Source organism: Ornithorhynchus anatinus, chromosome 5 (genome assembly GCF_004115215.2).
Source record: "Ornithorhynchus anatinus isolate Pmale09 chromosome 5, mOrnAna1.pri.v4, whole genome shotgun sequence".
NCBI classification, from domain to species: domain Eukaryota; kingdom Metazoa; phylum Chordata; class Mammalia; order Monotremata; family Ornithorhynchidae; genus Ornithorhynchus; species Ornithorhynchus anatinus.
Window position 1 is genome coordinate 95,404,587 of NC_041732.1, and position 235,368 is coordinate 95,639,954.

At 46.2% G+C, this 235,368-nt stretch overlaps 1 protein-coding gene and 1 non-coding gene across 9 annotated transcripts; both read right to left on the reverse strand.

Moving 5' to 3' along the window:
- Positions 1-7,065: 7,065 nt before the first annotated feature.
- On the reverse strand, positions 7,066-175,267 carry MTCL1 (microtubule crosslinking factor 1). 8 transcript variants are annotated; one of them, XM_039912141.1, is made up of 17 exons: positions 159,933-160,026; positions 158,453-158,677; positions 152,767-152,925; positions 88,279-88,338; positions 86,185-86,262; positions 80,137-81,471; positions 78,875-79,030; positions 69,298-69,420; positions 66,094-66,324; positions 60,792-60,983; positions 50,479-50,646; positions 42,640-42,885; positions 30,305-30,604; positions 23,842-23,873; positions 19,658-21,206; positions 10,908-10,965; positions 8,108-8,283 (listed from the first exon to the last, which is right to left on the reverse strand). In XM_039912141.1, exons 1-16 carry the CDS (start codon positions 159,933-159,935, stop codon positions 10,927-10,929), a joined length of 4,896 nt encoding a protein of 1,631 aa, XP_039768075.1. In that variant the 5' UTR covers positions 159,936-160,026; the 3' UTR covers positions 8,108-8,283; positions 10,908-10,926. The 8 variants fall into 8 exon arrangements, with proteins under 8 accessions (XP_039768074.1, XP_028920917.1, XP_039768075.1 ...); XM_039912142.1 differs by lacking the exons at positions 10,908-10,965; positions 159,933-160,026 and adding exons at positions 18,555-18,745; positions 175,159-175,267 and having other exon boundaries at positions 8,159-8,283; XM_039912140.1 differs by lacking the exon at positions 10,908-10,965 and having other exon boundaries at positions 7,066-8,283.
- A 27,226-nt stretch (positions 175,268-202,493) lies between these two features.
- On the reverse strand, positions 202,494-202,631 carry LOC114812671. The gene has a single exon (XR_003760322.1). It is a non-coding gene; the product is annotated as a small nucleolar RNA SNORA7 (small nucleolar RNA).
- Between the last annotated feature and the right edge of the window lie 32,737 nt (positions 202,632-235,368).

The window sequence follows — 235,368 nt, forward strand, 5'->3', positions numbered from 1 at the left end:
CCGATTAGACTGTAAGCCCGTCAAACGGCAGGGACCGTCTCTATCTGTTGCCGACTTGTTCATCCCAAGCGCTTAGTACAGTGCTCTGCACATAGTAAGCGCTCAATAAATACTATTGAATGAATGAATACCCCCAGCGCTTAGAACAGTGCTCTGCACGTAGTAAGCGCTTAACAAATACCAACATTATTATTATTATTATTATTATTATTAACTGGCTGCCTGTTTGGCCAGGACCATTCCAGAGAGAAGCCGAGGGTTGGAATACTGAACAGAAGAGATGGGACACAAGCTCGGAAACTAAACGAGACCGCTGTTCCCACTCCTCAGCTCATAATAATAATAATATTGGTATTTGTTAAACACACTTACTAGGTCCCAAGCACTGCTCTAAACCCTGGGGTGGGATACAAGGTGATCAGGTTGTCGCATGTGGGGCTCACAGTCTTAATCCCCATTTTACAGATGAGGTAACTGAGGCCCAGAGAAGTGAAGCGACTTGCTCAAAGTCACACAGCTGACAAACGGCTGAGCCGGGATTTGAACCTATGACCTCTGCCTCCTAAACCCGTGCTCTTTCCACTGAGCCACGCTGCAGCTCCTGTTCTTTAGCCAAACCCCTGTTGGTTGCGACTCTGAGGAGAAGCTTACCTGAATAAGAGTCCCAGAGCTCTTCTGCTTGCGTGTCGCATCTGACACTTCGGCTGGATTCCTCAGCCCTCATTTCCGCGATGCTAGGCCAGGTCAGAGTCTGCCTAGCCTAGTGAACGAGAGTCTGGGTGTCAGGAAACAACTTAATTCCAGCTCTGCTCCTGGCCTACTGTGTATGTTTGGGCAAATAATAATCGAGGTATTTATTAAACATTCACTATGTCCCATGCATTGCATTAGGCGCTGGGATAGATACAAGACCATCAGGCCTCACACGGGGCTCACAGTCTAAGTAGGAGGGAGAATAGGTATTGCATCCCCATTTTACAGATGAGGGAACTGAGGCCCAGAGAAGTTAAGTGATTTGATCAAGGTCACAGGGTAGTAATGGGGAGGAGCTGGGATTAAGAAGGCAAATCCTCTGACTCCCTGGCCTGTTCTCTTTTCACTAGATCACACTGCTTCTCACTGAAGCAATTATTCTTCAAGGTCTTCATCTGTATATTGGGGCTAAATTACCTCCTCTTTCTACTTCTTAGATTATTAACCCTGCTTTTGACAGCAATGGACTGTTCTGAAGCAGCATGGCTTAGTGGGAAAGAGCACAGGTTTGGGAGGCAGAAGTCATGGGTTCTAATCCCGGCTCCATCCCTTGTCAGCTGTGTGACTTTGGGCAAGCCACTTCGTTTCTCTTCAGTTACCTCACCTGGAAAATGGGGATCAAGACTGTGAGCCCCAAATGGGACAACCTGATAGCCTTGTATCTAACCCAGCGCTTAGAACAGTGATCGGCACTTAGTGAGTGCTTGACAAATACCATCATCATTGTGATTAATTACTTCAGAACATAGCACAGTGTTTACACTTTGTAAACAGTTAATAAGATGCACCAATTCTCATTTCTTGCTGAGGGTCCTTCTGTCAGTTCACACAGAGGAAGAGCTGACTCCTTCCCAGCCTTTGCCTTTAGATCTTTTCAAGCGGGGGGCGGGGAGGGGGAGAGTTCCACAGCTCCCAAAGGGGAGCAAAGGAGAGAGAAAAGGTGTCCTAATAATAATAATAGTAATGTTGGTATTTGTTAAGCGCTTACTATGTGCAGAGCACTGTTCTAAGCACTGGGGGAGACATGGGGGAATCAGGTTGTCCCACATAATAATAATGTTGGTATTTGTTAAGCGCTTACTATATGCAGAGCACTGTTCTAAGCGCTGGGGTAGACACAAGGGGATCAGGTTGTCCCACGTGGGGCTCACAGTCTTAATCCCCATTTTACAGATGAGGTAACTGAGGCCCAGAGAAGTTAAGTGACTTGCCCACAGTCACACAGCTGACAAGTGGCAGAGCTGGGATTCTAACTCATGACCTCTGACTCCAAAGCCCATGCTCTTTCCACTGAGCCATGCTGCTTCTCTGTTTCCTGTTTCTCTGTTTCCTGTTTCCCTGTTTCCTGTTTCTCTGTGTCCTGTTTGCAAATGAATGACCACTGTGCAGGAAGCAGGGTGGGCTAGTGGATAGAGCATGGGGCTGGGAGTCAGAAGGAACTGGGTTCTAACCCTGACTCTGCCATTTATCTGCTGTGCGAGACACTTCTCTGTGCCTCAGTTCCCTCATCTGTAAAATGGGGATTTAGACTATGAGCCCTTTGTGGGGTAGGAACTGTGTCCAACCTGATTACCTTGTAACTATCCCAGCTCTTAGAACAGAACAGTGCCTGGCACATAGTAAGCACTTAACAAAGACCACATTTATTATTATTATCTTCTTGAAAGTTTTAATTTCCTTCCTAAAACGGACAACTTGTCTGGTTGGATGCTCATTCATTCAATAGTATTTATTGAGTGCTTACTATGTGCAGAGCACTGTACTAAGCGCTTGGAATGTACAAATCGGCAACAGATAGAGACAGTCCCTGCCCTTTGACGGGCTTACAGTCTAATCGGGGGAGATGGGCAGACAAGAACGATGGCAATAAATAGAGTCGAGGGGAAGAACATCTCATAAAAACAATGGCAAATAAATAGAATCGGGATGATGTACATCTCATTAAACAAAATAAATAGGGTGATGAAGATATATACAGTTGAGCGGAGGAGTACAGTGCTGAGGGGGTGGGACGGGAGAGGGGGAGGAGGAGAGGGAAAGGGAGAGAAGAGGGTTTAGCTGCGGAGAGGTGAAGGGGGGGTAGAGGGAGTTTCCTCAGAGATGATCATTTTGGAGACTCAGTCAATGGTATTTATTGACTGCTTACTGTGCAGAGCACTGTACTAAGCACTTGGGAGAGTTTACAATACAGTAGAGTTGGTGGACACAGAGCCCGCTTTCACAGAGTTTACATTCTATTGAAGATGTATTTGCTGAACTTCGGAGGGAAGTGGGAGAGGACTTCTATACTGGAATTCTCCAGGTTCTGAGCAGTGTGCTTTCCCCCGGTGGGTCATTAATTAGGACTCCACTTATCACAGGAAGGTCCGGGCCTCTTAGCACGCAATGCTTGGCAGGCATTTGAGATTCCCGCTGCCCATGGCGTCTACTAAAACAGTCCCAGGCCTGAAGAGCTCTCTGATGTACGTGCCAAGTTTTTCAAATTGTGCCATCACCTCAAATGCAACATACAGACTTACAGGTGGATAGCTTAACTACCACTTTAGTCCTTTGAGGGGCTTGTGGGAAACAGGCCGAAGAGAAGCTGTAATTGCCAACAAGCAGATGAGGTTTTTTCACAACATAGCTTCTCTAGACTCTTAGCTCATCTCTAGACTGTAAGTCCAAATGGGCAGGGAACGTGTCTGCTAATTCTGTTGTATTGTACTGTTCCAAGAGCTTAACACAGTGGTCTGCACATAGTAAGCACTCAGTAAATACCATTGATTGATTGATTATGCAGGTGTGATGAAAGAGTTGGCAGATGGGGAAGCACCATGGTCTAGTGGATAAAGCCATCTCATGCCTGAGAGTCAGAAGGACCCGCGTTCTAATCCCAGCTCTGCCACTTGTCTGCTGTGTGACCTTGGACAAGTTGCTTTACTTCTCTGTGCCTCACTTCCCTCATTTGTTAAATGGGGATTAAGACTGTGAGCCCTATGTGGGACAGGGACTGTGTCCAACCTCATTAGCTTGTATTTACCCGTCTTAGTACAGCATGTGGCACATAATGAGCGTTTAACAAATACCACGACAAAAAAAAGGAAATTTGGGGGTTTAAGGGACAAAACCACCAATCATCCTGTGGACTTCACTGCTGCTGACTAAGGTTGGATTGGGGAAGAGGAAGAAAGAGAACAACTAGCCCATTGCTGGGGATCTGTGGCTTTTCATCCCATCTAAAAGTAGATGTTGGTTGGGGACAAACCCCATTATTCGTCTTTTAAATCAAGAACGGTGAAGCAGCCAAAAGCGGCCTTGGGGCAGATTAACAATCCATGCTGGGAAAAGGCCTTTGATGCAAGCAAAGCAGAAAGGTAGCCTCAACCTTAGCCACCAGGCTAACACCTGCAGAAGAGGCTTGACTGTTGGTAAAAGGCTCTGTATTCCTCTGGAGTCGAGTAGCTGCCTTAGTAACCCAACACCACAGCTGTTTAGAGAAAAGAACATGGACCTGGGAATCAGGAGTACTGGGTTCTAGTCCCAACTCTGCCACTGTACTTCTGGGGAACACAGGACAAGTCACTTATCCTCCCTCTAGCCTTGTTTCCTCATCCATTAAACAGCAATAATCATAACTGTCTTATCCTATCTCACAGGAATGGCTTGAGGTTCAAGTGAAATCAGCATTGTAAAAGCAGCTAGAAAAACAGCTATCAGGAATCAAAAAATAATTTCTACTGATAGCTCAGCTATCATCCTATCACCGGGCTGACACTTTAAGGGCCTAGCTGCCACTTTGTCACTGAAGTGGTCTACGGGAAAGAGTCAAGGGCACGATGGGTTGTGCCTCTAAGCGGGTGTAATGGAGGGAATTAGACTGCGTAGTGCGAGTTGGTGGTGGTCCAGGGTAAGAGAGACCAAACATCCTAGATGGCGGGTTACAGAGAATGGGTACAAGACTTGAGGTGGATCTGACAGGATGATATTAAGGCTCACAAATATCCTCCTGGGTTGCAGCAGGTGAGGTGCAGATTCCAAGCAGGTGCTTTGCACTGAGAATAACCTACATTTGCCCCTGGGTTTTTCCAAGCAGGAAAAATGCTACAGGAACTCATTGCCCCAGTGAAGTTTCGGGGCTCTGCCATCCCTACACCACAACCTCTGACCGCAAGTGGCCAAGCTGTCGATAGGCCGGCCACATGATCACAGTAAAAGGAAGGGAAAGGTTTGGATTCCACCCCTCCCCTCCCTCCTGCTGTGGGTTTAACTGAATTTGACTTCTACTGGGAATCCTCTAAGATTCCAACAGACACGAGATGGATGTGCTACCACAATCATGAGCGGTGATGGGATGAACAGCTCCAGACGGCTCAGAGTTTACCTCCCGTCCAACTTCCTTCATTCCAGATGATGTCCATCCTCCCAGTGAAGTATCCATCAGCCATCAAAGGTGGGATCATTCGCCATGGAAACCTATGCCCTCCCTGGAGTGTAGAAAGACTTCAGCCCAGGTGAATCCAGTTAGGTTTAATATAATTTAGTCACCAGGGGTGGCCTAGTGAAGAAGGTCAATCGGCACAGTTGGCCAATCTCTGCACACAATAAGCACTCAATAAATACAGTTTATTGATGGATCGAATGGCTTTCTTAATGTGAAATTGACTACTTATGACCTAAAGGGGAAGACAGACATTAAAATTAATTACAGAGAGGAGAAATAGAATACAAGATGTGAACAAAAGTGTTGTGGGGCTGGGGTGAGTATCAAAGAGCTTAAGGAATTCTCAGCTAGGTGCAGAGGCAGCACAAAGGGGAAATGAAGTCTAGGAAGGCCTCTTGGAGGAGAAATGTTTTAGGATGGTTTTGAAGGTGAGGAGAGTAGTGGTATGTCATACATGAAGGGGGAAGGAGTTCCAGACCAGAGGGAGGAGGTGGGAAAAGGGTCAGTGATGGGGCATAGCCCTGACTTGCTCCTTCTGTTCATCCCCCTCCCGGCCCTATAGTATTTATGTACATAGCTGTGATTTATTTATTTGTATTGATGTCTGTCTCCCCTTCTCTAGACTGTAAGCCTGTTGTGGGAAGAGAATGTGTCGGTTTATTGTTGTACTGTACTCTCCCAAGTGCTTAGTACAGTGCTCTGCACACAGTAAGTGCTCATTCAATACAATCGAAAGAATGGATAGATGAGGCTGAGGTACCGAGGGGAAGTAAGCATTAGAATAACAAAATATGCAGACTGGGCTAAGTAGGTACAAGTTAATTAGATGGGTCACAATCCGTGCCTCGCAGGGGCCTCACGGTCTAAGTAGGAGTGCCTTAAAGCTGAGGCGTTTCTGTTTGATGCAGAGGTAGATGGGCAACTGAGGTGAGCAAGAGTCTATCTATCTTGTAGCACATAAGCCATTTCATAAGAGACTGTTCGTTGACCCCGTGAGCAACAATGTCAAAGGAGGAATTTGAGGAGAAATGGAATTGCCTTGTAGAAGAGTTTGAGGAGGAACTGAATTGTCCTGCTGTTAGAAGGGAGAGCTTTCTGATGAGGGCGTGGGGGGAGGGGTAGCCGTCCCTCCTGGCTTCACCCAGTAACGAGCTTGAGACAGCAGGAAATCGAAGCAGCAAATCGGGACCTCCCGTCCCCCTCTCCAACCCTCCCAAACAATTGATAAAAGGGAAAAAGAACTAGTCCCCTGGACTGCAGCAAACCATCTAAGAAATGCACTGAGATCCTTACTGCGGCCCGCGGGAATACCTAAGGCTGAAATCAGGATGATGTGCTGCAGAGAGCCTGACTCCTCAAACTTCCCCAACATGGGAACACCTGCACGAACTTGGGGGAAACAGTTGGACGGGTAGCTATGTTTACTGTAGTAGAGTGTGTGTACACATTTTACCCCTTCTAATCACACTAAGCATGGAATAAAAACTTTCTGCTGTACACAGTGGTGGTTTGGTGTCACTTTGAACTCGTCAGCGAGTGACTGGTCCACTAGGAGCTCCCGGTTAATTAGGGTTGCTCAGTGGGTGAGATGAATCTAAGGACCTCTTTCCAGGGGACCAGGAATCTGAGGGAGGTGAATCCATGGATCTCTCCCTGGGGGAGCAGGAATCTAGTTGAGGTGAATCTTTAGCAGCCTGGGGGAGCCAAGGCAGGGCTCACGATAGCAACCACTGGAGATTTTTGAAGAATAGGGAGGTATGGACAAGACTGTTTTCAGAAAAATGACCTGAGCAGCAGAATGAAGTATGGCCCGAAGAGGGGAGAGACAGGAGGCGGGGAGGTTGGCGAGGAGGCTGATGAAGTAGGAGCTCAATAAATCTCAATGAGGATGATCTTGTAAATATCAAGGCTTTTATTCCACTTCAGAGTGGTCTTCTGCAGACTTCCTTAGACACGATCATTGTTTTCAATTGGTATGTCCAAGTCTTTGCCACATACCCTTCCCAAACAAGAAAGTTCTCAGTAAACACTGTACATTGTCAGTTGAACTTTTTGACAATAGTTTAAAAATATTTTTGTTGTATCATCAACGTGAGAGGACCAACAATAAAAGTACAGTACAGGGAAATTCACGACAATATTACGGTGAAACCTACTGACTCACATTAAGATGTTGGTAAGAATACAGTAGCAATATGTATATGCACTAAAGTGCTATAAACCCAAAGGCATGCCAGTCAAGTAGAGTATGTGTATTATACAGCTAACGTCATAAGACTTTCTGAGGCCTTCTTTGTCACGTAGGTTTTCTATTTACCTGTATTCCCTCCAGCTTATAGAATACCATTCTAGTCAACTAGTTTAATGGCTTTCTTCACTATGTAAAATCTACTACTTCAGGGAGCCTGAAGTTCCATAATTTTGTGGTTTGTTGTTTTTTTTTAAATGGCGACACTGACATCCAAATGGAATAAAACTAACGTAAAATACCTTAAACAAGAAAATAAATCCAACTGAAATGTAACAGTGCAAATTTAACGAAAAGGCAGTCAGTATGCAGAGAGCGAGTGCATCCGGGAGCTCTTTTTAAAATGTACATTTGTAAAACTCTTACTCTTTAAATGTATATCTTATTTACCCTTTTTGTTAATATACTGTGTGTAGAAAAGATGGAGACAAAAATAGTTTTCTGAGCTATGAAAAAAATTAAGGTATTCCAGGCACATTAACTGTTTCATTCTAGAAACATTTCTGTTTCACAGGTTGAACATTCAGCAGCTGCGTTTGGTTGAGACCTTCTCTGACCTCGGGAAAACAACTCGATCTCTCCTCGGGTGGAGCTGGGTCATGGCGGAGGGACGGCTATGCGGATTACGGGGAATTATCGGAGGTGGGATTCATGCAGGCTCGAGTCACTGGATGGGCTTGTCCAAGCGTGGCTCCTGGCATCCGGGCTCCTCGGGGGGCTTCGGCTCTCCCGGTGACTGGGGATGGGAAGCAAGAGGGGAGTGTGCGGCCCAGCGGGAAGGCGGGCGTTGGTTTGCTGGTCTCTCCGGTCGGGAGAAGCAGGGGTCGAGGGGTGGAGCTAGTGCGGAACAAGGTAGTTCCTTCGTGGCAGAGAAATGAGAAAGTTACTAACGTTTCTAGAACTTACTGCACACGCGAACGTGATCAAGCCGGAAAGTGTACCCACTAACACGGTGAGACGCTACAAGCCCGCAACACGCCTGTCCCCGCATGCTCGATGAGCCTGGCACAAATGCAACTAGCTCTGCTTTCCCGGCAACTGCTCCTTCGCTCTAGAGAGAGCAACTATGGAACACACCGGTCTGGAAATTCGATAAAGCCAACGGGGGCTGCAATGGCTTGCACGGGCTGGACTAAGATCAAAATGGATCAATCCTGATGATAGCAAAATCAAGCCCAAACGGGTCTCTGGATTTCCTCAGCTGCTTCCAAGTCTGGCTTGAGAAAGATGGAAGACATAGGAAGGCATGGGAAACTGAGATGGGAGATGAAGACCAACTGCAGCAGTAATGAGATACACACACAACCACACTTCAGCAGCAAAGATACGTACACTGCAGCAGCAGACACACTGCAGCAATGAAGACACACACGCGCCGCAGCAGCAATGAGACACACTGGCAGCAACCGCCAAACAAACGCCGCAGCAGTGAGACATCCACACAACAAAGTTCTGTTGGTTGACTGAGTCAGTCGGCAAGTTGATCCTTGCAGTAGGTAGAATTTAAATGTTCAAAAAGTGGAAATCTTAACAGATCTAGTTGTGAACATCTCCTTGTTATAGCACCATCTGTAGAATGGAGGTGCAGTCAGAGGCAAAGTGCAGGTGTGATTTTTTTCCTTCACAAGTGTCCCCGTGCATTCAAGTTGTTAATTGTAACCTATATTCTTGAACGGGATGCAAGAAGCCATTGATATCTATTGTATCAAAGGTTCATCGGTGTCTGAAGTCACAAAATAAAATAGAAAAAAGGAAATTTATGTGGTGGTGATTACTCTGTACGTTGAAACGCGAGAAAGTATAAAACTGAAAGGGGCCAACTCAGTGCTGAGGTTGGCAAAGGTTTGTGTGTGTGTGCATGTGTGTGATGGAGGGGGAAGTGTCGGGGAAGCGTTGGGTTTCCAGGGTGTAGAAGCTGTTTGCAAATAGCAGACGTACAATTAAATGGCAAGGTGGTCGGAGATGATGGTGGAAGGTCTGAATCACATAACGCAGAGGGAGAGCTACATGGGGACACTGAGAGCCAGGAGTCAGTCAGCTGGTAAATTGGGTACCGGAGAACTTAATAGAATACGACTTGCTACATAAAAAGGACAGGATGCAGCTAGATAATACCGCAGTAGAGCAGCAATGCACCAGGCAGGGAGAGCAAGGGGTAGTCCAGCGGCACAGGCCGAACGGGAGGTTGAGGGGCAGAATGAGACTCTCTGGGATGGATCGTGGCGATCGGACACCGGGAGGAAGGTCCAGGAGAACCGAACTGTGGTCCCAGTGTGCTGAGAAGGGCAGAGCCCCAGAATGTGGCTGGTATTCCTGACTGGATAGCGGTAAAATGGGGATTAAATAACTCTTCTCCCTCCTATTGACCATCAGCTCCAGGGGGGCAGGGACTGGGCCCGTCCCGCTTCTCTCATGTTTACCTCCCGCTTAATACAGTACTTGGCACGTAGTAAGCACTTAACAAATGTCATCATTATTAAGGGACATCATACCACATAACACCCCACTTTAAATTACTTGTTTTTTCAGTGGTTGGGATTGCCTATTAAGGGATTGATACCTCAATTAGCAAATCTTCCACTGACCACAGACATAACCAAACTGGTGGCCACACCTCCCTTGAGTTAAAATGGCCCCAGAGCTGACACAAACCAACATGAGGAATAGCTACCTCTGTGTCCTTAGGCCACCCCATCTCTTTGTGGAGAAGGGAACAGACGGCAGGAGAAATCTGCCACTGTCTTGAGACTCCCTGATCCAACACCATATGGCCTGAGCTCCCTGCAAGGGGTCCGACAGAGGCTTGGTTTGTGTTGCTTTGTGTCTTTGCTTCTGCTATTTTCATCTTTTTGCAAAGGGAAGAAGGTTCCCACGGTTTCGATGTGGATCACCACGGTCCCTGACTCCCACCTCTCTCGCCGGGAAGGGGACTGAGTGTTTGAAAGCACGCCGCCCCTTGCGTAGCTCCCTTTGAAGTGACTTACACTCCTGAGCCCTGGACCCTAGAACATTCCTTCCAGGCTAGGCTGGAAGGGCTAGAGAGGAAGAGGGTGGTCTCATCGGCGACATGGTCTCAGGCGCTCCCTCATCCAAAGTTCTCTAGACCACCCCCAGAAAGGGTCCCCACTAAAGATTCTTGCCAGGGAAACTCCCTGTTATGGTGACTGACCCCAGCTTCTGCGGCAAGCCTCTGGCCAGTGGGAGCGCAGATGGAGCCCTACCCCATCCGTTGTCAGAGTGGAATCGACCTTAACCCGACCTGAGGATCGGGGAGCTCTGAAGTCAATCCCCACTTATTAAAGAGGAGTTTGAACCTTCCTCTGAAGGGCCTTGGGTGGAGGGAGGACACGGAGCCGGTCAGGAAGCAGCCGCTTATCTCGGCCATTACGCTTTGCGCTTTTTCAAACACCCGGACGCCAACGAAAAACACTGCGCAATCTGTTCGCTTCAGACACTTTCGGAAACAAGGTAGAAGAGACTTACAGCAGTGAGGCAGGCAAGGTTAGAGTCCCCAGGGGGTAGTTAGTAAGACAGTTTGGTTCTGGACAGAACAGAGAGGGGAAAAAAAAAAGAAAGCAAGTAGGTTGGAAATGAAATTTTCAAAAGAAAAACAGAGTGAAGGTTTTGCAGTCAACAAGAAGGATGACCGGAGATCAAGGCCCACCATCCCCACGAGGCGCTAACAGAGTGAAGCTTTCAGCCCCTGACAGAACCAGTTAAATTTACTCTCAGGGAGACGCAGGAAATACAATCTCTGCTTCTGAGCTGAGGAAAGGGCCTACCCCCTTTCATCCAATCAGAGCTAGAAGCGATGCTCAAGGACACCAAACGTCAGCTGGGACTCATCCAACACAGATTCCCTGGCCCCTCGGGGACTCCCCTGTTCTTCCCTGGGAGCACAGGAAGCCCAAGTCATGCATCTGTGCTTGTGAAGCCATTCAAGGTCAAGGCTGTTGGTTGAACAGAGCTTTGTGGCCACAAATGAGAATGATGAGGCTGGGCCGTCACTGCTCACCAGGAGCCGTCTCCCTCACCCATTGCAGACAGGTCTGGAGAGAAAGAAGGGTCACTGTGGGGGAGGGGGAAGGGAGAGTAGGAGGAATAGAAAGCTTGGCTCCTCTCTGTCGGTCCCTGTCACTGTCCTCCTGGCCCAGGAAGGCCTAAAAGAAGGAGGGGTGATAATAATGTTGGTATTTGTTAAGCGCTTACTATGTGCAGAGCACTGTTGTAAGCGCTGGGGTAGATACAGGGTAATCCTTGTCTCACGTGAGGCTCACAGGTAATCCCCATTTTACAGATGAGGTAACTGAGGCACAGAGAAGTGAAGCGACTTGCCCACAGTCACACAGCTGCCAAGTGGCAGAGCAGTCGAACTCATGACCTCTGACTCTGAAGCCCAGGCTCTTTCCACTGAGCCACATGATGGGGCCAATCAGCTGGAAATGTAGCTAATTCTCCCCAATGTTCGATGTTCTCCTTCTCAGGTTTTCCCTTTCCAAGGAGACCACCCCCCCTTCCCGCCCCTGCCCACAGGAACAAAAATTAGAAAAGGGGATTGGAATTTGGGAGACCTGGGTTCTAATCCCAGTTCTTCTGAGTGGCCTTGGGCAAATAATTTAATCTCTGTGCCTCAGTTTCCCCATTAGTAAAGTGGGGTTTAAATACCTGTTCTCCCTCTCTCTTAGACTGTGAACTCAATTCAGGACAGGGACTGTGTCTGATCTGATTATCCTGTAACTACTCCAGTGCCAGCAGATAATAAATGCTTAAGAAACAGCACCATTATGATTACATTATAATCTGCATCTGGTGATGGGGGTACTGCCTAGATGTTGATCAGGTCAATAGGGATGACAGTCTGGGGTGTGTCAACCATTGTATTCAGACAGAGAAGGCAAGGGGTCTTTCTAAAAGTTGACCATTTTGAGGGAGGCGACAAAAATCACCTGATCGGGACACCGAGAGCAAGAAAAATACACGCTCAAAGGAAAAAATAAATACAAAAGGGCTACCAGTCAGTACTCCATGCAGGATTTAAATCGAAAGTGGCTGGGGATACTCCATGGGAGACAGTCAGATTGATTGTCTGGGAACATTGAGAAGGAAATAAATGCAGAAATTCAACGTTTTATGCAAACCATAAGAGACAGTTATCCTGCTCCACTAAAGCATTCTCTGCAGCCCACCATGATACTTCTCCTTCAGGAGGCAGTGTTACTTTAGTCATCACAGATGCAGTGGGGCAGGAAGGTGTTGGTACACAATGAACCATTTGTGGTTTCATTTCTAATGTTGAATGCGCACCTTACCAGCATACACATTTCCAGAACAGTATACACAGTGGTGGATAACCCACTGCATCCAAGCACATGGAGTCATTTCTCTCCAGAGCCTTGGGCAGAATTGGGGCATTTACACAAGAATGTGTTCGAAGCAACTGGCACCACCAATTGGCAAAAAATATCACTCACCTGTACATATTGGATCCCCAAGAGAAGGAGAGGTGGGAGGGGGGCAACTCACAGGCACCCGCGTGTCACGGAGAACACATACGCACCAGCATTTGACCTCCAAATGTAAACAACTTGAGAGCAAAGTTTGGTGACGTATTGGAATCAATGTGGTTAGTTCTCCGGCTCTTTCTGTGGACCCAGAGGCAGAGCCCTGAACTATACATGTAAAGTTTACAGAGGGGAAATTTAAAACTCTTCCTTCAGTTTTAAAACATTCTGAGGGACTTCAACGGTAGAAGCGTGACGTGCATTTTTGTGAAAGAGGAAACAGTGGGGCCGTAGATAATAATGTCAAATGAGAAGGACCTCAAATGGGTCTCTAAAGCAAGGAAAATTCTTGCCAATCATTTTCATCATTATCCGTTTTAATGAATGATAATTTCTTTTCATTCTTTTTACCCACAATGTTCAATGATGTGGCTACAATCTTGGGGATTGTTTATATTCTGAGGGAAAAAGATGTCACCGGTAATTTCATAACCCTGTTAGTGAGAAGGGAAGAGTTTACAGTCACCACTGAGGGCAGAAAATGTATCTGTTTACTGTTGTACTGTACGCTCCCAAGCGCTTAGTACAGTGCTCTGCACATAGTAAGCGCTCAATACATACGATTGAATGAATGAATGAGTGAATAAAGAGCATCTTTATGGTATTAATCCCTTGGAGGAACTGAGCCCACAAGAGATGGGCTGTGGAGAAAGTTCAATTGGCAGAAGAACTTTTCAATCGATCCCAAGTCCATTAAGCATGCAGTCGAGGAGAAGTGCAGAGTAAGGAAAGCACTGACTTTTATGTCTGTCTTTCTGTTGATGCTTTGGATACTGTACCAATATTTGCAGGCCCAATTGGCAGCTGTGTTGGTTAAATGCTTATGGCTTCTTTGTTATGCTTAACCGTGCCTTCACGCACGCTTTACTACTTGGAGAATACGCTTTTAAAAGGGAGACCTGAAGGGAAACTTTGCAGAGTGACCTAGTGGAAATAACCCAAGCCTGGGAATCAGAGGAGATGAGGTTCTAATCCTGGCTCTGCCACCTGCCTCCTGTGTGACCTTGGGTTTGCCACTTAACTTCTCTGTTCTTTAGTTTCCTCACCTATAAAATGGATATTAAATACCTGTTCTCCCACTTTCTTAAACTGTGAGCCCAATGCGGCACAGGGACCGAGTCTGATCTGATTATCATATATCCACCCTAGAGCTTGGCACATAGTAAGAACTTAAATACCACAATTATTATCATTATTACTCTAAATAACCAAGGGTCTAGTGTTAAGCAGAGAGAAACTTCATAGGGATGGCAAATATGCCTCAGTGGGCACTGAGGACCACAAATTGTGAGTTGTTCCCTGGATCACTAAAGGGGAATCTGATCAAGACCTTGGGGAATAGTAGTCAAAAAGCTACTATTGAGAAGCTGCATAGCCTAGTGGATAGAGCCTGGGCCTGGAAGTCAGAAGGACCTGTGTTCTAATCCTGGCTCTGCCACTTGTCTGCTGGGTCACCTCGGGCAAGACACTTCTGTGACTTCTGTGTGCTTCTAGTTACTTAATCTGTAAAATGGGGGTTAAGATTGTGAGCCCTTTGTTGGACAGGGACTGTGTCCAACCTGATTATTTTGTATCTGCCCCAGCATTTAGTAGGGAAGGGAAAGTTAGACAGTCTGCTGGGCAAATCCCTGAAATGTTAGACCTGTGGAGAGAGGGTGGGGAGGGGTTCTGGACATGACAGACAGGGGCCAGAAGTCATTTCCCACTTCCAAGTCCATGGATTTCAGGCCCACTGCTCCCCATGCACACAGTATGGCAGGGTCTGTCAGTCACACATCTCTTTCATCCACATCCACACACTCGGAGATCTCACTTTTCCTAATGTCTTCTTCAAACCCCAAAGACAGCTAAGTGCATCTGCTAGAATTACAGGTATCAGTCCTATCTGCTCACTGATTCTGATACATCCGCTTAATACCGTTTGAATGACTAAGCATCGGTTTCGCCCAGGCCCTGGCAGAAGGTCGGTCTAGCCCGAGCTGTGTGGCCTAATGGAAAGAGCATGGGCTTTTCACTTTTAAAGCGTCTTCCCTCAGCCTTCCCTATCTTATCAATCAATTAATCGATGGTATTCATTGAGCACTCACTGTGTGCGGAGCACTGTATTAAGTGCTTGGTACTTAAGTACAATATAATAGAGTTGGTAGCTAAGACCCCTGCCCTAAAGGAGCTTAGAAATTTCATCCTCTCTCGCTCCTCTGACCTGCATTCAAAGTATTTTGTCTTCAGCCATGACAAGGAAGAGGGTGAGCTTCTTTCCATGGGCAAATGGGATACTCTGAGTTGGGTGAGAGGAGGAGTCAGACTTCACCAGAACCTTTCTCTGGCCCTGGTTGACTACTTCCCACTTGGAACCTCAGGAGTCCATGACACTGCATGGTCCTGTAAGTTGAATATTCTCACCTGGAACTGGGCTAGGGAGAGGGCCAGAGTTGATGCTTGCTGACTGGACGTCACTATTCTAGCGTGGCTGAGAAGCAGTGTGGCTCAGTGGAAAGAGCCCGGGCTTGGGAGCCGGAGGTCACGGGTTCGAATTCCGACTCTGCCACTTGTCAGCTGTGTGACTGTGGGCAAGTCGCTTCACTTCTCTGGGCCTCAGTTACCTCATCTGTCAAATGGGGATTAACTGGGAGCCTCACGTGGGACAACCTGATTACCCTGTAATAGTAATAATACTGTTGGTATTTGTTAAGCGCTTTACTATGTGCCGAGCACTGTTCTAAGCGCTGGGGTAGACACAGGAGAATCAGGTTGTCCCACGTGGGGCTCACAGTCTTAATCCTCATTTTACAGATGAGGTAACTGAGGCACCGAGAAGTTAAGTGACTTGCCCAAAGTCACACAGCTGACAAGTGGCCGAGCCAGGGTTCGAACCCATGACCTCTGACTCCAAAGCCCGCGCTCTTTCCACTGAGCCATGTATCTACCTCAGCGCTTAGAACAGTGCTCTGCACATAGTAAGTGCTTAACAAATACCAACATTATTCCAGCGCTTAGAACAGTGCTCTGCACATAGTAAGTGCTTAACAAATACCAACATTATTATCTTTCCCTCCAGCCATTGTAAAAGCGTAGGATAACTGGAGTTCCTCAGTGTTACCTCGAGTGCCCACTGGGTTAGTTTGAAGCTGAGAAGGGATTGTTAGTAGTCCACTACAATCAACCATGTGGTCTAGTGGATAGAGCCCAGACCTGGGAGTCAGAAGGACTTGGGTTCCAAACCTGGTTCCCCCACTGGTCTGCTGTGTGACCTTGGGCAAGTCATTTCACTTCTCTGAGCTTCAGTTACCTCATCTGTAAAATGGGGATTAAGCCTGTGAACCCCATGTCAGGCAGGGCCTGGGTCTAATCTAATTGCCTTGTGTCTAGGCCAGCACATAATACAGTGTCTGGTGCATAGTAAGTGCTTAACAAATACCACAGTAATTAAAAGATATCACAATTATTATTAGTAGTACTCAAATGAAAGCTACAGAGAAATTTCCCAAGGCGGACTCACAGGGAATCAGAATTGAAACCTTGGCACTATCCTGTTTATTGTTCTTCTTATTATTGTGGTACTTGTTAAACACTTACTATGTGTTAGGCACCGTATTAAACGCTGGGGTGGATACAAGCAAGTCAGGTTTGATACAGTCCCTGCGCCATGTGGGGCTCACAGTCTTAATCCCCACTTTACAGACGGGGGAACCGAGGCACGGAGAAGTGAAGTGCCTTGCCCAAGGTCACACGGCAGACAAGGGACGGAGTCGGGGTTAGAACCTAGGACCTTCTGACTCCCAGACCCATTGTCTATCCACTAGGCCATGTTGTTTCCTTGCCCTAATCCCACCCTTGAAGCATCAACTGCCCCAACAAGGTCAGAATCTCTGATGGCTTTATCAGTGCTGACTCTATACTGAATCTGAGAATGGACAGTATTAGGGTCAATCTGAAAAGGTACTTTCCAAGTCTGGGTTTGGCTTGGTTGCAACTGAGTGTGAAAAAATGTTTACAGCTTATTTAACAAATCACCACCTCCCATGTCTCTTCTCCAAATGAGGTAGAACTGGACAATGTAGACGGTAAGGTCCTCCTGTAGACTGGAAGTTCCTTGTGGGCAGGGATCGTGTTTACCGACTCAACTGTATTGTATTTTCCCAAGCACTCAGTACAGTGCTCTATACACAGTAAGCGCTCCCATCGACTCACAACTGTCTGGAATGCCCACGGCAAAGGGAGATAAGGAATGGCAGTGTCCTTCACAGCCGAGAGATCTCAAATACGGGCTGAAGAATGACTGCTTGGCTTATTACTGATCTTGGTTAACCTCTATTTTCACGATTCGAAAGAGGAAGGAGACAGACAGTTGAACCGGCAGGAGGTGAAGATCCTAAAACCATCAGAGTAGAGAAAAATAGTGCAGTGGGACCTAAAATGCTAGATAAAGACCCCGAAAATAACAAAATTAGACATCTCCCAACTACTTACAAATTCATATCAATCCAGCACTAAAACTCTCAGTAGTTATCTGCAAAAATAAAAGCCAACTCCTCTCCCATCCACAACAGAGACCTATAACAGGCAGGAAATAATAATGTTGGTATCTGTTAAGCGCTTACTACGTGCCGAGCACTGTTCTAAGCACTGGGGTAGATACAGGGTAATCAGGTTGTCTCACGTGAGGCTCGAAGTCTTCATCCCCATTTTACAGATGAGGGAACTGAGGCCCAGAGAAGTGAAGTGGCTTGCCCACAGTCACACAGCTGACAAGTGGCAGAGCCAGGATTCGAACCCATGACCTCTGGCTCCCAAGCCCATGCTCTTTCCACTGAGCCACGCTGCTTCTCAAAGCCAAGAGACTAATAGTGTGACTGGTGACAGTGACCTAATTCTGCTGTGGAATAGACTGACTTCTCTTGCTGCTCTGGCCTGATGCCCCACTGGACAGGCCCTGGGAAGGCCTGTTTGCTCCTGGAATAGAACAGTCTCGACATGCCTAAATAGCAGCTAAAGAGAAGGTCTAGAAGTCTGATGGAAGGAAGGGATGGGTTGGTCCGAGAGGAACAATTAGGCGAACCAAATTCCATGACCAGAGAGGAAAAATCCGAAGTGAGGAGAATCGGATCAAAAAAATTAAAGAAAGAAGAAAATTTAGGTGAAATGCCTATCTACGAACACTTGGGACTTGGTTGGAAGAACACTACAGAGGTCATGGGGAAGGGCTAGCTGGTGGACTAGAGGCTTGTTCAAATGACAAGCTGGAGTCAGCGGTCATGGGTTCGAATCCCGGCTCTGCCACTTAGCTGCGTGACTGTGGGCAAGTCACTTAACTTCTCTGTGCCTTGGTTACCTCATCTATAAAATGGGGATTAACCGTGAGCCTCACGTGGGACAATCTGATTACCCTGTATCTACCCCAGTGCTTAGAACAGTGCTCTGCACATAGTAAGCGCTTAACAAATACTAACATTATTATTCTTTTTCATCTTTCATTTCCGGTACTTCTCGTCAGACCTCTTTGTGGACTAACTGAGCGGAGATGGGCAGCAATGCCAACCAGAGGGCCACACATGATCACATCTCTTACCGGAGGGAAATGACCGACGGCCTCAGGAGTCCACTTCCATACCTCACTCTCGAGAAAGTTTCATTTGTCACTCTCACTGACTGGGTCTGTCCGGTCCAGGGCCATGGAGATAGCACAATTATCTGGATGATTTTCTCCACGCAAACAACCCAACTGGATAATTCTGGCCTGATTTGTCCGGGTGAAGTTTGCTGGAGTAAATGAATCAGATAATCGTTCCGGTTGCTGCCTCGCTTTAACCGCACGGGCCCAGCCAAGATCCTGTGAAGGAGAGGTTAGAGGGTGCCTCTGGCACCCATCAGAACCCACCATCCTACTCCTGCCGGAGAAGGAATCGAGGCATCATCGCCTGCCAGCTTCAGACCTCTGCACAGCCCCCAAGAACCTGAAGGTGCAGACTGAGCTGGCACAGACCCCGACCCCGAGGAGGAGAAGAGGACTCAATGGCCATTTCCATTAACTTGGTTTAGGGATAAGCGCAGGCTTGGAAAGAGCTGGAACACCTCATCCAAGCATGGCTAGGAAACACTGAGAAACACTTCTCTGGTTTCAGAAATGAAAACTTCCCAACATGATGCACCGAAAAGTCATTTTTGTGTACAGCCTGTGCATAAGGACTGAGTTTTGGGTTTGTCTTTCTGTGACTCCATTCTGCGTATGGAATTTTGCAAATATGAGTCCTTGGTTTATAACCTGACCAAGAGTTTAAATGATAACAGCAACTATTTTCCAACTCCCTTTATGGGGCACCGAGGAAGCTGAATTAATTCCAGACGAGACATCCTGATACAGAACACGCACACCAACAGTCACACACTAAATTCTGCTCTCTGCTCCCAATTAAATTCTCAATTAAAAACCAGGGACATTGTGTGAAGTTTGCTCCTTTTCAGATTCTCATCTCCTAAAGGAAACAAAAATAATTTCTCTTGGTCCCTAACAAGGTTTGCGTTTACCCACGGAAGCACCTCCATTAATTGTACCATCCCTGAGCTTGCACTATGGCCCCCAACCCGTTTCCCTCCCATTTTTTCCAGGAGTTGAGGGGCTAGGGGCTTGAGATCCCTGCCGAGTTAACCAAGGGAGGGCAAGCCGCCCATTACCTCGATGGACCCTGGTTCAACTTTGACCATTTCTCCCACGCTGCTGTCGCCGTTCAGACCGGCGGGGAGGTGAGAGGCTGGCTTTCGCTCCTCCTTTAAGGCATGCTCCAAGAGCCTCTTGTTCAGGATCCTGGCGGCATTCTCCGTGAGCGTGTACCCGGGGGGAGCGGATAAGTCCTGCCTGACGGGCGTGCCCTCCCCACCCCCTTCCTCCCGGCGTGTCTCTGGGGCCCCGGGGCTGGGGGATCTGCCCCGGGAGCTCGTGCCCGTCTCCTGCCCCGGGGCCAGCTCAGTCGCCCAGGCCCGGCCGCCTGGAGGACCCCCTTTCGGGAAGGGGTCGTGCACCACCGGGCTGTGGTCGATGATGTTGAAGAGGCTGGAGAGCCCGTCGTTGATGGTGGTGTGGACCGGGCTCTCCCGGGTGGTGGTGGAGCGGGCCCAGGCGGACTCGCTGAACCCCTTCTGGGGCACGCCCGGCACGGTCCGGGGATTCTGCTGGTCGGCTTTGGGGAGGCCCTTCCGCTGCAGCTTGGGGGAGCCGTACTTGGGGGAGCAGCACGTGCGTTCGAACTTGGCCTGGACCTTCTCGATGGCGGGGGCCACCTGGCGACCCCGCAGGCTCCGGGAAGGAGACGACACGGGAGTGGGGCCGGCCCCGGCCTTGGGCGTCAGACACCTGTGGGGGCTGCTGGCGTTGCTCCCTCGCAGGGTGTCCGTCTGCAGGCCGACACTGATGGTCTGGGTGGTCTGGGTGCCTCTGGTCCGGGCGCCGTTGGTCTGGCAGGCCGTGTCCTTGAACTGGGGCTCCGAGGGGCCCGACCGGATGGCGTTCCTGACGGAGAAAGCCACCTCCTTCATGTCGTCGCTCATGTTCTTGGACAGGCCCAGGCCGCGCAAGGAGTTGGCCAAACCCAGAGTGCAGATGGGGCCCTCGATGGGCCGGAGGCCACCCTCCAGGTAGTCTCTGTGGTGTCTGGGGAGGTCACAGGACCACCTACCAAACACGAGTTCGGAGCAATCCCCCTTCCCCTCCCCGGCGTTCCCTTTGGCTTTGGGCACGGAAAACAGGAAGTCTGGGTCCCCCTGGTTCTTGGTCTCCCCGCCTGCGATCACCGAGCCCTCAAACCTCCGGACCCCGGGTGGGCTGTGGAACACCCGGACCCCCATCTTCTCCGCCATGACTTGGCTCCTCAAGGGCTGCTTCTGGCAGTGCTCTGGGCTGGTCAGGGTGTTGGTGGTCATGGTGACGCTTGTGGTCAGGTACCAACCCGACGCCGGGAACGGCTCCAAGGGGACGTCTTCCCCGGGGCGCCCCACCTCGGTCCTCTCCGCCCAGGCATCCGGTGGCCGCTCCGTGACCCCGCCGTGACTCCCGGCGAGGGGGTAGTCCCAGCTCTTGTTGAACTCTTCGATGTATTTCAGGTCATCGGGGGAGAGCGGGGGAGTGATGTCCTCCTTGCTGCTGGCTGAAGGCAGGGCCTTTTCCGGTAGGAAAGGAGAAACGTCCATCAGACGCTGGAACTCGGACATGGAGGACACGGACACGGCCCTGGAAGCAAATGCGGAAAAGACAGAATAAAATCTCTGCTAACCCTCTCAGACACGGTGTTTCTACCCAGACTGGTTCCACCACCACCTAGCTTTCTCCTCAGAGAGAAACGATGCTTTGCTATGTTGAATAATCATTTGACGTTTCCAGGGCAGATTCCTGACGAGGTTTTTTTTTTTTCCTAATCCCACTGGCAACCACATTGAGCTTGTTGAGGGTTACAAAGGGGTGCTTGAGGAGGGTGGAATTGGTTCAATTCATTCGATCGTATTTATTGAGCGCTTACTGTGTGCAGAGCACTGTATTACATGCTTACAAAGTTAAATACAGCAATGAAGAGAGACAATCCCTGCTCACAACGGGACTGATCGGAATACAACCAACTGCTCTGGTAGGGCAGACTCCAAGGAGAGCAGGGAAAACCTCCCTTTTGCTCATTTAAACTCCCCTGAACTCTGTATCACAGTGTGCACAAACAACACAGATTGATTTGAGGTTTTCTTCTCCCTGCCACACCCAATCTCTTGTGAAAGGGTTAACAAGCTACAAAATAGGCAGAAGTCTGGTCTACTAAGGGTTGGTGGGGATGGTGGGGGCGGCGGCAGGTGACAAGGAGTCAAAAAGCCCTATTTGGGCTCGCTCTCTTATTTACAATCAGTTTGAAGCAATAGCATATACGCTCATCTTCTCCTCTGAAAGCTAAGCAAGAAGGAAAGAGAAGGGCAGGGCATATTAAATTGCTTTTAGAGCACTGCTTGATTTGTACCGGGCTCGCCCTGGTTTATAATAGACCAAAGCGATGGTGTTGATTCTAATAATTGGACTAAGCAGTGCTCAGACCTGACTACAGAATGTTGGCTGTAACTAATAGCATCTTGTATCAGTGGAACCAATCTCCAAGGAGTTTAAAGTGCTTGGCAGAAACTGAATCTCTGAATTATTCATCCATCCCCGCTTCTTTGATGTTGCTGGTGCCTAGGTAATCTGTCCTCTAATTCAGAAGAACTACTCGACCATAGTCCATACTAGACTACTTAGAGAAGCAGCATGGTGCAGTGGATAGATCATGGGCCTGGGAGTCAGAAGGTCATGGGTTCTAGTCCCGGCTCTGCCACTTGTCTTCTGTGTGACCTTGGCTAAGTCATTTCACTTCTCTGGGCCTCAGTTCCCTCATCTGATAAATGGAGATGGAGACCTTGAGCCCTATGGGGGACAAGGACTCTGTCCAACCTGATTTGCTTGCAGCCATTTCCACGCTTAATATAGTGCCTAGCATATAGTAAGCGCTTAACAAATACCATAATTATTATTATTATTACTGCTACTAGACCATACATGTCACACAGTGGCACAACCTGGAATAGGATTCTGGAGGCACATGGGGTTTGTGTGTCTCAGAAGTGTCAAGGTGATTGTTAAAGGGTCAGACCCTGAAGTGGAGAGAGAAAGGGAAGGAGAGGGAGGAGGAAGAGAGGCAGAGAGGGAGGGAGAGAAGATACAAAGAAGAATCAGTGGTGACAAAGTTGTTAGTCTAAAAAAATGACTGAAACTGAAAGAAGGAGAAAGTGGCAGCAATTGCTAGTGTCCAATTTCAGAGAAAAATCTGGTTTGGGAACAGCTTGATTTGACTTGGCAAGGAAGTTCATTCAGTCGTCGTTCTTTTTGGTGGCTGTGGAGCCAACTGGGGAATTGAAGAAAAGGAGGAAGGTGGTGAAAGCTAGACTGGGAGGAAAAGCAGGGGTAGAATAGATCTTTACTATTCACTGATGATTTTCTCAAGGTTTGTCTTCTAAGCCCTGGAATCCCCTAGCATGCAAGTCAACCAATCTATCTAGGTTAGGACAGCAGTCTCTGGCTGTGGTTGGAGAATTGAGGCCCAAGCCAGTAGCTGTACTAATTTTTCAGCCGCTTCCAGTCTGTCAATCTGGGCTTGGGGGACCGGTGGTGAACTCTCCTGGGCAGTTCAGCAGCATCATCGATAATTTTTTTTGGTGGGAGGGAGGGGTCTGTGGCACCGGGTACTGGCCCGGAGAGCTGACTTTTGACCTATAAACACTGGTGGTTACATCCCAAGTACACTTCTCTCAGAAGCTTCCCCACCTCACTCCTTGGATCTGTGTGGCAACCATTTTAGGTGAGGTAAGTGCTAACAACACCCTTGTAACAGAGTTTTCACATACAAACTGTCCTGTGTGAAAGTTCTTAGCACACCCCGAGCCAGTTTCTCAAACCTGTGAATGAGGGGAGAGGGTAAAGAGAGGATTTTGGTTTTTAGCTGGCTCGGGGAGTTTAACTCTCATAGTGTCCCTCAAAGTGATTTTTGCCCTATGGATGTCAACAGAACTTGGGCATATCTGAAATCATTTTAATTTTGATCGAAAAAAGGACTTTTATAAAGCTGAGGATTAGACTGATGGACAGTAAAGGATGGCATTTCGGTTTCAAGTAATTATTGAACTCTTGCTTAAGACACATAATAAAATCTGATCATGAACTGTTCACGATGCACCGACGTTTAACAGTTATGACGTTAAGCCCAAGTTACCGTAAGCAGGTCCAACGGCTTCATCAAGACAGGAAATAAAAACTCTATTTCTGGTCAGAAGCAATCACTCACTCTTATCAGTCTACTTACCTCTGAAGATTTCCCTTATGGGTTTCTTCTTCCTATAAGGAAAAGAAATAAATACATTCATAGTTTCAGCTATTTCATTTTGATATGGTTGTTAGTACAAAGATGAGATGGGAAACATATCCGCTATTGTATCGCTTGTGACAATATTACTGATTGGGGAAAAAGACTCGATTTATTTTGATAGTGTTGTAAATATTTTTTCAGGAAAGACGTTATTTGAGAGTATAGTAAGTATTTTAGGTTTAGCTCTCCAGATACAGTGTAAGTTCCTTGTGGACGGGCTGGGGGGACGTCACTTCTTTATTCTGCATTTCCCAAGCCTCTAGAACAGTGCACTGCGCTAAGTGGACGGTCATTAAACTTATCTGCTGCAGTTACAAGAGCACGGGCTTGGGAGTCAGAGGATGTGGTTTCTAATCTCGGCTCCACCACTTGTCTGCTGTGTGACCTTGGGCAAGTCACTTAACTTTTCTGTGCCTCTGTTCCCTCATCTGTAAAATGGAAATTAAGACTGTGAGCCCCATGTGGGACAGGGACTGTGTCCAACCTGATTACCTTATATCTACCCCAGACCTTAGAATAGTGCTTGACACACAATAAGTGCTTAACAAATACCGTAATCATTATTATTATTATTCATTCAATAGTATTTATTGAGCACTTACTATGTGCAGAGCACTGTACTAAGCGCTTGGATGTACAATTCGGCAACAGATAGAGACAAATTACTACTTCTACTACAGCCACTGGAGTGTCCTTGCCTTTGACCCTCCTTCCTGCCTCATGCACTTTTTTTATGCTATTTGTTAAGTGGTTACTATGTACTAGGCACTACACTAAGCGCTGGGAAAGAAACAAGATGGTACGGTTGAATATTCATTCATTCATTCATTCATTCATTCATTCATTCAATAGTATTTATTGAGCGCTTACTATGTGCAGAGCACTGTACTAAGCGCTTGGAATGAACAAGTCGGCAACAGATAGAGACAGTCCCTGCCGTTTGATGGGCTTACGGTCTAATTGGGGGAGACGGACAGACAAGAACAACGGCAATAAATAGAGTCGAGGGGAAGAACATCTCGTAAAGACAATGGTAACTAAATACAATCCCTGACCCACATAGGGCTCACAGTCTTAATCCCTGTTTTACAGATAGGGTAATTGAGAGACAGCCCAGAATAGTTAAGTGACTGCCCAAAGTCACACAGCAGACAAGCGGTGGAGCAGGCATTAGAACTCAGGTCCTCGGACAGTTTGACCTTTGCTCCTTCGAGCACTCCTTCTCAGAGCTTAGTACAGTGCTCTGCACATAGTAAGCGCTCAATAAATACGACTGAATGAATTTTGTTCAAAGTCAAAGTACAGTGATTTTGTGTGCCACTGATTACACCAGGGTCTCAAGCCCACCAGAGAACGCAGGGCCAAGGGCACAGCATAGATGATGATGATGTTGGTATTTGTTAAGCGCTTACTATGTGCAGAGCACTGTTCTAAGCGCTGGGGTAGATACAGGGTAATCAGGTTGTCCCACGTGAGGCTCACAGTCTTCATCCCCATTTTACAGATGAGGTAACTGAGGCCCAGAGAAGTTAAGTGACTTGCCCACAGTCACACAGCTGACAAGTGGCAGATAGAACCATCTGGGGACACCGAGGACAGGAGCAGCGTGGCACAGAGGAAAGACCACGGTCTTGGGAGTCAGAGGGCCTGAATTCTAATCCAGCTCCACCATTTGCCTGCTGTGTGACTGGGTAAGTCGCTTAATTTCTCTGGGCCTCAGTTTCCTCATCTGTAAATTGGGAATTTAATACCTGATTGCCCTTCTACTTAGTCTGTGAATCCCTTGGAGGACTATGTATGACCTGATTACCCTGTATCTACCTTAGCACATTGAACAGTAAACACTTCAATATAATAATAATGATAATTATATTAATATGAGGGACTCCAGAGCCTGTTATACGATAATCTGTACTCTTCTCACAGATCCAAACCCATCAAAGACCAATGTGGAATGATGGAGGAACTCATCGTGGGCAGGGAATAGGTCTACCAAATCTGTTGGATTATACTCTCCCAAGAGCTAAGTATAATGCTCTGTTCAAAGTGCCCATTAAATACCACTGATTGACCGAATGATTGGTAGATTTTTTTGGTTAATAAATGCCAACATTTGATTCACCTACCATAGTCTGGGAGTAGAGTAGGGGATAGGGGAAGAAGGGAACAAAGGAAATGGAAGATTATCTAGGTATAGGATACATGTATAGACCTGTTGATGAGTGAACCATTTTCCCAAACGCTCTAACCAAACTGCAGGAAGGAACTGGAATTTCACTTTTTCTCCAAGAGAGTACGTAGCCAAGAGGTACAAGTTTCCGAGCTGAACTCCCACTAGCTTGGCTGGCCAAATTAGGACCTGGCTACAAGAAATCAGGCAGTTAAGATTTTTTCTAGAAATTGAAAATATGAACTACCACTTTAATGTTTTGTCTTTCCCTCCTCCCTCCTATTGGACAGAGCACAGGTCTGGGAGTCAGAAAGACTTTCATTCATTCATTCAATAGTATTTATTGAGCGCTTACTATGTGCAGAGCACTGTACTTGGGTCCTAAACCCAGCTCTGCCACTTGTCTGCTGTATTATCTTGGGCAAGTCACTTCACTTCTCTGTGCCTCAGCTACCTCATCTGTAAAATGGGGATTGAGACCGTGAGCCCCATGTGGGACAGGGACTGTGTCCAACCCGATTAGCTTGTATCCACCCCAGCGCTTAGTACAGTTCCTCGCACATAGTAAGATTTTAACAAATATCACTATTATTGTTATTATCATTGGCTTTGTTCATTTGCAAAGTATGATGATTGGAGGCTAATGAAATTCCTTTTGGACTGAACTATTTGAGATTTTCACCTTTTCTCCATTAGTCCTAATGAGTTTGTAAACACATGGGTCAAAGAAGTCAGCTCGAGGACTAAATCTCTTCTGAACTACCAATTCTACTTTACGATTCTCTCCTAAGAACCTAGTACAGTGCTCAGCACACAAAACATGCTCAATAAATACTGCTGATCAATTGATTGACTGATTTTGATCTTTTCTAATTTGAGCGATCATCAAGAAAATCTTTCCTTTTTCTTCTTTGCTCAGGTTCAGTTCCACTACTAGTTTTCCAACTATGTTTATAAGGCTTAGGGCGATTTTCAGAGTCAATCAGTAGCATTAACTGAACACTTATTGTGTGCAGAACACTGTTCTGAGAACTTGGAAGAGTATCTCCTCCTCTAGACCGTATGCTCATTGTGGCCAACCAACTTTGTCATATTGTACTCTCCTAAGTGCTTAGTACGGTGCTCCGCAAACAGTAAGCACTCAATAAATCCCATCAACTGATTCATTATTTACAATAGTTAACAGACACAATCCCTTCCCTCAAGGAGCTTGCAATCTAGTTGTCAAGTCTCTTCAATTAAAAATTCAATTGTCCTGAGGAAGAGGATTCAATCTGTTCCTTTAATTCTGGCTTCAATGCAAGACAAATACAGGTTTCGAAGTAATTTCACACTTCTTCCATTCCCTTTGACAGGTCTTAAAAACACATGGGAAGATATTTACTCCTTTTACAAGGGTAACACCCTCTGAGTGTTCCTGATATTCAGTTGCTGTTCCCTGGTAACCGTTGCTATAATCAAATTCTTAAACATGGGGTTTCCTAACTCCTTGAAAGACAGACCCGGCTAGGGAAAACTACTTGGATTAAGGAGATTCCAAGAGGTAGCTCAACTCATCCCATTTGCCCGAGTGCCTTGTATCCTGTAAATCAGGCAGTTAGAAACACCACCTGCTGTTTGAGGAACTCTGCCAAGACTCCGGCACAATGGGATAAATATAGGATTCAGTTCAAATATGCAATTTAAGTGGCTGGGTCTTGGCGGGGCTGAGTTAAATCCTTTCTTTCATAAGCATTAAGATGATTAGAAAACTATATCATTATCGAGTGAAATTTAACATCTCTTTTGTACAAAGGCATTTTAAAAATTCAGGCCCTGTTTTTCAGCCATTAGATTATTTAGCGTCAGGCTGCTCTGCCTGTAACTGAAAATATAGAACAAGTATTATGGAATTTCCTGGGTGAGCTTGAACCTTGAGTTTTTCTGACTTCTGCTTCAATAACCCATTGTATGGTACTCTCCCAAGCATTTAGTACAGTGCTTCGCATACAGTAAGTTCTCAATAAATACGATCGAATGAATGAGTAAATAACTGCTCAATAAACACAATTGATTCACTGATTGATCCTAGCTTCTTCAATACCTAAAGGGCCTCTCAAGAAGCTGATTACAAATTCCTACATGGAGAACTAGTAAGAGCTTGTAGATGGGATCCCCTCCTCTTCAGTTCCACTGAGGCAAAGGACAGATTCCAATTGAAGTGAAAAAAGAGAGGGAAGTGAGGGATTCAGAGTTCTTTGCCCTCTAGCCTATAAGCTTGTTGTGGGCAGGAATGTGTCTGTTATATCATTCTATTGTAATAATAATAATGCTGGTATTTGTTAAGTGCTTACTATGTGCCGAGCACTGTTCTAAGCGCTGGGGTAGATACAGGGTAATGAGGTTGTCCCACGTGAGGCTCACAGTCTTAATCCCCATTTTACAGATGAGGTAACTGAGGCCCAGAGAAGTTAAGTGACTTGCCCACAGTCACACAGCTGACAAGTGGCAGAGCCGGAATTCGAACTCATGACCTCTGACTCCCAAGCCCGTGCTCTTTCCCAGAGGTTAGTACAGTGCTCTGCACACAGTAAGTGCTCAATAAATAAGACTGACTGACAGACTAGTCTTATGAAAAGCAGCGTGGCTCAGTGGAAAGAGCACAGGCTTGGAAATCAAAGGTCATGGGTTCTAATCCCCGCTCCACCGCTTGTCAGCTGTGTGACTTTGGGCAAGTGACTTACTTCTCTGTGCCTCCATTACCTCATCTGTAAAAATGGGGATTAAGACTGTGTGAGCCCCACGTGGGACAACCTGATCACCTTGTATCCCCCCCAGCGCTTAGAACAGTGCTCTGCCCATAGTAAACACTTAACAAATACCATCATTATTATTACATGCAGAGCGCTGTGCTAAGCGCTGGGAAGAGTACACTATAGCAGAAATGCTCCCTACCCATAATGAGTTTAGCGCCTAGACCAGGTCAGTAATTCTGAGGCTTGCAGGTCTACCTGGGGGGAACGCTGTCTGAGCTGGCTTCTGGACTGTTGGGGGAGAGGGGAGAGAATGGGCAGGAGGTATTATTCAGCCAACCATCCCCTTCCATGATTCCTCTTCTAGATCAGCTCTCACAAGATCCACTACCTCTTAGGCTCATTCTTGAGGAGAGAAATAACAAGATTGGAAATAGGCTAGATAGCGATCTGATGTCTGAAATGCCAATTTAACTGTTCTTTGATTTGTGATTCAATTACTGAGTCGATTTGATCCGCCGGGGGTGGGGAGCCCCGGAGGATATGGCGGAGTATGAGGAATCAGTGCTTTTCCTTTTTTTCCGTTGTTAATCCAGGTCTCTTACCACTGTGCCCATGGATCAGGGAATGGGGAGAACTTTTTTTTTCCCTGATTATCTTGTCCAGACACCCCATCTCTAACTGATGTCAACTGAGCTTGTCACCTTAATTTTAATCTGGGAGGCATGACAGAAATTTGCTCCTCTGACCACTACTGAAAAAGAAGGAATCTATTACGTTCCCACTCCCCAAGTTCCCACGATCCCACGGCCTTCCCTCCCCACGATCCCACGGGACCAGCTGGAAAGAAGAAAGGACTTATGAAGCCAGTCACATGGACTGCAACGGAGGCTTCGGTAAAAGTCCTGCCTTGACCTAATGGATAGAGTCTGGGCCTGGGAATCAGAAGGACCTGGGTTCTAATCCAAGCACCGCCACTTGTCTGCTGGGTAACCTTGGGCAAGTCACTTCACTTCTCTGGGCTTGTGACCAACCTGCTTAACTTGTATCTATCCCAGCACTTAGAACAGTGCTTGGCACAGAGTAAGTGTGTAACATTTTTACAATATTATCATTACCATTATTATCATTATCCTGGCTTTGCCACTTGCCTGCTGTGTGACCTTGGGTAAGTTACTTCACTTCTGCTGGCCTCAGTCACCTCACCTCTAAAATGGGGATTAACACTGTGAGCCCCATGTGAGGCAGGGACTCTGTCCAATCTGATTAGCTTGTATTTACCCCATTGCTCAGAACAGTGCCTAATACGTAGTAAGCACTTAACAAGTACTATTATTATTATTATCCCTCTCCTGCTCCAATCTTCCTTCCCTAAATCTCCTTTCCTCCTTTCTACTCCTTCACCCCAGGAAGAGAAGCTAAGTGGGGTTAATCAAGCCTTTGCACTCCCACTGCCTCATTTTCAAGGAATCAGAATGAAGAGAAAACTCCAATTTACTTCATGCAGGCAAGTCACAAATTTCTCCCGCTCCAATCTCCGCGGCTGGGGGTCATCGGGCTCATCATCCAGAGACAGGACATCGAGGAAGAGGTTTTCTGTGGCAGTGCATCGATCCGTGTCTTTCAGTCTGGACAGAGTTCGGTCTTCGAACTGGGCAGCGTCTGAATCAGAATAGGCTCGCTTCCCCATCGGAAGAGGTAAGTGGAGGCTTCCCTGGGCTGAGAATGGACGGATATTGTCTTCTTTTTGGTCGCATAGGAAGCTGTCCCCTCTCTGGGTGCTAGTTTCTTTCTGCAACTTCAAAAGATTTAAAGAAGAAATGATTAGTGAGGGCTGACAACTGCACGGGGCTCATATGCCCGTGGAACTTCTCCTCTCACTTTATGAATCAGCTGTTCATTCTGTTACTGATACAAAACCATAATGGGGTATGTATTTGTAATTATGTACATAGCCATAATGTATTGGTTTATGTTAATGTCCATCTTCCCCTCTAGACTGTAAGCTTGTTATGGTGAGGAAACGTGTCTGCTAATTCTGTTGCACTGTACTCTCCCATGGTCTTGGTACAGTGCTCTGCGCATAGTAAGCACTCAATGAATACTATTGATTGACTGGGCAGAGAATGTCTCTACCAACTCTGTCATCCTGCATTCCCTCAAGCCAAAACAGGAAGCATTCAATAAATATCCTTGATTGATAGTGAGAGACCACTTCTTAATAATAATAATAATAATAGTAATGGTGGTATTTGTTAAGCACTTACTATGTGCAAAGCACTGTTCTAAGCACTGGGAGGATACAAGGTGATCAGGATGTCCCACGTGGGGCTCACAGTTTCAATCCCCACTTTACAGATGAGGTAACTGAGGCACAGAGAAGTTAAGTGACTTGCCCAAAGTCACACGGCTGGCAAGAGGCGGAGCCGGGACCAAGGGTTCCCAAAATACCAGACTCGAAGGCAAATGTTTACACCAGCTTGCAAATGGTTTCAAAACCAAGCAAGGATCTAACAATCAGCTTTGAACCGGGAGTAAGGGAATTTGGGTTCTAATCCCAGCTCTGCCACTAGCCTGCTCGGTGATCTTTGGCTTCAGTTTCCTCATCTGTCAAATAATAATTAATTTCCTGTTTTCCCTACCCTCCGACTCTGAATTAGAGACTGTATCTGATCTACTTCAATTGTACTTAATGAACGCTTATTGGGTGTTGGGTGCTTTACTAAGTCCTTGGGAGAATACAACACAATTCATTCAGTAACAATATACTGTGTGCAACAATATAACAGACACATTCCCTGCCCACAGCAAGCTACAGTTTGCTTGTATTGGATCTATTCCAGTGCTTAGTACACTTTTGGGCACTCAATAAATACTTAAATATCACAGGTATTATCATTATCATTATTATTATTTTTAATTATGAAATCAGGGTCTCTTCTTACCCACCAAGCCATCTCTCCTTTTAACTTTTTTCCTTAACATTTGTTAAGAGAACACAAGCATCGCCTTCCGGCAAATACGTTCAGCCGCCGTCCTAATGCTCAGGTTTCCATGGAAACCAAACAAAAGGGACACAGAAAGGAGATTGTATTAATTCTTTAAACTCACCACCTGATTTTCAATAGGGTCTGCCCTGGATTTTTTCAGTCACTGGGAACATGGGGCTGCGCTGATTTTTTTGACTTCCCTGTGCCTTTCACTTCTGTTGATTGTTCAGGCCCCGAGGGACTGAGGGCTATTAAACAGTTTAGTCAATGTGGATCTGTAGGGAACTGTTAAAGCAAGAGGAGCAATCTCCTAGGATCGGAGACCTTGATCAGAAGCCCTTGAAGCCCTGCTGTTATTCCAATTTCCCTCCACAGCAATTGTAGTTACTTTCCTCTCCAAACAGTCATGCACAATTCAGATATTTTCCTTTAAGTTTTTCAAATGAAGTTTTTAGAAGTCAATTCCACTAGGTTGATGGCACTCTTTAAAAAGCAAACTATCTGAATGACTGAATTCACACTTAGACCGGATTTGAAGGGGCAGCAGAATAAAGATTTTGAGTCATGTGGGAAGGAGACTGAGCCAGAAAATTCTACATTTGCCTCAAAAGAGAGTCAGGGATTAAAAAAAAGCAACTCTAGTAGACCACACTGGAAGCACATAGCTGTAGCACATGAACCCTAGCCCATTAATCAATCAATCAACCAATGGCATTTACCGAACACTTACTGTGTGCAGAGCGCTTGGGAGAATACAATAGAGTTGGTGGACTTGTTCCTTAACAACAAAGAGCTTATAGTCTAGAGGAGGAGTTTACAGTCTAGAGGAAGGTCTTACAGCCTAGAGGAGGAGTTCACCGCCTAAAGGAGGAGTTTACGGTCTATATGAGGAGCTTACAATCAATCAATCAATCATACTTATTGAGTGCTTACTGTGTGCAGAACTCTGAACTGAGCGCTTGGGAGAGTACACTATAACAGAGTTGGTAGAGATGTTCCCTACCCGTGACCAGTTTATAGTCTAATCTGGCCCAAATGCAAGGTGCATAGACAAGGGCAACGTATTTTATTATTACTAATATTATTATTATTGTTGTTATGGGCCTACTATGTGTCAGGCACTGTTCCATTTTCAACTGACTTATTCTAAAGCAGATACGGAATCTCATTTTTCAAAATCATCTCCGTGATCCCCAAATTCCAGCTCAGGGTCATCCTTTCCATTCTATAAATAGAGAAATGAGGACCCAAGAGAAACTTGTCCAAGCTCGTAGACACAATCATAGCAAAGATGGGAAGAGCTGCAGGATTTCCAACTCAGCTCCAGGAACGAGTTCTAGTGCTTAGGGCAGATGCCTCACTCTCAAGGTCCTCTCTCCCTCCCTCCGCAACCCTAGAAGAACAGCACCGTGCAGCTGGCTGGCCCCTTTACAAGTTCTCATTTTTAGATGAAGGAAAAAAAAAAGTTGAAAGGAACAGAGAGAATGAAAAGAATTGTACTTACTGTGAATGCCTAAAGAAGGGAGTTTGGGCCCATGTGCATTCTTAGAGTGTTTGTCAAGGAATTAAAAATGCATTAAGCCTGCTGGAAGAATTGGCAAATATGCATATATGGTAATAACTGCCGGAGGCGGGAGGGGGCTGGGAAAGATGAGTAAAGTTCCGGAACTACATGGCGGAGTGGTAAATCAAGATTTTAAAACTAATCTGGTCGACCCAATTCACTTTCGGACAAGGAACTGTGTATTTCTGGAAAACTAACTTTGGAGCCTGATATCTGTGGCTCAAATCCCTCTAGGTGACTCCGCCACCTGGTCAACACTGAGTGAAACCAGTAGACGCGAGGTCTGTGTGGGAGGTGCCGACGGCAGGCTGAAGATTTAGATGAAGGAAGAAAGAACTGGGAGAGAGAGAGAGAGAGAGAGAGAAGCCACTACCATGGGTAGGTAAGCCAACTCCTGGGTCAGACCAATATTTCCTCCAGCCCAGGATTCTATCTCCAACAGGGGCATCAGACTGCTCAGTGGAAGCGTGTGAGGGTTACCCAACCCGAAGACTCACATATGGTTAAGGATATGCAATCTGACCATGAAGAGAGGGCAGAGAAAGACAGAAAGGATGAGGTCCATCCAGTGAGGAATCTGTGACCAGTGGTCCTGCATTAAGGAGGACGGATATACATTTGAAGTCGGGGAGGAGGGGGTATTCTGCCTTTCGATGGCAGGTGATTGGAGTCTCATCAGCACTGCCAGGGGCGAACAGTGGGAGAGAAGAGGTCACAGTCATCCGAGAAACAGTGTGGCCTGACCTGGGGCCAGCCGCTAAATTCTCTGTGCCTCAATCTCCTCATCTGTAAAATGGGGATTCATTTCCTGTTCTCTCAGACTGGGAGTCTCATCCTGCAGAAACGCTCTGGGCATGTCACTCCCCTCCTTAAAAACCTCCAGGGGTTGCCTATCAACCTCCGCACGAAACAGAAACTTCTCACTTTAGGCTTCAAGGCTCTCCATAACCTTGCCCTCTCCTACCTCTCCTCCCTTCTCTCTTTCTATTGCCCACCCCGCACGCTCCTCTCCTCTGCAGCCCATCTCCTCACCGTCCCCTGTTCACGCCTATCCCACCGGCGACCTCGGCCCGCGTCCTCCCTCTGTCCTGGAACGCCCTCCCTCCTCACCTCCGCCAAACTAACTCTCTTCCCCTCTTCAAAGCCCTACTGAGAGCTCACCTCCTCCAAGAGGCCTTCCCAGACTGAGCTTCCTTTTTTCCCTCTGCTCCCTCTCGGGTCCCCCTTCACCTCCCCTCAGCCAAGTCCCTTTTCCCCCCTTTCCCTCTGCTCCTCCCCCTCTCCCTTCCCCTCCCCTCAGCACTGTGCTCATTTGTATATATTTTTATTACCCTATTAATTTTGTTAATGAGGTGTACATCCCCTCGATTCTATTTACTGCTATTAAGTTGTCTTGTTTTTGTCCATCTGTCTCCTCCGATTAGACTGTAAGCCTGTCAATGGGCAGGGATTGTCTCTATCTGTTGCCGAATTGTACATTCCAAGCGCTTAGTATAGTGCTCTGCACATAGTAAGCGCTCAATAAATACTATTGAATGAATGAATGAATGAACTGCGTCATACATATCTGATTAACTTGAAAATTCCAACCTTTAGCACGGTGTGTGGCACACGGTAAGGCTTCAGAGCTACCATAATTGTTATTATTATAATTAGGGTCACTTTCGAGCCACTGCCATCACCAGATGAAAGCATCGGCTCTCCCAAAAGCCACTAGGCTTCACCGCCGGCTCCACCACTTCTTCCGCCAAGGTGGTGACACCAACAGCAGCCGACTTCTCTCTCTACCTACCACTTCACCTGCTTCCTCTTTTATTTTCCCCCACTTCTCCTTGGCTTTGCCCCTTAAAGACCCACTGCATTCTGTCTAAGGGGACCAGGAATTTGGAATGTTAGGAGAAAGAACCTCAGGTCTACTGACAGTGTGGGGGGCCTAAAAAATCTACAGGACAGGAGCACATTATTAAGCCCATATGAGCATAGGCCACCAAACTGAGTGTTGTGGGGAGTTAGGCAGGGAGCATGAGAGATAACCCTGAAAATACAATAATCAATAATAATAATAATTATGGTACTTGGATAGAACACAGGCCTGGGAGTCAGAAGGCCATAGGTTCTAATCCCGGCTCTGCCACTTGTCTGCTGTGTGACCTAGGGCAAATCATTCCACTTCTCTGTGCTTCAGTTACCTCATCGGTAAAATGGGGACTGAGACTGTGAGCCCCACAAGGGCTAACCCAATTTGTGTCTAACCCAATTTTCTTGTATCCACCCCAGCACTTAATATAGTGCCTGGCTCATAGTGCTTAACAAACACCATAATAATAGTTATTATTATTATATGCCAAGCACTATTCTAAGTGCTGGGTTAGATACAAGTTATCTGCCCCAGGTAAGTCATCCTCTGGGAGCCACTGGAAGGATAGGAATAACGGGGTGAAACTGTGTGGTCTGGTGGAAAGAGGATCTGGGTTCTAAACCTTATCTCCACCACTGCCTGCTGTGTGACCTTGGGCAAATCACTTCACTTCTCTGTGTCAGTGTCCTCATCTGCAAAATGGAGATTCAATACCCGTTTTTCCTCTTACTTAGAGTGTTAACCCCATATTGGGCAGGGGCTCTGACACACAGTAAGGGGCTTCAAAAATACCACAATCAGTATTATTCACACAGGACCTTGAAGGAGGATTCAAACAATAAACACCAATCAGAAGTCATGCAGAAGCTGTATATACCTGAGAGAACCTAAAGAAAAAGGAACATCGTGAATAATCTTTCCAAGATAATCCCCGTTGCCCAAAAAGGGTAACATCCTTACATTAACTCAAGACTCCAGGGGTCTTGTGGGTTTCCCTTTTATTCTACAGCCCAATCAACCGGTGTTTATCAGTGAGTTGTTTGAGCATCTACAGAGTGCACAATGCTGCAATAACAAGTCTGCGCACGAACTAGTAAATTGCCAACTCCAAAGGGGACCGCAGTTCCTAGCCTGAATGTACTGCATGGCGGGAGCGTGTACTTGAAGTCATAATAACAGCTCTCTCCCAGTGAATGTAGTTCGGTCTAAGGTGAAGATTGAACACAAGGGCCTTGCTGTGTGTGTCTCTGGAGCGTGGCTCCTGAAATCAGGCATCAGATGAAATGTCTTACACAGGGGAGCGTTTATGTAGGAACTTCAGCTACGCAAGGAGTCTATGAAATAGGCTGAGGGGACCACCTGACCACCTGCAGGAGGTTTCCGTATGGGAGGTTATGAGGCTCCTAAATCTGCTCAGCCCACTGCCAAGCATTACCTGAGGGACGTTCAGGAGGGCCCACTGCTTCCTCAGAAAGAAATGTGTGACCATGAGCAAACGGCATAGGGGCCAGCTCCCCAAACGTGCTCAATCAATCAATGGAGTTTATTGAGCACTTACTGTGTGCAGAGCACTGTACTAAGACTGTGAGCCCCATGTGGGAAGCAACGTGGCTCAGTGGAAAGCACCTGGGCTTCGGAGTCAGAGGTCATGGGTTCGACTCCCGGCTCTGCCACTTGTCAGCTGTGTGAATGTGGGTCAGTGACTTAACTTCTCTGTGCCTCAGTTACCTCATCTGTGAAATGGGGATTAACTGTAAGCCTCACGTGGGACGACCTGATTACCCTGTATCTCCCCCAGTGCTGAGAACAGTGCTCTGCACATAGTTAAGTGCTTAATACCAACATTATTATTATTATTATGTGGGACAGAGGCTGTGTCTGACCTGATTACCTTCTATCTACCCTAGCGCTTAGAACAGTGCTTCACACATAGTAAATGCTTAACAAATACTATTATTATTGTTATTATAATTATGTGCTGGGAGAGTACAATGTAATAGAGTTAATGATAATAATTATGGAATTTAAGCACTTACTATGTGCCACGCACTATACTAAGTGCTGGGGTAAATACAAGCAAATTGGGTTGGACACAGTCCATTTCCCATATGGGGCTCACAGTCTCAATTCCCATTTGACAGATGAGGTAATTGAGGGCCAGAGAAGTGAAGTGATTTGCCCAAGGTCACACAGCAGACAAATGGTGGAGTCAGAATTAGAACCCATGACCTTGTGATTCCCAGAACCGTGCTCTAGCCATGCAGACAAGATCACTGCTCACAAGAAGCTTACAGTCTACAGGAGAGTTGGATATAAATTATAGATATTCATTCATTCATTCAATAGTATTTATTGAGCACTTACTATGGGTAGAGCACTGTACTAAGCACTTGGAATGTACAAATCGGTAACAGAGAGAGACAGTCCCTGCCCTTTGACGGGCTTGCAGATAGTGGGGAATACCCACTGCACATTAGATTGCCTGGGTCTACATAACACTTGAGACTGCAGAGAACTTGGGGAATAGACCAGCTTTATTCGTCTTAGAAAGCCAGAGTTGCATGTTTAAAGCACGAGGTCATTGGAGATACATCATTCTCTAAAAACAACAGTCAAGTCTTCAACTAAAGGGTTTAGGGTCCATTCTCTGACACTGAGTTGCAGAAGGAGGCTTGAATCTTATATGTAGGTTAATAATTCATACTTAACCTGAAAATTTAATTTATACAATGCTGCCAGACTAGTGTGAGCAGTCTGCAGTGTGGCGAGGCCTTTCTAAGAGAAACCAATGGGTACCAAATGGACATGTGCCTGGGAGCGCTCCTACCTCCTCAGTTGTCCTATAAAGAGCCCAGCAGATGTTTTATATATTCAATACGTGACTCCCAGCCTGCATACTTTGCTCCTCTAATGTCAACCTACTTGCTTTACCTCAGTCTCATCTATCTCACTGCTGACCCCCTCGACCAAGTCTTGCCACTGGCCTGGAACTTCCTCCCCTTTCAAAACCGACAGACGATCGCTCTCCCCACTTTCAGAGCCTTATTAAAAGCACCTCTCCTCCAATAGGTCTTCCCTGACTAAGCCCTCATTTCCTCCTCAACCAATCCCTTCTGCATCCCCCTTGCCCTTCATTCATTCATTCAATCGTATTTATTGAGAGCTTACTATGTGCAGAGCACTGTACTAAGCGCTTGGAATGTACAATTCGGCAACAGATAGAGACAATCCCTGTCCAACAACGGATTCACAGTCGAAACATTCACCCCACCCTCAACCCCACAGCACTTATGTCCGTACCTGAAATTTATTAATTTATATTAATGTCCATCTTCCGCTCTAGACTGTAAGCTCATTGCGGGCAGTGAAAGTGTTTCACCAACTCGGCTATACTGTTCTCTCCCAAGTACTTAGTACAGCGCTGTGTGCGAAGGAAGTGCTCGATAAATACAATTGGCCGACTGATTGAAAGAGCCTCATTATGTGCTGTCCCTATTAGGGTGACAAGGCTGCAGGGGAGAGATCCTCTAATCTGGATCTCTTTTCATGAACTTTGAGGGACTTCGAGAAGCTTCCCTCTATGGGTTGAACATGAGAACTCTATCAAGCCTGGAAGCAGCACGGCTCAGGGGAAAGAGCACGGGCTTGGGAGTCAGAGGACATGGGTTCTAATCCCGGCTCCACCACTTATCTGCCGTGTGACCCAACTAGGCCCAAGAAAAAATGGCCAAGAAAAAAACCCTCTTGGTCCCTGGCACCTGTTTCTGCCTCTTTCCCCCTCTTTCCATGTGTCTGCTTTTGACTCTCACTCTTTCTCTCTCCTTTAAACGCACACAAAGACAACTAAACACCCACAAGACAGCTCCTTTCTAGACTGTAAACTCATTTTGGGCAGGCTAATTGTCTGCCATTTCTGTTGTATTGTATTCTCCCAAGTGCTTTAATACAATGCTCTGAGCACAGTAAGCACCTAAAGAAGCAGCATGGTTTAGTGGAAAGAGCATGGGCTTGGGAGTCAGAAGTCGTGGGTTATAATCCTGACTCTGCCACTTGTCTGCTGTGTGACCTTGGGCAAGCCATTTAACTTCTCCGTGCCTCAGTTACCTCATCTGTAAAATGGGGAGTAAGACTGTAAGCCCTATGTGAGACAACCTGATTACCTTGTTTCTTCCCCAGTGCTTAGAACAGTGCTTGGCACATAGTAAGCACTTAACGAATACTATTTTTTTTTTTAGTGAATACCACTGATTGATTGATTAAATAAATACCACTGATTACTATTACTACTTGTCTGTCTTTTGATATCAAGTTGTCTCCAACCCATAGTGAGGCCATGGACACATCTCTCCCGGAACGTCCCACCTCGATCTGCAAACGTTCTGGTAGTGGATCCATAGAGTTTTCTTGGTAAAAATACGGAATTGGTTTACCATTGCTTCCTTCCACCCAGTAAATTTGAGTCTCTGTCCTTGACTCTCTCCCGTGCTGCTGCTGCCCAGCACAGGTGAGATTTGACTTATAGCAGATTGCCTGCCACTCGCTAGCCACTGCCCATGCTAGGAATGGAATGGGTAGGCCTCTGCTTGATTCTCCTTCCCAGAGTCAAGACTGGTGGAGGACTGGAAACTCTCCAGGTGCGACCCTGAGAGGGGACAGATCTACATCTCCGCCCCTGTCCTCTCCCCCTCCCTTCAGGCTCGCATCTCCTCCTGCCTCCGGGACGTCTCCACCTGGATGTCGGCCCGCCACCTAAAACTCAACATGAGCAAGACTGAGCTCCTCATCTTCCCTCCCAAACCCGGTCCGCTCCCAGACTTCTCTATCACCGTGGATGGCACGACCATCCTTCCCGTCCCGCAGGCCCGCAATCTCGGTGTCATCCTTGACTCGTCCCTCTCGTTCACCCCACACATCCTATCCGTTACCAAGACCTGCCGGTTTCACCTCTATAATATCGCCAAGATCCGCCCTTTCCTCTCCACCCAAACGGCTACCTTACTATTACGGGCTCTCGTTATATCCCGGCTAGACTACTGTGTCAGCCTTCTCTCTGACCTCCCTTCCTCCTCTCTCGCCCCGCTCCGGTCTATTCTTCACTCCGCTGCCCGGCTCATCTTCCTGCAGAAACGATCTGGGCATGTCACTCCCCTTCTTAAACAACTCCAGTGGTTACCTATCGACCTCCGCTCCAAACAAAAACTCCTCACTCTAGGCTTCAAGGCTCTCCATCACCTTGCCCCTTCCTACCTCTCCTCCCTTCTCTCTTTCTACCGCCCACCCCGCACGCTCCGCTCCTCTGCCGCCCACCTCCTCACCGTCCCCCGTTCTCGCCTATCCCGCCGTCGACCCCTCGGCCACATCCTCCCGCGGTCCTGGAACGCCCTCCCTCCTCACCTCCGCCAAACTGATTCTCTTTCCCTCTTCAAAACCTTACTTAAAAATCACCTCCTCCAAGAGGCGTTCCCAGACTGAGCTCCTCTTCCCCCTCTACTCCCTCTGCCATCCCCCCTTTACCTCTCCGCAGCTAAAGCCTCATTTTCCCCTTTTCCCTCTGCTCCTCCACCTCTCCCTTCCCATCCCCACAGCACTGTACTTGTACGCTCAACTGTATATATTTCCGTTACCCTATTTATTTTGTTAATGAATTGTACTTCGCCTTGATTCTATTTAGTTGCCATTGTTTTTACGAGATGTTCTTCCCCTTGACGCTGTTTAGTGCCATTGTTCTTGTCTGTCCGTCTCCCCCGATTAGACTGTAAGCCCGTCAAACGGCAGGGACTGTCTCTATCTGTTGCCGACTTGTTCATCCCAAGCGCTTAGTACAGTGCTCTGCACATAGTAAGCGCTCAATAAATACTATTGAATGAATGAATGAATGAATGACTATTACTACTTCTACTAATGATGATGGTATTTGTTAAGCACTTACTATGTACCAGGCATTGTACTAAGTACTAAGCCCTGGGGTGAATACAAGCAAATTGGGTTGGACACAGTCTCTGTCCCACATAGGGTTCACAGTCTCAATCCCCATTTTACAGACGAGATAACTGAGGCACTGAGAAGGTCACAAAACTGACAAGTGGCAGAGACTCCCAGACCTGTGCTCTTTCATTCATTCATTCGATCACAATTTTTGAGCACTTAACTGTGTGCAGAGCACTGTTCCAAGCACTTGGGAGAGTACAGTATCACAACAAACAGATACATTCCCTGTCCGCTACTACTAAAACCATTCGGGGTCGGAGACAATAACTGCATCTTAGGCAGCAAGTTGAGAAATCAGGCTGTCCTTTCCTAGACAGACCAGGTTAGACCGTTATTTTCCATTTGGGATTTAGAATTTAAGTGCCTTCAAATACGTTACATAAAAACTTTGATATACAAAAACCTGGTACATTATAGAATGAAGTATGAAATTACTCTCAATGTGGAACTTGCTTCTCACGTGTTAGTAATTCAACCAGGGTAATTCAGTGCTTTGCTCTTCTCTCCCTAGTGTCTTATACTTTGCACAGCAGGAAGCCTTCCAAGCAGCAAGGAACGCCAAAGTATTCTTTTAAAATTCTAATAGAGACCCTGGCCAAGACCAGTCATGTCACCCTCTCCCTTCTGTGCCATCTATAATAATAATGACGGTATCTGTTAAGCGCTTACTATGTGCCAAGCACTCTTCTAAGCACTGGGGTAGATACAAGGTTAACCGTTTGTCCCACGTGGGGCTCAGAGTCTTAATCTCCATTTTACAGATGAAGTAACTGAGGCTCAGAGAAGTGAAGTGACTTGCCCAAAGTCACACAGCTGACAAGTGGCGGAACCGGGATGAGAACCCACATCCTCTGATTCTCAAGCCTGTGCTCTTTCCACTGAGCCACGGGACCTCTGCCCTTTGGGCACTTGGTATTCACCCCACCCTCTGCCCCACAGCACCTTTGTACATGTTCTTTATTTAAATTATAAATAATTTACTTATTTCTATTAATGTCTGTCTCCCCCTCTGAACTGTAAGCTCCTTGTGGGCAGGGAACATGTCTACCAACTCTGTTGAATTGTATTCATCCCCCCTCCCAGACCCACAGCACTTATGTGCATATCTGTAATTTATTTATTTCTATTAATGTCTGTCTCCCCATCTAGACTACAAGCTCGTTGTGTCTGTTTATTGTTGGAGTGTACTCTCCCAAGTGCTTAGAACAGTGCTTTGCACACAGTAAGCGCTCAATAAATATGATTAACTGCCTGGCTGACTACTCTCCTGAGCATTAAGTGCAGTGCTCTGCATGCAAGCACTCAATTTTTTTTATGGCATTTAAGTGCTTACTATGTACCAGGCATAGGTCAATAAATATCACGGACTGATGGATCGTTTGATTGATTGATGCTCAAGGCTGATTTGCACCCGCTCCGGTGGGAATCCATACCTGCTCGATTCTCCAGAGGAGCTCCTTCTTCTGCCAGTCCCATTCCCGCCGATCCCGGTCCAGCTGGTTGAGAAGCTCCACCTTTTCCCTGTTCCAGTTCTTCTCGCTGTGCTGGACTTGCCAGCGCAGATCCATGACCAGCCCGTGACTGTCTGCCAGGAGCTTCCTGTGCTCTTCCCTCTCCTTCTTCAAAGTCCCCTTGGTATCGCCAGTCTCGCCCAGAAGCCTCTCACTTTTCCCCTCCAGCTGTCAAGGAAATAAGCGGGGGTAAATGCCTCCTCCTTTGGCCATCTCCAGGAGAAGGGGAAATTCATTCATCCATTCATTCAATCGTATTTATTGAGTGCTTACTGTGTGCGGACCACTGTACTAAGTGCGTGGAAAGTACAATACGGCAATCGAGACAATCGCTGCCCACAGCAGGTTTACAGTCTGCGGGGCGGAGTGGTGGGTGGTGAGACAGACATCAGACCAAGTAAACAGGGATCAATATAAATAAATATATACATTTATGCACAAGTATTGTGGGGTGGGGAGGAGGGGAAGAGCAAAGGGAGTGAGTCGAGGTGATACGGAATGGAGGGGGAGCTGAGGAAAAGGGGGCTTAGTCTGGGAAGGCCTCTTGGAGGAGGTGCACTTTCAGTAGGTCTTTGAAGCGGGGGAGAGTGATTGTTTCGGGGAAATGGTTTCCCCAAACCATGAAGCAGCCTGGCCCAGTGGATAGAGCATGAGTCTTGGAGTCAGAAGGATGTGGGTTCTAATCCCAGCTACGCCGCTTGTCTGCTGGGTGATCTTGGGCAAGTCACTTCACTTCTCTGGGCCTCAGTTACCTCATCTATAAAATGGGGATTGAGAACGTGAGCCCTCTGTGGGCCAGGGACTGTGTCCAACTTGATTAGTCTGTATCTATCCCAGCGCTTAGTACAGTGCTTGGCACAAAGTAAGAACTTAAGTACCCTGAAAACAAAAACAAAAAAACCCTCAATGCCTCCAAGTTCATGCCCAATTTTAACCAACCTCAAGTCCAAAGCTCTCCCATCCCAAAGGCTCAACCAAACAGAGGAAAACCAAGACTGAATCGGTTACGGTTCTTGTGACAATTCAAAAAGTAGCATGGCTTGGAGGTCAGAGTATGTTCTAATCCTATCTCCGTGACCTTTTTGCTGTGTGACCTTGCACTTAATATCTCTTTATCTCAGTTTCCTCAACTGTAAAATGGGGATTCAATGCCCATTCTCTCTCCTACTAAGACTGTGAGCCCCATGTGGTACAGGGATTATGTCTGACTTGATTATCTTGAATCTACTCCAGCACTTAATAGTGTATTTGGCTCATAGTAAGTGTTTAACAAATACCACAATTATCATTACTATAATTATCATCATCACCATCATCATCTCAGGAAGAGAACAATCTCACCTCCTAAAAAACTATTCTCTACAAGAAGGAACTGTCCTATACTGATAAGGGGACAGGTGACTAAAGCTTTTTTTGTGTGTGGTATTTGAGAGTTTACCATGTGCCAGACACTGTACTAAGCACTGGGGTGGATCCAAGTAAATAAGATTGGACACAGTCCCACATGGGGCTCATATTCTTAATCCCCATTTTCAGATGAGGTAACTAAAACACAGAGAGTTAAGTGACTTTTCCAGCAGCATGACCTAATGGATACAGCATGAGCCTAGAAATTGGAAGGACCTGGGTTCTAATCCTGGCCCTGCCACTTGTCTGCTGCGTGACCTTTGGGAAGTCACTTCACTTACTGTGCCTCAGTTCCCTCATCTGTAAAATGGGGATTAAGACTGTGAGACAAGGACTGTGTCCAACCCAGTAATCTGGAATCTACTCCAGTGCTTAGAACAGTGCCTGGCATATAGTCAGCACTCAACAAAAACCACAGTTATTATCATCATTATTATTATTATTGTTGCCCAAGGTCACACCGCAGACGAGTGGTAGAGCGGGATCAGAACTCAGGTCCACTGTGTCTCAAGCCCGTGCTCTTTTCACCAGCTCGTGCTGTTTCTCTGTCTTTAATTTCTGTGCTGAGCTCAAAAGTGCTTAGTCCCTAATCATCTTGGACATAGAAGACAGCCAAAATTCTCTGCCTTTCCCTCCTACCACATAACCAGCTACCTCCCTGCACAGAGCAGGTTGACCTTGCTTGCTACGCATAGATCAAATGTAGTTTTAACTTTCTACAGACGACCTACTAAATACAAAATCTATTCCCCTTGACCTAAAAGATCCACAAAAATCTAAACTAGCTCATTCAGCTATTTATATAGCACTCAAGGAAAAAAAAATCAATCTTTTTCAAGGGGGAAGAGATAAAATCAAAACAAAAATTATCAAGCTTCTTTGGAAGATGTCAAGGGGCATGAAGAGCTACCTAAAAGATTTTCCAAATGATTCCTGGCAGCCTCGCTTTTAGCGGAAAACCACGCCCTCTGAGTGCCTTACAGCAGTGATGAACCAGTTTTAGAAGTCACCGTTTCTTGCACATCACCCCACTGTTCTCACGTCGCCGTAGATACTTTTCATTTCTCAGAACAAGCTTCCCCATTTTCTCCTTAGCGTTTCCCTTACCCACCCCAGCACTCCTTCCTCCTTTTCTCCTTTACAGGCCTTCTGCTTACTACTAGAAAAGCGGCATGGTTTAGTGGAAAGAGCCTGGGCTTGGGAGTCAGAGGTCACGAGTTCAAATCCCAGCTCTACCGCTTGTCAGCTGTGTGACTGTGGACAAGTCACTTAAATTCTCTGTGCCTCAGTTACCTCATCTGTAAAATGGGGATTAACTGTGAGCCTCACGTGGGACAACCTGATGACTCTGTATCTACCCTAGCGCTTAGAACAGTGGTCTGCTCATAGTAAGCGCTTAACAAATACCAACATTATTATTATTATTGTTACTAATCTGAGTGTTCGAATGGCGAGCAGTTGGGTAGGTAGTGGTACTGCCTCAAAGACCTTGGTCTACCACACTAGAGTGGAAATAAAATTGTGCCCAGAGAGGCAGCAAGGTCTAGTGGAAAAAGCACTGGCTTGGAAGTTGGGAGACCTGGGTTTTAGTTTCAATTCTCCACTACTCTGCTGGGTGACCTTGGATGAGCAACCTTTTTGGGCCTCAGTTTCCTCATCTGCAAAATGGGGATAAGATATGGCTTTGGTTGTGAGCTCGGTGTGGGAAAAGGACCATGTCTAATTTGATTATCTTTTATCTACTTCAGTGCTTAGCACGGTTGCTTTGATACATAGTAAACACTTAATACTATTCTTTTTATCATTATTATCATTATTAATAAGACTCCAGCCTTCCTCAGGACCAGAGAGTTCATCATTCCATCCTGAAGCAATAAAAACTTTCTTAAATGTTTCCAACCCCTTTGCAGGCCTTTGCCCTCTTCTCTATACAAAATCTCTTTTATGGAAAGTTAATAATACAGAAAGAAGAAATGCCTCAGCTCTTAAATTGGACTAGCTCCACTGTAACAAAATGCATTTCAGCATGGCCTAGTGAATAGAGCACAGACCTGGGAGACCAAAGGTCATGGGTTCTAATCCCATCTCTGCCACTTGTCTGCTGTGTGACCTCGGGCGAGTCACTACACTTCTCTGTGCCTCAGTTACCTCATCTATAAAATAAGGATTGAGACTGTGAGCTCCACATGGGACAGGGACTGTCCCTATCCCGAGTTGCTTGTATCCAGCCCAGTGCTTAGTAGAGTGCCTGGCACATAGTTAAAGCTTAACAAATGCCATCATTATTATTATTATTATTTTAAACCTGCACCTGAGCCACTCCCCCAAGATCCATTTACAACTCCAGGCCACAGCGCTTCAACTGCGTGAATTTCAACAGCAGAGAATTGATCGTAGTACACCGAGATTCAGGACTTTTTGCTTTTCCATTATCTTTAGAACATGTAAGCCTGGTGTGGGCAGGGATTGTCTGTATTACTGAATTGTAATTTCCAAGTGCTTAGTACAGTGCTCTGCACACAGTAAGCACTCAGTAAATGCGATTGAATGAATGAATGAATGAATGAAATTTTAGCCACCATTCACCAGCGGCAGATTCAGTATTAATAATATTAATGACCTGTGGCATATTCTCACATGACTGAAGATCTGATAACCAAATTTTTCAGCTCCCAAATAGCTGTTTACTTTCTCCGCAGCCCGGTTCGGTCAGAGGAGAAAAGGGTGGGAGGTGTGTGTGGGGTGGGGAAAGGCTGAAATAAATAACCATCTTCCATGGCCCAGGTATCTTTGCCTCCGCTTCAGTTCTATTATCTGAGGAAGGGTAGATCATTTTTGTTTGCAACCATTTGGAATCCAGGGCTACAGAGGAAGGAAGCATTGGCTGGGTCCCCCTTCTGACCCCTGGGGAATTCAGGGTGTTCTGGTCAGACCCCAGCCAGGGATCAGAAATTGGGCCGCAACTTCCCGAATCCTTAGATGTCCAAATTGGGTCAATTCTGATCTCAGTACTTCTAAATAGAAAAGCAGCATGACTTGGTGGAAAGAGCATGGACCTGGGAGTCAGAGAACCTGGTTTCTCTTCCCAGCGCTGCCACTTATCTACTGTTTGACCTTGAGCAAGTCACTTCACTTCTCTAGTCCTTGGTTTTTTCTTCTGGAGAAAAGGGGATTAAATCCTCCTCCCTAGACCATGAACCCCATATTGGGCAGGGACTGTACCCAAACTGTAAGCATTGATGGTTCGGGTGTAGAATTCTCTCCTGCCAGGTGGGAAGCCTGGGTTTGATTCGTGGCAAAAGCACCCAACATTCCTTTTAAACTGTAAGCTCGTTATGGCCAGGGAACACATCTGCTAATTCTGTTGTACTGTACTTTTCCAAGAGCTTAGTACAGTGCTCTACATTTAGTAAGCACTCCATAAATACCACTGATTGATTGACCTACCCCAGTGTTTGGAACAGTGTTTGTCACATAGTAAGCACTTAACAATGCCATAAAAAATACCAGGGTATTATGTGTGTGTGTGTGTGTTTGTGTGTGCACTTGTGTACTTGTGTTTGGGTAAAGTTGGTTCTGTCATATTGCATATTTTGTTATGCATTTTGGGGTAGAACTCTTTTCAGAATTAGGGAACACTCTTCCCACAGATGCAGTTCTGAAAGACCCTCCTCTGACACGCAGGCAGTAGCGGACACAGTAGAAATACTACAGTGCAAGTTTCTGTTAGAGCAGAACTGTCTGCACTGGTCATAATTAAGAAGGTTAGCCAAAAATGTATGCAGCAAGAAAAGCCTGCCTTTGTGCCCAGTCCAGCTGAAAAATTTCCCCTGCAAGGAACGTGCAATTTCTTTCCTTCAGACAACGTCACCTAGAAGGCTGCTTGCTGGCAACCATAGACTCCAACATAATTGAAGCTCTTGGTTTTGCCCACAAGCTCACGAAGAGAAACTCTATAATCATCTACTCCGCCTGGAGAAGCTTTGGCAAGGTCATGAAAGGGATGTCAAGGGCCTGAGCTCCAAGCTGAAACCTATTTTTTTCCCAACGACAGATACGGAGTGGACAATTCCATCCCAGCTCTCCAGCAGTGTCGGCTGGCTCTCTATCTGGAAGGGGAAGCTTACTCAGCAGCTCCCGAGCAAATTTCGGAGGTCACCAAATGATCGGGGACATCAAAGGAAGAGCTACTTTCTCAACTCTGCAGAGAATTCTTTAACTTTGTTAGAACAGTCAAAGAAAGCTGCTAGATATCTGTCCGCAGAGGCAGCCTGCAGGGACAGAGAGCACATTCACCTAGAACTCAGGAGGCCAAGATTTTATTTCTGGTGACGGTAGTCCTGTAACCTATCTGGACCTTGGCTTCATCATCTGTTGAATGCATATGATGATTAAGACATCCCCAGTTTCCTATGTCCCAAACAAAGTGAATAGTCAAGCCATGAATTGGAAAGGGGAATAAAAATAATAATAATAATAGCAACAAAAATAATACTTGTTAAGCACTTACTATGTGCCAAACACTTTACTAAGCCCTTGGGTACGTAGAAGATAATCAATCAATCCATCAGTCATACTGATTTAGTGCTTACTGTGTGCAGAGCACTGTACTAAGCGCTTGGGAGAGTACAGTGTAACAGCGATGGGAGACATATTCCCCGTCCACAGCAAGTTTACAGTCTAGAGGGACAAAAGAATCAGGTCGGACCCAGACCATGTTCCATATGGGTCTCACAGTCTTAATCTCCATTTTACAGATGACATAGCTGAGGCACAGAGAAGTTAAGTGACTTGCCCAAGGTCACACAGCAGATAAGTGGCAGAGCTCTTTCCACTAGGCCACCTCGCTCAGGTCCAACATAGTCCCTGTCTCTCAGAGGGCTTACAGGCTAAGAAGGAAGGAGAACAGGTGTCAAATCCCCATTTTACAGATGAAGAAACGTTGGCACGGAGAAGCTGAGTGACTTGGTCAAGGTACCGCAGCAGGCAAGTGGCAGATCTGGGATTAGAACTCAGGATCTCTGACTCCCAGACCAGGGCTCGTTCCACTAGGCCACCCTGCTTCCCCAGGCCATTTCCTTACTTTTGAACTGACGCCCCAGGAAGCAGCTTACTTCTCTGATCCAGAGTCGTACAAGCCTGGCAGGAGGTAGACTGTCTGTTCAATAATCTCTTCCAAAGGCACTCAAAAATACCTTTCAACTGGCTCGGTCATTCTGACAAAAGATAGACCCGGTCTACTCGTTTAATGTTGCCACTAATGCACTTCTTCCTCTGCCGAGAGCCTAAGAGGGGCTGCTTTCAAGCCACAGGCAGGCAACTCAGTCAGGAAATCAATCACCTAGCATTTTTCGCTTGCGTTAGGACAATAAAACACCACCCAGTGGAATGAGTTAAGTGACCTTTAGGATTACTACTAAATACTACTACTAACAGTAATAATAATGATGGTATTTATTAAGCCCTAATAGAGGCACTTTGCTGAGCACTGGGTTACTTTCAAATTAATCAGATCAAACACAGTTCCTATCCCTAAGAGGGAAGGAGAAAAGGTATCTTAGTCCGACTTTACAGATGTAGCACAGATACATTTAGTGGCTTGCCGAAGGTCCCACAGAAGGCCAGTACTAGAGCCAAGACTAGAACAAGGATCTCCTCACTTCCAGTCCTGTATTCCTTAACTGTGTGTGAGCTTACTTTCTCCGTGTCTTACATTCCTCAGCTGTAAAATACTCCTCCTACTCCCTCCTACTTAGGCTATGAGCCCCATGGGGGACAGGGGCTGAGTCCACCCTAATTAACTAGTACTTACCTCAGCACTTAGGACAGAGTTTGATACAGAGTAAGTGCTTAACAAATACCAGTAAAAACAAGCAAACAAAAAACCGCTCAGGAGCCTCTTTCGGGTTCCACAAGCTTCCTCTCAGATTGATTCAAGACTTCACAAAGAGCTTCAAACAACCTGAGTCCTTACTGAAGAAAAGAAAAATGCCAGAGCCTGGAGGAAAGACACAACTGCTCTATTCCCCAGCTTCTCCCCTGTACCCATGGATGACAAAAGTGATAAAAAGCTCAAGAGAAGCAGCATGGCCTAATAGATACGGCACGGGTCTGGGAGTCAGAAGGACCTGGTTCTAATCCCGGCTCCACCCCATATCTGCCGTGTGACCTGGGGCACGTCGCTTCACTTCCCTGTGCCTCAGTTACCTCATCTGTAAAATGAGGATTGAGACTGTGACTCCACGAGGGACATGGACTGTGTCCAACCTGGTTAGATTGTACTAACCCAGCACTTAGTCCAGAGCTGGACACATAGTAAGCGCTTAACAAATACCATTTAAAAGACAAAAGTACCTGTTCCAAGCGGCACTTAAGCTCGGTCCACTCGACCTGCCACGCGGCCTTGTCGCTGGCATAGCGCTGCTGCAGCCCGAGCCTCTCCCTCTCGTCATCTCGCAGCTCGGAGCGAAAATCATCCAGCAGGGACTTCAGGGCGTTCAGCAGCTGCCGGTTCTCCACTGCCTGTGGAGACACGAAGGTCAGTTTACTCCTGCCGCACACCCTGGCCATTTAGGTTCTGACCTGCCATTGGGAGTGGGGGCCGGGGAGGGGAAAGTGGAATTGCTGAGGAACAGAGCCTTCCGCTCCTCTCAGCAGGTTCTTTCATTCACACGTATTTACTGAGAGCTTGCAGTGGACAGAGTGCTGTACTAAGCATTTGGGAAAGTACAGTGTAATCTCTTCCTCTAAACTGTAAGCTCTTGTGGGCAGGGGATGTGTCTGATTACTGTTGTATTGTACTCTCCTGAGTTCTTAGTACGGTGCTCTGCACGCGGGAAGTGCTCAATAAATATGACTGAATGAATAAATGAATACAATATAACAATAAACAGACACATTCCCTGCCCCCAAAACCAGCTTACAATCTAGAGGGGGAGCAGATGGGGATGGAGAAGTTGAAGGACTTGGTGAAAGAAGGAGTAGAAATTCAGCACAACGGGGGCTATCAGCAGTATTTATTGAACTCCTCCTGGGTGCAGACCACAATCCTCAGTATTTGGGAGAGGACCATAGGATTAGTTCAGTGCCTGTCACACAGAAAGTGCTTAACAAATACCATCGTTCCTAGTAGGCATGACCCCTACCCTCAACATGTATTATGGTAACCCTCAAGGAGTTCATGATCCAGTGTGGAAGGCCGACACACATAATAAATTAGATGAGTTTATAAAATAAATAGGAAAGACTATAAGAAATATGTATGTCAGTGCTGGGGGCAGGGTAGGAGTATATAAGTGCTTAGGTGGAGTGGAAATGCTGAAGGGAGGGGATATTTCATATTAATCAGGAAAAACTTCAAGAGGAGATGTGATTTCACAAGGGCCTCGAGGGTGGAGAGATTTGTGGTCTGCCAGATGTAAGGGGAGTGAATTGAGGACACAGAGGGAAGGTCCAGCCTCACTGACATACACTGTTAAAAAAAAATCCGTCTTTGAACCCAAAGAACATATATATTTACATAAACATATATACATACATATATATGTTCTTTGGGTTCAAAGACTGATTTTTTTAACAGCGTATGTTTTATATATCTATCTATATAAATATATATAAGAAAACAAGGTTTAGTATGTGTAAGGGTGTTGTTGAGATGTACTTATTCATAATATTCTAATTACATCCCAACAACACCCATTCACATACTAAACCTTGTTTACTTCCATTACAGCACTGGACAAGAATGTTTTAAATCCTGTAGGTCACATTACATTTCTTAAGGCAGAAAGACCACTGTAACTTCAGCTTCCATCATGTTCCACCTTCTCTGAAAATCTTTTCTTCCTGGTTTAGCAAGTACAATAAAACAACTCTGCATGAGGCTCTGATTCCACATCTCGATTCTTCATTTAGCATGAAATTTTTCTTCCCTGATAACCCAAGTGAAGCATTTAGGGTACATTTTCTAAACCCATCCGGTGTACCAGATAAAAAGAACTTAAGCGTCAATAGAGGAAATGATTACAGGTGACTCACTGATTGCCTGGATCTCAGATCAAGCAGTGAGCTGGAATGGGATTAGAACACGTTAGAAGAGTTGCAATTAGGTCACAAGCAAGTGGGTGACTGCAAACACCTTTCCCTTTCCCACACTTTAGTAAAGACCGTAATCTTTGCTGCCCAAGTCGAGATGTTCTGTTTGACAAGGTTTGCTGAAAGTGTTAATATATTTCCCTTTCACATTTGCTTTGCCTTATATCCCTATCTGAAATGCAGACTTCTGAATCATCCTAACCTGAGTAACCACTGCTCAAGCTCACCTGGCCCCTGACCTACCTTTTTGGTGGACACCATTGTTGGGTTCACAGACAGGCAGTCATCAAAAACAGGGCATCCCAAATCCAGGACATTGCTTTTTATAATATTCAGTCTTTTTGGCTTTGCATAAATGGTTGGGGCAGAGGTTTGGGAGCCTGATATTTGAGGGAGGTAGAGAATTGTAGGGGTTAATAGTTTATATTCTGCTTTAAAAAACAAAGAAAACTAACCAGTTCTGTTCCTTGAGGGAAAAGAGTCATCACAACAATCCTATCATTCTGCTGAAAAACACATGAGAATAAAAATAGATCTAGTTGTGATGAGAAATGGGGCCATATGTTTGCAATTACTGGTGTATATGTGTACATATAAATATATACGGAGTGAGCAGTTTACATTTGCTTTACAATATTTTCATCCTGGAATTTTAAATAGAAAAATCGGAAAATGCTCAAAAACCGACAGAGTGGTAAAAGAGAACCATAGAAGAGAGCATGGCTCCTTGAGGAGAAACAGCTACCTCACTGTGGTTCCTTAGACATCGGGGATAGTCTCCATGAACTCCAGCCATTTGTAATTCTAAACCAGACAGCGTGGCTCAGTGGAAAGAGCCCGGGCTTGGGAGTCAGAGGTCATGGGTTCAAATCCCAGCTCTGCCACTTGTCTGCTGTGTGACTGTGGGCAAGTCCCTTAACTTCTCTGTGCCTCAGTTACCTCATCTGTAAAATGGGGATTAAGACTGTGAGCTTCACATGGGACAACCTGATTACCCTGTGCTCTGCACATAGTAAGCGCTTAACAAATAACATTATTATTAAACTAACATTTAATGCTATTTTTTATGGTATTTGTTAAGCACTTACTATTTGCCCGAGGTCTCACAGCAGGCAAATGGCAGAGCCAGGATTCGGACCCAAGTGCTCCGACTCCCAGCCCTGTGCTCTATCCAAGAGACTATGCTACGTTGCATTTATAAGCCTGGGTCAGAGTCATCTCAATTTAAACACCCCGTCTTTCGTGCTTGAATAACAGAAGCAGCATGGCCTAGTGGAAAGTGAATGGGACTGGGAGTTAGAGGACCTGGTTTCTAAACCCAGATCTGCCACTTGTCTGCTGTGTGACCTTTGGCAACTAATTGGTAATCTAATTATTATTTAGAGTGCCAAGACTCTGTTCCATTGGTGACCCTTGAGGGGGCGTGGAAACCTAAGCACGACACAGGATCTGTGTCACAGTAGTTCGGTCTCAGTGTCCTCATTAAAATACAAAAGTTAAAATTATTTTATTAATTGAAGTTTATCCTTTGCAGGGTGAATGCATTAATTCTTACTCTGAAAATGACTGCCTATGAGGCTAATTGAATTTTTCTTCCTTAATGGAAGTTGCAGGCTGCTACTCAGTTTCCTTAACGAATGAGGTCAGCACCCCAAAGAAATCGACTGGCAGTGCAGGCCACAGCCTGGTGGGAAGCAATCAGAAGAGGTGTTGCCCTCCTCACAGGAAAGCTTTAGAAAGTTTGGAATACCAAGAAATCGTTCAGAAGAAGGGATAGGGCTTGTATGGGCAGCATGGCCTAGTGGATAGAGCACAGACCCGGGAGTAAGAGGGACCTGGGTTCTAATCCCAGCTCCACCACTAGTCTGCTGTGTGACCTTGATCAAGTCACTTCTCTGTACCTCAGTTCCCTCATCTTTAAATGGGGATTAATAATAATAATGATAATAATGATGATGATGGCATTTGTTAAGCGCTTACTATGTGCAAAGTACTGTTCTAAACGCTAAGGGGATACAAAGTGATTAGGTTGTTCCACATGGGGCTCACAGTCTTAATCCCCATTTTACAGATGAGATAAGTGAGGCACAGAGAAGTTAGGTGACTTGCCCAAAGTCACACAGCTGACGAGTGGCAGAGCTGGGTTTAGAACCCATGAACTCTGACTCCCAAGCCCGGGCTCTTTCCATTGAGCCACAGTGCTTCCCCATTAAGACTGTGAGACCCATGTGGAATAGGGACTGGTCCAACCTGATTAATTAGATCTACCCCAGCGGTACAACAGTGCTTGACATAGCAAAGCGCTTAACAAATATGAAGATGATGATCATCATCATCATGATCTTCAAATGAATTAGAACAGCAAGGATCCAGCTTTATGGGCAAAAAATTTGCCTTAGAACATTGGTCTATGCATCAGTATTTTCAGCCTCACTCACAACTATGTATCTGTGTGTGGGTGTGTGGTGTATGTGTGTATACATATGTGTATGTGTATATATACACATATATGTATACATAAAATAGTGTATATATGTATGTATTCATATATATATATGTATATATACATCTCACACCAGTGCAAGTATTACTTCATTAATCATCACCCAGATCTATTAACAATAGGGATTAGTTTTTCATTAGCCAAGGCAATTTTTGAGAACACACTGTCTCTTCATCTCTGGACTGTAAGCTTGTTGTGGGCAGGGATGTGTCTACCAACTCTACTGCATTGCACTCTCCCAAGCACTTAGTACAGTGCTCTGTACATGGGTAGCACTCAATAAATGCCACTGATTGATTGATAAGACTAGAGGCCAAAGGATACATGTCATTCAGGACCTCTATGTACTTTGTTGTACATTTAAGGTAAATGTATCCTCTGGAATTCATGAAAACGTGAAATAACTTTTCCACTCACTTTTGTTGGACTATACCACAAGCAATATCAAATAAACATACCAACTGGGAAGCTGAGTTTCCAGTAAGTGGCTTTTAATCTCTCAGGGTCACCAATACCACTGTATCTATGACCAACCCACTAGGTGGGCTCACCTAGTGTCCCCCGTTCACGTCTATCCCGCCTTCGACCTCTGGCCCACGTCCTACCACTGTCCTGGAATGCCCTCCCTCCTCACCTCTGCCAAACTAACTCTCTTCCCTTCTTCAAGGTCCTACTGAGAGCTCACCTCCTCCAGGAGGCCTTCCCAGACTGAGCTTCCCCTTTTCCCTCTGCTCCCTCTCTGCTCCCCCTCCATCCTCTGCTCCCTCCCCATTTCCCCCTTCACCTGCCCTCGGCTAAGCCTCCTTTCCCTCTGCTCCTCCCCCTCTCTCTTCCCCTCACCTCAGGACTGTGCTCATTTGTATATATTTTTATTACCTTATTTATTTTGTTAATGAGGTGTACATCCCCTTGATTCTATTTATCGTGATTATGTTGTCTTGTTTTGTCTGTCTGTCTCCCCCGATTAGACTGTGAGCCCGTCATTGGACAGGGATTGTCTCTATCTGTTGCCAAATTGTACATTCCAAGCACTTAGTACAGTGCTCTGCACATAGCAGGCACTCAATAAATACTATTGAATGAATGAATCAATTCTGGCAGTGCTTACTTTACTGGTGGGAAGAGAACTTGGGGTCTATTTGATGGAAAGAGGGTTGCTTCTTTGTAAAATTTTCTATTTCCTTGTTAGCGTTCTCTGCTCTGGATCTACTAGCTTTGCTCTGCTTCCACCACAACTGCCGCTAGAGAAAACAGGCCATGAAACCCCTGGAAAATATAAAAGGCTGAAAAGCACTGCTTTATCCCATGGTCTAGAAGCCTGCCTCAGGATCTAGGTTGCATTCTGTTCTTTCTCCCGCACTTGGTTTTAAGATGCAGTGCGGTGTTGCTTCAGGCTACATGGTGACAAAGCGCTCCATATACATTTCCTAGATGACGCAGGCAGGAAAATAAACTTATCACTCTGCCCTCGCTAATCCGTGGGAGATCTGTGAGGTGCTTGTTAAAAATATCTTCTCTGTCAGCACTGGTGCTGAGGCATGGTCTGCTTCTGAGCCCATTCATTTCCCTTACGTGACATTAGCTGGGAATGCCCTATTAGAACGGAGCTTTTATCAGCATGGTGTAGTGAACAGGCCTGGGAGTCAGAAGGTCATGGATTCTAATCCCGGCTCTGCCACTTGGCTGCTGTGTGACCTTGGGCAAGTCACTTCACTTCTCTGGAAGTGAAAGCTCACCTCCTCCAAGAAGCCTTCCCAGACTGAGCTCCCCCCCTTTTCCTCTGCTCCCTCTACCCCCTCTTCACCTCTCTGCAGCTAAACCCTCTTCTCCCCCCTTTCCCTCTGCTCCTCCCCCTCTCCCATCCCCTCAGCACTGTACTCGTCCACGCAACTGTATATATCTTCATCACCCTATTTATTTTGTTTAATGAGATGTACATCACCCTGATTCTATTTATTTGCTATTGTTTTAATGAGACGTTCTTCCCCTCGACTCTATTTATTGCCATCGTTCTTATCTGTCCGACTCCCCCGATTAGACCGTAAGCCCGTCAAAGGGCAGGGACTGTCTCTATCTGTTGCCGATTTGTACATTCCAAGCACTTAGTACAGTGCTCTGCACATAGTAAGCAGTCAATAAATACTACTGAATGAATGAACGAATTCTCTGGGCCTCAGTTACCTCATCAGTAAAATGGGGATCGAGACTCCGAGACCCATGTGGGACAGGGACTGTGTCCAACCCGATTAGCTTGAATTCACTCCGACGCTTGGTACAGTGTCTGGCACACAGTAAGTACTTAACAAATATCATAATAATAATAATTATTATCATAAAAAAAAGATTTGTTGCTCTACTCATTGCAGTCATCTTAACTAAGATTCAACCCATGGCCATGGTTGATAATTCGTGTATGGACTCAACTAGAAAAGAAGAGTTATTTAAGGCTGGACTTGAAAACCTAACTCTAACAGAAATTTAGTGAGGCAGAACACTCGATGATATTTATTCTCTTCTTCCTTGATCCAAATCAATCAATCAATAGTATTTATTGAGCACTTACTAGGTGCTGAACAAGATACTAAGTTAATGGAACAGGAATTCAGTAGTGAGGGGTGACTGACAGGGCTCTCCTATGCTGTTCAAGCTACCCAACTAAGGGTTAAAGCATGGTATAGCAGATAGAGCAAGGGCCTGGGAGTCAGAAGGTCATGGTTTCTAATCCTGGCTCCTCCACTTGTCTGCTGTGTGACTTCGGACAAGCCACTTCACTTCTCCGGGCCTCAGTTACTTCCTCTGTAAAATGGGGATTAAGACTGTGAACCTCATGTGGGTCAGGAACTGTGTCTGACCCAATCATTTTATATCTACCTCAGTGTTTAGTATAGTGCCCGGCACATGAACGGCATGAGGGGCTCCTGACTCAATACAGCAGTCACTGGGCTATTGCCCATTTTGTCCAAGGCTTCAAATTTCTACGTGCTTGAGGACAGATGCATTAAGACATAATATAAGTACTGGCTCACATGCCTAAGCCTGAATCTAATCAAGGCAAGCCTGAAGAGACAGACAGTAAGAAACTGAGAAATGTAAATTCTGATCCTCTCCTTTGCTTCCTTTCCTTAGGAATTCATGAGACTAGACATGCTTACTGTGGGTTGATATATGTGCCTTCTCAGCCTAAGATACAGGGAGTGGGGGAAGAAGATGGGGATGAAGAACAGCAGAAGACAGACATGAAAGCTCAAGGGAGAGAATGAAAGCTCAAGGGAGAGATACGGCGGCGGCAAAGTGGACAAGGTCAGGGCAGACCGTGAGGCCAGAGCAGAGCGTCAGCCGTATTGATCGGGGAGCTCTATGTGTGACCTAAACTCTACAGCGTCTGAAGAAATACTGCCATTTTGCTTAGCTAGTTGAAGAGGCTAACAAGGAGAGCCCAAGTAAAATGACTGAGATCTGGCCAGCCCTAACAGTATGGGAATTCATCCCCTGGAAATTCCCTAAACTGCGTTTCATCACTGAACAGGCCCTGAAAGTGCTTTCAAGCAGGCAGGTCCAAACACCAACCCAGCTAATAACACCATTAGTTCACATGGGATCCTGGCCCAGGAGGGAAAGCTCATATACTCATAAAACCAGCCGTTTCCTACGGTACACCTCTTTACATTAGACCTTGTTAATTGGTTGCCTTCAGTAAAGACTTTATGATGATATTACATAAGAATAATGATAATAATAATAATTGTGGCTTTTGTTAAACACTTACTGTGTGTCAAGCCCTGTTCTAAGCACTGGGAGTAGATACAAGATAATGAGGTTCCACATGGGGCTCCCAGTCTAAGTAGGAGGGAGAACAGGAATTGAATCTACATTTTACAGATGAGGAAGCTGAGGCACAGACAAGTTAAGTGACTTGCCCAAGGTCACACAGCAGGCAAGAGGCAGAGCCGGTATTAGAAGCCAGGTCCTCTGACTCTTAGGCCTATGTTCTTTCCACTAGGACACAATGTTACTCCATTAAATATTACAATGATATGTATTAATTAGGATATTATACATTATCTCTATATATGATGCACATAATATAATTAATGATACTATGCTTCGGTCAATTTTCTAGGCTAGCCTAATCTGTGGCCTAGCAATCACTTCACTGAATCTTGATTATTAAAATTCATATTTGCAGAGCACTCTTTTGCAATATGAAACCTGAGAAGCTGATTTTAAGCAGGCTATTATGTGTTTTACTGGGTCAAACTGCAGCAAGTGTTGAAAGAGCAGTGAACAGAATCCAGAGGGGAAGCTGTAATGATTACTTTCAAGGAACAGAAACTTCAAAGCCCATCGCAATGTACATAACAGTGCAATTTTAGAATTTTTGTTCTTGGCTGGGAAACTATGTGAGAAACACTGTACTAAGTGCTGGGATAGGTACAAGAGAGTCAGGTTGAATACAGTCCCTAACATGGGCCACACAGTCAGTAAACATATTTAAATATGTGTGTGTGTGTGTGTAGGTAAACACACACACAACCTTGTTGTGGGCAGCGAACGTGTCCATTTATTGTTATAGTGAACTCTTCCAAGCGCTTAGTACAATGCTCTACACAAAGTAAGCACTCAATAAATACAACTGACTGACTGAATATATATAAAACGGTCCTTTGGGTTTGAGGAGGGCAGTAGAGTCGGTGAGATAATATCAGTGTGCATGAATGCGGCTGGCAAGAGTGATGCATGATTGACAGCCCAATCCTTTTTTAGGTTGAGTGACAGGATAAAAGAAGCACATTAGCTCTACCTCAGAAATTGAGCCTCCAAGATAGGTACGAGCGGCTACATTAACAGTGTTCTTGTAACATTACATCTCGGTGGGTTTTGTGTGTCAGAATATCAGTGGAGAGAGGATGGGTACAGAAGGCACGTGAGGGAGACCCTTCCTTGGTCTCTGCTTGGGCCCCCACCCAAAGGTTCAACAAAAACTGCAGGGCTTAGTGGATAAAACACCGGCCTGGGAGTCGGAAGGACCAGGGCTCTAATCCCGGGCCTGCCACCTGTCTGCTGGGTGACCTTGGGTAAGTCACTTCACTTCTCTGGGCCTCAGTTACCTCATCTGTAAAATGGGGGTTGAGATTGTGAGCCCCATGAGGGACAGGGACCGTGTCCAGCCTGATGAACTTGTATCTACCTCAGCGCTCAGTACAGTGCCTGGCACATAGTAAGTGCTTAACAAACACTATAAAAAAAAATAAAGGTAGGGACAGTCTCCAATCTCTTTCCCTGCTCTTGCTGCAGCCAAGGGGCATTTCCCAGAGCCTAGGGGATGGAGGGAACGTTCTGTGACCAGAAACTTTTCTCCCGCCTCTCCTGTTTCTGTCACTGTACTTGGGAGAGGGCCGGGAATAGAGGAGGAGAAGACAGAGAGGAGAGGGAGGAGAGGGGCATGTGTTTGGGTGGGGAAATGTGTACAGATGCAGTTCATTCAGTCTGACTGCAACAAGGGGGTGTTCTCCCTCTGGGGGTTTGGCGATCATACTAATCGTTAAGAGGGTTGTGTTCTAAGAGAATCACACAACTCCTTGCCCTTGCCTTTCAGATGTTACACAGAAAATCTCTCCTGATGTGGAAAGTTGTTGATCCTTGGTGCTCTCTTTCGGCTGCCCGGAAGGAAACGGTGTATACATTTCTGTGCATGGGGATTTCTTTCCCCTTGCTCCTTTCCCCTGTTGGGTCAACAGGTGAGCGTCTAAGGCATTGCCAAAACAAGTGGAGGGTGGAGATCCTACTGGTCATCAGGGCATGGGTCTGGGCGGGATGTCAGCTCCAGAAGTCAAATTTGGCACTGGCCACCTCTGCGGGACTGACGGTTGGGATCACGTGGTTACCCTACCCAACATCAAATCTACCTAATGAACAGCTACGACTCCGCAGAAGGGCTGTGCCTGGGCAGAGTGCTGCTCCCAGACTCCTCAATCAGGAACTTTAAGAGGAACTCCACACCAGCAAGGTGTGTGCTGGCTCAACCTGGGGCGGTGCACACACCGACCCTTCCCCAACATCCGGCTGGTACCTGCTTCTGGTGCTGCAGCAGCTCCGCGGTCTGCAGCTGGGGGCCGCCGCCATCCCTGGCTTCCAACGGATAACGCTGGGAATACTCCACCATGCTGAGGGCTAGGCCCCTCTCCTCCTCATCCTGCTCCGGCTCCTCTCCCTTCTGTTCAGGCTGGATACCAAGCTCTGGCAGGGACTCAGCATGCTCCGCCTAAAATGACAACCGACAGCCTGAGGTGGCCATACTAGGAGACGTGGGAGAAGAGAGAGGGGCGGCAAACTGCATATGTTTCCAACGGGAATGGCGTGGTCCTGGTCCTGGAATATGCCACCCTCAATGGCGTAGGGAAGTCTTCCCCAGTGGCTTTTGCTGAATTGACAACTGGAGGAATAAAAACAGCTGTAAACTCACAAGGGGTCAGCATGGCCTAGTGGCAAAAACACAGGCTTGGGAGTCAGAAGATGTGGGTTCTAATCCTGGATCTGCCACTTGTCTGCTGTGTGACCTTGGGCAAGTTACTTCACTTCTCTGTGCCTCAGTTACCTCATCTGTAAAATGGGGATTAAGAGGAAGAGCACTGTGTGGAACAGGGACTGTGTCCAACCCAATTATCTTATATTTATCCCAGCGCTTAGAACTTAGAACGGTGCCTGGCTCATAGTAAGCACTTATTAAACACCAATTATTATTATTACTATAATTACTACTACCAATAATAATTCAACCTGTGGAACTATTAGAAGCTGCCAGGGTTGGTTCTCTTTAAAGCCCCTTGTTTCCACTTCTTTTTCGGTCTGAGTCCCTGTGCACTCCATTCTTCTTGCTAATTTTCCCTGGTGTTGTTTTTATTGAGCACCATGAGCTCTTTATAGGGAAAATGCTGCCTAAACCCAGTTAACCAAGCAAAGGAACAAAATTGCCAATGCTGTATGAGGCAGGAGCCACAGGACTGAATTATCATTAGTCCAAAGGAGCTTCTGCTCTGGGCTCCACAGATTGGCCCAAAGTCCTAGGGACCCCCGGTATTTGCTTGTGCACACATATGTCTCCGCCGTGTCAGGCCAAGTGGCTACTGGAAGTTCCTTTCCTTCTACTCTAACGTTCAGAGTTGAGGAGTCACTCTCATCCCTAGCTTCAGATAACCACTTGGCTCAGAGCAGTGGGTGCTCAGACCAGTATGAGGGCCTACCACTCCTCAAACCCTCCTCGCCCACCTGAGACCGCTCCCCACCCACCAACTCTCTAGTTTGGCCACTGAAGGGTCCCAGACTAGGGTCATGATTAATTCTCTCTGGAGAAGTCTCCCTGGAGACATCATGCCCATCAATCCTGCAGAAAGGAGGATAAATTTAGAGCAGATTAGAGTGGGGACAAAGAGATTATGACGCCACCGAAGGAACGGACCTGAAAAGATACAAAGGAAGGATCTAGTGAATTACCAGAGTAAGCAGACCGATGAATGCTGAGATAAGGAACAGGAGTGTTTGAATTGCCTCCATCAGGGACATTTACCCATAAAGATGGATGAGACAACAAAAGATGCATTGCTGCCTTGGTTAGAAGAACAATTAGATCCGTTTCTTCACCTCTAGTATCTACATGTCAGATTCAAGATGAGCATTGATTTCAGTGTCTTGACATTAGGTACGCGTTATGTGGATCTTTAGAATGTCACAGAACCGGATGGCATAGGGTCTGAATCGTTTATAGTTAATTACTGAGTTTATTGATTTTAGCATTTTCACAGCACATGGGAGAGCCAGGGTAAAAGGAGAAAAGACAATATAAAATAGATCCCTGCTGCATGCAGGACTTTAATTTTGGTTAATTGAACTTATGCAATAGCAAAAGCCCAGGAAGGAGAGCAAAAACTGATAGAAAGTGATCAGAAAGCGTAAGCTCGTCCTCTAGACTGTAAGCTTGTTACGGGCAGGGAACGTGCCTGTTAATTCTGTTGTACTATGTTTGGGAGAGTCCAGTACTCTCTCTCGCACTTAGCACAGTGCTCTGCTACATAGTAAGCTCTGCAGTGATTGATAAAAATGTGGGAAACAGAATAACGATTTTATTGAAGCCAAGTCAAGAAGGACATAGGGTTTAGAGTGCCCCGATCTGGAAAGATCAATCAATAGCACTTAATGAATAAATACTGCACGCTGCAGAGCACTGTTCTTAGTGATTGGATGAGTATGGGAGAGTTAGAAGGCAGGGTCCTTGTTCTCAAAGAACTAGTGACGGGGTTCAATAAATAAATTACAAATAAATAAGACAAGTAAATCACAGATAGGAAGAGTAACAGAGAATTAGTTTTGTACATAAGAGTTACAGGGATTGTGGGAACTTTGGTGCCGAAGGGCGGAAGAGTCGGTTGGGGTTATAAAGTGGGATGATTGAAGATTAACTGGGGAAGACCTCCTGGAGGAGACGTTATTTTGGATGGACTTCAACATTGGGGATACAAAGTCTGCTGGATACGAAGGAGATTGAGGCAGATGTCAGGGTGTGAAAGAGAGGTTGGCAGCGAGAAAGATGAAAATAAAGCACGGTGAACAGGTTAGCTTGAGAAGAATGAAGATTGTGAGCTGGGTTATCATGGGAGAAGAGAGTGGTTAAGTAGGAAGTAGCTAGCAGATGGTGTACTTTAAAGACAATGGTCAGGAATTTTAGCTTGATGTAGACAAGAATGAGTAACCATTAGTAGGAAAGATGTATGCAGGAAGCCCTCTTATACAAATCATTCAGGTAGCAGAGTAATATGGTATTAATGTCCATCTCCCCCTTTAGACTACAACCTTGTTGTGGGCAGGGGATATGTCTACTAAATCTGTTGTACTGTATTCTCCCAAGTGCTTAGTACGGTGTTCTTGTACACAGTAAACACTCAATAAAAACCATTGGTGGTGGTGGTGATGATGATGATGATATAAGAACTGGAGAGGGGAGAGAATGGAGGTAGGAGATTAGTGAAGAGGTAGAACATAACAAGGGTCTGTTTTCAGCATGAATAGAGAAGGAAGGATGATTCTGAAAATTCTGCAGAGGAAGAATCAACCGGATTTGATGATAGAATAATAATAATAATGTTGGTATTTGTTAAGCACTTACTTTGTGCAGAGCACTGTTCTAAGGGCTGGGGTAGATACAGGGTAATCAGGTTGTCCCACGTGAGGCTCACAGTCTCAATCCCCATTTTACAGATGAGGTCACTGAGGCACAGAGAAGTTAAGTGACTGGCCCACAGTCACACAGCTGACAAGTGGCAGAGACAGGATTCAAACCCTGACCTCTGACTCTCAAGCCCGGGCTCTTTCCACTGAACCACGCTGTTTCTCTGGTGTGGGGGGAGTTTTGAAAGGGAGGGAGGAGTCAAGGTTAATGCCGAGGTGGCAGACTTGAGAGAGGAAATAGATGTTGGTGTGCTAACTCTGATGGAAAAGTATGTTAGAGGAGAGGATTTGCAGGGAAGATGAATTAATAATAATAATGTTGGTATTTGTTAAGCGCTTACAATGTGCAGAGCACTGTTCTAAGCGCTGGGGGAGATACAGAGTGATCAGGTTGTCCCACGTGAGGCTCACAGTTGATCCCCATTTTACAGATGAGGGAAGTGAGGCACAGAGAAGTGAAGTGACTCACCCACAGTCACACAGCTGACAAGTGGCAGAGCCGGGATTCAAACCCATGAGTTCTGACTCCCAAGCCCGGGCTCTTTCCACTGAGCCACGCTGCTTCCCTTTTAGACATTTAGAATTCACTTTTAGACATACTGAGCTTGATGTGCTGGTGGAAAATCCATGTAGAGATAGATGTCCTGAAGCAGCATGGCCTAGAGGATAGAGCCTGAGCCTGGGAGGCAGAAGGACCTGGGTTCTAATCCCATATCCACTACTTGTCTCCTGTGTGACTTTGGGGGAGTCACTTAACTTCTCTGTGCTCCCGTTACCTCATCTGTAAAATGGAGATTAAGACTGTGAGCCCCAAGTGGGGCAGGGACTGTGTCCAACTTGATGATTTTTTTATCTACCTCAAAGTTTAGTGCAGTGCCTGGCACATAGTAAGTACTGAAGAAAAGTACTTACTATGTCCATAAAAGTCCATACAAAGAAGCAGGAGGTGCAAGATTGTAGTCAGGGAGAGGGGTCAGGGCTAGCGATGTCAATTTGGAGTCATCAATCAACCAATCAGTGGTATTTATTGAGCACTTACTTTGTACAAAGCACTATTCTAAAACTTGGGAGAGTATAATACAACAGAATTAGCAGTCACATTCCCTGCCCATTACAAGCTTACAATCTAGATAGGGAGATAGACATTAATATGAATAAATAATTTATAATCTATAATTTAAAGATATGTGCATAAGTACTGTGGGGCTGGGGGTAGGTTGAACTTCAAATGTCCGAAGATCTCAGATCGAAGTGCACAGACATGCATAGAGTCATCCTCACAGAGGTGTTAATTGAAAACATTCATTCATTCATTCATCTGTATTTACTGAGTGCTTACTGTATGCAGAGCACTGTACTAAGCACTTGGGAAATAATAATGATAATGTTGGTATTTGTTAAGCGCTTACTACGTGCAGAGCACTGTTCTAAGTGCTGGAGTAGATACAGGAGAATGAGGTTGTCCCACGTGAGGCTCACAGTCTTCATCCCTATTTTACAGATGAAGGAACTGAGGCACAGGGAAGTGAAGTGACTTGCCCACAGTCACACAGCTGACAAGGGGCAGATTCGGGATAGGACAGTACAACAATAAACAGTGACATTCCCTGCCCACACCGAGCTCACAGTCTAGAGTCCCGGCTCTGTCACTTGTCAGCTGTGTGACTGTGGGCAAGTCACTTCACTTCTCTGTGCCTCGGTGACCTCATCTGTAAAATGGGGATTAACTGTGAGCCTCACGTGGGACAACCTGTTTACCCTGTATCTACCCCAGCGCTTAGAACAGTGCTCCGCACATAGCGCTTAACAAATACCAACATTAACAGCATTATTATTAGGGTCGGGGAGACAGACAACAATACAAATAAATACAAAATTACAGATACGGAAGTGGATGAGGTAGTGAGTCTAGATGGAGAAGGTTAGCAGAACTAGATAGCGTGACTGGGGTACCCCCACAGGTAATGGGAAGCAGCATGGCGAAGCGGATAGAACATGAACTGGGAGTTAGAAGGTCACGGGTTCTAATCCCCGCTCCGCCGCCTATCCGCTGTGTGGCCTTGGGCAAGTCACTTGCTCCATCCGTGCTCCACCCACTAGGCCCCGCCGCTTCCCTCCCCTCCCCTGGAGCCACCCACCCGAGGGAGTCTCACCTCTGCTGAATCTTCTCCTTCCCCCTCCACTCGTTTGCCCTGCCGCCAGTGTTTCAGCAGCCACTTGAGTTTGACGTAGAGGAGGAACGTGTTCTGCTTGAAGTGCCTGAGCTCCCGCTGCATCAGGCTCTTCTCCTGGCCCCAGGTCTTTTCCTCCAGCTTGTTCTGTAACGTCAGACTCTGTACTTCAAGATCCTTCCTCCGTAGGGCCTGTCGGTGTTCTTCCTCCATCTTTACAAGGGCAACGGACACGGCGTTAATGGGCTGCCCCTCGTGCCAGACCCCGGGCGGACTGAAACCTCTCCCCTTCGGATTAAGGTGAGATGCTGGAATGGACAAACCCGCTGATCTCCCAGAAACTGCAGAGAATAAAAGCTACCGGGGTTGGTTTGATTACTCTGTCCACCTAAACACCCGTAGAGATGCAACAAATACTCACTGGATGTAACAAATGTTTCTGAGGAGTGATTCTGGGACACATCCCCCCTGTACCCGTCTAAGAATGACCCACCTTCCACCCTTCACTAGGGTGCTTAAAGTAGCTTTCTTCATTTCACTCTGTGCTAGTCAGCAATCCCTTCTCCCACACGTGAGGAGAGAAAGGCTCATCTCTAAGACGGCAGTTCGTAATGTGTCCGAAAGCTTGACTTTCCTCCTTCATTTCTGCCAATCCGTACCTCCTCAGGAGAATAATTTCCTGCTTCGAGAGCTAAATGTTTCTAACCCTTCAGCTCTGGATCAAGCCCTGGACCTTGAACAGAAGGTGGATGAGCAGGGTTATAGAAATGAAATCATTCACGGGAAAAAGACCCAAGGTGGTGGAAGTTTCTTTTGGCTTTGGCCTTTCTTTTCCGCAGGAAAGAAAATCTTTCTGGTTTATGACAACAGCTCCTCTATCACAGGGGTCCCTCAATCCCTGCCATCAGGAATTCTAGGAGTTCAAAACCTCACTGTGTGAAGATGCTTAAAACACCGGAACAAACGAGTTCTCATGTAATATCTTAAAATCCAGTCCTACGTAATTAGCCGCATAGTATAAGTGGGTGTCAACTTGTTCTGGAGCACTAATAAGGCCCAACTGCCCAACTCAATACAATTACAAATTCACAATTTCAAGGCCAAAATAATCTGATGTACTCTCTGTGCTTTGCCCACCTTCTTTCTTCTCCATACCAATTCCATCCTCTTGAAAGGAGAAGACAATTTTTGTCTAATGAAAGGGGCTTAATTCCTGTCTTGGCAGAATTCAGGGCAAACAAGACTTTCAGTTCTGGTATAAAAACGCATTGTAGTTCCTTCTAATAGTTATTAACATAAGAAACCTCCTCCAGGAACCTCAGTGGAAGCATCCGGGCTCAGAAGTCAATAGTTTAAAAGCCTATTTCTGAATCTGGAAAAACCAGCCATTACAACTCTGCATGATAGCAAATTCGCTTTACCCTCTTCCAGGCTCATGTATAATGCAAAAACAAATGCTGCTAATCCTCCATGTAACATGAAAATCCTTTCTTGGAGAAGATAAAAGAACTGACAAGCAAATAAGCCATTCTTACATAAAGGAGGTACCTAATAATGAAAGCCTCCAAAGAGATGATTTGCACTAATGCATTTGGTTTCCCACCTGATAAGCTGCCAGGAGCCCGGATGGCTCAGATAAGCAGTTTCTGACCTATTTCCATCTGCAGCCAAATGAATACCATGAAGGTTCTGTTTAACAATCGACTTTTGTAAATGCATTCTTGGATGAACCAGGAACCTGTGCTGGTCTCTGGAATTTAAATCATCTGATGGGCAACGGAAGTTTATTATTTTTTTTAAAGGAGTCTATCACTTAAGACTAATTGAAAATGACCACTTAAGAATAAGTACAAAAGAGCTTTCACAAGTGTGGCTTTGTGTTCACAAAGCTTTTTGTGGGCAGGGAATATGTCTACCAACATGGCTTAGTGGAAGGAGCACAGGCTGAGGAGTCAGAAGTCGTGGGTTCTAATCCTGCCCCGCCACTTGTCTGCTGTGTGACTTTGGGCAAGTCACTTCACTTCTCTAGGCCTCAGTTCCCTCATCTGTAAAATGGGGATTAAGACCGTGAGTCACACGTGGGATGACTTGATTACTTTATATCTACCCCAGTGTTTAGAAGAGTGCTTGGCAAAGTACAATACAGCAGTAAAGAGAGGCAATCCCTGGCAGGAACCAACATCTTTGCACTGCACTCTCCCAAGAGCTTAGTAGAGTGCTGTGCAGACAATAAGTGCTCAATAAATACCATTGGTTGATTACATAATCAGACGGAGGGCTGGCAAGTTGGATTTCTACAGGGAGACAGTTGGGGGCCTCTGGAGGGGGGGGGGCTTTGCCGATCTTGATTTCTGAGTCAACTCAGGTGGAAAGGCTGGAAAAGGCTTTAAGCAGTGAGGGATAATTAACTGCAATGGATTGATCTTCAATCATTAGAAGACTAGATGAACTCATAAACTGACTTCTAAAGACAATACTTTGGTGGGGTCCTATTTCAGTGTGTTTCATAGCTTATGTCTAAATAATGAAACTGAGAGAAAAAGTCACCAGAATAGAAGACTTGAAACAGCACTTGTTAATGTCCAAATGCCTCCCAGATTCCTCATTTTGCCAGACTTTGCTGATTGAAATTGCAGTTAAAGGGAGTGGAGTTGGACTTTGGTAAGAATTACTTGACTGTTGCAACACACCAGGTTCAAATGTGGAGTCTTCTTTCCTATGTGTTCCTGATTGGCCTCTTTCAGGGTCCAGGGGGTTAATTAGAAGACTTATGTGTCCCTCTACGTGGCTCAGAGAGACATCCCTTTCAGATTAGGATAGTCTTTGTCCCACAGTAGTAAATAATTATGGTATTTATAGAGAATTTCTTTGTGCCAAAGAACCACAGAGACACGATAATCGGATCAGACACCATTTCAGTCCCACCTGGGGCTCACACCTTAAGAGGTAGAGAGAGCAGGTATCTTATCCTTCTTTTACACAAGAGGAAACTAGACCAGAGAGGTTAAGTGACTTCCCCAAGGTCACACCCCAGGTCAATGGCAGGGCTGGGATTAGAACTGGTGTCTCCTGTCTCAATTCCTTAGATAATGCTGCCTTTCCACTATTTCTTCTTTTATCAGGGGGAAACAGCATTGGGACTTGCAGTGGGGAGACTCTGGGCAAACTCAGTGCCCCCGTATTTACCTGAATGATCCTGTCGGTAAACTTTTCTTGCTCCTCTCGGTGAAGCCTGGTCTCCTGCTCAAGATGAGCCTGAAGCTCCTGTATCGATACACTCTGTTCAGGGAAAACAGGGGCATCCCTGAGCTGAGCGGCAGGACAAAGGGACAGCTTTAGTGGAAAGCAATTGTGATTCTGGATTAAAAATCTACTGGACAGACATCTGCACGAGGCACGGATACAGACATTCAGGAACACGGCAAGACTGGGGGCTGCAGCAATGGAGTGAGCATGTGCGGGGAATGTCTGCGCGGCTCCTGAGGGAAGGAATGTGTCAGGTCCTTTTTGGTTCAAGAAGCGACTTGTGCTACCTCCCCCTCTAGACTGTAAGCTCCTTGTGAATAGGGATCGTGTTTACCAGTTCTATTTCATCGTATTGTGGACTGTTAATAGTAATAATAATGTTGGTATTTGTTAAGCGCTTACTATGTGCCGAGCACTGTTCTAAGCGCTGGGGTAGATACAGGGTAATCAGGTTGTCCCACGTGAGGCTCACAGTTAATCCCCATTTTACAGATGAGGTAACTGAGGCACAGAGAAGTTAAGTGACTTGCCCACAGTCACACAGCTGTCAAGTGGCAGAGCTGGGATTCAAACTCATGACCTCTGACTCCCAAGCCCGTGCTCTTTCCACTGAGCCACGACTGTTAGCCCCTCGAGGGACAGGGTCTGGGTTTAATTCCCACCTGTGCACTCTTTCTCAGCATTTCCTCTGCACATGATAAGCACTTACTTCTGTTACTATTACCACTACTCTCCCAAGTGCTTAGTACAGTGCTCTGCATAGGGTAAAAGCCTTTAATACCACTGACTGATTGATCTGCTGTAAAATGGTAGAAGAGGATTTCCATTCTTCATCTTTTAGGTAGGATATGAGCCATCACTACCTGTCCCCCAAACAGTTCTAGACCCCTTAGGAGGCTGTGAATTTTTGCAAGGCTTAGAAATGGCGTCCAACCGTCTGCCATCCACTTTCAGATAATTACAAACGACAAGGACTTCTAAAGTCCCCAAACTTGGGCATTACAACTTCATTAGGGGCTAAGAAATTTTAATCCAATTCCTTTGCATCCCTCCTGAGATGCTCTAAGAGAACTTGCCAATATCTGCAGAAATGAGTTTTGGAGTAGCATGCCTATTCTGCACAGTTTGCATGGTTTTTCTCCTCTTTGTATTTAAGGGGCTTAACTCCTGTGTCCTCCCCATGCTGAATGATGTATTTCTCTTGTAGCTGCAAATAATAATGTTGGTATTTGTTAAGCGCTTACTAAGTGCCAAGCACTGTTCTAAGCGCTGGGGTAGACACAGGGGATTCAGGTTGTCCCACGTGGGGCTCACAGTCTTAATCCCCATTTTACAGATGAGGTAATTGAGGCACCGAGAGTTAAGTGACTTGCCCAAAGTCACACAGCTGACAAGTGGCAGAGCCGGGGTTTGAACCCATGACCTCTGACTCCAAAGCCCGTGCTCTTTCCAGTGAGCCACGCTGCTTCCCAATGATACCGGAGTGTCCATCACCCAATCAGACCTAAAGGTCTCAGCTCAGTCGGGCCAAACCCAACTAAGGCCAGGACTCTGAACCAGCGAGGAGCCACTTGGGTCCCGCTTAATATTATTATTAGACAGACAGAGAGATGATGTGTGTGTGTGTGTGTATGTGTGTGTGTGTGTGTGTGAGAGGCAAGACTCCTGTCTCCGGAGCCCAATCGAGACCTCAAACCTGAGATCTAGCTGACCCAAACCTCATTAGTGTGAGGTCCATATCAAGCAATCAATGGTATTTATTGAGTGTTTACTGTTTGCAGAGCACTATACTTGTCAGCTGTGTGACTGTGGGCAAGTCACTTAACTTCTCTGTGCCTCAGTTACCTCATCTGTAAAATGGGGATTAAGACTGTGAGCCTCACGTGGGACAACCTGATTACCCTGTATCTACCCCAGCGCTTAGAACAGTGCTCTGCACATAGTAAGCGCTTAACAAATACCAACATTATTATAGTAAGCACTTGGGAGAATAAGATGCAACAGAGTTGGTAGACGCATTCCCTTTGCCCACAGTGAGCTTACTGTCTGTGTCTGCTGTGACCGCCGACCGGGCCTGACCTCACTTTGGGGAAGACGCGGTCTTCCAGGCAGAGTGAGTTTCACACCTGTCCTTTGGATGGGACCAAGGATTATGGGAAGGGACTAAGGGTTGGCTTGGCTCTGAGGCCCCACTGCCATCTGTCCTCTGCCACGTCAACTGCTCTCTGTTCTTTCCCAGAACCAATCAACGGCTGAATGGTTGCCTATGCCACCTTTCCTCTCCTACTGTTTAGGATAAAGGGTCAAAGACTGGGGTTCAGCAGGGGCCGTTGGACATCCTGGTCTTTGCCCATTTTGGGGATGCCCCCCTCCCTGGCCCAAGGAGGTCCCAAAGAGGGTAAAGAGGTGAGGGTATGCCCCCTCTGCCTTGTTGCAAGTCCACTTTCTCTTTCCGTGGTCTGAGGCCTCGCCTGAGCCAGGCAGGGCTCTGTTAACTTTTAACCTTCTGCAAGGCGTTTCAGTTTTGCTTAAACTTGCAATGATGTAATGTGAAGATCATGAAGATATGTAAAACTTCTTTTAATGAAACCTGGGCTTCCTTCTCTATTGGTTTGTGAGTTCCATCATATGGAACCAGCCCTCTCTAAAAAGAGGAGAAACACTGGAAGTGGGTTGATGTGGTGGGTGTTTTAAATAGTCACCGTGACTCCCATCCATCCCACTTCAGGTCTGGGTGAAGGGCTTCCCCTTCATGCCAATACAAGACCAGAAAACTGAGAGGGTAATTTTGAAATTCCATTTTCCTTCGTTTTCAAACATCTACTGTAAAGAATAAACCACACTGGACCTCAATTGCCAGTCAAGACACCAAATGTCACTCCAGTGTTACAGTGAAGGACGTGATCACGGAAACAAATATGAACGGAACTCAACACAACAAATAACTACCATTTTCCCGACGAGAGAATAACACCCCGAGAATGACTGGCCCCATCCCACCCTTGCAGTTCTTTCCCTCAACTGTTCCGACTCCTAATCCACGGATCAGTTCCCAAATCCTAGAGGTTAGACTACTTCTGCCATGCACCTCGGCTAACAATTCTGTGGCAGACTAATTCATTCTGACTCCTTCATCTAGGCAAGGCACAGAGTCCACACAGTCACCACCAAATAAGGAGGTGCTAAATATGACTCAGTGAATCACCCATGCCCAGCCTTCTCACTGGTTTCTTTAAAGCCTGGGTCCCCGTATAGTGTAAGCTCATTGCAGGGAGGGAACTTGTCTGCCGACTGTTGAAATGTACTCTCTCAAGTGTTTAGTACAGAGCTCTGCACAAAGTAAGCACTCAATAAAGAGCACTTATGATGATGACGATGAACATTTCCATTCAGAAGAAGTTCATGCCTCTGTTATTTGTTTAATGGACTTACTGCATACTCAGGGAGCAAGAATCTCCCCAACCCTCGCTAAAGATGAGAGAGGAGTGATGGACGCTGAGAGGATCACAGAAAGAATGTTGAGCTTGGAATAGTTTTTTAAGGTGGAAACTGTGGTGAACTGGAGTCTAAAAAACACACCTAACCTAGACTCCATTTCCAAATTCACCTTGCAATCTCTCTTTCTTTTCTCAAAAAGTACATTGGATGGCACAGCCCGAGTCTTCTACTTTTCTGTGTGCTCCGTGTCACCTAGTACAATATTCTGCATCAGTAAAAACTGATAGTGATATTCAACTCTGGGTTTTGTCTTTTTTGGTAGGGTGGTGATAGGAATTGGTGGTGGGGAGGAGGCTGCAGGGTGATGAGGTTTGAGAGCATTAACACTGACCCTTAACTTATGCACAAACATGGTGGTGGTTGGATTCTATCATACCTCAGACCATCCAGGATTCCCACCGGTAATTCTGTCTGAGAACTCGACTCAGCTTGCCTTCAGTTGGCTTTCCTACTGTGCTCTTCAACTCTGGTTTATGGCATCAGCTCCAAAACAGAGTAGTATCAAATCTCACATGATTCTCTCTTAGAACTTTACAGTTCAAGAATAAAGGATTTCAGATGAGTGTGGGGAAGAGACTGAGAAGAGCCTTCTGGGAATTGTGATTGAGAAACTAAATCCTTCGGACAGTTGTGCCGATATTGTGCTATTTGACTATGACCGCTCCTCATTCCAAACAATAATAATAATAATAATAATGATGTTGGTATTTGTTAAGCGCTTACTATGTGCAGAGCACTGTTCTAAGCGCTGGGGTAGACACAGGGGAATCAGGTTGTCCCACATAGGGCTCACAGTCTTCATCCCCATTTTCCAGATGAGGTAACTGAGGCACAGAGAAGTGAAGTAACTTGCCCAGGGTCACACAGCAGACAAGTGGCAGAGCTGGGATTCGAACTCATGACCTCTGACTCCAAAGCCCGTGCTCTTTCCACTGAGCCACGCTGCTTCTCTAACAATATTTAAGTGCCCTTTAGACACTAGACTCTCAAATCTATAGGCATCACAGAATTGTTTTCCCTCAGTTACACATTCAATTCTCTCAGTGAAAGTTGATTGACAGCAGGAACATTTCCTTAGGGAAGAATTTAGTTTTCATTATTCAAAATCTTCCAAACCCTCCTGAGATGGCTTGGCAAACACCCACACCCTATTAAATCTGGCTCTTTAGGGACTATCAATTAATAATGTAAATTTACTGGAATGATTTCCCAACTTATCGCACATTATATCCAAGAGGAATAGTGGAAACAAAGTTGGATTCGGTGACATAATTTTGCATCTTGAGAATTTTATACTGTTTTTTCAGGTCATGTGAACACAGTGCTTATTCATTTTTTAATGGTATTTGTTAAGGGCAGGGACTGTGTCTACCTATTTGATTGTATTATACTTTCCCAAGGGCTTAGTAGTGCTCTGCTCACAGTGAACACTAGATAAATGCCACTGATCAACTGATGGGTTGAATACAGTCTTGTTTTAAGCAAGAGAAGGTCTGTTCCTAATATGCTTTGAAGTATTCAAGGATTGTGAAATCAACTGAATACCTCAGTAGTAACAATATTTATTAAGCACTTATATCACATGTCGGGCAGTGTACTAAGCACTGGGGTAAATGCAAGCTGATCAGGTTGGGTATAGTGAATGTCCCACATGGGGCTCATGGAATTAATCCCCATTTTACAGGTGAGGCAACTGAGGCCCAGAGAAGTTGAGTGACCTGCCCAAGGTCAAGGTTTATGTAGTCAATAGGTTGTCATTTGGGAAGAATGAGAACACAGTGTAATGAATATTATTCCTCCTCAGCCAGACTATTCCCATGACAATAAAACGTCAGGTAGGGGCAAGGGAAAGATGAAGAGAAAATCTTTGGGTATATTGTAGATTGAATGTGTGGCCTAATGGATAGAGCATGGGCTGGGAGTCTGAAGGACCTGGGTTCTAGTTCCAGCTCCACTTTGGGCAAGTCACTTCACTTCTCTGGGCCTCAGTTACATCATCTGCAAAATGGGGATTAAGACTGTGAGCTCTATATGGGACGTGGACTGTGTCCAACCTGAGTAGCTTATATCTACCGCAGCACTTAGAACAGTGCACAAATACTATATGTGTGTGTGCATGTGTAAACATATATATATATATATCTCGAATACTACGCATATATGAGAAAACTTTGGGAATTTTTTGAAGGGCCCAGGTGACACTAGTGACATTATTCTACAGTTCAGGGTAAACTCTGAAACTTCCTCCTCCTCTTGCACAGTTTGGATAAGGACAGCCTTAAAGGACTGGTATGAGGATCTCAATGAGGAGACAAGAACAGATCTGCAAATTCATGGCAAAGATTGGCATAAGACTGCTGTCTGCCAGTTGTTTACGTGCAATGTAAACACAGAAAACTACAGAGCTAGTTTTACTAATTACTTTCCTTTTAGCCCCACGCTACAGGCTAAGATATAAACATCTGTCTTGTTTCCCAGTTACTACTGCAATCTTCCGAATCTGTGCCATGCCACTTGGGAAGACTGCAAAATAGTATTCTCCAAGTTTGCAGTCTTGCTTACCAGCATTCTGTAGACTTTGGTTGATTCCTTCCCTTCCCATTATGGCTACAGTCTCCCACTATATTTTGGAGAACTGAGCTGGAATCAAACATTCGCCAAACTTGATTCCAGACACTCCTTCATTATTAAAGTTCTTTGAGGTCAGGGACTGTGCCTACCTATTTGCTTGTATTGTACTTTCCCAAGGGCTTAGTAGTGCTCTGCTCACAGTGAGCACTAGATAAATGCCACTGATCAATTGATGGATTCAACACAGTCTTGTTGTAAGCAAGGGAAGGTTTGTTCCTAATAAGCTTTCAAGTATTCTAGGATTGTGAATTCAACTGAATGCCTCAGTAGTAATAATATTTATTAAGCACTTATTGTATGCAGAGCACTGTACTAAGCACTGAGAGAGCACACAGCAGAGGGACTTAGACACAACCTTGTTCCCGGTGGGGAAAATCCCGATCTAATCCTTAGCCCATTACGGTATACGAATAAACTAAATAGACAGATTAGCACTATAGACAAAGAACAAACAAAAACACATATTGTGACTGGGTTAGACCACAGGGGAGACAGTGGATTTGTCTGCTCCAACAATCACCCTCGGCATCATTATGGAAAAGCGAAATAGCCAGGTAAGAAATTCATCTGGAATAGTTCGTTTTCAAAACTCAGGTTATACATATATTTACAAAAATACACTGGCGTTTCTAGCTACCGAGCTACCGTTTTGCAACCCTGAAACGTGCTCCGTTCTGTTTGTGGATAGTTCCAGATACCCATTTCCCCTCATCATATGGCTCCCCCAGCCTGACTCACTACAGGTGGTTGACACCTTTCCGGGAGAGTGGGATTCCGATTGTTGTTACAAAAGTCGACGGGCTGGCTGCCCAAGGCCGTCAGGACTGTTCCGGTCCATGGATGGGGAAGGAACCATCTGTCCATGAATTAAGCTCATCCAAGCCCAACTTTCCTTTCAGGTTCACTCTGGGTGTGAAATTTCAGGTTAATGCCCTCAAAACATCTACAGAAACAAAACATACCATACCTTTTTCGTCTGGACATACAAATACCTTTTCTGGTCAAAAAAAGTTATCAATGTTCTTTTAATGAAAAAGAAATCACAATTCCTTCCATTAGGGATCCTGCAGTGAAGCTCACAGACATGTGGTGGCCATGTGGGGGTAGCTGTGTAGCCTCTTCCCCTGTGGCATACAAGGACACCACATGGGGCAAGGCCTGCTCAGCACATTAGTAACAATAATTAATAATAATTATGGGATCTGTTGAATGCTTATTATACGCGAAGCACGGCACAGATCATTAGGGCAGGTACGGTATATGCACATGGGACACAGTCCCCATCCCACATGGGACTGGTGGCCAAATTAGAAAAAAGAACAGCTATTGAACCCTCATTTTACAGATGAGATAACTGAGGCTCAGAAAAGTAAAGTGACTTGGCCAAGGTCACACAGCAGACGAGTGACAGAGTCAGGATTAGAACCCAGGTCCTTCTCACTCTCAGGTTCGTGCTCTATACACTAGGCCACATTGTACCGACTTGCAGAGGCCACACCTTCCCCATCCGTCCTAGACCCTCCAGGTGCATTTCTGAAAACACTTCTCAGTTGAGTTGCTGTAATTAGCTACGGGCAGAAAACATGGCTACCAACTCTGTTTTATTGTGCTCTCCAAGTGGTTAGTACAGTGCCCTGCACAGAGTAAGCATTCAATAAATTTGAATGATATGTGTATGTGAGACCCCTTCGTACTCTGGAAGAAGACTCCACCTAAAGTGAATTTCACATATGGGGGCAGGCATGAACTGCTAAGGTATTGGGTCAAGAGGAAAATTTCAAACTAAAACATTTCAGATAATGCCGGTGCTTGGTGAGCCCAGTTAAAGCTCTCCTTAGGATAAGACCACTTCCCTTAGTAACGCATATAACCCAAGGCCTCGCCACACATAATCCCTGTGCCTGCCCCTTTCCCCAGTTTCACACAGCGGGGAAGCTGAGGTCAGACTCCCAGCTGCTGAGTGATTTTCCGTTATTTATGGTTCTCAGTTTAGACCGGCTCTCTTCCCCACTCTTCTTCCTTTCCCTATGGCTTGGCCACAGGGGCGGTGCTGCTCCAAAAGACCCTGGAAGCATCAACAGCCAAATGAAGGGCCTTTGCCTCAGCAAGAAACTGGGAGTGTTCTCTATCCTTTTACGGTTTGGAATCGGTTAGTTTGGCCTGCATGTAGTCCTCTTGTCTCGAGCCACTATCAAGTCCAAAGATCGCAGGGCCCCAGAGAACATCCTTCTGTCTCCAGATGGAATTACTTGCTTCTTGGAGTTTTAATTTACACAGCGGCTGACAACTGTCACATGACAGTTAGGAAGTTATGTGGCGCTGACAACAGGTGATGGTTTTGTTCCTATGAGATCCCGGTCAGTCTCCAGACAACTGGGAGACACCAGTGTATAGGCCCTAATTAATGCTCTAATTAAGTTAACTGGTCACAAAGGGGCCAGCGGGCTTGTCACTGGTGAGGTATCAGGGTGGCCTGGCGGAAAGAACATAGGTCTGGGAGTCAGAGGACCCGAATTCTAACCCTGGCTCTGCCACTTGCCCGCTAGATGAGTTACTTAATTACTCTGGGCCTCAGTTTCCTCATTTGCCAAATGGGGACTCAACACCTGTTCTCCCTCGCCTTAAGACTATGAGCCCCACATGGCAAAGAGACTCTGTCCTACCTGATTGTCAGGTACGTTCCCCAGGGCTTAGTAGAGTGCGTAGTACATAGTAAACATTTAAAGAACGCCCAAACTCATATTATTATTACTAGTACTACGATGGGGCCTAAGCAACAAGGTAATAAAAGAGGGCAATCTACCCTTGACCAAAAAAGACCAGCCCGATTGTCTACCTGGTCTTCTCTGTGATTGCACAAGTAACCTACAGAAGATTCCAAATGAACCTCACTAACAGTGTGACTCGAAACAGCTACAAGTGTCCAGTTTCAACTGAAAATTTGGTGCCTGGGCCTAGAAATCAGGCGTGCGGTATTCTTGTCTCTCTACCAGTAGACTTTGGCCACAGAGGGAGGGAAGGAGAAGGGAAAGAAGATGGAGTGGCAGAGAGAGAGATGGAAACAGGGGGTGAGAGAAAGAGATAGAGGAAGGCAACAGGGAAGGAGAGAAAGATCAAAGTAGATCGAGGGTGCGAAAGGCCAAGGGAGCCCCCGTGCTTTTGTGAAAACCTGCATCCATTTTGTCGCTGACGGTTCAAAGGTGGGAAGGCCTCGATGGTTTCGAACCCACCCCAGACCGTCTGTCGGACTCAGATTTCACAAAGCCACAACACGAGTCGCCCCTTCGGCCCGCGGGCAGCTCCTGCTCTCTCCGCTGCCGGGCAGCGAGGCGAAAGGAGGAGGGGGATGGGAGGAAGCGGCCCACCGACCACTAGCCGACGTGCTGACCTCTAGACTGAAACAGCCCTTGTCTCCTGGCCTGTAGGTTTTAACGTCTCCATCGGCTCTGCGTTGAGGTTCAGCCATGGCCCGAAGTCGGTGGAACTCCTGCTCCTCTCCACGGTCCTGGCCGAGCTGTGCCTCCAGCTGATCCCTCAGTCTGGACTGTTGGGTGCATGGGCAGTGGATAACAAAAGCAAAGGACAGGGGGCAAGGGGGGAGGATAAAGAAAACAAAATGGGTAAGGAAGACGACTGAAAAAACTACCAGACAAAGAAAAGCATGAACAGAAAAACCAACTTAAACACGGTGGCGTAAGAGAGTGAAGAGAACAAAACCAAGATGAGGAGGAGCAAAATGACGGGCTGAAACATCTGAAAAGCAAAAAGAGAAAAAGAGAGGAAAAAAGAACGCAAAAACACTGGTTATGAGGCGCATGCAATGTGGGGAGGGGGAATGCATGGATCAAAACCAACAGCAAGCGTACGAATCGTGAAGGCTATGGGAGACAAGGCTCTTCCGTCCTTACTTGTGCTGAGCAGCAAAAGCCACACTCCAGGGCGGAGGTCTGGCCATCCACCCGTGGGCGATGCGTAAGAAGAGGAGGGTGCTCTTCTCTGGCTAGACAGTTCCTACCTCCCTGCTGGCGGGGGTGAGGGCGGGAGCAAGCGGGCAGCAGGCTTTTTCCAGAATACATCGTCCTCTCTTAGAAATTTGCTTCTCTCCCTTTAGTTTTCCTCCCCATTGCCAGGTGGGCGGGGGGAGTCCTCGCTTTAGAGAATGTGCTTTAGCCCCTTTTGGTACAAAACGGGGACTCGGATGCCGGTTAGCAGTTCCGCTAATTCCTCTGACAGGACAATCGAGTTTCTGGTTTTTGATTTTGATTTTTTTTTTAATTCCTCTTGGCTTCTTCGTCCGGTCCCGTGGGCGGGCGGGGCAACGAAACCGCGCAGACCCCTAGAGTTTCCATTTGGGATTAGCCTTGTTCCGTGAGAAAGTGCCTCTGAACCAAAGCGGCGGAGCGTTAAAAGGGAGCGGGGAGTGGGGGGAGAAAAACAAAACCATAAAAACAAACCAAAAGAGAAAAAAAACCAAAAAAAAAAATCCGACAAACCATAAAAGATTCGGTGGACACTTTAGGCTTTAATACCGGGCAGACTGGAAAATCATAACAGAGCGGCCGTGAGCAGAACGAGCTCGAGTGCAGCGATGCCAGCGAGAAGAAGAAACAGCAAGACAGGGCGGGGAGGCAACCCAAACAGCCCCCTTACCTGGAAGTCTGTGATGAGCTCCTTCCCCAGGGTCCCGATAGGGGAGTCCCGGGACATAGAGGTCATCGTGGAGAGGAAGCTGGAAGACTCCGTGAGGTGAGGGAGAGGAGACAGCTCCTCCAAACGCTCTTTCAGGCCTTCCCCGACATGGTCCACCTTCTCCAGAAAGGCCTGGAGCTCCTTCCGGAAAGCCTTCATCCTGGCGTTGATGGTGTCCAAGAGTTGGGGTTCGCTCTTACCCTCCTCCGTCCTCTCCCCCAGGCCGTGGCCGGGCGGCTCCTGGGCCCCGCCGCCGGCGACGCGCAGCTGGGCGTCGTAGACCAAGATGTCGGTGTCGGCGATGAGGCGCTCCACCACCCTCTCCAGCCGTTCCGCCTCCCGCTTGATGCTCATCAGGGACTCGGTGTCTTCCTTGGCCCTGGCGAGCTCCGCGAAGCCCGGGTCGCTTCTCTCCGACGGCCTTCCGCTCCCGAAGCCCGAGGTCTTCTCGTAGAGCTCGTCCGAGTCGCTCTCGCCCCCGACGGGCCCTTCCCTCTTGGGCTGGGGCGGGCGGCCCTCCTCCCCGTCGCTCTCCTTCTTGCCCGCGTCGCTCTCGGCGTCGCTGTCCCGGGGGCTGGGCCCGGGCGGCCCCAGGTGGGCGGCCAAGTCGTAGCGCTGCACGTTGGACAGCAGGACCCGGTTCTCATACTGCAGCTTCATCACCTTCCCGCTCAGCTCGTTGATCTGCAGGCGGGCCGACTTGAGCTCCTCTTGCAGGGGACCCCCGGCCCCAGCCCTGCAGGCCGGCTCCTCCGGCCAGCCGGGCTCCTGGCCGGGGTCAAACTTGAACTTGCTCAGCTCCCGGGTCAGCTGCCGGTTGTGGTCCTCGATCTCGGAGATGGACCTCCGCAGCAGCTCTGCCTCCTCTTCCACAAACTGCAAGTGGCGCCGCAGCTCCGTGGCCGACTCCAGCGAGTCGCCGTAGGGCGAGGTAGGGATGCTTGGGACGTGGTCCCGGCTCAGACACTCTCTCTCGTACTGGCCCCGCAGGTCCTCCATCTCCGCCTTGACGCCCCGGTTCTCCACCTCCAGCTCCACGATCTTGCGGCCCAGGATGTTGGCTTCCTCCTCCACCAGCTTCAGCCGCAGCTTGAGTTCGGCCTCTCGGGAGCTGGGGGGGCCCCCGGCCTCCCCGGTCGGGAGGGGACTGTCCACGTCGCCGTACAGGGACTTGTATTTCTGGAGTTCCTGCTCCAGTTGGTCTTTCTCCTTCCCTAGCTTGGCCATCTTTTTGCGCATCAGGGCGGCTTCCTCTTTGGCAAACTGCAGCTGGCACTTCAAGTCAGCACTGTCATCCTGCCAGGGAAGAACAACCCAAGAGGAGAATTATTGGAAAATACCACATGCTCAGTGTTTTTGATCATTTCCTGGCACCACAGAGAGACACACACGCACGTGCGCATGTCCCAACCCAGTCTTTGCAACAGCACTGTTGAATTAGACACTTGGGAGGGACCCATCGTGCCAGGCATAAGCCTATCCTGACTGGATCGGGAGAGTCAATTAAGTGACCCCCGTGTGTCACCGTGGACCAAGGAGAAAAAAATCAGTGTTCGGAAGAACCGGAAGGACCATGAGTGATGACTCCAAAAGAAAACGGGAGGAGGCCACACACAGCTGAAGCCCATTTCCAGTCTGTAACCTGAGACCCCTCCTGGCTTTCTACCATCTTCCTTTCTTTCCGATTCATTTCTTCCACTAGATCACCAGCTGCTTGAGGGCAAGGATCACGTCTGCTGGCTCTCCTCTACTTTCCCAAGCACTCATGCTCTGCACATTGCAAGTGTACAATAAATATTATTGATTGATTGAAGAGATGAGTCACCGGCCCTTATGAAATGAGAGGCCAAAAGCACTAACTAAAGACTGGGGTGGAGAGAGCCATTTGCTTAGTCTGCTGGTTCTCTTTCCTCCAGACTAGGATAGTAATAATAATAGTAATAATAATGGTGTTTGTTAAGTGCTTATTATGTGCCAAGCACTGTTCTAAGCACTGGGATAGATACAGGATAATAGGGCTGTCCCACTGGGGTTCACAGTCTTCATCCCCCTTTTCCAGATGAGGGAACTGAGGCACAGAGAAGTGAAGTGGTTTGCCCAAGGTCACACAGCAGACAAGTGGCGGAGCCGGGATTAGAGCCCACATCCTCTGACTCCTAAACCCGGGCTCTTTCCACTAAGTCACGCTGCTTCTCGATATATAAACACACATGGATGAATCTGCGAGGTAAGAACACCGGTTCAAAAATAATTGAAGGCAGCATGTAAGGCGGAGCTCTCAAGAAGAACACTAGCCCAGGGCAATAAGAGAAGAGAAACAGTGTGGCCTAGTGGAAAGAGCACGGGTCTAGGAATCGGAGGATCTGGGTTCTAATCCCAGCTCCACCATATGTCTGCTATGTGACCTCGGGCAAGTCAGTTAACTTCTCTGTGCTTTGGTTACGTCATCTGTAAAACGGGGATTAAGACTGTAAACTCCACGTGGGACATGGACTATGTCCAACCCGATTGTCTTGCATCTACCCCTGTGTTTAGTACAGTGCCTGGTGCATATTGAATGCTTAACAAATACCATTAAGAAACAGTTATCTGGATTTTAGTCCCAGCTATGTCACTAGCTTAAATACACATCTTCAAACTCTATTACTTCCCCAGACTTGTAATGTATTTTAATGTTTGTCTCTCCAACTCAATTATAAGCTCCTTGAGGGCAGGGATTTTATCTATCAACTCCATTGTACTCTTTGGTGATTATAGTGTCCTGTACAGAACAAGTGTTCAATAAGTTCTATTGATTCATCATGGTCAAGCTACTCAATCTCTCTCTCTCTGCCTCATTTCCTCTTGGCAGTTTTGGCCTCTTAATGGCCCTAATGGGGATGTGAGCACCAAAAAAGTAGATAACGTCATATAAGAATGAGCTTTGGAAGCAGTGTTGTTAAGAAAATTCCAAGTATTTTATTTGGGATGGAAATTAAGTAATTATCTTACTTCAAACCCTAATCAGCTCAGCTCTTTCAGATTCTTTCCCCATAGACAGTAAGAGGGAAGATCAGCCTTTTAAGTAAAATTCTCCTTTCCTAGTGCCCCAACAGTACCTGTGGTAACCCAGCCGACTGAGAAATTAGTAAGGTGATACTAAACCGTGACCTAAAGAGCACTTCTAAGGCCAAATCCCCTTAAGAGAGCGAGCACTTTCCTTAGTGGTTCATAGAGGTGTGGAACTTTGGCTATCGTGGAACCCAGGCCACTTTCTGGAAGGCTGTTAAGTTGATCTCTGGAGCTAAGTCTGTTTCACCAGCCCAATCAGAACATTTTGAAGCTTGGCTACTTTTTGTGGTGGACTCCATTTTAGTTTCAGAAAAAATGCTACAATTCAGTCAGTGATGTCAATGATTAGGACAGGAAAGCACTGTGCATTCTTCAAAATTTCAGCTCGAAATGTTTGGACCGGAAATGAAATGCTCTGAAGAAATGCTCTAGATTGTAAGCCCCCCTCTAGACTGCAAGCTCCTTCATTCATTCAATCCTTTTTATAGAGCGCTTATTGTGTGCAAAGCAGGGAACGGGTCCCTGTGGGCAGGTCTACCAACTCTGCTATATTATACTCTCCCAAGTGCTTAGTACGGTGTTCTCCGAAGTACTAAAAACTGATCTAAGAGACAGCGCCTCAAGTAGGACCCAACTCCATTATACTCTTCTGTGCTTAATACAGTGTTCTGCACAGAACAAGCGTTCAGTAAATACTATGATTGATCATGGTAGGGCCCACCAATAGCACACTCAGTGAGCTGAAAAGCATTCTCTGGAAGTAGGCTGGGTCTCAGACAGGCTGATGGATCTCTCAGGCAGTTAAGCTTCTACTCGGTACCATAGAGTAAGAGTTCGCTAGCTCCGGATACCTTGAAAATGCAGGGTCACAAACACCTGGGGAGAATCGGGATGAATTTCTTTTTACCTCATGCAGGGAAACCGATCCCAAGTCAAGATATGAGGCCCAGGCTCACGTAGAGTGCTTTGTGCTATTATCCTGTCGTGAGCAGACACCCAGGTATTAACACCGGTTGGGGTAGGCCACCTGTTGTATCCCAGCACTCTGCAAGTGCTTCCTTCCTTGTGTATTTTACTCTCCCAAGCACTTAGCAGAGTGCTCTGCACAAGGTAAAGCACTCAATGAATACCACTGATTGCAAAACAAAGACAAATTGAGGGAAAGGCGGTCCCCCGTGGGGAAGCGTCTGGCTGGGAGCTCAGCAGCGATTAATTTTCCTAACAGCCGAGTTCCTCGGTTTGGCTTGGGGAACTGCTGAGGTATGAAAGTATAGGTCTTCGTGGGCCCTCAGCCTATGAGCTAAGAACTCCAAGTTTTATTCTGGGAGGAGGAAAGCAACGTGATTTCCAGCATTGGACCCGACTAGAAATGTCTGGGAAGCCAGGATCTCCTTTCAGAGAAAAATGCATTATCGACAGTGCTGTTAGAAGAAATGGAAGTTTAAAAAGCACACCCAGAATAAGCTCAATGACAAGCATGCTATCTAGACTGCTAAAAGCATCAGTGTTAATCGTAACACACTGGCGAGAAATTCGGTTGCTTTTTTATGACCACATATTCTTAGAATTTTCTAAAGCCGAATAATTCAAGGAATGCTTTTCTATTTTTTCCCTTAAAAACAGAATAAACAAGAAAACAGACTATGTGGACCGTGATGTACATTACCAAAAAAGGACTCGGTTTTGCGGATGAAGTAATGAAGTTTAAATGGAGAAAGCATCTTTTTCCAATAGAGTTAGGGTAAGTTTCAGTGAAGCCAGACTAAGTGGAAGTGCTCGATTAAATAAATAGCCTGGGAAGTGGGCATGATTGAGTGGTTACAGCAATGGATGGAAAGACAGGGGTGTCCGGTCCTACGATACCTCCTGCCATGTCTTCTCTGGGTGACCGTAGTGAACAGGGTCAAACCACTTCACTATGTTTGGCCTCAGTTCCCCCCCCCCCATTCTGGTATCCACAGGTATCTAGAATCAGATATGCACCCCTCTTCCCATATTCTGGATGCCTCCGTATTCCCCTGATTTTTGCAATTGCAAAAAATGAACCACAGAGCTCCTAAAAACAAAGGGATTTTCAGTGGAACAAACTGAACTCAGAACAAATGTGGGGAGAATCGACGATCACGTTCAAAAGGTACTTTCGGTTCCTTTCGACGTCTGCTCCGAGTCCGAAAGTTACTTTGTGACTGTAAGAAGCTCGTCTCTAGACCGTAAGCTCGTTGTGGGCAGGGAATGTGTCTGTTAATTGTCGTATTGTGCTCTCCCAAGCGTTTAGTACAGTGCTCTGCACACAGTAAGCGCTCAATAAATACGAATGGATGAAGATCCAGGACCCGGGCACCTGCCCCAACCTGGAACCTGGTGGCCTTTAATGCTTATTTTGAGAAAGGCATCCTGTGATTTTTTGATATTCAAATCTAATTCTTTAGAAGAAAAGACAAATTCGGCACATCTGCCAGGAGAGAATGGCAGGAAAACAGGACATGTGATATTACAAGTGTGACTAGAAGGCTGAATTACAGTAATCCCAGCAAGTGGCAACCCCAACCTCTGCAGAGGGCAGCGGACGGTGACGGTTCAGAGTCCTGCCTCAGCTGAGAATCGTCAACTTTCCTCCAAGGCCTCCAAGGGAAGGCCAGGCCTTTGGTCATCCCCTGGAAAGAATGCCAGGCTCTGGTTTCAAGCCACCATCAGATACCCTCCAGGAATGTAGCTCGTTGGGCTGTGGAAAGCCAGAGAAGACGCATTCGGAATTCCCAGATGGAACGATCCTTTCGGCGTGCGGGAAAATGCAGGCAGGACACAGAGGGGGATACACACACAAGACCACCACCACTACCACCAGCTGGGAAGGGCTTTGCCAAGCAGCCGAGATGGACATTGATAGATTCACTTGCTTGCAAATCTAAAGTCCCATCGCCTCCACCGGCCCCACAAGCAGGAATGCTCACATCCTACCTTGCGTCGGGGAACCGGTTTCCTTTGCGTTTTGACTCCTGACCTGCCGTTCCCAAGACGCTCCAATCCACCATTCTGCTGAACAGAAACTCCTTTTGTTCAAGCGTACTCAGTACCGAGTGCAAGCCCCAGACGGTCCCATTTCGCTTTACCTCACAGCCCTGCAAGTGATGGTGTTTCTACTGGGCCCGCTGAACTGACAAGGCAGAGACCTGCCGTTCTTGGCCTACTTAACCCGGACACAGAAATCGGCCTCCAAAAAATGGTACTTGTTAAGTGCTTACTATATGCCAAACACTGTTCTAAGCTCTGGGGTAATTAGAAGTTAATCAGGTTGGACACCGTCCCTGTCCCACCTGGGGCTCCCAGCCTTAATCCCCATTTTACAGATGAGGTAACTGAGGCCCAGGGAAGTGAAGTGACTTGCCAACAGCAGACATGTGGTGGAGTCAGGATTGGAATCCAGGGCCTCCTGACTCCCAGACCCATGCTCTATCCACTAAGCCACGCTGCTTCTCTAGAGATCAAACTCTTTCCTGCAATGAGATTCTATTTATTGCTATTGTTCTTGTCTGTCCGTCTCCCCCGATTAGATTGTAAGCCGGTCAGAGGGCAGGGGCTGTCTCTATCTGTCACCGATTTGTACATTCCAAGCGCTTAGAACAGTGCTCTGCACATAGTAAGCGCTCAATAAATACTACTGAACGAATGAATGAATGAGATGATTAGCGGAAATCGAGATCCTGACCAATGAATGTTTAAATGCCTAAAAGAGAAAGTAGGCTAAATTCCAATTGATAGATAGCGGTGCCCTCAAATACCGACTCCCTGGGAAAGAGGGAGTGTGAAAGTTTTTCATTTGCTTCAGGCCGGCTGTTCCAGCTGGGCTCCGTGCCTCCTGGAAAGAGAAGCCGCGTGGCCTAGTGGCTAGAGCATGGACTCAGGAATCAGAAGGACCTGGGTTCTAATCCCGCTCCATCATGTGTCTGCTGTGTGACGACTTCTCTGTGCCTCATTTACCTCATCTGTAAAATGGGGATTAAGACTAGGTGCCCCATGTAGAACACACACTGTGTCCAACCTGATTACTTGTATCTCTCCCAGCGTTTAGTTCAGTGGCCGGTACATCGCAAGCGCTTAACCCACACCGGGAAAGATGATTAAGTGCTAAAGTTGAGGTGAGGTAAAGGACAGAGAGGGGAGAGATTTCTTCCTTGGATGAGCAGGTGGCGACTCTCCAAGGGGGAGGGCGATTATTATCGGCTCCTGCTTGTTCATGCCCCAGTAACCTCTCTACTCTCCTGAACGCCCAAAACTTCAAACCAGAAAAGAAAAAGGAGTCCTGGATTCCCAAATTCTGAAAAGCCAAGGGAGATTTCCCTTAAAAGTAGTGGGACCGCAGGAAAACCCCCGATGCCGCCATGTACCTTGATTTCTTCAGGCTTACTCTTTCCTACCCCTAGGAGGGAGCCAAATGGCTACTGTGAACCCCCAACTGAGGACACCTGAAATTCCCCAGGAGGAAGAGGATGCATCGGGGTGCCCTTCCACGACCTCACAGTTGCACCCACAACTTGGCCCTCTGCTAGTTGTACTTTCTCCCTTACCTCTCAAGCCTTGTACTTTCCTGTGGGTGATGGGGAGAATCAGGCACATGGTTTATTTCATTATAGAAACAGTGATTTTTTTAACTTAACATACTGTTCTCCCTGCACAGAAAAACACACCACGCACTCTTTATGCTTGGACCCAAGCCTAGAGTAGGAGTATTTTTATGTGTGAACTATTTTGGGTGCCTAAACACTTAACAGAAAAACTTTGTCACTGATTATAATACTGAAAGTGTCCTTGAGCTGCAATTTAATTAGGCTGCACTGCAAAGTGATTTCGTCTTCTCTCTACCCACCCCCCTTCAAAGAAAAGCACTAGAGTATTAGATTATTATCTTTGGGAAAAAAAGAAGATATTTTATGAGGACTGGAAAAACAAAACTTTAATGTTTCTGAGTGAAGGATCCAATCACACCTGTAAAGGAGATACTGGGCAGGAAAACTCAGTATTAACAGAATTACCATATTTGCTTGAAGTTCTTACCTGATTGAATGGTTTTTTTTCTTTGTGCATTTCCCTGCTACTTTTTCTCTTCATGGAACTCTAAAATGGACAAAAGGGACACTCCGTTACTAACAATTGAACCCCAAACCCAGGTGTGTTGCAGGCATCACTGCCTTCTTGAGGCAGTCATAATGGTTTTACTTCTTCACATAATTGAGTCATTTTATAGCCACTGTTTAATGATCCTTATTATCATTAAAATGCTCCAATACCAAGCAAGTGCTAAAGGACGTAAAACATGAGAAGCTCATGGCAAAGCATAACTTCCAAAGGCACCATTTCACAGAAATGTCCACAGAGATCGTTGATCTCTCGCCCTTTCTAATTTTCCAGTCACCATGCCCCATTTGGTCTCAAAACCCAATCTACCTTCTTTTAGTGCACAAATCAATGTCCTTACCACTGCCTGAACTCAATTCCTTCGCTCCCATTAGATTGTAAGCTCCTTGTGGGCAGGAAGTGCATCTACCAATTCTGTTTTATTGTACTCTCCCAAGCACTTAGTACAGTGTTCTGCACACAGTAAGCACTCAATAAATCAATAAATTAATGGCATTTATTGAGCGCTTACTCTACAGAGCACGGTAATAATACAAAATAGTTAGTAGACATGTTCCCTACCCCACAAAGAATTTATAGTCATTTCAATCAATCATATTTACTGAGCGCTTACTGTGTGCATAACACTGTACTAAGTGCTTGGGAGAGTACAATATAATAGAATTGGTAGACGTGTTCCCTGCTCACAATGAGCTTACAGTCTAGAGGGGGAGGCATACATTAATATGAATAAATGAATTACGGACATGTACATAAAATGTACTAACTGCACCTGGGGTGTGTGAGATGGGATAAACTGTAGAAGAGGGACCCCATCCAGGTCCAGGAAGAGAAACGATAATTAATAATTAATGACGGTACTTGTTGAGCACTTACTATGTGCCAAGTTCTGGGGTAGATACAAGTTAATCAGGCTGGACACAGTCCCTATTCCACATCATATTTACTGAGCGCTTACTGTGTGATATGATATATGGAAGCAGCGTGGCTCAGTGGGAAAGAGCCTGGGCTTCGGAGTCAGAGGTCATGAGTTCGACTCCCGGCTCTGCCACTTGTCAGCTGTGTGACTGTGGGCGAGTCACTTCACTTCCCTGTACCTCAGTTACCTCATCTGTAAAATGGGGATTAACTGTGAGCCTCACGTGGGACGACCTGATTACCCTGTATCTCCCCCAGTGCTTAGAACAGTGCTCGGCACACAGTAAGCGCTTAACAAATACCAACATTATTACATGGGACTCACAGTCTTAATCCCCATTTTACAGATGAAGCACAGAGAAATGAAGTGACTTGCCCAAGGTCACCCATCAGACAAGTGGCGCAGCCAGAATGAGAACCCGGGTCATACTGACTCCCAGACCCATGCTCTATCTATTAAGCCAATCCGGTTCTCGAAATAATAATATTGGTATTTGTTAAGCGCTTACTATTTGCAGAGCACTGTTCTAAGCGCTGGGGTAGATACAGGATAATCAGATTGTCCCACGTGAGGCTCACAGTTAATCCCCATCTTACAGATGAGGTAACTGAGGCACAGAGAAGTTAAGTGACTTGCCCACAGTCACACAGCTGACAAGTGGCAGAGCTGGGATTCGAACTCATGACCTCTGACTCCCAAGCCCGTGATCTTTCCACTGAGCCACGCTGCTTTTCCAGACATGATAGGCAGAGTGCAGATGGAAGCGTAGCTACAGCAACGTACTCTCAGCATCCAGTTGTTCTACGTTACAGTGAGAAACAGCAGGGCTTTAATGGATAGAACATGGGCCTGGGAGTCAGTATGACCCGGGTTCTAATTCTGGCTGTGCCACATGTCTGCTGTGTGACGTTGGGCAAGTCACTTCACTTCTCTGGGCCTCAGTTACCTCACCTGTAAAATGGGGATTAAGACAGTGACCCCCTTTTGCGACATGGACTGTGTCCAACCTGATTACCTTGAGAGTTTAGAACAGAGTTTAGAACAGTACCTGGCATAGAGTAAGCGCTTAACAAATACCATAAAAAGGCCCTTTCCAGCTACTAAAAACAATAAAATGAACTATGGTTGGATGATGAGGAGGAGAATGTTTAAAGCCTTTGTGTCACTTCAGGACATCCTTTCTATGGAGCTAGCATTCCTGCCAGGCAATTTCACAAAGACTCTGACAAGCTTTTAATTGAGGAAGACACCTGCGGATGACAACTCTGCATTTAAAATTCTGTTCTGTAGTGAAACGTGGCAAATAATTGCAAAGCAGAGTGCTGAAAATCCACAGCTGGTTTACTGGGACAGAGTTTTGTTGAACAGGGCACGTGATTTCCAGGGTTTTAAAAGAAAACCTTTATCTTTCAAGAAATTTGCCTTTTTATAATACTATTCTGCAAATTCGATTCACAAAATTATTCTTAGGGAGCACCCTGGACTAGAGGAAAGAGCACCGGCCTGGGAGACAGAGAATTTGGGCTCTAATCCCAACTCTACCACTTGTCTGCTGTGTGACTTTGGACAAGTCACTTAACTTCTCTGTGCTTCAGATACCTCATCTGTAAAATGAGGATTAAGACTGAGTCCCATGTGAAGCTTGGAGCGTATCTAATCTGATTAGCTCGTATCAGTAAGAACTCAGTAAATACGACTGATTGATTGATCTACCCCAGCGCTGAGTACAGTGATTGGTACATAGTAAGCATTTGACAAATACCATTTAATAAAATATGGATTGAGTCCCTGGTATTCTCATTTGAATTGTGTGGACCTCAGGAAATGGGGGTATGGGTGAATTCGTGGCTCAGTGGCAAGAGCCCGGGCTTTGGAGTCAGAAGATGTGGGTTCTAATTCCGGCTCTGCCACTTGCCTGCTGTGTGACCCTGGGCAAGCCACTTCACTTCTCTGGGTCTCAGTTTCCCTCATCTATAAAATGGGGATTTAAGACTGTGAGCCCCACCAGGGGACAATCTGATTAGTTTGGACCCACTCCAGTGCTTAGAACAGTGCTTGGCTAATAGTAAGCACTGAAGTACCATTATTATTATTATTATTATTATTATTATATTTGTGTAAAGGGGATCAAAGATTTCCCCTTGCCTCCACTTCAGAGATCACCACATTTCCCTAAAAGTTCCTCTACAAGGAAAAAGTGAGTTCCACTATCAGATCAGTGTACTTCAAAGCAAACAAAACTTAACCTGCTGTAGGCATATTATTTTCTTGTTCACACTCCTACACTTTTTCTTTTTTCCTCCTGCCTTTTGAAGTGAACACTGTTGCCAAGAGCTTCTTTCCTATCCACCTAACAGTTTCCTCTTTGTTTTGCATAATAACATAGCCAGAAAAATAAAGAATCATAGTAATACTCCTCAAAATTGTACCTAGAAGGGTAATGTAAATACACATATCTCCTCTTTTTTATGGAAGGGTAGGAAAAGTCAGATGTTGGTTTTTTTATGTTAATTTGTATTTTTAGAGCCAATATGGAATGGGCTGAGAGTGGAGTGGAGTTTAAAGTGATAAGGGGTGATTTTTTTTTGCGTTAGTTAGAACCCAAAATGTAAACTATTGTCTTGCTTTGTAATTCCAGTGGACACAGCCTGATATGCCAACTTTGTCAGTTCTCCACATTGATGTTGTCACCTCTTCAAATGCAACACCTACAGTAGGCAGAAAGCAAAAGAACTAGATGTTGAGCACCTTGATTATGCTATTGTCTACCTCCTTTCCGGTTCGCTAAACTGATGTTATCTCCTCTTCAGAGGCAGAAAGCAAATGAGGTCAGTGCCGGGTAAGACCACCTGCCAAAGTAGACAATTTAACAAAGATTGCCAAAAGAAGTCTGTGTACTTTTGAGGACCCCTAATGGAACCCCTAGTAGATTTCTAGTGACATATTGCTAGAATCTGAATCTAGTCCCATTTGATGCTTTTTAAATCTAGGACTCAGAAGTTCTGTTTTTTATGGTATTTGTTAAGCACTTCTTAATATGTACCAGGTATTGTACTAAGCGCTGGGGAGGATACAAGATAATTGGTTTGGACACAGTTCCTGTCTCACCTAGGGCTCACAGTCTTCATCCCCATTTTACAGAGGTAGCTGAGGCAGAGAGAAGTAAAGTGACTAGTCCAAGGTCACACAGAAGACAAGTGGCAGACCTGGGATTAGAACCCAGGTCCTGTGACACCCAGGCTCCTTTCCATTAATCATCCACGTGCCTGGTCTGAAACATCAGCAGTGCTATTCGTTACCGTTCCAAATGAAAACCATCCATTTATTTATGTTAAATAAACCAACAGAGAGTCTGAGTTTGGATTCTTTAAATTATTTCCTTCCTTGAGATCCTTATGAATGAAGTTTGGATTAGGGAGAGGGGGAGAAATGAGGTTGGTTTTTTTTTTTCCTCTAAAGGCTCTAATTCTATTTCCCCTCATCACCCATATATCAATGCTGCCTTCGCTGCTGCTGGACCTCTGTGGTCTAAATGGAAGTAATGACAGTGACTTGGTAATTCAGTCTGGTTGTCACCCAGAGTATGCTGCGGGGAAAAGGCAGCAGGCTGCAACCTGCTTGTGCAATATGGAAAATTCTGGGTGTGGGGAGGGGAGCCCCGATGGCCTGGAGGTAGAGGTGGTGGACCTTCATCTCACTGTCACTTCTGGCTGAAGGGACCACTTGAGACAGATGGTGCAATGGTGGGCTGGGGAAACTTGCCTAGCGATATGATCAAACCCACTTTAAAAAAAAATTTGGTATTTGTTAAGCCCCGTATCAGGTACTGTACTAAGCACTGGGATAGATACAAGATAATTGGGTGGGAGACAGTGCCTGCCCCATGTAGCGTTCACAGTCTTCATCCCCATTTTACAGATGAGTTAACGGAGACACAGAGAATTGAAGTATCTTGTCACACAGCAGACAAGTGGCAGAGCCGGGATTAGAACGCAGGTCCGCTAACTCTCAGGCTCATGCTCTTTCCACTAAGCAACACTGCTTCATGTTTCACTTCACTCCCACTTCACTCACTGGGCAAAAATCAGACTCTTTTGAGAAAACACATCCACCCTCTCTCCATACCACTCAGATAGGCTTAAAGGCAAAGGGGTATTCTAAAATCACTTGTTATGGCTATGAGCTTGAAAACCCAGATGGTATAAAGACATTTTTATTTGCTAATGAATCAGGCTCGTTTCCTTTTTATGTCCTTTCCCCACAGAAAACAGCAGGAATTTGAAATTCCTGTCTGGCTGCTGCTCTCCCCTCCGCCAGCCTAACAGGCAAACCTACCTGATACTGAGGCAGAGGTGAGAAAATGCGCCATTACAGCCAGTTGCTCTGGTACGGGATGGCTTCTCTCAACTGCAAGAGTTCAAACCCGGTTTCTGCTTTGCTGCTGATTCTGGCTCAGGGAACAATTCCATTCAAAGTCAACGGTTCAGGGTGAACAGTTGCCCAGGTTAACTCCTCTTCTAGAGGGAAAGCTCTTTGTGGGCAGGGATCAGGTCTAACAGCTCTGTTGTACTGTACTCTCCCAAGCGCTGAGTACGGTGCTCGGCACCCAGTAAATGCTTAATAAATACCAGGGATCGATGGCTTGATTGAGCTCTAGGTGCAGCTGGGACTGCCTTGACCATGCATTGCACTGATTTCACACTCTGACCCCCGACACAAAATTGATCAAAACAGGGATACCATAGAAGCATTCGAGCCTAAATTTGTATTTCTCTCAGACCAACTCTGCCCCATGGGCCAATTAATACATCGATGGTATTTATCGAACCCTTACTGTGTACGGAGCACAGTACTAAGCACTTGGGAGAGTACAATACAACACGCAGAAACGATCTCTGCCCTCAAGGAGCTTACAACCTAGCACCAAACAGGGCTCCTCCAGAGATGAGGCCAGAAATCCCTAGAGAGACTGAGTTAATAAAGATTTTGCTTTCCTCTGGACTGTAAGCTCCCTGTGGACAGGGAACATGTCTACCGACTCTGTTGTACTGTATTCTCCCAAGTGTTCAGTACAGTGCTCAGTAAATATGATTGATTGATTTTGAAAAGGCCTACTCTGGGCTGGTGGGTCAAGCCCGATGTAATCCCAGCAGTTCAAACATAAGGCTGCAAACATGCGGCGGCTCACCCGGGAAACTGATGATGGCATTTGTTATGCCCTCACTATGTGCCAGGCACTGTACTAAATGCTGGGGTGGATACAAGCAAATCGAGTTGGACACAGTCCCTGTCCCATGTGGGGCTCACAGTCTAAATCCCCATTCTACAGATGAGGTAACTGAGGCACAGAGAAGTGAAGTGATTTGCCCAAGGTCACACTACAGACAAGTGGTGGAGCCGGAATTAGAACCCAGGACCTTCTGATTCCCTGGCTTGTGCTCTACCCACTATGTCATGCTGCTTCTCCAGAGGAGGGTTTGGTAGATGGGTGAACGACGGCAGTCTGGGCTAGTGGTTTTCAATTAGGGCAGGATGTTAACCCGAAGTGGACGAATTCCTCAAGGGCAGCTGGGAAAACTGGGATTGCTTTAAACTAGTGGCTTGTGTCTGCACTGGAGCTTGGAGATTGATTGATTCCCTTTAGTCCTTGATCCCAGCCAGTGTAAGAGGAGGACTTAGAATGACAATAATATGTATGTGAGAGAATGAACAAGAAAAGCAGTGTGCAATTTCTCAGAAAGCAGCTATTATAATGAAATATTAACCTATTCATCACTCACTCAGTTTTTCAAACGACAACTCCTTTTCCTGGACTCCATTTCCTTAGATTTGGCCGACTGGTTCTTCTTTTACTTCTTAATATTATTACCATTATTATCATTATGATATTTGTTAAGCACTTACTATGTGTCAAGCACTGCTGTAAGCACTGGGGTAAGACACAAGCTAATCAGGTTCAACACTGTTCTTGTCCCACATAGGGCTCACAGTCTAAGAAGAAGAAATAGGATTTAACTCCCATTTTACAACTGAGGAAACTGAGGCGTAGAGAAGTTAAGTAACTTGCCCGAGGCCACACAGCAAGCAAACTGGCAGACTCAGGGTTCGAACCCAGATCCTTTGACTCTCAAGCCTAAGCTCTTTCCACTGGGCCGTATTGATTCTAGTGATTCCTTCGAAGGCACTGCTTCTTCTCGGTCATATCTCATTGAGAGTGATAACCCCGACTCTTCTCTGCTCAGCAACCTCTCAGCAATTTTGTGTCCTTCAGTGGTTTCACCTTTCATCTGTCCAATCTACTCCTCCCCCCACGATCCGGCCCGAAACTCTAGTCTAATGCTAACTCAGGATCAACATGACACAGTTATAGGGTCCTTGTGTCTCCCTGACCCATCCAGCCCTCTTGTTGCAGTGGGGAAACCAGCTTCTAGCATAATCCCCAAATGGAAAACATCTTCAATTCTTTTCTCCCCTTCACTTTTTACATTTAGTTCCATATTTATTTATTATTTATGGGTAGTAATGTCCGTCTCCCCCTCTACAGTGTTAAGCTCATTGTGGAAAGGGAACGTGTCTACCAACACTGTCTTGTACTCTCCCAAGCGCTTAGTACTGTGCTCCGCCAACACTAAGTGCTCAATACCATTGATTGATCAATTTAAAAATGAACAGACCCATAGCTCCACGTCCACCGCACTGAATATACTCCCTCTCTTTTTTTTTTTTAACTTGGCCTCACCGCAGTCCCTCCTGCCCCATCCCTGCTATATGTGAGTCCTATACAACCTGCGCGGACCAAGGTTGCAATAATAATAATCATAAAAATGATAATTGCCATTATTGTGGACACTGATATGGTGGGTAATAATAACAATATGTTATTGTCATTATTACTATCGTATTTTTTAACAGCTTACTCTGTGTCAAGCACCGTTCCAAGCACTGGGGTAGATATACGATAATCAGGTCGGACAGCATCCCTGCTCCACAGAAGGCTTACAGCCTAAGGATGGGACAGTGCATGGGCCTGGGAGGCAGAAGGACCTGGGTTTTCTAATCCCAGCTCTGCCACGTGTCTGCTGTGTGACCTTGGGCAATTCACTTCACTTCTCTGGGCCTCAGTTACCTCTTCTGTAAAATGGGGATTAAGACTGTGAGCCCCACAGGAGACAGGGACTGTGTCCAACCCGATTAACTATATCTACCCCAGCATTTAGAATAGTGCTTGGCATTTGGCAAGTGCCTAACAAGTACTAGTATTATTACTCTCATAGGATGGGACAGAACAAGGAGTCGGGGAAGGCTGGGGAGGAGATGGCAGCCACGCAGTCCTGTCCCTCCCCTTTGCTTTCACCAATAGCACACTAATGTGGGGGCCAAATGCCTAATTTCAATACCATTCGATGAGGCAGCGCTATGAGACAGGTGTCATAGCTCTTCCTTCCGAAGACCTACCTCTCACCGCCTTCTAAAAGAACCTCTTGCTAACGGCACGTAAAGCAGAGCCGCACGGGGGTGTCTGGTGCCGTTATCGTTTCACGGCACAGCTACATCCAGATCAACAAGATAAGGGACTGTCGAGAACGTTCCACAAACGCCACAGCCTGAAGCACAGTGAAATTTCATATACTTTCCTGAACATTAGTATTTGCTACCTTTTATGGCCAGGAAATTAATGCTAGCTGGGATTTTGCTGAGATCCTCAATGTGTCTCTCTGTAAAATACACATCAAGGCTCATACTGTTTATAAACACTCGGAAGGCAGCTTTTAAACACCGACCAAAATTTTTGATATGTTTTCTTCAAAAGATTTCCCATGTTTTTAAGTAAACCAAATTTTGCTGAGGTGCATAGGTGACAGCCAACACTCTGCAGTGGCAGCTGGGGCTCAGCTTGGCTGGAATTGTTAAGCGCTTACTATGGCAGCAGTGTAGCTTACTTGACAGAACATGGGCCTGAGAGTCAGAAGGACCTGGGTTCTAATCCTGGCTCTGCCACTTGTCTGCTATGTGACCTTGGGCAAGGCACTTCACTTCTCTGTGCTTCAGTTACTTCATCTGTAAAATGGGGATTAAGAACGGGAGCCTCATGTGGCACATGAGAAGCAGCATCATTTAGTGGATAGAGCACGGGCCTGGGAGTCAGAAAGTCATGGGTTCTAATCCCAGCTCTGCCACTTGTCTGCTGTGTGACCTTAGGTAAGGCACTTCACTTCTCTGTGCCTCCATTACCTCATCTGGAAAATGGGGATTGAGACTGTAAGTCCCAAGTGGGACAGGGACTTAATAATAATAATAATGTTGGTATTTGTTAAGCGCTTACTATGTGCAAAGCACTGTTCTAAGCGCTGGGGGATACAAGGTGATCAGGTTGTCCCTCATGGGGCTCACGGTCTTCACCCCATTTTACAGATGGGGTAACTGAGGCCCAGAGAAGTTAAGTGACTTGCCCAAAGTCAAACAGCTGACAAGTGGCGGAGTTGGGATTAGAACCCATGACCTCTGACTCCCAAGCTCAGGCTCTTTCCACTGAGCCACGCCGCTTCTCACCCTGGTGTTTAGTACAGTGCCGGACACATAGTAAGTCCTTAACACATACCATAATTATTATTGTTATTACATGGACTGTGTCTGACCTGATTATCTTGTCTCTATCCCAGTGCTTAGTACAGTGCCTGGCACATAGAAGGCGCTTAACAAATACCATAGGAAAAAAACTCAGTATGTTGCCTTGTCTTTCTGAGTGACTAAAACTGTGAAAAGCAAGTTGGAAAGTCTGGCTATGAAAGTCAATATAGGAGAGAAAAAGAGATCTTGAATCTTATCGAGGCCTTCTGAAATGGCAAATTGAGCTGTAACTACACTGGGTTTCTGGTATCTAAGGTGTTGCTGCTTCAGTCTAAACAACCACTCTCCCAAGTGGGCAAGGGGGCCCTGAGACAGCAACTCTCTGACCTGATTATCTTGTCTCTACCCCAGTGCTTAGTACAGTGCCTGACACATAGAAGGCGCTTAACAAATACCATAGGAAAAAAACTCAGTATGTTGCCTTGTCTTTCTGAGTGACTAAAACTGTGAAAAGCAAGTTGGAAAGTCTGGCTATGAAAGTCAATATAGGAGAGAAAAAGAGATCTAGAATCTTATCGAGGCCTTCTGAAACGGCAAATTGAGCTGTAACTACACTGGGTTTCTGGTATCTAAGGTGTTGCTGCTTCAGTCTAAACAACCACTCTCCCAAGTGGGCAAGGGGGCCCTGAGACAGCAACTCTCTGAAAAGGCTTCTCGACTGAAAATGTCTTTCATCATTACAGTCAATTGCACTTTGAACCCCAGAATATCCCTGCCCTATTCTTTTCGCCAGGAATCCGATAATGTAACAGTTACAGTAAGTACCTACTCTGAACGGTCTAATGAAAACCACACCAAAAAGTCAACCTCATTTTCTCTTCTGTTGGAAAGCGGTAGAGAAACAACCTAACACTTCTCCCTTTCCTTTTTAGGATGATTACGGGAGGACCATCTGCTCCAGCGTCGATGTGTGCAAGACGCATGTAGTCGCACGCCAAGCATGCCAAAATTAAAGAAAGGGGGCGAAAGAGAAATCACAAAACACTCAAGTTCTCCAAGAAGATCAAATTAGAAGAAGCTTAGCTCTCCAATTTCGATCATGCCCTAGAATGGTAGTAACAGCACTCCTTATGTATGCCAGAGAAGAGATGGAAAGAAATGACACTAAACTCCTGGGTGGCCAAAGTAGGTTTGCCTATCGTCTGTGTATGAAAGACCCGAGATGAGGGAGAGCTCTGGAATTTGGCCAGATGGGGTCGGCTCTTGAGAAAAACTTGTAACTTCAGAAGATATGGCTGAACAAATATTTAAAATTCCTCGTAAACACACGGGAGACGTGCAAAGGAGATGACAGCCTAAGGCACATGGGAGTTTCTTGTGCTTTCATTTTCCAACCTCTCAGTTAGCCAAAGCCACTAGATACCAAGCCGGCTAACTGGCCAGATGTCTACAGACCATGAGGAGAGTCAAAATCTCAGGTCTCTCCTACTCTGGTCTCCACTTGGATGATTAACCAGTTGCTCATCAAAAACTCTCTGTTTACACATCGCATCCTGCCCGTGGGTCTTCTAAAACGGTCTGTTAGCAGTAGGGAAATGGGAGAGCAATGATTCAGCATGTCTATACCAACAGCTGCTCCTATACAGTCCTGGAGTCAAAGTCTCCTACTGTATTTTTAACACGATATCAACACAGAAATAGAATCGGATTCCGCTATCTTCGGTCTCCGGCGGGTGAAGGTTACTGACTTGTCGCTCCTTGAAATAAATGAAATTTCCTAGGCAGGTGATCTCACGGTGTTGGAGAATAATCAAACACTGCACCGTCCCCATCTTAGGGTAAGGGACCGATCAGTTCCCGTCAGGGCTGTGTGGTGGGCTCTTGTTCTGTGACTTCAACAGCCCCTCACTCCTTGGTTCAGGGTCGGGTGCACACTCTGGCCCCCTGAAATCCAGGCTCTTCCGCCATCGGACTTGAGCCCCGGGCATGCCACGGGAAGGCACGTGGGACTATCGCCAGGGGCACTGGATTTTTCTCCTCTCCAACTGCTGGACCTTTCTCTGAAGCAGCGTGACTCAGTGGAAAGAGCACGGGCTTGGGAGTCAGAGATCATGGTTTGAATCCCTGCTGTGCCACTTGTCAGCTCTGGGACTGTGGGCAAGCCCCTTAACTTCTCTGTGCCTCAGTTACTTCATATGTAAAATGGGGACTAAGACTGTGAGCCTCATGTGGGACAACCTGATTACCCTGTATCTACTCCAGCGCTTAGAACAGTGCTCTGGACATAGTAAGCACTTAACAAATACCAACATTACCATTATTATTATTATTTCTCTAGCCATCTTCCTTCTCTCCCGTCCTTTCTCTCTCCTTCCTCTCATTTATTTCTCCTTTACTTTCTACCCATGATTCTCCTTCCTACATACACAGTGCTCTGTCTTGCACTTCTCTGCAGGCCTGCCAGTTGCATGCTTGGGCATAGTTTAACCGGGTTGGTGGCACAGATCACCTCCTTTTGCCCATGTGACCCCTCCAACCATCTTTATGCCTGTTCTCTTACTATTCATTCGTTCAGTTCACTGCCCTTGTTTTTATCATTGGTACCCATGTTTTTACTCTTTCACCTAATGGAAACTTAGTGATTCAGGTCCCCATTAGACTGTAAGCTCCTCAAAGACAAGGACTGTATCTTTTGCTTCTAGTGGATGTAGCCAATTCATTCATTCATTCAATAGTATTTATTGAGCGCTTACTATGTGCAGAGCACTGTACTAAGTGCTTGGGATGAACAAGTCGGCAACAGATAGAGACAGTCCCTGCCGTTTGACGGGCTTACAGTCTAATCGGGGGAGACGGACAGACAAGAACAATGGCACTAAACAGCGTCAAGGGGAAGAACATCTCGTAAAAACAATGGCAACTAAATAGAATCAAGGCGATGTACAATTCATTAACAAAATAAATAGGGTAACGAAAATATATACAGTTGAGCGGACGAGTACAGTGCTGTGGGGATGGGAAGGGAGAGGTGGAGGAGCAGAGGGAAAAGGGGAAAATGAGGCTTTAGCTGCGGAGAGGTAAAGGGGGGATGGCAGAGGGAGTAGAGGGGGAAGAGGAGCTCAGTCTGGGAACGCCTCTTGGAGGAGGTGATTTTTAAGTAAGGTTTTGAAGAGGGAAAGAGAATCAGTTTGGCGGAGGTGAGGAGGGAGGGCGTTCCAGGACCGCGGGAGGACGTGACCCAGGGGTCGACGGCGGGATAGGCGAGACCGAGGGACGGCGAGGAGGTGGGCGGCGGAGGAGCGGAGCGTGCGGGGTGGGCGGTAGAAAGAGAGAAGGGAGGAGAGGTAGGAAGGGGCAAGGTGACGGAGAGCCTCGAAGCCTAGAGTGAGGAGTTTTTGTTTGGAGCGGAGGTCGATAGGCAACCACTGGAGTTGTTTAAGAAGGGGAGTGACATGCCCAGATCGTTTCTGCAGGAAGATGAGCCGGGCAGCGGAGTGAAGAATAGACCGGAGCGGGGCGAGAGAGGAGGAAGGGAGGTCAGAGAGAAGGCTGACACAGTAGTCTAGCCGGGATATAACGAGAGCCCGTAATAGTAAGGTAGCCGTTTGGGTGGAGAGGAAAGGGCGGATCTTGGCGATGTTGTAGAGGTGAAACCGGCAGGTCTCGGTAACGGATAGGATGTGTGGGGTGAACGAGAGGGACGAGTCAAGGATGACACCGAGATTGCGGGCCTGCGGGACGGGAAGGATGGTCGTGCCATCCACGGTGATGGAGAGGTCTGGGAGCGGACCGGGCTTGGGAGGGAAGATGAGGAGCTCAGTCTCGCTCATGTTGAGTTTTAGGTGGCGGGCCGACATCCAGGTGGAGACGTCCCGGAGGCAGGAGGAGATGCGAGCCTGAAGGGAGGGGGAGAGGACAGGGGCGGAGATGTAGATCTGCGTGTCATCTGCGTAGAGATGGTAGTCAAAGCCGTGAGAGCAAATGAGTTCACCGAGGGAGTGAGTGTAAATGGAGAACAGAAGAGGGCCAAGAACTGACCCTTGAGGAACTCCAACAGTTAAAGGATGGGAGGGGGAGGAGGCTCCAGCGTAGGAGACCGAGAATGATCGGCCAGAGAGGTAAGAGGAGAACCAGGAGAGGACAGAGTCCGTGAAGCCAAGGTGAGATAAGGTATGGAGGAGGAGGGGATGGTCGACAGTGTCAAAGGCAGCAGAGAGGTCAAGGAGGATCAGAATGGAGTAGGAGCCATTGGATTTGGCAAGAAGGAGGTCACGGGTGACCTTAGAGAGAGCAGTCTCGGTAGAGTGGAGGGGACGGAAGCCAGATTGGAGGGGGTCTAGGAGAGAATGGGAGTTAAGGAATTCTAGGCATCGATTGTAGACGACTCGTTCTAAGATTTTGGAAAGGAAGGGTAGTAGGGAGATAGGACGATAACTGGAGGGGGAAGTGGGGTCAAGAGCGGGTTTTTTTAGGATGGGGGAGACGTGGGCGTGTTTGAAGGCAGAGGGGAAGGAGCCCTTGGAGATTGAGTGGTTAAAAATAGAAGTTAAGGAAGGGAGGAGGGCAGGGGTGATGGTTTTAAGAAGGTGAGAGGGAATGGGGTCCGAGGCGCAGGTGGAGGGGGTGGCACTTGCGAGGAGGGAGGAGATCTCCTCTGAGGATACTGCAGGGAAGGATGGGAAAGTAGGGGAGGGGGTTGGTGGGGGGGAGGGGAGAGGCGGAGGGGTGACTTTGGGGAGCTCAGACCTGATCGTGTTGATTTTCGTGAGGAAATAGGTGGCCAGATCATTAGGGGTGAGAGATGGGGGAGGGGGAGGAACAGGGGGCCTAAGGAGAGAGTTAAAGGTCCGGAACAGTCGGCGGGGGTGACGGGCATGGGTGTCGATGAGGGAGGAGAAGAAGCTTTGCCTGGCGGAGGAGAGGGCAGAGTTAAGGCAGGAAAGGATAAATTTGCCTAGTATAGTGTTCTTCCCACCACCAGAGCTCACTAAATGGTGTTGAAGATGATCATAATATGCTTGTTGACCCAATGCTGACTTCTTTTTTTTTTATGGCATCTGTCAAGCGCTTACTATGAGCCAGACACCGTATTAAGCCCTGGGGTAGATACAAGTTAATCTGGTTGGACACAGTCCCTTGCCCCACACAGGGCTCAAGGTCTTAATGCCCACTTTACAGATGAGGTGACTGCGGCACAGAAAAGTTAAGTGACTTAAATTAAGGTCACACCGCAGACTAGTGGCAGAGTCAGGATTAGAACCCAGATCCTCCTTCTGACTCCCAGGCCCTTGCTCTAGCCAGTAGGCCACGCTGCTTCATGATCTGCTTCTGTTCTGTCTTTGCTCCACCTCCAAAATGAGCACTAAATATGAAATGTTCTATTTTTCCATTATGCTTACAGCTCCAGAGGTCCTTAGTACACACCACTGCCCTGAGTAGGTTTGGACCTGAAATCCTGTACTGGAGCTTTCCTCTCTCCTTCCCACACCAAAAGCAGGGGCTCCTATTGCACGTCCCCAGGTAGGGGGAGATCTCCCTACTTAAGAATTGCAAAGACAGCCTTAGCCCTGGAACCCTCTCTTCAAGTTAACATTTGAGCTTCACTTAGTGTTTGATTGAAATTCCGTTAACTACACACTAGGCAAGTAGAAAGAGAATGAACCCGGGGATCACAGGGCCTGGGTTCTAATCCCAGCTCCACCACCTGCCTACTGTGTGACCTCGGGCAAATCACTTAACTATTCTGTGCCTCAGTTTCCTCATCTGTAATATGGAGACCTGTTTTGTCTCCTACCTAGGCTGTGAGTCCCACATGGGACAAGGCCTGGGTGTGACCTGAATATCTTGTATCAACCTCAGGACTTAGTACAGTGCTTGGTACATAGTAAGCACTTAGAAATATCACAATTATTTTATTAATGATGATGGTATGTGTTAAGCACGTACTATGTGCTGAGCACTGTTCTAAGCGCTGGTATAGATACAAGGTTATCAGATTGTCCCACGTGGAGCTCACATTCTTAATCCCCATTTTACGGATAAGGGAACTAAAACACAGAGTAGTTGGCATTTTTAACAACGTTGGTATTTGTTAAGCGCTTACTATGTGCAGAGTACTGGTCTAAGCGCTGGGGTAGATACACGGTAATCAGATTTTCCCACCTGAGGCTCACAGTCTTCATCCCCATTTTACAGATGAGGTAACTGAGGCACTGAGACGTTAAGTGATTTGCCCACAGTCACACAGCTGACAAGAGGCAGAGCTGGGATTAGAACCCACATCCTCTGACTCCAAGGCCGGGCTCTTTCCACTAAGCCATGCTGGTTTCTTACTCTCTGTACCTGCTTCCTTATCTGTAAAATAGGGGATGCAATTCCAGTTGTCCTTCCAACTTCGACTGTGAGCCCCACGTGGAACAGGGAGTGCTTGGTACATAATAAACACTGAATATTACTATTATTTATGAACTTCAAAAGCTAAAATCATCCATCCACTATCCCATCTATCATATGAAAGCTTGAGATTGACGTGTTCCTCCTCCATAAGCTCCCTCTGTCCCTAAAGTTTCTTTCCACTTGCATGTTGATCATTTTTCTCCAAGGAAGGAAAATGTCTAGAGTTGCAGGAAGGTAATAGAGTCTGAAGCTTCGGAGTTTCCTCCGCTTATATACACTCAAACCAAGAACATATTTGGAATTCAGCTTGTTTACACAATAGGAATTTAATATATAAGGAGGCTGGAAAAATGAAGGTCCTTACTTCTCTGCCAAGAAATATGCCCCATAAATGTTGGGTCCTTGGTGTGTACGTACAAATAGCTCCAGGGTCTGGGGATCTCCCGGGTCCTACAAAACTGCAATAACCCAGATGTGCTTCTGAGGGTAAGGGAGGGTGAGAAGCAGCGTGGCCTAGTGGAAAGAGCACGGGCCTGGGAGTCAGAGGACCTGGGTTCTAGTCCCAGCTCCGCCAATTACTCTGCTAATTACTTGCTGTGTGACTTTGGGCAAGTCACTTAACTTCCCTGTGCCTCAGTTTCCTCAACTGTAATATGGGGATTCAATATCCTTTCTCCGTGGCTCAGTGGAAAGAGACTGGGCTTGGGAGTCAGAAGTCAGGGGTTCGAATCCCAGCTCTGCCACTTGTCAGCTGTGTGACTGTGGGCAAGTCACTTAACTTCTCTGTGCCATCTGTAAAATGGGGATTAACTGTGAGCCTCACGTGGGACAACCTGATTACCCTGTATCTACCCCAGCACTGAGAACAGTGCTCTGCACATAGTAAGCCTTAACAAATACCAACCTTATTATTATTTAAGACTGGGAGCCCCATGCGGGACAGGGACTGTGTCTGACCTAATTTACTTCATTCAGTAGCATTTATTGAGCACTTACTATGTGCAGAACACTGTGATAAGCACTTTGTACCTACTCCAGCACGTAGAACAGTGTTTGACACCTAGTAAGTGTTTAACGGGTACCATAAAACGCCAAAGAAGGAAAATAGATGGGTCCCCACTGCTCCCTGGTGCGAGCGACAACGAGGAGTTGGCGACGATGAGGGGTTCTCGGATTCTGGCAGTGTGATCGGCGATCAATCATTACACCAATTGTACTCAGTGAGGACCTACTGTGGGCTGAGCACTGTGCGAAGCCCTTGGGAGAGGACCAAGGAGGCCAAAGACATTGTGGTAGTCAGTCAATCAATCGTATTTATTTAGCACTTACTGTCTGCACAGCACAGAATTAAGCACTTGGGGAGAGTACGATACAACAGACCCATTCACTACCCACAAGGAGCTTACAGTCTAGAGGGGTAGTTGCTAAGCATTTATTAAGTGCCGAAAACTCTACTAAGTGCTGGGGTAATTGCAAAATAATCAAATCAGACACGGTCCCTATCCCCAGGGGGCTCAAAGTCAAAGGGAGAGCAGGTATTGAAGCCCCACTTTGCAGAACAGGAACCTGAGGCAGAGAGAAAATAAGCGATTGGCCCAAGGTCGAACACCAGGCAAGTGGTAGAACTGGGATTAAAACCCAGGTCCTGTGACTTCCAGGCCTGTGTTCTTTCCAATAAGGCATGCTGCTTCTTATGATTCGTGCCCTCAAGGTACAAGGCAGTTAAAGTTCAGCAAGGGAGGGACCCAGCATGATATCCGGGATAACAGGAACCAGGAAAGCAGGGGAATCATGGCGTAGTGGACAGAGCACAGGCCTGGGAATCAGAAGGACATGACATCTAGTCCCACCTCTGCCACAAATCTGCTGTGTGACTTTGGGCAAGTCACTTCACTTCTCTGGGCCTCAGTTATCTCATCTGTAATATGGGGATTGAGACTGTGAGCCCCATATGGGACAGGGACTGTGTCCAACTCGATTTGTTTGTATCTACCCCAGTGCTCAGTTCAATGCCCGACACATAGTAAATGCTTGACAAACACTATAATCATTATTATTATTATTATTAATCAAATTGGAGAGGAAAAGGAAGAGAGGAAATGAGAAGCAGGAAGAGAAAGGAGGCACCGACAGAGTAATAATAATAACAATAATAATAACTGTGGCATTTTTTTAAGCACTCGTTATGTGCCAGGCACTGTTCTGAGCCCTAGAGTGCATAAAAGCAAATCAGGTTGGACACAGTCCCTTTCCCACATGGGGCTCACAATCTTAATCCCCATTTTACAAATGAGGTAACTGAGGCACAGAGAAGCAAAGTGATTTACCTAAAGTAATACAACAGACGGGTGATGGAGCTAGGATTAGAACCCAGGTCTTTCTGACTCCTAGGCCACACACTATCCACTAGACCACACTGCTTCTCGTCGAGAGCACAACGTCACTAAAATCCTATCTTTCCTCTCCATCCAAATTATTCACTCATTCATTCAATAGTATTTATTGAGCGCTTTCTATGTGCAGAGCACTGTACTAAGTGCTTGGAATGTACAATTCGGCAACAGATAGAGACAATCCCTGCGCACTGACGGGTTTACAGTCTAATCGGGGGAGACAGATGGACAAAAATAAGACAACTTAATCGCAATAAATAGAATCAAGGGGATGTACGTCTCATTAACAAAATAAATAGGGGAATAAAAATATATACAAATGAGCACAATGCTGAGGGGAGGGGAAGGGAGAGGGGGAGGAGCAGAGGGAAGGGGGGGAAGGGGGCTTAGCTGTGGGGAGGTGAAGTGGGGCAGAGAGGGAGCAGAGGGAAAAGGGGAAGCTCAGTCTGGGAAGGCCTCAGGGAGGAGATGAGCTCTCAGTAGGGCTTTGAAGAGGGGAAGAGAGTTAGTTTGGCGGAGGTGAGGAGGGAGGGCGTTCCAGGACAGCGGGAGGACGTGGGCCGGGGGTCGACGGCGGGATAGGCGAGAACGGGGGACGGTGAGGAGGTGGGCGGCAGAGGAGCGGAGCGTGCGGGGTGGGCGGTAGAAAGAGAGAAGGGAGTCCAAGCACTTATCCTATCTTGCCCTGATTACTGCATCAGCCTCTTGGCTGACCTGTCTGCCGCCTGTCTCTCCCCACTCCAGTCCATACTTTACTCTGCTGCACGGATCATTTTTCTAAAGTTTCTAAAGTTTCTAAAGCTCAGTCCATGTTTCCCCATTCTCAACAACCTCCAGTGGTTGCCCATTCACCTCTACATCAAACAGAAACTGCTCACCTTTCCTCCTTGCCTGAAGCTATAAAGCACTCAGTCACCTTGCCCTCTCTAACTCAGCCCACTCACTTTGCTCCTCCAATGCCAACCTACTCACTGTACTACGATCTTGTATATCTTGCTGCTAATCCCTCGCCCACAACCTGCCTCTGACCTGGAACGCCCTCCCTCTTCATATCCGAAAGATCTGTCACTCTCCCCACTTTATCTTTATGGCATTTGTTAAGCGCTTACCATGTGGCAGGCACTGTATTAAGCTCTGGAGTAGATATAAGCTAATCAGGTTCAACACGGTCCCTGTCCCAGATGAGGCTCTAAGTAGGGATGAGAATAAGTATTGAATCCCCATTTCACAGATGAGGTAAGTGAGGCACAGATAAGTTAAGTAACTTGTCCAAGATCACCCAGCAAGCTATGGGCGGAGTCAGGATTAGAACCCAGGTCCTTCTGATTCCCAGACCCGGGAGTAAACTTAAAGCATTTTTGAAAGCCATCTCCTCTTCACTTAACCCAAGTGAAGATTAGGAATTCGCACTGTGAGATGGACGGGAGTGAAAAGTCCGAGTGCTCTGCCCACGTTAAGCACTCAATAAATAGGATCGATTGATTGATGAGAGGAATAGGCTCCTGTCAGGACCTAAAGAGTTCCCCACACAGTCCGGAGTTCTTGCAAAGAAATCTCCTCGGTCCCCTGAAGAAAACGATTCAAATCAGTGAAATCTGAGAAGGGACCAGGAGCAGGCAGGAATCCACTTGTGTCACACCGCCTAATCAGTTCTGCACGTCTTAATCGTCTGTCCATTTCCCTCCCTCAGCATGCATCGATTTACTGACACTGTGGCTCAGTGGAGTCAGAGGTTGTGGGTTCGAATCCCGGCTCTTCCACTTGTCAGCTGTGTGACCTTGGGCAAGTCACTTAACTTCTCTGTGCCTCAATTACCTCATCTGTAAAATGGGGATTAAGACTGTGAGCCTCACGTGGGACAAACTGATCACCCTGTATCTACCCCAGCGCTTAGAACAGTGCTCTGCACATAGTAAGCGGTTAACAAATACCAACATTATTATTATTATTAATCCACTTCCTGGTAAGTTCCACTGCCAACTTGCCCAGGCCAGGCCCAGCCCGACCCATATTCATTCATTCATTCATTCACTGGCATTTATTTAGCTCTTACTGTGTGCAGAGCACTGTACTAAGCGCTTGGGAGAGTACAATATAACATTAAACAGACACATTCCCTGCCCACAGGGAGCTTAAATACCGAGGTCCCGGAGGGAACGGGGCCTCTTAATGGCGCTGCTGTGTCTCCAGGACCGTGATCATCCCACTGGCCTCCATCTGAGAAGCAAATATGAGTAATAGAGAGAAGCAGCAGTGCAAAGATGAGAGGGGGAGAAAGAGGGAGACCGTCACTGTGGGTGTGAGCATGTGGAGAAAGCCAGTTGGCACACGATAATGTTTGTCCCTGGGCTTTTATCTGGGCTATCCTAATGCTGGAAATAGATTTATGTTCTCGGTGTGGTTATTACTGAGCAACCAGTGCGCTCTTGGATATCGGTCAACTGAATATTATCTCTCTACAATAAAAAATGGCCCATGGATAGCCTCCTTCAGTGAACCACAACCACATCCGGAGTTTGGGCACTGATCTAAATTCCCCTGCAGTGGCATAGTTATAGTGGAATCCTTCCACCCTCCCACCCACGAGCATAAGGTTACACCAGTTTCTCACACTACAGTGGGAAGAACCTGGATTGACTCTGAGCCCTTCCTAAGTAGCACGATGTAGTGGATAGAGCACCGGCCTGGGAGTCGAAAGGTCATGGGTTCTAATCCTGGCTCTGCCACTTGTCTGCTACGTAGCCTCGGGCAAGTCACTTCAATTCTCTGTGCCTCAGTTACCTCATCTGTAAAATGGGGCTAAGACTTTGAGCCCCATGCAGGGCAGGGACTGTGTCCAACTCAATTTCCTTGTATCCACTCCAGCGCTTAGGACAGTGACTGGCACATAGTAAGCGCTTAACAAATACCTCAATTATTATTATTCATTCGGTTAGAGCATTTGGTTATTGGTGGGGTGAATCCAGGAAACCCTCCTTCCCAACCTGCATCGCTTTTTTTCCTCATTTGATAGGTTCTGATGTGGATTTTGACTGCAGAGCTTGGGAAGGGGGGAACTACCTAACCCCTAACTCTGCTACTTGTCTGCTCTGTGACCTTGGGCAAGTCACTTCACTTCTCTATGTGTCAGTGACCTCATCTGTAAAATGAGGATTGAGACTGGGAGTCCCATGTGGGACAGGGACCACGTCCAACTCTATTTGCTTGTATCCACCCCAGCGCTTAGTACAGTGACTGGCACACGGTAAGAGCTTAACAAATGCCGCAATTATTATTATTACCATATGAGAGATCAGCTGGGTGGTTGAAACCTTTCTTGCCCCCTGCTGCAGGCTAAAGAGGGAAGTGGCCAAATACCTCGATGGTCATTTGAGGTGAGTGCTGGGTCTCCATTTATAACGACACTAAAAGGGGAGATGGGGATTGACATTTGAGGGCTGCATCATGTGCCAAGGGGCGTGGACTGAAGGGTGCCATGCATGCCCTTGGGCACAGGAAGTGGCATCCTGAGGACTAAACCTCTCTAGTGACGCAAGAGCAGGGTGTATGGGCACCCAGGAACATCCTAGCTGAGAAGACCCACACTGATCCCTTCTGTAAATTTTAGGTGGATTTAATAAAATCTCCAAAAAGACGTACCCTTGGGGATTTGGAGCAACTGGTCAATGTAAGCTCATCATGGGAAGGGAATGTGTCTGTTATTATCATATTTTAAGCTCCCTCTAGACTGTAAGCACATTGTGGGCAGGGGATGTGTCCGTTTCTTGTTATATCGTACTGTCTCAAACACAGTACAGTGCTCTGCACATGGCAAGCACTCAATAAATACAACTGATTGACTCTCCCAAGAGCTTAGTATGGTGCTCTGCACATAGTAAGCACTCAATGAATACAACTGATTGATTGGTGCATCCTTTCACCAGTTCTTTCGGTAGTAATACACCAGAATACACGTGGCCCATGCAGCGGATAGCTATCTTCTAACGATTTGATTCCAATTCTTCTTACAGCTTGGTATTTTCACGTCTCTGCAGTTTAAAATTAGTTCGCAGTGCCCTATTTTAAACGTAATTAGAAATGTCTTGCATTTCATTCTACAGCTGTTGGCATTTCTAGAGTCAACTCCTCATTTATAATGAGCCATGCCTGAAGGAGCATGGCCTAGTGGAGAGAGCCTGGGCTTAGGTCATGCTGCTTCATGCACGGCTCATTATCAAAGAGGGGTGTCCCTTCTAGTGTCTCAGTGCCAGGGCTTGAATCTACTTTACAAATTGAGGGAATGGGGAGGGACTAGGATATGTGGGGGCCCGGGTTGACTGAGGAATAATAATAATAATAACAACAAATACCAACATTATTGTTATTAATAATGATGATGGTATTTGTTAAGCGCTTAATATGTGCCAAGCACTCTTCTAAGCACTGGGGTAGATAAAAGGTAATGAGGTTGTCACAGTCTTAATCCCCATTTTACAGATGAGGTAACTGAGGCACAGAGAAGTGAAGTGACTTGCCCAAAGTCACACAGCTGACAAGTGGCAGAGCCGGAATTAGAACCCACGACCAGAGACTCTCGTGCCCATGCTCTTCCCACTGAGCCATGCTGCTTCAGAATGAAACCGTGTTTATAAGTGAGTTTGTTAGCTTGACTGCAGCACCTCTGAGCAAACCTAGGCTAGTTTAGATACAAGCAGATACTGAATTAATGATCTCAATCAATCATTGATCATTTTGAGCACTTACTGTGTGCACAGCACTGTACTAAGCAATTGGGAGAGTACAACAATAAAGTAGCTGCATGACTCCTGCCATCAAGATGCAGACTTTGCAATCTTCCATTTACCATTCCATACTCCGCTGGGTTTGGTGAATACAAATAGAAATGGATTTTTTTTTTTAAAATTAGCAGCTGTTTTGGGTTAAGATTTCTACCTCTAGACTGTAAGCTCTTTGTGGGCATGGAATGTGTCTGTTTATTGTTATATGGCACTCTCCCATGCACTTAGCATAGTGCTTCGCATACAGTAAGTGCTCAGTAAATACAGCTGAATGAATGAATAAACTCTACGACGTTCTAGACCACAAAGGGGAAAGGATCAAAGCAAAAAGCAGGTTGTAAATTGTTGAAAATTTCTTGAGCTCCCTGGCAGTGTTGTAGAAGCAATAACCCAAAGCTTTACCCTTTGTGGGTGCTTGGAGCTGTAGTTTCGCCCAATTCCCTGCCCTCACTGACACCTACCCATTAGTAGAAGACAACGAGTTTTTAATTAGTCAGCACCTACAAGTCCCTCCCCAGGATTTGCACACGTTTAAATCAAAGCTTCTCCTTTCCCTAAATGCAAGAGAACTAAAGAAACTAGCGTCACCACAGCAAGTCGGAACTGATCCTCGGACAAGGGTTTTCAAACACTTTTAAAGAATCCATATTGGCAAGGAGTCAGGAAAACGATCACAATCCCATCTCCACTTAATTCTACTTCCATCAAGAAAATGAGGAATGAAAGGATGCAAGTCCCTTAAACAGCCACGGTTTTTCAGGCACGACCTGGGTGGGGTTAATTAAGCGTGGCTTCTTCTTGCGAAGGAGCCAGGGAGCAGTGACCTCCTACAAATGAGAAGGGAGGTTCTGAGATTCAAGCGCTCCATTGCCTCACCTCCCGCCTGAGGCTAACGGAGCAAACATTTTCTAGCCCCCACTCTCTTCAGCTGCCAAAATAAGGAGCTGGATCTACAAAAAAAGATATGATGTCAGATGTTGCCTGATTGAAGCCCTGAAGCCTGCAAAGGAATCATGGCTGAGAAATAGGTTGACCCAAAGTAGCTGCAGTGGATTGTGCTGATGTCAGGATAATGTAACTAGGATGTTACCTCACAGTTGGTCTTCAATTGCAACTTTTTGAGTGGATAAACACTATGTGTAAATATGAACCCAAGAATGTGACAGGAAACAGCTGTTCTCGGCTGTATTAGAGACAAAGTCACTTTGTGAGACCAACCAAGGAATCTCGGCCAGCTAACTGAATAATCTGCTCCTGGGTATATTTAAAAACTCAGTGGATTTTACTGATGTTGCCATTCGGCTAAAAAAAATGATTCCAAGAATATTTGCAGGGAAGAGAGATAAATCCAAGAGTCTAGAAGAGCAGCTGAAAGAAATATGGGGATTGAAATTCAGCAAGGTCAAACCACTTATCTTCCCAAGCTTGGGATGATCTCTCCTTGGGATGATGTTTCTCCCTCATGCTTTTAGGAATTTATTTATGATGGGCTTAGTTCAGAAGGCCATTAGATACAATAGATATTCAGAGATAACAGATACTTGGAAATCACTTGCCTAATACCCCCAATTTTTATACTGTGTAAAGACCAGCTTCACCTGAGAAATAGAAATGATCACTTCGTGTAGTGATAACGTCTGTTCTTATCTATCTCACAGGGATTGTGAGGGGAGAGCGAACTCCCAGAGGAGGACTTTGAAAACCAAACGTGTACTATAGGAACATGTCTACCCAACTCTGTTCTTTGTACTCTCCCAAGCGCTTAGTACACCGCTTTCACATAGTAAGTACTCAATAAATATGATTGATTAAATGACGGGTAAACTTGGTCCCCTTCCGGAGAGCCCAACACAGCCCGTCACCGTAGCGGCTGGGGGGCAGGGAGGGAAGTACGAAATAAGAGAATGTCTTCTGGGGCTCTGCCACCAGTGGGGAAGGGTTTTGACCAAAGAACCACGAAGGGTTTGGGGCTGGTCTTTGGTTATAGGGCTAATCCACCATTTCTCAACCTCTCCTACCCCACTTAAAGACCGTGAATCCTCATATTTATCCTTTCTTTTATTCTTCCCCAATCCTCAGTACAGTGTTTACACACAGTAGGTGCTCAATAAATAACACTGAATGAAATATCTACTGTCACCCTCTTAAAACACAGTCGATTAGACTGTGAGCCCATCACTGGGCAGGGATTGTCTCTATCTGTTGCCAAATTGTACATTCCAAGCTCTTTGTTCGGAGCTCTGCACATAGTAAGCGCTCAATAAATACTATTGAATGAATGAAAACACAGTCAGATGTACACAGTGAAGAAAAGAGGCAAAATTAGAGGAACTGAACTGCCATTTTGTAACTGTGAATTCCAGCCACCCCACATATTAATTTGAGAAAAGGGCTGGATTCCAAATATTAAAAATATCGTTGAAGGCCCCTGAGGTATTGACTGTATTCATTCATTCATTCAATAGTATTTATTGAGCGCTTACTATGTGCAGAGCACTGTACTAAGTGCTTGGAATGAACAAGTCGGCAACAGATGGAGACGGTCCCTGCCGTTTGACGGGCTTACGGTCTAATCGGGGGAGACGGACAGACGAGAACGATGGCAATAAATAGAGTCAAGGGGAAGAACATCTCGTAAAAACAATGGCAACTAAATAGAATCGAGGCGATGTACATTTCATTAACAAAATAAATAGGGTAATGAAAATATATACAGTTGAGCAGACGAGTACAGTGCTGAGGGGAGGGGAAGGAAGAGGGGGAGGAGCAGAGGGAAATGGGGGGAAAAGAGGGCTAAGCTGCGGAGAGGTGAAGGGGGGGTGGTAGAGGGAGTAGAGGGACAAGGGGAACTCAGTCTGGGAAGGCCTCTTGGAGGAGGTGAGTTTTAAGTAGGGTTTTGAAGAGGGGAAGAGAATCAGTTTGGCAGAGGTGAGGAGGGAGGGCGTTCCGGGACCGCGGGAGGACGTGGCCCAGGGGTCGACGGCGGGATAGGCGAGACCGAGGGACGGCGAGGAGGTGGGCGGCGGAGGAGCGGAGCGTGCGGGGTGGGCGGTGGAAAGAGAGAAGGGAGGAGAGGTAGGAAGGGGCAAGGTGATGTAGAGCCTTGAAGTCTAGAGTGAGGAGTTTTTGTTTGGAGCGGAGGTCGATAGGAAACCACTGGAGTTGTTTAAGAAGGGGAGTGACAGGCCCAGATCGTTTCTGCAGGAAGATGAGCCGGGCAGCGGAGTGAAGAATAGACTGGAGCGGGGCGAGAGAGGAGGAAGGGAGATCAGAGAGAAGGCTGACACAGTAGTCTAGCTGGGATATAACGAGAACCCGTAGCAGTAAGGTAGCCGTATGATCAAGTCACACCTAGTAAATTCTGGGATGAATGTTACCTGAACTGAATGTGCCATTGTTCTATTAAGGGCAATGATCTGAATGGGATTCAAACAAAAATGGCCTGATAAGTCAGTTTTAGACATGGTTCGTACTCTCCTGGTACTTCACTGCTGCTGCTGCTGCTGCTGGTTTTGCCGGGCAGGATTTGCCACCAAGGATCTGGAAAAGCGCTATAATTAAACCCTTGGGTAAGTACAACAGAAGTGTGAAATGTTCCCTACCTACAAGGCATTTACACTCTAATAGGGGAGTCAGGCATAAAAATATTTACAAATGAGTCATCAGAATAAATATATTAAACTGTACAATCAACCATACGCAATATACATAAGTACTGAAGGAGGGTATAAATAAATAAATATGTGACGCTAAAGGAGGCTGATGAATTGATGTGATTTAGGTTTGGGGAGTTTGTCGGGGAAGCTTATTGGAGAAGCGGCATGGCCTGGTGAAAAGAGCACAGGCCCGGGAACCTGAGGATCTGGGTTATAATTCCCACTCTGCCACTTACCTAATGTGTGAATTTAAGCAATCACTTAACTTCTAAGTGTCTCAGTTTCCTCATCTGTAAATTGGGGATTAATATTTGTCCCCTGTCAGGCTTAGATGGTGAAGGCCATGTGGGACAGAGACTTTGCCCAAACTGATTATCTTGTATCTACAAATAGATGGTCCACGCAGCAGTGTATAGCATAGAATGATGGGGGGTGAGGCTGGAGACAGGAAAACCAGCGAGGAGACAGATGCAACGATCCACCCACCGTCTGACAAGAGCTCGGGCCAAAGAGGTAGCGATCTGGGAAATGAGGATTGGGCAGGTGTAGGAAATACTGTGAGGTAAGATTTGGCTGGGTTTAGGAGTAGTTTGAACAACGAGAGTTCAGAGATAGTGAGGAGTCCAGGAGGCTACCAAGATTGTAGGCCACTGAAACTGGGAAGACGGTGGTGTCATCAACAGAGATGAAAGTTGGGAGGAGGACAGAGTTTAGGAAGGAGGAGGAGTCATTCGGTATTGGTAAAATAAGTCAGAAACATAAGAACTTACTTTTGGGCTTCGCCCAACGAGAGCCTTAGAGTAAAAGGCATAGAAGCAGCGTGGCCTAGTGGATAGAGAACCGGCCTGGGAGTCAGAAGGACCTGGGTTCTAATCCTGGCTCCACCAAGTGTCTGCTATATGACCAAGGACCTAGTGGAAAGAGTTTGGCCCTGGGAGTCAAAGTACCTGTGTGCTAACTTCAGCTCTGCCAGTTGTCTGCTGTGTGACCTTGTCACTTAATTTTTCTGGGTCTCAGTTTCCTCATCTGTAAAATGGGAATTCAATGTTCTCCCTCCTATTGTGCCTGTGAGCTCCATGTGGGACAAGGACTCTGTCTGACCTCATTATCTTGTACCTGCCCAGGGCTTAATACAGTATTCGGCACATAGTAAATCCTTAACTACCATAAGTGATGTCATTAGCGGTGGGCTCGGTGACCACCTTCCAGCAGCCCTTATGGAGTGGGATCATTCAAGGCACAGTGGGAGGGAGAAGGAAAAGACCCTTTAGACTGTAAGCTCATGGCGGGCAGAAGAACATGTCTACCAACTCTATTATACTGTAATAATAATAATAATAATAATGTTGGTATTTGTTAAGCGCTTACCATGTGCAGAGCACTATTCTAAGCACTGGGGTAGATACAGGTTAATCAGGTTACAATAATAATAATAATAATAATGTTATTTGTTAAGCGCTTACTATGTGCAGAGCACTGTTCTAAGCACTGGGGTAGATACAGGTTAATCAGGTTATCCCACGTGAGGCTCACAGTTAATTGCCATTTTACAGATGAGGTAACTGAGGCACAGAGAAGTTAAGTGACTTGTCCATAGTCACACAGCTGACAAGTGGCAGAGTCAGGATTCGAACCCATGACCTCTGACTTCCAAGCCCGGGCTCTTTCCACTGAGCCATGCTGCTTCTCTCCCAAGGACTTAGTACTGTTCTGTGCCAATAGGAAGCACTCAAAAAATCCTATTGATTGACTTATGCTGCCTGGATGTAGGCTCTGTTCCCTGCTCAGAAAAGGAAGGTCTTTCCTTGGGAACAATCCATTTCTTCTCTTGGAAGAGGAACTCTCTTGCAAGTTTATGCACAGTCACAACAAAAAAGCCAACACTTCCTACTGACTCATTCCAAGAACAATTAAAATGTCCATTATCTACTTCCTATTAGCTCGCGAATATCCACGAAACGGCATACATACTGTAATCAGGAACTTCTTTATAATGAAAAATCTTCCATTAAAGTGCCCCCAAACGTGTGCAATAGTATGCACCAACCAATGATCATTTTCCAAGTCTGCTCCTCCTTTTTTATGGTATTTAGGTGCCTACTAAGTGCCAGGCACTGTACTAAGTGCTGGGATAGATACAAGACAATCAGGTTGGACACAGTCCATGTCCGACATGGGGCTCACAGTTTTCATCTCCGTTTTACAAAAGAGGTAACTGAGGCACAGACAAGTTAAATGACTTGTCCCAGGTCACACAGAAGACAAGTGGCAGAGGCAGGATTAGAACCCAGGGCCTTCTGACTCCCAGGCCCGTGCTCTATCCACTAGGTCCTGATGCTTCTCCTCTTCCTCCCCCTTCCTTTCCTCCCCTCCCAGCAACGTTTTTTCCTTCCCATCCTCACTTCCTCTCCCTCAAGCCACCTACGCCTTGTTTTGTTTCTTTAATCCTCCTTCTTCTCTCTCACATTTTACAATTTAGCTGTGTGACTGCTCATTTCCTCTCTCCTTCTCCAATCTTTTTACTCCTAATAAACCATTTGTTTCCTCCCCCAGGTTGGGCATTCTCTCCATGTAAAAGATGCCAGCTGCCTCCACCCACAGTTGCCAACCTGAGAGTGGCTGAATTGCGATAGTGAAGACGTGCAGTGAATTCGATCCTCTAGGCAGTTCTTTGGTTAGTACGGCAAAAGGTGAAGAATAATGAACCAGGAAGCAACCTCGAAGTCACACGGTGCCATACAGACCTTTCATTCATTCATTCACTTATTCATTCATATTTATTAAGTGCTTACTGTATGCAGAGCACTATAGTAGGCGCTTGGAAAGGACAATTCAGCAGTAAGTCTCCCAGGGCAGGGTAGAGCATTGCCAGGGTATCAAGTGGCCCTTCTGCTCAGTCATGGTGGAAGCATGAACTTCTTCCCCCCATCAATCCCTACTCCTCTGGTATACTGGGATGGGCACTGACAAAATTATCAAAGAATCAAAATGAGATGTTTTTCTTGAAAAAGTCATTTTAGGCAGTTCATTAAATTATTTCCCCTGAAACCTTCATCTTAAAACCCTTTCTCATTATTTTTTAAAGTCTCATAGAGAACCAGTTCTACACAGGGAGCTTCTCCCAAACCCTTCAAACCATTCTCAGTTTATGATCTTGAGTAAAATCACATCTCCAGAAGAGTGACAAGAGGAATGACTGTCAGCCTTCCTGTGACCACTTTTCAGAGTAACTCTAACAAATACTTTGAATTTTAGCAGAGTTGTTCACAGAGGATCTCAGAGCACCCAAACAAATCAAAAGCCTCTCCATTCTAGAATAAGCGTGGCCTAGTGGAAATGGCACAAGCTTGGGAGTCAGAAAACCTGGATTCTAATCTCAACTCTTACAATTGGCTTGCTGTATGATCTTGAGTGAGTTGCTTAACTTCTCTGTGGCTCATGTTCCTCATCTGTAAAATGGGGATTAAAAACATGTCCTGGGAGTCAGAAGGTCATGGGGTCTAATCTCAGCTTGGCCACTTGTCTGCTGTGTTACCTTGGGCAAGTCACTTCACTTCTCTGCACCTCAATTACCTCATCTGTAAAATGGGGATTAAGACTGTGAACCCTATGTGGGATAGGGACTGTGTCCACCCTGATTATCTTGTCTCTATCCTAGCACTTAGTACAGTGCCTGACATACAGTAAGTGCTCGAAAAGTACCATTAAAAAAAAAAATCCTGCGTTTGCATCGTCCTGTCTTGTTTTTTATTCACTTCTGCCCAGACAGTCCACTTTGCCCTTCTTCAAAGTCCAGTGCATTTCTGCTGAAGATCCCTCTTGTAGTACCCATCTCGGCGGCTCTTTAAGAATTGTCCGAAAGCTTGCCGGTCCTTCCACAGGTCATTTGTTTGGGCTGCACCTTTTTGCCTTTGGCCCTCATCTCCCTAGCTGGGTTAGAGGACATTTGATAATCCGGGATTATGTGGGATCAGCTTCAGCCGAGGAAATATCTGTGGGATTTCGCTTTCCATTTTTTGAGTGTCAGCAGCCCAATGCACTCACCAAACAAGTCTAACGGGACTCCTGCAGTACACGTTTTGAAAAATACACCGAGCTCTTTGTGCAACAGCGAGGAGAACATAGGCTTTCCTGCAGGCACACAATGCCTCTGGAGGCCTCTAGGTAGCTAGGACCCCACCCTCTCTTGATTCTTGCTAACAATCATCATAACTGTGTAACTGGTTAAGAATTTACTCTGTGCCAAGCACTTCATTTATCTCGTACTAGATACAAGATAATCAGATTGGACACATTCCCCTTCCAACATTGGGTTCACAGTCTAAGTAAGAGGAAGCACAGGTATTCATTCATTCAATAGTATTTATTGAGCGCCTACTATGTGCCGAGCACTGTACTAAGCGCTTGGAATGTACAATTCGACAACAGATAGAGACAATCCCTGCCCAGTGACGGGCTTACAGTCTAACTGGGGGAGACAGACGGACAAAAACAAGACAACATAATCATGATAAATAGAATCAAGGGGATGTACACCTCATTAACAAAATAAATAGGGTAATAAAAATCTATACAAATGAGCACAGTGCTGAAGGGAGGGCAAGGGAGACGGGAAGGAGCAGAGGGAAAGGGGCCTGAGTGCTTACTATGTGCCAAGCACTGTTCTAAGCGCTGGGGTAGATATAAGGTAATCAAGTTGTCCCACTTGGGGCTTACAGTCTTAATCCACATTTTACAGATGAGGTAACTGAGGCCTAGGGAAATGAAATGACTTGCCCAAGGTCACACAGCAGACATGTGGTGGAGCCGGGATCAGAACCCATGACCTTCTTACTCCTTGGCCCGTGCTCTATCCACATCGTGGCTGTCTCACCCAGGAATGCTGCTAATGCCTCTCGAACCTTTCAATATTTCCTGCCTCCATGACTTCTTGCTGCTCTGAACAACTTATAGGCAAGCAGTGAATCACAGCTTCTGGGTTTGCCATTCTCGATTGAATGTGCGCTCGAGAGCTTCAGGTTGGAGATGGCTCTTGTTTATTTATTTCATGGTATTCCTTAAGCGCTTATTCTTTGCCAGGCACTGTAGATACAAGCAAATCAGGTTGGATACAATCCCCGTCCACATGGGGCTCACAGTCTTCATCCCCATTTTACAGATGAGGTATTTAATCTCCATTTTACAGATGAGGGAACTGAAGCACAGAGCAGTTAAGTGGCTTGTCCAAGATCACACAGCAAGGAAGTGATAAGAGTTGGGATTTAGAACTCAGGTTCTCAGACTCTGTGGCCTGTGCTCTTTCCACTAACACTCAAGCCTCCTCCTAGAGCTTTGAAACTCCAGTGCAAAGTGAGATCAGTCAGTGTTATTCAATCAGCTGAGTGCTTACTGAGTGCAGAGCACTGTACTGAGTTCTTGAGGAAGTGTGATACAATTGGTAAACGCAACCCCTGCCGACAAGTAGTTTACAGTCTATGAGATCTGTTCTTTCACCCCCTTTTGCTCCTAAATTGCAGAGAAGCAATGCTGTCCAGTGGATAGAGCTTGGGCCTGGGACTCAGAAGAAGTTGGGTTCTAATAATAATAATAATAATAATGTTGGTATTTGTTAAGCGCTTACTATGTGCAGAGCACTGTTCTAAGAGCTGGGGTAAACACAGGGGAATCAGGTTGTCCCACGTGGGGCTCACAGTCTTAATCCCCATTTTACAGATGAGGGAACTGAGGCACAGAGAAGTTAAGTGACTTGCCCACAGTCACACAGCTGACAAGTGGCAGAGCTGGGATTCGAACTCATAAGCCCTGACTCCAAAGCCCGTGCTCTTTCCACTGCGCCACGCTGCTTCTCACTGCGCCACGCTGCTTCTCATCCCTAATCCCTAATCCCTTCTAATCCCTGCTCCACCACTTTTTGGGGGGTTTTTTGGTATTTGTTAAGCACTTACTATGTGCAAAGCACTGAAAGCACTGGGGGGATACAAGGTGATCAGGTTGTCCCACATGGGGCTCACAGTCTTCATCCCCATTTTACAGATGAGGTAACTGAGGCCCAGAGAAGTTAAGTGACTTTGGGCAAGCTTGTCACAGCTGACAAGTGGCGGAGCCGGGATTAGATCCCACGACCTCTGACTCCCAAGCCCGTGCTCTTTCCACTGAGCCACGCTGCTTCTCTACCACTTGCCTGCTGGGTGATCTTGGGCAAGTCACTTCATCACTCTTCCCCGCTTTAAAGCTTTATTGAAGGCCCATCTCCTCCAAGACTAAGCCCCACTTTTCCTCATCTCCCACTCCCTCTGTGTCACCCTGACTTGCTCCCTTTGTTCATCCCCCCTCTCCCTGCCCCTCAGCACTTATATACAGATCTGTAATTTTATCTATTTGTACTGAGGTGTGTCTCCCCCAACTCTAGACCTTGAGCCCAAAGTGGGCAGCGAATGTCACTATTTATTTTTGTATTGCACTCTCCCAAGCACTTAGTACAGTGCTCTGCACACAATAAACGCTTAATAAATACGACTGAATGAATGAATTCTCTGTGCCTCTGTTACCTCATCTATAAAAATGAGTATTAAAACCGTGAGCACGTGAGACAGGGCCTGTGTCCAACCCAATTTGCTTGTATCTACCCCAGTGCCTGGCACATAGTAAGCACCTCGACTAGCAAATACCACAATTATTATTAGTATTGAATTCAAGGTGAGGGTACTTGCCCTCAGCTTATCGGCCTGCCAACTGGGCAGCTGGGACCATCATCCCATGGAGAAACCTTCCAGCCCCTCCCACAAGGGAGCTTTTGGCCCCAGGCGACAGCTCGCACGCGATCCCATCTTCTGCCCCAAAAGTTCGAAGTTTCAATGAAACGCCCTCTATTCAGACAGTTCATTCATTCATTCAATCGTATTTACTGAGCACCTATGTGCAGAGCACTGTACTAAGCTCTTGTTCTGGTGGGAACCTGAGTCTCCTCTTGAAGGAATGCCATCACTGCTGTCCTGAACCCCTAGGTGCCCCGATGCTTAAGGGGAGCCAAGAGGAAGCTGCCAAGTCAGGGCTCCTGCCCAAGGATGGGGGGACCAGATCTGGATCTAATCCAGGGTCTGCCACATGTCTGCTGTGCGACCTTAGGAAAGTCACTGCGCTGTGCCTCAGTTACCTCATCTGTAAAATGGGGATTAAGACTGTGAGCCCCACTAGGGAAATGGACTGTGTCCAAGCCGATTACTTTGTATCTACCCCAGCTCTTAGAATATTTCCTGTCACGTAGTAAGTGCTTAACCATAAAAAACAAAAACTGGCGAGTAGACACTGGGATGGGTGAAACAAGGGGACTGCTGGGTGACAATTATGCTCTGGAAATAACTCTTTCTGCTTTGGCGGCGAAAGACGGAGGTGCCAATCCAGAACCTTCCTCTAGGGTCGGGAACGTGTAGTTAATAACAATAATAATACAAATACACTTACTATGTTCCAGGTACTGTACGAAGCGCTGGGGTGGATACAAGCAAATTGAGTTAGACACAGTCCCTGTCCCATATAGGGCTCACAGTCTTAATCCCCATTTTACAGATGAGTCTAGACTGTAGACTCTCTAGACTGTGAGCTTGTTGTGGGCAGAAATATTTCTGTTGCTATGACACACTTGCCCAAGTGCTTAGTACAGTATTTTGCACACAGTAAGCACTCAATAAATATGATTGAATAAATGACCCTAGCCCAGGGACACATGGCAGACAAGTGGCAGAGCAGGGATTAGTACCCATGACCTTCTGACTCCCAAGCCCGTGCTCTATCTACTGTGCCATGCTTGTTCTTCCATGCAGGAGTGGCGGGGGGGGGGAGAAGTAATAATAATGATAACAATAATTATGGTATTTGTTAGGCGCTTACTATGTGCCAGGCACAGTATTAAGCGCTGGGGTGGATACAAGCAAATCGGGTTGAACACAGTCGCTGTTCCACATGGGGCTCACAGTCTTCATCCCCATTTTACAGATGAGGTAACTGAGGCGTAGAGAAGTGAAGTGACTTGCCTAAGGTCACACAGCAGACATGTGGCAGAGCCGGGATTAGATCCCATGACCTTCTGACTTCCAGGCCCATGCTCTATCAACTACACCATGCAGCTTCCCTCAGTGGCCACGGAAGTGGTGCGGTTGCTCTCGCGGGCATCAGAGCCTCAGCTGCCCCCTGTGACCGGCTAAGCGGGTGGAGAGTGTGGGGCACCCCTTCCATCATGCAGACAAAGCACACCCACGGGGTCAATATGGGTGGGCATTCTGCTGGGGGCGGGGCTGGCTGGTCAATCCAGCAGGGAGACAGGAGGGCAAGAGAGGATACGAGTCACTGGCCTTGGGCAGGTAACTCTGAGAACTCTGGAGGCTGGCGAGTATTGATGCCTGGTCTGTCAGGGGTGCAACTAATCAATCGATCATATTTATTGAGCACTTACTGTGTGGAAACCACTGCACTGAGCTGTTGGGAGAGCACAATGTAACAGAGATGGTGGACAAGTTCCCTGCCTGCAACAAACTTACAGTCTAAAGGGTGCTCTAACTGGCAGTGTGGCCTAGTGGAAACGATACAGACCTGGGAGTCAGAGGACCTGGATTCTAATCCCCTCTCTGCCACCTGCCTGCCCCGCGGCCTTGGGCAAGTCATTTAACTACTCGGTCCTTCGGTCTCCTCATCTGTGGATTCGGTACCTGATCTCCCTCCATCTTGGCCCGTGAATCCGACGTAGGCCAGAGACTCTGTCTGGCCTCATTTCTTTGGATCTACTCCAGGACTAAGTACAGTGCTCGGCACATACTAAGGGCTACCTCTAGACTATACGCTCCTCGAGGGCAGGGAACGTGTCTACCAACTCTCTCGTACTGTACTCTTCCAAATGCCTACTACAGTGCTCTTCACATAGTATTCACTCAATTTTTTTTTAAAAAACGGCATTTGGCAAGCACTTATTATGTGTCAGACACTGTACTAAGTGTTGGGGTAGATAAAAGCTAATCAGGTTGAACTCACTCCTGGTCCCACGTGGGGCCCAAAGCCTTAATGCCCATTTTACAGATGAGGTAACTGAGGTACAAAAGGTTTAGTGGCCCAAGGTCAAATAGCAGACAAGTTGTGGAGCCAAGATTAGAACCCAGATCCTCTGACTCCCAGATTCATGTTTTTTCCACTAGGCCAGGCTTCTTCTCAATAAAACTGCTGACCGAAAGATTATGATTATGTGAGTTTTGTGTTTATTAGGCATAGGAGAAAGGGTAGAGGCCTGTGACTTCTTACTGTCTTATTTTTAAATGATCTCCCTGCACTAAGGTGTGTTGAGGCGGGTTTCAAGTAGTGAACATTTTAGTGAAGAACACTTCTTGCATGTTTATTTTTGAAGATCAACTATATATTCATGCTGCCCCACTCTGGCTAAATAGCTTCAAGTCATATTGGTTATTTTCTTTATGATTTGATATTTGAAATTCACCGTTAAGGAGTTTGTTTGAGGTGTATTTGCCAGGCTTTAGACCTAAGCTTGGTAATGGATTTAAATCAGAGACTGGAGAGCTTAAGAAGAACATGGCTATATTTGGAAAAGGTAATTGGCTATTTCCTTTCACGAGTATTGCCTGAAGGGAAATACCCTAAATGATGCCCTGGTGACCTGAAAGAGTGAATTTTCCTCCCTAACCATCACCTTATCCCGAGGGAGAGAATCTGTTCCACTGTGGGTAAATTGAGATATGGAGAAATGGCTTTCTATATGTCAGAAATGTCAATCAGTCAAGCAGTAGTATTTATTGAGCACCAACTCTGCGCAGATCACTGTTCCAACTGCTCATGAGAGAATAACAGAATTAGCTCTGCAAACAAGGATCTTACAACCTAGCAGTCGAAGGCACTAGAATAAATTACAGGTATGGAGCAAGGAATAGGAGCAGCATGGCCCAGTGGAAGGAGCATGGGCCTGAAGTCAGAGGACTTGGGTTGTAATCCCCTATCTGCCAATTGACTGCTGTGTGACCTTGGGCAAGTTACTGAACTTCTCTGTGCTGTAGCTACCTATAAAATGGGGGTCCAATACCTATTCTCCTTCCTATGTAGATTGTGAGCCCTATGTGGGTCAGGGACAGTGTTTGACCTGATTATCTTCCCCAGCACTTAGAACGATACTTGGCATAGAAAAAGATTAACAAATACCATAATTATCATTACTATTAATAACTGATATTAACGATAATAAATTTGTCTAGGTTCTACAGTGGCATATTAGTATCCCTGAGTTTAGGGTACTTTGAACATTTGATATTCTCCCCACCCCCAACTCCACACCACTTAGGTATATATCTTTAAATTATACATACTTGTACTTATATTTATGTCTGTCTCCCTCTCTAGACTGAAAGCTCATTATGGGCAGTATGTTTGTTGTATTGTACTCTCCCAAGCACTTAGTACAGTGTTCTGCACATAGTAAGGGCTCAATAAATACTATTTATTGATTGAGTTAGGTCATGTGGAAGTGCTGCAGTGGCAGCTGATAGGGGATTGTCGCGGGAAGGAGAGGAGATGACAGATTATTCAGGAAAGCCTGCCTAGAGGAGGTATGATTTCTGCAGGGCTTTGAAGATGGGGATAGCAGTGGCCTGGTAGATTTTGAGAAGGGAAGGTGTGAGCCAGAGGTGAGGAGCAGGAAAAATGAGAATGAGGTACAATGAGTAGGTGGGCTTGAGTGGAAAGAAGCATGCAAGGTGGCGGAGGGGGGCAGTGGAAGAATGAGGGTAAGTAGTGGAGTGAGAGCTGACGGGTGCTAACCCTAACCTTAATTATATCGCTCACTAAATTAGCCCTACACAAACCACTACTCGGTTACAGATTGCAAAGTCTAAAAAGCAGTCCATCTGTTGCCGAATTTTAATAATAATGTTGGTATTTGTTAAGCGCTTACCATGTGCAGAGCACTGTTCTAAGTGCTGGAGTAGATATGGGGTCAAGTGCTTAGCACAGTGCTCTGCACATAGTAAGCACTCAATAAATACTATTGAATGAATGAATGTTCCGCAAGGATCCCTTTCTTTTTTTTTTTTTTAAAAAAAAAGGTATTTGTTAAGCTCTTACTATGTGCCAGGCACATACTAAACACTGAACACTGTACTAAGTGCTAATATCACCTTATGGCCTCTGCCCATCTATCTCAGCAATCTAGGAAGCAGCATGGCATAGTGGATAGAGCATGAGTCTCGGAGTCAGACGATCATGGGTTCTAATCCTGGCTCCTCCACTTGTGTGCTGTGTGGGCCTTGGGCAAGTCACTTCATTTCTCTGTGCCTCAGTTACCTCATCTGTAAAATGGGGAGTAAGATTGTGAGCCCCATGTGGGACAGGGACTGGCTCCAACCTGTTTGCTTGCATCTACCCCAGTGCCTGGCACATAGGAAGTACTTAACAAATACCACAATTATTATTATTTCAACTCCTCACGTCAAGAATCAGTTTGTAGTATTTACGGAGAGCTTCCTGTGTGCACAGCACTGTACTAAGTGCTTTAGAGAATATAACAGACACATTTCCTGCCCACAATGAGCTTACAGTCTAGACAGGCAGGAGGGTCCAGTGGAAAAAGCATGGTCTGGGAGTCAAGGGCTGGGTTCTACACCGTGCTCTGCCATTTGCCTCAAAGTGACCATAGTCAAGTCCCTTAATTTATCTGTGCTCATCCTTCCTCATCCTTAAATGGGGCTATGCTAAAATACCTGTTCTCTTCCCCTCAGACTGTGAGACCTCAGTGGGACAGGTTCTGTGTCTGAACTAATGTCTGAATTGAACTGTGTCTAGCCCAGGATTTAGCACACTGGTTGGTGTATAGGAAATGCTAGATGAATTCCATCATTGTTATCTGGCAGGAGAGAAGTTTCAAAAGAGAGCTCAGCATTTATTTCTTCACTTAGCTGAGTAAACCTGAAGGATGCCCAGGGTGATTGAGCTCCAACACCGAAATAGATGCTCTTTAAGGCCCGAACATTCAAAGCCGCGGGGAAAGTACTGTGATCTTCATCTTCCTTCATATCACACTGGACCCAAACTGACAACCAAGTGAGGCAATTCAAGAGGAATCATGTTCTCAAAGCTTGCTGAAATTTGGGGCTCTTGAATTCCTCATCTTCAGGGACAACTGAGTAGGAATCACGTCTAGGGTTTCGAATGCGACAGATCAACAGATACACCGGAGTCGATCGTGAGTTTGGAGTCCCTTTTAGAGAGCTTGCTGTGCTACAATAACCACACTCAACACCGCTCTGCATTCTAATGAGCGCTCCTGACCCTCTGATTATATCTGCTGCTGCCTAGGAAAAATCCAGCCTTGGGATTAATGCATACGTTCTACGCTGGTTTTCAGGTAAAGGTGGAAGAGAGCTGAAGGACTAAGTGGCTGGTAGATGAATGGGGAAGGGAATAGAGGGGAACAAAGGGGATGTTCATTAACAACTGGTTCACGTAATCCTTGGAAATCGAGGGCCCCATTGTGATTACACTTGGACTTGGTTTTTATTTTAAGAAATTTAATTACAAGGAAGAAGAGTCCCATCTTTATTTTCTTCATGGCTGCTGCTCCCAGGATGGAAATCAAATAGGGAAATGGCTAATTCACTGGATAAATTCCCTATATTTCACTACTGACTGTTGACCACGTCCTCCTTCTGGAACTCCCTCCCCTTCCATATATGCCAGGCCACCACTCTTGCTTTTAAAGCCATATTAAGGTCACATTTCCTCAAGGAGGCCTTCCCCCATTAAGCCCTTTTCCCCTCTCCCTCTCATGTCATCTATGCACTTGGATCTGTGACCTTCAGGCACTTGATATTTGTCCCACCTTAGCCCCACAGCACTTACGTACATATCTGTAAATTATAAATTATTTATTTATATTGTCTGCCTCTGCCTCTAGACTGTAAGCTCATTGTTGACAAGGAATGTATCTACCAACTGTGTTGTACTGTACTCTCCCAAGTACTTAGTACACTGTTCTGCACACAGTAAGGGCTCAATGAATACATTTGATGATGATGATGATAAATTACACAGAGTGGCATCGGTAGGGTTTAGCTGAGGTCTTTGCTTCTGAAAACCAGTAGTCTGCTACATAATAGGACATTCAAAATGGGTATCTAGAAAACCAGTAGTCTGCTACATAACAGGACATTCAAAATGGGTATCTAGTGCCCCATGGCCATGACAGCCAATCACACCCAGGAACCTCCCCCCACCCTCTGCTCTTCCCCCTTCCCCTCCCCTCAGCACTGTGCTCATTTGTATATTTTATTTATTATCCTATTTATTTTGTTAATGAGGTGTATATCTCCTTGATTCTATTTATCTTGATGATGTTTTGTTTTTGTTTTGTTCTCTTTTGTTTTGCTGTCTTCCCCATTTAGACTGCGAGCCCCTCATTGGAGAGGGATTATCTCTGTTGCCGAATTGTATATTCCAAGCGCTTAGAACAGTGCTCTGCACATAGTAAGCGCTCAATACTATTGAATGAATGAACAGCATTGCCAGAGAAGCAGTGTGGCCTAATGGATAGAGCACAGGCCTGGGAGTTAGAAGGACCTGGGTTCAAATCCTGGGTCCACCATATGTCTGCTGTGTGACCTTGGGCAAATCACTTAACTTCTCTGGACCTCAGTTATCACTTCTGTAAAATGGGCCCTATGTGGGACAGAGTCCAAACCAATTACCTTGTATCTACCCCAGCACTATTATAGTGCTTGGCACATAGTAAGCACTTAAATACCACAATTTTTATTATTACCCCAAACTATCAGTTATTTATTGCGTGTTTACTGTGTGCAGGGCACTCTACTAGGCACTCAGGAGAGCACAATGCAACAGATTTCTATTGTACAACAGAGCTTTCCAGTTTCCTTTTGAGTGATCCCTAACTTTTCCTTCAGTAGACATCTTCTGGCACAGCAAAAGGCAGTTGGGTCTTGCATGTCGTGCAGCATGAAACTCACTTGAAAGCTAAGTGTGTGGCATTAACCCCAGGATAAACCTCTCTTAGGATGACATCCATTCTCAGTGGGTATTTTGGGGGGCTGAGGCGGCACAGCTAAAGAGTCTATGTTCATATAACGCTTTGTGAGCTCCAAATCGATCTCACTTCCTTTAGTGACAGCAGTGCTATGTATGCTTCAGAGATGTAGCTCATGTGAAGCTTTGTTAATATCATAGTGGAAGGGCCAACTAGGCCTAGTGTCCAGTTTGCAGTAGAATGAGTGAGAGGGGAGGCTCCAAGCTCCGATTACTGCATGCCATGCCTGAAAATCCATCTCAAGCCAATGCTCCACCATGTTCCCTCTGTCTTTTCAGTTCCCATCATCTGACTGCAATTACTGAGGTGGCTTGTTGCAGTATCTCATTCATTCACCAGTAATTACTGAACACCTACTGGGTGCAGAACACTGAATTAGGGACATGAGAACATACAATAGAAGTGAAAGACAGTCCCTGCCCTCCAGGGGCTCATGGGGATGAAATAATGAAATAAACCAGTGGGACAACACATAACAATTGAACTATTTTAAAGGAATTCACCTTATCAGTGTTATTGCCATTTAAGAAGGTTGCTGTCCATAAAGACACATTTCCTTCATGGTCTATGTTTCACCACTCAATAAATCAATCAATCACATTTATTGAGTGCAGAGCACTGCACTAAGCTCCTGGGAGAGTACAACCCCATAATATAACAGACAGATTCTCTACCCACAACAAGCTTATAGCCTAGAAGGGGAGAGAGGCATAGGTATAAATAAATTAGGGATATGTCCCTAAGTTCTGTGAGGCTGGGTTTGGGAGGGGGTGAATAAAGGGAGCAAGTCAGGGTGAAACAGGAAGGAGTGTGAAAAGAGGAAATGAGGGCTTAGTCAGGGAAGACCTCTTTGAGGAGATGTGCCTTCAGTACGGCTTTGAAGGTGGGGAGAGTCATTGTCTGCTGGATATGAAGAAGGAGGGCATTCAGGCCAGAGATGGGGGCAAGACGTCAGCAACGAGTTAGATTAGATCTAGATATAGCGAATGGGTTGGCATTAGAAGAGCGAAGTGTGTGAGCTGGGGGGTAATAGGAGAGTAGCCAGATGAGGTAGGAAGGAGCAAGGTGATTGAGTGCTTTAAAGCCAATGGTGAGGGGTTTCTATTTGATACAGAGGTGGATAAGCAACCACTGGAGTTTTTTGAGGAGCGGGGAAACACGTACGGAACATTTCTGTAGAAATGATCCAGGCAGGAGAGTGACTGGACTGGAGTGGGGAGAGATAGAAGGCTGGGAGATCAGCAAGGAGGCTGATACAGTAATCAAGGTGGGATAAGTGCTTGGATTAATGTGGTAGCAGATCGGATGGAGAGAAAGGGCTGATTTTAGCAATGCGGTGAAGGTTTAACTTAGAGGTTTAACCGATTGATAGAATACTTGGGTTGAAAGAGAGAGGAGTGAAGGATAACGCCAATGTTACGGACTTGTGAGACAGGAAGAATGGTGGTGCTGTCTCCACTGATGGGAAAATCAAGGGGAGGACAGATAGGAATTTCTGTTTTAGACATGTTAAGTTTGAGGTGACAGGAGAACGTTCAGATAGAGATGTCTTGAAGGCAAGAGGAAAGGTGAGGCTTCAGGGAGGGTGAGAAATCAGGGCTGGAAATGCAGATTTGGGAATCATCCACATAGAGGTGGTAGTTGAAGCCATGAGTTCTCCAAAGGAGTGAGTGTTGATAGAGAATAGAAGGGGATGCCAAAGTGAACCTTAAGGGACACCTACAGTTAGGGGGTGGGAAGCAGAGAAGGATCCCACAAAAGAGACTGAGAATGAGCGGCCAGAAAGATAGGAGGAGAAGCAGGAGAGGACAGTGTCAATGAAGCCGAGCTTGGATAATGTTTCCAGGATTAGGGGGTGGTTGACAGTAACGAAGGAAGCTGAGAGGTAAAGAAGGATTAGGACGGAGTAGAGTCCGTTGTATCTGGCAAGAAGAAGGTCATTTGTGTCCTTTGAGTGGGTGGTTTCTGTGGAGTGAGGGGGACAGAACCCAGATCGGATGGGGTCAAGGAGAGAATGGAGAAGAGAAGCTTGAGACAGTGGGTGTAGGTAACTTGCTCAAGGAGTTTGAAGAGGAATGGTAGGAGGGAGATGGGGCAATAACTGGAGGGAGCGGTGGGGTCAAGGGAGGTTGTTTTGTGTTTTTTTTTAGGATAGGGGAGACATGAGCCTGTCTCCTCAAGTACTTCCAGTGGTTGCCCATCAACCTCAACAGCAAATAGAAACTCATTATCATTGGTTTTAAAGCACTTGTTATATACCACACACTGTACTAAGCCCTAGGGTAGATACAAGGTAATCAGGTTGGACACAGTTTCTGTCCCACACAGGGGAGGGATCCACATCAGCAAGATTGAAATCACTCCTGTTTGAAATGGAATTTAATGAATTTGCGTGGGAAGTAGTTCTCCATCCTTCCTAATTTAGTCCTTCCCATGCCAGCAGGCTTCATGGACCCACCCCTCACACATTCAGGGTCGACTCCTGAACCCCCAGCCCACCCCAAACTGAAGCACAAAAATCCATCTCCTTTATAGAACTTATTAAAAGACTAGGAAAGGAAGAACATTCCAGAGTTAAGGTTCCTTTCCATTTCCTTTCTTCTATTTTCCTTCCATCTGACAGATTTGGTATTGAAGGTCATCCCTCAGTGGGGATGCAGCTGTCTTCACAGTTTCCCTCTGTCATTTCGTCTCCAAACTCTTAACTTCTCTTGATAGGTGTCTTTTCCAGCTCTTCAATCACTATATTTTTTCTCTAGGCCCTGTTTAGTCTGTCCACATCTCATTTTAGCTCTGGAGACCCTACACTGGGCAAATATGCTCAATTGAAGGACTCATCAATACTAAGGGGTGGAATTACTTCCCCGTTCCTCGATTCATTCATTCAATCGTATATATTGAGCACTTACTGTGTGCAGAGCAGTGTACTAAGCGCTTATGTAATTATCCTACTGATACATAGAGAAGCAGCGTGGCTCAGTGGAAAGAGCCTGGGCTTGGGAGTCAGAGGTCATCGGTTCGAATCCAGTCTCCGCTGCTTGTCAGCTCTCGCCCCGTTGCCGCTTCCGCGCTATCCCTCCTCCCCCCTCCCTCTCCTTCCCCTCCTTCGAAGCCCATATCATTCGCCTCTACCACCCACTCCAGTTACTTGTCGCCGTCATCTACCGCCCTCCCGGTCCCACCTCCGACTTCTTCAACCACCTTGACCCCTTTCTCACCTTCCTTCTCTCCTTCTCTCTGCCCACTCTGATCCTTGGAGACTTCAACATCCATATGGATGTACCCGACGACTCCTCTGCCGCCCGCCTGCTATCCCTCCTCGACTCTGCCGACCTCCTCCTCCACCGTACCGCGCCCACTCACCGACTCGGTCACACCCTCGATCTCGTCATCTCCTACCGCTGCACTATCTCCTCCCTCACCGACTCTGAAATCCCTTTCTCTGACCATAACCTTCTCACCTGCCTCATCTCTCACACTCCCTCCCCCTGCAAATCTTCGCTACTGCCCCACAGAGACCTCCGCTCTCTCGATCCCATCCGTCTTTCCAATAGCATCTCTCCTCAGCTTGCCGCCCTGTCCTCTCTTCCCACTCTCGACGATCAGGTCTCCGCTCTCAACTCCACCCTCTCTACTCATCTCGACTCTCTCGCCCCCCTTTCCCTCCGCCGCTCTCGCTCCACTAACCCACAGCCCTGGATCACCTCCTCCGTCCGCCTCCTACGCTCCTATGCTCGAGCTGCCGAGCGCCGCTGGCGAAAGTCCAAGCACCGAGCCGACCTCACACACTTCAAATTTATCCTTTCCTGCCTTAACTCTGCCCTCTCCTCCGCCAGGCAAAGCTTCTTCTCCTCCCTCATCGACACCCATGCCCGTCACCCCCGCCGACTGTTCCGGACCTTTAACTCTCTCCTTAGGCCCCCTGTTCCTCCCCCTCCCCCATCTCTCACCCCCAATGATCTGGCCACCTATTTCCTCACGAAAATCAACACGATCAGGTCTGAGCTCCCCAAAGTCACCCCTCCGCCTCTCCCCTCCCCCCCACCAACTCCCTCCCCTACTTTCCCATCCTTCCCTGCAGTATCCTCAGAGGAGATCTCCCTCCTCGCAAGTGCAACCCCCTCCACCTGCGCCTCGGACCCCATTCCCTCTCACCTTCTTAAAACCATCACCCCTGCCCTCCTCCCTTCCTTAACTTCTATTTTTAACCAATCTCCAAGGGCTCCTTCCCCTCTGCCTTCAAACATGCCCACGTCTCCCCCATCCTAAAAAAACCCGCTCTTGACCCCACTTCCCCCTCCAGTTATCGTCCTATCTCCCTACTACCCTTCCTTTCCAAAATCCTAGAACGAGTCGTCTACAATCGATGCTTAGAATTCCTTAACTCCCATTCTCTCCTAGACCCCCTCCGATCTGGCTTCCGTCCCCTCCACTCTACCGAGACTGCTCTCTCTAAGGTCACCCATGACCTCCTTCTTGCCAAATCCAATGGCTCCTACTCCATTCTGATCCTCCTTGACCTCTCTGCTGCCTTTGACACTGTCGACCATCCCCTCCTCCTCCATACCTTATCTCACCTTGGCTTCACGGACTCTGTCCTCTCCTGGTTCTCCTCTTACCTCTCTGGCCGGTCATTCTCGGTCTCCTTCGCCGGAGCCTCCTCCCCCTCCCATCCTTTAACTGTTGGAGTTCCTCAAGGGTCAGTTCTTGGCCCTCTTCTATTCTCCATTTACACTCACTCCCTCGGTGAACTCATTTGCTCTCACAGCTTTGACTACCATCTCTACGCAGATGACACGCACATCTACATCTCCGCCCCTGTCCTCTCCCCCTCCCTTCGGGCTCACATCTCCTCCTGCCTTCAGGACGTCTCCACCTGGATGTCGGCCCGCCACCTAAAACTCAACATGAGCGAGACTGAGCTCCTCATCTTCCCTCCCAAACCCGGTCCTCTCCCAGACTTCTCTATCACCGTGGATGGCATGACCATCCTTCCCGTCTCTCAGGCCTGCAATCTCGGTGTCATCCTTGACTCGTCCCTCTCGTTCACCCCACACATCCTATCTGTTACCAAGACTTGCCGGTTTCACCTCTACAATATCACCAAGATCCGCCCTTTCCTCTCCACCCAAACGGCTACCTTACTGTTACGGGCTCTCGTTATATCCCGGCTAGACTACTGTGTCAGCCTTCTCTCTGACCTCCCTTCCTCCTCTCTCGCCCCACTCTGGTCTATTCTTCACTCCGCTGCCCGGCTCATCTTCCTGCAGAAACGATCTGGGCATGTCACTCCCCTTCTTAAACAACTCCAGTGGTTGCCTATCGACCTCCGCTCCAAACAAAAACTCCTCACTCTAGGCTTCAAGGTTCTCCATCACCTTGCCCCTTCCTACCTCTCCTCCCTTCTCTCTTTCTACCGCCCACCCCGCACACTCCACTCCTCCGCCGCCCACCTCCTCACCGTCCCTCGGTCTCGCCTATCCCGCCGTCGACCCCTGGGTCACGTCCTCCCGCGGTCCTGGAACGCCCTCCCTCCTCACCTCCGCCAAACTGATTCTCTTTCCCTCTTCAAAGCCCTACTTAAAAATCACCTCCTCCAAGAGGCGTTCCCAGACTGAGCTCCTCTTCCCCCTCTACTCCCTCTGCCATCCCCCCTTTACCTCTCCGCAGCTAAAGCCTCATTTTCCCCTTTTCCCTCTGCTCCTCCACCTCTCCCTTCCCATCCCCACAGCACTGTACTCGTCCGCTCAACTGTATATATTTTCATTACCCTATTTATTTTGTTAATGAATTGTACATCGCCTCGATTCTATTTAGTTGCCATTGTTTTTACGAGATGTTCTTCCCCTTGACGCTGTTTATTGCCATTGTTCTTGTCTGTCCGTCTCCCCAGATTAGACTGTAAGCCCGTCAAACGGCAGGGACTGTCTCTATCTGTTGCCGACTTGTTCATCCCAAGCGCTTAGTACAGTGCTCTGCACATAGTAAGCGCTCAATAAATACTATTGAATGAATGAATGAATGAAAATGGGGATTAAGACTGTGAGCCTCATGTGGGACAAACTGATTACCCTGTATCTACCCCAGCGCTTAGAACAGTGCTCTGCACCTAGTAAGCGCTTAACAAATACCAACATTATCATTATTATTCCAATGTCACGGCTCATGTTTTGCCTGGGACCCCTGTAACTACCTTAGGATTTTCACGCTTACACTACGCTGCATGATAATTGAAATTCATGAGCCCCAAAAAGCCTTTTTCTCCACCGTTTGATGCCAATTTGCTCGGAAAAAAATTCAAGGTAAATGAATTCTTTTAAATGAGCCAAAGGGCACAGACAATAAAAAATTGTTTTAAGGCTGTTTGACTGGAACTAAACTCAGAAGTGGTTGAGTGTGATCCATCTGTTGGGCAGGGTCTAAATCTCTTTCTTGTAACTTTTGACAATGAGCTACTCTGGTTCAGAACACTGTTCTCAGCACCAAATATATTTTGATTCATGCAACCCTGCCCTATTACACAAACGAGCAAACAATACTGAAAGGAATTGCATTTACCAGTGTCCAAAACAGAACTAATCTGTCTGTTGTAACAGAAGGAATCAATGACCGTTTCATTAAAAGAGGGCAGAGGGTGTACGCCCAAAGCTGATGGTAAAGGAATATCACTGAAGCAGGCTATTTGCTGACTTACCCAAGGACACAGAGACCCTACCAATCCTGACCTTAAACCGAATAGCTGCAGATAAGTCGATCTCTCCCTGCCAATTCCTCTCGTCATTCATTCAATTGTATTTATTAATTCAGTCAATCGGATTTATTGAGTGCTTACTGTGTGCAGAGCACTGTACTAAGTCCTTGGAAAATAATAATAATAATAATAATAATGTTGGTATTTGTTAAGCGCTTACTATGTGCCGAGCACTGTTCTAAGCGCTGGGGTAGACATAGGGGAATCAGGTTGTCCCACGTGGGGCTCACAATCTTAATCCCCATTTTACAGATGAGGGAACTGAGGCACAGAGAAGTTAAGTGACTTGCCCACAGTCACACAGCCGACAAGTGGCAGAGCTGGGATTCAAACTCATGAGCCCTGACTCCAAAGCCCATGCTCTTTCCACTGAGCCATGGGAATTCAGCAACAAATAGAGACAATTCCTACCCAACAACGGGCTCACCTATTGTGTGCAGGGCACTGTACCAAGTGCATGGAAGAGTGAAATTCCAATTCCTTCTTAGCTACTTTCCTGCCCCACCTTCCCACTTCAGCCAAAGTCATGGGAATGGGGAACAGGGATGGACTGGGGCAAGATGGTGGTGTGGCCCCTTCCCAAATTGCATCTGCCATCGCCACCACCACCCTGCCTCTATCCCCATCCCCACAGCTTCTTCTAGGGGGAGCAAGAAAGATTACGAGCAGGAAGGGAAAGACGGGGCAGTAGTGACCGCCACGCTGGCATGAGAAGCAGCGTGGCGTAGTGGATAGTGCACGGGCCTGACTGTCAAAAGGTCATGGATGCTAGTCCCGGCTCCACCACTTGTCTGCTGTGTGACTTTAGGCAAGTCACTCCACTTCTCTGGGCCTCAGTTACCTCATCTGTAAAATGGGGATTAAGACTGTGTCCAACTTGATTACCTTGCATCTACTTCACTGCTTAGAACAGTACTTGGCACATAGTAAGGGCTTAACAAATACCATTATTATTACTAGCAGCAGCTGTCAATATGATTATGCTTAAAAACCAACAAAAACACAAATGGAGGCTGTGGGGGAAGAGAGTTGGGGAGATGGGGTTGGAGGTTTGGGACGGAGGGTTGGGGCGGCAGAAAATCCACTGGGAACAAAGGAGGGTGGGAAGGGACTTAAAAATTGATTTTACTTTAATATAAAGCTTTGCCATCATGTCAGGGCTGGCTCTGGAACATAACCTACATATTGCATGTAAGTCTTGGGGAAACATAGCCTACAGTGCAACCACATGCTCAAAAAGCATCTGTCCTGAACAGAGAGAAAGGAATGGTTTACTCTACTTCTGCCTACTCAAACTACTACTACTACTACTACTGAGTAGTTTGAGGGGTTACTTATTTCCCCAGAAGCAGTGTGGCCTAATAGAAAGAGCCTGAGCTTGGGAGTCAGAGGACCTGAATTCCAATCCTGGCTCTACCATGAACCTGCTCTGTGACCTTGGGAAAATAACTTAATTCTGTGTCTCAGTTCCCTCATCTGCAAAACGGGGATTCAATACCGTTCTCCCTCCTACTTAGACTGTGAGCCCCTTGTGGGACCTGATTATCTTGTATCTACCTCAGCACTTGGTACAGTGCTTTGCATATAGTAAGCGCTTAACAAATATCATGATTATTATTATGACCTGTGGCTTTTCTGAAACTGCCTTACTCCCTGGCCCTCTGGCAATAATAATAGTAATGGTATTTGTTAAGCGCTTACTCTGTGCCAAGCACTGTTCTAAGCACTGCAGGAGATACAAGGTAATCAGGTTGTCCCATGTGGGGCTCACAGTCTTAATCCCCATTTTATAGATGAGGTAACTGAGGCATAGAGAGAAGTTAAGTGACTTGCCCAAAGTCACACTGCTGACAAGTGGTGGACCTGGGATTAGAACCCATGACTTCTGAATCCCAAGCCCGTGCTCTTTCCACTAAGCCACGCTGCTTCTCAATGACATGAGTAGGAAGGCTACTGATAACCCTTGGAAACACCAGACAAGGAGGTGCACAAACACAGAGCATGGGCTTGGGAGTCAGAGGACCCAAATTCTAACTCCGGCTCCACCACTTGTCTTCTGCGTGACCTTGGGCAAGTCACTTCACTTCTCTGGGCTTCAGCTACCTCATCTGTAAAATGGGGATTAAGACTGTGAGCCCCACGTAGGAGAGGGACTGTGACCAATCTGATTAGCTTGTATCTACCCCAGTGCTTAGAACAGTGCTTGACACATAGTGAGCACTTAAACACCATCATTATTATCGATGTGATGACATCGCACGCACCATTTTGTTGGAAACCCTCCAACTGTGTCCGATCCCAGCGTAATTTTCCACTTACTGCAGAGCCTTTGAATTTCCTTTCCAGACCTGTATGAATCTGCCATCGTATCAGAACCACACACCTTGGCAATAGCTTCTGGTACTGAATCAATACTGAACAGGAGAGGGACTACTGAAACCCTGGATGTCTTTTGGGAAACTAGAGCACGGGTCACTTTAGAGTCTATTTAGGTTCACATCTAAACAAGGGATTCTTGCGGCTTGGCTGTAGATTAGGGTTACAATCCCCCCTGTTAGAGTGTAAACTCCTTGTGGGCAGGCAAGTTGTCACTTAATGATTCTGTTCCTCAGTACAATGCACCATACTAAGTGGGTGCTCAATAAATGCTACTACTACTACTACTAATAATAATTGTGGAATTTGTTAAGCACTTACTAAGTGCCAAGCACTGTATTAGGCGCTGAGGTGGAGATATGCAAATCAGGTTGGACACAGTCTCTGGGGGCTCACAGTCTTAATCTCCATTTTAGAGATGAGGGAACTGAGGCACAGAGAATTTAAGTGACTTGCCCTAGGTCACACAGCAGACAAGTGGAGGAGCCAGGATTAGAACCCAGGTCCTTCTGACTTGCAATCTCTCTGAGCTGAGCAGTCTCTAAGGATGGCTCTTTTGTTCCTGTGCTCATACCCAAAATTTTAGGTGAAATGGGGAACACCCTCTATGGTTTTGTACAGTAGACCAAAATAGATCTGTTACACACATTTTGAACAAGACTAGAGAAGCAGTGTGGCTAGAGAAGCAGCGTGGCTCAGTGGAAAGAGTCCGCACTTGGGAGTCAGAGGTCATGGGTTCTAATCCCGGCTCCACCACTTGTCAGCTGTGTGACTTTGGGCAAGTCACTTCACTTCTCTGTGCCTCAGTGACCTCATCTGTAAAATGGGGATTAAAACTGTGAGCCCCACGTGGGACAAACTAATCAACTTGTATCTCCCCAGTGCTTCGAACAGTGCTTTGTACATAGTAAGTGCTTAACAAATACCACCATTATTATTATCATCATAACATCTGTAACATCATTACCCTATTTATTTTGTTAATGAGATATACATCACCCTGATTCTATTTATTTGCTATTGTTTTAATGAGATGTTCTTCCCCTTGATTCTATTTATTGCCATTGTTCTTGTCTGTCCGTCTCCCCCGATTAGACTGTAAACCCGTCAAAGGGCAGGGACTGTCTCTATCTGTTACCAATTTGTACATTACAAGCACTTAGTACAGTGCTCTGCACATAGTAAGCGCTCAATAAATACTATTGAATGAATGAATCTGTAAATATAATTAGCTTATTTTTCACCACATAAAATAATAAAGGAAGCTATGGGCCCCTGAACACAGCTATGCTGGGTGGGACACGTGAAGAGAATGAGCAGCAGTAGAATATCCAAACTATAGCCATATGGTGAACTGAAATTGGGAAGAAGAGTAAAGAAAAACAGGGGCACCTTTTATTGATACAATCAAAGTTTCAAGCAAAGCTACATGCCAGCTGAAACCTCATGTGCAATTGCCTAATGCGCTGCAACCCAGAAAGAAATGACTCCATTCAAGCAGAAGTTTTATAAATATCAAGAGGCGAGGAGGCCAAAGTGAAAACAGGACCAGGCATCACAAACATTAAACATGATAACACAACAACCCAATGAGGGGCAGCCATTTGGTGTGCACAATGAGGCTGGAACTGTGGGTCCCACAATGACCTTTCCAGTCACACGTGCTCATAGGAGATGTCTTTTTTGCATATAGAAAATGACTTAGAAGAATATATTTTTAAGTGGTTGTTTGGACCTTCCCATCTGTAGCGGGAAATAGTCATTAATCCTTGCCAGAAAGTACAGACGATCAATAACCTGTGGCCTTTTTTTTTTCCTTCTCTTAATGATTTTCTGGCAGGGTTGGAATGACTTTACCTGGCTGGGTCTGATCTAAAGACGGAGGCAAGACGATAAGCCGCCGAGGCAACCGACCCTCTCCCAGTCCCCTTCACCCCATCAACCGGAGTTCCAGATGCAGCAACAGGATTCCCTCAGATACGCTGCAGAGAAAATCAGTGCCTCATTCATTCACCGCCCGCCAGGCAAATGAAAGCCCTCTGTGTGTGGCATCCTCTGCACTCGGTCCGGGTGCCAGATTCCCCTCACGTTAGCTGGAGTGCCGTGCCCAGAAATCTGATCCCATTTCACTCCGACACCAACGGGTTGTACTGCCCACCTCAAATTCCCTAAATTTTTTTGACCCAGCCAAGCTGCTCAAAGCCCACGTCACCGCTCGCAGTCACACACAAGCGAGAAAGCTGATATGCTGCTCGAAACCGGTTTTCCAGGGTAATGATTATGTTTGCAGGAAGTGACACTCTGGGAGTGACCGCTTTTCTGTTTCTCAGGCCCCAGAGCCCCATCGTGTACCAAGCACCAAGTCCTGGATGTTTGCCATGATGCTTCACCCGAAGACCAAACAGGCTAATGGTTTTGGATGCTACGCAAATTTCTACTGTGAAACTCGTGACAAAAAACAAAAACTTACTCATTTTAAGAAGGGTAATACATTTCACAATGCTTCCTTAACATCCACCCCCTTCTGGGAACACGATCTAACCTTGGTTTCCTTGACATTATACTCTCCTGGTCCTCCTCCTATTTCTCTAGCCGCCCATTCTCAGTCTCTTTTGCGGGCTCCTCCTCTGCCTTCCGGCCCCTAACTGTAGGAGTCCCTCAAGGCTCAGTTCTGGTTCCCCTTCTATTCTTCATCTACGCCCACTCCCTTGGAGAACGCAATCACTCCCACAGCTTCAATTACCATCTCTACGTGGATGATTCCCAAATCTACCTCTTCATTTCCTCCTGCCTTCAGGACATCTCTACTTGGATGTTCCACCAACACCTCAAAACTTGACATGTGTGAAACAAAATTTTTCATCTTCCCACCAAAACCCTGTCCTCCCCTTGACTTTTCCATTATCATAGACACTACCATCCATCCTGTCTTGCAAGCCCATACCTTGGCATTATCCTCAAGACCAAGTCATCTCTTTCATTTATCCCACATATTCACTCTGTCACCAAGTCCTGTCAGTCCTTCCTTCACATCATCTTTAGGATCCTCCCTTCCTCTTCATCCAGACTGGTACCATGCTGATCCAAGCACTTATTTCCCACCTAGAATACTGCATCAGCCTCCTCACTGACCTCCCCGCCCCCTGTCTCTCCCCACTCCAATCTTTCCTTCACTCTGCTGCCCAGATAATTTACTAAAAAAAAATTTCAGTCTCCTGACTCCTCAAAATCCTCCGATGGTTGCCCATCCACCTCCACTCTCCTTAGCTTTGGCTCTCGGATACTCAATTAGTTCTCCCCCTCCTACCTTATCCCACTTATTTCCTACTACAACCCAGTCTTCAGATTCGGCTCCTCTAGCACCAACCTACTCCCTGTATCCCTATCTCATCTATCTCACTACTGACCTCTTGGCTACATCCTTTTCCTGGGCTGGATCCCCTCCCACATCATATCCCAAAGACCACCATTCTCCCCACCTTCAAAGCCCTCCTAAATCGCCTCTCCTCCAAGAAGCCTTCCCTGACTGAGTTCTCATTTCCTCTACCTCCCCTCCCCTATGCATCACCTATGTACTCAGATCTGTACATACCTCAAGTACTTTTTATATAGTACTGATTAAGCACTCACTAGGTGTCAAGCACCGTGTTAAGCACTGGGGTAGATACTAAATAATCAGGTTGGACACGGTCCATGTCCCACCTGGGGCTCAGAGTCTAAATCTCCGTTAAACAGAGGCAGTAATTGAGGCAAAGAGAAATTGCAATTTGCCCAAAGTTACACAGCAGACAAGTGGAGGAGTGGGATTAGAACTCAGGTCCTTTGACTCCTGGCCTGTGCTCTTTCCACTGGGCCAAACTGCTTCTCAAGCACTTGATAGTCACCCCACCTCAGTGCCACAACACTTACTTTTTCCTACACTTTGCCATTTCCCCCATCTGCAATTTATCTTAATACCTGTCCTTCTAGACTATAAACTCTTCGTGGGTAGGGACTGTGTCTACAAATCCTATTGCACTGTACTTTCTCAAGCTCTTAGTATAGCGCTCTACACATAGTAAGCACCCAATAAATACTATCGATTGATCCATGCAATTCCTAATAATTTCAAGAATTTACCTCAAAACCATTTAACTTGGATTGTTAATCAATAAATCAATCAGACCAAGAATGACACATAGCAGTCGGTCATCAACTTGCACCTGAAATGAAACATATTTCTCTGAAAAACAGAGAGATTCCTCCTAGTAATCTGGCTTTCCCTCCCACCAAAAAAAAAAAAAAGTGTCCAGGAAATTTCCAATTCAGAATCCAAATTATTCAGAAATATATGCCATATATAGCTCATTCATTTTAAAAAGCAGCTTTGACAGCATCTATCACTTGGATTCATTTGCTTCTGTTCTTACGAGTGGTGCTGCTTTTGCACATTTAAGAATCGTCCCTAACAGTCAGAGTTGTACTCCTCCCCTCAATAAACCAGGCCAGTGACAGTTATCAAGCCACTGGGCAAAGTTTAGAAGAGTCTGAAGATTGGTGACAAATACCAAGACGTCATTAGGGGGAAAGGGATCGGGGCCACAGTCACTGCTGCTTCTGATCCCATAGACACAAATCAATCAATCGATCATGTTTACTAAGCACTTTATGCAGAGCACTGTAATAGGAGCTTGGAAGAATACTGTATAACAGAGTTGGTTAAAAAAAAAAGTAGATCTTTTTATGGTATTTATTAAGCACTTACTATGCCTCCAGTTATACTAAACTCTGGGGGGGACGAAATAATCCCTATCTCACATAGGCCTCATAGTCTCAATCCCCATTTTGCAGATGAGGTAACTGAAGCCCAGAAAAGAGAAGTGACTTGCCTAAAGTCATACAGCAAACAGGAGGCGGAGCCTGGATTAAAACCCAGTTCCTCTGACTCCCAGACCCGTGCTCTTTCCGCTCTCCCCACAGACTGACAATCAAATTGTCTGACAGACCATTCTGTCACTGGGGTGGTCTGTCCCTAGTGAAAATGAAGGTGGGGAGAGGATAGGGTGTAATTACAGGGAGGACGGATTGCAGTTTTCTGGAGAGAAATGTATTCTGGCAACTGGGCAAGTCAGTAGCAACCATTCAACTCCTAAACTTGATGTGGTAATGCCAAGTAGTAACATTATCCAGGCAGAAAAGTCAACTGAGGTCAATGTTGTGCTTGTGGAAGGGGCTGTAATAGACCAAAATAAGATTCATCTACCCCAGAGCATAGATCGGGTCTGCCCGACCAAAGGGGCAGACAGAAGTTCTGGGAGAACTACCAGAATGTTTATCAGCGGATGCACTGTTTATCCCTCCACAAACTTCCTGTTTGTTATACTGAAACTCCTTTGCCAAGATCACTGACAAATCACTGCGGCTGAGAGGGGGGTTGGTTGATTCACTAGACAGAGTATCCAGCAGTAATGACTTCTGGGATCAGAAATTATTCTCTGGATGATTTTCAAACCTGTTATTCACCAGAAAACAAATGATGAGAACAAATTCCTCAGAAGTCTATTTATAGCCCAAACGATTCATAGCAATCACTGAAGAAGTATTTCCTATCAAATTTTCTTGGATTATTTAGTTCAGGGATGAAGATCCCATGAACCTGGAGTTGGGCTGCATGGTCCCCTTATCATATATACATTGAGTCGAGTGAAATTTTTCTCCTTTTCCGGACAGTGATGAGGAGAAGGATCCATACGCTTGTACTGACCACTAAAGCACAATTTCTGCTGCATGATTTAGGTAGAGTCAGGCAGGATGAGTCACGTAGCGCTCAATGTCAAGCTAGTACATTCTTCCTTCCATTTAGCAAGTTACTCCCTGAAAAGCATAAATACTACCTTTGTTTTACCGCCCTTTGAGTCCAAGAATACGATAAAACTTTTCCAATTCTCTCAGGTGAAGTGAAATTAGAGAGCACTGGGATGATGACAATGAAGTCAGACCTCACAACCTCTTTACTGACATCCAACCACCATTCTTTGAGAAAATAAAAATAATGACGACGATACTTGTAGCTCTGACTACATGCCAAGCACTGTACTATGCACTGGGGTAGATATAAGATAATCAAGTTAGACCCAATCTTCGTACCCCTTCGGGCTCACAGTCTAGGGGACCTTAAGCAATGTCATCACAAGGTCAAACCAGAGGAGAAGCAGCATGGTCTTGCAGACAGAGTGCAGGCCTGGAAATCAGAAAGACCTAGGTTCTAATCCCAGTTCCACCACTTGTCTGCTGCGTGACCTTGGGCAAATCACTTCACTTCTCTGGCCCTCAGTTACCTCATCTATAAAATGGGGACTAAGATTGGGAGTCCCTTGTGGGACATGGACTCTGTCCAACCTGATTAGCTTGTATCTACCGTAGGGCTTAGTACAATGCCTGGCACATAGTAAGGACTTAAATACCATAAAAATACAAACAAACAAACAACAAAAAACAACGCCCCATCCAGCCCAGTGTTCTGTTTCTCAGAGTAGCCACTGGGTGCTTGGAGAATCTATATGATAGTGGCCCTCCTTAACAACCATCTGCATAGTTATGGACATTCCATCAAATAATCAATAGTTTTCCCTCTACATCCCTAACTTTCTTCCCTAGCAACCTATTAGGGACCTCTTGCCCATGAATGTATCCTTCTTGAACCACCTAACAGTTTCTCCTTGCACAACTTCTTGTAATTATAAATTCCACACGCTTATCCCTTTAATTGTCCAAGCTGAGATGAAAGTTTTACACAGGGTTTCTACTTACTGGACCCACTTCCCACATACTAGCTCCTGGGACATTTCCTAATAATAATAATAATAATAGTAATTATGGTACTTGTTAAGCATCTACTATGTGCCAAGCACTGTTCTAAGTTCTGGGGTAGATACAAGGTCGTCAGGTTGAGTACAGTCCCTGTTCCACATAGGGTTCACACTCTTAATCCCCAATTTATAGATGAGGTAACTGAGGCCCAGATAAGTGAAGTGACTTGCTCAAGGTCACACAGCAGACATTTGTTCATTCATTAATTTGCATTTATTGAGCGCTTACTGTGTTTAGACCTGTGTCCTAAGTGCTTGGAAAGTACAATACAGCAATAAAGAGAGACAATCCCTGCCCACACCAGGCTTACAGTCTAGAAGGGGGAAGACAGACATCAAAAGGAAGACAGACATCAAAACATGTATCAGGGAAAGAAAGAGGGGATGGGAGCAATGGAGGGAAAGAAAGCGGGGCAGGGGGTCTTTGTGGAGAACAGGCCCAGGTCTGCAGGGACGGGGACAGGGGACAACAGGGAAGGGAAAGGGGTGGATGGAGAGCAAGTGACATCAGAAAGTGTGTGTAATAATAAGAATAATTGAGGTATTCATTAAGTGCTTACTATGTGCTAGCCACTGTATTAAGAGCTGGGATTGATACAAGCAAATCAGGTGGACACAGTTCCTTCTTGGGGGGCACCTATGGGGGGGGGGCAGAAGCACACCTCTCCCCCACTCCCCCATCCCTCCCAATACATACACACACACTTCCTCTCCCTTCAGAGCCTCTGTGGCCTCCCGTATCCAGGCTGGGACAGACAGACGAGACCTGACACCAGTCACCTCAGGTCAGGGGACTCAGGTGGAGTTGGGATTAGAACCCATTGCCTTCTGATTCCCAAGCCCGTGTTCTGTCCACTGAGCCATGCTGCCTATAGTTCATGTTTAGTGCTGGGCCAGAGTCCAACAGCAGAATGGATCGGGAAAACATGGAGAGGGTGAGGGGTGAATGAATGATGCTGCATCCCACCACCCAAATGTCTTCCACAAGCACTTAATTGAGAGGACAGAATGAACTACAGTTTCCCCTCCACCTTTCACAGACACTCAAAAACAACCACCCAATAATGTAAACTCTTGAGATTTTTTTTCCCCTTGTTTTGCACATCTTTCATATCTGTTAAACCCCTATTACATACCTGGACCATACTAAGCACTGGAGTCGATACGAGTTAATCAGGTTGGACACAGTCCATGTCCCACATGGGGCTCACGGTCCTAATCCCTACTTTACAGATGAGGGAACTGAGGCACAGAGAAGTTAAATGACTTGAGCAATCACTCAGCAGACAAGTGGGAAAGCTAGGATTAGAACCCAGGTCCTCTGACTCCCAGGTCCATGCTCTTTTGACTAGGCCACACTGCTTTTCCTTTCTCTCATTCCAGAGAACGCTCTGCCAAACCCAATCCGGTCTCACGTCCTTCCGAGACACCATTACATCCCTCTGCTCATCTAGTTCCCTCACCTCCCGCTGGTAGGGCGTGACACCTCTAACAAAATGAACCACTGGAAGAACTGTTCAGTGGAAAACGCACAGGTCTAGAAATCAAAGACCTGGGTTCTAGGACCACTGACCTGCTGTGTGACCTCAGACACATCATTTAACCTCTCTAGCCTTAGTTCTGATCTGTGAAATGAGAATGATGTCTCTCCCTACCCCCAAAGGATGTGAGAATAAAATGAGATCATAGATGTGAAAATGTCTTACAAAAAAATAGAAGTGCCCTACCAATTCAAGGAGCTATTATTATTACATCTGAAGAAGACAAATATTTTTAGAAGATATGTGAAAATGCTCCAAATGAGACCTTTATTTTCTTTGTTTTAAAGGTATTTGTTAAGCGCTTACTATGCGTCAGGCACTGTACTAAGTGCTTGGGTAGGTAGAAGATAATCAAGTTGGACACAGTCTGTGGCTTAGAGGAAAGAACACAGCTTGGGAGTCAGAGGTCCTGGGTTCGAATCCAGGCTCTGCTACTTGTCAGCTGTGTGACTGTGGGCAAGTCACTTAACTACTCTGTGCCTCAGTTACCTCATCTGTAAAATGGGGATTGAGACTGTGAGCCTCACGTGGGACAACCTGATTACCCTGTATCTACCCCAGCGCTTAGAACAGTGCTCTGCACATAGTAAGCGCCTCACAAATACCAACATTATTATTATTATTACATGGGGCTCATAGTCTTCATTCCCATTTTACAGATGAGGTAACTGAAGAACAGAGAAGTTCATTCATTCATTCACTCGTATTTATTAAGCACTTACTGTGTGCAGAGCACTGCACTAAGTGCTTGGGAGAGTACGAAATAACAATAAACAGACACATTCCCTGCCCACGACCAAGTTAAATGACTTGCCTAAGGTCACACAGAAGACAAATAGTGGATCTGCAGCGTGGCTCAGTGGAAAGAGCCTGGGCTTCGGAGTCAGAGGTCATGGGTTCGACTCCCAGCTCTGCCAGCTGTGTGACTGTGGGCAAGTCACTTCACTTCTCTGTGCCTCAGTTACCTCATCTGTAAAATGGGGATTAACTGTGAGCCTCACGTGGGACAACCTGATTACCCTGTATCTACCCCAGCGCTTAGATCAGTGCTCTGCACATAGCACTTAACAAATACCAACATTATTATTATCTGGAACTAGAACCCAGGTCCTTCTGACTCCCGGGCCTGTGCTCTATCCACTAGTTCAGGCTGCTTTTCTAACCATCCTTCCGGTGGGTTTCCTTGGGATTGGCTGCAGACGATGCTAAGAAAAGAGACATCAACCACCTATGTATGCCATAGTGCTTAACTTCAGATAATTGTGAATATTACCAGTGGCTCACTGGGCACACGGCAGGCCAGCTGCTGAATAATCTCAGCAAGATACCCACATCAGTCCAGAATGGACAAGCTAGTCATCTCTGGAACTGCTCAGGAGAAACTTCCTCTCAAGGGTCACTCTCGCCAGCATCAAAACAGAGACCTCTCAACAGAAGGGCTCCCGTGTATTGTCGTCAAAAGGAGGCGAGCCAGCTCCGTGTACCAGAAGAGGAATTATGGAAAAAAACGTTCCTGCATACTCATCAAAAGTAGGAGGAATCAGTTCTATTTCCATCACCAGAAAAAGGACCTTCCTGTTCCCGCATAATGTCATCAAAGGAAAGGAGGGATTTACTCATCACTCAGGACTCAGTAATGACCAGGGAACTTAGGGAAGGAGAGTGGGAAGAATTTGGGATTTCTTTAGCTACAAAAAGCACACACCTTTGCTGTAAAAGAGTATATCCACCAGACTATACTGAGATGGTGCAACCTGGCATGTGAGCCCTATGGGGTGCTTATTAAAGATCTATTGTGAGCCATGATCCCGGTGGAGGGGGGCTCCCTTTGGGAATAGTGTCCTAACGGGACAGTCTTACTATCTGAATGGTTCAGTGGTAACGATCCAGTCTCCCACCTCTCCTTCCTTCCTTTCTCCCTCCGTCGCCCACCCCCGCCCCGCTCTTTTTCTCTCACTCTACCCCAAAGCTTTCAACAGCAAGAAGAGGTTATCAGCTGCTCTCTCTGGCAGGTCCACTGAGAATAAATCCCCCTTTCTTCCCCACTGCTCAGCTTTATTCAGGCCTAGCTTAACCATTCCTTTCTGCAGCTGCTGCCCTGGGCCTAATCCCCTCTAGCCTTTGTCTGTTTCCACGGGGCATCCTTTGTGGAGCAGCTTGAGCTATGGGAGGACCATACCCTGACTTATTCCTGTGGCTGGCTCAGCCCCAGATCTGCTCTTCTCCCCTCCCCCAGCACAAAGGACAACCAGAGAATACCCAGCAGCTGCAAAGGAGTTGGGTTTTTTTCCCTACTACAAACCTGCCCTACCCAGTTTTGTCAACTTTCGTGTAAATATTCCTCCTCCTCTTACTACTACTCACTGTCCAGCAAGCCAGGATGCTGGGATTTGGCTTGGGACAATAACTCATACTTGCCCATTTATCTAGGAGATCAAAAAAAAAATCACGATGATCCTAAAATTCAATTATATTTACTGAGCTATTACTGTTGCAGAGCACTGTACTAAGCGTTTGGGAAAGTACAACAGAATAAACGACAATGGCATTTCCTGCCCAGAATGAGCTTAAAGTCTAGAGCAAAATGTATCATCATGACTATAAGCAAGCAGTGGAAAAGATTTAAAATCAAGGTGATAGGTGGGTGGGCCACCATTGACTATCCTAGCTTGGATGGAGAGCCCCTCCACCAGACTGCAAAATTTCTGAGCATTCTGGGACAGGGCTTGTGTCCAACCTGATTATCCTGTAACTACCCCAGTGCTTAGCACAGTGCTTGGAACATAATAGGCACTTAGCAAATACCACACTGATTATTCTTTGAGGTCCCTGGGTCCCAGTCGATTACAGACTGTTGACTCTTCCACCAACCTGCCTACACTCTTGCACAGATTTGCAGACAGAAAACAGTGCTACAAGAAGGAAGATGCAGGTTTTTCTCACTATCTAATGAATAACTATGATTTAAGGAATAACAGATACCCTCAGAATGAAAGAAACTTCACTCCCCTGGCCTTTGGTTTTATGAAGGAATGAACACTGCTCAGTGTATCAGCTAATCTTGACTTTTTAGTTTGTCACATATCCAGTTATAGAAGATGACTAGTTCACAAAATCCCAGAGACGGGAGGAAGGACCAAGAGATAACCTGGTCCAGTTCCCTAGCTTCAACCAGGAGAAAAATTAAATGCACCAGGACAGATGACATTTGTTCTTTCTTTAAAGATCTCACTTGGAAGTCTGCTCCCACGCTGGATCATGCTGATAGTCAAGAATTCCTCCTTATGTCCAGCAAAAAGCTCTCCTCTATTTTAATACTAATTTCTCTTGCTCTCTCTCGGAGAACACCTCCCATCAATAGTATTTATTGAGCACTTACTGTGTGCAGATCACTGTACTAAGTGCTTGGGACAGTACAATATAACAGAGTTGGGAGACCTGATCCCTGCTCTCCATAAAAACTCTTCATGGACCTAAATGCATTAAGTCACTGCTCAGTTTCCTCCCAGCTAATAACTTTTCAGGTAACAACGTTGAGCCTTATTAGTCTATAGTGTCCAGCATTTTGCTATTTCTCCTTTAGGAAGATAATAATAATAATGTTGGTATTTGTTAAGCGCTTACTATGTGACGAGCACTGTTCTAAGCGCTGGGGTAGACACAGGGGAATCAGGATGTCCCACGTGGGGCTCACAGTCTTAATCCTCATTTTGTAGATGAGGTAACTGAGGCCCAGAGAAGTTAAGTGACTTGCCCACAGTCGCACAGCTGACAAGTGGCAGAGCTGGGATTCAAACTCATGACCTCTGACTCCAAAGCCCGTGCTCTTTCCACTGAGCCACAGTATATTTGCTATTTTCCAGTCCTCTGGGATTCTCTCATCGTCCACGAATTCTCAAATCATTTTCTTTAACGCTCTTCCTGTTTCTTCCCTTATTCCAATTTGTTTTAGCAAACTTCCCTCCCAAGAGGGAAATTTGGGAAGCTATTTTAAGAGCCAGAGTGGCCCAGTGAAAAGAACATGGGCCCAGGAGTAAGGAGAACTGGATTCTAATCCCAGTTTTGTTATTTGCCTGACCTGGGGAAAGTCATTTACCTTCTCTGTGTCTCAGTTTCCTAATTTATAAAATGGAGATTCAATGCCTGTTCTCCTTTCTGCTTAGATCCTGAGCCCCATGAGGCACAGGAGCTGTGGGCAATCTACTTCCAGATCTTAGCAAATAGTAAGTGCTTAACTATCATTAGTCTATTCTATTATCATCATTATTATGAGGGACTAGGCTTGGTATGACAAAAGCTGAGTGTGGGAAGGGAAAAACCCTAAAATCCTAAGTCATGCCTTTCTGCTCTTGCCTTTGCCAAGAGGAAAAGCTCCTGTGAACACCAGAAGATAAAGTACTCAGCAGCAGCCTGGCCTTTCCCCGGCGACTGTCAGGAAACCTCTCCTTATCCACCTCAGAGCTATGTCCATCCATCATTTTCTGCCTGTAGCTCATCAAACCGAGACTCGGATTTTGTGAGATCCAAAGTTCCGGCATCATCATCTACTGCTCTAGCAGTCCCCCCCCCAAAAAAACAAAAAAAAACAACACCTGACACAGTATCGACACGATTTTTCACATCTTCATTGATGAGAAATTGGGCCTCATGCCAGTAGCCTCAGAACCACTTTGTAATCATGCCAGCTCTCTGAACCAGAGACTGGAGCTCAGAGGCTAAATGACTGATTTTATTTCTACTGAACAGTCCATGGACTGGCTTGAAAAATCTCTATGATTGTAGTGGGCTGACATTCAGGGAGTAAAATCCAGGTACTACAGAACATCAGATTAAATGGCAGCCTTTCCTTCCTGTGTCTCTTCCAGACTTCCACCTTGCCCTCATTCTTCTACTTTGGGAACCTCCTTATTAATAACAGGAGTCACTCTCCATCATTCACTGCAGTCACGTTCATTTATTAAGAGGCTGTAACAAGCAAAGCTCTGCCCCGAGTATTAGGCAGAACACATAATTGTTGATCGAGAATGGTCTCTGGCCTACATAGGGCTCACATTCTGAAGAAGAGGGAGAGAGACACGGAAGAACATCAATCAAAATTTCACGACAGAAGACTAAATTGAAAAATAACAGAAAAAAATCAGTTATTTGCTTCCTGAAGGAGTTATCCAGTGACTGCCTCTGTATCGATGGGATCGTCTCCATAAGTGAACATTATGCATCATAGTAGAATACATGGAAATGCAACCGTAAACTCAGATTTAATATATGATGAACACTTGCTTGTTTAACTGTCACTGAGTGGAAAACCCAAATGAGAGAGCCACTGTTTTCAGTTCTGTTTAAATATTCCTCACCGAATATAGGAAAATCTGGCCCTGGCAAAACTAGAAGGTGACTGTAAGGATCAGCTTTTGGCCACTGTACTCTACCAAGCACTTAAATTCAGTGCTCTGCACACAGAATATGCCCAGTAAAGAGAAGCGGCATGGCCTAGTGGATAAATCATGGGCCTGGGAGTCAGAAGGACCTGGGTTCCAATCCTGGGTCCACCACTTTGCTGGGTGACCTTGGACAAGTCGTTTAACTTCTCTGTGCCTCAGTTACCTCATCTGTAAAATGGAGATTAAGACTGTGAGCCCCATGTAGGACATGGTCTGTCTAACACGATCACTTTCTAGTAATAATGATGGTATTTGTTAAGCACGTACTACGTGTCGCACACTGTGCTAAGTGCTGAGGCAGATACAATCTAATCAGATTGGACACAGTCCCTGGCCCACATGGGGCTCACAGTCTTACTCCCCATTTCACAGATGAGGTAACTGAGGCCCAGAGAAGTGAAGTGACTTGCCCAAGATCACACAAGAGACAAGTAGTGGAATCAGGACTAGAACCTAGGATCTTCTGACTCCCAGGTCCATGCTCTCTCCATTAGACCATGCTGCTTCCCAGCACTTAGTACTGTGCCTGGCACATACTAAGCACTTAATACCATAAAAAAAATAAATACAACTGATTGATTGGTCAAAGGCTTCCGATGGTCTCCATCCCCAGTCACTAAGCGTAGGCCCAGAATCGGGGATGCTGTGGGCTTTTACCTCTTTTAACCTGTCCAGCTCGTTCTGCAGCGCTTGCTTGGATATCTCCACCTCAATGATCTGCTGTCGGAGAATCTCGTTTTCATCTTCTGCTTTAGCACGCTTTTCCTCTACACTCTCCAGTTCATGGTGCAGTCTGACAGATACATCTTTGGCTACCTGCGTAGAACACAACATGGATTATTATAATGCGGTGAAGTCTGTTCAGGAATGGGGTCTGACCGGGCCAGCTTTGAAAACTCTGGCGATGGAAAATCGACACACACCGAACTACATCAAGTTGCAAGAATGCCGGCAGTCCCGAAATACTTTCAAATAGACCACAGCATCCCCTTGATAAATGCACTACTTCAGCTATTTCACATTAAACTGGGGCACTGGGTTGGAACACAGTGTACAAGTTATCAAAGGAAGATATACATTTCTTGAGTTGACCTATTCACAGACTGACTATTTTACAGCAGTTCGCTATGAATGTGGCTTTTACCCAACCTCACTTGACTTTTCAGTTAAGTTCTGAATGGAACTTAGCTGTTTTTGGGTCCTATTGGGAAAGTCATACCCATTAAAATAATATATCAGAAACCTAAGCTACAACAAAGTTAGAAACTTGTGTGGGCTTTTGAGGAGATAAATTCCTTAATACTTGACAGCCTTGCGGCACTGGGGAAATCTACTTTTCATACTCTGGAAGACCCCCACACACATCACCATCTAAATGACACTTTTAATTGCTTAGCCTTTAAAATTTTAAAGAACTGCGAAGGTCCTTCCCTGGTCTTATAATGAAAAATTAAATGGGATTTCACAAATGCTTTAGATATAAAAGTGGGTATAAATGCACAATCGTTCAATAAAAGGACTAATATTTTAGACTATTGGACAACCATTCAAAGATTAAACAGAAATGGGAATGGAACTTCAAATTTCTCAGTGGTCCAGTTTCAGCTATTGGAATTTGGAGAAAACCTGGACAAATTTTGCTTTTCCTCTATCTCCTCAATCTTAGGCATGAACGACATCATTAACGTCTCTCATCGGGCTTTGTAAGACTTTCAGATTAAAGCGTCTTGAAAAGAAAATAGTACTGCAAAACCTCACTATTTTTAACTAAAGGGGGGTGGGTAATAAACCTAGACTGAATTAGTAGAATATTTAAATTGTAAAATACCTTTCATACACTTTTAGTACAGTGATAGAGTCTCTGGCTCCCTCTCATTCCTTCATTTGATTGTATTTATTGAGGGCTTACTGTGTGCAAAGCACTGTACTTAGTGCTTGGGAGAGTACAATATAACAATAAATATACACATTCCCTGCCCACACTGAGCTTACAGTCTCTCCCTTCTATGTCAATCCATGCACTTGGATCTATGCCCTTTGGGCATTTGATATTTAATGATGGTTTTTGTTAAGCGCTTACTATGTGTGAAGCACTGTTCTGAGTACTGGGGGTGGGGGGCATACAGGGTGATCAAGTTGTCCCACGTGGGGCTCACAGTTTTCATCCCCATTTTACAGATAACTGAGGCACAGAGAAGTTAAGTGATTTGCCCAAAGTCACACAGCTGACAGGTGGTGGAGCCGGGATTAGAACCCATGACCTCTGACTCCCAAGCCCGGGCTCTTTCCACTGAGCCATGCTGCTTCTTTATTTGCCCCATACTCAACCCCATAGCACTTATGTTCATATCCATAAATTATTTATTTATATTAATGTCTGCTTCCCCCTTCAGACTCTAAGTTCATTGTGGGCAGAGAACGTGCCTACCAACTCTGCTGTATTGCGCTCTCCCCAGTACTTAGCACAGTGTTCTGCACACAGTAAGTACGCAGGAAATGCCACTGAATGATTGATATGAATCCAAATGCAAGGGCAATGGAGAAGGGAGAGGGAGTGGACCAAATGAGGGCCTAGTTGGAGAAGGTCTCTGGGAGGAGATGGGGTTTTAATAAAGCACTGAAGGTGGTCTGATGCATATGAAAGTTCCAGGCCACGGTGCGGATGTAGGCAAGGGGCCGGTGGTGGGAAAGACGGGATCGAGGTAGAGTGAGTAGGTTGGCGTTAGTGGAGCCAAGTGAGCAGGTGGGGACAAGTCACTGACTGTGGGCAAGTCACTTAACTTCTCTGTGCCTCAGTTACCTCATCTGTAAAATGGGGATTAAGACTGTGAGCCCCACGTGGGACAACCTGATTCCCCTGTGTCTACCCCAGCGCTTAGAACAGTGTTCTGCACATAGTAAGCGCTTAACAAATACCAATATTATTATTATTATTATTATGTTGTAGCAGAAATTCAGTGAGGCAAGATAGGAGGAGGCAAAGTAGTTGAGTGCTTCAAAGACAATGGTAAGGAGTTTCTGTTTGATGTGGAGGTGATGGGCAACCCCTGGAGGTTCTTGAGCAGTGGGGAATCACGGAGTGAACTTTTTTTTAGAAAAACGATCCAGGCAGCGGGGTGAAGAATGGACTGGAGCGGGGAGAGAGAGGAAGCAGGAAAGTTAGCAAGGAGGCCGATCGATCAATCAATGGTATTTATTGAGTGCTTACTGTTGCCGAGCACCGTACTATGCACTTGGGGATAGTACAATACAACAGAGTCTGCAGTCACGCTCCCTGCCCATGACCAACTTGCAGTCTAAAGGCTGATGGAGGAGGTCGGGAATATAAGTGCTTGGATCAGTGCAGTAGCAGTTTGGCTAGAGAGGGATGGGCAGGTTTTAGTGATGTTGGGAAGGTAGAACTGACAGTCTGGTGACAGATCGAATACGTGACTCCAAGGCTCTCTCTCTATTTTGGGTCTCTGCTCCTCTCCAACAACAATGATAATAAAAAGAATGTTGGTATTTGTTAAGTGCTTACTAGGTGCCAAGCACTGTACTAAGCGTTGGGGTAGATATAAGGTAATCGGGTTATCCCATGTAGGGCTCACAGTCTTCATCCCCATTTTACAGATGAGGTAACTGAGGCACAGTGAGGTTAAGTGACTTGCCCAAGGTCACACAGCTGACAAGTGGTGGAGCCAGGATTAGAACCCTTGACCTCTGACTCCCAAGCCCGGGCTCTTTCCACTGAGCCACCCAGGCCACACGCTTTGCTTCTCTCACACCAACCTACTTAAACTTCCTCGATCTCGTCTTTCACACCCTCCCTCCTACGTGGAGCTTCCTTCCACTCCGTATCCAACAGAACACCACCGTCCCCTATTAAAATCCTATCTCCCCGAGGACCCCGTCCTTGACTCATCTTCCCTCCCTTCTTTATCTGGACCTCCTAAGCCTTTTCTATAAATCCACCTCCCCACCACAGCAATTATGCACACATCCCTTCACTCTATAAATACCAGTGATTGATTGCCAAGTTCATGCGGAGCCTTTGCCAAAGGCAGAACTGAGATGAGAAACCCAATCTTCTAAGTCCGTTGTACGAACAACAGGGCTAGCATACAATTCCGTAGGGGCGTGGGTAGATCTCTGAGCCTTACTTTCCTGGCATCTCTACCCGTCTTCCTCTTTCTCTGACTGTCTCTTTAAATTTATCTTTAGGAAAGTTGGACTGATAGTCTTTCTTTGTATCTCTTCCCAAGTAAGTCTCCCACAGCCTCTGCATACTCTCCTGCCTCTGGTTAACTGAGGCTTTGGCAACCAGTGTGTGTGTAGCTATTCTTCATTGACTAGAATGTGCCCGAAAGTGAGATTCTAACCACATGTGCCAATGAGGTTGAAAAGACAGAGGCATGACATGTTCCGTTCCTCGGCGTGTTTGCATAAAGACAGTTCCTTGCTGCTGCACTAAGGGAACTATCTCTATTTTCCATCCTGCCTCTTGGTAACCAAATCTTGACGATGATGAGGATGACGAAAATAATAATATTAATAATGGTCTTTGTTAAGCACTTACTATGTGCCAGGCACTGTATTAAGCGCTGGGGTAGATAATAATGTTGGTATTTGTTAAGCGCTTACTATGTGCAGAGCACTGTTCTAGGCGCTGGGGTAGATACAGGGTCATCAGGTTGTCCCACATGAGGCTCCCAGTCTTCATCCCCATTTTACAGATGAGGGACTGAGGCACAGAGAAATGAAGTGACTTGCCCACAGTCACATAGCTGACAAGTGGCAGAGCTGGGATTCGAACCCATGATCTCTTACTCCCAAGCCCGGGCTCTTTCCACTGAGCCACAAGCAAATCGGGTTGGACACAGTCCCTGTCCCATGTGGGGCTCACAGTTTCAATCCCCATTTTACAGATGAGGTAACTCAGGCCCAGAGAAGTGAAATGACTTACCCAAGGTCACACTGCAGAATAAAGCTCACCTCCTCCAAGAGGCCTTCCCAGACTGAGCTCCCCTTTTCCCTCTGCTCCCTCTGCTCCCCCTCTACCCCACCTTCACTTCTCCTCAGCTAAGCCCTCTTTTCCCCTCTTTCCCTCTGCTCCTCCCCCTCTCCCTTCCCCTCCCCTCAGCACTGTACTCGTCCGCTCAACTGTATATATTTTCATTACCCTATTTATTTTGTTAACGAGATGTACATCACCTTGATTCTATTTATTTGCTATTGTTTTAATGAGATGTTCATCCCCTCGATCCTATTTATTGCTATTGTTCTTGTCTGTCCGTCTCCCCCGATTAGACCGTAAGCCCGTCAAAGGGCAGGGACTGTCTCTATCTGTTACCGATTTGTACATTCCAAGCTCTTATTACAGTGCTCTGCACACAGTAAGCACTCAATAAATACTATTGAATGAAATGGCAGAGCTGGAATTAGAACCCATGACCTCACTCCCAGACCTCTGCTCTATCCACTATGCCATGCCTGATGAAGCCTTGGCTCAAGAACAGCATCCCCCTTTCTGACTGTTGCCCACCAAGTTGGCCTGCTTGCTGTGATGGTGTCTCAGCAGTCCATTCTATAGCTTCCTTCATAATGATAATAACAATAATAGTATTTGTTAAGCACTTATGTGTCAAACACTGTTCTAAGTACTGGGGCAGATACAAGCTACTCAGGTTGGACACAGTCTCTGTCCCACATGGGCTCATAGTCTTAATCCCATTTTACAGATGAGGGAACTGAGGCACAGAGAAGTTAAATGACTTGTTCAAGGTCACACAGCAGACAAGCCCAGAGCCGGTATTAAAACACAGACACTTCTGACTTCCAGGACTATGCTCTATCCACCAGGCTTGTCACTGACGTAACTCTAGGTCCCCCTCCATTAGAGCACAACAAGAAGCTAGAAATGTCTGTCCTCTGAAACTCATTTTGACTTATGATAATAATAATGGCATTTGTTAAGCGCTTACTGTGTGCCAAGTACTGTTCTAAGCACTGGGGGGGGTACAAGGTAATCGGGTTGTCCCACATGGGGCTCACAGTCTTAATCCCCATTTTCCAGATGAGGTAACTGAGGCCCAGAGAAGTGAAGTGACTTGCCCAAAGTCACACAGCTGACAAGTGGCGGAGCCGGAATTAGAACCCATGACCTCTGACTCCCAAGCTCGGGCTCTTTCCACTGAGCCACGCTGCTTCCCAGGTCCAAAATGTTTCGAGTAGTCTCCCGCCCCAAGGGATAGGAATCAGGTCTAATTCCCACCTTCATATTCCTTTCCCACGGCTTAGTAGAGTGCTCTGACCCCAGTGAGCACGTAATAGAGAGTAGGACGACTAAGGGCCCCTGTCTCACCTTTAGATCCTGCTCCAGACTTCTAATGAGCTCGCCATCCACCTGGCCCGTCTGAGCAACCTTCAAACTCTTCTGCTCAGCTTTCCTGAGACGGTACTGCAGAATTCGGCAATTTTTGTTGGCGCGGTCCAATTCCCGCCTGAGTTCCTGCAGTTGGTAAACATCTTCTTCTAAGTAGCTGTCCCGCATCTCTTCCATTTCCGCCCGGAGTTCATCCAGTTCATCCTATTGGGAGCCCAAACACAACAGTTGCTCAGGTCTTTGCCATCAAAAAAAGAAAAATCACCAGAAATCCAGCTCATTTATTAATTATAATAATAATAATTATGACATTTAATTGCTTACTATATGCCGGGCACCGTACCGAGCGCTGGGGTAGATACAAGCAAATCGGGTTGGATACAATTCCTGTCCCACTCGGGGCTCACAGTCTCAAGCCCCATTTGACAGATGAGGGAACTGAGGCCCAGAGAAGAGAAGCGACTTGCCCAAGGTCACACAGCAGGCAAGTGGCGGATCTGGGACTAGAACTCATGACCTTCTGACTCTCGGGCCCGTGCTCTATCCACTACGCTGTGCTCCTTCCCAAGATACGTAAATACGGCGGGCACTACCCACACTAAACTTCCTAGAGCAACCCAGCAATAGGCTCTCCGGCTGTATGAGAAAGATTACGACTCTCCCTCCGTGCCCAGGTTAGCCACGATTGACCCTAGAAACGCAAAACAGTCCGTGATTACCGGACCAACCCCTCGGAACCAATTATGCTGTAATTCTTTCCTCCCTCAAACAAATTAAGATGAAATTGGCGCAGCACCGAGTCACGACCTTAAATGACAGTTTACCACTATCAGAATTATAGCACGTCCTCACGCTGGGCGGTACACAATCCTAGGCATAAAAACCTTTCTTTGCTTTGAATAACGCATACCACGTGGACTGCTCAAGTTTTTACTTTTTTATGGTATTTGTTAAGCACTTACTTTGTGCCAGGCACTGTTCTAAGCACTGGAGTAGCTACGAGCTAAGCGGGTTGGTCGCAGTTCCTAGTCCTAATCCCCATTTTACAGATGAGGGAACTGAGGCACAGAGAATTTAAGAGGCTTGCCCAACGTCATACAGCAGACACGAGGTGGAGCTGGGGATTAGAACCCAGGTCCTTCTGACTCCACTAGGACACAATGCTTCTCTACTGAGAACCTATGCTACCTGAGGATGCTTTCCATCAGCACGGCCAAGTGGTAAGAGCACGGGCTTGGGAGCCAGAGGACGTGGGTTCTGATCCTGGTCCGCCACTTGTCTGCTGTGTGACCTTGGGTAAGTCACTTCACTTCTCTGTGCCTCAGTTACCTCATCTGTAAAATGGGGATTAAGACTGTGAGGCCCCATGGCGGATACGGGCTATGTCCAACCTGATTAGCTTGGATCTACCCCAGCACTTAGAACTGTGCTTGTCACATAGTAATCGCTTAACACATACCATAATTATTATCTTCCCTTAGGGATGTGCAGGCTTTCGTTCCTTCTCCTCCCCATTTTTGCTTCTGCATTGAGAGGCTTGAAACCCACAGCTACAACCCAAACCCTCTGTGGAGCGAGGAGGGATTAAAGAGGAGACGCTAAAGAGGGTTCAGACATAAATAGATTATTACACCCTCAACACCATTACCGGTAGTTGTCTCGATTCTAAATTATCTCTCGCCAACCCATTTGGAGTAGTTCTGAGTAGGCACAAGTTTCACCGAGACTAGCTTGGCAGACTATGCCATAAAGAAGAAAGATTAAGTACGGGCTGGAATGCATTTTCTAAAAGTGGGATTTAATGTGGTTAAAACGTACCAGGATTAGGATAATCTCCCCATTCATTTCATCACTGAGCGACTGACAATTTCAAGGCAAAGCTCTGTCACACACCTGGTGCCTTCCGGACAAACCATTACATTGCTATTCAGTGGCTCTAGGCTTCTTATGGCTGTTTGTTAATGCTGCTCTCAATTTAAAGGAGGGAGATTTCGACGGCAGCAAAATACACACCAAGTTTTCCTATATTAAATCCTCCTGAAAGACTGGCATTTGAACTGCCAAATTATCCTGAAGGATCTTTCCGTGCTTTCAAGGGTAAACACAGAAGGCTTAATAAATTAGTAAGATTCTCGGAAAAACATTAAATAACATAGCAGTTTTACTGCCCTGGTATGTTTTTTCCAGTCCATGTTGTGTCCTTGGCTGAAAATTTTCCAGAAGCAGCAGCTAACGTCTTTTTCTCTCCAGGTTGTAATTTTCCTTCCTGCTTTCAGGTCGTTTGGGCATACGGAATGACCCATTTAATGTTCTGAAACTTGATTTGGGAATCTAGTTCAAATGGATCACCCAATTGGACAGGATTTACAATTTTCCCAAGCAGATGAATAATTGAAATATTCTGTGTTGCACCTCTGGGAGCACATGTCAAATTATGGCAATGACCAAGGGATATCTAATGGAAAGGATCATAGAGTGCTGCATTTTATACTTCGAAAAATTAAAGTTTAAGCTCACTGTGGACAGGGAACATATCGACCAACTCTGCTGTACTGTACTCTCCCAAGCACAGTAAGTACTCAATAAATAACATGGATTGATTACGTGTGATTGATTGGCGCTCTAGTTGTGGGCAGAGAATGGGTCTGTTTAACTGTTGTACTCTCCCAAGCGCTTAGATACAGCGTTCTGCGCACGGTAAGCGGTTAATAAATGTGACTGATTGATTGTGAAAATTAGAGCTCACTCTGTGGGAAAGTATTTACCTGATTGCATAGGGCTAAATTATTATTCCTATTATTCCCATTTTACAGGTAGAGAAGTTCAGAATCCTGCCAGAGGTCACTTAGGCAGCGGCCGCCAGCTGTTAACCAGCTGGGACTAGTCGTCTGACACCTAGTCCAATGGACCCAAATCCCTAGGTCACATTGCTACTGACTGCCTATCATCAGGAGCCAGGTGGACAAAGCCAAACCAATTTAGGAAGATAGAAACCGAGAGAATGGAACCTGGGGCAGCAATCTCCAATGGGAACCAGCATATCTGAATTTGATCAGGCCCGGGCTCTTCCCTCTAAGCATCAGAAGACCTGGGTTCTGTTCCCAGTTTTGCCAACTGCCTGCTGTGTGACCTTGAGGAAATCACTTAACTTCTCCGTACCTCAGTTTCCTCGGCTGTAAAATGGGAATTAAATACCTGTAACTCCCTCCTACTTAGACTGTGAGTCCTATGTGGAATGGGACTGTGTCTAACTGGTACAGAAGCAGCGTGGCTCAGTGGAAAGAGCACGGGCTTGGGAGTCAGAGGTCATGGGTTCTAATGCCGGCTCTGCCACTTGTCAGCTGGGTGACTTTGGGCAAGTCACTTAACTTCTCTGGGCCTCAGTTACCTCATCTGTAAAATGGGGATGAAGACTGTGAGCCCCATGAGAGAAAACCTGATCACCTTGTATCCCCCCAGCACTTAGAACAGTGCTTTGCACATAGTAAGTGCTTTACAAATACCAACATTATTATTATCTACCCCAGTGCTTGGAACAGTGCTTGACACAGAGTGAGCACTAAAATACCATTATCATTATTATTATTATTTTGTTTTCAGCAGCTTGCCAGGGTCTGAGCACCCTTACTTCCGCTTCTTCCCTCTGCCCTTTCTGCTTTCACCAAAGGAAGATGTGCGTGTCGCTTAAGAAGGGAGGGTTTTCTTCCTAGCTGCAAATGCTGAATGGAGTCAGGAAGGAGCAGCCAAGAACTGAGGTAGAGCATTGAATCTCTTCGGATTGAGTATCCCTGTTTCCACTGTCTGCCATTCCCCCAGTCCCCTCCTCCAACAGATATCGCCTACCGGACTGTTATGCTCACGAGAATAAAACGTACATTTTAGGCTTCAAGGGCTGCAGAAAGTGGGGCAAAAAATCTGAATTATTATTGCTTCTATAAATCATGGTAATTTTAAGCCCTGTGCCCTCAGAGCAGACAATCCCTAACCCGCAGAGGGCTCACGATCCAAGAGGAAGGAAGATCAATTCCCATTTTACAGAGGAAAAGAAAGCTCAAAAACTTGCCCAAGGTCATGGATTAAGGCCAGCGTTTCCGGAATTTGAATTCAGGTGTTCTGGCTCCCAGCCTCCTGTTCTTCCCACTCGACCTTGCTGCCTCTCTAATCTATGAAATCTCTTCCACAAATCAGCAAGGCCAAAAGATCCTTGAAGACATTTTTACTATTATAACACAGTGATCAGCTGAAACTCAGAATCCTTTTGGGCAAAAAATGCATCATCTTTTCCCTCCATGGACATTTCCTCCAGGGTTGGCAACCCACCCTTAAAAAAAAAGAATGTGGCCTTCCTGACCCTGTTCTTCATGTTGCGGGATTACTTTAATTAGTCAGTGTGGGAGATTAGCTCCTGGACCTGTACATGTGGGCGGAGAGCTGTGTGTGTTTTAAAACCTGCTGCTTTGGCTTTCTTTGTCACTCTTGTAGCATTTTCCAGGGATAGATGGAGGGAAGGTTCTGGATCTTATTAATTGGATCAAGCAGCTTCTTTGGGGGACTTTTAATGGACTTCTGGGCAGAAACTCAAAGAGGGTCTATCATCGGCAGTGATCTTTGGGGGGGGACTTTCAAGGATACTAAGTATGTGAGATGCTGAGAGAAGACACTCCCCCTGCCTTCAAGTCCTGGTGTGGAAACAAACTGTAAATATATGCCCCGGCCTTTCCCTAACCACTGGGAGATTGGCTTAAATTTGGGATAAAGGAATTAAAAAAAAAAAAAGATAGAGCAAACAACCTTGGACACACTCATGGAGAGAATTTTTCGACAGAGGCGTTTTTCCGCTATTACGGTCATCGACTTTACCCAATCACTGGTACACTGAATTACCCGCTGCTCAAATAACGATCACAAAGTATGTGTTGCCACAGGCACGTGGGACTGCTGTGTATAGGGCAATCACGTATCTCAGTGTTCTCTTTTATTCAAAAAATACGAAGCCAGGGCGGCCAGTAAGCCCGATGTTAGCTGCGGGAAAGAATGATTTGTAGGTGGGTGGGAAACATGGGAGTTAAATCCCAATAAGGTACTAAAAGCCTTGGCAGCTAGATGCCAGCCCACCTCATTCGTAGACTAGATGGCCAAAATTTGGGCCATCATTTCACATCTAAATCATGCAAACCTTGGACTTAAAAGGAGAGGGAACTCGAGAGAGATAGAGGCAAATCAGTCACATTTTAATATTACTGCTTATGCAGGCTACAATTCGGGACTCTGCAGCAAGAAAGAAAAATGGTCTTATTTGTCCTAATAAAAATCTCACCAGAAATGCAAAATAAAAAGTGTTGCTAAGGAAGGGTCAGAATGGTCTAGTAAGCGAACAGTAGGCAAGGTTTAGCAAAGTGATCTGCATGGCGATGAAGGGTCTATGGCTCTGTGTCTTGGCAGGGTGAATTCAAATTTTAGTAAACCAGAAGCACATCTGAAGTTCTGACCCGATGTTCTAATTTAGAAACATTTGCATTTTAAAAAAACAAAAAACCCAAAAAGCAAGTCTCCTTTTCCATTTAACTGTTTAAGTAAAATTTTTAATTCTTTAAAGTCTCTTCAGAAACATCCTTAGAGACTTTCCAAGGAAACGAAAAGGAGTGACAGGAGGGGAAAAGATAAACTGCCCGAGTTCTGGTGCGTGTACAATTTGCTATGGGTAATTCCTTGTTACTCTTCTCAGGTACATCGGTGGTGACCCATTATGTAATTAAAAAGGGAATTTAATTTTAACCAAACAACGATTTTATCCCCTTGTTAATTATAAATCCTCAAAGTAAGGACTCGAGAGTGGGACTGTCAACCCAGACTCCTTCCCAGCAAAGAGCATATTAAATCTTATTATGGGCATTGAATTAGCAGAGTAAGTGCTGTTAACATGTGTTAGCGGGTGGGGGGTGGGTCAACCTGAAAATTTGTTTATTTCAATATTTATGAGATCCTGAAAGAAGGCAGTTTTGATTTTGTACATGTATAAAACAACCCCTTCCCCCAGAACAAGCCCCCAGTATTCCACCTAATACCACTTCCTTTTCCATAAATTTCCCTCTAAAGGGCTTCCATTTAAGAAGTGGGAGCAGTCATCTGGCTAGTGTGGCGAATAACGTGGTCTACGGGGAGCTTCAGACAAACTATTCTCCCACATAATATACAAATAGTCCACTTCATTTCCCCCTGGACAACAGCAATGTTTTCAGCTGAGCCACAGCTGGGGCTAAGAAGGCATAGGGACCTGCTAGCATTGTTTACCAAACTGATTTTCACTTCCACAGCTGATGGACTGCAGGCTTTTGCAGTAAGCCACATGATGGTGACGCCAAGGATTATTACAGCTATTCTTTCACTTGACTGATACAGATTAGGTGTGGAGAGGAGAGGGTTGGCAAGGGATTGGGAATAACTTCAATGCTAATCAACCTCAAATCTCTATTAGCGCTTGCAAAACAAAGGGGGAAAGGAGAGGAGCACAAAGACACGCTACCACTCACACCTGCCTAACAGAGATTTTGCTCCATCCAAACAAGGTGGGGATTCTGCAAAGGCAACAGCAGGGTAAAAGTCTTCATCCAGAGACCCTCTCTGAATCACTGCCAATATCCCAGACATTCAAATTAAAAGGGCTGGGGTGAATAGCCAGTCAGAAGTGAAATAAGACCAGGTGAAAGATGAGGACGCAAATCGCTCTGGTTTATACTGGACGGAGTTTTCCCCTACTGCTAACAGCATAAGAAAAAAAAAACCCCACCAGAGCCAAAAGCAGTTGTGAGGAGTGCCGCCCCTATTAAAGGCCATATTCTGAAGGGGCCTGTTGGTGCTAGTGCAGAGACTATTAACATTCAGGTCGTTTAAAAAAAATACGTCACTGAAGACGGTAACAGAAGAAATGCTGAATCTTTTTTTCGATATTTAGTTGCTTGAGTATCCACACGCGAGAGATGCCGTGCAGATCCAAGGCACCGTTGGGGGTGGGCAGGAGGCATATACTGAGGCTTTTTTTACCCCATGTGTACATAAAGGTTTGACTTGTTTTGAACCTAAAACTGGGAGTATTTGAAAACTCGGTTTTGGTTCCTTACCTCGTCCTCTAAATACCTATGAGTTTATAAGAAGGATTGGAACTAATCTGCAGTAAACAAAAGGGCAGAAAATTCCAAATTATTTTACTTGGAGCTTTTTCCAATCACTAATGGGGAGGTGGAAAGGACAGGATATTGTCGAGAGCAGTCCAAAAGAGCTTCTTTGCATCACAGGTCATTCAATTCAACATTATTGGTTCCTATCTGATGAACCACACAGAGGCCTTCTATTTAATAATGTTGGTATTTGTTAAGCGCTTACTATGTGCCGAGCACTGTTCTAAGCGTTGGGGTAGACACAGGGGAATCAGGTTGTCCCACGTGGGGTTCACAGTCTTAATCCCCATTTTACAGATGAGGGAACTGAGGCACAGAGAAGTTAAGTGACTTGCCCACAGTCACACAGCCGACAAGTGGCAGAGCTGGGATTCGAACTCATGAGCCCTGACTCCAAAGCCCATGCTCTTTCCACTGAGCCACGCTGCTTCTCTATTTGAAAGTCAGTTGAAAATAAAATTCTCTCTCCCCCACCCCCCAGGGATTTGTTGATATTCTCTGGCTTGATTTCTCCTGTGGTCGACCCAGCTTAAGCTGTTGGGACATACTGCAAAACAACGGTGGGACTATTGCCTTAGGAAGCAATGAGCTACACTACGCGATAATCTGACTGGGTTTCTCAAACTAAAATTCCTGGACAAGAGAGGCCAGTTAAAGACAATCAGTGATTATGTGTTCTCCCGCTAGATTTCAGACTTGAAAATGCTTGGATGCTAGAGGAAAAACAAGCAGAGTTCCTAAAAGGACTATAATTTTCTTCAATAGATACTACCGATCGACTCAACCCAACTTCAGCCCCTGGTCAAGAAAACATACATGGTCACTTAGCTACAGAGTCTTCTCATATAATTTGCAATGAAAAAGAAAAACGGTTTTAGAAAAGCATCTCTTTTGGTCTTATATGAGTGCTTACACAGGGGCATACTGTACGTAAGCATTCATTCATTCATTCATTCAATTCATTCAATAGTATTTACTGAGCGCTTACTATGTGCAGAGCACTGTACTAAGCGCTTGGGATGAACAAGTCGGCAACAGATAGAGACAGTCCCTGCCATTTGACGGGCTTACAGTCTAATCGGGGGAGACGGACAGACAAGAACAATGGCACTAAACAGCGTCAAGGGGAAGAACATCTCGTAAAAACCGATGGCAACTAAATAGAATCAAGGCGATGTACAATTCATTGACAAAATAAATAGGGTAACGAAAATATATACAGTTGAGCGGACGGGTACAGTGCCGTGGGGATGGGAAGGGAGAGGTGGAGGAGCAGAGGGAAAAGGGGAAAATGAGGCTTTAGCTGCGGAGAGGTAAAGGGGGGATGGCAGAGGGAGTAGAGGGGGAAGAGGAGCTCAGTCTGGGAAGGCCTCTTGGAGGAGGTGATTTTTAAGTAAGGTTTTGAAGAGGGAAAGAGAATCGGTTTGGCGGAGGTGAGGAGGGAGGGCGTTCCAGGACCGCGGGAGGACGTGACCCAGGGGTCGACGGCGGGATAGGCGAGACCGAGGGACGGCGAGGAGGTGGGCGGCAGAGGAGCGGAGCATGCGGGGTGGGCGGTAGAAAGAGAGAAGGGAGGAGAGGTAGGAAGGGGCAAGGTGACGGAGAGCCTCGAAGCCTAGAGTGAGGAGTTTTTGTTTGGAGCGGAGGTCGATAGGCAACCACTGGAGTTGTTTAAGAAGGGGAGTGACATGCCCAGATCGTTTCTGCGGGAAGATGAGCCGGGCAGCGGAGTGAAGAATAGACCGGAGCGGGGCGAGAGAGGAGGACCCCCTTCAGAAAAAATTGTCATGCAGGCGGACTTTCCTAGCGGTATTCCATAAGAAATTGAAGACAAATATCTAATAGAAATAAACACTCAATCATTTATCAGATTGAATTAGGCTGGATTAAATCATTTTACCATAGTTCTCCCCTTCTATAAAAAGGAGAGGATAGGAAATGGGATATTAGTGAATTGGCATTAGACTACACAACTGCAACCGTACATCATTCTCGAGAAATTAACCATTTCCACTGGGATTTATCTAGCCATTTGTCCATTTAGTGCTGACAGCTCATTACAGCCCCAACTCCAACCGAGGTGGGGCCGGGGGGGATGGGGTGGGGGGCGGGGAGAGAGCGAAACCAAGCCACTAGGGGAGTAAAGTGGTTGGAAACATTCTGCACCCATAAATTGGCCAATGCAAAACCCTCTGTCATTAAAAGAATATCCTGAACCCTCTGTCATTAAAAGAGTATCCTGGGCATAAAAATACGCCTAGAACCAGATGCTCAAAAACAATAATTACTGCTCTTTCTGTTGGCTCAACTTTGTGAAAAAATGCTAAGGGAAGGACACAAGTGTTCTCCAGAATATATCTAGGAAATATTTGGGATCGTTGAAAAAATAAATGAAGGAGTTACTGCAGTTGGCAAGTTACAATATAAGAAATACCAAATAGGGTAGAGGGCGTAGCACCTAAACCTCACAACACAAAGTAACCCATGGCCTACGTAGGAAGACGAACCAGTCAAACCCAAGTACAACCACCATTTGCCCATCATCTCTATCTACAGATGTTATTCTCTCCCTCTTTCAGCCCACTTTCAGAGTTGCTTCATAGACAGAATGGCTCCTCTTGGTCTATCCTGCTCCGCACCACTAGAAGCTCTTAGCCCTGAAAGGCCAGGCCTCGGCTGTGGTGGGAGAGCAAGCCTATCTGCCTCTGGGGGGGTCTCGGGGAAGAAAAGTTCACATTAAGACAAGTTCAACAGTTGACATTACTCCTACCGGGCAACAGGATATGAAAAAAGAGAATCCAACCCGGATGGACCTCCACGTCCCGATCGAAGCTTCTGCAACCTAGAACTTGCTTTGGTCAGAAATTCAAGAACTCAGAGGCGTGATCTCATCTTGACGGACTCTAGCCCCGGCCACGACTCCCCAGATATTTCCATCCCCAATCACACAATTCCAGACGGTAGCAGATTAGTAGCAGCAAAGGCTTCGGTGGGAAAACATATTCATTTTCTCAACTAATTGAAGCCCTAAGAGATTAGGACAGCTGTAACGATTTCATTCATTCAATAGTATTTATTGAGCGCTTACTATGTGCAGAGCACTGTACTAAGCCCTTGGAATGTACAATTTGGCAACAGATAGAGACAATCCCTGCCCAATGACGGGCTCACAGCCTAAACGGGGGAGACGGACAGCAAAGCAAAAGAGAACAAAACTAAACAAGACAACGAGATAAATAGAATCAAGGACATAGACACCTCATTAACAAAATAAATAGGGTAATAAATAATATATGCAAATGAGCACAGCACTGAGGGGAGAGGAAGGGGGAAGAGCAGAGGGTGGTGGGGGGGAGGGGAGGGGAATAATAATGGTATTTGTTAAGCGCATCCTATGTGCCAAGCACTGTTCTAAGCACTGGGATAGATACAAGGTCATCAGGTTGTCCCATGTGGGGCTCACAGTCTTAATCCCCATTTTACAGATGAGGGAACTGAGACACAGAGAAGTGACTTGCCTAAGGTCACACAGCAGACAAATGGCAGGGCCGGGATTAGAACCACGTCCTCTGACTCCCAAATCCGTGCTTTTGCCTCTAAACCACGCTGATTTATCTCAGCCTCCTTTACTCCTCTCCCACAATCTGAACCGCGTACAGGCGACGTGGTTTTTGCAAATCTACAAGGTCACCAGTTTCCACCTGTCTGGCTCGCTACTTCCCAGAAACTGCTACGGCGTTAGAGTCGGTGCTGACCATTGTATCGGGTCGCTGTGGGATTATGGTGTGTTTTCACGAATCTTGAAAATACAAAAGTTTCCAAGAACACGACTAAGGGCAAATTGAGGCAGCCGGTGTGCCCTGAAAACTACCAGGGGAAACCCCATCTTAGTTCAGCAGTTCTTCCTGAAAACAGTGCTTCGGGACCAGCAGTTTTACTGTACACAAGGTGTCTGCTCCCATTCATTCAATAGTATTTATTGAGCGCTTACTAAGTGCAGTGCACTGTACTAGGCGCTTGGAACGTACAATTCGGCAACAGATGGAGACGATCCCTGGCCCAGGCAACCCAGTTTCGGAGCCCCAGAACCGTTGCCCGTCCCATTCACGATGACACCCCACCCCTGCCCTGGCCTTGGGTCAATACTTGGGTCGAAGCAGCGTGGCTCAGTGGAAAGAGCCCGGGCTCGGGAGTCAGAGGACTTGGGTTCTAATCTCCGCTCCGCTACTCGTCTGCTGTGTGTCCTTGGACAAGCCACTTCACTTCTCTGTGCCTCAGTTACCTCATCTGTAAAATGGGGATTAAGACTGTGAGCCTCACGTGGGACAACATGATGACCCTGTATCTACCCCAGCACTTAGAACAGTGCTCTGCACATAGTAAGTGCTTAACAAATACCAATATTATTATTATTGTTATTCTCTGTGCCTCAGTTACCTCATTTGGAAAAGGGGGATGAAGACCGTGAGCTCCACGTGGGACACCCTGATGACCTTGTGTCTCCCCCAGTGCTTAGACTAGTGCTTGGCACACAGTAAGTGCTTAACAAATACCATCATTATTATTAATTATTACTGGGGGTAGAAGAGGGAGGAAGGGAGTGGGAATCTGGCAGCTAAATGAGACCCACCACTCTATCGTCCCTCCCCTCCTAGAAGGGGCTGACCCAGACTGTGTGTAGGGAAGACCCCTGTTTATTGCTGGGTTGTACTTTCCCAAGCGCTTAGTACAGTGCTCGGCACTCCGTAAGCACTCAATAAATACGATTGAATGGATTCTGCGCACAGTAAGCGTTCAGTAAATATAGCTGAACGAAAGAATGAATGAAAGAGAAAGAGACCCTCTCCCGGACCGAAGTCTGTGCAAAATGGACAGCTCCCTTCGGGGCGCACGGTGGGGTCGTCTTATTCCTTGTGAGAGGAGGAAAGGGACGATGCCCATTTTGGCAGCTAGAGGATCGGAGGGAAATCTCCCCTTTCTCTTCCCCAAGGCAATTTTGGCCGCGAGCGGCAGCCATCGACTTGACCCCAGATAACCCCAGGAGATTGTGAGTTCCCGCGGCCTGCCCTTGCTACTAGCCACCCCAGCGCTTACGTGACTTAGCGGAAAGAGCCCGGGTTGGGAGTCAGAGGACGTGGGTTCTAATCCCGGCTCCGCCACCTGGCTGCCGTGTGACCCTGGGCACGTGGCTTCACTTCTCTGGGCCTCAGTTCCCTCATCCGTCAAGATGGGGAGGAAGACTGCGAGTCCCCCGTGGCACAACCTGATTACTCTGTATTCCCCCCAGCGCTTAGAACGATGCGTGGCACATAGTAAACCCTTAACATACACCATCATCATCACCATCAGTAGAAGTAGTACCGGGCCTGGCACATAGTTAAGCACTTAATAATAATGATGATGATGATTAGGACGGTATTTGTTAGGGGCTTACTATGTGCTAAGCACTGTTTTCAGCACAAGGGCATCAGGCTGTCCCACGTGGGGCTCACAGTCTTCATCCCCATTTTGACGGATGAGGGAACTGAGGCCCAGAGAAGTTAGGTGATTCATTCAATCGCATTCATTGAGTGCTTACTGTGCGCAGAGCACTGTACTAAGCGCTTGGACTGTACAATTCGGCAGCAGATAGAGATGATCCCTGCCCAACAACGGGCTCCCAGTCTTGGTGATTTCACACTCCCTTTATTGCTTTTCATAGGAACAGATTGGCAAGCAGGGTCCTCACAAAACGTTGAAACGTTTGTATTTTTTTTTTAACCTAGATGTCTACTTAGAAATACCCTCCTTCATTACTCTGTAAAATTTGCTTCTAAAGTCAAATTTATTTAGAAAATGGTGCCCTATCTTCAAGCATCGTTCATTGCCAAGGACTGTTCTGAGTGCTGAGGGAGATACGGGGTCATCAGGCTGTCCAGCGTGGGGTTCCCAGTCTTCAACTCTATTTTCCAGATGGGGAAACTGAGGCACGGAGAAGTTAGGTTACTTGTCCGCTGTGTGACCTTGGGCAAGCCACTTCACTCCTCTGTGCATCAGTTCCCTCATCTGTACAATGGGGATGAAGACTGTGAGCCCCACGTGGGACAACCCGATGACCTCATGTCTCCCTCAGCGCTTACAACAGTGCTCGGCACATAGTAAACGTTTAACAAATACCATCTTTATTATTATTAGGCACATGAGGGAGCCAGCATTAGGACCCACGTCCTCTGACTCCCAAGCTCGGGTCCATTAAGCAATACTATCGTAATTATACAGTCCTCTGCACATATGTGCCTCAGTGGAAAGAGCCCGGGCTTGGGAGTCAGAGGTTATGGGTTCTAATCCTGCTCTCTCTCTCTCTTTTTTTTAAGAGAAGCAGTGTGGCTCAGTGGAAAGAGCACGGGCTTAGGAGTCAGAGGACATGGGTTCTAATCCCGGCTCTGCCACCTGTCAGCTGTGTGACTTTGGGCCAGTCACTTCACATCTCGGTGCCTCAGTTCCTTCATCTGTCAAATGGGGATGAAGACTCTGAGCCCCCTGTGGGACAGCCTGATTACCCTATAACTACCCCAGCGCTTATTCATTCATTCAACAGTATTTATTAAGTGCTTACTATGTGCAGAGCACTGTCCTAAGGGCTTGGAATGTACAACTCGGTAACAGATAGAGACAGTCCCTGCCCTTTGACGGGCTTACAGTCTAATCGGGGGAGACGGAGAGACAAAAAACAATAGCAATAAATAGAATCAAGAACAGCGCTCGGCACACAGCGCTTAACAAATACCGTTTAGACGGTGAGCCTATCATTTAGATTGTGAACCTGTTGTTGCGCAGAGACTGTCTCTATCTGTTGCCGATCTGTCCACTCCAAGCGCTTAGTACAGTGGTCTGCACAAAGTAAGCGCTCAATAAATACGATTGAATGAATGAATGAATGAAATACCAACATTACCATTAGTAAGCGCTCAAGAAATACGATTGAATGAAGGAATAAAACACCATTCATTCATTCATTCAATAGCATTTAATGAGCGCTTACTATGCGTAGAGCACTGTACTAAGCGCTTGGAATGTACAAATCGGTAACAGATAGAGACAGTCCCTGCCCTCTGACGGGCTTACGGCCTAATCAGGGGAGACGGACAGACAAAAACAATAACAGTAAATAGAATCAAGAACATTATCATGACTATTAGGAAGCGCTCAAGAAATACGATTGAATAAATGAAACAGCAACAGGATCATTATTACTAGGAAACGCCAAGAAATACGATTGAATGAAGCAGAGTGGCTCAGTGGAAAGAGCACGGGCTTTGGAGTCAGAGGTCATGGGTTCGAATCCCTGCTCTGCCACTTGTCAGCTGTGGGACTGCGGGCAAGTCACTTCACTTCTCTGTGCCTCAGTTACCTCAACTGGAAAATGGGGATGAAGACTGTGAGCCCCACGTGGGACAACCTGATTCCCCTGTGTCTACCCCAGCGCTTAGAACAGTGCTCTGCACATAGTAAGCGCTTAACAAATACCAACATTATTATTATAAAGCGCCAATTTCATGACTATCAGGAAGCGCTCAAGAAATACCATTGAATGAATGAAACAGCAACATTATCATCACTGTTAGGAAGTGCTCAAGCAATACGAGTGAATGAATAAAACACCAACATCACCCTTACTAACAGGAAGCGCTCAAGAAATACGACTGAATGAAATAGCAACATCATCATGACTATTAGGAAGCGTTCAAGAAGTACGACTGAATAAAATAGCAACGGTATTATTGCTACTAGAATGAACAAAATAGCAACATCATCCTTACTATCAGGAAGCGCTCAAGAAACGTGATCGAATGAAGGAATAAAACAGCAACGTTATCCCGACTATTAGGAAGCGCTCAGTGAATACGATCGACTCCAGGAATGAAACCCCGACATCATCCTATTAGGAAGCGCTCAAAAAAATACGATGGAAGGAATCCAACCCCATCATCATCATTCCTACTGGGAAGCGCTCAAGAAATCCAACCGAATGAAACCCCAACACGATTATCCCTAGTAGGAAGGGCTCAAGAAATCCAAGTGAACAAAACCCCACCGTCATTATCCCTAGTAGGAAGGGCTCAAGAAATCCGAGTGAATAAAACCCCAACATGATTATCCCTAGTAGGAAGCGCTCAAGAAATCCGAGTGAATAAAACCCCAACATTATTATCCCTATTGGGAAGCGCTCGAGAAATCCAAGTGAATAAAATCCCAACGTCATTATTCCTATTAGGAAGCGCTCAAGAAATCCAAGTGAATAAAACCCCAACATGATTCTTCCTCTTAGGAAGCGCTCAATAGATCCAACCGAATGCAACCCCAACATGATTATTCCTGCTAGGAAGCGTTCAAGAAATCCGAGTGAATGAAACCTCAACATGATTATTCCTATTGGGAAGCGCTCAAGAAATCCGAGTGAATGAAACCTCAACATGATTATTCCTATTGGGAAGCGCTCAAGAAATCTGAGTGAATGAAACCTCAACATGATTATTCCTACTGGGAAGCGCTCAAGAAATCCAACGGAATGCAACCCCAACATGATGATTCCTGCTAGGAAGTGCTCAAGAAATCCGAGTGAATAAAACCCCAACGTGACTATTCCTATTGGGAAGCGCTCGAGAAATCCAAGTGAATAAAACCCCAACATGATGTTTCCTCTTAGGAAGCGCTCAAGAAATGCAACCGAATGCAACCCCAACATGATTATTCCTATTGGGAAGCGCTCAAGAAATCCGAGTGAATAAAACCCCAACGTGACTATTCCTATTGGGAAGCGCTCGAGAAATCCAAGTGAATAAAACCCCAACATGATGCTTCCTCTTAGGAAGCGCTCAAGAAATGCAACCGAATGCAATCCCAACATGATTATTCCTATTGGGAAGCGCTCAAGAAATCCGAGTGAATAAAACCCCAACATGATTCTGCCTCTTAGGAAGCGCTCAAGAAATCCAACCCCAACATCATTATTCCTATTAGGAAGCGCTCAAGAAATCCGAGTGAATAAAACCCCAACATGATGCTTCCTCTTGGGAAGCGCTCGAGAAATCCAACCGAATGCAACCCCCCCATCATTATTCCTATTGGGAAGCGCTCAAGAAATCCGAGTGAATGAAACCCCAACATGATGCTTCCTCTTGGGAAGCGCTCGAGAAATGCAACGGAATGCAACCCCAACATGACGATTCCCGCTAGGAAGCGCTCAAGGAATCCGAGTGAGTGAAACCCCAAGGCGATGATTCCTCTTAGGAAGCGCTCGAGAAAGGCAAGTGAATAAAACGCCACCGTCATTATTCGTATCGGGAAGGGCTCAAGAAACGCGACCGACTGCCACCCCAGCATTATGACCGTTCCTCTCCGGAGGGGCGCGGTGGGGTGGCATCCGAGGCCCGACGCGACGACGGGGGGCCGTTAGGAAGCGCGGAAGAGAGGCGCTGGGCCGAAGGGGGAAGGCGCGGGGCGGGAGGGGCGGCGGCGGCGGCGGCGCACCTTGAGATAATCGTTCTCCGAGCGCAGCTCCTCCAGCTCCCTCGACAGCTCCTCCCGGTCGCGGGGGTGGGTGAGGTCCCGGCGGAGGGCGTCGGGGAGGACGGGCGGGTCCCCGGGCGCGGCCGCGGGCGGGCCGGGCCGGCGGGCCGGGCCGGGCCGGTCCTGGGGGGGGCCCCCGGGCCGGGCGGCGGCGGGCGGCGGGCGGCGGCGGGCGGCGTTGGGCGGCTCGTCCGACAGGGGCTCGGAGGGGCAGTCGGACAGGTCGGAGCTGCTGTCGGTGAGCGGCGGGCGGGGCCCCGGGGCCGGGCGGGCCGGGCCGGCGCCGCGCCGGGCTCGGCGGCCCGCGGCGGCGGGGGCGGCGGCGGGGGCGGCCAGGGGCTCCCCCTTGGCGGCTCTGGGCGGCGGGTCCCCGGGGGCGGCCCTGCGGACGGTCCCCGCCGCCCTGGAGCCGCCGCCCGGCCTGGCCGCCGTGGCCCCGCCGGCCGCCGGCCGCTCCTTGGGGCCCGGGCCCGGGCCCGGGGCGGGGCGGCGGGCGAGACGCGCGGGGCCCGGGGAGGCCGCGCCGGGCGGCGGGCGGGCCGGGGACGGGGCGCGCTGCGGACGCTTCTGGTCTCCGGGGGGCTGCGGCCGGACCGCCCCGCCCGTCACCGCCTCCATGGGCACCGTCGGCGCCGGCCCCGCTCCGGCGCGCCGGGGGCCGCTCTCATCCCTCGCGCCCCGCTCCCTGCCCCCGCCGCGGAGCCTCCGGACCGGACCTCCCCGCTCCCCGCTCCCCGCAGCGCCCACCGCAGCTCCCGCCCCCCACACACGCGGACAGCGACGCGGACGCGGACACGCCCCCCACGCGGACGGGGCGGACACACGGGCCCCACTCCGCCACGCCCCCTGGAAGCCACGCCTCCCGTTGGGCCCCCGCTCCCCGGAAAGCCACGCCCCCCGACAACTACACCTCCCATTGGGCTACGCTCCCCAGAAAACCACGCCCCCGGATGGCCACGCCCCCGACCACGTCTCCCATTGGGCCCCGCTCCCCGGAAAGCCACGCCCCCCCGACAACTACACCTCCCATTGGGCTACGCTCCCCAGAAAACCACGCCCCCGGATGGCCACGCCCCCGACCACGTCTCCCATTGGGCCCCGCTCCCCGGAAAACCACGCCCCCCCGACAACTACACCTCTCATTGGGCTACGCTCCCCGGAAAACCACGCCCCTCGACAACTACGCCTCCTATTGGGCTACGCTCCACAGAAGACCACGCCCCCTGGAATGGCCTCGCCTTCCATTGGGCCCCGCTCCCCGGCCAACCACGCCCCCGAGAGGGCCACTCCTCCGACCACGCCCCCCATTGGGCCCCGCTCCCCAGAAAACCGCGCCCCCAGACTGTCACGCCTCCCATTGGGCCCCGCTCCGCAGAAAACCGCGCCCCCGGATGGCCACGCCCCCAACCACGCCTCCCATTGGTCCCCGCTCCCCAGAAAACCACGCCCCCCCCCGACCGCCTCGCCTCCCATTGGGCCCCGCTCCCCAGCAAACCACGCCCTCCGAATGACCCCGCCCCCCAGGCGGCCACGCCACAACAAGCCACGCCCCTGAAAGGCCACGCCCACAGGCGGTCTTGCCCCCTCCAGGCCACGCCCCCATCATGTCGCACCCCTCGCGGCCACGCCCCACGACTGTCACGGCCACGCCCCTGATTAATCTCCCAGAACAAAGTAATGCCAGAATTCGGGCCATGGTGTGGTGCATCGATCACGGGCCTGGGAGTCAGAAGGTCATGGGTTCTAATCTCTGCTCTGCCACTTGTCTGGTGTGTGACCTCGGGCCAATCTCCGGGCCTCAGTTCCCTCTTCTGGAAAATAATAATAATGTTGGTATTTGTTAAGCGCTTACTATGTGCAGAGCACTGTTCTAAGCGCTGGGGGAGATCCAGGGGAATCAGGTTGTCCCACGTGAGGCCCACAGTCTATATCGCCATTTTACAGACGAGGCCACTGAGGCCCAGAGAAGTGAAGTGACCTGCCCACAGTCACACAGCTGACAAGTGGCGGAGCCGACATTCGAACCCATGACCTCTGACTCCCAAGCCCGGGCTCTTTCCACTGAGCCACGGGGTTGAGACTGTGAGCCCCATTTGGGACAGGGACCGTGTCCAACCTGAGGCAAGTCGCTTCACTTCTCTGTGCCTCAGTTACCTGATCTGTAAAATGGGGATGAAGACTGTGAGCCCCACGGGGGACAAATTGATTACTCTGTATCTACCCCAGCGCTTAGAACAGTGCTTGGCACATAGTAAGTGCTTAACAAATGCCATCATTATCCAGGGCTTAGAACAGTGCTCAGCACATAGTAAGCACTTAACAAATACTATCATAATTATTATTATTTTGCCATGGGAATTTGTCTGCCCACCGATCGTTTTCTCCTTCAATCAACGATATTTATTGAGTGCGGAGAACTGTGCTACGCCTTTCGGAGAGAGCAGCAGTTACAGAACGCATTCTCTGCTCTCAGGGAGTCTACAGTGGGGGAGAAAGATGGGCAAAAGTGATTTACAGATGGGGTAGCAGGTGGAAGAGCAATAGTAAAATAGGTACTGGTGCAAATGGTCATGGAACGTAAACTTCATGAGTGCAGGATGAGTGCCTTCTCACTCTCCGTATTACTTCCCGACAGAGGCCTCCGCTCTCTCGACCCCATCCGTCTCTCCCGAAGCATCACACCCCACCTTGCCCCCCGTCCTCTCTTCCCACTCTCGATGATCAGGTCACCGCTCTCAACTCCACCCTCTCTTCTCACCTCAACTCACTCGCTCCCCTTTCCCTCCGCCGCTCTCGCTCCACTAACCCGCAGCCCCGGGCCTCTGCCTCTGTCCGCCTCCTTCGCTCTTATGCTCGAGCAGCTGAGCGCTGCTGGCGAAGGTCCAAGCATCGAGGCAGACTTATTCGCTTCGAATTTATCCTTTCCTGCCTTAACTCTACCCTCTCCTCTGCCAGGCAAAGCCACTTTTCTTCCCTCTGACGCCCGTGCCCGTCACCCCCGCCAATTGTTCCGGACTTTTAACTCTCTCCTCGGGGCCCCTGTTCCTCCCCCTCCCCCATCCCTCACCCCCAACGACCTGGCCACCTACTTCATTACCCAAATTAACACTATCAGGTCTTAGCTTCCCAAAGTCACCCCTCCCCCTTCTCCATTTCCCCCCTCGCTCCCAACCCTCCCCCCTACTTTCCCATCCTTCCCTGCAGTATCCTCAGAGGACATCTCCTCCCTCCTCGCAAGGGCCACCCCCTCCACCTGTGCTTCGGACCCCATTCCCGCTCCCCTGATAAAAAACTATCGTCCCTGCCCTCCTCCCCTCCTTCACTTCTATCTTTAACCGCTCACTCTCCCCAACGGCTTCATCCCCTCCGCCTTCAGACACGCCCACGTCTCCCCCATCCTAAAAAAACCCTCTCTCGACCCCACTTCCCCTTCCAGTTATCGTCCTATCTCCCTCCCGCCCTTCCTCTCCAAACTCCTAGAACGAGTCGTCTACACTCGCTGACTTAAATTCCTCAACTCCGACTCTCTCCTGGACCCCCTCCAATCTGGCTTCCGATCCCTCCACTCGGCCGAGACTGCCCTCTCAAAAGGTCACCCGTGACCTCCTTCTTGCCAAACCTACTCTATCCTAATCCTCCTCGACCTCTCCAGCTGCCTTTGACACTGTCGACCATCCCCTCCTCCTCCACACTTTATCTCACCTCGGCTTCACGGACTCCGTCCTCTCCCGGTTCTCCTCTCATCTCTCTGGCCGGTCATTCTCGGTCTCCTTCGCGGGCTCCTCCTCCCCCTCCCATCCCCTAACTGTAGGGGTTCCTCAAGGGTCAGTTCTGGGCCCTCTTCTCTTCTCCATCTACACTCACTCCCTTGGTGAACTCATTCGGTCCCACGGCTTCAGCTATCATCTCTATGCAGATGACACCCAAATCTACATCTCCTCCCCTGTTCTCTCCCCCTCCCCCCAGGCTCATATCTCCTCCTGCCTCCGGGACGTCTCCAACTGGATGTCCGCCGGCCACCTAAAACTCAACGTGCCTAAAACTGAGCTCCTCATCTTCCCTCCCAAGCCCTGTCCTCTCCCTGACTTCCCTGTCACCGTGAACGGCACGACCATCCTTCCCGTCTCTCAGGCCCGCCACCTTGGAGAAGCAGCGTGGCTCAGAGAAGCAGCGTGGCTCAGTGGAAAGAGCATGGGCTTTGGAGTCCGGGCTCATGAGTTCGAATCCCAGCTCTGCCACTTGTCGGCTGTGTGACTGTGGGCAAGTCACTTAACTTCTCTGTGCCTCAGCTCCCTCATCTGTAAAATGGGGATTAGGACTGTGAGCCCCACGTGGGACAACCTGATTCCCCTGAGTCTACCCCAACGCTTAGAACAGTGCTCGGCACACGGTAAGCGCTTAACAAATACCAACATCCTTGACTCGGCTCTCTCATTCACCCCACACATCCAATCCATCACCAACCCCTGCCGGTCTCACCTTCACGATAACGCCAAGATCTGCCCTTTCCTCTCCGAGCAAATGGCTATCGGGCTGGTACAAGCTCTCGTAATATCCTGGCTGATTATTGTGTCAGCCTCCTCTCTGATCTCCCTCCCTCCTGTCTCTCCCCACTCCAGTCTATTCTTCATTCCGCTGCCCGGATCATCTTCCTACAGAAATGCTCTGGGCATGTCACTCCCCTCCTCAAAAACCTCCAGTGGTTGCCTATCAACCTTCACACGAAACAAAAACTCCTCACTCTTGGCTTCAAAGCTCTCCATCACCTTGCCCACCCACTCACAGTAGGTATTCAAGAAATACCATTGGTTGATTGATTGATCATAATTCTTTCCCTCTTTCTAGAACTTTTGGAATCAGCATCCGTGGCTTAGTTGGAAAGAGCAGGGCTTGGGAGTCAGAGGACAAGGGTTCCAATTCCGGCCCCACCACTTGTCTGCTGTGTGACCTTGGGCAAGCCACTTAACTTCTCTGTGCCTCAGTTCCCTCATCTGTAAAAAGGGGGATTAAGACTGTGAGCCCCACGTGGGACAACCCGATTACCCTGCATCTACCTCAGCGCTTAGAACGGTGTTCGGCCCATAGTTAGTACTTAATGTTGGTATTTGTTAAGCGCTTACTATGTGCAGAGCACTGTTCTAAGCGCTGGGGTAGACATAGGGGAATCAGGTTGTCCCACATGGGGCTCACAGTCTTAATCCCCATTTGACAGATGAGGTAACTGAGGCACAGAGAAGTTAAGTGACTTGCCCACAGTCACACAGCTGACAGGTGGCAGAGCTGGGATTCGAACTCATGACCTCTGACTCCAAAGCCCGTGCTCTTTCCACTGAGCCACGCTGCTTCTCTAACAAATATCATCATTATTATCATTCCGTTTGGAGGACAGACAGAGAGTCAATAGGTCAAACTACATGACAGCGTGACCTCCCTGAGAGGCAGCATGGCTCATTGCCCTGCATCCACATCCAGACCCTGCCCCTCCCTACAGCAACTATTCCTCTTCCTCCCCCACTCCAGACTGTAATAATAAGAAGAAGAATGGTGGCATCTGTTAAGCACTTACTATGTGCAAAGCACTGTTCTAAGCGCTGGGGCGATGCAAGGTGATCGGTTGTCCCCCGTGGGGCTCACAGTTTTCATCCCCATTTTACAGATGAGGTAACTGAGGCACCGAGAAGTGAGGTGACTTGCCCAAAGTCACACAGCTGGCAAGTGGCAGAGTCGGCATTAGAACCCTTGACCTCTGACTCCCAAGCCCAGGCTCTTTCCCCTGAGCCACGGTGCTTCTCTGTAAACTCCTCCTCTAGGCTGTAAACTCACTGTGGGCAGAGAATGTCGGGTATATTGTACTCTTCCGAGCGCTTAGCTCAGTGTACACAGTGAGCGCTCCATAAATAAGACTGACTGAGGCTGCAAACAAGCCTCTGTCAGGGCCATGGAGTAGCCTGGCCCAAAGGTGGAAATGGAGTTCAGTGGACCCAGCTCCATATGGGAGTGGGGGAACATTCCCTTGCCTCAGTTTCCAGTGATGGGAAAATCCAGGGCTGCTTCTCCCACGAGGCTCATCATTTTGTGCCAACTGTTTTGTTTCCCTTTTTTCGTTTGGTCTCATTTCAAGCTTTCTGCATGTTTACTAAGCTCAGAGTGAGGGATTGACGCCCATTAATTAATGTTCTTCTCTACTCAAGCTTGTTTTACAATATGGCAACTGCAAAGGAAAATTAAACTTGCTTGGAATTTTTAAAAAAAATTTTCAAGGCTGTAAGTTCGATGCCTAGCAAAAACCCAGCAGGAGTAAATTCCCCTCAGTATAGCAACACGGCAGGGACTACAGTTAATTGCCTTCTCTCTCTACACTGTCTCCCTTCTTCCCTTCTCCGTGAACACGATTCGTCTCGTGTCCCAGTTTCATTGACTTTCCCTCCATTCTCAACCTCCAGTTCCCTACCACTGGTGTTTAGAAGCATGTGCAAGATGAAGGATGAAGAGAAATTAATGCAATCTATTGTTAAAATACAATTTGGACAGTTCATCTTTTTCCTAGAGAAGGTCCTCTGATGTCGTTGGTTTCTGAAAATTACATCTTAGATCAAAACACAAGTTGGAAAAGATGTTCTCCTAGGAATAGTGTTATGAATGGGGGATTGATCCTTGAACCAAAATTGGTTAAAATCCTATTTTTACCAAAATTATCCCTCCAAATTACCCGGTTGAATGCAATTGCAGGTGAGTATGGATTTATGTGTCAACAAAGTTGAAAGACAATGAGGAGTTTACAGTGCTGTGCACATAGTAAGCGCTCAATACGTACGATTAAATGAATGAAAGGGTTGAGACTGACACCCAGGTCATGAGCTCGTGGGACTGGGAGACTGATGCTGTTATCTACTGAGAGGAGAAAATTAGGAGGAAGAGTGGGTTTAGGAAGAAAGGAGAGTAATTCGGCTTCGGACATAAAAATAAATTGTGGTATTTGTTAAGCGCTTACTATGTGCAAAGCACTGTTCTAAGCACCGGGGGATACAAGGTGAACAAGTTGTCCCACGTGGCGCTCACAGTTTTAATCCCCATTTGACAGATGAGGTAACTGAGGCACAGAGAAGTTAAGTGACTTGCCCAAGGTCACACCGCTGACTAGCGGCGGAGCCGGGATTAGAACCCGTGACCCCTGACTCTAAAGCCCGCGCTCTTTCCACTGAGCCACGCTGCTTCTGTGGGATATCCAGGTGGAAATGTCCCGAGCCACGAGGATATGCAGGATTGTAAACTGGATGAGAGGTTGGGGTTGGAGAGGTAGATTTTGGAGTTGTCCACCTCGAGGTAATAGCTGAAGCCACGGGAGTGGATGAGCATCCCACGAGAGCGAGTGCTTGGCACATGGTAAGTGCTTAACAAATACCATCACCATCATCATCATTATAGCAGGAGAAGAGAAGGGGACAGAGAAGCAGCACGGCTTTTCATTCATTCATTCAATAGTATTTATTGAGCGCTTACTATGTGCAGAGCACTGTACTAGGCGCTTGGAAGGTACAAATCGGTAACAGATAGAGACAGTCCCTGCCCTTTGACGGGCTCACAGTCTCATCGGGGGAGACGGACAGACAAGAACGATAGCAATAAATAGAATCAAGTGAATAAAGCACAGACCTGGGAGCCAGAAGACCCGGGTTCTAATCCCGGCTGCACCACCTGCCTCCTGCGTGACCTACCACAGTGCCCCAATTACCCCAGTGCTCAGAACGGTGCTTGACACATAACAGCTTCACAAATAGCGTGGCTCAGTGGAAAGAGCCCGGGCTTTGGAGTCAGAGGTCATGGGTTCGAATCCCGGCTCTGCCACTTGTCAGCTGTGTGACTGTGGGCGAGTCACTTCACTTCTCTGTGGCTCAGTTACCTCATCTGTAAAATGGCGATGAAGACTGTGAGCCCCAGGTGGGACAACCTGTGTCTACCCCAGCGCTTAGAACAGTGCTCTGCACATAGTAAGCGCTTAACAAATACCAACATTATTATTATTATTATTATTATTTGAAAAAAAAAGAGCAAACACCTGTATTGGGCGGTAGGAGGCAAAAGAGGGGCCAGTGAATGAGAAGAACCACAGAAGGACTGAGTCCACAAAATCAAGGCCAGGAAGTGATTCCAGGAAGAATGGGGTGGTCCATGGGGTCAAAGGTTGTACAGAGGTCAAGAGGTCAGAGTGCATGAGGACAGAGTAGCTACAGCCTCTTGGATTTGGCAGAAAGTGCTTAAATATTGGTACACTTAATAGTAGATGTACCTCAACGGGTGGTTGTGAGTACACGAGTGATGTGGCGGTAGTTGGGAGGATAAAGACGAGGGAGAAGAAGAGTTAATCGGGAAAAGCCTCCTGGAGAGATAGATTCATTCATTCAATCAATAGTATTTATTGAGCGCTTACTATGTGCAGAGCACTGTACTAAGCGCTTGGAATGTACAAATCGGCACAGATAGGTGGTACTTTCCACGCTGTGTACACGTGAGAACTGTTGTTTGGACGGCAGTAAGGAGTTTGAGGAGAAGCAGCGTGGCTCAGTGGAAAGAGCACGGGCTTTGGAGTCAGGGTTCATGAGTTCGAATCCCAGCTCTGCCACTTTGTCGGCTGTGTGACTGTGGGCAAGTCACTTAACTTCTCTGGGCCTCAGTTCCCTCATCTGTAAAATGGGGATTAAGACTGTGAGCCCCACGTGGGACAACCTGATTCCCCTATGTCTACCCCAGCGCTTAGAACAGTGGAACGGCACATAGGAAGCGCTTAACAAATACCAACGTTATTATTATTATTATTTGAGAGTAAATTCCCTGGGCACGGGAAATTTGCCTTATGTTTCTCTGTGTTTAAAACCGTGTATTGCACTCAGTATTTGTTAATTACCTCTAGACTGTAAGCTCGCTGTGGGCAGGGAACGTGTCTGTTTATTGTTATATTGTACTCTCTCAAGTGTTTAGTAATGATAATAATGATGATGGTATTTATTAAGCGCTTACTACGTGCCAAGAACTGTTCTAAGCACTGGGGTAGGTACAAGGTAATCAGGTTGTCCCACGTGGGGCTCTCAGTCTCGATCCCCATTTTACAGATGAGGTAGCTGAAGGGCAGAGAAGTTAAGTGAGTTGCCCAAAGTCACACAGCTGATAAGTGGCAGAGCCAGGATTAGAACCCATGACCTTCTGACTCCTAAACCCGTGCTCCGTCCACTAAGCCATGTTGCTTCTCCACTAAGCCGTGTTGCTTAGTGCAGTGTAAGTGTTCAATAAATATGATTGACTGACTGACAAAATGCCTACCATTAATGTCTACAACCCCGACAGTTTATACCTTAGCTCAAAGCAGGCCGTCGTATCCCTTTCTCGATTACTTATTGCCATTGCTCTTGTCTTCTTGTCTGTCCGTCTCCCCCGATTAGACCGTAAGCCCGTCAAACGGCAGGGACCGTCTCTATCTGTTGCCGACTTGTTCATTCCAAGCGCTTAGTACAGTGCTCTGCACATAGTAAGCGCTCAATAAATACTATTGAATGAATGAATGAAAGTACTTCTTGGGTACTACCCACCAGGCTATTGCCTCCCAGCATTCTACGGCGTGGCTCAGTGGAAAGAGTCCGGGCTTGGGAGTCAGAGGTCATGGGTTCGAATCCCGGGTCTGCCGCTTGTCAGCCGTATGACTGTGGGCAAGTCACTTAACTTCTCGGTGCCTCAGTTACCTCATCTGTAAAATGGGGATTAAGACTGTGAGCCCCACATGGGACAACCTGATTATCCTGTATCTACCCCAGTGCTTAGAACAGTGCTCTGCACATAGTAAGCGCTTAACAAACACCAATGTTATTATTATTATTATTACAGCTACACTGAATCATTTGACATTATCTGTCCGTCATTCACCACTTGTATTCTGTCTGTCCTCCTGATGCAGGCCACTTCAGCATCCACATAGCAGCAGGTTGAGAATCTGTCATTTCTTTTTTTATGGCATTTGTTAAGCACTTACTGTGTGTTAACCACTGCTCTAAGCGCTGGGGTAGATACAAGATAGGTTGGACATGGTCCTCTGTCCCACATGGGGCTCCCTCACAGTCTTAATCCCCACTTTACAGGTGAGGTAACTGAGGCACAGAGAAGTGAAGTGATTTAATAATGTTATTTGTTAAGCACTTACTATGTGCAGCGCACTGTTCTAAGCACTGGGGTAGATACAGGGTCATCAGGTTGTCACACATGAGGCTCACAGTCTTCATCCCCATTTTGCAGATGAGGTAACTGAGGCCCAGAGAAGTTAAGTGACTTGTCCACAGTCACACAGCTGACAAGTGATTGACAGAGCTGGGATTTCAACCCATGACCTCTGACTCCCAAGTCCGGGATCTTTTCCACTGAGCCACGCCCAAGGCCATCCAGCAGACAAGTGGCGGAGGATTAGAATCCAGTTCCTCCGACTCCCAGACCCATCTTCTTTTCACCAGGCTTCTCTACTCCACACCTCTGAATACCACTACAGAGCTTTACCCCTCTTGGGATCACACCTGGAGAGTTTCTAGTACTCTACCAGTCTCGGCTGCGGGAAGGAGAGTCAAGCAGAGGCAGACCCATTCCATTCCTATCTTGGACAGTGGCGAACAATAATAATGATAATTGTATTTGTTAAGTGCTTATTAGGTGCCAAGCACTGTTCTAAGCGCTGGGGTAGATACAAGGTAGTCAGGTTGCCCCACATGGGGTTCACAGTCTTAAAATGGGGATTAACTGTGAGCCTCACGTGGGACAACCTGATTACCCTGTATCTACCCCAGCACTTGGAACAGTGCTTGGCACATAGTAAGCGATTAACAAATACCAACATTATTATTATTAATCTTCATTTGAGAGATTAGGTAACTGAGGCACAGAGAAGTTAAGTGGCTTGCCCAAGGTCACACAGCAGACATGGGGCGGAGTCGAGATTAGAACCCACGACCTCTGACTCCCAAACCCGGACTCTTGACACTAAGCCAAGGCAATCTCTCTGCAAGTCAAAACTCACCTGTGCCGGGCAGCAGCAGCGTGGGAGAGAGTCGAGGGCGAAGACTCAGGTTTACTGTGCGGAAGGAGGCGATTCCGGATTTTTACCAAGAAAACTCTATGGATCCACCACCAGAACGATTGCAGACGGAGATGGGGCGCTCTGGGAGAGGTGTGTCCATGGCGTCACTATGGTTTGGACACCACTCGACAGCACAAGACCATACCAGACAGAGTTTTATTGTAGAAAACATGGCCTTAGGACTGGAAAGTTAAATACATTCCAGGACCTCATGGTTGATGATTCCGACTTCACATTTGGTGTTGGCTATGGTTCGTAGGTGACTGATGAAACTTCTTGAGACGTGGGTTGTCACGTCTTTAGCCGTCCCCATCTCGCTGCCATTTACTCTTGAGCATGACCATTGTTCTTCAGACCTCTCGCTTGATCCGGAATTGCATATCATGTTGGTGATACCCAGTCTTCCAACCTTCCAAAAGACGAGCTGGCTCTGGGAAGCAGCGTGGCATGGTGGATAGAGCTCTAATCCTGGCTCTGCCGCTTGTCTGCTGTGTGACCTTGGGCAAGTCACTTCACTTCTCTGGGCCTCAGTTACCTCACCTGCAAAATGGGGATTAAGACTGTGAGGCCCACCAAGGACAACCTGATCACCTTGAATTCTCCCCAGCGCTTAGAACAGTGCTTGACACATAGTAAGCGCTTAACAAATGCCATCATAACAACTTCACTTCTCTGGGCTTCAGAATCCTCAGAATTTTCCTCATCTGTAAAATGGGGATTGAGACTATGAGCCCCACATGGGACAGGGACTGTGTCCAACCTCATCAACTGCTATTTACCCCAGAAGCTGGACAGTGCTTGGCACATAGGAAGCACTTAACAAGCACCATAATCATTATCATTATTATTAGAGTTGGTAGACACGACCTCTGCCCACAACGAGTCTACAGCCTAGAGGAGCTAACAGTCTGTGGTTATTAAAGCCTGCTGTAGACCCAGTGGAAGGATCCCTGCTCTGTCAACCAGGAGATCTTGATTCCAGTCGTTGTTTTGCCTGTTGGCACTGTGCCACCAGAGTGAAGGACACTTCCTTACTTCTTGCCTCCTTGTCTCCTGAAGATAGTAACGACGGTGGAGTCTGAAATCCCGTGGCAATCCCTTGGCACACATAAATTAAGGAAGAGCTTGTGCGGGGCCTAAGCCGTCACTCTCCGGAGCTTAACTGTTCTTAGATTGGATGTTTTCTTTAATGAGTTCATTAGAGCAAATGCTCTTTGATCTGTTAGCTCGGCCGAATCTGAAACCATCCTGGATTCTATGGCTAGAACCCTGTAGTTACGTTTCTGGAAACTGTCGGGAAGAAGAGCTAAGCTAAACATGAATCCTGGCCCAAACCCTAGCTTGGGAAATAGGAAGGAGATCAGTAATCTTAGAGTGAAAGCAATATAAACTACAGCAATAGAGAGAAGCAGTATGACCTAGTGGAAAGACCAGGGGTCTGGAGACTGTAAATTCCCTCTAGACTGTAAATGCACTGTGGGCAGAGAATGTGTCTACCAACTCTGTTATACTGTAATCATAATTATAACAATAATAAATTTTGGTATTTGTTAAATGCTTACTGGGTGTCAGGCACTGTACTAAGCACTGGAGTGGATACAAGCAAATTGAGTTGGACCCAATCCCTGTCCCACATGGGGCTCACAGTCTCAATCCCCTTTTTACAGATGAGGTAACTGAGGCCCAGAGAAGTGAAGTGACTTGTCCAAAGTCGCAAAGCAGACAGGTGGTGGAGCTGGGATTAGAATCCATGACCTTCTGACTCCCAGGTCCTTGCTCTGCCCACTACGCCATGCTGCTTCTCTGTAATGTAGTCCCCCAAGTGCTTAGTAGAGTGCTCTGCACAAAATAAGTGCTCAATAAATACGATCGTTTGAATGATTAAGTCGGAGGACCTGGATTCGAATCCTGTCTCTGCCTTATCTGCTGTGTGACCCTGGGTAGGTCCTCTGATGTCTCTGTGCCTCAGTTCCCTCATCTGTTAAATGGGGATTCCATACCAGTTCTCCCTCCTACTTAGAATGTGAGCCTCATGTAGGAGAGGGACTGTGTCCAAACTGATTATCTTGTTTCTACTCCAGCGCTTGACATCAAGTAAGCATTTAACAAATACCACCCTAATTATAAACTCATTTAAATCCTGCTTGCTACCTTGTAAGATTTCATTTCCAGAGCAAAGAAAGTTGAATTGATTTCATTATCAATTCCCAAATATTGAGCCCCCCCCAAGAGTGGCCCTGGTCAAGGAGTTTCAGATGGAACTGCAAACTAGGTTTCATTTCCTCTGCATATTTTGGAAATCAAAAATGGCTGAGTAGTCTACAGGAAGGATCTTTTGAGAACTGTGAGAATAGGTGCTAACCCGGCAAAGAATCACAGTTTGCACTTGTAACAAAAAAGAATATGAGTCTTACACCTCCTAAAAAGCCTCAGCATGGAGTGATGATGCCACTGAGAGATGGTTGAATTTAGTTCTAAGTTTTTAGTTGCAACTTTCCTAAATGAATCATTAATGTTCTTCCAGCTTCTGTGCTTCTTAACCCCTAGCAGCGTCCAGGGCAAGAGCAGGAAAACAAAGTAAGAAGCAGAATCTCCTCTGTACCATCCCTCACTGTGGTCAGAAAGGAGGAAAGAGACAGCAAAGAGCTCCCCACCCTTACTGGGAAGGTTGCCGATCCCCAGGTAGGAACGCCGTTGCTTTTTTAAAATTTTACGGTATTTGTTAAGCACTGACTTTGTGTCAAGCACTGTTTATTCATTCATTTATTCAATAGTATTTATTGAGCGCTTACTATGTGCAGAGCACTGTACAAAGTGCTTGGAATGTACAAACTGGTAACAGATAGAGACAGTCCCTGCCCTTTGACGGGCTTACAGTCTAATCGGGGGAGACGGACAGACAAGAACAATGGCAATAAATAGAATCAAGGGGATGAACATCTCATTAAAACAATAGCAAATAAATAGAATCAAGGCGATGTACATTTTAACTGGATTAGATACGTTAATCAGGTCAGACACAGTCTCTGTCTCACATAGAGCTCACAGTCAAAGTAGGAGGGAGAACAGATATTGGATCCCCACTTTGCAGTAGAGGATAATATTAATAATTATGGTATTTGTTAAGCGCCTACTATGTGCCAACCACTTTTCTAAGCGCTGGGGTAGATACAAGGGAATCAGGCTGTCCCACGTGGAGCTCACAGTCTTAATCCCCATTTTACAGATGAGGTAACTGAGGCCCAGAGAAGTGAAGTGGCTTGCCCTAGGTCACACAGCAGACAAATGGCGGAGCTGGGATTAGAACCCACATCCTCTGGCCCAAGCCCAGGCTCTTGCCACTAAGCCGCGCTGCTTCTCGACTGATGCACAGGGAAGTTAAGTGACTTGGCCAAGGTCACATAGCAGGAAAGTGGCGGAGCCAGTAATAGAACCGAGGTCCTCTGGCTCCCAGGCCCCTGCCTTCTCCACTTGGCCACGCTGATTCCTACCATCCCCGCCACCATCTCTAGACTCAATCCCCCTTTAGACCGTAAATTTGTTGTGGGCAGGGAATGTGTTTATCATTGTATTGTACTCTCCCAACACCTAGTACAGTGCTGTACACACAGTAAGCGCTCAATAAATACTATTGAATGAAATAATTAGTTAATTAATGGGACCTCTTTGCTCTCCTGTCAGCCCATCCCAGATCAATCACTGCAATCTGCAGATCTGGCTAAAAGGAACAGAAAACACACCACGGTTTCCCCAGGGAACTAGTATGTTGAAAAGACAATACAGGGCAGATACATACAAAATAATGTTTTCCACATATTCTTCCCAAGAGCTCAGAGGACTTACACATGCGTTTTTCTCCCTGAATTATCCTTGACACATCCCTGAGAAGTAGAGGGCTAAAGGTATCAGTCTTATTTTAGAAATGGAAAAAGCGAGGATCAGAGACATAAAGTGACTCGTTCAAGGTCACACGGTAATTTATTAGCACTCAGGGCTCCTGCGACCCAGTCCAAAGCTCTAACCACTGAAGCGTGCCGCTTTCCGTGGCGAAAGAAAAAAGGAAGGTGTACACCAATTTTAATAAGGAAAATATTACCAATAATAGTGTTGGTATTTATTAAGTGCTTACTATGTGCAGAGCACTGTTCTAAGCGCTGGGGTAGATACAGGGTCATCAGGTTGTCCCACGTGAGGCTCACAGTTAATCCCCATTTTACAGATGAGGTAACTGAGGAACAGAGAAGTTAAGTGACTGCCCACAGTCACCCAGCTGACAAGTGGGAGTGCCGGGACTCGAACCCATGACCTCTGACTCCCCAGCCCGCGCTCTTTCCACTGAGCCACCCTGCCATGGAGCTGGCCCCAAAAGAGGTAGACGTCCAGCGGCAGAGGGAACTGAAAACTTGGAGGGAGCTTATCCAAGTTTATCCCAAGCTAAGAGATCCTAAGAATAGGCAGATGGAGTTGCAAACTCCACATACAAATAAAGGCATTGCCGAGATGGTTCAATTTCCTGTTTTAAGGTTGGGAGCGACTGCAGAATTCTGAATCTGAGAGCATTTAGTAGGATGGATGTCCCTGCTTTTCTGGCAGACATTCAGCATAGTGTGAAGATTATAATTAGACTTTTATGTCATGAAAGTCAGCTTCAAATGCCTTCGACAGCCAACAGAAGGGGCATGATTGATGGGAATGAATCTCTGCAGTTCCACAGGAAAAGGAAAGCAGGGAATGAGTTTGCAAAGTGATATTAAATACTGCTAATATCCCATGTCAGAAATATCATTTTTTATAACGTAGGTTCTAGGTCTGTTTTATAAAATATTATTTTCCATTAGGGAGAGTCAGAAGATTTCTCAGCACAAACGCTGCTGAAGGATTTACACTGTGCTAGAGTGAATACGGAAGGAGAGGTAAGAAACAAGTGCCAGATAAGGAGATAATTGGTCACTGGCTGAACTGGCTTCAGGGGCTGGGACTTACAGGTTCTTGGAAAGTGTTGAAGGCAGAAGCAGCATAGCCTAGCAGAAAGAGTATGGGCCGGGGAGTCGGAGGACCTGAGTTCTAATCCCATCTCTGCCTCTTGTCTAAGATGTGACCCTGGGCAAGTCACTTACCTTCTCTGTGCCTCTGTTTCCTCTCCTGTAAAATGGAAATTAAATACCCAGTCTACATCCTACTTCAGCTGTGAGCCCCATGTGGGGACAGGGAACTGTGTCCAATCTGATTAACTTGAACCTAGCCCAGTAATTAGAACGATACTTGACACATAGTAAGGACTCAACGAATACAATAAAAAAAGAAAGTGAAGATACTGTATAGCAAATGACATTACAATATTCCTTCTTAAATCATTTCCCATAAACAGTGATCCAGGAAATTCTTCTATAACTCAAAAGTTATATTCTCCAAGTTTTAAGGGAAAAGCAGGCTGGGAAAGACATTGATTCAGTGGAAATTAGTAGAGAACAGGTAGATTGAAAATGCCACCAGGAATGACATTTTTTGATATAAATGTCTATGCTATTTTTATGTCCACAATATAAGCAGAATGCTTGACACCGTTGACACTCATTGTTATTTTACAGCGCTAAATACTGTAAACTTATCAAAATGCAAACACAAAGTTCTGCCTGATTCGATACAGTGAGGCTGAGGTAGAAGCCGGGAATCAGGGCAGCCTCATACCTGGCCCAACCACACGTGCATGCACGCGATCCTTTATTCCTACAGTGAATCTACTTGTGCCGACTTGGGATTGTGTTACACCCAGAACAGATTCGTGTTGGGAGGAAAAATGATCCAATACCTCCATTGTGTTATATCCCAATTTTGGACTGAAAACACGTGATCAAGCAGAATCAAGTTACGATTTGAAAATTCAGTTTATACATTTGTGCTTTTCCATTTTTCCCCAAGGATTTTTGCTCTTAGGAAATGACTAGCAATTATTTTTTGAAAAAAAACAAACTACTAAGTTTAAATGCATCACTGGGCAGGCTATTTTGAGCTACTGGTGTAGCCAGAAAGAAATGTGGAGCGGTCAGGGGAGGCAAAGATCCAGTTAGGAAGAAAGGTAGCAATCAATCAGTCGTATTTAATGCGCACTTACCGTGTGCAGAGCGCTGCATTAAGTGTATGGGAGAGTACAGTACAGCAGATTTGGTAGACACATTCCCCACATTCCCAGAGAAGCAGCGTGGCTCGGTGGAAAGAGCCCGGGCTTGGGAGTCAGAGGTCATGGGTTCAAATGCCGGCTCTGCCGCTTGTCAGCTGTGTGACTGTGGGCAAGTCACTTCACTTCTCTGTGCCCCAGTGACCTCATCTGTAAAATGGTGATTAAGACTGTGAGCCTCACGTGGGACAACCTGATGACCCTGTATCTACCCCAGCGCTTAGAACAGTGCTCTGCACATAGTAAGCGCTTAACAAATACCAACATTATTATTCCCTGCCCACAAGGAGCTTACAGATCAGTATGTTCATAAATAAATCAATTAGGGATATATTATACATGTGCCGTGGGGTTGGGGGAGTGAATTAAGGATGCAAATCTAAGTGCAAGGGTGACACAGAAGGGAGTAGGAGAAGAGGAAATAAGAGCTCGGTTGGGGAAGGTCTCTTGGAGGAGATGTGCTTTTAATAAGGCTTTGAAGATGAGGAGAGTGATCGTCTGTCGGATATGAAGCGGGGGGAGTTCCAGAACAGAGGCAGGATGTGGGTGAGGGGTTGGCGGCGAGAGAGAGATATAACGAGTAAATTGGCTTTAGAAAGGCGAGGTGCGTGGGCTGGGTCGTAGGAGGAAATCAGGAGGGTAAGGTAGGAGCGGGCGAGGCGATTGAGTGTTTTAAAGCAGATGGTAAGGAGTTTCTGTCTGATGTGGAGGTGGCTGGGCAACCACTAGAGGTTCTTGAGGAGTGGGGAGATGTGGACTGAGTAGTTTCGCAGAAAAGTGATCCAAGCAGCCGAGTGAAGTATGGACTGGAGTGGGGAGGGACGGGAGGCTGGGAGGTCAGTAAGGAAGCGGATGCAGTGATGATGAAGATGATGATGATGATGATGGCATTTGTTAAGCGCTTACTATGTGCAAAGCACTTTTCTAAGCGCTGGGGAGGATACAAGGTGATCAGGTTGTCCCACGTGGGACTCACAATCTTCATCCCCATTTTACAGATGGGGTAACTGAGGCCCAAAGTCACACAGCTGACAAGTGGCGGAGTCGGGATTAGAACCCATGAGCCCTGACTCCCAAGCCCGGACTCTTTCCACTGAGCCATGCTGCTTGGCTCAGCGGAAAGAGCCCAGGCTTTGGAGTCAGAGATCATGGGTTCGAATTCCTGCTCTGCCACTTGTCAGCTGTGTGACTTTGGGCAAGTCACTTAACTTCTCTGTGCCTCAGTTACCTCATCTGTAAAATGGGGATTAAGACTGTGAGCCCCACGTGGGACAACCTGATTCCCTTGTGTCTACCCCAGTGCTTAGAACAGTGCTCTGCACATAGTAGGCGCTTAACAAATACCAACATTATTATTATTATTCTCAGTAATCAAGGTGGGCTAGGATAAGTGCTTGGATTAATGTAGTAGCTGTTTAGATGGAGAGGAAAGGATGGATTTTAGCAATTTTGTGAAGTTTGTTAAGTACACAGTGCTCTGCACATGCAGTAAGCACTCAGTAAATACCATTAATTGATTGACTAGTAGTGGGAAGTGGAGCTTTCCTTGAGCTCTCTGTACTCTCTTCCCATACTCCCTCCAACCAGTCAATCAATCCATAGTATTTATTGAGTGCCTATTTATTGAGAATAGAGCTCTGTAGTAAAAGCTTGGGAGAGTTCAACAGAGTTATAAACATGATCCCTGCCCTCAAGGAGTTTAATTTCTAGTGAAGAAAGCAGATACTAAAATAAACGACAGGTAGGGCTCACTCCCCTCTATTAATCTCTCTCTCTTCCCCTTCCTGGGGTGACTCCCTTCCATTAGTCTCTCTCTTCCCCATCTTCTAGGATTGGAAGTAAACTCTCCTGAGGTTGCTGAGCTAGGGAAGTGATTCACTTTGAATCTGACTGTGAATTTTGCTGATTTGCTGGAAGGTCCCGCCTGACTCCACCACTTTCATTCATTCATTCAATAGTATTTATTGAGCGCTTACTATGTGTAGAGCACTGTACTAAGCGCTTGGAATGTACAAATCGGTAATGGATAGAGACAGTCCCTGCCCTTTGACCGGCTTACAGTCTAATCGGGGGAGACACACAAAAACAATAGCAATAAATAGAATCAAGAATAAGAATGTTGGTATTTACTAAGCACTATGTGCAGAGCACTGTTCTAAGCGCTGGGGTTGCCTGCTGTGTGACCTTGGGCAAGTTACTCAACTTCTCTAGGCCTCAATTTCCTCATCTGCTAAATGGGGATTCAATACCCATTCTCCTTCCTACTTAGCCTGTGAGCAAAGGCTGTGTCTGACCTGATTATCTTGCATCTACCACAGCATTTAGTACTGTACACATAGTAGATGCTTAACATGCTATGACTATTATTCTGTTAGACATCCAGCCAGAAAGATCTGCATGCGCTATTGTATCTCTCTGGGTAACAAGGAAATTAGTGTGGGTTAATTGGGTTCTGAACTTAACCTGTGGGGGATTTTATTTTAAACCCTGTTTCTCCCCAAGCAGAGTTCTCAGGAAGCATATGGAATAACCGCATGGGCTGGTAATCAGACCTTCCATTTAGCTGAGAGAGCCTTCAGCCTCGGAGGTTGTAACTACAGCCTTGCAGACCTGGTTTCCAGTATTGTCTGTTGCAATCCTTCCCCATTTGTGTTATCAGTTAAATCCTGATTTTGATCTCATCTGGTTTGGGAATCTGGTTCAGCCGAAGGGGTCTGCGCAGAACTTTCATTTGGATTCTGGATGGAGTGCCTAATTCTATATCTTTTTTACCAGCCTTAAATACTCGATGGCTGACACTTGTTTATGAATATATAGCAAAATAATCCTAAATTTGATCCCATGAGGGAAAAACAATTGCTGGATTCTAATAGCCACATAATAATAATGATGATGGCATTTCTTAAGTGCTTACTATGTGCCAAGCACTGTTCTAAGTGCTGGAATAGTTACATGGTAATCAGGTTGTCCCACGTGGGGCTCACGGTCTTATTCCCATTTTACAGATGAGGTAACTGAGGCACAGAGACGTTAAGTGACTTGCCTAAGGTCACACAGCAGGCAAGCGATGGAGCCAGGATTAGAACCAGGTCCTCTGACTCCCAAGCCACGCTGCCCGTGGCTCAATCTGGAACACATATAATAATAATTATGGCATCTGTTAAGCACTTAACTATGTGCCAGGCACCGTACTAAGCGCCGGGGCGGATACGAGCAGGTCGGGTTGGACACAGTCCCTGTCCCACGTGGGGCTCACAGTCTCAATCCCCATTTTACAGATGAGGTAACTGAGGCCCAGAGGAGTGAAGTGACTTGCCCAAAGTCACACAGCTAAGTGGCGGAGTCGGGATTAGAACCCATGACCTCTGACTCCCAAGCCCCGGCTCTTTCCACTGAGCTATGCTGCTTCTCCTAACACATACGGTTCACATAGGGGAACCATCCTGCTTCCCAACCTGCCTAGGGTGCCATGATGTCAGCAAGTGACGGACTGACAGGCCGTAGTTCCCCTCCTGCCTCCCCTCCGGCCAGCCCCCATCCCTAGCCCATGCTAACACCCTTGGGGTCCTCAAGTTTGGGCTCCTCGTGCCAAATGGTAGTGGGATGGAGAGGACAACAGAGATCCACTAGCATTCTTGGGCAACAGCTGTCAATCACGCAGACTCCTCAACGGATCGAACACCATAGCCAAGAATGGAATCTCTCTCTCATCTATTCCCACTATTTCATTCATTCAATAGTATTTATCGAGCGCTTACTACGTGCAGAGCACTGGACTGAGCGCTTGGAATGGACAAGTCGGCAACAGATAGAGACAGTCCCTGCCCTTTGACGGGCTTACGGTCTAATCGAGGGAGACGGGCAGACGAGAACGATGGCAGTAAAGAGAGTCGAGGGGAAGAACGTCTCATAAAAACAATGGCAAATAAATAGAATCGGGGTGATGTACATCTCATTAAACAAACTCAATAGGGTGATGAAGATATATACAGTCCAGTGGACGAGTACAGTGCCGAGGGGATGGGAAGGGAGAGGGGGAGGAGGAGAGGGAAAGGGGGGAGAAGAGGGTTTAGCTGAGGAGAGGTGAAGGGGGGGGGTAGAGGGAGCAGAGGGAAAAGGGGAGCTCAGTCTGGGAAGGCCTCTTGGAGGAGGTGAGCTTTAAGTAGGGATTTGAAGAGGGGAAGAGAATGAGTTTGGCGGAGGTGAGGAGGGAGGACGTAGCCCAGGGGTCGACGGCGGGATAGGCGAGAACGGGGGACGGCGAGGAGGTGGGCGGCGGAGGAGCGAAGCCTGCGGGGTGGGTGGTAGAGAGAAGGGAGGAGTGGTAGGAGGGGGCAAGGTGATGTAGAGCCTCGAAGCCTAGGGTGAGGAGTTTTTGTTTGGAGCGGAGGTAGATAGGCAACCACCGGAGGTGTTTAAGAAGGGGAGTGACAGGCCCAGGGCGTTTCTGCAGGAAGATGAGCCGGGCAGCGGAATGAAGAATAGACCGGAGTGGTGCGAGAGAGGAGGAAGGGAGATGGGAGAGAAGGCCGACGCAGTAGTCTAGCCGGGATATAACGAGAGCCCGTAGCAGTAAGGTAGCCGTTTGGGTGGAGAGGAAAGGGCGGATCTTGGCGATATTGTAAAGGTGAGACCCGGCGGGTCTCGGTAACGGATCGGATGTGTGGGGTGAACGAGAGACGAGTTAAAGATGACACCGAGGTTGCGGGCTTGAGAGACGGGAAGGATGGGTGGTACCATCCACTATTTTATCTTCACCCCTTGACTCCTCCCAGTCCTAAATTGCTACACACACACACACACACACACACACACACACACACACACACCCAAATAACCCACCTTACTTTCACATCTGTTTTACACTAATTGATCATTAGGTTTTTCTCGATGTATACACTGCCATCAAGCTAGCTAAAAGCCTGATGGATAGAGCATGAGCCTGGGAGTCAGTGCAGTGTTCTCCACACAGTAAACTCTCAATAAATACAATTGGTTAATCAATACAATTGCTTCTAGTCCTGGATCCTTCAATCTGCCATTCGACCTTGAGCAAGTCACTTCACTTCTCTGATTCTCAGTCACCTCATCTGTAAATGGGGATTAAGACTGTGAGCCCCATGTGGGACATGGACTGTGTCAAACCTGATTAGCTTGTATCTACCCCAGTGCCTGGTACATAGTAAGTGCTAATAAATCCCATTGAAAAAGTTACTCCTTCTGTGGCACAAAGAGCTTTTAACGAGGGAGCAGCTCAGGCAGCAGGAGAATATAACCGTTATATAGAAACAACGCAACTGTGTTTTAGAACACTAAATGAATCATGAAAGGAGGTGCCAATTGTCAGAATCCTGGTGAAATCCTCAGCCCACATATGGCTTTACTGGGTGATCGCATAGCTCAATTAGCTTGCTGATTGTTTCCACCACAACTGTCAGTGGGACCCAGATTTCAGTATAGAGAAGCCTGCTCGGTGCCAGTATTTGACAGCCCTACAGACTTTTCATTCATGAAAATGGTTAAAAATTCATCAAGTGAAAGGATCTGGCAGTTTAACAGAACATCTCTTGGAAAACCACGAGGGGGACTGGGTTGGGAACAGCCAGATACTGTCTAAAGAAACTTTAATTATGGTATTTATTAAGTGCTTACTATGTGTCAAGCACTGTTCTAAGCATAGGGGTAGTTACAAATCAATCAGATGGACATGCTCCCTGTCCCATATGGGGCTCCCGGACTAGGAAGGAGAATAGGCATTTAATCCCCAGTATGAAACTGAGGCACACAGAAGTTAAGTAACTGGCTCAATGTCACACAGCAGATTAGTAGCAGAGCCGGGATTAGATCTCAGGTCCTCTGATTCCCAAGCCCTTGCTTTTTCCACTAGGTCACGATGCTTCCCTAGATCCCACTCCTTCACTCCCACCCAAACCATGAGCTCACCTGTTTTCCTAGACCCTCCCCTGAAGTCGGTCATGTTTACATCTAGAATAGGATCATGTGACAATTCCTGTATCAGTCACGGTTGTCTTCTCATGTGATATCTATATGAACGTGTGTATACACACACACGCACACACACATATATATATACATATACATATCTCAAAGACAACTGCATATGTAAATTTGTATCAATCTATAGATGTGCATGCAGTGGTCCTTCATATTTGAAATTCACCTATTATCAAGTGTGGATAATAATAATAGTAATAGTATTTGTTAAGCACTTACTATGTGCCAAGCACTGTTCTAAGCACTGGGGAGATACTAGGTAATCAGGTTGTCCCATGTGGGCCTCACACTCTGAATCCCTATTTTACAGATGAGGTAACTGAGGCCCAGAGAAATTTTGTTAATAAGATGTACATCACCTTGATTCTACTTATTAGCTATTGTTTTAATGAGATGTTCTTCCCCTTGATTCTATTTATTGCCATTGTCTTGTCTGTCTGTCTCCCCCGATTAGACTGTAAGCCCATCAAAGGGCAGGGACTGTCTCTATCTGTTACCGATTTGTACATTCCAAGCACTTAGTACAGCACTCTGCACATAGTAAGTGCTCAATAAATACTATTGAATGAAAGTAACTTGACCAAAGTCACACAGCTAAGTGGCAAAGCCAGGATTAGAACCCCCATCCTCTGACTCCCAAGCTCGTGCTCTTTCCGCTAAATGGGATTCATAGTTTCAGCCACATTGGGAACAAAGAAAATTGTTCTTTGTGGTGGTGTTGTTCTTTTGTTGTGGGCAAGAAATGTCTCTACCGACAGTTGTATTGTAGTCTCCCGAGCACACAGTACAGTGTTCTCCACACAGAAAGCTCTCAATAAATACAATTGTTTAAGTGATTGATTGTACCTGATGTTTGTAGTGTCTAGCACTGTTTTCTCTTCTGCTTCCTTGTCTCTCTTTCCATATGAAGCTTTTGCTCCGAGAGCCACCCCCTCAGCTGCACAACGTAAGTGCTCAGTAAATACCACTGATTGATTCTAATGGCAGTGAGCCATGCTGGTCTATCGTTTGCAGATGACTTCTGATTTTCAGCTGTATGCAGTGCCTGAGGCTTTGCTGCGTCTTTAAAATGCTTCCTCGGCCCTTCTTGCTTTTAGTCTTCCAGTTTCAGTTCTCCATCCTGCAGCTGTTTGGGTTTTCTCCTGCCACTCACTGTCCTTACACGTCCGCCCCACCCCGGCCAGCATAGCTGTGTTAAGATGAGAGTAGGTTCAGTGCTTGGAGACTATCTACGTTCCAGAACTTCAGCGCTCATGATCCCGTCTTGCCAGTTGATAATGAGCTTGGCCCGTAAGGGATGCTGCTGAAACTACTATTATCATATGCTGTATGATAATAATATATTATATATCATGCCTTATAATCAGCTAATCAGACCCTCTTGGAAATAGAAACCATTCCAGAAAAAAATCTCAATATTGAATTTTAAGGCTACGAAGCTGGGCTTATTTTAATTATGTGTGGTGGAAAGTAGTAAAGGAGGCCCAAGGGAAGCTGATGAGCATTTAGGTGAAATTTACATACCCTATACGAAATTTGTGGCTTTTATTGGAGAATGTTAGAGAAATAGCATGGACTAGAGGAAAGAGCAGTGGCCTGGAAGTCAGAAGACTTTGCGTCTAATTCCAGCTCTGCCACCTTTTTAAAAAAAAATTACTTGTCTGCTGTGTGACTTTGGGCAAGCCACGTATCTTCTTGGTGCCTCTGTTTCCTCATCTGTAAAATGGGGATTCAATACCTATTTTCCCTCCTTCTTAGAGGAGGAGTCCTTCTTAGATTGTGAGCCTCATGTGTGACAGGGACTGATTAACTTGTATCTCTCTCTGTGCTTAGAACAATACTTGACACACAATAATTGCTTAACAAATATTATTATCACCACATTATTAATATTGGAATCAATTCTCTATAACCAAAGGATAGTACCAAAAAATTCTGGTACTTTCTCTGTAGGTGATTTTAGGTGTAAGTGAATGCCTTGACCTTGAACAAGTCCAAGAATAGTAGGCTAGTAATTAGAAATTGGATGCATTGTACCTCCTAGCAATAAATCAATTCTTCCACTGCTCTTTTTATTACTATACCAATGAGGGGAGGTAAATGCAGTCTTGCTTTGGATGAATCAAATACTGCTGGTATTATGTACTTTCTGAAAACTTGATGCTAGCGAAACTCCATACTGCACTGTCCAATAAGACTGACTTTGATATCAAAAAAGATAGATGAAAAGAGAAGTCAGCAAGGGAGTCATCATGTAAGTTTCACCTAAGGCACGCCTAAGTGCTTCTCAAAAATGCCTTGTTAATTCACCTAATGCATCTTGAAGGGGAAAATGAGAACTTGGGGTCATGCCAAGGGCAAGCCCAGGAATGGGAAAAATAGGAACAGAACCCCAGGTAGGGGGAGGAGAGCTCAAGAATCTAGACAGACCCAGGAAATCGCAGTCACATCCCTGCACTCCCCTGGACCCATTTTGGAGTTGGACAGTTTTGGGGTCCATATTTCAAGGTGAACACAGGGACATACGAGGGGAAACAGAGAAATACAGGTTAAAGAAACCAAACATAATTAAGAGCCCCTAGAAGGAAGGTAGAAAAAGATGAGATCATTTAGTTTGGAAAAGAGAAAGACGATATGCAACATAGCTGTTTTTTCGATACTGAAAAATCGCTCTCCCAAAGAAGAGCATCCAAAAGGGCCTCAAGGAGAAGAAACAGCCTTCTTCTCTCACAGCATGAAAGATTTAGATTAGACAATAAGCAGAACCATAAGTGGCTGAGTATGTTACCAAGGGATATGATTTCACTACTTCCTCTCAAAGGAGCTTCAAGGAATTTCTGCTCCCCCCTTTAATAATAATAATGGTTGTATTTGTTAAGCACTTACTATGTGCAAACCACTATTCTAAGCGCTGAGGAGATACAAGGTGATCAGGTTGTCCCACGTGGGGCTCACAGTTTTTAAACCCTATTTTACAGATGAGGTAACTGAGGCACAGAGAAGTTAAGTGACTCGCCTAAAGTCACACAGCTGGCAAGCGGCGGAACCGGGATTAGAACCCATGACTGCTGACTCCCAAGCCCAGGCTCTTTCTACTGAGCCACGCTGTCACATCTCCTCCCGGGATGCTGCTTTGAAGTCCCAACCCAACAAACTGCCTGAATAGAGGAGTGTCCAGTGTGGAGCACAGGACAGGAGTGAGGTGAGCGGCACTTACAGGTCTGCCCATGCTCCGAGCCAGGACAGCAATAGGATGACCTAGGCCTGGAAGTCAGAGGACCTGGGTTCTAATCTCAGCTCTGCCAAGTGCTTGCTCTGTGACCTTGGACAAGTCACTTAACTTCTGTGCCTCCGTTTCCTCGACTGCAGAACTGCCAAACTGTAGAATGGGGATTAAATGTTCCCCCTCCTACTTAGATTGTGAACTTCTTGTGGAACAGGGACCGTGACCAACCGGATTACCTTGGACCTTGTCTTGTGCTATCAAGTCGACTCCAAACCATAGTGACTCCTTGAACACATCTCTCCCAGAACGCCTTCCTCCATCTGCAATTATTCTTTCATTCATTCATTCAATAGTATTTATTGAGCGCTTACTATGTGCAGAGCACTGTACTAAGAGCTTGGAATGAACAAGTCGCAACAGATAGAGACAGTCCCTGCCGTTTGACGGGCTTACAGTCTAATCGGGGGAGACGGACAGACAAAAACAATGGCAATAAACAGAGTCAAGGGGAAGAACATCTCGTAAAAAAAATGGCGACTAAATAGAATCAAGGCGATGTACATTTCATTAACAAAATAAATAGGGTAATGAAAATATATACAGTTGAGCGGACGAGTACAGTGCTGAGGGGATGTATTCTAGCAGTGTATCCATAGAGTTTTCTTGGTATAAATGCTGAAGCGGTTTGCTATTGCCTTCCTCCACACAATCAACTTGAGTCTCCACCCTCGACTCTCTCCCTTGCCTCTGTTGCCCAGCACAGGTGAGTTTTGACTTGTAGCAGATTGCCTGCCACTCGCTAGCCACTGTGCAAGCTAGGAATGGAATGGGTAGGCCTCTGCTTGACTCTCCCTCCCTTAACTGAGACTGGTAGAGTACTGGAAACACTGCAGGTATGATCTTGAGAGGAGATCTCGTACCTACCCTAGTGCTTAGTACAGAGCCCAGCACATAGTAAGGGCTTAAATACCATTTAAAAAAATGTGTCCAACACATAATAGGCATTTAATAAATACCGTATTATAATAAAGTGACGATCCCAGGAGCAGACAGCCTGTTTGTCATTTATGCCTTTTGGGATAGAGAATTCATTCATTCAGTCGTATTTATTGAGCCCTTACTGTGTACAGAACGCTATACTAAGTACTTGGAAAGTACAATTCAGCAACAGGTAAAGACAAGCCCTGCCCACAACAGGCTCAAAGTCTAACTGTGACTGAGAGAATTCTAACCGAGAAAATGCTCAGACTTGATTGGGTTAGGTTTGGACCTGCCTAGAAATAAAAAACTGGACTAGAAGACCTCCTGAGGTCCCTTCTAATCTTCAGGTTTTATGTCACAGTAGACCTTACTGGAAGGTTCCAGAGCTAGAGGACACAGCTAAGACAAATGATTTAATAACAGTGAAAACTCTTTGGGGAATTGATGAATGAGAACCATATCTACAATAGCACATTTCAGGAAATCATGGTATAATCTGCTCTGCAGCAGGGATTGGGAAATGGTTTCCTCCTTTATCTGGGGAGTCCAATCTTCTAGGTCCATGCTTGCTTTTGTGAAGCATTTGGTATCCCCACCCAAATGGAAGGAGAAAAGAGAAAAATAAAATAGGATGGTCCAAGGAAGAAGAGCCCCAGGTTAAGAAGTCCAACTGAACCTCTTGTTTGCCAAATATAAAGATTGACTTACCATTGAAAGGATGTCAGGATTTTGGGATTCCTCAAACTGAATGGGGATGAATAAACATCCCTACTATCCCGAGGAAAACACCACGTTTACCCCTTTTATAATTCCAACCCTTCTTTGTCCAACTCACACCATCAGCCACCTGGTCATGTCTGCCCTCCCCAACAACCACCTGGTCACTCTTGCCCTACCTCTCAACCTCCAGATTATCCCTGCCCTTCTCAAAAGCCTCTTGGTCACCCCCTCCATTCTCATCAGCCACCTGGTCATACCTGCCTGTCTCATCAGCCACTTGGTCACGCCTTCCCTCCTCGTCAACCACCTGGTCATCCACACCCTACCTAACCATCAATCTCCCCTTCCCCCTGGTCAATCTTCCCCTCCACATCAGCTACCCTAACCCTTTTGTGTTCATTTTTCAGTTCATTTCTTTAGCTATTCATTTGGTTACTTTTGTTTTTATCACTTGTATTCATGTTCTTTCTATTTTACCTATTAATAATTTACATCTCCCCTTGCCTCCCCTTTTAGATCGTAAGCTCCCCACTTCTATTGTTTGTTTCCAAGCGGACAGTACAGTGCTCTGCATATAGGAGACTGGCAAGAACAGAACCTACCAACCCAAATGTTGCCTTTAACCCCACATATCTGAGGTCTTTCCAAAACTAATCAACTCGAACATACCACCCGCCCCATTCAGCAACAGTATGATCTCGAGTCAAAAAACAGGGCTCTGTGTCTTGCTTCATTCTACGACATAATATTCACTCCTTTATTTTTTCTCTCCTTTATCCCATTGGGATTTTGCTCAAAATCCTTCCTCTGTATGCTGACGTGCCCTAAGGCCAGAAGTGAATTTTTTAAAAAATATTTCATTTGAGACAAATGTCCATGTCAACTTCATCCTCACCTGCTTTAACTCTGCCTTCCCCACCCTCTGGCGATAATACTTCTCCATCCTTACCAATTTTCCCTGCCCATTGCCAGTGACAGCTGTTTCAGACTTTAAACTCTGTTCTCAAAACTCCCGCCATGCCACACCCCCATCCATCTCTTACTTCTGATGACCTTGCACATACTTTGTCAAAAAATTAAAATCATTATGTTTCAATTACATATGGTCCCCCAAAATCTCCCGTTCTTCTGCAGTCCCTCCCTTCACTTGTTCTCTATGACTCTCCCATCAATCAGCCAGTGGTATTTACTGAGCACTTACTGTGTGCAGAATACAGCAGTATCTCAAGAGGAGATCTCCCACCTCTCAAATTCTACCCTTTCCACCTGTGCCTCCAACCCCATCTCTTTCCACGTTATCCAAACAATTGTCCCCTCCTTCCTCCCTCACCACCATCTTCAACCACTGACTTTTCAATGACTCCTTTCACACTGATTTCTAACATGCCTAGTGTATCACCTATCCTAAAATAAACCCTTCCTTCCACCCCATGGTACCCCAGTTGTCACCCCTCACCCACTTACCATTCCTTTCCAACTACTTGAACAAATTGTCTACATTTGCCATCTTCACTTCCTCTCGTCCGATTCCCTCCTCGACCACCTGCAATCTGGCAACCACCCACTGCACTCCATGGAAATGGCCCTCTCTAAGGTCACCAATGACCTCCTTCTTGATATATCCAACAGCCTCTTCTCCATCCTAATCCATCTCAACCTTTCTGCTAACTTCGACACGGTGGACCCCCCCCAATTCTCCTGGAAGTATTGTCTAACCTTGGGTTCATTGACACTGTCCTCGCCTGTTTCTCTACATTTCTGGCCACTCCTCTTCAGTATCTAGTGCAGGCTCCTTCTCTGCCCCTCTCTTTCCACAGGGGTCTCTCAAGGACCAGTTCTGGACCCTCTTCTATTTTTCACCCAAACCCCTCTCCATTTGCTCTCGCAGCTTCAATTACCATCTCTACGTGGATGAGTCCCAGGTCAACCTCTCCAGCCCTGACTTCTCTCCTTCTCTGCAGTCTTGCATTTCCTCCTGCCTCCAAAGACATCTCTCTCTGACTGTTCCACTGACATCTCAAACTGAAATGTGTCCAAAACAGACCTCCTCATATTTCCATCCAAGTCCTGCCCTCCGCATGACTTTTCTATCACTGTAGAGTAGTTGAGGGAATTGGGAGAGGAGCTTCGAGCTGGGGGAACAACATGAACAATCCTTCAGACTGTAAGCTCCTTGTGGGTAGGGACCATGTCTACCAACTTGATTGTATTGCACTTTCCCAAGTGCTTAATACAGTGCTCTGCATGCAGTAAGCAGCACTCAATAAATACTACTAATTGACTGATATCAAAATGAAGATATTATTAATAAATTAAAAGCATCGTTACTAAATGACCCAGACCATTAGGCAAGAGGCAGAACACTGAGGTGCTGAAGATGTTTCTGCGGTGACTCACCACAGCTGTTTGATCTGCCTTTACTTAATGATTCCATCTCTAGACTATAAGTTCAATATGGGCAGGGAACATGTGGGCTAATTCTCTTGTATTGTACTCTCCCAAGCACTTAGTACAGTGCTCTGTGCATACTAAGCTCTCAATCATTGATTGATTGACCCATCTCCATTCTGGGGAGAAATATAATTCACTTCCCTACATTTCTCTGAATAGTAATAGTATTAGCAATGATCATAACAGCATTTATTGATTATCTATTTGGTTCAGTATACTTTAACAAAACTTGCGAAGAGCAAAATAAAGAAGGCACCCTTTCTCTAGCCACAAGGAACACACACTCTAACAGGAGAGACAAACATAAAACGTGTACAACTCGAGTAGTCAATATAAATAACTAAGCATATGGGCATGAGTGCTAAGATTGGGTCTAAATAAACTCAGAAGTGTTAAAGGTGGCTAAAGGGTTTGTACTGCTTAGGATGCTAGGAAATTAGGTGGGCATGGTGACTGTAGGAAAGCCCTAGTTGTGAAGCTAGACTTCAAGAAAACAGGGCTATCGCAGAAACCTTGGGATTCCCTCACCCCACCAAAATCTTAGGAAACCCTTCCTTGATTTGCTAATTTTCCAAATGAAACTGTGTTTGGACTATTTTGGAGTGGAATAGTGGAAGCTACCACCGGGTGGGGCAGATGACACTTCTTGGGTTGTGTTAGGAACAAAATTGGCTCTGAACACATACAAACTCACCCTAAGTGCTGGTCTAAATCCAAATCTACCTGATGGACAGGATCTACATTATGGTTACATGCTGGCTTTCTGATGGGTTTGGATCGCAGCCTGAAGGAATCCAGATGGACAAATGGGTTTGGATCCTCATTCCTCAGGGAGAGCCTAGCTGGACAACTGCTGACCTGCCAAACAGCACTAATCAGAAAAGAATCAACTATCTTAAGCATTTACTATGTGCCCAAGCACTGTGCTAAGTGCTGGGCTAAATACAAGATAAACAGATCAGTCACAGAAATCATTGATTTTCAAGTGAAAAATCTGAGTGTAAATGAAATATCCAGTTCTGGTTTGGGCATGGCCTTTGCCTAGATCCTCTCCCGATCATGGCTTCCTCCTAGCACTTACTCTTACCTTCATATGTTATGTGCATAGCATTTTTTGCTTATACTTTTATGTGTCTCTAAATTCTGTCAGTGGCATTATGACTACTTGTATATTACTGAATTGGTATATGCCCTCTTTTCCCCAATAAAATTTAAAACAATTTAAAGGTGGAAAACATGCCTATTCCTTTTCTAACTCCAGTGCCTAATTTGTGCTCTGCACACAGTGGGTACTTAATAATTACTAATGATTTAAATGCAAATTATAACACTAACTTATAGAGGCAGCATCGTCTTCTTAACGGTATTTGTTAAGTACTTACTACGTTCCAGGCATGGCACTAAGCTCTGAGGTAGATGCATGATAATCAGGTTAGACACAGTCCATGGCCCCGATGGGGGTCACAGTCTTAATCCCCATTTTAATAATGTTGGTATTTGTTAAGAGTTTACTATGTGCAGAGCACTGTTCTAAGCGCTGGGGTAATCAGGTTGTCCCACGTGAGGCTCACAGTCTTAATCCCCATTTTACAGATGAGGTAACTGAGACACAGAGAAGTTAAGTGACTTGCCCACAGTCACACAGCTGACAAGTGGCAGAGCAGGGATACAGATGAGGTAGTTGAAGCATAGAGAAGTTAAGTGACTTGCCCAAGGTCACACATAGGTCAAGTGGCAGGGTCGGGATTAGAACTGAGTCCTTCTAACTTCCAGGCCCATGTTTTTCCCACTTAGGCCACATACCTTCTCATAGTAGAATGAGCACAGGCTTTCGAGTCAGGAGAGCTGGATTTAATCCTACCTCTGCCACTTGCCTGCTGTGAGACCTTGAACAAGTCACTTAACATCTCTAAGCCTCAGTTTCCTCATCTGTAAGAATGGGGATAAGAAATCTGATGCCACTATCCTCTAGACTATGAACCCCCATGTGGGACAGGGATGTGTCTGATCTAATTATCTTGTATCTATCCCAGTGCTTAGCATGATGCTTGGCATATAGTAAGCACCTTACATATACCACAATTACTATTATTATTGATTCATTCGAGCATGTGTAGTTTTAATGAGGCTCTGCTTTTTCCAAAAGAAGCACGGAGAATCCACTTTAACAAATTCCTTTCAACTCCGAATCCCAGATGAGAACCTTGAAAAAAATTAACCACCAAAATGTTATTGCTTCCTGTTGATGTGATTGATTTTGAATTACAATGAAGCAAGGGAGAGAGGATGGTGCTATAATTCAGGAATCAACATAAGATGCCAAGATAATGGGCCTCCAGTTTTAAGGATGGTATCTCTAATGTCCAAAAAAACTTGGTATCAGAAGTGTGTGGATTTCTGGATAGAAACAATATGCTAAATGCTGTACAAATACATTCTATTTGTAGAATTTTGTTTAAGGAAAGATAGATTCACATACATTATGAATTCAGTAGGGGTGCATCTAAAGCTTTGTTTCTTGTGGTAGGACAGATTTGGTATGGGTGACTCCAAAAGAAAAGGTCTGTGAATTCAGGGAATTAGGTTGATGCCTTGAGTTTAGGGGAAAAAAAACCTGTGACAGTAATCTGTAATTAGAGTTTCATCCATATGTTAGTGCAGATGGAATCTGCTATAATTTTCAAGAAAAATATCAGTTCTGTGCACCTCACAAATAACCAAAAATTATATTAACTGACGTTGTGGCCCCGGGAAGTGTGCAACTTAGCAGTAACTTATATTCCAATTTTAATACTTTATTTTGGGCTAGCTGTCTGGACATCGAGTAGGAAGACCAAGGGGAGCCTCTGCAGGTGGGGAGGGATTAGAGAAGGAAGGATCAGGGGAAAAGGAGCAAGAAGAATTGGAACTGGAAGTAAGAGAAGACAGATGAGTGGAATGGAAAACAGAGATGAGTCTTCCCCAAACTCACAACCATTCAGCCAAGTAACCTCAGTGGGTGCTGTGAGTTACCAGTGAGAGACTAGCTCACATGCAGTTTTCAGGGTCAAAGTGGGAAGATCCATTTCCATCATCTACAGTGCTCTGCCCCTGGGAAAACTGCCTGGGTTCATAGAGAGAGACAGGAGGGCTGGTATGAGGGAGAAACGGCAAGAGAGGCAACTAAAATCACGCTGAGCCCAGTCCAGTAAAAAATGCAGAGCATACCAATCAGGTAACTGATTTCACTTTAGATATTTAAACTGAGGCACAGTTTGTGAAGCTACAATCAATCGTATTTGCTGAGCGCCTACTGTGTGCAGACCACTGTACTGAGCAATTGGGAGAGTACACTATAATAGTATAACAGAGTTCGTAGACACATTCCCTGCCTACAATGAGCTGCGGTCTAGAGGACTTGCCCCCGGTTCCTAAAATAATTAATTTCAACCCTGTTCATTCATTAATTCATTCAACTGTATTTATTGAGCGCTTACTGAGTGCAGACCACTGTACTAAGCGCTTGGAAAGTACAATTCGGCAACAAATAGAGATAATCCTTACCCAACAATGGGTTCACAGGCTAGAAGTGGGGAGACAGACAACAAAACAAAACAAGTAGACAGTAGACAACAAAACAGTAGACTTGAGGAGGACATCCCACATATTCTGGTTGTGTTCAAGTACTTCAGGGTTTAAAGTAAAAATAATAACAATTGTGGTGTTTGTTAAATGCTTATTTTGTGCTGAGGTCTGTTCTAAGCTCTGGGGAATATACAAGATAATCAGATTGGACACAGCCCCTGTCCCACATAGGGCTCACAGACTTAATCCCCATTTTACAGTTCAGGTAACTGGGGCACAGAGAAGTGAAATGACTTGCCCAAGTTCACACAGCAGACAAATTGCAGAGCCAGAATTAGAACCCAGGTCATTCTGACTCCCAGGCCAGTGCAGAATCTAGTAGGCCACACTGTTTTATTTCACCCCCTTGTGGGATTTCACTGAGGTAGGTTCTGTTACAGAAGCCAATACATTTTCATCATGTGTGTTATAAGGTGTCACATTCTTTTGGATCCTTGCTTTGAAGTTCGCCAGAGGGGTAAAAATGATCTAAGTATCTGCTATGAGACCATATGGAGAACAGCCAGCCCTTTCTGATGCTAAATGGCTTTTCTGGGAAGCTAATTTCATTGTTGTTTCCCTCTAGAAGATGCCTGCTATTCTTAGCATTAAAGTCTTCAGAGAGTCCGGTGGACACGAATATTATTAATAATATTAATAGTATTTGCCAAGAGCTTACTATGTGCCAAGCATTGTATTAAGTGATGGTGTAGTTAAAATAATCAAATTGGACACAGTCCCTGTCCTATACGAGGGCTCACGATCATAGGGGAGGTATACAGGTGTCTTACCTCCATTTTTCCAGAGGAGGAAATTGAGGCACAGAGAATCAATCAATTTGGGGTATTTATTGAGTACTTACTGTGTGCAGAATGCTGCACTAGGTGCTTGGGAGAGTACGTTATAACAGAGTTCATAAGAAAGGTCCTTACAGTCTAGAGAGGGAGACAGAGATTAAAATAAATTATGGATATGTATGTAAGTGCTGTGGGGCTGAGGGTGGGTGAATAAACGGTACAATCCAAGTGCAAAAGTGACGCAGAAGGGAGAGGGAGTGGGGGAATTGAGGACTTAGTTGGGGAAGACTTCTTGAAAGATATGTGATTTTAATAAAGCTTTGATGGTGGGGAGAGTGATGGTCTGTTTTATATTCATTCATTCATTCAATCGTATTTATTGAGCGCTTACTGTATGCAGAGCACTGTACTAAGAGCGTGGAAAGTACAATTCAGTAACAGAGACAATCCCTACCCTACAACGGGCTCACAGACTTTGAATACGAATAATGAATATAATATATATTTGTATTACTCAAGTGCTTAGTATGTGCCAGACATTATACTAAGCCCTAAGGTGAATACAAGCTAATCAGGTTGGACACAGCCCATGTCTCACATGGGGACTCACAGTCTTAATCCCCATTTTACAAAGTCCCCATTTTTAAGGGACAGAGAAATTAAGTGATTTGCCCAAGGCCATATTCATTCATTCAGTAGTATTTATTGAGCACTTACTATGTGCAGAGCACTGTACTAAGCGCTTGGAATGTACAATTCGGCAACAGATAGAGACAATCCCTGCCCACTGATGGGCTTACAGTCTAATCGGGGGAGACAGACAAAAACAATAGCAATAAATAGAATCAAGGGGATGTACACCTCATTAACAAATAAATAGAGTAATATAATATATACAAATGAGCACAGTGCTGAGGGAAAGCATGGCAGACAAGAGGTGGAGCTGGGATAATAATAATAATGGTGGTATTTGTTAAGCACTTACTATGTGCAAACCACTGTTCTAAGCACTGGGGGGATACAAGGTGATCAGGTTGTCCCACGTGGGGCTCACAGTTTTAAATCCCCATTTTACAGATGAGGTAACTGAGGCACAGAGAAGTTAAGTGACTTGCCCAAAGTCACACAGCTGGCAAGCGGCGGAGCCAGGATTAGAACCCATGACCTCTGACTCCCAAGCCCGGGCTCTTTCCACTGAGCTGGAGAAGCAGCATGGCTCAGTGGAAAGAGCACGAGTTTAGGAGTCAAAGGTCATGGTTCTAATCCCAGCTCCACCACCTGTCAGCTGTATGACTTTGGGCAAGTCACTTCTTGGTGCCTCAGTTCCCTCATCTGTAAAATGGGGATTAAGACTGTGAGCCCCACGTGGGACAACCTGATTCCCCTATGTCTACCCCAGCGCTTAGAACAGTGCTCGGCACATAGTAAGCGCTTAACAAATACCAACATTATTAACATTATTATTAGCCACGCTGCTTCTCCTCTTAGAGCCCACATCCAGGTCTATGCTCTTTCCCCTAGGCAATAGTGCTTCTCAGTATGAGGGGGAGGAAATTCCAGGCCAGAGACAGGATGTGGGCGAGGGGTCGGCGGCGAGATAGGCGAGATCGAGGAACAGTGAGTAAATTGGCATTAGAGGAGCAAAGTGTGAAGGCTGAGTTGTAGTAGGAAATCACTTAAGTAAGATGGGGGGGCAAGGTGATTGAGTGCTTTAAAGCCTATCTACGGTAAGGAATTGCCGCCACAATCTTGCTGTAACGATCTTAGTGCTTTCCAAGAGCGTACAGCCTCTCTCCCAAGAGTCCCAGTAATTGTTTTCAGCCTTCTTTACTGCCTCATTTCTTAAAGTTGCAGGAGACAGCTACCTCCTTCTGCCTTCGGTGGGGCCCTGATGCAGATCACTGACGCCACAAACCAAACTCAATTCCCACAGCAAGTTCAGGAGATCTGCATCCTTTAATAGCTCTGCAAGCCCATCGAAAGCTGAGTTTTATCTAGGCTTCTATGATTCAACGGAGCTCAGAACAAACTTCAAACTTTCCGATTAAGCAGATGATGATGATGATGATGGTGGTGGTATTTGTCAGGCACTTACTATGTGCCAAGCACTGTTCTAAGGGCTGGGCTGATAGGATCCATTCCCACTGACCTTTTCAAAGATGGCTCTGGCCACGGGAAGTGCATGGCTGTTCTGGCCCACGGGGTATGGAGGGTCACCTGGAACATGGCTCTGCCTTCCTTGGATTTCAGATAGGCTTTTTAATTCACTGCCATCCCTAAGGTTTTGTGACCTCTTGGTTATGCAGCTTAACACATTTTCTTCCAACCATTTACAGACAAGTGACAAGCTATGGAGAACTAGCTCCCGACCACTGAACCAGATATTTATGTATTTATATTAATATCAATCTCCTCTTCTAGACTGTGAGCTCGTTGTGGGCAGGAATGTGTCTGTTGTTATATTGTACTCTCCCAAGCGCTTGGTACAGTGTTTGGCACACAGTAAGGGCTCAATAAATACGACTGAATGAATGAACGGGTCCTCTGTTGCCCGCTTTTACAAAAACCGAGGCAAAATCACCTCATGGATTTGTGAAATTGCAGCTTGTCATTGAGTTCGTAACCATATCATTAACTGTAACCTAAAAAGCCTTATTAAGTGGGTTTAATAGCATACATGCTATTTCATGCCCATTTAATATAAAAGAAACCATTTTACTCTCAATAGGCAGAGGTAATATTTTAGAAAGGAGAACTTGAAAGGTTTAGAAATGTGTAACATTTGTTTTGCCTCCTAAACACAAAATAAACCCTTTATTCATGATGGCTTAAGGGGAGTTCTTATTCAACTGATCTTTCGGAAATCTTTCCAGGGCTCTCTGTAGGCAGGGCTGGGGTAATGGTTGTGTTGTTTAAGACAATTGAGTTTTGACTTGTCGCAACATTATAAGCAGAACTGAAAAGTCAAGAGGGATTCCTCATTAGAAAGCAAGCTCCTCCAAAGCAGGGACTGGCTTTAACTTTTATTGTTTGTTCCAAGTGACTAGTATAGTGGTTATGCACAGTAGGTGCTCAATAGTTATTATTATTATTATTATATTATGCATTTAAGTAGCATTATTATTAGTCATAATTAATAATGCTACTTAAGTGCACACTACGTGCCAAACACTGTACTAAACAGGGGGGTAAATAATAATTATGGTATTTGTTAAGCGATTACTACGTGCAAGGCGCTGTACTAAGTGCTGGGGTAGATTTAAGTTAATTGGGTTGGACACTATTCCTGTCCCCCATGGGGCTCACAGTCCAGCACCTAGAACAGTGGTTGGTACATGGTGAGTGCTTAATAATCATCATAATCATTAACAATAATAATAATCATCATTAATCCCCACTTTACAGATGAGGTAATTGAGGCCCAGAAATGTGAAGTGATTTGCCCGAGGTCACACAGCAGACAAGTGGCAGAGCTGAGATTAGAACCCATGACCTTCTGAATTTCATTCAATAGTATTTATTGAGCGCTTACTATGTGCAGAGCACTGGACTATGCGCTTGGAATGGACAAATCGGTAACAGATAGACAGTCCCTGCCCTTTGACGGGTTTACAGTCTCATCGGGGGAGACGGACAGACAAGAACGATGGCAGTAAATAGAATCGAGGGGAAGAACGTCTCATGAAAACAATAGCAAATAAATAGAATCAGGGTGATGTACATCTCATTAACAAAATAAATAGGGTGATGAAGATTTATACAGTTGAGCGGACGAGTACAGTGCTGAGGGGGTGGGAAGGGTGAGGGGGAGGAGCAGAGGGAAAGGGGGGAGAAGAGGGCTTAGCTGCGGAGAGGTGAAGGGGGGGTAGAGGGAGCAGAGGGAAAAGGGGAGCTCAGTCTGGGAAGGCCTCTTGGAGGCGGTGAGCTTTAAGTAGGTGTTTGAAGAGGGGAAGAGAATGAGTTTGGCGGAGGTGAGGAGGGAGGGCGTTCCAGGAGCGCGGGAGGACGCGGCCCGGGGGTCGACGGCGGGATGGGCGAGAACGGGGGACGGTGAGGAGGTGGGCGGCGGAGGAGCGGAGCGTGCGGGGTGGGCTGTAGAAAGAGAGAAGGGAGGAGAGGTAGGAAGGGGCAAGGTGATGGAGAGCCTCGAAGCCTAGAGTGAGGAGTTTTTGTTTGGAGCGGAGGTCGATAGGCAACCACTGGAGGTGTTGAAGAAGGGGAGTGACAGGCCCAGGGCGTTTCTGCAGGAAGATGAGCCGGGCAGCGGAATGAAGAATAGACTGGAGCGGGGAGAGACAGGAGGAAGGCAGATGAGAGAGAAAGCTGACACAATAATCCAGCCGGGATATTACGAGAGTCCTTACCAGTAAAATAGCCGTTTGGGTGGAGAGGAAAGGGCGGATCTTGGCGATATTATAAAGGTGAGACCGGCAGGTTTTGGTAACGGATTGGATGTGTGGGGTGAACGAGAGAGTCGAGTCAAAGATGACCTCTGACTTCCAGGCCTATGCTCTATCCACTACGCCATGCTGCTTCTCATGCTTCTTCTTGTAGATACAAGACAAGCAGGTTGGACAGAGTCCCCGCCTCCTATGGGGCTCACAATCCAAATAGGAGAGAAGAGGATTTAATCCCCATTTTACAGGTGAGGAAATGGAGGCACAAGAAAGTCAAGTGACTTGCCTAAACTCATGCAACAGAAAAGTGGCAGAGCCAAAATTAGAACCCGGTTCCTCTGACTCCAAGGCCTGTTTTCTTTCCTCTAGGTATCATCATCATCAGTGGTATTTATTGAGCACTCACTGTGTTCGGAGGACTCTACTAAGTGGTTGGGAGAGTATATAACAAAGTTGATAAACACGTTCCCTGCCCATAATGACCCTATAGCCTTAAATATTATTTAGAGTACATTCGGTGCAAAGTACTGTGCAAAGCACTTGGGAGAGTATGATAGAATTGGCAGACATGATCCTTGACCTCATAGAGCTTTCTTTCAATCTAGTGGGGAAGACAGATACTAAAATAAATTACAGTTAGGGGGAAGAAAGAAAAGCTAATAGTACGTGAGTTAGTGCTTAATTAACAGGGCATATAAAGTAGGTACTTAAGTGCTGTGAGTGGTTGAGAATAATTGCTTAGATGGTGAAGTGCTAAAGTGATAATTGGGAGGGACACGAATGGGGGCCAATTAGAAATCAATTGGGGAACGCCTCCTGGAGGAGATTTGATTTCAGAAGGGCTTTGAAGATAGAGTTTCTCAATAAAAAGTGTTGATGATGACAAGGCAGAGGAAGATGAGGATTCAGGTAGCAGATCTCATCAGGGCATCATTGTCTTGCTAATCAAATGTGGGTCTGTTATTTCTGGAGGCTCAAGCAATCAATGGTATTTATTGAGCACTTACTATGTGCAGAGCACTCTACCAAGTGATTGGGAGAGCATAATACAACAGAGTTAGCAGAAACATTCCCTGCTCACAGTGAGTTTACAGTCTAGAGGGGTAGATTTGGCATCAGAAGAAACAATTGTACGTGTTTCATGATGCTGTTACTCTTCTCCACCTCTGCCTCCGTTTTATTGTACTGTACCGTGCAGTACTTTGTGTTTTCTTGTGTTTTTACAACTTGACAGTATTTAATACATTAAAATGTCAATGAGTGGCAAGAGGGTAAAAGCTCATTGTGGATATAACAATAATACGGGAATTGACTTTGAAAATGATAGTCGTGGTGGTATTTTTGAACTATTTACCAGCTAAATCTCTAATTCCCATGGAATCTCTGATTACTATAATATGATTTACCCCTCACACAAGAACACAGTTAATGCATTATAGCAGAAATGATGGTATTTGTACCTAAAGTCTCATAAAAAGAAATTGTTAATTACCCAAAAGAGATCAGTTTGTTCAGGAGGTGTCACTTCCCACAAATTCAGTGAAACATTTTCACATCCCATATAAAGGCTGTAGAAGAAACAGATGACACATTTACTTTGAACGGTATTTACAAACACAAAAATTCATCTCTTTTAGCTCCTTCATCAGGAGAATTTTTATCACAAACAACTTCCAGAGTAATGCTGTAACCATGAAAAGAAGAATTCAATTAATCAGCAAAAATACCAAATTAGTATTTTTTTTTTCCTGTGGGGAAAAGTTTAGATGAATTTTGTCACAATTTCCACATGCTCCTCTTTCTGGCTCTCTGCCATTTTCTGGTTTGGGCCCCATGTGGAAAGCGTGGTCTCTTGGATCTGGTCTTTGGGCATTTGGTATTTGCCCCAGCATCAGCTGCACAGTACTTTTGTGCATATTTATAAATTGCATTTTATAAATTACTTATTTATACTAATGTCTGTCCCCAGCTCTAGACTGTAAGCTCAAAGTTCAAAGGAAATGTGTCTACCAAATCAGTTGTATTGTACTCTCCCCTGTGTTTAGTACAGCATTCTGCACACAGTAAACACCCAATGAGTAGCACTGATTGATTGATAGCTACGCCACACTAGAAGACTCAAGAGAGGGCTCGCTCAAAGAAAGCCCCATTTTGGTGTAGAACCATCTTTGATTTACCTTAGAACAAGGAGACCCAAAGCCAACAAAGGGACATGCCTGTGTGTCTGTTTTGGAATCAAAGATGGCAGCAGCCTAAAATTTTCAGGGAATTCTGGGGAAGTGCCCTTGGGACAGTCCAAAGTCATGCCAAATATTCCATGGTCTACTGATTGGCATCCTCTGTTCTAGTCGGCAACCAATCTGTCAATCAGTCAATGGTGGGTATAGATGGAGAATAGAAGGGGACCCAGAACTGAGCTCTGAGGGACTTTCACAGTTAGAGGATGGGAGATCAAGGAGGACCCCATGAAAGAGACTGAGAATGAGCAGCCAGAGACAGGAGGAGCACCAGAAGAAGACAGTGCCGGTGAAGCTGAGGTTGGATAATGTTTCCAGGAGAAGGAGGTGGTAAGCCCTCATTTCCTCTTTTCCCACTCCCTTCTGCGTCACCCTGACTTGCCCCCTTAATTCACCACCCACCCTATCTCCCCCAAGCCCCACAGCACTTACGTTCATACCCGTAATTTATTTATTTGTATTGATGTCTGTCTCCCTCTCTAGACTGTAAGCTCAATGTGGACAGGGAATGTGTCTATCTTATTGTTGTGTTGTACCTTCCGAGCACTTAGTACAGGGCCCCGATGCAGTAAGTGCTCAATCAATATGATTGATTGATTGAATAAGAAGTCAAAGTGGATTAGGATGAAATAGAGGCCATGGAATTTAGTAAGAAGGAGATAATTTGTGGCCTTAGAGAGGGTGGTTTCTGTGAAGTGAAGGGGATGGAAGCCAGATTGGAGGGTATCAAGTAGAGAATTGGAGGAGACGAATTTGAGACAGCGGGTGTAGACAACTCACTCAAGGAGTTTGGAGAGGAATGAAAGGGGAGTGATGGGGTGATAACTGGAGAACACAGGGTCAAGGGAGGGGTTTTTTTTAGGATAGGGGAGACATGGGCAGCGTGGTTGGTTTAGTAGAAAGAGCATGGGTTCAGGAGTCAGAGGATGTGGGTTCTAATATTGGCTCCTCTACTTGTCTGCTGTGTGACCTTGGGCAAGTCACTAAACTTCTCTGTGTCTCAGTTACCTCATCTGTAAAATGGGGATTAAGGCTGTGAACCCGATGTGGGATAACCTGATTACCTTGTACCTACCCCAGCACTTACAAAGTGCTTGCCACATAGTAAGCGCTTGACAAATACCATAAAAAATTGGGCATATTTGAAAGCAATGAGAAAGGAATAAGCCACTGGAGAGGGAACAGTTAAGGATGGAGGTCACGGAGGGAGGAAGGGAGGGGTTTTGATTAGGTGCAAAAGGATGAGGTCTGATATGCAAATGGAGGGGGTGGATTTTGAGAGAAGGCAGCGGATCTCCTCTTGAGATACTGCTAGGAAAGATGGTATTTACAGTGTGTTCACTTTTTCTAAAGTGGAATTTGTTGAGCACCTACTATGTGCCAGACACTGTACTAAGTGCTGGGGTAGATATGAGATTTTTTTTTTCTAATAGTATTTGTTAAGCACTTACTATGTACCAAGCACTGGACTAAGCATTGGAATAGATCAATCAATAGTATTTAATGAGTGTTTACCATGTGCAGAGCACTGTACTAAGCACTTGAGAGAGTACAATACAACAAAGTTGGTAGACACATTCCCTGCCCAAAAGGAGCTTACAGTCCATGAGGTGAGGCCGACACTAAAATACATTACAGATACAGGAAATAGGAGAATACAAGGTTATGTACACAAGTGCTGTGAGGCTGGGGTATTGAAGTTTCTAGTAGAAAGAGCACAGGCCAGGGAGTCAGGGGAACTGGGTTCTAATCCCATCTCCACCATTATCTGCTATGTGACCTTGGCAAGTAATTTAACTTCTGTGTGCCTGAGTGCTGCAAAATGGGGATTCAATAACTGTTCTCTTTCCTACTCAGACTGTGAGCTCCATGTGGGACTTGATTATCTTGTATCTACCCCAGTGTTTAGTACAGAGCTTGACACATAGTAAGCACTTAACAAATATCGCAATTATTTTTAAGTGGTAGACTGCAAAGGTGACACAGAGGGTTGGGATAGGAGGGGAAATGATGACTTAGTCAAGGTAGGCCTTAGAGATAATAATAATATTAATAATAATTATGGTATTTGCTAAGCAGTGTTCTAAGTGCTGGGGTAGATAAAGGGTAATCAGGTTGTCTCACGTGGGGCTCATACTTTTAATCCCCATTTTACAGATGAAGTAACTGAGGCTCAGAGAAGTTGAGTGACTTGCCCAAAGTCACACAGCAGACAAGTGGCAGAGGCGGGATTAGAGATGTGATTTTAAGGGTTTGGAAGATGGTGAGAGCGATGATAAGAAAGGGGAGAGAGTTCCAAGTCAGAGGGAGGGTTTAGGCAAGGGGTCAGCGGTGGGTTAGAGGTTCAGAGAGTATGTTGGTGTTAGAGGAGTGAAATGTGCAGGCTGTTTTGTAGTAGATCAACGAGGTTAAGTGGGAGAGAGAGAACTGGCTGCATGCCTTAAAACCAATGATAAAAACTTTCTGTTTGAGGCGGAGGTGGATGGGCAACCACTGGAGTTTTTTAAGGAGTGGGATGATATGGACTGAAATTTTTTTTTCAGAAAAATGATCCAGACAGCAGAGCGAGGTATGGGCTAGGGAGGGGAGCAACCAGAGGCAGGGAGGTCAATGACGAGGCTGATGCACTCGTCAAGCAGAATAGGATAAGTTCTTGGATCAGAAAAGTCGCAGTTTAGGTGGATAGAAAAGGAAAGATTCTAGAGATGTCATGAAGATAGCCTTGACAGGAATTTGAGACAGATTGAATATGCAAGTTGAGTGGGAGAGATGAGGGGAGGATAATGAGAAGCAGCGTGGCGCAGTGGAAAGAGCACGGGCTTTGGAATCAGGGCTCATGAGTTCGAATCCCAGCTCTGCCATTTGTCAGCTGTGTGACTGTGGGCAAGTCACTTTACTTCTCTGGGCCTCAGTTCCCTCATCTGTAAAATGGGGATTAAGACTGTGAGCCCCACGTGGGACAACCTGATTCCCCTGTGTCTACCCCAGCACTTAGAACAGTGCTCGGCACATAGTAAGCGCTTAACAAATACCAACATTATTATTATTATTACCCCAGCGCTTAGAACAGTGCTCTGCACATAGTAAGCGCTTAACAAATACCAACATTATTGTTAGATCGATCGAGGAGAGCCGCAAGTTAGATCGGTTTAGGAGAAGCTAAGGGCGTGCTATGGGAAGGACGGGGGGAAGACAGCAGCTAGAGAGGGGAAGTAGGGGATGGAGAGACTGGAAGCCTATGGCCAGAAATTTTTGTTTTATGGCGGCAGCAATGACAAACCCCTAATGATTTTGTGATTAGCATTATGTGCTCGGATTGACATTTTCAAATAAATGCTGCATCTTAACAATGGCCTTGCAGGCTCTGTGGGAAGAAAATGAAAAGGAAAAAGACCCATAAGATCATAATCTCAAAATCAATATGCAAAATGCCTTCCGAAGCCCAATAATTCAAATCCCAATCGAAAGTCCATCCAACTTCATCCTGCAGGAAAATCAGAGTGCCCACTGGCACAGATATGCACCTCTCAGGGGAGATGCTGAGCTGTCTGAGTTTCTATAGCCAGAGAAGTTTAGCTGGGTTGGGTTTTCAGAGGGTCTGATGAGGAACCTGCACGACCCCTTAACACTAATTTATCCGCTTGACTGCATTAGCTCTCCGCTCCCCTTTGAGGACATCAGAAGCCTCAGCTGCCAATTCAAATCCATTTTGAAAATGGGATGAGGGCCCCATTGTCTGTCTGTCTGTTTCCTAGGTAACTGGGTGAATTGTTAACCCTTTTGCTGCAGAGGCAGTGGGTAGGAAGGGTGGAGAAGAAAAGAGGAAAGGGGGAATTGGGGGGGAAACCTATTTAAACTTGTACACGATGCCAAGACTGTAGATGGTAAACTTTAGTCTGTACGTTTGTTGTGGGCAGGGAATGTGTCTACCAACTCTGTTGGGTTGCGTTCTCACAAGGCTTAGGACAGTGCTCTGCACCCAGTAAGCGCTCAATTACGCCACTGATTGATTGTTATTAATTCTTGTCTTTTCCAAATGTTTGAAAGAGGGTGGGTTAGATGGGGAGAAGAGGGTGGAGGGGAGACAAGACTCTGGTGATTGGAGAGAACTGAAAAGTGGAACATCGAACAAGCCAAGAGCATCATTTCCAATTCAATGAGCAAAAAACATCACCCAAGGGAATTCCTGTGGCCTATTGATAGAGGACTGGGCTGGGAGTCAGAAGGACTAGGTTCAAGTCCCAACTCTACAAATTGCTGCTGTGTGACCTTGAGTAAGTCACTTCACTTCTCTGTACCTCAGTTACCTCATTTGTAAAAAGGGGAGTAAGTCTGTGAGCCCCTTATGGACAGGGACAGTGTCCAACCTGATTACCTTGTATCTTCTCCACTGCTTAGTACAGTGCCCAGCACATAGTAAGCACTTCACAAATGCCATAAAAAACCTCCAAGGTTCTTAAATCAATCAGTGGCCATACACCATTTACTGGAATGTGGAAGCCCAGATCTTAAGAAGTAGATGATATTAAATGCTTTTCAAAATCAACGAAAAAGGTTTAGCCTGACAAATAGCCTGCAGAAGGTGGGGGTTTTGTATCATTCTCCATCCAGTAGTTCAATCTATAGCCAAGAATCTCCAATGGCGATTGGGCTGACTGCTTTCCCAGAATTTTGCTGTCTAGGCACCTGTCATCCAAATATATAAGTATATTGAAAATGAGGTAGAAAACCAAATCAGGAAAATCGACATGTCCTTTCAAACCCTCTCCAAACCCTCTGCTCCTCCTGACTTTCCCACCACTGTCGATAACACCACCATCCTCCCTGTTTTATCCTCGACTCATTTCTCTCGTTCCACCCACATAACCCCCGCCTGTTACCAAATCCTGTTTGTTCTACATTCACAGGTTTTTTTAAAAAACCTGCCCTTCCTCTCCACCCAACTGCTAACATGCTAGCCCAAACATTTGTTACATTCTACTCTATCACTGCATCAGCCTCCTCGCTAGCCTCTAATACGTCGCCTCTTTAATCCTCACTTCACTTCTGCTGCCCATATCATTTTTCTAAGAAATGTTCTGTGCATTCATTCATTCATTCATTCATTCAATAGTATTTATTGAGTACTAAGCGCTTGAAATGGGCAATTTGGCAACAGATAGAGACAATCCCTGCCCAATGACGGGCTCACAGCCTAATCATGTCTCATCACTCCTCAAAACCTTCAAATGACTGCCCATCTATCTCCGCATTAAACAGAAACTCCTCACCATTGGCTTTAGTAATTGTCAGCTCTCTCCCTCCTACCTAACCTGGCTCCTATCCCAGGGCAATCCAGCCCACACTCTTCACTCCTTTAACACCAATTTAATTACTATGCCTCAATCACACCTCTTTCGCCATTGACTCCTTTCTCACACCTTCCTTCCAGCCTTAAACTTCATCTCCTATGTATCAGACAGACCACCACTCTCCCCAGCTTGAAAGCCTTATAAGGAATCACACCTCCTCCAAGAGGTCTTTCCTACCTAACCCCTGATTTCCCTAATTATTTGCCCCTCCTTCTGCATTTCCTATGCAGCTGCGTGTGAACCTTTGTGTGTCACTCATCTGCTGTGTGACCTTGGGCATGTCACTTAGCTTCTCTGGGTCTCAATTACCTCATCTGTAAAATGGGGATTAAGATGGATAGGTCCGTGTGGGACATGGGCATGGATTGTGATCAAACTGTTTACTTTGGATCTACCCCAGTGCCTGGCACCTTGTAAGTGCCTAACAAATGCCATAAAAAAAACAAATAAATGAAAAAACCGAAAACCCACAGGTATTACAAAATAACATCAAAGACAGAATTTGAGTCCAGCAGGTCCACCTATAAAATGGATCTGTAGGAGCCTCTGGGTGTTGCCACCTGGGTCTTAGAGAGTCTGATCATAATCAAAGTGTCCATAAATTCTACAACTTGCAAAGGCCCCTGGCTGCTGCAGCTTAAAGGCCTTGCGGGCCAGCATGCACCAGGCTGATCGGGAGTGAGTACCCTGTGTGTCAGAAAGTGTCAGGAGTTTCTGGTGGCTTTTCTCACTTCCTCTGCTAGATGGAAAAGTACTAGAGGGCAGGGATCACACCTACCAACTCTACTGTATCGTACTCTCCCAAATATACTCCTCTTTGTCCATGTACTGTGTCAGGCCTGGAAAGTCCTCCCTCCTCAAATCCCCACCCTTTCAGAGTTTTATTGAAGGCACATCTACTCCAAGAGGGCTTCCCTGACTAAGCCTCCCTTTCCTCTTCTCCTACCCCCTTCTGCATTGCCCTGACTTGATCCCTTTGTTCTTCCCTCTTCCCAGCCCCACAATACTTATGTGAATATCTGTAATTTTAAAATTTATATTAATGTCTGTCTTTCCCAGCTCTAGACCATAAGCTCGTTGTGAGCAGGGAATGGGTCTGTTTATTTTTGTTTCGTACCCTTACAAGCGCTTAGTACAGTGCTCTGCACTCTGCACCCAGCATTCAATAAATTTGATTGAATGAATGTTCAGTACAGTACTCTGCACAGAGTAAGTGCTGAATGAATACTATTGACTGATTGACTTTCATCACCCCACGTCTTCACAAGGAAAGCCACGTAAAGAAACTGGATGAGAGGACGATGCCCAAAAAGCTACTTTATAGCTAGCTGGTGTGGGAAAACCATAAACACAGAGGACAGAACAAACATTTCAAAAAACACAGTGACGTGAAACATCAATTAGATACTGCTGCAGAAAGCTGAGAGACCACTGTGAGTCCATGAGGGAAAGAGACTGTGTCTTAGCTGATTATGCTGTGTGTCTTCCCCAGCTCTTAATAATAATAATAATGTTGGTATTTGTTAAGCGCTTACTATGTGCAGAGCACTGTTCTAAGCGCTGGGGTAGACACAGGGGAATCCCACGTGGGATTCACAGTCTTCATCCCCATTTTACAGATGAGGTAACTGAGGCACAGAGAAGTTAAGTGACTTGCCCACAGTCACACAGCTGACAAGTGGCAGAGCCAGGATTCGAACCCATGACCTCTGACTCCAAAGCCCAGGCTCTTTCCACTGAGCCACGCTGCTTCTCTAGTATAATGCTTGTACACAGGAAGCCATTAACAGTTACTAGTATTATTATTATTATCATCATCATCATCACTATGAGCAGCAGAAGAGAAACCAGCTTGGTGAGCGGCAATTAAAAATGGGGTGATAGCACAGAGGCTTTGAGAAATCACAGCACCATGAAACCGAAGAGAAAAGGCTGCCTGGCATTTTGAGTAATAATGATAACAACTGCTGTATTTCCTAAGAATTTGCTGTGTGCCAAGCACTGTACTAAGTTTGGAATAGATACAGGATAATCAAATGGGACACAGTCCTTGTTCCACAAAAGGCTTTCAGTCTAAGTGGGAGGGAGAACAGTATTGAATTCCTATTTTACAGATGAGGAAACTGAGGCACAGAAGGTTAAGTGATTTGCCCTAGGTGATGCAGCAGGTAGGCGGCAGAGCCAGGATCAGAATCCACATCCATGCTCTTTCCACCAGGACACATGTAATAATGCAGCAACCTTTCCATGAATATGATGTGGGTGAAATTTGTCAGCCACTAATTGGTTTGATCAGCCATACTCATTCCCCTCATCCCACCATTTGGATTGGATTTCACCACTTTCAGCCTCATCATCAGATCCATAAAGACCAGCTGTATAAATTCTCAAATGCATTTCAATTTCAGATGACTAAAACTCCATTGTTGGCTCCTGAAAGAATCGCTTAATCCTTAATCTGCTGTTTACAAATTTAATCCTCTTGAATAATAGAGGGCTTCTTACACTCGGCCCCATCCGATCATAAGATTGTTTTCCCTTTGCTATTCCTGCTACATTGGAAGTCTGGAAAGAGATACTGAAATGTATTTTCTTCTGTTAAGAGCTACCCGCTAACTGGTCCCCTCTGATCTGAGTACAGAAGTAGAATTTGTTCCAGGATGTACTTTTTATTTTCTCTATAGCAATCTGTGCCAAATTCTCGGGTAACCATGTCCAATTACAGTTCATTTTAGGGTAGATCTATTGTTTTCAACATCCCTCTGATGAAATTGGAACATTTCCAATATAAAATAATTGCAACAATTGGGAAAAATGCCATCATACAGCTGGATCAGTAGGGATTTAGGTACTTGAAAGATGGAGAGAGATAAAAAGAGAGAGGTAGATAGAGATTGGTAGCTAGATCGAGAGAGAGGCTGAGACAGAGAAAGATGGAACAATAGAAAAGCAGTGCGGTCTAGTGGAAAGAGCATGAGCCAGGGAGTCAGAGGACCTGGGTCCTAATGCTAACTCTGCAATTTACCTGCTGTGTGACCTTGGACTAGTCACTGAATGTCTCTGTGCCTTAGTTTCCTCATCTGTAAAATGGGGGTTAAATACCTGTTCTCCCAACTACTTAGACAGTGAGCCCCACATGAGACAGGAACTGTATCCAACCTGATTAACTTGTATCCATACCAGTGCTTAGGGCAATGCTTGGCACATAGCAAGCCCTTAACGCAAATTCATGAAGCGTTCCATATTTTTCTACTGATGCCTGTCTACTTGTTTTGTTTTGTTGTCTGTCTCCCCCTTCTAGACCTTGAGCCCGATATTGGGTAGGGATTGTCTCTATCTGTTGCCAAATTGTACTTTCCAAGCGCTTAGTACAGTGCTCAGCACACAGTAAGTGCTCAATAAATATGACTGAATTGAATTGAAAAATATTACTATTATTATTATTTGATAGATAGGCAGACAGATAGAGGGGCTTCCATGAGTGTGTCATGTCCAAGCCTTTTAATGGTGCCTGTAGCCTGTTGAGTTGAAGGGAGTCAATCAGTGGTATTTACTGAGCACTTATTATGTACAGAGCACTGTACTAAATCCTTGGGAGAGTTCATTTCATAAGAGTAGGCATACACATTCCCTGTCCACAAGGGAGCTTGCAGTCTAGCGGGGGAGACAGACATTAAAACAAATTGTACATAAGTTCTGTAGGACTGAGGGTGGGGTGAATATCAAGTGCCTTCCGAGTGCAACCAGAAGGGAGAAGGGATATGGAAAATGAGAGTTTAGTCAAGGAAGGCCTCTCCCCAGATGATATCTGGATAGAATTGATCGAATATGACTAGATCAATATTGCTTGAGTGTTTGCTCACTCAATTGGAGAGAGGAAAAGGGGCCAGAAACACCCAAATGTCATAGTTAACATCCTTCTGGAAGACGGGCTCACCGAAAGAGAAACAGTGTGGCCTAGTGGAAAGAGTAGGGGCCTAGGAGGCAGAACATCTGAGTTCTAATAATAATAATAATATTAATGTTAGTATTTGTTAAGCGCTTACTATGTGCAGAGCACTGTTCTATGCGCTGGGGCAGATACAGGGTAATCAGTCCCAAGTGAAGCTCACAGTCTTCATCCCCATTTTAAAGATGAGGTAACTGAGGCACAGAGAAGTTAAGTGACTTGCCCACAGCTGACAAGTGGCAGAGTCAGGATTCGAACCCATGACCTCTGACTCCCAAGCCCGTGCCGTTTCCACTGAGCCACGCTGCTTCTCCGATCCCGGCTCCGCCACGTATATGCTGTGTGACCTTGGGCAGGTCATTTAACTTCTCTGGGCCTCATTTACCTCAATTGCAAAATGAAGATTCGGTATCTATTGTTCTTCCTAATTAGTGGGACTAGTGTGGGACCTGATTATCTTGTATCTACCCCAGCGCTTAGTAAGCATTTAAATGCCGTTGTTAGTATTATTATTATTATAAAATAATTCAGAACAGGCCGTGGGGTCAAGGAAGGGGGTTTTTTAGGCTAGGGGAGATAAGGACATGTTTAAAAACAGTGGGGAAGAAGCGACACTGGAAAGTAAATAGTTGAAGACAGCAGTCAGGGAGGGAAGAAGAGAGGGGGTAAGTATTTTGATGAGGTGAGAAGGAATGGGGTTGGATGCACAGGTGAAGGGGATAGATTTTGAGAGAAGGGAGGAGATCTCCTCTAGAGATAGTGCTGGGAGAGATGGGAGAGTTGAAGAAGGGGCAGGAGAGGGGATGGCCTGGAGGGGGACAGGGGAGATTTTCAGGAGATCACGCCTGACAGTGTCAATTTTGTTGCTGAAGTAGGTGGCCAGGTCACTGGGGGCAAGGGACGGGGAGGGTGTGGGGGACAGAAGACCTGATGAGGAAGTTAAATGTCTGGAACAACAGGCGAGGGCGATGGGCACAGGTGTCAATAAGGATGAAAAAATAGTTTTGCTGGGCAGAGGAGAGGGCAGAGTTAAAGCATGCAAGGATGAACTTGAAGTGGACGAAATCGGCCTGATATCTAGATTTCTGCCAGCAACGCTCTGCGGCTCGTGCAAAGGAGCAAAGGAGGCGGACCGGAGAGGTGAGATCGATGGAGGGATAAGGGACCGAGTGAGTTCAGTAGAGGGGGTGTTGAAAGCGCCAATTTGGTCATCAAGAGAGTTACAAGAGAGGGAGGAGTCAAGGACCGTACTAAGGATCCTGGTTCAGGGACACTCTTCAAAATACAGCTTCCCTGGGTGGGGATGTGAAAAATAATAGACCCTAGCAGGGTAAGCTTGTTGTGGGCAGGGAATGTGTCTGCCAACTAGGTTGTATTATACTCTCCCAAGCGTTTAGTACAGTGTTCGGCACAAAGTAAGAGCTCAATAAATACCTTTGATAATCATTCCCAAACAGCTGCTGATATGGGGGGACATTAGCAAGAGAAACAGAAGAATCTTAACTATCCACTGCAGCATAGCAGATAACTGCTGGAAGACATTTGGTCAGGCACATGAGACTGGCACATGGAAATCAGGAACTGGGCCCCTGTTTTCGAGCGGAAACTTCAACTATCCAGTGGTATTTATTGATGACTTTCTGTGTGCAGAGTACTGCACTAAGCGCTTGAGAGAGTACAGTACAATACACGTGATAGACATGATAATAATAATAATAATAGTAATAATATTTATGGTATTTGTTAAGCCTTACTATGTGCCTGGCACTGTTCTAAATGCTGGGGTGGATACAAACAAATCAAATTGGACACAGCCCCTGTCCCACATGGAGCTCACAATCTTAATCCCCATCTTATAGATGAGGTAACTGAAGCACAGAGAAATGAAGTGATTTGCCCAAGGGCACACAGCAAACATGTGGCAGAGCTGGGATTTGCGTCTGGCTCAGTGAAAAGAGCGTGGGCTTCGGAATCAGAGGTCATGGGTTCGACTCCCGGCTCTGCCACTTGTCAGCTGTGTGACTGTGGGCAAGTCACTTAACTTCTCTGTGCCTCAGTTACCTCATCTAATAATAATAATGTTGGTATTTGTTAAGCGCTTACTATGTGCAGAGCACTGTTCTAAGCGCTGGGGTAGACACAGGGGAATCAGGTTGTCCCACGTGGGGCTCACAGTCTTAATCCCCATTTTACAGATGAGGGAACTGAGGCACAGAGAAGTTAAGTGACTTGCCCACAGTCACACAGCTGACAAATGGCAGAGCTGGGATTCGAACTCATGAGCCCCGACTCCAAAGCCCGTGCTCTTTCCACTGAGCCACGCTGCTTCATCTGTTAAATGGGGATTATCTGTGAGCCTCACGTGGGACAAACTGATTACCCTGTATCTGCCCCAGCGCTTAGAACAGTGTTCTGCACATAGTAAGTGCTTAACAAATACCAACATTATTATTAGAACACAGAATCTTCTGACTCCTAGGGCCATCCTCTAACCACTAGACCACGCGGCTTCTCATGTTCCCTGCTTCTCATGTTCCTTGCCCACAAGGAGCTTGCAGTCTAGGATGGGAGACAGACTTTCTATATACTCTCTTCCTAGACTGCATATGTGTATTGATTGATAGGTGAATTATATATATGTATATATGTTTATATACATATTGACATATGACAATTATGATATTTGTTAAACACTTACTATGTGCTAGGCACCGCACTAAGCACTGTGGTGGATACAAGCACATCTGATTGGACAGTGTCCCTATCCCATGTGGGGCTCACAGTCTCATCCCCATTTTACAGATATGAGGTATCTGAGGCAAAGAGAAGTGAAGTGGCTTGCCCAAGGTCACACAGCAGACAAGTGGTGGAGACAGGATTAGAACCCATGACCTTCTGACTCCCAGTCCCGTGCTCTATCCACTACACCGTGCCACTTCTCTATATCAATAAATGCCATTGATAGAGTGTCTGTCTCCCCCTTCTAGACTGGGAGCCCGTTGTTGGTAGGGATTGTCTCTGTTGCCGAATTGTACTTTCAAGCGCTTAGTACAGTGTTCAGCACAAGTAAGCGCTCAGTAAATACGATTGAATGAATGAATGGATATATATAGTATTTATTTAGCACTTACTGAACTGGACCCCTCTTTTCAAGCAGAGACTTCAGGAACTTAACAGTAGGCACAATCAAAAACAGCTCCAGAAATGAAGACACACAGAAGACAATCTTTGTGTATCATTGGTCACAAGCCCACACTCTTGCTTGGTTGAAATCTTACTGCAATTTTGCCCTCTTGCAACAGGGAGACCAGCCAAATGCATATAGAGTGGGACTTCGTTTCTCTGGGTGACTCTAGCCCAGATGCAGGACATCTGGTTCCGGGAATCTGCAGGAACTTAGTCAACCTAGGCAGCCCCAGCACATATAATGATAATAATAATATTTCATTCATTCATTCATAATTATTAAGCACTTATTGTGTGCAGAGCACTGTACTGAGTCCTTGGGAAAGAACAACACAACAATAAAGTGACAATCCCTGACCACATTGAGCTCGCAGTCTAGAGGGAAGCCTACAAACGCCCGGTATTCTCAGGTGGTGTCCCATCCAAGTCATAACCAGGCCCAACCCGACTTAGCTTCTGAGATCAGGGACCTTCAGGGTGCTGTGGTCATGTACATCACTAAGCACTGTGTGCCAAGCACTGTACTAAGTGCTGGGGTAGATACCAGATAATCAGGTTAGATACAGTCCCTGTCCCACCGTCTAATTAGGAGGGAGAACAGGCATTGAATCCCCAATTTACAGATGAGAAAATTGAGGCAAAGCGTGGTTCTTCCGCCTGAATGACTTTGTGAGCATCAGGGGAACCTGAATAAACAGGAGGCTTAGATGATGGTACCCCGCTCCCCACAAAGATCTCTGACACCCAGGCGGGGTGTTCGAAGTTCCTCTCCTTGTGACAAGGAACCCAGAAAAGAAATGAAAAGTGGAACTTAGGGAGAGTATGTTTGGGGCTCTTAAAATGTTCCTACTCATTTGATTGTTTTGTTTGTTTTCTGAGTACTGTGGAGACTGGTATTATTGCCATAGTATTAATCAATCAATCTATCAATAGAATGCACTGAGCACTTACTCTGTGCAGAGCACTGTACTTAGCACTCAGAACACAACAGAGTGAGCAGACATAATCCTTATCCTCACGAAGTTTACAATCTAGTTTACAATATGATTTGAGAAAATGTGTAAGGACAGGGATCATAACATCTATTAATATTGTATGTTCCCAATTACCGTATGGTGCTCTGTATACATTAGGTGATCAGTAGAGTTCTCTGCACTCAGAAGGAGCTCATTACAGTGCTGTACACAGAAGGCTCACAGAACAGAGAAGAATCAGTAAATTCTGAGGTTGATCAATCATATTAGTTTAGTGCTTACAGTGTGCAGAGCATGGTACTAAGCGCTTGGCAGAGCATAATAGAGTTAGAAAACAGATCTCTCCTTTCAGGAATCTTACAATGATGAGAAGGATGGTGATGATGATTAGATGGAAGAAGAGGAAAAGCTGAAAGGATCTTGAAAGGTTACTGAGTTAGCACCCAGTTACTAAGACGCCTAGACAATCTCCCATCCACCTACTATACAGAGGGAAGCAGCGTGGCTCAGTGGAAAGAGCCTGGGCTTCGGAGTCAGAGGTCATGAGTTCGACTCCCGGCTCTGTCACTTGTCAGCTGTGTGACTGTGGGCAAGTCACTTAACTTCTCTGTGCCTCAGTTACCTCATCTGTAAAATGGGGATTAACTGTGAGCCTCACGTGGGACAACCTGATGACCCTGTATCTCCCCCAGCGCTTAGAACGGTGCTCTGCACATTGTAAGCGCTTAACAAATACCAACATTATAATTATTACTATTCATTCGTTCATTCTATCTTATTTATTGAGCACTTACTATGTGCAGAGCACTGTACTAAGCGCTTGGAAAGTATAATTCAGCAATAAAGAGAGACAATCCATTTCCACAATACATAGAATTATACATATATACAATCAAAGCAAGTAAATGGGCAATAATATAAATAAATAGAATTCTAAATAGGTACATATATATACACAGGTGCTTTGGGGCATGGAGGGGTAGAGAAAAGGGAGCGAGTCGGGGTGATGGGGAGGGGGAGCTGAGGAAAAGTGGGGCTTAGTAAACAAGCTGAAGCTAGACTGTAAGCTCTTTGTGGGCAGAGAACATGTCAATCTATACTGTATTCTCTCAAGCGTCTTGAATGGTACTCTGCACATAGTAAGCACTCACTAAATAAGATTGATTGACTTACGCTTATTACACTCCTTAGCTTCTGGACAAAATCAGTCTCATGGAGAGAGATATAGCTTGCGAAGACACTATAAAATCCTCCGAACAGGATGGCATTTCTCTGCTTAAAGCATCCAGTGATAATTAGGATGGACTCCTCAGTCTAGATTGGTTTCACCCATGTTTCCCTAATCAATCAATCATAGGACCAAAGGGAGTAAAAGATCAATATGCACTGACCTTTCTGTCTCTGATATCTTCTCTTAATTACATTATGTAAGGGGGTGAGAGCTGCTATTTGAACACCGCCATTAACACCAGGATAATTAGTAGAGAAATTATGAGCTGAATAAAGGCAAAGGACAATCTAATGTATAATTTGAGGAACCGATAGTGAGGAAGACAGCTGTCTGATCAGCAGGGTTGCACAAAGGGATGTTAGTGTCTGTCTGCATCACCTCTTTTTCTTTCCTCCCTGGAGGCATTCCCAGATGCTTGGCCCTGACCGACTTGGTACCCAGCTGGGAGCTGGTCCTTCTTAAACTCCCAAGAGTTTGCCACCTGAGCTGTGCTCGTCCAGCCCTGGAAGCTGCTCCGCTGATCGATGGGACTTTCGAGGTGAAATTGTTCATTTCTGCCATTGCTGGTCTTAAAACCTTTAAGGGAAGCCTTACTTCCTAAACCCATTTCTCCAATTCTTTCTGTTGCTGCAATAATTTCCCAAAATACACCATCGTCTCCAGCTGACTGAAACTCGAAGTCCCTTTAGGGAACTCCTCAGGGTTCGACGGAATCTGTTTCAAAATGAGCCTGGTTTGCTCTCCCCAAAGCTCACCCTAAGCACTGAAAGTCTGCTAGTAAAACTAGTCAAATCGAAATTGGAGAATTTTGTTTTCTTTCTTGGGCTCTCGGCTGTCTCTCTCGCTCTCTATCCCACATAGAAGCAACGTGGCCTAGTGGACAGAACACAGGCTTGGGAGTCAGCAGGACATAGGTTCTAATCCCAGCTCTGCCACTTGCCTGCTGTGTGACCCTGGGCAAATCACTTCTCTGTGCATCAGTTACCTCATCTGTAAAATGGGGATAAAAACCACGAGCCCCACGTGGAACATGGACCGTGTCCAACCTGATTGTCTTGTATCTACCCCAGCACTTAGTACAATGCCTGGTACCTCGTAAGTGCTTAACAAATACAGAAAAAAATAAAATAATCTCAGCACCAACATAATTTGGGCCCAGAAGTCTTTGAAGGAGGTAAAGGGATGTTGGCAGGTCTAAGGGGATAGACTTCAGAGGATGATGGGTTCAGTAAGTAGCTTAATAAATGCACCCATTTGCAGCTAAGTATCTGAAATTTAGAAGGGTTGGTATTGCTTAGAGAAGCAGCATGGCCTAGTGGCAAGAGCATGGGCTTGGGAGTCAGAGGTTGTGGGTTCTAATCCTACCTCTGTCACTTGTCTGCTGTGTGACCTTGGGCAAATCACTTAACTTCTCTGTGCCTCGGTTACCTCATCTGTAAAATGGGGATTGAGATTGTGAGCCCCAGGTGGGACAACCTGATTAACCTATGTCTACGCAAGGGTTAGAAAAGTGCTTGGCACATAGTAAGTGCTTAACAAATATCATAATTATTTTTATTGGATCACTGGACCTCCGAAAAACCCTGACTCAGGTTCCCTACTGCTCAGCTGTCTCCCACTACCCACAGACAGTAACACTCTAGAATAGCATGGCCTAGTGGAAAGAACATGGGCCTGGGAGTCAGGGGACCTGGGTTCTAATCCTGTCTCTGCCCTTCGCCTGCTATGTGACCTTGAGCAAGTTATTTTACTTCTCTAGGCCTCAGTTTTCTCAACTATAAAATGGTGATTCATTACGTGTTCTCCCTTCTACTTGGGTTGTGAGGCCCATATGGGACAGGAACTGTGTCTGACCTGATTAATTTGTATCTACCAGTGCTCAGAACAGTGCTTGCCACATAGTAGATGCTTAACAAATACCATTAAAAAAAATAAGTAATATTGTTGACAATGTGAAAGAAGTACAGTATCTGTTGTGGGACCATGGGCAAATCACTTGGGCAAGTCACTTCACTTCTCTGGGCCTGCTACCTCATGTGTAAAATGGGGATTGAGACTGTGAACTCCACATAGGACAGGGACTGTGTCCAACCCCATTTGCTTGTATCCACCCCAGGGCTTAATACAGTGCCTGGCACATAATAAGCACTTAGCAAACACCACAATTATTATTATTGTGTTTAGGCATGTTCCCTGCCCACACAGAGCTTACAGATGACTGATTGTCCAGCTTCTTCAAAGAAAGAACTCTCATAGTTCCTCTGAAAAAGAGGGAGCTCAATGAAAAAGCACCAGTTGTGTTAGGAAAGAAACTGGGGAATGAGAAAGGGAAAGAAGATACAGATAAAGATGGACTCTTGGGGAAGTATATAGCTTGAATTGGATAGAGAGGGAGAGGAGTATCAAGGGCATTTGGTTGCATTTCTTGAGTACCTTTTGAGGGCCATCAATCACTTGGGAAATACAAAGTTAAGAAGTGACAGATGCTCACAAGGAGCTTACAGGCTACTGGGGGAGACAGACAACAAATATTTACAAATAACGTAATCAAAATAGATATTTGAATGTGTAACTGAATACATGAATAAATAATAATAATGTTGGCATTTGTTAAGCGCTATGTACCAAGGACTGTTCTAAGCCCTGGGGTAGATACAATAATAATGTTGGTATTTGTTAAGCGCTTACTATGTGCCGAGCACTGTTCTAAGCGCTGGGTTGTTCCGGGTGGGGCTCACAGGCTTAATTCCTATTTTACAGATGAGGCAACTGAGGCACAGAGGAAGTTGTGACTTGCCCAAAGTCACACAGCTGATGAGTGGCAGAGTCAGGATTAGAACCCACGTCCTCTGACTCCCAAGCCCGTGCTCTTTCCACTAAGCCACGCTGCTTCTCAAAGCCATGCTGATTAGTTTCTAGTTGGGAATTTATCAGAGAAGGTTTATAGAGGGCAGGTTTTTAGGAGGGCTATGAGCACAGAGAGAGGTGTGAGCTGTGGTCTTTCAGATCTGGGCAGTGGGGAGGAAGGTCTAAGCAGTGTTGCCTAATGTTTAGAGCACAGGTCTGGGAGTCAGAAGGACTTGCATTCCAATCCCAGCTCTGCCACTTGTTTGCTGTGTGACCTTGAACAAGTCACTTAACCTCTCTGTGCCTCAGTTACCTCACCTGCAAAATGGGGATTAATACTGTGAGCCACATGTGGGACACGGATTGTCTCCAACCTGATTAGCTTGTATCTATCCCAGCACTTAGTACAGTACCTGGCACATAGTAAATGCTTGGAAAAAAACACCATTAAAAAACCTCCAAAAAACAAAAATAGTGGAGGTGGGGAAGTAGAGAGTTTGGTACAATTAGAAGGTTAGCTTGTAAGAAAGAAAGAGAGTAAGTTGGAGAGTAGTGAGTGAAGAAGGATGAGGTTGATTTAATTTGGGTGAAGGTCTTGTGGAGGGTCTGGTTCAGTCAATCATATTTACTGAGCGCTTACCATGTGTAGAGCGCTGTACTAAACTCTTGGGAGAGTACAGCACAATAGAATTAAGAGATAGGTTCCCTGCCCACAACGAGCTTAAAAAAGTTAACATTTAGGCTAGAACACGATGCTTGGACATCCTTCTTTCTAGGTACTAAACAAGATAAGCAACAACATGATTTAAAGATAAAAAGGGGAATGAAGTGCCAGGAGGCCATGACCTCAACTTTTGTGCTATATTCAAAATGATTAGACTGTAAGCCTGTCAAAGGGCAGGGACCGTCTCTATCTGTTGCCGA

What these genes read in the sequence shown, in the direction of transcription:
- MTCL1 (XM_039912140.1), bottom strand. An exon ending in AAGGAGAAGATTCAGCAGAG is followed by an intron (nt 60,984 to 66,093) that starts GTGAGACTCCCT and finishes TTGTCATTTTAG; the next exon opens with GCGGAGCATGCTGAGTCCCT. An exon ending in TTGAACCAGGGTCCATCGAG is followed by an intron (nt 8,284 to 19,657) that starts GTAATGGGCGGC and finishes TCTGCCACGAAG; the next exon opens with GAACTACCTTGTTCCGCACT.